The following is a 288,358-nucleotide window of genomic DNA, read 5'->3' on the forward strand; positions in this document are numbered from 1 at the left end:
ACTGGCCATTGCAAAGATGCCTGACATTTCCCAATATAAAGGCTGTGTTTACAGATGCCTGTGACTGTCAAACATCAGCTGAAATTTTCCATCCAAATGTTTGTTTCACACTGGGCACACACAACAATATTTTGCTGGGACAACTGTTGGCTGTAGAGTTGGAAAAAATACTCGTGGAACCTAGATGTCATTCTTGTGCTTAAGAAATCCCTGGTGTAGACCTGCACCTGAGCAGACAAAAATAACTTTGTAAGGCATTCTTCAGGTCTCTACAAAGGAGTCTGCTCATAAACTGCTCAAAAGCACAACAGAGTGTCACGGCTCAGCAAGACAATGCGTTTGCTGCACAACAGGAGGTGGTCAGGCAAACATGGGGTAAAATGCTTTTGCCTGTTTCGTAGACTAAGAGCTCATTAAGAGTCAGTGAATGTCACCTGATGAACAGTAACCAAAGGAACTCTGTAGTGGTTTTAAGCCCTATCTCTGCAGACTCTGTAGTGGTTCATAGCAGATAGAGAGTAGGACTGTTTAAGATACGATAGTCTGCTGTTCATCCCTTTGACAGTGACCGCTGCCTTACACACTACATTAGACAAGGCCAAACAATTTAGTTTAAATAATCCACTTAGCAGGAATTCACTAATACACTTAGCAGGAATTCTAGCTCCCTGGAAGGAACGCCTGCATACTGGGCCATGGAGTTTCTATTAAGGAAAAATCTTCTGCATCAGCTTGCAAATGTTGCAGCAGAACTGTACAAGCACCATTAAATAAGCAGGTTTTGCTCCTTCAGTTGCACTGCTAAGATCACAATTCAGTGTTAGTATAGTACCTGAGTTTTAGACGGAAACATAGTTTTACAATTGTTTCATGCAATTTATGTTTGTGTTAGAAACGTGGATACTCAAAATTAATTCAGCCATTGCCCATGGTGCCATGTGTTGCAGTTCAAATCCTCGTTCTGCCACTGAACTGCCAGTTATCATTTGAAGAATGGCGTACAGTAGCGTTATTATAAGATGAAGATTGCTAACCTGAGCTATTGAAAAAAGCATTTTGCAAAATGTTCTAAAAATAAAATGTTGGCTTATCAAACCTACTCAAAGAAAATGGCCAATTTCAATTAATATATTGTTTTGCTAATAAAAGCAAAAATAGTTTTAAAACCCCGTGCCCCCAACTGAGGTGTTTCCTACTCGTGAAAATTTTGTTTTCTTTGACTTGTGATGACTTTTTTTCAAAACATGAATTTCTTAGGAGTTAAAAAAATATGAGGGTTTTTTTTTTCAATATGTTGAATGACTTGTTCTGTCTTCTCTTTCAGTTCACAAATGAAAGCTTTTATGTATAACCCTTATGATAAACTGTTTAGAAAAGGCAGAGAAAGTGTATTTTATACTTGTATAGGAAAATTAGTTCCCTCGTAGCAGAGCTTTATTGAGAAGCAGTATTTATGATCTGGTGGATACTTGAACTCAGTGAGGTTGTTTTCAGGAAATTACACTTAATCACCAGAAAAGGCTGTATTTCACTACAGCTGTAAGTCTCTACTGTGAAAGAGGATGGTTGCTCTAAGGATCATTTTCACACAAACTTACATGCAAATCAATTAACAAAGCCCAATCAAGAAAAAAAATCCCTGAAAACATAATTCTCATAATTGCCGATTGATTTACTGTTATGTCAGCAACTCGTGATAAATCAGGTCTGGCTTATAAAATTGCCTGTTACTATCCATCAAATTAGGAGAAACAATGGAGGAAGGAAGGGACTGAGGAAAGAAGGAAGAAAGATCACCAGTCATTAAGCTAACAGAGAAAGCAACTTCCGTAAAAAGGATGAACCCACAAATGCCCAAAGACTCATCTGCAGAAAGTTTATTCAAGCAGTTTCGTGCATAGCAGGGAACATAGAGATAAATATGCATTTCAGAATTCTAACAATATACCTACTCAATTTAGTGCTTTGGCTGCCTGAGAATCACTACCAATTTTTCATTTTCCACTGTTAGTGACAGACCAGTCCCATCACTCTTGTTTTCAGCAAGTGATTCCATAGAAATGCCCAGGTGTTACGCGGGGGCACAAACAGCAGATCCATTGCATGATGGTTCTTGCCAATGTGACGAAGAAGCAGCATCTGAACATGGGCACAACCAGCTGTCTTGTCCTCGCTCCAGTCCTGCCAGACTTCAGCAGCTCCATCACTGGTCTGGGCTCCACTGCCAGCACTGGGACCAGCAGGGGAAGCAGCTCACACTTTTGTTCTCCTGTAGCCTTAACAGCAGCTTGGAATGTGACTCACCAGCACAGGAGAGAAAACAAAATATAATTCCTGGGAGTCAAAGTGAGCCCACTCTCCAGTCGTGCATGCAGTGCTTCTTCTTGGTGTATGTCACCTTGTTAGCGAGAACACCGTTCTACTTTTTTACACAGCTTTCTTAGATCCATCCCCTGTTACCCACTCCTTGTAGCCTAAGGGAAACAAAACCAGATGTGTTAAAGTCTTATTCCACATGCAAGGTTTGCTAAATGGCTGTGTAGCCAAAACAGGCACTGCTGTGCAACAGCTTCTGCTGGATGTCTGAAATCCAGCATACAGAAGATATGCTTCTGCACAAATTACAGCTTCTCATTAGGCAGCCTATCTGGATTGGCACAGGGATGAACAGGGAACAGAATAAATGCTGCATTGATGAAAACACTGTAAGTAATATATGATTCAAATTTTTCCCAGTACTGTTCAGTAACCCTTGTTTAGCAGCTGCTAGACTCAATCATTCAAATAAGCTGTAAAATTTGTACAATTCTTTTAGCACACGCTGTCTACCAATATTAGGAGCTAGGACATCTGCAGAGAGCACCTTCTGAGGAGAAACTGTATTTTTCACTCGAGTTCATGTTGGGATTGTTATGTGAGATTATTTTTTTTCTGTGTGGGAATTAAAAATAAATTAACACCAGAAAGTTCAGGATAGAATGATGAACTGTCAACATGCACAATGCTTATTGCTGTTATTTACACATTGGGAAGAAACATGATTCAAGGGTGTAAAGAGTGGTGATGGGGCTGGGGAAGGGAAAGGCTAGGGACAGGAAAGAGCTGCACAGTCTGGTGGTTGGCTGACACTCCTCCCGTGGGAGCAGAATGCATTTGGAGAGGATACTGCAGTACAACTCTCTCACACTACCCCTAAATATTCTTCAGCACAGTTAATGAATGTAGCAGAGATGCAATCTAAAAAAAGAGTGAAAGATGTCTGACATGGACCCCATGTGACTTCTTAACAAAATCTGGAAATATGTTTAACCCATCTAAAATACTAACATTATCGAATATTGACATTTTGCAATTAACTAATTAAATTCCTGCTCAGGAAATGACAGATTCTCTGAGTCCAACACGAGCTCTGTGTGGAAGTGATGAATGTTGAAGGATGCATTACACCCTTGGTTTTGCCCACAGTCAAGAGGTAAGAACTGTTTTTCTAACTGCAAATAAGTAAGTTAATAATCTTTCTATATATAATATTAAGTGTGCAGTCACCGCAGTCTTGCTAGACCGTGTGATGGAGACAGATATATTCTGTTTAAGAAGCTGTTTGTATTGCCAAGTAAGCACTGTGTCGTCAAGGCCTGATTTAGCAGTAGCTTATTCTGTATGCACTGTGGAAGCCTTATACTTCCATTTATGGGTGTTTATCAATTATGTCACAAGTTAAGAGTGGAATCTGAATCCACATGGCTAATATTCTGGCACATGATATGCAAAGAATAAAACACAACCTACAAATCAGTCCTACTGCCGCAGTCCTGCAGATTTCAGGTCTTATTTTCAGAAGCATGGAAATAGGTACTACCACCATAGTGAGAGTGACATGAGACTAGGCCGTCCAGGCTGTAGTGTTCAGGTGACATCACATTCTGTAACCGTGACAAAATACGCCTTACAGATACTGCCAACTAAATGGCCTCTTCCACATGATCACCCAGCTGTGTACTGCAGAATCCCGGCAGAAAAAATACTTCATGGACTGAAGTCCACTCCTTATAAGTTAACACATTGTCTATGTATGTTTAGCCTTTTCAGTGGTGGAATTAGTGAGTAAAATGAAAATCTCAGCTGCAGCACAATGGTTTCGTCCTGGGAGATGGGCAGTTGTAATAAAGAAGTGAAACATACATTCTCAAATACATGCTGGTTGTCTATCTACCAGCCCTGGGGATGCTACGTAGTAAAGGTAGCAGAGAAAATGATGGTGTTCTTGCTGATACTAACAGATTGGTACATGAAGCAGAGACTGAATTTATAGTACAGATCTACTGAACATCCATTTAAGAAGCCTGAGATTTTTGACATTAAGTCAAAGCATATGCAAAGAGTGAAAACGCAGAGCAGGAAATGTTCCCCAACACCCCTTCTGATAACAAGCGTATCTGAAGGAAGATTCACACTCGATACAAGTGTGATATGATACAATGATTCCTTGTCTTATATATTCCAGCTTCCTCAACAGTATATCAAGGTAAGAAAGCAAACTGTCATCACTCCAACTCTGAGTCACAGTGTTCCTGTCTAGGACTCAAGACTGAAACTGTTCAGGAATACAAGCAGCATGGAAGAAGAAATCAGCATGGAAAAACAGCTCCTTGGAATGGCGGTGGGGAGAGAAATTCAATACCAATTTTCTTTCAGAGTTTTTGGGAAAGTCACAACATATTTAAGTCCCTCAGTTCACCAAACAAGTTCACTGGCCTTTTAGAAAGCAGTATGAGACCCAGGCATTAAAAAGCTCTATTTTAAGAAAAGGTTCCAGACAGAATTCCAGCAATTCCCTAATTAGCATAAGTATCATAATTTTGATCAATTTGCATAGTTGTTTAAATGTTTTCTTTTTTTTTCCCCACAGTCACTGAAATATTCATTGTTAATTTCACCCTGCACCATCTGCTCTTTCTGGCTTTGGGAGTTAGGGGAACACTATTTAAGAGTTCCCCTCTCATACCAAGGGTCAAGCAATTTTTCAGCATGCATACTTTAAATTCTAGCTGACAAATTGATTTTGACAGGAAACTTATTTTATCTTCTGGCTATAGTTGATGAAGAGAAGAAAAATGTCTGCTAAACAACCTCTCCATATTGGAGTGGCTCTGATTGTTTCTTTGGCTGACGATGAGGTTAGATAGACTAACAAGCAGTACTGCATATGGATAAAAATAATCCAGAAAGAAAATAAGACAAAATAAGCCAAAGGTGTAATTTCAGGATGCCCCAAGTCCTGATTTGTGGCTGAGAACCTCACCCAGCTGCAGGTGCCACCTAAGGAAAGTGGTTGAGCAGCGCCTCCTTCTGTGGGCATGTCTGGTCCATCTTCAAGTCTGCTCTTTGAAAGTCTGTCCACGGAAAAGTCTGATTTATTTTTCCCTTCCGTAACCTGCCATATACTGTGCCTCATCTCTGAGAAGTTCGGTCTCAGTTCTCACGACCTGCAAGCCAGGAAGGGTGTTTAATTAGGGATATCCATTTGGATATGTATCTGTCTTTAGATACCTGTAGTCAGACAAAACAGCTTTTCAGTTTTGATGTGTCTTCTCCTCCTGGTCTTGCCCGACCTTTCATCTGGCCTCAGACAAATCTGGAGTAACTTCAGATTTTCTTACTCAGATTATGTGAAAGTGTAAGTGGAACAAAAATTTGATGCACTCTGGAAAACTGTTGTAGCTGTACTTGACAGATGCAATTGAAAGTCAGCTAAAATAAAGTATTAATTGCAGGTGTTAAGTAGGGTATTTCCTTAAGATTGCCAGAGACACTGAGTTAATGTAGCTATATGTACAGTCCATATCCAGGTTGAGTTCTTCGGAGCCTACTGCTGCAGAACTGAATCTGTCATGGAACTGGCTTGAACAAGTCCATCTTCTTTAGATCACAGTGCTTTTAGAGAAGCAACCTGATACTTCATTTCTTGACTCTAGAATTACAAGCTCTTTTTCCCAGGAAGTGGAATGTTGTTTCTACCTATCACTTTTACCGAGGGTGCTGGTGTGACTTGCTTTTGTTTGCCTTTACCTCTTGGGTTTTACTTTGAATCAGGTTCTGTCAATGATGTCACTTCCCTTCCAGCCTCTCCCATGGCCACATTAACCAGCAAACACCCTACCAAAGGAGCCATTTCCTGGGGTTTCTGGACCTTTATTTCCAGCTTTTCTCCAGTATGGAAGTTACCACTGCCTTAAAGCAAAATTATTATTCTGGGGTGATCTCAGTCCAAAGTTTACAAGCTTCTCTTTCAGCCTTCCTCAGATGACATTCAAGTGGAAGGGACTGGAAGCATGCTTGAAAATGTATGACAGTTTTATAACTATCTATTTTATAACCCAGATGGTTAAAAAGAGGTTCACATAAACTTGGAAGTGGATCTTTGTGGACCCCACATCACTTTTCCTTAGTGTTATCTCTTAACCAGGGGTGCACTGTGGCACAGCCTCAATTGTCTTCCATCCTGCCCTTTCCCAGCAACTCCAGATGCATGCTTTTCTGCATGACAAACCTTGGGCAGAATGCAGCATCTCAGGTTTAACACTCATGGTTTTCCTGGGATTCTGCTGCTTTATTGGACAGTCCTGTCCAGAGCACATGTCATCTAACAGCTGTCACTGTAACTGCCTTTAAATGATGCAAAGCAGTTCTTCAAAGACTATAAAGTGATGCAGTTTTATGGGTATCTACAGAGCTACACTGAGCGATAGCAGCTGTAACTCAGCACACCAAGCATGGTATATTGCAGATGCAAATGACACCTTGAGATTTCCTGCATCACTGTCCATCCTGTAGCACCAAGAATACCTGGGGGAAAGAAAAAATAACTATAAAGATGACACTCTCTCCACTGTGTTTAAAGAACATGATTAAAGTTATCCCTCTTCCTATGGTTGTGGGGGTGGGAAGCTAACGCTTGTCTTCTTAGGCATGTTTGATGTTATTATTTAATCTTCAATGATGTCAGCAAAGTTCTTCATTAAAAAAATGAAGTCAGAATTCTTAGTTTTAGAAGAAAGAGGAAAACATTTGGCAAAAATAGATCTCACTACGATTTTAGAATGAACCATAAGTAAAAGGATAAAGGCTTTTTATTCTTCATAAATCTCCTTTACTACCTGGAGAAGAGCATAGGACCAGGATTAAACACAGATGTTCCTACGAGAAAACGAAAGCTGCATTGCTGCACAGCACAAACGGTTGCTAAAATAAATATTACCACTAGATGGCAGCAAATGCTCGTTTTCGGTGACATGTCTGTGTTAAGGGAGGAGTTGGGATAAATCCCCATTTGGAAACAAATTCAGTCTCCCCTGGAGACAACAGCAAAATTCTTCATTGAGTAAAATTCACTTACTGGTTTCCAAACCAGAACTCCAGAAGCTGTGTCAGTTTGATTTTTATTCATGTCCTTCAGTTCCCATAAGGCAGAAGCTGAAACCACAAGACATTTTCAGGAACAAGCAGTAATTTTACAAAGAGGCAAATGAAAATACTACAATTAAGGTTTGTTTATTCAGGCTGTTATTTATGAGCAACCTGATCTAGTTGATGTCCCTGCTCGCTGCAGGGCGGCTGGACTTGATGACCTTTAAAGGTGCATTCCAACCCAAACTATTCTATGACTCTGACTGGAAAACACAGTTTTAATATTGTATCAACAGAGCCTTTGTTCAGATGATCTCCAATACATTGATGGCAGCCTTATCAATGTAAGGAAGGCATCAGATCAGCCTAGCAACCTTAAATGGATAATAGCAAAGTTCAGATTCTAGAGGAAATGGGACTAACTAACTTCAGCTAGTTAGCCTTTCTTCATATTAGGTAAAGAACTGCCACTTCTTCCATAGAAGGAAGGCATTTTGAAGAAAAAAAGGAAACTGTAGAAGAAGGGCTTATTGTAAGGTAAGCAGAGTTTTGGCCACAGGAAGATTCAGCCATAAAGATGCAACTTTCTCTACTTGCCTTCCAGAGGTGTTCTTAGCAGAGGCAAGCCATCCCATAAGGCAATTTCTGAACTGGGAAAGTAAAGTTAACTCTTAGGAAAGCAAAGCAAATTAACACAAGTAGATTTTCCTCACACTTGTATTTCTGAAGAATAGTTTTCTAATAGAACTGAAAGTAAAAATGGGTATTTTTAAGGTTTTGAAACTTAAATTTCCCCCCTCCCAAAATTCTGCTGTCGTATGTGAAGCTATCTGCTCCTCAGCCCTCTAAACGAATCAGTTTGACAGCAGCTAAAATAAGAAACTCATGAATATCGACAGTCAGATAATTTTAAACCCCTGCCTAATGGTAGGTATTGTCTGTTAATATTCAGTGTAAGCTACTTGGCCCTGTTATAAAGTGTGTGACAGAATTAATCAAACAGAGCAACACGGTACTATAGAAAAAAAGTTCACCATATAATAGTCTAAGATGTCCTGTTTAAAAAAAAAATAATAAAATCAAGCTTGATATAAGAAAGCTTGGCCTTTCCACTGCCTCTGTTGCCAGCATTGTATAATCAATAGAATAAGTCCATGTGCATTTCCATGGATGGGAGTGCCAAGTATAAAATGTATGTTCATTGTGATCATGATGCAAGAGCAAGATAAACTGAAGTTTGCTTTTACCCAGGTGCAATATAACACACCTTTAACCACCTGTCCCAAGGTTTTAAACACAGCCCCACAATTGCCATTATCATATTACCTAAACAATTGGAATCCACCATCCTTCTACCTGAAATAACTCTCTCAATGTATGGTTGATATCCTAATCAGAGGCTCAGAGAAGGAAACAGTTTGCTAAACTCTTTGTAGGTACTTGATGGACAAGAGGGCAGAAAACTGCACTTTCTGGTTACAAGAGAAAGAAAAAGGAAAGAGGAAAGGAAAAGAAAGGGAAGGGGAAAAAGAAAGGAGGAAGGGGGAAGGGGGAAGAAGGAGGGGGAAGGGGAAGGGGGAAGGGGGAGAGGGGAAAGGGAAGGGAAGGGGAAGGGGAAGGGGAAGGGGAAGGGGAAGGGGAAGGGGAAGGGGAAGGGAAAGGAGAGGGAAGGAGAGGGAAGGAGAAGGAAGGAGAGGGAAAGGAGAGGGAAGGAGAGGGAAGGAGAGGGAAGGGAAGGGAAGGGAAGGGAAGGGAAGGGAAGGGAAGGGAAGGGAAGGGAAGGGAAGGGAAGGGAAGGGAAGGGAAGGGAAGGGAAGGGAAGGGAAGGGAAGGGAAGGGAAGGGAAGGGAAGGGAAGGGAAGGGAAGGGAAGGGAAGGAAAGGAAAGGAAAGGAAAGGAAAGGAAAGGAAAGGAAAGGAAAGGAAAGGAAAGGAAAGGAAAGGAAAGGAAAGGAAAGGAAAGGAAAGGAAAGGATTCTGGGCTTTACCCATGTCCTGCAGGTTTTGGAGTCACACATACCTGGTGTCCATATTCCTGTGAGACTCCTGTGCAATTTGCTGAGGGAAAAAGCAGTGTGGAATTGGGAACAAAGACGTTGTAAAGCATCCAGTGCTTTAGAAGATTAAATTTTTACTGATTTGTCTACGGGACCTGTCCTTTCAGTTGCCCCTTTCCACTACAGGATATCAACAGGGATGACAGCAACAAGAAGGACACCGTGAAAAGGACTGCCCTGCTATTGCTGGCTGTAAATCCTGGCTGGGCTCTCTCTGGGAAAGTGCTGCTGGCAGTGTGGAATGACTGCTGCCCCAAACCCGTCACAGGGGGAAGGGAATCAGGCTCTGTGCACTCACTCCCGGCAATCTGAACCACTGAGCTGTTTCCCTTGGAACAGCACACAAAAAAATACATTGCAGTTGTATGGGGGAAACACTGGGAGAAGACTTGTGCTGTAGCGCAATCTGGGAACACATCCATAGGACATCCGCATTCCCACAAACAAGAAACAAAGAAAAACAAAGAAACAAACAAAACAAAAATCAACAAACAAACAAAAAATAAACCACACACCGAAAAAAAAAAAAAAAAACAAAACACAAGCTGTGTTTGTAGATGGGATTGAAATCCTGTTAAGAGAGTCATGTGAAACTAGCAGATATTTCAGACTACCTGTGGCAGGATGCAACCCCCCCCTCTCTCCCCCTCCCTCCTTCAGTATGGAAGGAGTAGGCACATCTCCCTCTCTCTCTGCTGTTTGAGGCTGACAGCTTCTTTTGTTTGGCCCCAGAGCCCCCTGGCCAGGGCCGTTAGGAGATGGGAGTGCGGAGGCACCAGGGAGCCGCTGGGCGCCTGCGGGCAGTGTGGGGTGCAGAGAAGCTTCTGGAATGCCCACAGTCAGATCTGATCAGCCAATAGAAAACGGGACTCTCGTTGAGACTCCGCCCATTGTCGCGGATCTCTTGGAGCACGAGCGAGATGCTGCCCGAGAGCCCCGCCCCCTCCCCGGGATGGAGACTCCGCTCGCCTCGCTGCCATGGCTGTGAGTGAAACTTCTCACAGGATTGCGAGTGTATTTATACTTTCCGTGCACATATGCACGTGTAACTTCCCGTGCTCAATATGAGCACGTGTAAAATTAATCCTCGCATAATCGCGGGTGTATTTTTCTCCCGTGCTTTCACACAAGCACGTGTAACTTTCCGTGCTTAATACAAGCACTTGTAGCTTTCTGTGCACATTTGCACACGTACTTTCCGTGCTTAATACAAGCACGTGTACTTTCCGTGCACATTTGCACGTATAACTTTCCATGCTCAATACGAGCACGTGTATAAATTATTTCCTCGCACAATCACGAGAGTATTTTCCTCCCGTGCTTCCACATAAGCACGTGTGATATTCTGTGCACATTTGCACATGTAGGTAAATTAACCCTCGCAGGATTGCGAGTGTATTATAAATTTACACTCGCAGAATTGTGAGTGTACAATTTCTGTACTCACTACAAGTACATGTATCTCTTTAAAATAATCCCACACCGTGTACAGGCAAGTGTGTACTCCTCCCGGACTCAGAGATGGCTCCGGGATTGTTTTGGTGAAGCCATGTGCATGCACTCTGTGGACCGCCTGTTGTATTAGTTGCTGCCCCTTAATAATTTTCCTCAACTGATATCCGAACCTGTATTTAAGTCATTTTTGGAGTGCTAAAACCCTGTTTCTCACCGGTTTAATAAAAGTTGTTTTGGACCCTGGTGTCCCTTAAACTAACCTCGGGGTGCTTCCGTGACACTACCCAAGCAAGGACAGTGAAATCACTGGGACTTTCCACTATGCTCAAAGACTGGAAGCATTTATGTGTATTTGAGATCAATATTTATGAGTAAATGCACGTGGCAAATCTTTTACTCATTTCTTAACCAGCAATACATTTCTTAGTCTGCTTGATGCTTGATCCATTATGGGTCAGTTCTTTTCCCCAAATTTCCATGGATGTCTGTGGATGCAGAACTCAGACCGAGCTGCTCTGGAGTCTTGGTGCCTCTGTGAAGCTGGTGGCCCTAACCAGACTCAGGCTTCCTATCTGCTCCGTTTGCTCACCACGTGTCCATTGCAGGAAGGACAGAACAATCGTATGCAGGGCACTGGGACAGGACTGTAACATGTCACTCTCCAGTGTGGCACTGCCTCTGCCAGCAAGAGGCTGTGAGCTTTGCAGCAAGTGTGCAGAGCCTCAGGGCTGAGGTTTGTCACACCAGCTCTGGCTGATCTTTTCTCAGAACCTTCCTGCAGCTGTGTGTTGTCTGGATTACCTGCAACAGCAGTTTCTCTAACTGACCTGGTGTCCATTGCTGATTTGTTTTACTGTTTTGTCCTTGTATGTTACAACCACAGATTTTCACAACTAGAAGTAACTAACTGCCATTCCTTGCAGAATGAAATATTTATGACTGTAATGCAATGATGCAGCGTAGGGAAACACCTGCCTGATATGGTATCAGTGGCCTTGAGAGGTGGAGACAATAATGTACTATAGAGGAGAAGGGGCATGGGGTGTTAAGAGATGGAGCACAGGCATAGCACTGAGACCCCATAGTGATTCACTCACAGTCAGTAAAAACAGTGCAGGCCTGGACCTGGCTAAAACTGGGTTTAAGGGCAAAATAAAGAGCACAAATGCACAGTATCTCACATGTGTAAATATATATAGTAAATTGGGGTGCAAAGTGGAGCTGCGGAGCAGTGATGGAGAGCAAAGCCTGGTAGCACATACACAAACATGATGCTCAAAAATTATGCACGCAGGTGCTGCTGCTGCGAGCTCTGCAGGGCAGCTGGACTGGTGAGGGCAGTGGAGCAGGAGTGCTCATAGGGACAATGGGCGGCTGGGACCCCAGCCTGACCCGTCCTGTCCCAAATGGCCACATCCTGCCCGCAGGGGACAGGATAGGACATGGATAACCACCCCACTGCCACCACCTGCCCCAGTGGGGCAGAAGGGTGCTGAGAAAGGTTGTTACACTTAGGCATCAGAAAGTAAGAATCCACCAAAAATCTACCAAATTCAGAACTACTTAGATTTTAAAGTATGTTGTCAATGAGAAAAAGTAAACCTCTGTCTCCCTGGGATTCATAAACACTGATAATTTCCTGAAAATTGAACATGACAGGTGGTATAAGGGAATGGTGTGAAGTTTCATGCAAAGAGGGAGGTGATTTCTGTTGTTTATTTTCAGGCTTAATAGGGCCTATAATAACATGGGGAAAGTAGAACACAGTGGAAAAAATGCTGGTTTGGAAAGGCAATTTCTGTAGATGTTCAAAGTTGCTGAGGGCATAGAGGGTGATCAAATCATTGAGTATTGTCTTTAGGAAAGACACTCTTGCCTCTGCTAGGGAAGAAAATGTGTTATTTTTGTCAATGCAACTGATGCTGGGCATCTGTCTAGGGCTTAGCACATCTCAGGTGCTGGTGGGGGGAGGAAAGTATTATTATCTCGAGCATCATTTTGGCTCAGAAGTGGGCCCAGACATGGATGGCGGCCCTACAGCCATGATGGCCATCCCTTCCTCATGAGAAGCTGCAGCTTGCTTCCCACTCTGCCCCTCTTGGGACATGCCTAGCAAAAAATGCTAATACTTTTCCTTCCCAGACCCCTCCTTGCCCCCTTGAGCATCCCTTGGCCACCCCCCTGTCCATGCCAGCTCCACCCCAGGACACGACTGAGTAGGGCCTGCCTGCTGCCTCCTGCCCAACCTGACTTCAACGCACTTCAGTTCCTTGGTACTGCATCCAGTTCTGGGCTCTCCAGTTTAAAAAGGATAAGGAATTACTGGAGGGAGTCCAGCGGTGGGCTGCAAAGATGATTAGGGGCCTATAACACCTTTCTTGTGAGGAGAGACAGAAACATGGGTCTGTTCAGCCTGGAGAAGAGAAGGCTGAGAGGGGATCTCATCAATGTTTATAAATATCTTAAGCATGGGTGTCAAGAGGATGGGACCAGACTCCTTTCAGTGGTGCCCAACGATAGGATGAGGGGCAACTGGCACAGGCTGAAGTTTGAAGATGAAGGTTCCATCTGAATATGAGGAGTAACTTCTTTGCTTTGAGGGTGACAGAACACTGGGACAGGCTGCCCAGAGAGGTTGTGGAGTGTCCTTCTCTGGAAACATTCAAAATCCACCTGGACACATTCCTGTGCGATCTGCTCTGGTGAACCAGCTTTAGCAGGTGGGTTGGACTGGATGATCTCCAGCGGTCCCTTCCATACCTAAGCACTCTGATTCTGTATAAAGAAAAGTAACAGAAATACCAAAAGCACCCAGCAGTCAGTTTCCTTTATGGTAGCTTTTACTGGAGCACTGTCATCTAGCTTTCCTCCTCTTTTCCTTTTGGCATGTTGCAAGAACAAGACTTTGCACCCCAGGCTGGACATATAAGAACAGACCAGACAAAGCCAGTTAAATAAATATCCAAGGAAAGAAAACAGCAATCTTTTAGGCAGAAGGGGATAAAGAGCCATCTCCTGGCTGTGTTAACCAGTGTCACTATGTGGGAGCAGAAGTGACTAGGACAAGGCAGAGTGGGCACCCCAAGAGCCAGCAAGGATGGAAAGGGGCATATTGTCACCCTGTGTGGGAGCTTCTTGCTCTCCCCCGCCGCATGGCTCCCTGGAAACATGCAGACAGTTCACAGGAGACAAGGAAGGACAAAGTTGTGCACGCTGACTAAAGCTTCTCTGACACCACCACTGCGAGCAGCGCAGGGAATCACAGAATGTTAGGGATTGGAAGGGATCCCAAAAGATCATCCAGTCCAGTCCCCCTGCTGGAGCAGGAACACCCAGATGAGGTTACACAGGAAGGTGTCCAGGTGGGTTTTGAATGTCTCCAGACAAGGAGACTCCACAATCTCCCTGGGCAGCCTGGTCCAGTGTCTGTCACCCTTGCTGAGAAGAAGTTTCTTCTCAAATTTAAGTGGAACCTCTTGTGTTCCAGTTCGAACCCATCACCCCTTATCCTACCGTTGGTTGTCACCAAGAAGAGCCTGGCTCCATCCTCATGACACTCATGTTTATAAATGTGTAACATTTATAAACATTAATGAGGTCACCCCTCAGTCTCCTCTTCTCCAAAATAAGGAGACCCAGGGCACACCCTACAGAGAAAGAATGAGCAATAGCAAGAGGACCTATACAGATTCCCAGCTGCGGAGATGCCCCATTACAAAACAAACAAACAAACAAAAAACCCCAAACAAACAAACAAACAAACAAAAAAAGAACAACAACAACACGCACGCAAAAAGGCCAAAAAACCCACAACCAAACAGACAACCCACACATCCACCATCTAAACCATTATATATCGACAGTCATTACGGAAATTTTGGAGTATGTAGTTGGTGAGCAAATATAAAAAAATAAGCACCTATAATATGACAATAAGTGGATAAGACATCTATGGCTTGTTCCTTTATGACTCCTGGTTTAAGTTCCTCTTATTAAATATCTGAACTTTTTTTTTCAAATGGAAAATGAACAATCAGGCAGTTCAGAGATTAATATTTTCAAAGATGGAAGTTCTTCAGTTACATTAGGCATTTATAAGATAAATGGTATTTAATTACTTTCTCAATGAAGAATGGGATTGTGGCAGCAACAAATACAAATGTATTATCCACAATTTTGCATTTACATGATGTTTATAACTCAGTCCATAACACTGATAGCAATCATTTGACTAATTTTCATGCAGGATCAATTATTGCTTACGCAATAAGCACAGCACAGACAGCTAGTCTGGGGAGGTGATTGTCCCGCTCTGCTCTGCACTGGTGCGGCCTCACCTGCAGCACTGTGTGCAGATCTGGGAGCCACAGGATAAAAAAAGATAATAAGCAACTAGAGAATGTCCAGAAGAGGGTTACGAAGTTGGTGAAGGGTTTGGAGAGGAAGCTGTATGAGGGGTGGCTGAAGTCACTTGGTTTGTTCAGCCTGGAGAAGAGGAAACTGAGGGGAGACCTCATCAAGGCTACAGCTTCCTCACAAGAGGAGGAGAGGCAGGCCCTGAGCTCTTCTCTCTGGTGACCAGTGACAGTGAAGCGTTTGACACAGGCTCCCACAGCATCCTTACAGCTAAACCAAGGGAGTGTGGTCTGGATGATCGGGTAATGAGATGGACTGCAAACTGGCTGAAGAAAAGAAGCCAGAGAGTCACGGTCAATGGGACAGAATCCAGTTGGAGCCCTGTATCTAGTGGAGTGCCTCAAGGGTCGGTACTGGGGCCGGTATTATTCAATATATTCATCAATGACTTGGATGAGGGAATAGAGTGCACTGTCAGCAAGTTTGCTGATGACACCAAGCTGGGAGGAGTGGCTGACACACCAGAAGGCTGTGCTGCCATCCAGAGACCTGGACAGGATGGAGAGGTGGGCGGGGAAAAATTTAATGAAATACAACAAGGGAAAATGTAGAGTCTTGCATCTGGGCAGGAACAACCCCAGGTTCCAGTATAAATTGGGGAATGTGACCTATTAGAGAGCAGTGTAGGGGAAAGGGACCTGGGGGTCCTGGTGGACAGCAGGATGACCATGAGCCAGCACTGGGCCCTTGTGGCCAAGGTGGCCAATGGCATCCTGGGGTGTATTAGAAGGGGGGTGGTTACTAGGTCCAGAGAGGTTCTCCTTCCCCTCTACTCTGCCCTGGTGAGACCACACCTGGAATATTCTGGGCCCCTCGGTTCAGGAAGGGCAGGGAACTGCTGGAGAGAGTCCAGCGCAGGGCAACAAAGATGATGAAAGGAGTGGAGCATCTCCCTCATGAGGAAAGGCTGAGGGAGCTGGGTCTCTTTAGCTTGGAGAAGAGGAGACTGAGGGGTGACCTCATTAATGTTTACAGATATATAAAGGGTGAGTTTCACAAGGATGGAGTCAGGCACTTCTCAGTGACAGCCAATGGCAAAACAAGGGGTAAGGGGTTCAAACTGGAACACAAGAGGTTCCACTTAAATATGAGAAGAAACTTCTTCTCAGTGAGGGTGACAGACACTGGACCAGGCTGCCCAGGGAGGTTGTGGAGTCTCCTTCTCTGGAGACATTCAAAACCCACCTGGACACATTGCTGTGTAGCCTCATCTGGGTGTTCCTGCTCTGGCAGGGGGATTGATGGGATTATCTTTTGAGGTCCCTTCCAATCCCTAACATTCTGTGATTCTGTGAAGCCAAGGGAATGTCAGGAAGATGTGCCAGGGCAGGCTCAGGTTGGACATTAGGAAAATGCTTTTCCCCCAGAGGGTGCTGGAGCACTGGAATAGGCTCCCCAGGGAGGTGTCACAGCCCCAAGCCTGAGACTGTTCAAGAAGAGACTGAACAACGTCCTCAGATACATGGTGTGAACTGTGGGGTTGTCATACGCAGGGACAGGAGTTAGACTTGATGATACTTGCGGTTCCAATTCAGGACGTTCTATGATTCTATGAATCCAAAACATGTATCAGTGTGAGAAGGTGTTAGTTTTCAAAATGAAGAGACAAAAGGGAAACTGTAAAGATGTTGCTCAACAATATACCCATCTCACTCGAATGCCACCAATGCTTTGCTGGACAGAAAACAACATTCTAAGTGTATGTTCTTTCTTTTAACTCCTCTTTGGTTTATAGAAACAGTTGATCTCTGGAAACTTCTTCAAGCTATCTAAAACTACTTATAAGGTGAGGAATGAAGCTGTGTCTGGTAATGTATCCACTGGGAGACTGAAGAGCTCACTCTATCTTACTAGACACATGACTTTATGTATAAATCAAATGAGACACCATCTCCTGGAAGTGAAAGATTAACAATGTCTCCTTCCTCAGCTCTTGGGAAACAGACTCCAACTTCATTTATTTTAGTAGAAACAAAAATAATTTTTTTAAGATGGCTAATAAAAGAACATCCTCCTTATTTTTTTATTTTTTCCCCCTAATTCGATGCACCTTTTATCCCAAAGCAAATTCTAGGTATGTGGCAAGTTAACGCTTCCACTAGCAGTGAAACAATTTTTACTTGTCCAGATGCATCACAAAGCATTGTAGCTAAGAGTCCATTCTTCAGGATATCTGCTGCATGTCCTAGAACTATATTTTGAAACATTTTTAATTCCACCTTAACTTTTTGCATTCACTCATTTTGCATTCACTCAGTTGTAATTAACACATCCCTCTAAAGCTAAGAGGCGAACAATGACTACTGGAGAAGGTACAGGACAAGAAGTTCAACTCTAAACTGTAAAAGTATCAAGCACAGAGATAAAAGCTTCAAAGTAAGTTTTCAGGACAGTACCCAAACACAGTATCAGAGAACTCCATAACAAATCACACAGGGCAGTTTAGACAACACAGTGAAAATGTGCTGTCCCCAGTCCCTTAAATCCTGAACTGGCAGGGTCATGGCCTTGAAGATAGAACAAAGACAGGAAGCTTCGTCGTACTTTAGAAATACAGACAAACTGTAGAGTAAAGCCTAAAGTAACAGCAGTAACTGAATTCAAATCCCGCCTGGACACATTCCTGTGCGATCTGCTCTTGGTGAACCTGCTTTAGCAGGTGGGTTGGACTGGATGATCTCCTGAGGTCCCTTCCAACCCCAACCATTCTGTGATTCTGTGATCTGTGAGGTCAGCTACACCTTTCAACACATTGGCTAGGTGACTCAATGCTGCATTCATAGTTATTATGCAGATAGTACATATTCCATGTGGTCTTGAGCCTCTGCTATCAATGTATCTTTAGTTTCATTTTATACAACAGGTTTAGTGGTACTTGAGATGGATGTATACATTCAAAAATCACAAAAGAAGTGGAAAGAGATAGAATACAGTTTAATAGTAAACACTAAATACTTCTCACTGTGATTGCATCCCTGGCAATAATCACTGTTGCTTCATTTCCAGTAGTAAAAGACAGTTAGCTGGAGAAATCACTAGGCTTCAAACATGTAATGCTTCATTTACAGCAAAAACAACAGCCTTTTGCCTATCTGCATTTCTGCACAGATAAATTATGTTACTGACATAACTTAAGCCAAATCCAAAATGGTAGAATTCTCTGTGTCTCATTCTAGACCACAAAACCTAGTCTTTAATCAGTAGGTCAGCTGAGATTCTTAGGAGGAGTTCAGGGTTTAACTGCCGTGTAAAACGCAAGAGGAAAAATAAACTACTATACTGCACGTCATTCGGCCTTTTCTGTGATAAAAAGTTTGCAGGGTTAAGCACTGACATTTCATCTTTTCTGTACTTTGATGTCAGCCATTTCCTTGTTTCTCTCTCACAGTGGCTATGAATACTTCTTTGATGGTCTCCTTGTCCAAGTTCCTGCCTGCAAAGAGAAATAGATTAGCTAATTATATTTTACAGTATTGCAAAAAACGCATGCAAGTAGCAACCTGCAAGCCTTCTCTGCAAATAAAATGTTTATTATGCTAATGAGTGAAAGCAGAGGAATATTAAAATTAAGCTGGCAGTAACAAGGTAACTTTAGATTTTACATGCAACAACAGACTTCAAGCCGTAAAAGTAAGGGAAATGAGGAAAACTGGCAGCTTTTTGGTCATAAAAACACTTTGCAAAGCAGAGAGTAACAAGTAGGAAACAGAAATGTACAACCTCAGCATTACAAGCTTTTCAGAAACAAAACAGATTTTATACATTTTAATGGCTATAATCCCCTTCCTTACAGTCACTGAAAATTTGATCAAACACTCAAACTATTCCCATAATCACATTTATAATTATGGATTTAAAAATAACATTAAATATGCCAATATAATTTATAAATACTTAGTAGTTTACTTTATTGTCCCTTAAAGGGTCTGGAGCATCTTTCTTGTCAGGAGAGACTGATAGATCTAGGTCTGTTCAGCCTGGAGAAGGGAAGGCTGAGAGGGGAACTTATCAATGCTTATAAATATCTCCAGGGTAGGTGTCAGGAGGATGGAACCAGACTCCTTTCAGTGGTGCCCAATGACAGCATGAGGGGCAATAGGCACAGGCTGAAGCACAGGAGGTTCCATATGAATATGAGGAGAAACAACTTTACTTTGAGGGTACCAGAACACTGGAACAGGCTGCCCAGAGAGGTTGTGGGGTCTCCTTCTCTGGAAACATTCAAAACCCGCCTGGACACGATCCTGTGTGATCTGCTCTGATGAAGCTGCTTTAGCAGGTGGGTTGGGCTAGATGATCTCCACAGGTCCATTCCATATCTAGCCAGTCTGTGATTCTGTGTAGATTCCTCTCAGATGGAATATAAAACTGCAGGAGGTCCTGATGGATAAACCTTTGACTCAAGGTCATACTGAACATACTCACTGCTTTTACTATGGCCAGCTTAGTTGCTTTTCACTGGAAAAGACACAGGACTGCCTGCTGAAAGAGCAGCTTCTTGAAATCAAACAAGGAGATACATAATTTCTTACCTATTAGGACCAGCCTATTTGTTCTCTTTTCATCTTCTTTCCACTCTACTGCAGTCTCTTCCAGGTCATAGAGTTCATGGACACCTTGGACTATCACCTGATGAGATTTGCCTTGAATAGATACCAGTCCCTTACCAGAAAAATAACTGTTAGGATATATAAACAAACCTTTAAAAATGAAACATCTAAGAGAAAACAAACCAACAACTTTGAAACTAGTCCAAGCAGGGAAAAATATTTCTGACCACTATGCACCAGTTAGTCAAAATAACAATGCAGTATGATCACTTCTACTCATAACATCCATTCTCACATGTGTTTGTTAAAGACTAATAATGACACTTTGCCATACTCTGCCTTCTGTTCCTCATTTGTTCAGTATCTAGTGTGTTCAAGTAAAAATAAAATGTCAGCAGCTACTATGCTACTTCGAATATATATAAATACACATCTCATATATATTCATATATATATTTGTGTGTGTGTGTATATATATATAGTATATATGGTATATATGTGGTGTATGATGTGCCTGTCCAAGGAAGACTGCTTGTCAGCAAAGATTATGTAAAATAAGCAAAAATGTTTGATTTCAGTTTACTCTGATTAAGCTCTCATGCTCAGTATATTCACTATTCTGAAGCAGGGTCTTTGAATACTGGAGACTGAACAAACATTTGTGAAGTAAAATGACTAGCAACAGAATTAGAAGGGATTACTATCAGAGTGAGTCCATTAACCCACATAACAAAAGTTACATTAAAAGAGTTTTCCCCATTTTTTTTTTTAAACTTTGTAAAATATTTCAGTGGAACATGTTCTGTAAAATGTCTTATATTTACATACAGGAAAAATTAAATAAAAAAAAAAGTTAGAGACATTTCATGAAAAAGTCTGTATTTGACAGACTAGTTGGAGTTCTATGACTATCACTGCCAAAAGGATTATGACTGCAGGTAAGAGATAAATATAAAAGCAGCGAACTTCTGAACTCATTCTATAATTACCTGGGGTTCACTTTCTTTGGTTTATTTGTCCATGATTGAGGGCCAGCACACAGCTTGTCACAGGCCTCAGATCTCCTAAAGAATTACTTGATTCCAACACTCAATACGACAAAAATGTACTTGTGCACTGCAGTACTGTTTTCAGACAGCATAAGATGCATCAGTGGCTACTTTATTCTATTTGTCAGGAAGGTGAAGACAAGGATATTCTTGTTTTGTTGCTGAAGGAGCAAGAATACATCCTTTCTTCCAATGAAATGAAAATAATGTCACTATCCACGACGCGCAAGTGTTCTTGGAAAACAAACCGCAGTGTATTTTCTTTTATTTCTTTCAGCCTGCCAAATGACAGACTTGATTCTCATTTTTTAATGATTTACATGGCTGCTTGGTATAAGGAGAAGAAAAATATATCCTAAATTGTCCTCTCAAAACGATGCAACTGAAAAACAAATGAAGTGTCCATGAAAATGAGTAATTATGGGCTGCAGCTTTAAAACTGCAGTCTGACAATACTTTAAAAAGTCTGAAGTATAGACTACAACCAGTATTGTGCTGCTGTGTTTTGCCAAATTGAACTTCCACTTATTATGCCAACAATTATAATTGCAGATAGCAATCTAAAGTATCCAATATCTTGATAATGAGACATTTAATGAGATGGACGGAATCTTTCAAAGCGATGAAGGTGAAAAAAGAAAGTGATTTAAGTGTGTCCTGATTATTAACTTTATTAACTTTGCCACTGATGTCTAGGACTGCCACTGATGTCTTCCCTCTCAATTCAAAACAAGGAGGACCAACCTTTGCTTCTCTGACAGTTATCTCCTTTAGAGTTGTTCCAGGAGCCAGCAGATAACAAACTCTCTACATGGAACAATAATAAACTGCTATTCTCCGTTCTGTCTGCTCTCCTCCCACAATCTAGTAGCGCCTTTCATAGGTCTGTAACTGACAGCACACTACAGTTTTTTAGGTGTAACAGAAGAAAGCATAAAACACAGAAGCTGATAATTTCTGACTAACCTTCAGTCTTATGACATCCATGGTGCACCCAGTCTTATCTTTAATGTTCTTCTCCCACAGAAGATTCTATGGAAAGGAAAAGTGTTTTGATAAACAGAATGGCATTGGATAATTTTCTATAGAAAGCCACAATGATTTTTCCATTCACAGTGATGTATTACTTACCTGAATAAAGAGATTTAAGTTTTCTTCTTTTATATTTCCTGGAACTTCAAATGTTACTGTAATAATACCCTGTAAGTGGAAAGACCCGTTTATTATTACCAAACTGCATAAACATATCATTACACTAATTTCAAAAAGTGTTCTTTATAACTTGGCCTTATTAAAAAGCAACTTTATACCCTTATCAAATTAAAAAAAAAAAAAACTATTGTACTCTAGTTTGCTATATTATGCTACATTTCTTGGTTCTGTTTGGGTGTTGTGGTGGATGCACTCAACTCCCCTACAACCAAACCAGCAGCCATTTGGTCTAGGCTCCAGAAGAGGTAAAGGTCTGAGCCACAGCCAGGCCAAGAACTCCTTTTGGGAAACCCACGGGGAAGCAGAACGGCAGACTGAACACTGGTAACTTGTGGGCGCAGGGACTCTCGTGCAGACTTTTCCTACTCCATGCAATTTGACTAAAAGTCAACCACTTCATTCTATAAATACGACAGCCCCAGTGAGCCCACTTTGAGCTCTCCCTGCTAAGTAAGTGGGTTGTACGGTGATGGTTTTATTACTCATAGGTCAGTGGATGAGCCCAATTTAAGTTTAATATTAATAATTTAGTTTAAGTAAATGCACAATAAATACAATTAATCATTTAGAAGTGTAAGGTTGTATGATTTTTAGTATACTCTCTGCTTCACATTACTTAGTAAGCTGGATTTGCTGAAGTCTTAAGCTGTAAAATTCTGCTCATATTTATCAAAAGCAACTGTAAACTACCCTGAACACTTGCAAGATAAGGTCCATTTTGCACTTTGCTGGTAAGAATGGGAAAAAATTAAATTTCAAGGCTAACAGAAAGGGATTTGTTCAGACAAACAATACCTGCAAGGCTATGAACCGTAAACAATGGCTACAGTTGAAATCAGCACATATGAAATCAGCAAAAAAGATCCAATGAGAAGCAAGGAGACCCCAAAGTGAAATATTCATATTGAATTGAATCATGGTATGAATGGTCTGTAAAGATATAGAAGCCTATGGTCTTCTGTACTCAGGTTGGACCTCTGTGCAGGTATCCAGCTTGAGCCAGCCCTCCTGCTATTCTACTCCATTAATTTTTTTTTTTTCCTTTGGAAAATTTTGTTTCATGAAAGAGCGCTTTGTATATGGTTATCAGGCCTCACCTGGAAGTTTGCCTTCAGAGCTCTAAAATACAGACTGTGAAGCAAACAGTTATCATGGAGAGAAGACACCTGAAAGTTTGCACTGCTAACAGGTATCAGGCTCCTGGAGAAAAAGTCAACAGCATTCAGCTTGGCATATTTCCTCCATGCGGTAAGTAATACAGTGAAACTGTCAAACTATTTTAAATCACACTTTTCTTTGAGAAATCTAAATATTGTTCTGCACTAAGCAGAACGCTAAACCGCTCCCCCACGGCAGGTGTGCACTTAGGTACATACACAATACGTTTAACAGTTTAATGCCATTAGTTTCTACTGTGTAATTCTTTGCTGTAGCTGATGTTTGTTCTCAAAGAAAGTCTTATAATTGTAATTCCTATAGGCTAGTAAATTCAATCTTTCAAACATGTTTAAGAATGCTATTTTCTTGGCATATTGATCTTTGTCACAATTTCTGATATTCATCGCAATTCTATCAGACAAAAAATAATCAACATATTTTTCACATATCCACACTTTCATGCTAGGAAAAGCTTTTTAGAAGGAAGACTATGTAGGAATAGATTTAAAAAAAAAAAAGAAAAAAAAAGGCATCTGAGGTAATGTCTTAGTCCAAAGCAACCACCAGCTTACTGCTCAGAACCAGTTATCAAACCAGAACATGAAAATAAATGTGTAGTTTAAAAATATTAAATTATTAAAAAATAAAGGAATTTATGTGTCTTACACTTATTTTTGTCACTATAACCTCTCAATGGCATAGAAGAGCTTACAATTACTTTTCATACATCTAAAATTCTTTGAAATTATTGCTGCTTTCAGATGACTATTTTAACTTAAAAAAAAATAAAAGCAACAGGCAGCAAATATAAATGTTTACCTAATGACTAAGTGAACTCAGCAAAACAACCAAGAGCTAACACTTCAAGCAGCTTCAAAACAAGACAAACAAAAGTTAACTGTGCTCCATGCAGTGTAGTTTGGCTTTTGTTGACCTTCCACATGAAGATAATAAGTAGGCTTTATCACCCCACAAGGACTGGCAGCCTACTGCGACTGAAGTGTTCTGCTCTCATTTATGCCTCATCTGTCTCAACAACCATCTTTAAAAATGTGGGTGTTGAACTCAAGTGGGATAGTAACAACAAATTCTCATTGTTTTCTACTGATCAAACAGCTCCACACTACAAAAACAATCATTTCATGCAAGTGTTTGTGTAATTGTTTTGCATTTTTCAGTACTCAAATCAGTAATTACCAGTTTTTGTTGCCTGGCAATAAATTCAGTAATTCCCTGACTTAAGACTGTTCTGGTTTTGAGATGGGCCTAAGCAGAAAATGATACTGTGATCATCACATTTGGAAAACAAACAAACAAAATTAAAAGGGAGCCTTCCTAGTAAAAGCTGTACATCATGGCTAAGAGAGACGCTTAAAAGTTCTGATTAGCATAGAACCATTTATATTCTGTAGGGATGTTGGACCAGATTGATTTCAGAGACAAATGTAGGGAAAAAGATGCTGATCACAAAAAATACTGTATTTGCTCAGATCAGAGCCACAAAGGCTGAAATGCTATTTGCAGCTGCATTATGCATCAGTATGTTGTACACAGAGAGAGATAAGACTCTACCCTGATACAAACACACACAGATTTGAGTATTGTGTGGGGCAGGGTGAGGAATTCTTTTTTCCAGTTTAATCTGACATACCAAAAATAATATCAACAGAATTGTTTCTTTTTTTCAGCATACATGTGTTTACAGGATTGATACCTATGGTGCTGAATCTATTTCACTGCTAAAACTTAAACTGTTATTATTTCTTGTGAAAACAATGTGAAGCACTCATAGAACGGAAATCTACACATGCTTAACTACTTGGTGAAGTTTTATTAAAGCTTTAAAGAAAGCAAAGTCATGAATAACATCTGCCTTATTATCTACATGTACAGACAACAATTGGACAGAAAATCTACAGGATAAAGACTGGCTACAAAAGTAGAACTTGATTCTGCAAATATGAGAAAGAGTAGTGCTATTTGTCTGTTTCAGTAACACTGTTCATGTGAATCAATGAATGGTGTGATTATCTGGAGCCACGGAAGCTGTTTTTGAAAGTAAGACTTACTATATCCATTTAGAATCCGTCTACGATAAAGCACATTCCTACACGTATTCAATGTAATCTTCCAAATACCATAAAACACTTTATTCACTAACTGAAACCTGAACAGGTAACATCATTAGCATGCAATGCTTGCAACTACCCTGAACAATCTTGTTCTTACAGAAAGATTGAAGCAGTAGTTTTGGTAATTACCTTATCTAGATGTGCATGTGTTGTCTTCATATGCTCAAGTTTCTTCTGCAAACTGAAAATAAATGAAGTTAAATGTTGCATTTTAGTAGAATGGACAAAATGTCATTGTTTCAAAATCTAAATAAACTTCACTACTGCAGAGCAAAACTAAAATATCGAAAATAAGACTACATACTCAAAATAAGCCTCAACTGTTAATTCAATTTTAATCTCAAAACAGATATGCTTAATCATTTTAGTTTGATCTAATTAATGACTTGTGCTAGAATGTTAGTTTTATAAAATATGAACATGATTATGGAAATTATTTGTAGTATCTTTGGGATTTTAAATATTTATAGTTCAAGAACAAAACGCTTGATAGTCCCTTAAGTAAGAAAAAAAGGCAAATTGCATCATTAAAGCAAAAAGGGAAAAATAAATCACTAGAATTTGTGATTAGATGTTGGTTTTTAAAAAAAAATAAACCTTTGGAAGAATTATTTGAAAAGCAAGACAAAAATGTACAAAGCCATTATCTGTGAGAATAAAATCTGTTAACATTAAGTGAAATACTATATGCACAGCTCCCACTCCAACTCTGCTGTACACACAGCTCATTCCTACTGTGTAGTGTATCTGCTAATTCAAAATTGGTTCCCCTCTACTTCATTAATGAACTTGGCTACTTGATACAGTAAGACCCTGAATCTTAGTTTACAAAACATTTTGTGTGACAACGTAAAATTCTACTGCAGTTTTAATTACACACCCACATCTCTTTAACCAAGACAGTGCAAGATTTCTTGAAATACAGTTTTTATACCAGAGAACACTGCCTTATGTCCAACATAGAGAAAATAAGAATACTACAGCAAAAGTCACTGTGACAGCTCTCTGCTACTTCAGAGAAGATTTCCCATCAAAATCGCTCCTTCTACTCTGATGACTGTAAATTTGAAGAAGGCTTTAACGGTGGGGGAAAAGGTACTGGCTGCTATTGAAGTAATATTTCAAACTCCTCCTTGCATCTTCTTTGTTTTGTTGTCTTCTTCTCATACTGTGTTCCACAGAATCCTGAACTCTTGATGTGTTTCCTGTCACTTCAGGCATGCATAGACTACAAGGTTCTACCAGTACAGTCACACTGATCAGATGTTGTGTCCGTCTGCTATGCTGGCAGAAATCCTTACTATAGTATACAGTTTAAAAAGCAATTTTATTAGTGCACTGGTGTGTATTTGTGCTCAAATGGTGTTGGATGCAGATATTTTCTGCTACAGATGATAGGGCAGAAGTCATCCCTATGGGGAGAAAGGGAGGGGGAGGGATAATCAGCTCCTGAAAAACTTTTTCAGATTTGTTAGAGGACAGCACTTCTTAGTAAACCTTGCAGAATGCCACACAATATTACAGCTAATCAGATCTAACTATAGATTGCCATTATGAAGAATTATTCCCTTTTGGTTCACAGCTTCTTACCGCTTTCTCTCTGTTGTGTGGCTCCAAGATGAGACAGTTTAACTAGCGAATACATCATAAGAGCTCAGGATATGGGTTTATGATCTGGCTTATAACCTAATAGTTATCCACTGACCATAAAGGATATATATGCCTTCCTCCTCCCTTAACTTCCTTTTGGATGCCTATTCTGATAGCTCCCTGATGCTGCCTTTGGTACAATTTAATCGGTACATACCAGGAGCTCAAAAGAAACACTATGCTTCACAGATCAGACAAAAGCCAGTGCCAGCAAAAAGAAAGGGCAGCAGAGACTCAGGAAAAGCAGGTTCTCCTTTGGGTAGTACTGCACCAGTTCTCCACAAAATCTGATGAGCACATCTCATCTACTAGAGATCACTAGCTTGCACCTTCTGCAATTTCTCCCTTCTGTGAATAAGAAAATGTTTGTTTCTTTCTCTGAAGTTAACAGTGTGTGTCCAGGAAGAAAAATGAAGCTGATCCTGCCCTCAGTTGCACATTCCTTCCTTTCCTTTATGACTGGTCCAGTAATCCTTGCTGTCTTTGCTGAAGAACTTCAGCACACAAGGTGAACAGAAACTCCTCCTACCCTCACCTCCAGTTTTACCTTTCCACCCAACTAGATGCTGAAGCACACATTTGGTATTAGGAAAAAAAACAAAACCAAAAACCACACAAACAAACAAACAAACCAACCACCATGGAACTCAGTAACCAGAATTCACAGTGGCTTCATTTGTGGTGGAACCTCAGTCACTCATTGTTTTCTGTGAGAACTACGGAGGTCCTCAGTTCATCATCAAGTGAAGTGAGAAAAATTTTGAAATCCTTTAAGATGACCAGAAAAGAGTGAACTTGTATTTTGGGGGAAAAAAAAAAGCCAGCCAATCATGCACACTCTGGCTTATTTAACTTTACAAGGTCAAAAGGCTTTTGTTGAGAATTTTTCTACTTGAAATTTGTGCAATCTCAGAATACCGCTTACAAAGTGAAAATTTTAAACAACTGACTAAACTAGAATTTCCAACAGAAACTCAAATGCAAATTTGAGCCAGGATTTCAGTCTGTCTATTTTGTGCATGTATTTATACAATGGACATTATTTCTAACGAAAGACACCAAAATTATCACCATACCTTATGCCAGATAAACTGTCAAAGGCATGCAGGTCCAAGACACTGGAGAGATCAACTCTAAACAGAGGGAAGAAAAAAAGCTTCGTACTTTTGCTATATTCAAATGTTGTGTATATTTAAGTAATTATTTTTAAAATAGTTCGCTGAAGCTTATATTTTTCCTGTCTATCATACTAACGTAATCAGTCCTTAGCCTTATTTTTGGATGTTGGTGGTTGGTATTGTCTTCTACAAGGAAACATAGTGTTTATTTACACAGTAATATGTAAGCACAGAAACATAACTTTAAAAAAATGTAGTAAAATACAAGGTACTTCCAAGAATGACTATAAAATACCTCATACTGGATGCCTGAATAATAATTGATTTTCCCTAAATGGGAAAATGAACCCTGAAGTTCTTCCCAGCAACTATTTGGCACCCTTAATACAAACTCTCAACATACACACAAACCCCTGGAAGATGATACAAAAAACCTTGTAGCTTACACTGACATAATGTTAGCAAAAGAAACTGAAATACACTACTGGGTAACTGTTACTATGAAGAATTTGGTCTCTAACAACTGAAACAAACAAATGAAAAATGTAATACAGAACAGACAGCACTGATTATATTTACTTGTAAGAACAGCTAGCTACATACTTGCACTAGAAACATTTTTTAAAATCAAAGCAATATAGACTACACTTTCCAATTACATTTGACAGTAACTTAGAAAAGCCAAGTATACTTTATTAAGATTGTTTACTATTTTCCCTTCAAAAATTGCTTAATACATAAACCTTTATTATAGGAACACTTGTCATAATATAATCAAATAATTGATGTAACAGTACACAAATCAGTCCCAGCGGTCTGAAAGATACACTGCTCTCCTAACACCTGTGATTACCATTTTCATTTAGCTGCTTATTAAAGAAGAAATCTGCGTCAGAATTTCAATAAAAAATAGCAAACACAATGCAATTACTTTTTCTTCCTATAACCTTCCTTACAATGTTTTCAAAGTCATTTTACAGTAACAACTTATTTGCAGCAGTCATAACAAGTGAGAAAAATCTTTAAGCTGACAGAACAGAAAGAAAACATTATAGTGCATGTGAGCAATAATTCGATCACAGACAACTAGGCCTTGCAATTTGCTCTTTGGTTGCAAGATCTGGTCCACAAGTTACAAGAAACTTCACATTTCTACCTGTAACACTCCCTTAAAAATCTGCTACATTTCTGTAATATGCTGAAGTTGATTAAACTACATCTGTATTAGCATTTTTCAGAAACTCTCCAAAGGCTATTACTCCACAAACGGCAACATGACTAAAATACAACTTCAGTAATTAAAAGCCGTATTCATATTAAACTTCAAACAAAATGCAGGTTTTGAAAAATATTGCCCAAGCTTTTGTAAAAACCACTAAGCAATAGTTACAGTTAAATTGCAAAGCCCAGCAAAATCCACCAGTGGTAAGCTCTGTAAACTAAGCTACATCTTGAGAGTCATTTTTTAAAAACACTTCTAGAGTGTAGAATGTGAACAGTAACAAAGAAAAATAACAGAAAAGTCCTTACCTCTAAAAAAACCCAACTTTAAATGTTTATTAGTAAAATAAATACTGAGTTAAATATTTCTACTTCAAAAGCTTTCCTATAAGCAAACTAGTCTAACAGCATACTTAAATCTGTCACAAAAGAAGCAGGATGTGATACCTATTAACAGTGGCATTTTAATACCTTGATCTTTGTGTCTCTAGAATTTTGACAAGTCCATTTATTGACCTAAAATCAAACAGAAAAAACAGAAGTTAGATGAAAATGCAACTGTAATATATTGCTTGAACAAGTTTTCCATGCAAAGCAGCATGAAAAACAGCACCACAACAACAACCCCAACTCTGTTGTCAGCTTGAACAAACCAATAGACATCCCACCAGACTTCTTTTTTGTGACTTTTCATCTCATAAGCAAGGGTTGGAGAACTTTACAAGTTCCAACAACAAAATGCTACCTGCAAGGACTGCATTTTCCTATCCAAGACTACTCAAGACACACTCTGTTGGGTCTAAGTATTTTTACTTTTAGAATTCAAAACACTAATAAAGTTGTAAACTGTTTAAAAATTTTCGTGTTTCATTTTGGTTATCATGGTATTGATAGAAAAAGATGGGGCATGTCTTTAATCTCTAATTTGATCCAGACCCTTGGCTGTCCTACACCCCTGACAATTATTTGGGACTTCATATATCTTTGCATTTGCTAGTGAATTCACATCTACCAACATACTTTTTTTTTTCCCTGATGCCAATTCTGAAAAATGGGAACAGCTACCCAAAAATGTAAGAGTACAGACATTTAAGACAAAGGCTTGTCCTTAGTGAGCAACATCAAATCTTACCCAGATAAGCAGACTGCAAAGACTGTATAAGCAAATAAAAGTATTGAAATGCCTTTAGAAGGGGCAGTCACTTTTCCCCTCTAAAATAATGATTTTTGTCAATGTAATCATGAGATCTGATTTCTGTATTAACAGCAAGAAGGAACTATGTTTAAATACTTTGAACCAGTACAGTATTGCAGTTATGCCAAAGATTTCATACCTGACAGATGTTCTGACTTTATTCAGTTCTTCCCCTGAAACCAAATCTGTTTTATTGATGATTACAAGATCAGCTAATGCAACCTGCCTATGCATTAAGGGGAAGAAAAAAAAAAAAGACAACATGAAAAAACAATTACTTTTTTTGTAAGGTAGAAACACAATCTTTCCCATAGCACCAAAAAAAATAGCATGACCACTGTAAGTACAGAAAGGCAAACATTAGTCATACTCCATGATGTCCTAGTTTCATTAAAGTGCTACTGCCTTCCCCTTGAGGTGCTCTCCTGTGCCATAAGGAGTCTACCAAGCTACAAAGGCTTGCCAGTTGGTTTTTTGTTCATTTGGTGGTCCTAGTGGTGAATGATTGTTTTGTTTGTTTTGCTTGTTTGTGAGGTTTTGGTTTGTTTTCATACGTCATCCAATCCAAAGTGTTTGGTGATTATGAACCTCACAAGCCCCTGTTTCTCTTGCATGTGGTCTTTCTAAAGCCATACTTGAAGTCTCTTTGCTTAACGAAGACTTCTGTTCTTATAATCACCCCTAATCATTGTGGCTTCACATCTAGCAAAAAATATTGCTCTATCTCCAGTTCTACTTTGAGCATCTGAGAGATCCTAGCATCCAATTCTTTCTTCCCTTCAGCACAGTTGGCTCCCCTTCACTTATGTAAAATCCCATCCCTCTTAAAATACGTATTAGAAAAGTCAGATATTGGCAAAAAGACCAAATTGAGCATGAAGTCACTTTTCTATTTTTAACCTTTTTACACCAATCTAACTTGTTTTAAAAGCAAAGCAGGAGAAAAAACACTTACAAAAGAAGCCATTTCTAATGACCTTCTATACAGCACCATTCCTAACTGTGATTTACAAAATTAATTTATACATACATACCGACAAGCTTCATTGACAAGGCCTTCTGGTTTTTCTTCTGTCAAGTGCTAGACAAAAATTAAAACAATTGAATTAAACACATTTAAATGACATTTAAATTAATTTGCAATTAGAGGAAGCGAAAACCAATTCAGCTGAGGTATGTTTCTCAACATGGTATTGAGGAAGATGGCATCTAGGACTTTTCCGTAAAATGATGGTGAAAAAGTCCATTTACACATTCAACAATACCAGTGTTTGCAGCCTACTCAAGCTGTAACTGGGCAGAAGAGTGAGTCAGCACTGACAAAAGCAGCAGTTTCTGGTCATGCTGCAGTAGTTCAGTATCATCTGCAGCTTTGTGCTCCACCTATCTGCCCAAGCTCATGTCCTCACAGAAGAATTAATGAAAGGGAGACAGAAAGCCTTATGTAATTTAGGCAGAGCAACAGACTACACTGAAGCAGCAAAGGCTCAGCTATTAATAATTTTCTGTCCACTCTGCCATGAAGGCAGAAATCTCCAGAGCAGAAGCATTGCAGACACCTGGAGGCAGTAAAACTTCAAACTGATGCTCCAATATTATTAAGAGCTCATCACTTATGCCTTACATCTTCGGGTAGATTAGAAAGTCCTGTGGACTCCTTCATCAGCTCTAAATGTACCAAGATTACTTTGAAACTTGGTTTTCTAGACAAAGGGATACCAAATGAAAGTGGAATTAAATGTCATGGGAAATACGTAAATTAAAACTGATTTTTTTCTTCAAGTGGAAGTATCAGGCATCTAACTTTATTTGACTTGAAAAACAAAAGTAGATTATTGCATACTATCAGTCTGTCATCTTAAAAAAAGAAAAAAAAAAGGAAAAAAGAAAACCCTGAAACTATTTCCTGTTTCTGTACAACATAAACAGTATACAACAGGATGACTGGCAGACAACCTCTCCCACTATTTGTAATGCTCTCTGTATTGATTCTACTGAATTAAACGTCAGATCTGTTGCCCTGAAAAAGACAATGTCACTAGTCCAGATGTCAAGTTCTGAAAGTAGAGAACTGTCACTTCAAATTGTCCCAATGTTTGCCCTTGATTGAAAAAAAAAAAAAAAAACACAGAAGGTATTTCAGATTGCTGGGTGACAAATCCACTACCACGATAACCCACGATTTCAATTGTCACTTAAGTTTCACTTGGGTGGACTGGCCGCAGGGTACTATTTGTCAGCTTTTCTTAAGATTGGTTGCTTCTTTGAAGCATGGTACCCTTAAATTGCTGCCTATTATCTCAGTGTCATTATCTGTATTGATTTCAAAATTCTTTGAATCACAAACGGCTGTTGAGGTCAAGCTGTGCAACCAGAGGAACTGAACAAGTTAACAAGTCCCTGAGAAAGTCTGAAGTTTCTAATATTCTGAGTGGATGTCAGTTTTGTATAAGTTTACTGATTCAATAAGAGTTTTCAGTGAGCTGCCGAAAATAATGATTGACAGAAAAGCTGAATGTTTCAAAACCTTCTTGTGTTGTTTCTGAAATACAACTTGCAACACAATTATGTCTGATTCAAGCCAATAACCTGCATTGCATTAAGAGAAACAGAACAACATTTTTGCAAGTAATAAAACTCATTTGAACTAGTTTGAGGGCACTCATCTGAAAAAGAAGTTGACTGAACACATGCTGTGCTTTCTTGTGATAGTTGAGCTGATTTAAAAGTTGGTTCCCGCTTAAAACAGCAAAACAGCTCTCAGCCCTTTGCCCTCATTCTTCTACCAACTCCTCCACAAAAGTCCTTGCAAAACATAATGGCCTAACTCGCCAAACTGGCTTGCTATGGGGTTAGACTAGTTACATCCCAGTGCAACACAAATTCAGGAGAGGACAGGACTGTCCCATTTCAGTAAATCAGTTATGGGATCAGCTCAATTGAAACAAGAAACTTAAATCGTCCAAACCAAACAAAAATCTTACAAAGGGGGGAAACACTTCCTTATTTTTTAACCATTAGTCTTCACTTCTCTCAGCTTTTTACAGTCATTATAAAATAACAGAGATATTAAAAACACTTCTACAGCATGATGGTATTTTTATACCATGAAGGCATCCTTTCTTATGGTCACCTTTATTATGAATCCTGCAAAATCAATACCTGATCAAAGCAGTCACTTCCTAAGTTACTAAATTGCAAATTATTATTTTTATGACTAGCCATTACAAAAAAATAAATGAACTATTTGACTTAATCACAATTTATGCTGTTATCCAACCTCACTGTTCTACAAGTCTGATCTTACATTACACTTTCTATAGATTAACACCTGCTCTTTTTGTCTGCTTCCACGTAATTAAGTAATCTTTCAATCTGAAATGGTACCTAGACACCCATCTCATCTCTCCTCACCATAGCTGCCATCCCATAAGCACCTTTCTCAATTTGAGCCTTAACTCGTTACCACACTGGTATCAGGTTTGTTCTTATTCCTCTCTTTTCAAGTAACATGGACCAATTACACTCTGTAAGACAAACTTCTCCACTGTTTTTACAGTAATCCAAATGCCAATTTGGAATATGACCAAGATTCCTGAATGAAGTCATGGAACTAGAAGGAATCTAGCAACCTAACAACTCTGAGGAGACATGCTGCTGTGTTAGTAAGAATCTGAATTCCTATGAATATCAGTACTTCCTTGTTCCTATGCAAGATATAGCACTAATGACCACAGAAACTAAAATATATTCTCATCCATTGTAAGAATTAAAACTATTGTAAAAATGTAATTCATCCACACATTATTGCTACAGCTGTTCTAATTTGCAGTTTTAAACCGTGTAACAAATCCAGTAACTTACTTGCAGTCCATGCTTTGCATCAACAACAGATACAATACCTAAAAGAGAATATTACAATGGAATAGTAATGTGTTGAAGCAGCTAACAATTTAACAACTTGTAATTTTCTTGTACAACTACTAAACTAAAAATACAAACACATTTACAACTGGTTATAATACTTTTAATGCTTCCATTGCATCTGAACATTAGACTTGCCACGTAATGATTTTCTTATTTGTAAACTTTAACTGTGGTAAAAAAATGTCTGCGGACCCAGGTGAGAGAAATTCTTACAAGGAGAATGCCTCTCCTCCTTCTTCTGAAATGTCAAATTGACAGAGGTACACTTTTAAAGGTTATCAAAACAAATTAAGGGGACTGACTGAGGTATGCAGTTATTGTGATCCTAAGTCACCAGGAATCCGCAATTCTCTCACAGAGACTCAGGAAGCATTATCTATTCAACTGAATGTTTCCTTGGCTGGATGGGCATTTGACTGACTGACCACAGTGTCAGCAAGGCATTTTTTAAAGCCAAAATGTAAGGTTTTTTCCTACATTAAAAGAAAAAAAAAAATCAGCATTCACCACACTCTTTAACTACATATCATGATGACTTATATTAAAGTAAACTCGGATTTTTATTGGAACACAGCAAATACTAGAGCTAACAATAGTACAAAGGCAACAAGGCAGAAAACAAAAGGCAAGGCAGGAGAGTCCAGATGTCGATAAGTTAAGAGTTCCGAAAAAAGGAAACAATTTAGGGAACACTGCATTAGGAAGAAAAAATAATGAGAGCTGTATCATTACTCCTAAGTAATGTTTTATAACACCTAACTAACTAGTTTTTTTTTTTCCCCTTCCTTACACCACAGTCAAGAGCTCTTCATATCTGATAGCTGAACAAAGCATTTCACAACTTTCTTTGGATTCAGCAACCTGAAACAGCTCACCAGCAAGATAAAGCAGCATTAGAAAAAGCAAGTGGATCTCTGTGGTCAAATTTAGGGATGTGAGAACCAAGATCATGTATTTCAAACACTTTCTGAAACCTTGCCTTGTATGATAAGAATACATCACACTGAATTCAGACACAGAATGCCAGTATGTTGGAAAACAAGCTTGCACTTCTTACCATCAAGATAGATGTCACTTCCCAGCTCCGAGTCAACCCAGAACATGGAGGCCACAGCTCCTAAGACGTGCAGTACATTTAGTTGCAAAACTGACATTTTCCAGTAATCAATATTCAGACATGTCATAAGAAAACTCCGTTTGTAGTGCTGTACTTGAAACTCCTATATTCCAAATTCAGAAAGCATCATAGATGTCAAATACCCAACCACACGTTTGACCTAACAACAGCTACCAGACCATTATGTTTGTGTGCACATCCACAGTTATGACTACAAAAAGCTTTCAAAATCTCACCATTCCAGATGTATGTAAGTTGTCTAAATTACCTTTAATCCGTAATATCAACTACCTGCCATTACTATATTCCAAGGGTCCCTACTTTGTAAAACATTCTGGACTGTCCCTCTTTGCCTTTCAGACACTGTTTCTAGCTCATGGTACACACACAAAAAAATAGGACATTAAAAAAGGAGATAAAACAGTTAAAGAAAAGTGGAACTGTGACATTGGGGAGAAAACAGCTCCCTCCTAGGGACCTTCTCTTCTACACTGGCTTCTATAAACTCATCCTACCTGGAAGGTAGCAGTAAGGAGGGTACTGTAGGGCTCTGTCCTGAGACCTGTCCTGTTCAACACCTCTAGCAGAAACCCAGAAGGGGATGGAAGAGTTTGTAGAGAACACCAAACTCAGAAAATAACAGTTGACATATCTACAGGCAAAGCTATCTTTGGGAGGGACTTGGCCAGGCAGAAAGGAATGATCAACAAGAACCCAACGACATTAAGCAAGAAAGAGCATTGAGAAACATACTTGAGAACAAAGAGGCCCTGATAATGATATGGACTGATCAGGGAGAAGGCCTTGGGGGTCCTGGCAGGCAGCAAGCCGAGCAAGCAGTGTGCCCCAGGATCAGAAAGCAAAAAACACCCCTGGCTGCTGGAACATAAGCATGGCTGAGCAGGTTACTTTCCTTTATTAAGCACTTTAAGCCCACATGTGGCCAGCACTCCCTCATACAGGAAAGACATCAGCGCAGAATCACAAAGACAGGTGACACCAGAACGCAGGCCCTACAAGGAGAGGTGGGTGAACTGCATTTGTTCAGCCAGGAGATGGGGCAGCTTTTGCAGAATCAAACAGCAACCTCCCTGGTGAGTCGTTGAGAAGACTGAGGAAGGATGTGGAAGAAGGATGGCAGACAACTGTAATAAGCTAAAGTGAGGTTCAGACCACATATATCAGAGTTATGTTTTTTTCCGCCATGAAAAGGTAAGCACGAAACAGGTTGCTGGAGAGGCTGTGTCATGTTTATGGTCAGACGACAGAGATACATGACTGCGTATGGCAAACAGCCTGGTCTTGTCTTATAGCTGCTTGAGGCAGGAGGTTGGACTAAAGGTGTTCTAACATCCCTTCCAAACCGAATCATTCTATGCTTATGCGAGTCTAGCATTTGTTACATGCTAGGCCTCATTATCCACGGAATTTCTATCCAAATAAGGAGCTTCTGGAACAATGAAACGCATAGCACTCTCTATTCGCATAGTCTTTCGTATTTCTTCAGAATGTAAAACAGTATATACTAAACTTGTGAGTCTTGAGCAAAAAGAATTAACAAGTATTTGGACAAATGGGACCACATTCTATCAAGAACTTGGAATCTGTAACCCAACACCTGCATACTACACATGGCCTAGGAGTACGCTACTCCTGTTTTCTGCTAAAATGGCCCTGTAAAACAGTTTCTAGCAACTGTAGGATGTGCTGTGACTGTTATTTTTAAAAAATCATGATTTGTTATGAAACTGATTTAACTTAAATGAGTGTAACAATATGAAGGACAAGAGGAGCTGACAGCAACAACAGTACTTTTTTTTTTTTAGTTATCAAATCCTTAGTTACTGGCAGGCTGTCTAAGACAGGTAACTAAGCTCATTCTAACACCTAAAACTGCCCACCTGAAGCAAAAAGATACAGTCCTCCAAACATCACTTGGTTATCTACACCAAATACCTCTCAGTTGTTCACAGTGCTTACTCATGCAAGATATAGCAAAGGGCCATAACAACTAAGTTTTCTGGTAACTATTGATTTTTTTACCAAAAAGCTTCATAGTTTTCCAATCACACTAGAATAGACTTTGTGTGTAACACAGGCGAAATCAATGTCCTTTATTTTGAATTTAACTACTTTACTATTACAACTATTTAGCTTGGAGCTGGAAAGTTTCAGTCTCCTAAATGGGAAACAACTTAATTTTATTCACTCGCAATCAACACCGCATTTTTAATTGAGATGGTTCAGAGAAAATTGTTTTAGATAGCTATTACTAACATGAGCTCAAGTTTAAACACCTATTTATAATAAATATCATTAAAGGGCACAAATAGAATTTGTAAGATCTATTATTGTCCTGTACATACCAGATGAATGTATTGGTCTGTTCACAGACCAACAACTTCACAAAATATAAGGGCTATCACAACAAATACAACAATACATCAGATGCTAATAACTTAGAAGGAGTAATGTAGAACAGCAAAAGGCTACTGAAAACTACTGGTTTTAGAGTGCGCTCCTCCGCTCCAAGCCCAGTGTCTTCTCTTGATACGAATATATTTTAACTGGATTTCTGTCAAGCTCTAGAGTCAATTTAGAGCAAGCTGAAAAAAAAACAACAAAAAAAATCACAACACCCACTCAAACAACCAAACCCATAACCTTGCCTTTGCACCTTGTCTAATTCAGTTTTAGTCTACATAGCAACTAAAGCATGTGCCTGACAGATCAACACTTCGTAACACATTTTGCACAGCGAGCTGACTGGTGAGAGAACAAGCACTTCATAAAAACAGAATAATGATCATGGTTATGAAAACAGTAACATGAACTACCTGGATCTGCCAAACCAGTTGTTTCTAACAATATATAGTCAAATTTTCCTCTCCTTTGCATCAGGTTCTCAATAGCCTTCACACCACTGTCCCTGTAAGAAGAAACAAACCTGAGAACAGAGAAAACAAGCTAAAACACATAGAAACACGTATCTTCTGACACAGAATAGAGTGGCCATATCATCAAAGCAACAACCTGAGTCAGAACTTAAGAGTCGGCAAAGGAAACTCAGTTATCAAGCTGCTGGTCTAATATTGGGCAAATTATAGTTTTCTCTTTAATTTTAGTCTGAAAAATAGTATTTGCTTACTACTTACAGGCATAAAAAAAAAAGTGAGTTAAATGATGATTTGTTTTCAAACACTGAAAACCCTGTCAGTTCGTGAAAATATGTAACTATTTGGTTTGGCAGCTGAGATTACAAAAGAAAGGCAGGGATGAAGGGAGGTAGGGGAACTGAACCATGTTCTCCTGCCTTTCTATGTCACCTACAGCAAAATTAAGATGTGCAATTTACTTAAACCTCAGCTGATGAAGTCAGCCTGAAGCAGAAATATGGCCTCTTATACAGGAAACTGACATAAATACAATATAGCAGCAGTGGCAGCATTCCTTACATCCCCATAAAACACAATGCAATAGAGTCTTCAGTTTTCCACTTACTATACCAATTAAAGCCACAGAACTAGTTCTTCCAAATTTTCAGGACAAACAGACCACCACCTTTATTATAAACTTAGTATAAACAATCCAGCATTCTAACAAACAGGAAAAAGAAACAAATACAGTCCTGCTTTTTAACACTACCATCCGCTTACAATTCGGAATATTGTGTTCCATTAAGTCACCAAAAGGTTCTCTCTCCATCCTTTCTGAAGTATACAATATTCAAGTACTTATCAACATACAGAGAAAAAAACCCACAGAGTAAGTATTCAATGTGGAAATTAGGAAACGTGAGTCCTAGTTCCAGCCTCCTTGAATCCTAGGCTATCTACATAGAAGCATATAACACCAACAGAAAAGGGAGAGCTCCTTACCCTACAATACCCCAGTGGGGTATATGGTGGCACTTACACCATTTTTCTGAAAGACATTAAGTCCAAATCCAATAAGGCAGCACAAGGAAACAAATTTACATCTCCCAAATTCCATTTCTTGTTCTATCTGACAAGTCATAATCAATACTACTATCAGTTTTAGGAATCAAACACATGTAGTCTTTTCCTTTCATCAATTCCCCATAAATCCACTGCAAGAACTTGTACAATAGTCTTTTCTTACTTTACTGAACAGCACAGGCAGCCATTCCTGAGCTCCAGCCATTCTTCATAGAGTTCTCCTCCTTGACTGATTGCCAGGGACTTCTCCAAGGCACTTCCTGGAAATATAAGTAGTACTATAATTTTAATCTAAAAATTTACATGACAATGCCTGCAAAAGATATATGAAAGATTCAAGCTGATATGCTCTTCAGAAATTATTCGTCTTTTAACTTTCTCATAAAATCGAAGAAAAGCCAAGTTGGTTTTACAAAGACCAAAACTCAGAGGATGTAAGTACAGCGTAAGTTCCATAAACTTTGCTAAAAGAAAAGGAAGCCGACCTTTACCTCCATATCACATAAGGTCTCTGTCTATACAGTTTATTTTAGGCTCCATGACCAGAAAAATGACAGGCATCTTTGTTGATGAAATCAAACAAAAAGAAATCACCAACAACAAAGTGCAAACTGTAAGTAACGCTGATTATGGTACAGATATGAAATTACAGCCATAACAGTTAAAAATCCTGAGAAGAAAAGCAAAGAGTTCAAAGAAAAACAGACAACAAGCATACATCTCCCCATTTTCTTGGTCTAAGACGATTTTTGATCTGTAAGTGTCTGTGAGGAAATGAAATAAAATATCCAAGAATGTGTTATTTTAATTTCCATTTGCTTGAAACTGAATAGGACGAACAGAAGTGTAGCATTTCTAACATGGTGATATATTCATTTACTTGATTCTGAGGGACTGAATTTATGTACAAAACAGACTAATGCACAGAATTATTTCATTAACAACAGCCAAAGAATGTTTTGCCCTTCTAAAGACTATGATGTATTTCAATTTCAGTAATGGATTTAAAACTACAATGTTTTTGATTTCCAGGAGTTTTACATACTTGCCATTTTACAGCTAAAAAATGTTTCTGCAGGTTTACATACCTTCTCCAAACTCATTCAGAATAACCGCTATTCGTTTATTATGCTGTTCTGTCAGTATGTAATTTAGAAGAGTTGTTTTTCCAGCTCCTAGAACAGACATCATATTTCTATTAAAATGTTTTTTAAAAGCTTAATTGTTCAAATAAAAAGCAAATACTACTGTGTACATGCACACTTCACACAAACCTTTTCTCTTCTGAAATGTGTTTCCATTCTTGTATCCTGCATTCTGTTGTAATACTGTAAAAATCAATTTGTATAGATATTTGACCCCATGGAACTATCAGAACATTAAATCTCAGCATCAAAAGACACACAGTTTTCCATTAGGTAAGTCTCAGGGCTTGATAAACTTACAAGTCCCCTACCAGCTAGGCTGTCCTTTCCTAGAACACTAATTATGCCTCTCTTAACAAAAGGAGTACTTATTATTCTCCATCCCACTGCTTTTTCTGATCAGGTCTTTTGTCATCAGTAATCACTGATGTACCATTAGATGAGGCATTGTTAAGTAAGGTGTTCGGAATTTCTGTAATACCACATTACAAACAGTTTCATCCCATGCACAAGATCACAACTAGGGAAATCTGGAAGAGTAAATTCCTTCCCTGCCCTTAGGGTTTTTTGAGAGAGTATGATGTAGTACAAAGTTAAAGCTCCTAGAACAGTGCTGGCCATCCTAAATTTCACTTGATCTTTTCCATATATATTTGAAGCTCCAAACAACTATGTTGGTTTAAGGGAGGAAGGCCAAAACTCACATTTGTAAGACTGCAATTCAGTGTGCATCTAACTGAGGCAAATACTTTATGCTAATCTGACATTAAGCGGCAAAAATCGATTTGTCAAACACGACCACAAAAATCGGGCCCTGAAAACAGGCTGGTAAAAGCAGCAACAAGAGCTTGTACAGCTGTTCAAAATGCTTCTGCAAATCACACTGGAACCGCACTTCATGTGAGTGCTGCAAGGACACCGCGCCCGAAACGCGGTGAAGCGCTGAATGTGCAGCGCCAGGGATGCTGGATCCGGCTCACCCACGCAACTCGCGGGCACGGACGCCAGACCTGTCGGTACAGGTGTGCGAGCCGCCCTGCGGCCTCTCACGTCGACGCTCCCCGATGCCCCCAAGCTGAAGCCCTGAGCCCCACACGACTCCACCCGGCGCCAGGAAGCGCGGCGTGCCGCGGCCACGGAAGGGCAGGGGGCCGCTCTCACCTAAGTAGCCCGTAATGATGGTCACGGGGATCTTCCCGCCAGGGCTGGACTCAGTCTCCTCGGCGCCGACGGCGTCTATCGGGACCAGGTCGGGGCAGTCTTCGTCCTCCATGGGAGCGCGCGCCCCGCCGTTCTGCGCAGCTCAGCCTGCCCCGGCGGGGAAGAGACACAGACATAGTGCGGGCGATGCGGCGCCGCCCTCCCCTCAGCCGCATTCCCGCGCTGCTGCCCGTTCCCCACCAAGCCCCAGCGACCCAGCCCCAGCGGCCGCTCACCTGTGCCCACGTCACGCCACGTCACGGGCCACCGGGCGCCTCAGACGCACCGCTGGGACGCACCCCGCCCACAGCCCCGCCCCACGGAGCCTGCGCTTTGTCCCTGGTGGCGGCCGCGCGCCGCGCTCTGATGCGCAGGCGCAGCATGAAGGGAGGTGGGGCGGGGCGGGGCGCGGGCTGGCGGTTGGCTATCCGTTAGCTGTCAGTCAGTTAGATGTCAGCAGTCCGTTAAGGGGTGGCCACCGGGCGGCCTAAGGCGGGTCGTGGTTGCGGCGCTGCTCCCGTCAGACGCGGCTCCAGGGGTACGTCCTCCCGCCTGCTCCTCCTCCCGAGAAATGTCTAGTTAGCAAGCCTTGTGCGGGGTGGATGCGCTTTTATTTAAAGTCAAATAAAATTAAGCTACAGATTGAATGTTAGCTTTCTCCATCTATCCATTAGATACTGTGAGGAGGCATGTGTGTGTGTAAGACATATCTGTGGTTAATTGTAAAAGTGGTGTGGATTGTTGGGGGGGACTACGGTGGGTGCGTGGATTCCCTGACAGGGAGGGTATGGGAACAGAAATTGACCTTGAAGATATTAAGGTGTACCCATGAGGAAGAATGGAGTAAAGGAGTATCTGAGGATATTAACATGTATGCGTGAGAAAGAAGAGAGTAGAAGAGTAACATTGACGATAGCAAAATTAGCCAATGATGTGCAGCCTGTAACCAATCGCAAAAAGACACTCGAGCTGGTAAAGACTATATAAAAACGTGTCTGTGGCAATAAATGGAGACTGCTGTTTGTACTTAAGAAGAACTTTGTCTATGACATTTGTCTGTCCTAATCACGACAAACTGTCTAGCTTGTGGAACATAGGTTTAGCAAACTGGTAATACATGTTCCATTTTTTCATGTCAAAAGGTGCAGATGTAGTAGCGTTGGGGGAGGCATGGAGAAGAGATTTGCCTGATGCATACTTACGTATGTATGTATGCATACTCCTCAAAACCCAGGTGTGGCTCTCTGCACTCAATAGAAGGTTCAATAACACAGGTTTGAGCACAGACAATTAAAGTATGTTGAGCTTCAACTTATTTGTATGTTTGTTGGCTTGTATTTATCCTTGAATCTTTTTATACTTTTGTAGGTTAAAACATTCCTTTAATACCAATGATACTGAATAATATTCCACTCTAAATGGTTTACTTTCAGTCATTCTGATTATAACAGAATGTAAAGTCTGCCTGTAAAAGTCCCATCTAAAATAATTATCAAGTAACTTACATAATTAATTTGGCTTGTCCTTAGAGATACAGCTGTACTTATTCCAACAGAAATATCTATAGCTACATGATTGTCCAGATAAAAAGTTCAAAAGCAAATCATTAAAATTTGATTTGTAAGAGAAATGTGGTTTTTTGCTTTGGTTGTAGTTAAAATAACGTGTGTTGTCCTACACTACAAATCTTCTGCCAGCTCTGTGGAATGTCAGCAGTGGCATTAGCCTGAAACTTTCAAGTTTAGCAACACCATAGGCTTAGGTATCTTTTGCAAATCAGGGTAGCTGACAAGAATCAGTGTTTCAGAGCTTTATCTGTTGAAACCTAACTGATGACATGTCTTTGCTGGCCTGAGACTGCTCAACTTTACATAGTTCTGTTAGTAAGGGATTGATTAAGAAAATATTCAGGTTTTTCACTGCAAGAAAGCTGTGGAGTAAAGGAAGAAAAAATCAGGTCTTGGGAACTAGCAGCTTAGCATCACAGAGCATATAAAAGGCTGTAAGTTGTCTTTCAAAAATGAGACTGTTTCTAATACTGAAATTTCATTTACATGTCAGTGAGACATCTGGTATGAGGGAAGAAAAAGGTGATGAAACCAGTGTCCTGGTTCTTTAAGCTGTTCTGCTTTTCATCCGTTCACATGATACAGCTAATTATTTTTCTTTTGAACAAAAATACCTAAAAAAATACTGTGGTTTCTGGGTTTCCTTTTGGTTTCTTTAAACTTTATATTCAAACATTAGAATTTTGCTGTAAGTTTTAACTATCTTTGCATTTCTACTGAACTGTGTCATAAAGCCTACTTTTTAAAGATAAATGCAAAACCTGCATATTTTATTGTGGTGGCAGCTAAAATGAGCATAGTGAACCTGAATCTGGGTGGCACAGTTGTAGTGTTTTATTCTAAGGTATCTGTAGACCAGACATACAACAGAAAGCAGTGAACAGAAAAGAGTGTGCCAGGAACTCTTATTTAAATATTACTTTATGTGACTGCAATGGAAATAAGCCAGTCCTTTGCCAAATACTGAAGATCTCAGTGCAAGCAAAGCCGTTTGCTTTGGACTAATTTGGATGACAGACAAAAGAGTTTAAGATTATTTGAGGAGAGTTGGGGAAGAAGACTTTAAAAGCCATAAAAATAAGGAAGACAATGCACCGAAAAGCATTGCAAATTACTGATTCCTGATACAGTAGTGAGGGAAGCATGATCTGATTGATACACTAGCAAAATAAAATTTTAAGATTTTAAGATTATGCAGAATATAACAGTCTTAAAGCATCATGGCTGCTGAAGAAGGAAGTTGCTTTGCTACTAGTCTGTAAAGTACAATGTAATTCAGCATCAGAGAGAGAGGACCTGCTGCAAATTCATACAATTATGCCAGATTTTTTGAATGGTAGTTAACCTGCAAAACAGTGTGGAAACAAATTAAGTTCAGTTTTGTGATCAGCTCAGTAGCTTCCAAGCAGGCCCATGAATATCTCAAAATACAAGCTGGTAAGCAAAGGCGTAACTTTAGTATGACTTGCATATTCCCCTGGGTACATTTACTTAATTTCTTGTCTGTTATCTGTGTTTACCTGTTTCTGTATTAAACTCTCTCTGTCTCCTGATCTGTATTTTGACTGACAGTTTCTCCTGACAACTGGACGTGATTTTTCTTTGAAGAATGCAGGTTATTCACATGTCATGTAAGAGAAGGAAGATCCTACCTCAGCTGGCACACCTGCTTTTTAACACTGCTGCCTTTTATGACTTACATGCTCAATATGCTGTTAAAATGGGAAACTTAGTGAAACTGAGAACATTAGAATAACAGCATGGCTTACAGTCAGGATTTAAGTATCAACATACATCATCCAACAAGTTGTGTAATTCTATGTAGAAAGATGGTGACAGTAAAGAAAAATTCTGTCAGTCAGTGTTGTCTCTGCTTCATTTCTGTTTACTGTGAAGGTGAGCAAAGAAATGTTTCTCTTTGAGAAACTCTAGGCTGAGGATCTGGCCAGTAACATTTTTATTTCTCCAGAAGAATTTCCACAGACAAATTGAATAAGAAGATATGCTTTCACATAGCCTTTTTCGTGTTTTTTAGAGTCAAGTTTGTTTTGTGAAAAAACAAGTCTGCGATATGATCTAAGTTCCCTTTCTGCTATTTCACCAATACAGAAATGAAACTCAAACCTAGGGGTGACTTTTGTCTTTTTTTTAAGGAAGGTTCAGTATTTCATTGCTTATCTATTTAATACATCAGTAAGACTAATAGAAAATTGCACTTATTTTTCTGAGATTTAGCCTACTAAACTTCATATAATATGTTTTGTTTAAAGCAATCTTGAATAAATCATTTAGATTTTATTGGATACAGTAGAGATCTATGCCAGTGAGAGCACTGAAGTTGATGGCATGTCAGCTTCTTTTAAGGAGAGAGTATCTAGTTGCACTGGCTATATCGTGCTCTTCTAGCCAGTGATGTTGTAGGAAGGTGGAATATGAGCAACCATTAACAGCCATTGTGTGTTGCTGGCAGGTACTGAGATCATCACAGTTTTCCTGTTGGTGTGAACCTCCACGTATTTTTACAAGGTAATCAGATAACACTTACTCATTACTGTGCTTAGGTACTGCTGGCGTATTTTGCCATGGATGCAAATTTACCATTATAAAAGATGTTGAAAAATCTCCCATGGACTTCACTCAGTTGCTGATTGAGCATCAAAGGTACATCCTCTACAATAAGCAGGTGACACTTAAAGATTCAACAATGCTTTGTCATCCATTACTATCGTATGATACAAAATTCTGTTTACATGATGGGTGTGATGCTGTAATACTCCATCATCCAATAGTGTTCTTTGCAGGGATACCACTGCTAGTGGAGAAGTGACTGCTAATCTACTCTTCTAAGAAAAAGAATGTTTGGAAATGTGTATCTTAACAGAAAAAAGTGCCCTGGTAGGTGGCATATAGACATGTTGATTATTGTCTCTCCCAGCACTTCCCTAATCTCAGCTAACAAGCTCCTTCAAAACAATGCATAGCAGTTGCCACTCTACCCAGATGCATGTACCCAGCCTGTGCTGTTTCCCACCACTCAGCTGCTCTTTGTGGCTGGGCGCACAGCTTCTCAGCCTGCCCAGGTAGAGCAGTCAACCAGCCACCACCTCCAGGTCAGAATCCAGGAGGGAGACTAAAGTGTGGTGAGAGCATTTGAAGACCAAGTGGAATGAGACGGAAGCAGGGCTTAATGACTGGTTCTGGGCTGAAGTGATGCAGCAGTGACTAGGACCACCATTTGGGATGCATGTTTGTGTGACAAGAAGAGGGGGGTGAGGAAATGGGGAATGTAAGTGTGCTTTCTACTGTATCCTATACAAGACCTAGCAGCAGCTGCTACCATACAAGCAAAATAAATTTGGAAAACCATGATCTGTTCTGAGCTGCACTGTTTTTGAAGTTTCAATTTTGCGCTGCCTTCACTGGCACCTGGTTTGATATCATTTTTTTAATCTCCTGACTGGGAAGATCTTGTTCTTCTTGTTTAAACGTGTGATTAGACCTCATGACCTTGTATACAGTAGGTTGGTTTGTTGCAGGAATTCAAACAACAGTGTTTAACAATAAGCTGGAGCAGTACTATTGACAATACTTAATTGGATAAGATAACTTAAAGTAATCAGTTTACCAACATCCAGGCAGTGCTCCAATGAGTTAAAACCATGTAAACTTTCTTGATAAAATTCCTTTCTTTCATTTTTTTCTTCTTCCGCCCTCAAAAGAAAAAAAAATCAATGAAATTGCTGACATAATAGATGAAAAGGAATATTGGATGAGTTTTGCTGCTCATATGCTGAAGCAGGCTGCTGATAATTCAGGTCATCCAAAAATATGAAAGCTTACAATGATCTAAGTGTTTGGTTTGTACCTGATGAAAATACTAGCAGTTTTGGAAACCTTACTTTTTTGTGTCTTATCAGGCATTTTTTTCTGCATGTGACAAAATATTTTTGAGTAATCCTTTTGTCCATGTTTACCAAGAATGTATGAAACTGCAAAATAAATAGTTGTATCATTCATAAATGCGTATATTTGTGCAGGTTGGCATGTTATCTGCATTGCTGCCAGCTCAACTTTGGCAATCAAGGAAGGCCCTACTTCACACCATGTGACCTGTTAAGATGAAGCCTGAACTCTTTTATAGGTTCAATAAAAAGTGAGGAAGTTGTCTATTCTTGAGTAGTTAGCAGTTCTGGAGATAAAGCTAGAAGAAGAAACAACTTCCTCTCTTAAGCAAATAAAAAACAACACCCCAAGCCCAGTTAACCACAGACTACAGTAAAGGACAAATGTCCAGTTCTTTCGTGAGACCTGGCGTGAACAGAAGGACAGGAGTGAAACCCATCCAATACCAAAACTGTTGTCTTACTGTACAGACAATGTACAAAATGGTTAATAAAGCTACCTGCTTTTTTTGTTTGTTTTTCATTACTTACATTTATCCTCCTTATCTGGCAAGCCTGCTAGAAACAGAGACTTAGCACTTCATGGAAGTTTTTGAAATTAAACAATGAAAAGGATGGTTGTGGTTTTCAAAAGCAGTATTTTGAGACAGACAAAATACCTGATTTCCTACTGTGGACAAGTAGCTCTCCTAGCAACGGGTTATCTATAATGCACGGTGAAGCTACCAGAAAGTAATTTTGTGTGATAATAAGGATCTACTGTACTAGTGGAGAACTGCATAGTATTTTTTCCTCTGATTTCCCTCCTTTAATCAGGGAATAGAATAAGGTAGAGCTGAGAGAGCCCACCTTGATATCTGCAAAGAGTACATAAAGTTTTCTTGCCTGTCCTGCAGTGGTCTCGACAGCATAGGAAACTGACAAACTGGTGTTTATTTCATGGCTATTTCATGGCATCTTAAGGAGACCATGGTTTGTATTAATCTCTAAGCTAAAATTCTGGAAAGCAAATAGGAGAGAAGCTTCTCTGTCCACTAATTTCCTGTAGGAGCAAAGAGAGCAAAGCATACTAGAAAGGCCAAGATGTTAAAATAAATATTTCAACTGGATTTTGGAGGCCAGCTTTTGACGGTGCTGAGGCCCTTGACTCCAAGGAGAGTAGGTAAGAAATGCATACCTTTGGTCCAGGAAAAAAAGCAAACATTGTGTGTTTCAAATTAGGTTCTCAAAAAAATGGATGGGTCCATTTCAAGTGCATGAGTCTATGAAAATTTTTTAAAGGTTACATTTTTCTTGTTTCTTTCTGCTGTTGACACGTGATCACAGCCACCTGTCAGAAGGCAGGTTGTACACTTTGAGTTTCTGGCAGAGCAGTCGCATCTATTAAAACCACAGCCAGTTTGTGCACTGAAGAGAGTTGTGAAGCCAGTGACCATCTTTCACAGACATGTCTAAGTATAGACAAGAAGAAAGGTCATGTGATGCAGTGTCTTGCCATGGCCAGTATTTCTGACACTCAGTTTTCTTGTCACCAACTCACATGCCAGAGCACAGCTATGTATCAGTGATTTATAACTAAGTGATATTTAAGTGCAAATTACACTTAGGTAAGCAACCATAGCTTTATCTTGGCAACATAAAGAAAGGAAGGGTGTGGTGGGTAAGTTCCATGCAATCCACTATCTAATTTATTCTTCCCAAAGCAAATGTTTGTTAGTTAACACCATTCTATTAATAGTAGATTTTAATATTTTCTTTTCAAAGTTTTCAAACTTGTATGTGAGATCTTATTCTGCTGTAGAACCTTGTGTGGGTTTTTTCTCCCCAAAATATAGCCATACCTATTTCCAATTTCTACTTTTTAAATTTACTTCTAGTTTTTGTTAAATCTTTCACCTCTTCAACCTTTTTGCACTTCCTAAGGGCATATAGCCAGTCCTCTTCAAAAATGCAGGGGTTAATATTCATATTTGAGACCACCCATACTTTACAGTAAAGAACGGTGAATACTGCAGAGTAAAAAACAAACCAACAAACAAACCATAAAAAAGATAATTGTTTGTAGCAAATTTTAGGTCTTCACTGTTTGACAGTGATCCATTCCTTGCCTCAAAACTTGCTGTATTCTTCTAGAAACCTTCCAGCTCACTGGGAATGGAGAGATAAGCTATGACTGCCTTTCCACAGGTGAATCCTGATGTTGTTGCCACCAAGCCATGGATTTAATAAAAACAGAACAACCTAAAACTGAATTTCCTCTGCTACTCCAGAGTTCATTTGTAGAAACCCATGTTTGGCTCCTTTCCCCTTTCAATGACGTCTGAGTTCTGCCTATTTGCAGAAGCAGTGAAATCTGCACCAAGGCTGAGAGGAAAAGTACCAGTCAGGACACATCACTTTGTAACACAAAATGCTTCATAAAAACGGCCTTTTTGAAAGTTGAGCTGTAAATGCAGGTGAGGAGAACAGCAGTGGAGCTCGCTTTGGGCCAAGGTGAATTGCTATCTGATGTTGCCACATGGGAGTTTTCCTTATGCACTCGAGTAGTTTAGGATTAAGAGAAAACATATATCCCGGGTGCACACGTGTATTGGCTAAATAACACCCCAGGTGAAAGGCTGGCATCTATTTATGTCTTACACCTTACTGTCTTTACCTGCCGGAGCAGCTCCATCCGTGCACCAGCGTGGACAAAGAATGGACCCTGACTCTTTCCTCTGCCTGAAGGGCGATGGGCGCCGGTCTGCTCTGCCCTGCCCAGGCGAGCCCTGCCCTATCCTGCCCCGCGGTCGCGCCAGCTCCGCGGAGGGAGGACGGGCTGGATCGGCGGCCCTCGGGGGCGTCGCGGGGTTGCTGTGGTGCCCATCGATGCCCGTGGTGCCCGCTGCCTCCTCGCCTGCCTCCAGAGAGGAGCGCTCGACCTCCGGGCGGGGTTGTCTTAAATTGGCGCCGAAGCTTCCAAAATAAAAGGGCTTAGGAGTATGCAAGGATTTCCGCAGCGGTGTGCGTTCACAGGTACAAAGCGCCTTCCCTCCTTATTGCGCTTGCTTAAATGCTTGCTTTGCCCGCTGCTACTCTCAAAAATATCTGGTGTCGCTTGTGTTAAACAGGGACGGGAAATTCCAGCCCCTCTCAGTGCCCGGGTGCCCTGCGGCCGCGGCGGGCAGCCCGCGGGAGCCTTTGGGCAGAGGCGCAGTGCGCCCGGGGTGCCGGGGCCGGGCAGACGGCGGCAGGGGCGGCCAGGAGCCAGCTGTGCAGGGGCAGATCCCTCCCACTGCGGCCGATTTCGGTGAGGAAGGTGAAATGCGGAAGTTGCCACCCAGAACTGTCAGAAGACCGTCGGGTTTTCAGCCCGAGGCGTGTAATTAAGATAAATAAATAAATAAACCAAAGCCGCCTTTCGTGCGTTCAGCCGGCGTCGGTCCTCGTCGGCAGCCGACGCCCTCGTCTGCTCTGCTGCATGGCGACTCTACCCGCCGCAGACAGGAGGGCGTTCGCCCTGAAAATCAACAGGTAAGGGGCTTTCCTCGTACCTCCTAACTACTCCTCGCCGGTCGGAGCCTGAGCCCCGTTCGAGGCAGGCAATCGGGCTGCGGGACCCACGGGCGGGACGGCTCCTCCCCGGAGACCCCCGGGGTGTGGAGACATCTTCCAGCGCCGATAGCCGGGCTGGCCCCGCCGCCGCCGGCAGCCTTCGGGCAGACACCCCACTCCTCGCCCCGCCTGGCTGCTCCTGCCGCCGGGGAGCGGCCACCCCCGGGGTGCCTCGCCGGTCCTCTTCTGGCCCCGGAGTGGTGCGGCTCCAAGTTGCGCTTCTGCAACAGGGTTTGCTCAGACGAAGCGCACGCAGACGACGCCGACTGTGGACTCGTCCTCTGACGGGAAGCACAGGTCCAGTCTCACCCCACGAGTTTGTTCCCCATCTGTTCTGCCCCCAGCAAGCGCCGAGCCTCCCGGAGGGGCTGCTTGCTTATAACGGGGCAGAGGGTTGGGGTTCCTCCTTTGCACGAAGCAGCAAAACGACCCGGTCTAAATTAGCACCCTTGGGAAACAAAGGGTTTATGTAGGGCATCAATACTGCTACGACACACATCCCTGGGATTTTTTTCTTTTTGCCCTTTCATCTATGGAAACAAAAAATCCTCTTAATGACTGAAAAGAAATCTATCTCCTCCCTTCTTTCCCTAAACTGAATAGAGTTCAGCTGTTGGGACACCATAGTCTTGCAACTGAGCTTGCTGTCTCCTAGACTTAGTGTCTTTTCCCAGTGAAGTGCTGACTCTCCGCTGGTCTGTGCTCCGTGGTGGCAGTAAGAAACCAAGACAATTATTTTCATATTGTTAGGTTAAAGGAAAACGCTGGCCTCCTTTTCAAGAGTCTCGTCATCTGAGACAGTTAAAAACTCAGTTTCCAGGGTGTTGATTAAGTGCAAGGTAACTGAGTTTGCTGACACATAAAAGAACAAATAGCATAATGGTAATATAAACTGAGGATAAGCCTCTGTGCCAGAGAGAAAAGTATGCAGAGAAACTCCACCTCCTCAGCAATTTATTGGAAGACATGGGGTTTGCAGTCGCAGAGGATAAAATTAGCCCTGCTGTGATGTGCCTTTCCCATGGCAGAATACACATCAATGTACCTTTCTGTATCCTTTGGGAATTAATTTTAAATTTATGGTGGAATATTCACAAGAGTGAGACATCATATTGAGAAGCTATCAAATGAGCAGTTCACTACAGGATCCTGCCACGATTTTGGATCGTTTGGAGACTTGTTTGAATAAAGAGCATAACTGGCTGATATTTAGAAGGTTTGGGTTATTTTCTTTCTTCCTATTTTTAGGGTCAGCCTTCTGGCAGCTTTTCCCAGCTGTGGTGACGGTCACTGTTCATCTGTATGACTAAACCCTTTCAAAGCAGTGGAATCATAACAATTAATCTGGCTTCATTTCACAAAGGTTCACAAAAGTTTTGCTAGCAAGAATTATTGTTAAATTAAACCGTTTTATTTTGCTTTTATTCAATAGTGAAATATTAAGTCTATTTTGTAGCTCATTAAATTTTCAAATATGCTATTCATCGTATTTTTAATATTATTCCAATGGAACAACCTGCATATTTATTTTGCAAGCAAGAGTATTCTCTTACACGCAGTGTCATAGAAGTTACATATAGTTGCCAGCAGAACAACATGTTTCCCTTTCTTCAAAAGGAGCAGGTAATTTATAAATTACTCAAGTACAGTTTGTTCTACTGACAGCAGAGTGATATATCTTCACAATAAGTATTTTTCTTGTGGTGTTTTGGACTTTTTAAAAGGAATTTTCAAAATAAGGGGAATCTTAGGTCAGCTTTCTCACCTGTGCACAAAAGGCTAATCTACAGCTATAAAATTTTGTTCCTCTTTCTTCAGAGTTCCTGAGTTTACTTCTTCAAAATGCAACTCTTCTCATTTACAGGAGTTACTACGTTGTGTGTGTAATTACTCTCTATTCACTACAAATTCACATTCAAGGTCTTGTATTCCTCATTCTTTCTTCTGGCAGTGACTTGACTAAGCTATAGACCATTTTTATGAGGACTAGCGGAATTTTAGGCTCTGTACTGTTTCCTCAGTATAACTACATCAGCCGCTTCCCCGCTGGCTACGTAAGGTGCACCCTGTTGTGTTTGGTGAAGCGTGATAAATCTTTGACCACTTTATGAACTATGCTAAATGCTGCTCTGTGAAAAATTAGCAATGACATGATCCAAAATGTTGTGTTAGTGATCTCGTCATGATTTAAAGTTAGTGTGAGTTGTCGATCATGAGCATTGGAGCTGCAAATGCTTCAGGAACAGCTGTTAGATGACAAGCACCATATTTGTTTAAAACAAGGTCAAACTCTAAAATCGGGCATTCCAATGCCTTCAGACTTATAAGCTGTGTACGTAACCTGCCCACATAACCATGCCTTCCTATCACTTTATTCTTCCTTCCACCCATCTGGTGTCTGTTGCCCTAACCTGTTGCTTCCTGCCTTTTTTAATCCTGCAAAGACTTGCACGTATGTTTTTAATGCATGTATGTGAGTAGTTCCTTCTGTTTTAATAGGATAGCTTTTATGTCTAATGATGTTCATCTCACATGTAGAGGTGAAGGAGCAAGCCTTTAGTGTTCCTCATGTTAGGCAGCATTATTACTACTTTCCTTTGCCTTATCCCGAGATAAGTTGCTGAAAGCTGGGCAGGACCTCTTCAAGTAACATTTTTTTTAATTACATGAGGAATTGTATTCCTGTCCAACTTTATGCATTCTTTGAAATGAACCCAAAGTATCCCTTAAGTGTAAGTTGTAACTCTCTTTCCTAATCGTCTTCTGCATTGGACAAAGGAAGGTGAAGAAAACCCTCATTAATGTACAACACTAAGAGACCTTTATGGCGCTCTCTGACAGTGTTATGTGTCCGTGGTGGCTGGAAGCCAGCATGGGACATGAAAATCACATCACCCTTTTTGAGTCAAGTCCTAGATAATAGTTAGGAGGTATCTGGATTGTGTGTTGTAAATGTATCTACTTTCCAATCACGGTATTTTTACCCAGAAACCAAGAAAGTTGAAAGATAATTTTATAAACTGCCGAGAAAAAAAAAGGTCATCATTACTACAAGTGTGGGCTCTAACATTTACCAGCTGAGCAGTGTACATTCAAGAGACTGTAAAAGCTGAATTTTAATCAGTTTGCCTCACCAGTGTGTTTGGATAAACACAGCGTTCATGGAATAAATTTTCTATTTTTATCACTTTTATTTAGCAAATGTAGTTTACTACTTTATCTTCTACATAGATCTTGCAGTAGTAATTTGTTTTTACTTCAAGTGAAGAAAATTTTGCATTAGGCACCTACGCGGGGCCCTGGCCACCAGTGCTATACATTGAAAACATTTCAACACATAGATTACAAAACAGAAGACTATCCAGAGCAGCAATACAGCTTCCTAATATATCACTTAACTTTCAGCCATGTGACTCATGCAGTTGAAGACCCTCCCAATAGACATACTCATCAACCGTCTTTACAGACAACCAATGTCTTCATTTTACGAGTGTTACAAAATAAATTTTTAGCATTTACTTCCATAATTTCATTTTCTTGTCCTTGAAACTGTATAGTTGTCAAATAAAATTTTCTTTTCCTGTTCTAGTTTTAAGAAGTGTACTTCAGGATGAGTTTACCTGCATAGATGTATATTAAAAAAACCCAAACAACCCACACTACCAATATAAAGGCAAATATTTAGCTAAAGATTTCAAATTTTCAAGGACTATGATACAAGTCAAGCCTCTACTTAATTCTCTAATTGTACCATGGATTCTACTTTACATTAATGATGACCATGCATTTACGTTATTTCTATCTTAAACTAAAAGGTCATCTTAAATCTTATGTTGTACAAAGTCTCAGTTCTGAACGTTCACAAGAAATTGCCATAAATGGCAAAGGCTGATGCAGAGTGGTCAGGTACAAGGCAAAATGGTTTCAGTGGCAGAACAGGCCATTTCCAATGTACTCTCATAGCAGATTTCTGTTCACTGCAACCCCTTTATGGGGCTGAGACTAGCATCTTTTAACTGAATTTCAATAAAACCTTTGTTATATGGATATAATAAAATACTAATTACTTAAAATGCTAATTACTTGTCCAGATTCCCTTGTGTAGGCCAAGCTATTTCTTTTAACTAATTTTTCTTTTTAAACTTTAAATATATTAAATAGGCTGCAGAGAGAACTTCAGTACTTTGTATATATATAATGGATTTATATATTAGGTATAAAGATCTAGTGCATTTTCTAAAAAGATACGGTAAATTCTCCTGGTTTCTTACATAAAGTAGTACATTATAAAGACATTAATAAAATTACCATTGTGCTAATAGCAAAGACATTTTCCATGTGTTTGCTGCATACCTAAAAAACGCCTTCATACTTTATCAACTTTTAAAAGCTGCTTGTAGATATACTCTTCTTATCAGGTGTGACCATTAAGCCGTAGCGTTATAATATATAATGTCAGGACAGCGATAGCGTTAAAAATTCTGTGCTCATTTTTACTGTGTCAACCTTATTCAAGAAAGAGAGTCACAAAGGAGAGCATGCTTGATGAAAGGGTTGAATCCTGCTTTACCGTAATGCACTGCACCCTGAGAATCTAATTGAGGATAACTCAAGCCAATAAGCCTTTGCAGGTTAACATTCAAGACAGTTTGTTCAAATCATCAAATAATAACCCATTTGTATTAATCTGGAATCCATACCATAAATATACAGTGCACTATGGCTCTTAAAAGAGGTTAAAAAATTCCAATTTTTAATTACTATGGGGAAGGACTATTTCATACATACTACGTGTGTGAAATATTAGTGGCTTTGTATCTGATACAGAGAATATTAAGCACCGATAATAGATTAAATATAAAAAGTAAGGTGTACAAGATTCATATGTATATCAATCTGTTAGTAACAGTTTATAGGGAACATCCAGTTTTCTCAGACTTCCATAAAAATAGATGAGAAGCTGCTTCTTTTAAATGCTTTGAGAAAATTACTTGGCGTTGGATGTGCAGGGAGTATAAAGATCAGGTTTGCATCTTGGAACCATAGGAGGGTTTGGGTTGGAAGGGATCTTCAAAGATCTTATAGTCCAACCCCTCCAACCTGACTTTGAACATTTCCAGGGACAGGGTGTCCACAGCTTCTCTGGGCAACCGGTTTAGTGCCTTGCCACCCTCAACATAAAAAATTTCTTCCTTATATCTAGTTTGAGACTACACTCTTTTAGTTTAAAACCATTACACACTGTCCTGTCACAACAGGCCCCGCTAAAAAGTCTGTCCCCATCTTTCTTACAGGTCCCTTTCAAATACTGAAAGGCCGCAATAAGGCCATCCTGGAGCCTTCTCTTCTCCAGGCTGAACAACCCCAACTCTCTCAGCCTGTCCTCACAGCAGCTGTTCCAGCCCTATGATCATTTCTGTGGCTCCTCTGGACCCTTGCCAACAGGTCCATGTCTTTCCTTTTGTGAGGACCCCAGAACTGGACACAGGACTCCAGGTGGGGTCTCACCAGAGCAGAGTAGAGGGACAGAATCACCTCCCTTGACCTGCTGGCCACTCTGCTTTTGATGTGGCCCAGGATACAGTTGGCTTTCTGGGCTGCAAGTGCACATTGCTGGCCCATGTCCAGTTTTTCATCCACTGATATCCCCAAGTCCTTCCCTGGAGGGCTGTTCTCCATCCCTTCATCCCCCATCAGTACTGATCTTGAGTGTTGCCCTGACCCATGTGCAGAACCTTGCACTTGGCCTTGTTGAACTTCATGAAGTTCACCTGGGCCCCACCCCTCACACCTGTCAAGGTTCCTCTGGATGGCATAGCTGCAACAGCACCACTCAATTTAGTGTTGTCTGCAACCCTGTCTTGCTGAGGGTGCACTCAGTCTCAGTGTGTCATTAATGAAGATATTTAATAGTATTGGTCCCTGTACTTAGCCTTGAAGAATACCACTAATTTCTCATTGCCATTTGGACACTGAGCTGTTCACTGTAACTCTTCAGATGTGGCCATCCAGCTATTTCCTTATGCAATTAACAGTCCATTCATCAAATCCATGTCTCTCCAATTTAGGGGCAGGAAAGTTGTGGGGGACCATACAGAAGTCCCAGTAGCTGACATCAGTTTCTCTTTCCTTGTCCACTGATGCGGTCACTCCATTTTAGAAGGCCACTAGATTAGTCAGGCGCAATTTGCCCTAGGTGAAGCCATGTTTGCTGTCTTCAATCCATGATCTTACTGGTTACTGAGGTAAGGATGACTAGTTTTGTTCCTGCATACATGTTTTGAGAGCCTTTTGATTTAGCGATAGGAATATTGGGGTGATTGTCTTTCAGGAATATCATTATACTTTTTTTCACAATTAGTGATCTTTCATATGAATTTTTCCCCAATTTTTCAGCTGAGTTCAACATGTGATGTTCTCCCAATTACGATAGCATGTATCTCCCATTGCTGGTTTAGAGAGGTAGATTATAAACTGAGCAGAGTATCTGCTCATTTCTTTCACAGAATCACAGAATGGCTGAGGTTGAAAGGAACCTCCAGAGGTCATCTTGTCCAACTCCTCTGCTCAAACAGGGCCATCTAGAGTTGGCTGCCCAGGACCATGTCCAGATGGCTTTTGAAGACCTCCAAGGAGGCACACTCCAACACCTCTCTGGGCATCTTGTGCCAGGGCTCAGTCACCCTCATTAAAAAAAAGTGTTTCAGGTGGAACATCCTGTGTTTCAGGTTGTGCCCATTGCCTTTGGTCCTGTCACTGGGCACCACTAAAATAGCCTGGCTCTGTTTCCTTTACACTCTCCCTCCAGATATTTGTATATAGTGGTAAAATCCTCTGTGAGTCTTCCCTTCTCCAGACTGAACAGTCCCATCTCTCTCAGCCTTTGCTCACAGGAGAGGTGCTCCAGTCTCTTCATCATCTTTGTGGCCCTTGGCTGCTTTCTCTCCAAATGTCCAGATCTCTCTTACACCAGGAAGCTCAGATTTGGACACAGAACCCAACCATATCTCACCATCACTGAGCGGAGGGGGAAGAATCATCTCCTTCAACCTGCTGGCAATACTTTGCTGTGTGCACCCCAGAATAACGTTAGCCTTCTTTGCTGCCAGGGCACATTGCTGTCTCGTGTTCAACTTTGTTGTAGTCATGGTCTCCTAGTATCAGTGTGGATCCTTTTCTGCAAAGCTGCTTTCCAGCTGGGTGGCCTCCAGCATGTATTTTTGCGTGTGGATGTTCCAGGTGTGGAGCTTTGCACTTATTCTTGTTGAACTTAATGAGGAACCTGTCAGCCTTTTTCTCCAGCCTGCTGAGGTCCCTCTGAAGGGCAGCATGACCATTTGGTGCATCAGCCACTCCTCCCAGTTCTGTGTCATCAGCAAACTTGCTGAGAGTACAGGCTGTGCCATCATCCAGATAATTAATGAAGATGTTAAACAAGATTGGACACAATATTGACCCCGGGGGTATACTGCTAGTTACTGGCCTCCAACTAGACTTCATGCCACTGATCACCACCCTCTGGGCCTTGCTGTTCAGCCAATTTTCAGTCCAGCTCATTGTCTGCTCATCCAGGTCATATTTAAACAGCTTTAGACTTAAGTTTCCTTTAGACATATGAAGAATCCAATCTTCTAAGTGTTACTTTTCCCAGAAAAAGTCACTCCTGTCTTCCTGACTTACTGCAAGCTGATTTCTCATTGTCTTGATGTCTTCTGGGTTTGTAGTCAGCATGAGGAATAGATTCTACATGGCTCTAAACCACATGCAGAGGAGACAGAGAAGACAGGGAGCTCTGCTCCTTTGTACACAACTCATAAAGCCATGTCCCCACTGTAGCTTCTGCACATGAATGCTTTATCTCCTGTCCCACCACTGTTTGAATTGAAGGCAATCTGAGTGAGCAGAAAAATTAACGAGGAGTTGAGACCATGATTTCATCCCTGTTGTATTAGTTATGACTGCTCACTGAATGTGAACAACTAAACAGCCATTAAATGCGTCAGAGGGCTGTTTTCTTAGGTATATTAACATGTGTCTCTTCATTTGGGACTCCTCCACTCCAAGGGAGAGATGTAACCTGCAGGAATAATGGCCTTCTAAATCTACCACAAAGTCAAGAATGTTAGAGCAGGCTAGAGATGCATCCTATCTATTGTAAATAGCTCCAACAATAGTAGAGGGGACTTCCTAATGCCTGTGAGGTTATATTTTCATCAGCCCTAAAGATAATTCCTTTCCCTTTGCTAGGTTGTTCCCAGTGAGCAAATTAGACTAAATGTATGTCAGTGCAGCACTTCTAAACATGTTTTACAGCCACATGTGTGCGAATGACAAAGTTAAGCAGCGTACAGTTTGGCTGGTCACTATGTATAACTGAAACTAATATCAGATGATTTGCATCTCACATTCTGGCATTTATAAGTTTTGCATTTAAGACCAATTGTATCAAAGCCTTTCTACATCCGCATAGCCTGTTGAATTATACCTGGGAGTAAGCTGTGCTGTAGCTCGTATGAGCTAGAATGTGGCTGGAGGCCATAAGCGAGACAACTAGATGAAAGGAGGAATGTAGCTATAATATTTGTTATGGAGTAGGCTTAGATTGTAAGCTGTCATGTTTTATACAAGCACAAAATTGTTGTTTTTTAAAAACAGCAAACAATGCACAAAGCACGTTTGCTTGTGCAAAACTGTGTGTGTGTCCTTAAGATGTTTCTAATTCTGATGGGGAACTATGTGAACATTGCTTCCTCCTCTAGCAGAGGTGGACTGTAAATCAGTTGCAGGAGTAAATTGAGGAAGAAAGAAATATTATATATCAAGATTATGCATAGGATATTAATTCACAGTGTTAATATGTATCCCTGTAAGTATCCACTCATTTTTCAAATATAAGATTATTCAGGACACTCTTACTAGATTTGACATCCTATTGTCTATCACAAAGACTAAATGCACAGACCTTTCCTCTGGTGGGCTGTGCGAAAGATTACAACATTTCCTGCCTAAAGTACATCTAACTTTCAGGAAGTGGGAAATAAAGAGTAAGAAAATGAACTGTTAAACACTTTTCAGAGGATACCAATGCCTTTGGTTATTCACAGTGATTTACTCCTGGTTTGCATTGTTTACCCTGAACTTTATGATTACCTTTTCTGGAGTGGTCTCTCTGCTACACAATCAAGGTGATAGTAGCCACTTAGGTAGGGGGTTAATGACAAACACAGGCCCATTCAGCCAAATCTCTATGAAAAATTACAAGTGCAGGAAAGATAGGGTCCATAATACAGGCGTACTCTTTACCAGCAAGCAGGCAGCTGTAGAAACAAAGCCTTTAGAGAACTGTCGTGCATGCAGAATACTGTGGTTACTGTTGAGACAGATGTTATTGACAGCTGTTGTTAGCAGGAAGCTAATCTTTTCATCTGACTGCATACTCAAATTGGGTTTAAAATATAACAATCTATTTTCCATTACAGTTTTTGAAGGCTGGTATTATACTGTACTTACATATCTGTGCAAACATCATAATCCCCACTACGTGATTATTGAACTTTTTGCATTGTCTCTGGAACATGACTTGCGCGCAGGAGATGGACTTCAGGCTCTTGAGCAGAAAAGTTGTATTTTAAAATCCTTTTTAAAGATCCTGAATCCCTCTTAGATTTCAGACATCTATGTGCATTGTGAAGTCTAGGCTGCAATTTATGATGAGAGTGTTTTGTTCTTTTACAGTACAGAAAATCCAAAGCTTACACAAGAAAAATGTAGCTGCAAATGAGAAACATCTCTATGTCCATCAGGACGTGTGTATAAACATTCCTTATATATCTTTCCAAACAGTTTTCATTTTCGGACATGAAGTGAAAATCAGCAAGGAAGAAATATTTAATGTTGCATTTTATACGCTCTACCACTTTTAGGTTTTGTGGTCATTAAAAATTGCGGTTCATGAGCATAGTGCTGCATAGTTGTCCTTTTTTTCTATTCTGACTTGATTTTTTTTTTTAATACTTGATTCAAAAAACACACACTAGACTATACTGTTGTTTCTAGCAGTAGGAAAAAGGATAGCCTGTGAAATGTGTTTACCTGATAACATAGACTAAATGCTTGCCATCATGAATGCAGTAACAGAAAAATAGGTCCAGGCCTAGATCAGCTTTGGGGCCAAGTTCATATAAAAAATCCACAATATTTTTCCTTGCAACCTTTGTAGAATAATATTTGCACATGATGAATCACACAGTTTCCTGAGCTTCAGTAATAATGACCTGGAGACTTTTTATAAAGCAGTCATCACACCTAGTCTTGATATTGGTATTTTTCCCTAAAGTCAAGCAAACTGTATTAGGTAAGAGTATATTTTATTTCAGTTGTCACATGATCTGAGCTTTACAATCATTATAATAACAAAACCTCACATTTAGAACATTGTTAGCTTAAAACTTGGCCTTTTCTCAAGTTTGAAATTTTTCAGATGAATCGCGAAGTGAAATTCAGTTTGTAACTAATGATATAAAATATCTTAGATCATCCAAATGTGTTTGTGATGTAATATAATTTCTATAAAATTTGTACCTATAGTAATAGCCATCAGATACAAAAATACATTCCTTTTAACAACATAGTTCTTAACATATGCCAAATTCTCTAGACATTCTTGTTTTAAAAGTGTGAATGGAAAATCCAGCTCTCAAGGGTATCTTAGTTACTGCTCTGGCTCACACTGAAGTTGAATCAAAATTCTCTGTTCTAAAAATGGCAGTATCTCTTCATGTATTTGAAATTGGGCCAATTTTTTTCAGGTATCCTGCCCTAATAAAAGGTCTTCGTTTTTCCAGTTAAACTTACAGCTCTAAAGAAAAAATGTTATTCTAAGAAATATCTGGAAAAAACTCAACTGTCACAGAAAGGTCACACTGGAAATGCACAAATCTGTGTTCTTAGGCAATGTGGGGCCAACATTAACATAAATTGTTTTTCCAGTTCTGTGCCATTTGCATTAACTCCTCCTCTGTTTTTTGAAGTACTCACAGTATTAAAGACCCAACTGTGAATACATTGTGAATGTCTTTGAAGTTGACAGTCATGAAAGAGAAAAATACACTTTTTTTTCCTTGTTGATAAAAATACCATGACCTTGATAAAAATTAAAAAAAATACCCTGTAGGCATGCAAAGAAAAAACTCCCAAGAATAACATTTACATGGTCTTTATTATTATTCCTAATCTTTTTTTTTTTTTTTGTTCACTTTTCACTAATAATTGTTTATTAGGAAGAAAGTCAAAATAAAGCAAATAAACTATTAAACTTGGTATGGGTTTAACTAGATTATTAGCATTATGGTAGCCTTTTCTTGGTGAATTTCTTGTAAAGCTCAGATAATACATGTCAGCTAGAAGTTAAATCCTTGTGTTTATTTAATAATAACACTATTGTGAATTGGCTGGATAGTACAGACAAAATAAAAATCTAAAAGCACAAACCAATATAAAATTACATCGTTCTGTTACATTTCAAGTCACAGTATAAAAGGAAGACAGCATGTATGATCACTAATGCTTTTGAAATTGCCCTTGTTGTTCTAGGGGATCTAAGATTCTGGAAGACATTTGAACAATTTAGCAAGGAATAAGCCAGGGGAAAAAAAAAAAAAGACCCTAAATACAGCTTTTTCTCTGGAATACAGACCTGTGGAGTCTTCTAGAGACTTCAGGGGCACATTTGTTAGAAAGCTTTTCTTCAGCCGTCTCAGCTGAAATGAACATTTAATGAGGCACTCATGTGAATTTTAGTACTTCAAGCAGCGAGTGCTCTAAGCCAAACACAGAAAATTTTCCTTAGATAAATTGAGGCTAATCCCTTCAGTATGAAAGATTTGTATATCTATTGCTGTATGCTAATAGATTTTAAGCTAATGGGGACAACAAAAGGATTCTGTTGTTTTCACACAAATTTATATTCTCTTAACATAATTAATTAGCATATTGTGAGGTATTCATCAGAAACTTTGTATTGCATATATGAACTATCATGATCAGTTTAAGTCTATAGTAGGATGACAGATAAGATAGATTTATACTTTCTGCTTTCCAGGAGGTACCACTAAACTACCATATGAAACGTTACACCTAAAACCACTTGCACTGCAAGAGCAAACCGGCCAACAGTGCATGCACAATGTCTTCTCAAATGTTATATCATAGTTTTTCCATATTGTCCGTAAGGCACAGTGATTATAGAGCATATAAAAGCATGATTCATTAGGACTCAGTCCTAAGCCTTCTGCTTCTTTCCATGACATGACATATGGCTGTCCTTTTCCTCCACTGCCAGGATTAGAAAATGGATTTTTATGAGTGCTTATGTCTCTTTCTGAGGGAGAAACAACAAAACTGAGTGGCAGTGAAAAATCTTCACTGAACGAATGGCACACATGACCTGGAACAAAAATAAAAATTAACTTCTTGCCTATTTACTTTATAATAAACTGCCAGCATAATGAAATAGGTGATTTCTTCTTGTTGATTTCTTTGTTTTTTCCTGCACCTTCTCCTGTGAGAATATTGTGGTTAAATTTCAACCCTGTTTAATAGGCTCTTTATAGCCTTAACTGATAGAGAGTCTTAATGTGGTAGACCCCAAAGCAGGGGGTGTGCCAAGGGATGTATAGCCTGCCTGAGCCATCAGGGAAATAGTTCAGATAGGCCACTGCTGTAAAAGCTGACTAACAAAGCGAAGTTCTGCTGCCTTAAGGACTAATTAGAAACTTAGAAGAAAAACAGGCAGTTCCACTGACGGTAAGAAAAGAGCTTCTAAGCAAGATTCCCATATTTGTTAGTCAAAGATCTGGATTGTTGCCCAAAGCTTTGTGTGTGTTTGTATGGGGGGGGGGGAAGGTAATTGTTATGTTTTTCTCTTCCAGAGTGTTTTGTTGATTGTTTTCAGTTGTAACTAGAGAAGTTTCGTATTAGACTCAGAAAAAGAACAAAAGCTAGTTGAGAATTTTCTGTCAGTATCATATGAAAGGGATTACTCACCAGGGTAGCCAAGACTGAATATTTAACCTGTTAAGCAAAAGTTTTCACTATTTTACGATTCTGCCATCTGTATACATTTAAACATGAATGTTTCTCCATCTGTGGGAATAGTTCTTATAGTCTCTTTTTATTTCATTTTTTCATCTTTTCTGACTGTGTATGCAGCTCTTACAAAAGACAAGTCACTGTTCCTCAGAGTCTGCTGGAAGGGATTGTAAGGGTGTTGAGGATTTTATCTTCTTGCCTCCCTCCAGTAGGTAACTCCTAATAATGGGTAATTTTGGATAGCTTGATTCAGTAGGCATGTGAAGCATACTTGTTAAATCATGGTTTTTTCTCATGAAATTTCTGCTTTCCAGTTTATCGATGATCTTTAAAGCTGTTCTATTTCTGTTTTATTTTTAAATTGATATTCTGTGTTGAAGTTTTAATATTATCTACATGCTAACAGTAACTCATTGTGCCTGCTTTTAAGCTACATATTTCAAAGAGCTATATTGTTGAGCAGAATTTGTAGTGAAACCACAGAACCAGCTTTATGTGTAATGAGCACTTGTGTAATTTTAATTGCAGAACCCAACAGTCTTCAGCCACAGATCTAACATGTGTTAGAGAGAGAAAATAAATGTTTATTTTATCTACCTTTCCTGATACCTCATCTAGCTCCAACCAATAACCCAAATCTCCAAGTTCCCAATCCTGCAATGAGTTCTGCCCTGAGAAGCATCTCAGAGTTTGACCTACAAGCTAAATATAAGAGCCTCCAGCTGTAGTCTGTTACTTCAGTTACACTGCTGTTTTAATGTATTATGCAAACTGTAGACTTTGCATTGGAGAGTATTTGTGAAATACAGACTATGTCTCAACTTTTTGTTAGCAAAAACTGCCGGAGGATCACATCTACCAGTGGTACAGACACTGTTGAAATCCTGATTAAGCAGCATCAGTTTTTGGGCTGGTTTCTTTTTTTGCTACCTTCCAGTCACTTCTTGGTGGATCAAGAAGTCTGGTGAGTTCCAGCTTTTTCCTGATCTACACCAGAGGAGTACAACATCATCATTCAGGTAGAGCCAAGGCAACGAAGAGTGGAGCGAATGACATTATTTTGGTCCAATATCATGGAACAGCCAAGGATCTAGTAAGTCTGGAGCAGCCAAGGATCTAATAAGTCCAGAACAGCCTGAGGCTGCCATCATCTCCCATCTTTCCACAGGTTTACCTTATCTTGCAACATGCCATGTGAATGCTGACTGTGAATTCAGCAGTGACTTTTGTGGGAAGAAAACGCCCCTAAAACTGCACCTTTTTCTTTTCAGCCAGTGTTTTTTATTTACCCTAAAGAAAGGGACATGTACCAACGTGAGAGGTCTTCAGAGATATTAACATTGCTGAGTTCCTTTGCTCGTCTCTGAAAGGCCTGCAGTTGCCCAGATGCTGTTCTCCAGTTCGCTCAGAGACAAGGTCTACATTGCCCATGTGCTCTTGTCACTGTGGCATCACCTGATGGCCACTTCCAGGGTCCTGCTGCTGTGCAGTCGGAACGTTTTTCCTAATAGCTTACTAAATCTTTCTTGTAGATTACTTCTTTTCATGGACATGAATTGCTCACCATTTTCTTCACAGATTGCTACCTTTTACATAGCTGAGGACAACTGCTGTGTCTCCTCAGTCACCTCTTTTGTAACACATCCATTTTTTTCCATCTTTCCTCATGGGTCGTTCTTTTTTTGTACTCTGGCTACTCTTTTGAAGCCTTTTGAATTTGATTGCGTCTTACTCTGTGGTGTTCTAAGTGAGTACATCAGCCTAAGCACTGTCTCACTGGCTTAAATATATAGAAATAGCTTCTCCTTTTCCTTCCTTATGGTACTTAGTGAGTGCTCCAGTACACTCTCTCAGAGCCTCTTCCGTGGCATAACTATTTCTTTAGACTGTTAATTTCCCTTTTTGTATTTCTGCATTTGATTTTTTTTTTCTTCTTAGGTTTAGGGATATACATTTATTTTTATTGAATCAATCTGTGTGGATTTCACATTGTTTCTAAAATATAAGATCATTTTGAGTGCTAGTCCTGGCTTTCCAAGTGCTTACAACTCCTTCCAGTCTGATGCAATCCACAAAATTTATTACTATGTTACCTATACCATCATCAGTCTTCTAAAATAAATATACCAGTGTTCTAAAATACCTATAACATCATCAGTGTTCTAAAATAAAATGAACTGGAACCAGACTGAGGAAAAAATAATTTGCTTCTCACTTACCATAGTACATTGTTTGAAATCTCTTTACAACCTTCTTTCAAACTATTGATGACTACACCTTGAATATGTTTTTTTAACCAATTTTGGAACCAGCTGTCATGATTCTACCTAGCTACTATCACTTTACTTTGCTTATAGGAATGTCATGAGGGACACTATCAGGAGCCTTACTGAAGCCAATTAAACTATCACAGAAAAGTATAAGATAGGTTTTACGTGACTGCCCTTTGATAAGTATATATTGGTTATTCATCACTATGTAATAATTGCCAGTAATATACCAATAATTGCCAAACATTTTGGACCATAACTTACCACAGTCCACAGTTTCTAGTTGCCCACCATACACTTCATCATCAAACTATTAACAAACAGGCATTACTAAGGTGATGTACATTTTAATGTTAACTATGATTTCATGGTCTCCTTGTTTTGGACCTGATGTTCCAGCTACTTCTAAGTTGATTGTCCAGTAAGTTGCTCTACTACCATCTTGAATGTCAGAGACCAGCTGACTGGTGCGTGGTTATTTGAGTCCTCCTTTCTAAAGATATAATTGCCTTTTTCACTCAGATTTTTCGGTGACTGCTTTGTGTTCATCCTTCATCTCTTGCCTTCTTCCCTTATTGTTTTTTAGCACATAGGTAGACTGTCCTTGCTGCTAAGGGTGACTGTAAAGCTCTCCTTGGAATCAGGGCAGGGATGGTAAAACTATGGCCATGGCATAGATGGACTACAGCCTCCATAAAAGCTGGGACACCACATGCACTGGGTTAACGTGGACCACCATTTTCCTGCGGGTACCTGACACTGTCTGAGGTAGCTCTTTGATCAGAAAACAGACATCTCACAAACCACAGCCATTCTGGCATTATTGAAGAGCCATCTAGAAGGACCTCTGTTTCCGCCTTGGTTCTCAGGTTTTCAAAACTTTCTGTGCTGATTTCTGACTGTAACATCCACCTTTCCTCCATGTTGGGATAGCTAATGTGCTTTTGGTTGAGCATCTTTTAGCAGCTCTGTCTTTACCTATTCCTAGTAGATCTCGCCAAGCATTTCTGAGTTGGTTCAAACCAGCTTTACTGTATTCTGTTATTCCTACTGTATTTCTTCTACCTTTCTTCCTTCAGTGATATGAAAAACATGAAATCAGTCAACTGAACTACTCCTAAACTTTTTGAAATTCACCTTTATATATTACAAGAATCTTCCTCCATTGGACTGATTTATTTTGTGGATTCTTTCTTTGAATATTGTGGAGACTCTAGAACTAATGTTGGTGCTCTTGAGAAACGTATTTCCTCTCAGTTAGCTGGACTTGTGTGGCCTTTTACCAGATAGCAAATTCAGCCGTTCATCCACATGCAAGCTTCTGCTTTTGTAGATGAAAAATTCACACCATTTCCCCTTCAAAGAGTCTGATGACTCCATATCTGTTGTAATGAGTATTATATCATTGTTTACTGCAGCAACTTCTGCAATACACTATAACACAGTTTTTTTACATATACTAAGCCAACATCTGCTGCTACATCTATTATTTATATCAGTAACAGATACTTCTGCACAGGGTAAAAACTGACTCAGTTTGAAGGAAAATTTTGAGTAATTTGACTTTTTTTATATGCCTTGCTGCATACGTTCATGATAAGAGAGTATTTGCAGTGGGAAGATGAACAACAATAATCCTGATACACAAGAATCTTTTATTTTTAAAATAGGGCAAAAATAATCTAAGGAAAAAAAGACTTCCTCACCCTCCCTACGTGGCTTCTTGCTTATATAATCATTTAATAACCTTAAGAAAAAATCCCATTTCATCCTGTCTGATTTTTGGAATACAATTGATCAATAGAAATTTCTCTTCCAAATGAACCTCTTTTCTTTCTCTGTAACTCTGACTTTGCTATATCTGCAATTGCTACTGCCTTCAGATTGGAGCCGTGTCCCATTCACACATGGTGTGGCTTTTGACCTGTGAGCAGCTACACTTACTTATGCATATTTTATTTTAGAAATCAGATCTAATATCTCAAATACCTTTAACACCTTCTGTGAGATACCTGTCTCTTAACACAAGTAGAACTGCATGAAGCGGAGTTTAGGTTTTTGTCATGTTTGCTAAGAAAAGCAGTAATAAGGGATTAAGGGTCATAGAATAGGTATAGTAGTCATAGAAATCAAAAGGCCACAGGGGAGAGAAGGTGCTGACCAAACAGGCAAACTGTCCTGTGCCATCAGATAATTTTAAGGTGCCTATTAATGCTTGCTGGAATTGGAAGACAGTCTCACACAGAAGAGAAAGTCTTCTTACCTCTCTATTTTCCTGTCTCCCAGTTAGCTGCCCTGGTGGGCTGCAGGTTTGTTTTTTCTTAACTTCTGGATAAATTCATCTTGCTATTTTAAAAATCTTGTCATGAATGTTCACAGCAAAATATATAGTAGATGTTTTGTTACCATTTCATGGCTGATTATTCTCAAATCACATTAAATATTAATTTTTTTCCATGAAAAACTATCAAGCTATTCTGATTACTGAATTTCCAGACTGAATACATACAGCTGTACTATCACTCTGGGATTTCTAAAGAATTCAGTACTGGCCTCTTTTTGCTTCCATTGAAATCAATTAATTAGCATTTAGGAAGTCTTTTCCTCAAAATACATAAAGTGTAGGCTGATTTTTAAATTCTTGCTTTCAGTTTGTCTTCTGCTTTTTACAGCAGACTGCATTATTGGTGTATTTCTGGGCTTACACTGTTCAATGAGTGATCGTGTCTTGTTTTTATTCCTTGGTGAATTACTAGTTCATTAGAATATTTGCCTCCATTATGTCGATTTTTCTTTCTCTGCTCTATTATGCTGTATCTTTGCTTTGCAGAAATGAAATCTGTGAGTATTGCTGTACAGGTTGCAATCACACTTTACTTAAGGATAAGGTTATTCTTTCTTGCATAGCCTTTCCCAGCTGTGAGGACTCCAATATAATGTTAGAAACCTGTTGAAAGAGTGTCGGAACTTTGTCACAAGGGACTGCAAAAGCTTTTTGAGGCTTGTACCAACTACAAAACAAGGAGTCTAGAACACCATCAAAATACACTTCTGAACACTGGGGCAAGAGAATAAATTGGCTAAGTTTGGCATTTGGAATTTGTATGCGGATAATTGTAATTACAAGAAATTTTTCTCTGCTTAATTAAAGGCACTCTTCTGCAGAAATACGAAAGCAATTCACGCTCCAACCAGGCTTTGCACAATTCTGTCAACGAAGCTTAAGTACCCCTGGTATTTCTGCTCTTCATCTGGTAAGTTCTGGGTTTATCTTCTTTACACAGGTTTGGCATCTACATTGCTTAGTGTTTTAGGGCAAATGCAGTGATCTTGTTGTCTTGCTTTCCACTGGCTTCTGCCTAAAGCTGTTAAAAAGTACTTGCTGGGAAGCTGAGCAAATTACTCATTTGCAAAAACTGAGAATGGTCCTTGGAGCCTGAAATAGACAGTCTTCCTGCATATTACTATAAATCAAAGTTAATTAGTAGGTGTTGGAGTATATTATGTCCTTTCCTTGCCGTAAACATTCAACTACATGAAGTAAATGCATTGTGTAGTGATCACAGATGATTTGCAAAAGGAGGTCAGTGAATAAAGAAAAAAAAAGAAAGGTAGAGGCTCAGCTATTTTGGCTTAGTAAACAATCTCCGGATCTAGCAGCAGAGACAGCACACTGACATGTTTTTCAGTGCTGTGGAGTAAGCATATGCAGTGAGAAGTTCCGAACCATGCCCTGTTTGGCATAGGTATAATTGAGTCAACAGCTATGCGTCTCCGAATCATCTTCAGCCTTCCACGTGTAATCCCCCTCTAAAGAAGTCAGACCGTATGACACTGCCCTTATGACAAAGGGGAAAAACACCAAATCTTTTTAATTGCCTTTCAGGAGGACGGGTATTTTGTGAACTTACTAGGCCATAAATAAAACTGACTAAGATTTTTATACTCTCCGTCTTCCTACCCTTTTAATTTTTTCTTATTTTTGTGAGACGCAATAAGTAGAAGCAGGAAAAGTCTTTGTGCACCAGTGATTGTGAAAAATGTAAAACACTAGATGAAGCAGTTACTTCCTGTGTGTCAGGGCCTCCCGCCACACTCACTTCCTTAATCTGAAACGCTGTGGTGTTTTAACTTGTTCCTTGCGGTTATTCAGCCCGAGGAGGCTAGGCCCCTTCTCCTACATGCAGACGACTGCTTTTTGCTCTTGAGAAACCTGATAACATTTCAGTTACTGAGTGTTACGCCATAGCTGCCATTTTGTGTGCTGTCACAACCTACATGCCTCTAGCCCATCATCCTTAAAAAGGTATGTTAGCACTAATGATTTGTGGCGTTTTCTGTAAAATAATTGTTTTGCACACTTTTATGATGTGTGAAAAGGAGTCCTGGCTTCTCAGTTGAAACTGTAGATGTTTCCTTTGATAATTTGCACCAATTTTGAGGGAGATCATTAACCTCCACCTGCATTTACCTTTTTCACCATCTTTTAAAATTTGTGTCTGATTTACGATAGTCAAAAGCACACATTTGTGGCAATTAACGATTATTATTATATTAACACTTCAACTAGAAAAAGTTAGAAGGTTTAGTGAAATGTAATTGATTTGAATTGTCAGAATGGGAAAAGTGTGATTTCTGAAAGGAAGTGCAATGCTTAATAAAAAATTAGATTGTATTTTGCATGCAAAACATTACCTCTTCAGCAACTGACAAGATGTAGTATGCTTTTGTATACTTTTAGCTGTGTTTTACTTTCATATTTAGTGATATTTTTTTTTTTTTTTGGTAGATCTTCATATATAGAGATAGATAGATAGATAGATAGATAGACAGACAGAGAGATGGATAGATAGATATACTAATGTAATGTTTTACCCACTTGCACTAGAGTAAGTGAATTTCAAAGATATTATGCTGGCAGTAGCTGATAAAGATCACAGTTTACTCCCGACTGTTGATGCAGTATGCTCAGCACTACACTAGGTACAAACAACAAATAGTCCTTAACCTAAAAACTTAGTAACAGCACCGTGTATTTCTTCAGCTGACTGCCTCATGATTTGGTGGACTTACTGTCAGTTTCAAATTTTTCCTTTGGATAAAAAGAGCAAAGAGAGAGATTTTCCCACACATGTTTTCGGATAATTCAATCGATCTCTTAAATGTACAGGCAGAGAGGTGAACTCAGAGACTTTATTAAGGCAGAGACCTATACAGTTTTCCTATAAAACGGGAACATGGGGCAGGGGGTGGTGGTTGACTATATTCAAAGGTCTCTACTACGACATTTACAGGAGTGTTTACCGCATCTATTTTTTTCAAAAATTTATTTGCTTGTCCTAGATTTTTTAGCACATTTCTGTTACATATGCTTCACTTTCTGCAAGATGTTTCTGTATTTTTGTTAGCTGGATAACTTCTTCACATTTATTTCCAGAATGCTAGACAAGCTCCAAAACTTGTATTTACCTCTGATAAGTTTTAACTCGTATCCCTATTTAGAGTGACTGATGTGGCATATTATGTGTGAGCCATTTTAGTTCAGAGTTACTCAGAGCTTTGTCACTGTTGGGCACCTTTGCATGTTTCATAAATGGTGAAATTCCTCATTGAGTTACAATTTCTGATGTTGTGGATGTAACACCATTATGTGCAGGGGTAACTTCATGCTCAGGAGAACATCCTGTCAACATCCATGAGAGCCTTGCACAAGTAGGACTCAGTAATAATGAGTAAAGACTTAATGATTTTGACCCTCAGATTTTATTCGTGGAGAAGGACACTAGAGTATAAGGAGGATATCTCCAGAACGCATGTTGGATGAGACAGTAGCCACAGTAACATTGAATATAAAGAAGTGATGATATCAGGGACATTGGGTGCCTTATTTTTCGCACACCCCATCAGCAGCAGCATAGATGTAGGTTATCTGATCTATGTTCAGACATGTTGCTGACAGCTTCAGAAGGCAGCCTTGGGAAAGCTATTTGGGCTAATCAGTGCAATGCAATTCTAGCTCTTTATAGACAGCATGATTTGATAGCTACTTTTTGCTAGAATTCTTCCTCCTAGTAAATAAATTATTCCACAGCTGCTTTTCTAATGGTCTAACTATTTTTCTGTGCTCTTATTGTGCTGAGCTGTCCTCAGCCTTTCTGGAGCTCACAGAACATAAACTATAAGTTGTGTGAAGCTATAGCTTTTAGATCTATTTTGTACTTGTCAAGAAAGTTAACATGAGATGCTGGTCTCTGTACGCAAGTGGACAGATGTTTTATTTTCTAAGCATATACAGGCTATTTTTGTTGGCCTTATAGCATGTAATTTTTTCTGTTTTATCTACACATAAAATAATATATGCTTTTAACATATGAAGTCACATTAATGTGTATGTGGAACATTTCTAGATACCATATCAAACAAGATTTTCTGCCTCTGTTTTTGAGACTAAGCAGATAAAAAAGATCCAGACAACTTCATAGTCTGTACGAGTGGCAGATTTTGCACTTCTTTAAGTTTTTTCTGATCAGGTGTTCTGTGTACGAATGGCTGAAATGTAATCAGATACAACTGCTCCTATCAAGGTGCAATGCCACATGCTGTAGAAATTACAGATTTCTAAGGTTTGCAACAATAACTTCAGTAGTTCCACATAACCTTTTGTGTAGGTACTGTACAAACCCTAGAAAAATCCAGTAAAATTAGAACTTGAAATGCAAATCAGTAGCATTCAGAGATGGAATATAATAATTTCTTCCGATTTTGGGTAGCACTTGCGTTTAACTTTGGAGACGAAAGTACAGAGCATTTCTGATAGTCAGTATCTTTCAGGCACAACACCTCACATGAATGCCATCTTCATGATGGCAGCCATGGTGCTTATATTTGGTTTGTAGCTCAGGACAACTTCCAAAACTTACTGTCTGGGCCTCATTATTGCTAGTGCCTTTTGTCACATGTGCTGTAGAGTCCATTGACAGCTGCCTGACACTGTCATTTTAGTCACCTGCCCTTGTCCTGTGTTGTTCCTACTCAGTGCTGCCTTTTTGATAACTCTCATTAATACCGTAAATTGAACTAGAAGGACTGAGTGCACTTTGTGAGAATCCAGCAGAACATGTCTGAGGGCATCCCAGATGTACCTCAGCCCTCCTACCAGCATATAGGAAAGCCTCACAGAGAAAATAGGTGCAAATTTTGGTTTAGGTGTAGAATCTTCCTTACTTCTTTGTGATTTAAAACTTTCCCCTCTTTGTTTCCTTTATTTTTTCAACTGAATGTTTTGTAAGCAACTTCTCCCAGTATTAAATGCAGTGGCACTGTATGTAACATTAGAACTCTGTTTGCAATGTTTAATAAGTAATGGAACAGTGATATGAATTAAATAAATAAGCCTAAATTACACTATTAATAAAAACCTTCTGTTGCTAAAATAAACACCTCTTGATTTCTTCCATTAGCCTTCCTTTTATGACGCAGTAGACCCAGTAGATTTTGAAGGCTTCCTCATGACACGGCTGAATAACTTGGACTCGGAACTAGCACAGGAACTTGGTGACTTTCCTGAAGATGACTTGGACGTTGTCTTTACACCCAAAGAGTGCAGGACTTTGCAACCCTCTATGCCAGAAGATGGGTAAGAAGCCTTTCTCTCCCTCTGAAATGCTGATTTTAAAATAGTGCAAGCCTGGCTGCTGGTTTAAAAATAGTTTTGAAGACATTGATCCAGACACCTTTGCCATCCATCCAGCCATTGTGCAATTGCTGAACTTAAAACATTCAAACTTTGCCATTGATTCTGTTGGGCCTGTTTGCACAGTTAAAATCATGCAATGTTTATATGACTTACTGAGCTGGGTGGTAGCAGCAGAAGTGAGGTAGACACAGACCAGGAAGAAGAGTAAAGAAGGGCAGGATGGTAGTATGGAAAATAAGTTTGCAGCTGTGATCGCAGAGGTTGAAGTTGATTCTGATCATGTAGTAAACACAGGACTGAGCTTTTCTGCTTCCCTTCCCTTCCCTTCCCTTCCCTTCCCTTCCCTTCCCTTCCCTTCCCTTCCCTTCCCTTCCCTTCCCTTCCCTTCCCTTCCCTTCCCTTCCCTTCCCTTCCCTTCCCTTCCCTTCCCTTCCCTTCCCTTCCCCTTCCCCTTCCCCTTCCCCTTCCCCTTTCCCTTGTGATCGTGGCATTGATCACATCATTAAGCATCTCTTTCTTGCTTAAATGGTGGGAAGTAGTTCCTACTGCACACAGTTTGGGGTGAAAAAGCATTCATTTCTAGTGTAGGAGTCACTTTTGTTTTCAGGCTGACATTAATGAAATAATTAGGAAGCTTTCCACTGTTTTCAACAGCTTTTAAATTAAAATAGGTAGCAAGTGTGGATACTGATGGTCAGCCATTCTGGAAGTATTTGAGCTGATTTGGTAGACAGGGAAACTATGAGCAATAGAATTTTTCAGAATGCGAAAAAGGGGTACATTCGAGAGTTTTCTGATGTGGTTTAGGAGATTCCTATGCGTTGTATACAAAATACTCTTCAAGGACTGCTTTGCTGTAAATGGTACCTTCAAGTGGAACCACAAAGGCCCATTCAGTTTTGCAAGCAGTAACAGTCAGATGAACATGAAGTCAGCACCAGTTTAGCCCCAGACTGCCGTGTCTGCAAAGGCAGCTAACCATGCAGTGTATTTTGGCTGGGGGGCTGGCTCCTTCCAGTATAATTGGGAAGGGAACAGCAGAGTCTATATTCTCTACTGTGCTGAGCCAAGACACTGAAGGAACAAAGAGGTTGGTGTCCTGGCTCACAGGGCAGACTGGCACCCCGCTCTGCTCCTGCAGAAGTTCCTACAGCCTGCTCTAATTCATACCGGCCAGCCGTATAAATTAGAACCCTATACAACAACGGTGTTTGTGCAGTGTTTTCTGCCCAATGTACCAAATGCAATCAGGCTAAGCAAGAACCACAGTTCATATGCATTTTGCCAGCTGCGGATTAGCTGAATCTTGGAATCATGTAGCTCCTGGGGGATTTGGTAACATTTGCACAAAAGGTGATTTTCACTTCAAGTTATGTGTAGAAAATTATCCAGTCTTTATCATGAATTCTTGTTTTCTCATGGACTGTGGGAGACAGTGAATATTTTGGTGCTTGAAGTTCCCACTTATTTAACTTATGGACAAAAAGAGTAAAATATTATGCAACTTTGAAATGAGACTTAAAAGATAAAATGACCATTTCTCCCCTGTTGCTGCGATTACTTTGCAGCATGCCTGCTTCTTAAAAAAGCAGTTATGTATTTGTTGTTTTTGGTTTTGTTTGTTTGTTTGTTTTTCCCTGGTAGGACAATGTGTAGACTCATCCTGTACAGACAGCTTTAGACCTGATTTCCACCACAGTGACATTAAGGGTTCTGTAAGGAGTCTGTGGCAAAGCTCAAATAGTCAATACCAAAAAAATACACTTTCATCAGATTTTATTACACAGCAGCTTCCCATTTAGCCATTCACACCACTGTTGCCAATATTAGTGCTTTCACAGCAAGTCCTGGTCAAGGATGCCAGGGTGTGTTAGGAGAGCTGAGGGCACAGGAGGGGAACACACCAAAGATGTGCCTGCAGGCGATGCGGTCTGTGGTGTCTTCCTGCACCAGGAGCAGGAAACAAATACCGCCAACCAAAATGGGTTAACGTGCTACCTGCTCACAAACACACATCCCATGTGAACCAGATCCAGGTGGTGACCAAGTGTTGTGTCAGTCCCCAGGTGGCAGGGGCACAAGGCTCCAGATCAGTTATTACTCGCTCTTGGCAATCAGTTGCAAATCTGTTAAAGACTTCCAGGTGGAAAATGCTGAAAAGTATCATGGCTTTCACCCATTCCTGCATTGCATGAGTATCCTGCTCTTTTACTCACTCAGAGAACATAAGAAGTGGTTTTGGCACAGAGCACTAAAATTTTTCAGAATAGGGGTAGGGAAATTGTGCCACAACATCATGACAGCAAATTCACACTCTGTTTAGCTTATAATATTTCTGTTCCAATCAGTATCTGGTCTATCAAACAGCCCTGACAACTCCCTGTATTAAGTGAGACTTATCAGAACATAATAAAATTAAGTCATAACATATTCTTAGATCTTAAAGTTTTATTAGGCTATCTGATTAGAAGCTTAGGGTCACATTTTAGAATTTTCTTCACTTCTATGAGAGAGAAAATTGCACCAAGAGCATTCAAGAGATTATGTATTTGCAAGACTCCAGGAACTGAGGCCTCTGGAAAAATATCTCTGTATGTTGAGCCTTGTTATCACGTTTTGAAAATCACCAAGATGGGTGCCTAGTATAATTTCTTTTATTTTGCTGTCTTTTATAGCAACATCAGTCTTATATGCATGAAATGCACAGTGTAGCAAGTGGTTACCTCTGCGAAATGTATGTTTCTCAATTTATGAACTCTGTATCAAAAACCTGCATCAGGGAATTCATGCAGTGCACAGAACTCTTTAAATGTCAAATAATAATTTAGCAGTAAAAAACAGGAGAGGACTAATACAGAAGCTTTTAGCATGTTTAGATAGATTTCTTTGTCCTAAAGGTATGACCGAGGTGCTAAAATATTTACAATATGTTGCTTTTTCCCCAGGGCTGAACTGGACTCACATGTCAGAGATTGTGTTCAGACGTACGTCCGGGAGTGGCTGATTGTGAATCGAAAGTAAGCTACATACAAGTAAATAAAATGGAAAATACCTTGCATCTTATTTGCCAAAGAAGAGATGCACACTGTTATAAGTAATTCTGAAGAGTAACTATTTGAATCACTGGCTGAAGACAAGAACTGACTTTTCAGTACACATAACTTTCTCGTTTTGTTTAAGCTGGTGGGCTATAGCTAAACATTGTTGCATCTGCTTCTTAATTATCAGGCACTCTAGGAATTAATTGAGAAGAAAGCCACATCAGCTGCAATTATGATTTATCTAAATCAGGAATACTGCTTCTGTTTGATCCCACTAAAAGGAAGGATAACAGGGATAAGGATTACATTTGTATGCGTTTCATTTTCCCCTCTATACCCTGAAAATTCAACATAATCTGATTTCTAATGGTATCTGAAAATGAAACAGAGTGCTACTAGCAAAAAAAAAATATAATTATGGGCTTTCCCAGCAGTGATTGATTATATTGATGGGATTATTAGTGTAACATCCAACTTTACCATTTTACCTCAGTAAGCGTTTTCTGTATTTGAGAGTCAGTGTGGTTCAACACATTGAATTGGACCTCCAGTCATTACGAGTGACTTAATTTCCAATTTTATTTTAGTTTTTTAATTTCCTTTCATATCTAAAATGTACAGGGAACTCTCAGTCAGTGCTTTCTGTGCAGGGATGTCTGTTCCCAGACTCTAAGGGATGCTCTGTGATAATGGGGCTCACCTCCTTCCCCATCACTCTCTCCTGTTCTTCAGAAAGGTTTTTGGAGCTGTTTTTCTGTGCTGCTTCCTGTGCATCCCCTCCTGCACTCATTCCCTGTCCTTGAGAAGCAGTAGTAGCAGTCAGTGGTAGAGCGCTGGTGCATTTGCTGCAATTTTATTGTGCCCCTTCACCTGCCCTTGCTCCTCTATTTCTCAGACTTGATGTACATCAGCAGTCAGTGAGTTACAGGTTGACTCCTGCTGATTGTAAGAGAATTTTATTGTTTAACTGTGCAGCTTGTGCGAGGACAGTGCAGCCACTGGGGGTTATTAAGACACTTCCTCTGGGTGTGCAGATGAAGTTGATTGAGTTCTCAGAACTGTTTCGCACTAAAAATAAGCTGGCGGGTTTTGCAGGCTCTCCAGCTGCACTGCTCAGGGCACGGACGGTGGCTGTTTACACACTGTTGTTCTGACTGCGCTGCAAAGAGACAGTGAGCAGCTTTCTCTGTGCAAACGAGTAGGGAGCGAGCAGTGAAGTAGGTGAGGCGAAAAACAGAATGTAGCTATTTTTGTGCTTACGTGTGCTTGTAGAAACATGAATGGAGCAGTAGAAATACATGTGTGAAAAGATTTGTCACGTGTTTCACTATTTCATTTGTCCAGGTAAGGCAAATTTGCATTCAAAAACTTTATTGAGCAATTGAGTGGTTAACATGGTGAAGGGCCCTGCTAGAGGCCTAACCTTTGATGGCTGTGGCTAACAAAGCAAGCATGTTTTTAAAAATCGCAAAGGGCTAGACCATTTAAAAGATGCTGCAGTGTCACATAAACCAGCGCTAGATTGTTAGTGGGGGGGGTCTCATGTTATGTTTGGGCTGTATTCTCGAAACAGATATGAGAAGAAGCAAAAACATCAAGAGAGAAGTGAGAAAAAGTAGTTGTAGAAAGACTGGAAAAACTGTAGTTGCGTACTTGAGAGACAAAGATACATACAACAGATTGCTGAATATGTGGTCTGGTGAGCTATGGATGAGTGTGTTAGTGACATTCATCCATTCCTGGATGTGGACATGCAGAACAGGAGATTGAAGAGTCTTCAGTGGGTGGCATGAGCTAAAGTGGTCCTCATGCCCAAGGGTAGAGAAATACGTGACAGAGGGCATGGAGACAGCTGAGTGGTCCATGTGTTGCCGCCTGAGGCTGTATGGAAGGCTGGTTCCTGTGCCTGTCAGTTTCTCCTTTCAGTTGTCCTTTCTTGCTTTTCCTCAGTGAGTGACCATTAAATTGACATGTGCACTGAAAGCAGGGTTTGCCTCTGGTGAGTTTCAATTGCTACCATGCTTTTCAATAAATAAGATACAAATTTTTTCCAGGAATACTTTAAAGGGAAGGTATCTCTGTTGTAGCTTCTACACCACATGGAAAGTGTGATCTCAGGTGCATAAACCTCTCCATAAATCTTTTGTTTGTCACCAGCAGTAGTGAAAAAATAATCAACAAAACCTCTTTTGGATGCTGAAATGTCTTAAAGTAAACTCCTGTGGAATTTCTGTCTTTCACTCTGGATAATTAAGGCAGTTCCAAAACAAGGTCACATCCAAAGATAGCTGGAATTGTCTCTTTTATGATTTCAGTTTTCACTTGCAGTGAACTGGTAAACGATTAAAATGTGAACAATTAAAATTAAAACACATCAGAGCATATAATTCAGTTACTCCCAAATGTGATAAAAAGATGTCTTCTGATTAATAATTGCTTATCGTGGCGTCTTTATGAAAGCATCCAGATGTTTACACATTGCTTTGGAAGTGTTATGGAAAGGAAAATGAACGAAGCAGGGTACTGTAACTACGGAGGCTGATTGCAAAAAGGCCATCATGGGATTTAGCAAATTGCATACTAAAGTGGAAGAAATAGAGCTCTGGATGTGTCTGCTATCTTTTTTCAGGGCACCTGCTGGTTTTTTTCCATCTGCTACAAAAATGTAGCTTGAAATTTGTACCTTGCTGCAAGATTTTGGGAAGCTGCCAGCAGAGAGGGTTACATTGTGCCATGGCAATAGCCTTCTTCAGAAGCAGACACTGTTTGAGAGGTGGGGATTGTTGTATATGATTAACTTGAGAGACCAGCTAAGTCCAGGACAAGAGCAGTAAGCTCCTTGATGTATAATTGCAGGAGCAAAGAGCCAGCCAAGAGATAAGCAATCTCAATCCATGTTCCTGAGGTCACTGAAATAATCCCTGTATCTGATGAGGAGCTCAGAGCTGAATTTGTACCTAGGGCAGGATTTGCTGCTGTCTCAGGCTCACAGACTACACGAAAGTTATATGAATGAATTTTCTTCCTTTAATACCATTCTTAATATACATAAATGACTTGCAGTGGTGTGATAAAACAATTAAATATTGTGAAACCACAAATTTTGGCATGAAAGCTGTGCTACACGGCTCTTTTGCACTTTTGTGTTTCCAGTTGTTTAATTTTTTGTTTGTTTGGTTGAGTTTTTTTGGGTTTTTTTGTTTTATTTTCACTTAACTCCTCCCTGTGCTGTCCTGACTTGTTTGGGCTTCTCTGTGAAAGGAACCAAGGGAATTCAGATACTTGCAGTCTGAAAAACAAAGGATCCCGGAAAGATTTTCACAAGATGCTTCAGAAGCAAACGTTTGAATCAGAAACATTGGATTCCAGCGATGCAAACTTTCAGGTACATTTTATTCATTTTGGGAAAAACGATCAAATATAAAAGCTTCCCTCAAAGGAGGCACCCTAGGACCTCCGTAATGGTGTCAAGTGGAGAGCTGTCCAAACCACAGCTTGCCATTTTGTCATTTTCCAACAGGCGGGACCCCGACACGTCCAGGCTCTCCCCGAGGAGCCGTCAAGGACGACCCTCACTTCTTCCGACTTCGACCTGCGCAGCCTGCAGCCGGACCCCCGCCTGGAAAACCTGCTGCGGCACCTCAGCCCCGAGGAGTTCGAGAGGCAGAATGAGGAGGCGCGGCGCACCAACAGGCACGCCGAGCTCCTCGCCCTCTACCCCGCCGTGGATGAGGTGAGCTGGGACACCAACTGACCCGCAAGCCTGCCCCAGCTGGCCGTCCCAGCATGTTCAAGGCTAAAGCTGCACTGAGGTCGAAAAACAGAGTTTGTGGCCTGGATGCATGTCTGTCTTGGGTAGTACCGTGGGGAAGGCATGTCACTGTGGGCTCCTGTCAGGTATCCTGAACGTCATTCAGGGCTTCACGAGGTTTTGTCACATCCCTTCAGTGCAGGTCGGGCCTGATACAGCTGTGTCAGGGTGTTACCCTTGGCTGAATGCTTGCTTGGGGGCCAGAACTGTAAATATTCACTGTAAATGCCAGACGGGGGTCAGAAGTGTAAATATGCAGGAATGTAAATCAATTTTCTTTCATCTCTGAAGAGGTGAAATTCCTGCTGAGTAGGGTAAGGTGCTAGTCTGTAGTAGTGGCCCAGTTAACATCGCATAAAGGTTTTATGTAAGTATGTAAATTTACAGTTGTTTTAATAGAGTGTGACTAGCATAACTATTTAATGATAGGAAGATGCAGTGGAGATACGGCCAGTACCAGATCGCCCAAAGGAACATCTGGGCAACCGGATTTTGGTGAAGCTGCAGACTCTGAAGTAAGTATCCTCCACAGACTTCTCACACCATTTCTCAGTTCATGCTGGTGTACTCCTGCCAACTCTGCTACACCACTGCAGGTGTCCTGTTCGGCAGGTTTTTACATGCTCACTTGTTCTTTCTTAGTGTAGCAGAGGACTATTCCTGTCCACCATTACAGAAGCCTTTAACCTGTCAGGATGGAAAAGAGTTGGAAAAGAGCCCAAATTGTATATTTCCAGCAAACTAGATTGGTCTGTGTACGTGCTACTGGGCTTGATAAACAGAAAAAAAAAAAAAAATCAAGAAAGGTGTGATTGTTTTTAACTGATATCTAAGACCACCTTTCTGACAAATTTTGAAAATCACTGTGTGAAGTTTACTTCCCTTTTTTTCCTCTTGAAATCATCTTGTAAAATGCACTAATAAAAAAATCCTCTGGACATTGAGAAAGCTGAGATCTGGAACTACGTATTTATCCTTATTTTCTAATGGAAGTGCCTGTTGAAATATAGCCCTTTCATTTTTTTTATTATACAGAGTCATAAGAGTGCAGTATTAATCAGTGTCCTATGTGTCTTTCCTTGACAGGTTTGATATAGAAATTGAACCTTTGTTTGCATGCATAGCTCTCTATGATATAAAAGAAAGAAAAAAGGTAAGTGTGCATACAGTATTTTTGTTCAGTTGGCTTGGACTTTAATTTCTGGAGCAGTAACTTAGGAAAACTTACAAAAAACATGCAACTCTTTTACACTTTGAGTCTGATACATGATTCTTTTTATTCGAAGTCACATGCTTGCAATTGTTTATTTTATATTCCTGGTTACCACATTTGATTTCTTTTAAAATAAAATTTGATGCATTTTTGCTTTGCAATACATTTTAATTTTTTTTTTTTCAAGATCTCAGAAAATTTTCATTGTGACCTCAACCCTGATTCATTAAGAGGATTCTTGCGTTCTCATACACCTTCCATTGACTTGTCTACTCAGGCAAGATCAGCAGTATTTTCTGTCACTTATCCCTCATCAGATATATACCTAGTACTGAAGGTATGTTACGGTGCTACTTCAACACTGTTCTTCCTTTTCCTGGCTGTACCTGTTATCTGAGTTCATGGAGCTGACAAACATGAGTTTCCTGTAGCTGAGACGAATTCTGATAGTTTTTAATAGTACATGTGCAAGTGTCCGCTGATATATCTCGCTCCCAAGCTACAAATTTATGTTCATAGCCTGTGTTCTAGTTCTGCTACGTATTTAATATTTATTATCTCTGCCTGAGTGAAAATTAAAGTGGAATAAGCCATTTTAAAAAATTTTAATCACATTCTGTGGAGGTTTTTTTGGCTTCAGTTTAGTGCGCTTTGCATCATTTTGCTTATTTAATTCTGAAACTGATTTAGCCTGAACCACTTCCTTTTGAATATGTTAATTTTCCTTATTTCAGTGAAAATGCAGTAGTACCTGATGGACGATGTTGTCACACATGTATTTTCTGCTTTTTAACAAGCCAGGTGGAAAACTAGGAGAAGTTTTAGTATTGGTTACTCCATAAAGATGGCTTTAAGAATTCTATATTGTGAATCTAGGCAGGTTCATTTGTACTGCTAGAGAAGCAACATGTTGCTATTTGGATAATATTTTTTCTTTCTGTCTTATTTTACTGCTTTATGTAGATAGAAAAAGTGCTTCAGCAAGGAGAAATTGGAGACTGTGCAGAACCCTACATGGTTCTTAAAGAAAGTGAGACTGGCAAGGTAAGAAAACAGCTATAAAGAGTGCATAAATAAAAAAATGCATACACAAGGAAAATCAAACAAACAAAGAACAGAGAAAGAGCAGACCCTTTGTAATAGGATAGAATCCCAAGAACATTGAGGAGAAAGCCAGTTGGTGCATCCGTGGTGCAAGCAGTGGGGTGTCAATAGGAAGAAGTCATGAGAAGGCAAGGTGCATTTTCATTACCGACACCCTTGGAAATCAATCCTGACAAAGTCTTGAGTCATGAAACAGATAGGAGTGAGTGAAGAAGATGACAGTGCAATGTGGAGTTATCAAAAATATTTGTACCTCAGAGACGTTATTGATTTGGATGGACAAACAACTTGTTGTATTGTGTATGTGGCCAGTTCAGTGCTGTCATCCACAGATAACATGAGCTCTCTTCAAGGAATTCATGGTCATTTGCCTCCCTGGAACAGAATAACAATATTTACTGGACTTCCACATGTCTCTCACCTTCAGAATATTGCTTTCAGCAGAATAATGCTTCTGTATCTGGCAAAGAAAAGAGAACCCACTGATGTTTCATGGTGCTTGTTCATGCTTGGCTTGAGGGTCACTGAAATAAGATCTGCTTTCTCCTTTTCTGTAATGAAAATAAACTAATTGAAAAGAAATGAGAGGTGAATGTACAGATCAAACTAATTATGATGCTGACAGTGCTGTAGCAAGGAAACACAAGAGATAAGAGTGTAAATTACTTGCAAAACTATAAATATGTAATTTCTATTTTTTACCTATAGTAGCATTAAATTAACTGATTACTTTTTAAACAGTCATTATTTTCTTTCTCTTAGACAAAAGAAAAGATTGAAAAACTGAAAGCCCAAGCTGAATCCTTTTGTCAGCGCCTGGGGAAATACAGAATGCCATTTGCCTGGATTCCTGTAGCCCTAACCAATTTCTTCAACCTTTCAACCCTTGAACGAGAAATACCTGAGGCCGAGGGTTTAAATGGTAGTTGTCTAACTTTTCTAACTAATGCCAAGTGAGTCTTCGGCATAGGAAACAATGTCATTCTCTCTGGCATCAAGAGTGAACAACAGATTCAAAGTCACATCTTGTCAGCCTTCCTTTTCAGTGCTACAAAAACAACTTAATATGCTCACTGTTTCATCTCAGCATATTTATTTTATGTATGCTGAATATTATTCCATGTTTTAGGCCCAGTTTTTATTGAACACTGGCTTTGTAGAAGTAAAACTCCATTTGCCACATGGAGTTCATTTGCCATACAGGGCGATCAAAATACTTATGATCTTTGTTTCAGAGTACGCGAGGCCATTGGTCAGCACCATTGACCAATATGCTTTGTAACCTGTGAACTACAAATTTGAATAAGCTTCTGTTCTGCAGCAGAAATAATGTCACTCCACTGTGTCCTGGCTTTCCACTATTTCACATAGTCTAACATAACAGTAGTGGAATGCTTTAGGTACTCCCTCTGTCCTCTGATGTTGCTGGGAAGTTGTGGATTTCTAGTGTATTCTGATAGTCTTTATACTGAAGCAACATAAAGGAAGTTGATGTTTCATTTAATTTCCCTTGGAAGGGAAAGGATCCACTAGTGACAAGAGGGCAACACTGCTACAGGCGAGAAGATTTTCTGAGAGAAGCCTCAGCTCAGAGGACAGCTATCCAGTATCCAACTTCAAAACAACCTCTCTAACCCTCAACACCTTCTTTAAACAGGTACTGGATGCTCTTTATTTCTGATTGCCTAAGACGCTTTTCAACCATGTAATGTGAGCTGTGTTGGGAAAAGTTGACAATGATGTTTGTGTGAGGAAAGAGCATAAATGCTATCAAGTAGGCAGTAACCTACTTGCTTTGCGTGCCTAAAGGGCACGATTCACACAGAAGCTTCTATTGGTGTTATGGAGTATTGTTATAAACATACTGATGCTGTTATAAACATACTGATTTTTGTCTTTCTCTTGCTAGGAAGGAGACAGGCTCAGTGATGAAGATCTGTTCAAATTTTTAGCTGATTTCAAAAGATCATCTTCCTTGCAGAGAAGAATTAAGACTTTACCAGGTACATTATTCATTTTGGATGGGAAAGGATATATGTGCTTTTCTCCTCTAAGTTGTTCTGTAAATTCCAACCTCAAAATGTCATCAACTTGGGTTTTAAGTCTGTAGTATGTGCTATTGTGGAACTTCCTGAGTTCCCAGTGTTCACCTAAGCACACGTGGTTTTTAATTTTTTCTGTATGAGTTAGTATGAAGATTTATATTTAGCTTGATATTCTAAAATAATTTGCTTTCCTTCCTAATTTACAGTATATCTACTGGATGTCTTTTCTTATTTCTGAAACTGTTTCGAGGCAGTGCTTTAAAGCAAATTTCTAAGATCCTTGCTATTGCCCTGCAATGTTTTTAGGTGGGTCATATTTTACAGAGAGAGATTAAAATGTGTGCACATTTCATCTCATTTGGGTCAGTGTTAGTTAACGAAGTAGAGAAGCAGAGATAGTGTTTGGCTGCTGTCAAAAACCTGGCCACCTTATGTTTTTCTTTTTACATAAACTGCAGCTCATGCTCTCCTGGGTTGTAGAGGCACATTAAAAAATATTAAGTGATGGCAAAGTTGTTTTGCCTTTTTAGCTGATTGCCAGAAATGACAAGTCTGATTTCCCCAAACGGTTTTCACTTATCACAACAAAGAATTTAAACTGAAAGTTTAGTTATGCTTGGGTGTTACCAGTATTAACTGTTTGACTGCTCACCACAGCAAGCCTGGCTTTCCTGGTGGGTGATGTCTACTTCGGCAGAAATTAATCAGAGTGGAATCTGAGTGGGGGGAGAGAGAATCATAGAATGGTTGGGGTTGGAAGGGGCCTTAAAGATCATCTGTTTTCAGCAACCTGTCATGGGCAGGGACACCTGCTAGACCACGTTGCTCAAAGCCCCATTCAAGCTGGCCTTGAACACTTCCAGGAATGGGGCATCCACATCTTCTCTGGGCAGCCTGTTCCAGTGCCTCATCACCCTCATGGTGAACAATTTCTTCCTTCTGTCCAATCTAAATCTACCCTCTTTCAGTTGAAAACCATTACCCCTTGTCCCATCATAACAGGCCCTGCTACAAAGTCTGTCCCTGTCTTTCTTATAGGCCCCTCTTAAGTACTGAAAGGCCAGAATAAAGTCTTCTCAGAGCCTTCTCTTCTCCAGACTGAGCAACACCAACTCTCTCAGCCTGTGTTCATGGGAGATGTGCTCCAGCCCTCTGATCATCTTCGTAGCCCTCCTCTTGACTTGCTTCAGCAGGTCTATGTCATTCTTGTGTTGGGGACCCCAGAGCTGGATGGAGTACTCCAGGAGGGGTCTCATCAGAGCAGAGTAAAGGGGCAGAATCACTTTCCTCGACCTGCTGGCCACTCTGTTTTTGATGCAGCCCAGGATACGGACAGCCTTCTTGGCTGCAAGTGCATATTGCCAGGTCACATCCAGTTCTTCATCCACCAGTACCCCTAAGTCCTTCTCCCCGGGACTGCTCTCAATCCATTCTCTGTCCAGCCTGTATTTGGGCTTGAGATTGCCCCAACCCCTGTGCAGGACCTTGCATTTGGCCTTGTTTAACTTCACAAGATTCGCATGGGCCCACCTCTCAAGCCTGTCAAGGTCTCTCTGATGGCATCACTTCCCTCCAGTGTGTCAACCGCACTACACAGCTTGGCGTCATCAGCAAACCATATTAGGCAGCAGCCCTTTTATCCTTTATTTGTCTACCAGAAAAATTTTATATCATTTGTGTGTGGAATTGCACAGAGTAAACATGCAGAGCTATTTATTTGCTTGTTGTATAAAGATGTGTATGAGTTAGTTACTGAGTATATTTCTGCACTTATGCTTTTGTTTTCATGCATCCTTCAAGCCAAAGATTCTTATTTCTGCACTGTTGCTATGTAACTTCACATATAGTTTTAATTTTTGTTTTATTATACATTGATTGTTTTTTATAGCTTTGCTGAGATTTTGTGATTTTTTGAAGGAACACTTAAACTGGAGATTTCTGCAGCTCCGGAAAGCCTTGGTTATTGCCTGACACCAGAATTGCTACCAGTGAAGCCATTTCCAGAAAACCGTAATCGTCCTCACAAAGAGATTTTGGAATTCCCAATTAGAGAAGTGTATGTTCCCCATACCATTTATAGGTAAGAAATAACATGTTTTTTAAATTGTTAAGATAATTTTTTTTCAGAAATAGATACAAAACCTTTTTTTTTTTTTTTTTTGAAGCTAAAGACTATGCATTAGATTGATGATTTAGTCTTGCTACTCATTACAAGATAAAACACGTGCAGGATGTTCTATAATGTATTTACTAATCTAATTACGTTGCCATTTGGAAATCTTTCTAAAATGTCAAAAAAATCCCAAATAGCTCTCACTGACTTTTCACATACATATATTTCTCTTCCCTGTTCTGTTGTTTTTCTCCCAGTAGATCTTATTATCATATTTTAACTGTTTTGGTAAACGTTTGTGCTGGGTGGTTTCTACTGTTGAGTCATCTGAGCATCTGAGGAAGTAATGTGTGGCTCTATGTGCTTTTCTACCATGAACAAGGACTCTCATCTATGTCATTTATTTTCTTAAATCTGGCCTGTTCTGGTTGGTTCAAGGAGATGAGAGTGTTCAGTAGCATGCAACTGAGCAATTCCTGTAATTTCTTAGTGGTCTGGCACATCTGAGTCTCCAAGAAGAAATGACTGTAAAAAGAATGTGCTTCAACATGTTTGTGCAGCACAGTAGTGCCAGTGGGCAGTGACATTGGTAATAGCTAGCTAACAGTAATTCAAAATGGGTATGCCATAGTATTATAGATACAGAAATACTAGCTTTCCCATGACGATTGAGCTAGTGAAGGCTTGGAATTAAAGTAGAATGCTTCTTACAACAATAGTTGATGCTATTCCAAGGGACTTTTCTGATCCCCAAAACAGAAGCTAGGTACTCAGTTGCATTAGTAACAAAAGTGTGACTATCAGTAAGGAATCACAAAATGAAGAAGTTGAACAAAGGGATGTAAAGCTTATTCACTTCTTGCAGCAGAGCTTAGCAAAGAGCCAGCTCTCCCACCCACTCACCTGATGCCACCCAGGAGGGGAGAAGGGAAGGGCAAGACTTGCGGTTGAGCACAACTCAGAACTGCAAGGCTGCAGACTAATTTATCCTGGCAAGGTGCTCCACACCTTCAAGGGAAACTGGAAATCCAGTGGGGCTGTGGGTCACACCTGGGTTTGGGTCTCAGCTCTTAAGGAAAGCAAAAAAAGGAAGTGGCGTCTTATCTTACAATAACAATTTGCAACATGGTGTCAGGTGGGAAATAAGTAACCCAATTTGGACAGAGTCTCATTAGAAGTTTTGGAGGAGTTATCCCTGGGCTGTGCCATGAATTTGTGGTATTCAAACTCCTGAGGGCAGTTTCTTTGTGCTCTCGGCATCAGAATGCCAAAATGCAGTTTGTTATGGTACTTCTCTCTTCTCCGTGTATCAAAGATAGAAGTTAATATCTTTCCTATTTTTTTTCCCTCTAGTTTTTAGGGGGTTTGTGTGGACATTTCTATATGGGAAGTAGTTTTTATACAATTGAAAGTGTAAATGAACTTGAGTAGTGATGCCTTTTTCTTTTTTTTTTAATTGAAAAGAAAAAGAACAATCAAGACAGAATTTAAACTTTCCTGTTAATTGTCTGGCCCCAACAAGAAGTAGCATGTGTCAACTTCAGTTTGCAGCCTGATAATGTCTAAAGGTCTAGTTTTGAAATTGAAAAGCAACAGCTGTGTTCCCAAGCTAGAAGTAGAGTTCAGTCTGTACAGAATATTTTCTCTTCAGTTCTCACCAAGATAAAATTCTGCAGCCAGACATCATGAATATCAAACCCACAATGCTGAAAATTAATTTGCGCATCTCCTGAAGCAAGTTTGGGTGTCTCCACACGATCCTATAGTTGCTAGGGTGTCTGTATTGAATACATACACCCACATTAGAAGAAATGCTTGCTATAGCTCTGTAGTTACCCTCTTTGTGCAAGAGTTCACACCCAGCATGTTTAATCTCTGCAGACTTCTGGGGCTCTGTTTTGATTTTCACCTTAAATAAAAGTGGTGACAAAGCAAAGTAGGATCTGTCGAGCATAACTTGTAATAATTAAGAGAATATCAATAAAGAAAATTCACCTTCATTCGTCTTTACCTTAATTATCTATGCAAACCTTTCTTTTCTTTTATCAGTGCTATGGATTTAGATATTAAAAGAGTGAAAAATGGATAAAATAATTACCTGTTTTCTGTTAATGCTACCATGAATGTAGGAGATGGTTACATATAGAAATGTACTTGTAAATAACAAATCAATGAAAGCTTATAAAAATACAAGCTGGTAAGCTCTTACTGGCATAGTATTACCTCTACAAATGTCCAGACAAATATTAATGAAACATCTAGCTTCAGTTTTTCTCCTGCATGTTTAAAAGAAGTGCAAGGATTCTGTTTATGTGGTAGTTTTGGTTTGGTTCGGGATTTTTTGTTTGTCTTGTTTTGTTGTTTGTGTTTTGTATTGTTTTGTTATGTTTTCCAATGTAAGATATTTCAGGGGGAAAAAAAAAAGTCTTATTTTTAAAAAAATAATAACTTCTTTTGTGATAGGAGAAGCAGAGTCTTCTATTACAATTTTTGAACTTAGTTCTTGCTAGTTTTCTTACTGGTATAATGCCATTATTTTAAATGATGCTATTTCTGATTTATGCCAGAAAGATCAGCCAACCCACTTTCTTTGTGCACTGTGAAACTGAGCACTTCTTTTTGTTGTGTACCTACATTTATTTTAAAAAGCAGTTCCCTTAAGATGTCAAAACATTCAAAGATTTATTTCTTTCAATACCCTTCTATTCTTAATAGGAAAAATCATATAATTTAAAGTTTGTTTATAATTTTATTTTCTCGTGAAATATAAATTAAAATTATGCTGTTTATGCCACTATGAAATGTTGGTGTTGAGGAGGAGGGATTTGTCCCATCACTTCAGCAGGAACTCAGCTTAACAAGGCACAAGAAGTCCTGTCTTTGATGGGGGAAGTACCTAATGCTTGGGGGATTTTTGGAGGGTGTGGCAGGAAAACCCTTTATTTTGCTGGTTTGTTTCATTTCATTGCAAACCATTTGGCACTGTGCTCAGACTCGCTGTAGTCTGCAGTGTGAGGTGGAGGCCTGCTGCTTTGGTGGCCATCAGTCCACCCCATCCTTGACTGATTTTGAGTGAGGAAGGGCTATTGGTGTACAATGGTCTGTTATTTCCATTACTGCCAACACAGCGTTACCTACTCCTTTCTGCCTCTCCTCCGTGGGGTCTGGAGGGAGCATGGTAGCCCTGTGTGTCTTCTACAGGGCCATTGCTCTAGTTTTGTGCTAATTGGGGTTGCTAGCACTTCTGAATTCTTTTTCAGATTAAATAAATTGGAGATCATTATTGCACTGTTGTGCACAGGTGAAGGAAACAGCTTAAGATCGCTACTACAGTTTCAGACAGCAGTAAGAGTTTTCATGGAAAGTTTTCCTAATTTTTCTTTGCTTCTTACTCACATAAAAATGACTTTGTCAAATACTGCATAACAGAGCAGAAAGGATGAAAACAAAGACTTCATAAACAGGATTCTGGGAGTGCATACCCCTCTCCCATAGCCAGCCTGTTTGTCACAGAGCTTTCAGATAACGTATCACACCTAACTCCCCATAACAAACTTCATTAATTATGTAATACAGACAAAGAGGAAAACATGCCACCATGGCATGGTGATCTCTGTGTACTCACTGAGTAGAGACTCTGAATGAAATATGGATTTGTCTAAACTTCCAGATGAAAGCAAAGCCTTTAAAGAGATGTGTCATTGTTCCTTTAAAAAAGGTGGCTTAATTAGAGACCTTTTCTTGGTTCTTCAAAACATTTTGATTAATTGTAATTTGACATAATAAGTTAGATTCTTGAAAATTCTATTTTCAGCAGACTTTAAAGCAACTATAATTCAAAATGCTACAGCATTTTAAAAAAATCTTGAAAATTTGGTGTCTTGAATAGCTGCTAGCTCTCTTTATGAAAAACATTAGTATGATATTTGCTTTCACATTCTGCTGAGCACTTTTATACTATTTAAAATTTATCATATACTGATAAATATTGTAGCTTGCCTTTCAAGCAAATCTGATGTATTTTTGATGCTATTGTTCTTCAGCTTCAGTATTAGTTTGTTCTTCGGTCTACTACTGTGTGGAAACAAAAGAAAACTATCAGCAAGAAAATCTTGTTAAGGAAAGCTTTGAAAACAAAAGGAAGCAAATGCAAATCATTTATGTATACCAAGTAAGCTAGTGATCTTTTATTTCACAAGAAGCTAAATTGAGTGTTCCAAAGACCTATAGAAATTAACGATCAGATTTAACATGTAGATATCTCAGTTCAAGCAACTTCCTAAAGTAAAAGGAACATGGGCAGTTCTTAAATCCAATCCCAGTTCTACCACTGACTTTCTGCAAAGCCTTAGCTTATTGATTGTATCTCATATTCTCCAACTGCACATTCACATCCACAGCAAGATACCATGCAGGAATGTTAGAAAGTTTAGACTAATATTTATACACTATGTTTAAGCAATGCTGGGCATTTTTTGTGGTTCAGTTCCCCAAACTTGAGGCCATTTTTTAGTCTTCTTTTTCGCTGTCGTGTAAAGGGTTTCACTATTGCTTCTGCTCCAGGGCATAGACATAAAAGCACTTCATTATCTAGCACAATAGCTTCCCAGAAAAACTGGACTGTTCATTAATCATTATCATTACCAATCAGTGCAATGCTGAATGTTCACCTTCCTCTCCAGAAAGAAGCTATAACTGAAAACACAAAAAACAAAAGTAAGGCGAAGGGCCCACTTTTCCAAATGGTTTTGAATGAAAGCATCTTCTTCACTCATCTGGTTTTGCTGCAGCTCCACCTCAGCTTATGCCTTGGTCTTACATTAATGTCTTAAGAAGAACAAAGCTACTCTGATCACTGACATTGCCCCTTGTTAGGTAGCAGGATTCTTTTCTGAAGAGCTCCCAACCAGGACATTTGGAATCAAAACATTAGTTTCCAAGCTTGCAGATCTTTTTGCTAACCTCAGGACACTGTTCTTTCTCCTTCAAACCGTTTGTCTGCTCTTCACTGGAATGAAAATGCTCCGGTGACCTCCCTTTTGGTAAAAACAGGTGACTTCTTTAGGTTTGACCTGCAGGGCACTTAGACAGAGAGGATTTCAGTTTTCTAATGGATTTTTTTTCCCTCTTACTTGATAGATAGTTACTCTGAGGTGTACAGTTGGAGAAGAGGCATCACTCTAGAACAGTGAAGTTTGTCAGTACAGCTTCCACCCTCTCAGGTCAGGATGAGGGACTGTGTAAATGCATCAGTGAGACAATTAAAACAAATCCAAGTTCCACCTGTTGCCTTCCAGCTGCATAGATCTTGCATGCTGCTGAATTCTATGTAATTCACTAAGTATTTAAGCATTTTCAACTGAAATTTTAGAAGTGCATAGTGTCCATTGCAACAAGAATATGTTGGTAAATATGAAAAGTAGCCTCACATTATCTAACACATGAACCTTCATGTTAGCAGTATCTTGGAAGATACGGTATGCTGTTGTTATTACTAACACTCCTTCACTGTGTCATTAATTAAATATATCAGGAAAAAATTATCTCACTGCAATTCTCAGATCCATCACCATATTTCAAATAGGTTCACTATTATGGGTAAAAATCTGATATGTCATAAATTTCATTCTTTGATTGCTGGGGTTCACTGAGAATTTGGGGATAAAGCATTACTTCTATTTACACAGGTGGAGGAATCACAAGGTCCTGGAATGGTGAACTGGTGTATAAAATACAGCTCTATGGTATAGTTACTATCTTCCTTTTTCAGCTTTTCATGCTTCATTCAGGCCACTGGAAAATGTCTTATGTCTGAGCTACCATCTTGTTATTACAGTGTCTTAATGTTGCAATAGTTGATACCTGGTGGATATCTACTCATTTTATCCACTTGAATAACACCGCCACTCAGGATTTAATAATTATGGAATGAGCAGGGGAAGTGAAGGTATTATCAATGGAACAGTGGGTTTAGTTTGGTAGAGGACTGCAAAGCATTGAGGACAGAGACATCAGAAGGTGGTATAATCCCTTTGATTTTCATATTTGAAAAGTTTAAAACCATTTTCAGAGTAACTTCTGAAAAATAAAAAAATGATGTAAAGTAGGAAATAGTGAGTCAAAAGTTCCTTGTATTTGCACACCAGAAAATCAGTATGATAGGTAAGAAATTAGTTTGTTGGTGATTTTTGTGATTCACAAAATCTCAGTTATTTTCCTTTGGTCTTGGTTTTCAAACACATCATGCCATTGATTACTTGTTTGCAATATTTGACATTTGAAGTAATGGTAGGTCAGTTTGATGATATATAATGAATAACTATGAGTCCTAGAGAGAAAGCTAGTAAAATTCTAGTCTGAGTTGACTCCAAGCTCTACATTACATTTAAATTTAGAAATATCATTTTTCTTGTCATAATTTTGTGATTTGAATATGCAGAAATCTGATGTTTTGAGTCAACCTTCCACTCTTTTCCTCTGGAAACATTTTTGTTGTTGTTGTTGACTAAATCTTTAACAGAAAATGTATTAAGGTTTTCACATCAATGCTAATGCATCGAATAATGTAACAATCACTCTCAACCTAAATTTAAGGAGAATCTGACCACTGACTCTGTAGATTATTCCTAATTCTAGCAACACGAAAGTCATTTAGCAACAAAAAAGTCATTCAAGCTATCATCCAAATTATCCATACTAAGATGTAGAATATATAACACATTTACATCCTCTTGAACATGACATGTTGAAGTTCTCTCGTTGTGCCATTTGTTCTAGTCAGCGACTGACTAGAACAGGTTTCCATCTTTGGTAAAGTTTTTGTGATTTGCATTATAGTTGTCAACCATTTTTTCTGAAGATTCCCTGCCAACCTCAACAAAAGTGTAGAGGTATCAATAAAGACTGAAAATTGTAACTAATGGATGGATCAGTTTTTGTTTCTGGCACCATAAGTATTAAATGGCAATGTTAACCCATCGTCACTGTTCACGTATGCAGCATTTGTGATTTGTATCAGTAGTGACTGTTTGCAGATGTATTGGCTTTTACTGTATATGCTGTTCTTGCTGTAGTCATCAATGAACATGCTTAATACTCATTAGAAATTTGAGATGCACTTGCTGACACCTCGCATATTTAGTAATTTAACAAGGAGAATGATTTTATTATGTCTTATGTATGCACAACCAATAATTACAAATGGGAGTGTTCAATGAGAAAGGTCACAGACTTGAAGCTCTGCATAGGTTTTATTTTGGCAGAAATAGGTCTCCATTGCTTTGGCCATGGGAAGTGGTCAGATCACCACTACCAAGTCCCATGAAGCTGTAGGAAAATCAGCAGATTTGAATGAGAATTGCTGCACGGTGTCCTGTGTCAGACCAGGTGGAGCCTTAGCTTTCCCAACAAGTAACTGAAATAGCCTCTTATCTTACTGCCCCTCTGCTGTGTCAGTCTCCGGATCCATGCCTTGCCCAGGACCCTGCTGTCCCATGACAGTCAGGTCTCAGTGAAGCTGAGTGCTCTACCATGGCTTTTGTAGAACCATACTGACTCCTGAATAGTTCTTTTGCTTTTTATAAGTACTTCTGACTCTATCTGGAGGCAGACCCCTGCACTTTCTGTAGGGGGAGTGAGAGGAGGAACTTGGTTGCACTGACAGAAAGTAATTTCTGGGGAATGTTGTTTGAGTATTTCTGCTCAGTGGAGCTTCCTGGAGCTCACCACGTCCTTTTGGGCATGCCAGCTGTCCTGTTGTTTAAAAGATGTCAGGATGTCCTGCCCTGATACCTCTGCTAACTGCTATGTGTAAAAGCTCGTTGTCATTCCATCCTTTCAGGCTTTTGAAGGGTGCAGATGCTGGCAGACAGTAGCACTTCCACAGTGGTCAGCAATGGGTCTACAACACACGCCTGTGTGAAGGAACCTCTTTTGATCATTCCTCCACCTTCTTGCTTTAAAAAATCAGTCATCACTTCTGTCTCTCCAGGATATCCAGAATCAGTATTTGCCTCTGTTCTTCCTTAGTGCTGATGGGTTTAATACACATGTAAGCAAGATCCCCAAAACTGCTTGAGCATAAATGGCACAAGCCTTAGCTCTTCAGTACTGTACTTGATAGAATAATGCTTCCTTGGTTGTGCAGTCAGCAGAGAGCTCTCTATTTGTGATTTTACATATCTTTCATCTCAAGTCACATCTAAATGTAAAATCCAGTGCTCAGGGACATTATATGGATTTGTGACATCTTCTGCTGGGCTGCAGATTAATGAAGCAATGACTGGATTATGCAGCCTCCCCTACATGTATTTCTTCACCTCTGACAGATGGATGATATGGATAATATCCTTCATTTAATATGTCAGTCCCCCAAGCATAATTCAGTGGAGGTTACCAATATATTTCTCTCTTTCACTTAGTTTTTCGTAATATCATCTTGGAAATTGCATTTAAGGTAAGGAAGAAAGTGCATTAGTGTGGCAGGCAGGGCTACAATTCTGAACAAAGAGAAAGGCAAGTTACAAGCTTGATTCCTTGCTAAGGCATGCCACGGCCCACGTAGTGTGTGTTGGTTAGCAAAGTAGTTTGGACTGTGTAACTGAACAGTATTGTCACATAGTGACACATGGCAACAAGGAGAATCAGCTGTAGTTTTCCAGGCCTTGGGATGCAACAAATGGAAGATTTAATGACTTAATGGCAACATTCTCCAAAGCTGCTCCACATTTTCAGCTGACAATGGTCCTAAGGTGATATATGTGGTAAGAACAGGGTGATTTTGTGTGTACCTTCTGACAAAAAGAGAGAATGAAAGCCCATGAGTAGTTCTTATTGTTTCTCATTGGAAGACAGCGTACTTCCACCAACATCAATCTTATTCCTTACACTCACAAAAGAGTGAGAATCCTATACCAGACTGGGAAAATGAGATATTAAGTAGACATGATCATGATGCGTATAATCCAGGTCTAGCTGAAATCTCAGACTTGCCACAGACTTCGCTGAAGAAAAAGCTTTCTGTTAGCATCTTGACTCTTCTACCAGAATTGTTAGGTTTTGAACTTAGAAGACCATCTATGCTGCCAAATTCACCACAGAATTTAAAAGTGCTTTTTAAGTTTAGTGATCTGTCCATGTACAGAAGCTAGTAAACAGCAAAGTATGCTATATTAATTATAAAAATGTCAGTTTCTAGAATTAAAGTTCAAAATTTCTTGGTTTTATTTGCTCAATTTCATTGATACTGCTTTTTTTATTTGCATTATTTAGAAATATATGTCATTTTATTGCTATAAACTAAGAATGTATGAACTTCAGCTGTTGGTTTTATTTGCTGGTGTACTTTTCTATCACCTATGCATGATTCCTTACTTCTTCCAAAATCTGATTCTTCACAGCTGAGAAGGGAGTTGCTTTCTTGAGAGATTCTTGCTTTTCACTACATCAAGAAAAGATGATACTCATTCATTTGTGACTAGGGAATTATGTATTAAAAAAAAAATAATATTGCCTTTTCAAAGACACAGTCTACTGTATGAGAAGCCTTAAACATAGGATGTTCTATGTGTCACAGCAAGAACTTACCTACCTTTTCCTTGTGAACTTTTTAAATGGAGTTCTGACAAAACTTTGATTATCTAGGTGGAATTGAAGGACAGGGAGAGGAGTCAACAAAATGCTGGTTTGTGTGCTTAATTTTGAAATGAAAATGCTTCCATTTACCCATTTTATTCTTCCTTTTCTCTCTTACAGAAATCTCCTCTATGTTTACCCTCAGAGGCTGAATTTTGCTAACCGACCAGGTTCTGCAAGAAACATTACCATCAAGATCCAGTTTATGTGTGGTGAAGACCCATCCTGTGCAATGCCGGTAATAAGTGCTGAGGTTTCTTAGCAGGCTTTTGCTTATATGTATTTCTGCAGAACCTCTGAAGAAATAACTCATGGTTTACTTCCCATCACCACAGTTACTGGTGAGGCCTTTGGAAGTCTGACTTCAGAAAGCTTGTGAAGCTTGTTATTCTCATCAGAAAGCAGGGCTCTAGGCCTTACCCACAGCAGGGAAGACTTGTCACTCAAGTGGAACAGAGGCGTATTACTCCCTCTTATCTAAGTCTTCCTACCTTATTTTCAGAAGAGTAACATTGCATTAAATCAATGCTGTATTGGAAACTAATGATAATATTCACAGACCTTCAGAGGCCTTTTAAGAATGATGTAGTGTATCTTCCACTGTAACTCCTCCACATTCACTGTGTGAGCACAGATACTCACTGGTAACACTGGAAGTTAGAAGTTGGGGTCTTCATTGGCTGAATCTGAATGTGGTGCACAATCATCCAATGTAGATAGAGTTTCCCATGTTTGAAACTCACAGTGTATTAGGGCATGTGTGTGCACTACTAGCAGAGCAGGCATCACAGAAGGTTATTAAACTTTCCTCATTGCAAGATCCTGTCTCCAGTTTTACCAGACTTCAGATGTTTAGTTTGAAATGTTCTTACCCAGACACCTGCTTCAGCCTGAGTTCTTTGGCAAGTTTTCAGACAGTGTTAATTGGCTATTTTAGAATTATATTGCAAGAATTTTTTTTTTTTATTTTGTGTGCTAGAGAGGCAAAAAAAAGAGTGGAAATATTAATTTGAGCAATTTTAATCCAGCAATATGTTGGAGCAAGGACTGACACCTGACCAGCCTTCATCAGTATGCTGACACTGCACAGTGCGAACTTTGTGGCCGTATTCCACATGAGCTTTGAAACTGAAATCAGAGTATCAGCACAGTGTTTTCCCAGGCCACGTTTTTTCCAGAGCTGGAGCTGTAATGTGCACGTGCAACATCGTCTTTTACACAATACTGTGTTGTTGGTTTCCTTAAACTCTGCCCATATTACCGTTAGGTTTTGACAAATGCTTAGGACAGAAACAGTTCATCTGGCATCCCTCTCCACTGTGAGAGTGCTTCATCTCAATGCATATGGACTTGTGCTGTGCAGATATCCTTGTCTAAGCTCATCTCCCAGGGTTCTCTTTAAAGTTCCTGGATGCCAGGACCTTATCATGAAGCTGTCTGAAATGAGGGAAGCAAATCAAGCACTAGAAATGCCTATTTCTCTCTATTGATTGTAAAGGAACTTTGGACCTCTAATGTAAAAATGAGATGGATCTCACCCTAAATGTGCAAGCTACAGCTGAAAAACAAACTTATAAAAAAGATATTAACATTTTTGCGTTTAATTAAAGGCAACGTGACAATGTGTAAGAGGCTTACCATAGCTTTATTCCTGCAATTCCTAACTTTTTAGTACATGACTGGAGAATGTGATGTGAGGTAGTCAGTGGTACTGGAAATGACGTTTGCTCCTTTTTCCTGGTGATTTTCCCTGAGTGACGTGTGGGGAAGATGCCTGGTAATAAGTCATTTGTGTCAACATGCTCAAATAAAATTGAAGAGTCATTTTCAGCATTTCAGATACTGTCTTAGAATTTATACAAGATAATGACAATTAAGTGCTTTAGACCTGACTGCTGTTACTTTCTTTTCCTCTTAATGTAGGTAATTTTTGGGAAATCTTCAGGTCCAGAATTTGTGCAAGAAATATACACAGCTATCACATATCATAATAAGTGAGTATTGTTCCTATTTGTATGACTTAAGAAGTATTAATCATGACCTCTTTACATAGTTATGAGCCTACATAGTTCTTCAAGGAATGCTGGTAATAATTCATTTTAAACATTTACATTTTATGTGGTTTTATCATGTCTAATCTGCATTGCTACCTGCATTTGCATAAGTGACCATTTTAAGTGTTCTTCTGGTTTGGAGCTTTTCAAAGGTTAGTTGAGAATATTCCTTATCTGAAGATTAAGTAGCAGAAGCAGGAAACAGCAGCAGAATTTTGTAACATCACTCACTTCTATGAATTAACAGATGCAAAAGAGCTGAAGAGACATTCTCATTCTCAGGAATGTAAACTTGGAATTTAGGATTTCCACAATAAATATGCTGAAACATGAAATTAAGATTGAATGATTTTGAAAGTATAGAGACGAGTGAAAGCTGAAAGATTCCCGCTGAATACCATCTATGCCCTTCCTGATTCAAAGCTGTAGATAGTTTAAGTATATATAATTAAATATAAATTAAAAATATAATAAATAAATAAATAAATAAAATAGCTGTATATATGTTTATTTTATTTAACTTGGCTCTGAGGATTTATACAGTTCTTATACCCATAGCATCTAAGAGCCCACCAGCAAATTTGCTTTCTGCTCAGTCTCATGCTTACACTGGAAATGTGCTTGGCATTTTTTTTAAACAGGTCCCCTGACTTTTATGAAGAAGTGAAAATCAAGCTGCCAGCAAAACTCACAGAGAAACACCATCTGTTGTTCACATTCTATCACATCAGCTGCCAGCCAAAGCAAGGAGCATCTGTGGAAACCCTCCTTGGGTATTCAGTAAGTTCCATGTGATATATGAGTATGTGTATGTGTATATATGTGCATCTACATCCCATGCAAGTAGACTTTTGTCAAGAATTTTGCCTTATGTTCTCTTTCTGGTTATGGTAATACACCAAAAACAGTAGAAGGTCTTAATTCATAGAAACCAGATGCAACTTGTGCTATGTTACATCCTTGTCCTATAATTTTACATTGTTAAGTGTCTTTGAAGTTAATGAATTCACCTGAAGCAACTGACACGAAGTGTGTACCTAAATATTTGCAAGATCGATGCTTTATAGCATATCACCTAATTCTGTTAGATTCTATCTATTGCAAAAATAACCTGAGACACATACAATTACAATTATTTACTGTTATCTAAAATGTTCTTACATGAGGTAACAAGTCATATATTTTCAGTTAGGTTCTATATAGAATATCTTTTATGTTCCCAAGACTTGACATAGATGAGGACTTTATTTTCAGGCTTCTTTTCACCTAAATACAAAATGATTCTGCCCTGTAATACTCAAATACACAGCCTCTTTCAGATTTCAATAGCAGAAAAAATAAGTGTGTTCCAAATATCAATACAGAGTTATGATGAGTCATTCTGGCCTTAATCTTCATGGTGACCACAACCAAGATGTTCGACTTGTCCTTAGCAAAACTTTAACTCTGTTGATTTCCTTCAAAGCTGAGGATCAGATACGCAAGATATGTGCTTTTTAAAGCAAAAATATGGACTCTACTAATGCTTCTGGTAGGATTCATAAGAAAAACATATGTCATGCCTTGAAAGCTCTGTGTTTTCTTCAAAAAGGGTGGTTTGTAAAACAGTCTTGTACATTTTTCTACAGTAGCTATCAGTGAATTTAAAATGCTAAGAAATTACTGTTGAATAGGTTGGAGCAGAGTTGCTTGGCTCAAAATCTCATTTGTTATTTTGTTGGCTGTATGTAACAAATACGATAAATAGCCCTACTCATATGTAGTCATGAATATTGTTGTGTTTTCTCTTCATTTGTTTCAGTGGCTGCAGATTCTATTAAATGATCGTCTTCAAACTGGACATTATTGCCTTCCCGTTGCATTGGATAAGCTGCCTTTCCACTATTCAATTCACTCTCCTGAGGTAACAAAGAAAATTATGGAAATATAACATGTTCCTAATGTAGCTTGTAGGCAATGCCTCCTTTTCGTACTTTAAAAGGTGAAGGCTCTTATTATTGTCACTGGTGTTATTATTTCATATTGTTATATTGTGTTTTATAAAGTTAGTTATCCAAGCAAATCCTTGTAAATTGTCTAACCAGTGATAACGTTCATTTAAAGAGTATCAAGTCAATAATTTACTTTCTTCCATAGAATGATTTACTATTTTTTTTGTGGCTGTATGGGAGGGGGAGGAGAAATCAAGTGCTGCTGCTGGAACAGAAAACTGTGCCCTCTGGGTAAATATGGCAAGTAGGAAACTGTCCAAAGGGTTAAAACTGCAACACATCACCATGGAGTGCCTTTGGCAGTGCTTTAACTGGGAACTTCTAACCTTGAAAATGTCCCATCAGAAGATGGGTGTTTGCACTGTTTGTGCTAGGCATCTAGCTGATGTGCTCCACATCTCTCTGTTCAATGCATCCACTTCTCTGAATCTGGTCTGTGGGAACAAGAAGGTGGCTAGCTGTGGTCATCTGTATGGCACTGAAATCAGATATCTGAAATGAAGTGAATAGCATGAATACCCTACAGGCCTCTGTGTAAACAGACTTTCTGTTTGATGATTAAAAGGAAGATGATGATTCCTATATTTCTTTTCCACCACAGAAAGTTCCATCTCAGACACCACCTGTTAAGTGGGTTGAAGGACACAAGGGTGTTTTTAATGTTGCAGTGCAAGCTGTTTCATCTGTCCACACTCAGGTAATGCATCAGAAGCAAAACACAGCTGTAGTTTCATTTCAAAGAGAATTCAGATATCCAGTCCAACTTAGGAGGTTTATGAAATGGAGATGCCCAAGCCCACACGGGTTTAGAAGCAAGTAACAGCTATGGAAATAACGTGATAACCTCAGTGAATGAAATCCTTCGGTGAAATGAAAACTGTTGGTACAAGCGAGCAAATGAGCACTCTCAGCAGCAAGTCACATCAAGCAATAGGGAGCTTGGTGTCTTCTCATCTCAGCAAGGGTCTGCTTATGTTGTGTCTGAGGGACACTGACAGGGCACAGTGCCAGTTTATGCAGACTGCATCTACTATTCTACAAGGCTAGTTCAGACAACATGTCCACATCTGAAGAGACATAGCACCTCCTCACCTGCAGGGACAGGTTATACTGCCAAAATGCTTTAGGCAGCTCAGCCATCAGTGTCATGTGTGGGGACACAAACCTAGTGTTGAATGAGAAATCTACTATTCTGGTTGTTTAAATGTGTTAGGAAATTGGAGCTTTGCCCATCTTATTGGGAATCTGCTTTGGGGCAAAGCAGCTTTATTTTGTTTCTACTGCTTTACTGTGTCTCATACCTATCATCCCATTCTAGTTAACACTAGTAGCTATGTCCTAACAACTGGAGGCCCTGTGTCTGAACCATGCTTTGCAGAATGCTTTTTAAATACAAGTAGGGCATGCTCATAAGTCATAAGTTGTATGTAGATTAAATTTAGGTGTGGGTGTCAGTGGGATTATAGACCTATGATGTGACAGAATTCAAGACAGGTAACGGTGTTTTCATGAAATGAAGCAATCACTTTAGCAAGGTCTTTACCTTTTCTGATTTTAATCTGATCTAACTAGAGTCTGAATTTGAATCAGATGAAAAGGAGCAAATAAGAGGCTCTGACAGCTGCTTTACAGATCAGTCTCTAGGGCTTGCCACCACTGCAAGCCAGAAGGGTGAAAATATTTTCTCTCATCCCAACAGGTGGGACAATCAGGCTTTGCTTAGCTGGCAGCAGCCTGAACTATATCAACTTTGTTAACTGTGAGTGCATTGTATTTGCAGGACAATCACCTAGAGAAGTTCTTCACTCTGTGCCATTGTCTGGAAAGTCAGGTGACATTCCCTATTCGCCTAATGGACCAGAAGATTACAGAAGCTGCACTGGAACATGAATTGAAACTCAGCATTATCTGTTTGAATTCTTCACGCCTTGAACCTCTTGTCTTGTTTTTACATTTGGTACTAGATAAACTTTTCCAGCTGGCTGTACAGCCCATGGTCATAGCAGGCCAGACAGGTATTTACTGGTGCATGTCCTTGGAGGGGCACTGCAAGCAAGCTAAAGATGTGGGGGAAACAATTGCCAAATATCCAAGCTCAGATTTAGTATTTGGGGTAGTCCACTTCAAAAAGAGTTGTACTTCTCAAGACATAATTTCACTGTACAATTTAATCAGGTTTAACCAAGTTCCTGCCTTCTCTCCTTTTGCCCCTACTCTCATACTCCAGTTAGTAAGTACATTAAATTATAGTAGTTTACATACCTGGAAATATATTTCAGGAAGTGGGCTTTTAACTTTGGAATTCAGTGGTTTTGCCAGGAAAACACCAACAAAATCATTGCTGCCTGCATCAGATCCTCTACCCAAATATCTTTAGGCAGAATTGGGTGAGCACAAAACCAGACAAGGCATAGTAATGCACACAGATTTTCCTGAGGCTGCCAGTTGCCCATCACATATGTTAACTGTGAAGGGAAGGCATACTTGGAGACAGTGGTGTAGTTTATTTCCTATCTCATTTTGGTAATCAATATTGTCATCCACTATAATATTGATAGAAAAGGCTGTTAACTTGTATTTGTCTGTCAGCTGTGGGATAATGAGTTTTAGTGTTCTTCAAGTATCAAGTTTACAGGAAATGCAAAAAGACTGCTAGAAATGGTAATTTACAGTTATGGTCTGCTTTTATGTAGCACCAAGTGATGGAGTAGCAGTGTTTGGGTTGAGAGCCACTGGGTCTGCTGAAGGGTGGTTATTGGCCTATGAAGACCTTGGCCTATGTAGGTCTGGCCAGGTATAGCAATTGCTGTCTAGAGCTCTGAATTTGTTAAGGACTGAATTAAAGTGTGGAGGATTAGTTGTTGTTGGTACAAAGAGTGTCCTCACCTAATTATATTACACCTTTCACTGCTGAGACTAATTCTTGCCTTTGTTTCACAGCCAACTTCTCACAGTTTGCCTTTGAATCTGTGGTTGCAATAGTGAATAGTCTCCACAACAGCAAAGACCTGAGCAAAGACCTGCATGGGAGGAACTGCCTTCTGGCGTCTTATGTCTACTATGTATTTCGTCTGCCAGACCCTCAAAGAGAAGTAGTCAAACCAGGTAAAGTCAGTGTAAGGGTTTTGAAAGGTGGTTGTTGTTGTTGTTTTTTTTTCTGGATACATGTTGTTCAACGTGGTGCCTCTGGGAGGAGGACTTAGGGAACTCGCCTATGAAATGATAAACACAGCTTCTCAGTCCATGGGGAGGCTGAAAACTAGGTAGTCATTTAGTGAAATTTCTGCTGGCTGTGCTCCCTCCTTCCTTGCGTACTTTGAAAGTGAAGGGAAAGGTTATGTGTTGAAGGTGGTATTATATTTTGTGTTTAGGCCTGTGAATCTTGTCTTAACCTACAGCTAATTAAAAAGAGCTGATGGGAAAAAGAAAGAGCTATTGTAATAGTACAGCTTCTCAGGTAGCCCTGTTAATCTTTTGTTACTGCTTGTGCAATCACCTTGTGAGCTGTTGACTTGGAAAACATCTGCACCTTGTCATTCAATGCCTATGTAATTTGTTAATGAAGCAGTTGGTGGTGAGATTTTCGGGAGCTTTATGCTATTCAAAATGCTGATGCTATAACAGCACTGAGCAAAGCTGGCTTGACTCTCATGTTTGTCTCATGTATATATCCGTTAGTCTTAATTCGAACATCTCCCTATGGACAGGTGCAGCCAGCAGTGCCATTTCGACAGAGTCTCGTTATTACACATTTGGACGCACTTCTGCAGCATCTGTTGGGAGTAAACTCCTGCAGAGCCGAGTGATAAGCTGCAGCAATCCTGACATCACTGTTACACAAACTGCTACTGATGAGGAGGTCAAAAACATCATGTCATCCAAGGTAAGAGAACAAAGTCAAATATCTGGAGAGTTGTATAGCTCAAAAGCTAATAATACAGATTTATTCTTTGAGAGTTGGATTTGCTTCTTGTAAATGCACTTTGCTTCTTGTAAAGTGTCACCAGAAGCATTTGCTGTTTATCTGGTTTGGCAGAGGTACATGAAATCATCCCATTGCTTAATTCTGATGTCTCTTGTCAGTGGAGAGAGCAAGAAGTAAAAACTTTGTCTCTTGTTTGAGACTTAGACATTCCACAGGGGGAACTGCTTTTTTGATGTGCCTCACTCTCCTCTTCTTCGTGATGTTTACATTCTGTTCACATGTGGTGACATGGGCTAGTCCAGGTTGCACAGAATCACTGTGAGAAAAGACTGCTATTGATTACACGGGGAAAAGTTTCACTTTTTGAAAAGGGTGAGAAAGTCCTGACAGTAGCGCCCTGATTTTATACGAGCTATGGTACAGATGCCATTGCATATTTTGGAGCTGAGCCTTTCCAAATAGTTAATTCAACCACAGAGTGAAACACTAAACTTGCTCTGTCTTTCTCATCTACAACTACATACGCCACCAACTTGTGGGGTAGAAAGGACAACGAGCTTTATAAGCTGTGCTTAGCTTTCTGGGGAACCCAAAATCTAGAGTTCTCCATCCAGCAGGAAGCTGGGCCTCTGACAAAAGTAGGATTTTTCCCCTGTGCAGGGAGCCTGCTCCCAGCTGCAGCCCTGCCTGAGCTCCGCAGCAGCATCTCTGCTGAGCTCTGAACTGTATCTTGCCTGCCTTTTCTTTGAGAGTTGTGTATGTAAAATACTGCTTCTCAAGTAGGTGATTTTCAAAAGCATTTTTAAGCCTTTTTTGCATTGGATAACCATGTACCTCTCCAGTTAAAGTCAACGGGTGCTTATTTTCAGCAAATTACATGGGAACGAGTAAAACGGACAGGCTTTGCCAATCTGTTTGATTTGTTTATATAGGCATATGTGTTCATCCATACCAGTTTATAATAACATAGATTTGAACTTAACAGCTTTATTAATTTTGCTCTAATGTACTATGTCCTTAAAAAACCAGAGCTCAAGGGTTTTTTTCCCCAAATTATTACAAAATTAAAATATTTGATATTACAACTTCATTACATTGATGAAGGTATCCGTTTACAATTGGCTACTGCAATTTCCCTGCCTTTTAAATTGTCATTACTTTTAATGGAAGTCGGACTCCCAGATGCCAGTTAATTTCAGATGTAGGGCCAGCAGATAAACTTAAAAGGACGGTTACCCTTGAAGCGGTGAAATGTAGCGCTTCTGAAATATAGCTGCAGTGCTGAAATTTGGCGTATGATGGCAGTGTTGTCATTTGCGCGCTGGTGCAGCTGCTGTACCTGACTTTGTTCAGGTGGTCCTTGACCTCCGCTGGGAAGGGAGATGGGGAGAAGGAAAGAGAAGAGCTGTTCAGGTGAACGTCTGTGAATACCTTCGAAAAAAAAAAACAAATACAAAACCACCACTGCTGATTTCTACTTTGTTAATCATCTCTAGTTATGTATTAACCTACTTTTATTTCATTCTTCTGTCTATGCCCCTCAGCCTATGGATCACAGCTCCAGTCGGATGTCTTTCTACGTTGAAGGAACAAATGACATGCCAAGCGTTTGTGCGAACTCAAGACCGTCTAATAAAAAGGTAGCCTACCGATAAGCCTGAGGGCACATGTTAACAAAGCCTGGAGCCCATTGAGGCCATGCTGGTAATTAGCGCTTCTAAATGAGGAGAGGAGAGGTGAGGAAAAGAGAGGGAGAGGAGAGGAAGAGGAGAGGGAGAGGGGAAGTTTTATTGAACAACCAGTTTGTGATGGAATTTTGAATGAATGGGTAAATATTACCCAAACTTTTCTGCTTTTTCTACAGTCTTTAGATTCTTTTTCCAGGACATATTTAGACAAGTAACAGCCTACCTGGATCCTCCTTTTGCTCTGTTTTTCAAGGTGTTAAGGCCTCTCTCTTTTTCCACTACTGTCTGCTCTTGAATACCTGCCTTTACATGTTACAGTAAACTGCATTCAGAAATGTTTGCCATCTCATTCTTCTGTAAAGAATATTTTTCTTCTCCCAGTTTGATAGCTTTTAGAACTGAGGAGTTTCTTCCTACATTGAGTATGTATTCTCAAATAGCTTTTTAACAAGATAGAAGATATATCACATAAATACTTCTTCCAGAGCTGTATCTTCTGTTTGGCCTTGATCAGCAGCAGTGGCTTTGGATAAAAAATCTGGGGAAAAACTCTGCAATGAGCAGTTCAGAGTCTGAGTTACAGTCAAGAAACTCTCCTTTGTTACTCCTGTTTATAGGTTTGATTTCTGCCAGAAAGCATAGAGTTTTATACCCAGTCTAAATATTGGATGGATTAATGTGTCCTATTCAATGTAAAAATCTGTAGGAATCTCATTAGCTTTATTGTTTGTATCAGGAATAGAAAATAGACATTGCAATCAATTTTCAGTCCAGATTCGAGTTTCCTAAAAGTTTAGATCATTGGGATTGGGTGTCTTATGGTCAGATCTTACTGCAAAGAGTATTGTCTCAAATTGCAAACCTCTGTACAAACTTCTGTGGCTGTTACTGTCCTTCTGCCCCACCACAGAGACACTCTTCTACCTTCTCTGAAAAAACATGGATGTGCTAAATGGAAATGCATAAGGAGGAGGAGGGAATGTGACTGCTTCCTGTCATGCATATAGCCAGTGGCCTGAGGGTGGAACAAACGCATTTCCCAGTTTAATTATCCGGGGTTCTGGATCCACAGAGAAATGGATCCCAATATCTGTTTCCCACCAACATTCTTTGTATGTCTTTTTGGTCAAATCTGCCTTTTCATCCTGCAGGGATGTCCATACATCCCCATCCAGCTGCTGATTCTCCATTATGTGAGAGTTTCCCACATGGAAGAAGGGGGATGTTGAGAATGGAAGATGAGTTTATTGAAAATCCATTTCCCAACACTCTCTGTTTATTATCTAGCATTTCCACGAGGAGCTGGCACTGCAGATGGTGGTCAGCACGGGTATGGTGAGAGAAACTGTCTTCAAGTATGCCTGGTTCTTCTTTGAGCTCCTGGTAAGATTTGACAGTGGTGTTTTATAGGAAGTTAATGGTGAAACGCAGCAGATAGTCCAGACACAGATTTAGCTAGGCGACAGTCTCTTCAGTTATTTCAGTGAGAAAAGGAGAGGTCAAAAATAGTGGAAGTACAACTAAAGAATTCTCCATATTCAACCCCATTCCCCACTGACAGCCTGTGATGGCAGAGTCCTGCATGAACTACATTACACAGTGGTCCACAGCTTGCAGAAGGCTGAAATATGGACTGAGTCCTTTCCTTTTCTGTGAATACCTATTACTCTCTTTTCCACTTTGTTAACAGCATGGGATCACTGATGAGACTCCCCAACCTCACAGTTTCACAGAGCCTTGCAGTGATGGATGTTGGTGGAAAAAAATGTACTGATTTCCACCAGCAGCATATAAGCAACCCAACAGCAGGTCAAGAAATAAGAGTTAATTCCACAAGTGTCACTCCCTCTCTATCATCACGAAGAGCAAAAGTTGCAAACAGCAGCATTTCAGAGCTGCAGACGCAAGGGACTGGGGAGGCTGATTCTGATTTCAGGTGCTGAGAGTAGCCAACTGTGTGAACATGAGTAGGAATCAGTGTCTGTGTGTGTTTGAGTCTTTGGCTCTCTGTTGTCGTTGCCAGTACATTTAGAATTTGTTACAGACAGCAACTCTGAAAAGATGAGAGTGATTACATTCCAGGAAAAAACAGTAGGGAATCTTACTCACATGCACTACTTAAAGCAGTAGTTTTGCCTCCAGTTTGAACATTTTTTTAATATTTTTTTTTATGCTTTGCAGATAAAGAGTATGGCTCAGTATGTTCACAATATAGAGAAGCAAGACAACCCACGAAGAAGTCGGTTCTCTGATCGCTTCAAAGATGATATTACCACTATAGTTAGTGTGGTTACTTCAGAGATTGCTGCACTTTTAGTCAAACAGAAGGTAAATACATTAAATAATCAGTGTGGATCCTTGCTATTCACCCTGTGTTACACTCAGCTGCATCTAATCCCATTTCACCTTCATCAGTGGCCAAAACTGAGGCAGTATTCTCACATGGACCTAAAGCAAGAGATGTCACTGGCCAAGGGGCACCCTTGTGCTCTCCTGGCAGACAGTTTTTATTCAGCTCAGCTCCCCAGCCTGCTTCTCATTGTGGCTGGAGGGCGCAGGGAGGGAATCCCCTTTTCCATCTATAGGAAGGTTTGAACACCCATTTTCAGTGATAGTGCTGCCAGGTTAGCCAGGACATCAAGCTGCAGCCCAGGCAGAGCTTATTCCTTTTATTCCACTTTCCTGTTACCCTCATTTCTACTGCATAGTGTTTTGAATTCTCTGACAGCAGTTGGCTATGCAATATGAAGGCAATATTCCTCCCAAAGATTGCAAAATCCAGCCACAAATGATTTATTCCCATATCTCTTTAAAGAGGGACTGGCCACATGAAAATTAAAGGCAAGTATCGCGAAATCCCACAAAATTCTTTCTCCTGACATGTTTTAGCAAGTTGCACTGATATAACAGATTATAAAGTTTAAAGGATCACAAAATGTAATTTGTGTTTTAACATCTGTATTGTCAGCTTACATCACTGCTGTCACTCTGCACTTACCAATAGACAAAATTAAGGCACTGGGTGATTGTTATTTGTTCTGTTGTTGCAACCAGCTTGGTTTTGTGCCCCAGAGCTGCCAAATACACTCTGCTAGCCCAGCAGTGTGCTCTGCTACAGGGCAGACCAGCCCAGAGACCTGGCCTGCCAGGGCACTTTTCAACCGGCTCGGTTTCCTGACCCACTTTTCCATGTGTGCCCAGCTCTGCTGCTGAGGAGCAGAAACTGGGAAAGGCACAAGATCAAACAACTGAGAGCAGAGACTGGTAGAAGTGATTGCCACTGTCCATAAAGAAGTTGTTCCTGAAGATATACTCTTTGCTCAATCCTTTGGTGTCCTTCTGTGATAGCCACGTACAGAGAAATTGTTTCTACATAAATGTTTACTTAAGATGTTAGAGACATTTTTTTTTAAATGCATTCTGTAATAAAAATTTGTTACGTTAAAAATGTTTTAACAGAAGTGTAGATTTTGCCAAGAGATTAGTGTTTTATGGCTTCCTCAAGAGAAATACACAGGTTTTTATGGGCTGTTAATTCACTTCAATTTTGATTTAGTAAGTGTATAGAACCTGATTATGTGTGAAAATCGCACTCCGATGTTTGCAGAATTAGGGCCATTGGTTAGTTGTACAGAGCAGCAGTAGGTAATGTGTGTCTGATTTTTAAATCCAAGCAGTAATAATGTATGTTTTAATACTTGGTTGAGCATGTCAGATTGTGCTGAGATTCTACTGCGATATGTCTGGCATATTTTAGCCTACCCAGAAAGGTAGTAGAAAAGTAATTTTTTCTTCACAGTAGAAAAATGTTTTGCTGTGCTAATTTCAGATCATAAGATATATATATATTCCTGAACAATGACAAAAAGGTTGAAAAATGAAAATCGAAATCGTAACCACCCTGAGGCACTGCACACCTGTTCTCACTAGTCAGAGACATGAGTAGGGGCAACATTTTTGTCAGTCATCTCATCAGTCTTGAGTGAACCCACCTGAGGGCTCTGAGCATTAAATGTGTGCAGATCCCTCAGGCAACTCCACAAATTCCTTTTGGTGAATTACATACGCTACCAAGATTTTATTATTTGAATTGATATGTTTGGAGTTTCTGTAGCCTATTTTAGACGGCACATGAAGTTCTTTGTGGTTTTTACTTGGGAACTGTGTATATGGATTTGATGGGTGGAATGTTTGGTGGCTGAGGAACTGGCTGGATGGTCACATCCAGAGGGTAGTGGTCAATGGCTCAATGTCTGAATGGACACCAGTGACAAGTGATGTCCCTCAGGGGTCTGTATTGGGACCAGTACTATTTAATAGCTTCATCAATGACATAGATAGTGGGATTGAGTGCACCCTCATCAAATTTGAAGATGACACCGAGCTGAGTGGTGCAGTTGACACACCTGAGGGACAGGGTGCCATCCAGAGGGACCTGGATAAGCCTGAAAAGTAGGCCCAAGTGAACCTCATGGGATTCAGCCCAGCCAAGTGCAAGGTCCTGCACATGGCTTGGGGCAACTTCTGGCATCCATACAGGCTGTGGGATGAAGGGTTTGAGAGCAGCCTTGTGGAAGAGGACTTGAGGAGTTGGTGAGTGAAAGACTGGACATGAGCTGGCAAAGTGCATTCACTGTCCAGAAAGCAAATTGTATCCTGGGCTGCATCAAAAGGAGCCCGGCCAGCAGGTGGAGGGAGGTAATTCTGCCCCTCTACTCAGCCCTGGTGAGACCCCACCTGGAGTCCTGTGTCCAGCTCTGGAGCCCTCAGCACAAGACATGGACCTGTTGGAGAGGGGCCAGAGGAGGCCACACAAATGGAAACTGGAACACCTTTCCTATGAGGACAGTTTGAGAGAGCTTGGGTTGTTCAGCCTGGAGAAAGGAAAGCTCTGGGGAGACCTTATTGTGGCCTTCCAGTACTTAAAAGTGGCCTATAAGTAAGACAGGGACAGACCTTTTAGCAGGGCTTGTTATGATAGCACAAGGGATAATGATTTTAAACTGAAAGAGGGGAGATTCAGGCCAGACATGAGGAAAAGATTTTTTACAGCGAGGGTAGTAAAATACTAGCCTGGGTTGCCCAGAGAGTTGGTAGATGCTCCATCCCTGGAGACATCCCAGACCAGGCTGGACCTGGCTCTGAGCAACCTGATCTAGTTGAAGATGTCCCTGCTGATTGTAGGGGAGTTGGACTAGATGACCTTTGGAGGTCCCTTCCAATCCAAACTATTCAATGATTCTGTCACTGGTAATCAGGCCAATTCTAAGCATGCAAGAGCTTATCTGCTGTGGTAAAACCCACAGATTTATCTTACCAGTAATTTTTTACTATCAGTTTTACACTTAAAATTTCTGAACAAAATACTTGGCATTCCATCAGCAGAGCCAGTGCAGATTTTTAAAATATATATCATTTTTTAAGTGCCTAAACCAGTATTCTCTAATATTAAAGGTTCAATATTTTAAAAACAGCATATGCAGGATTGCAGTCCATAGGGAATTCAGAACCGGTCTCAAATTCCATTTCATTGTTGTCAGCCCAAAGATTTGCATAGATAAACTTGTTCATTCATCCCATGATCTTCCCCTGTGAAAGCTACAATTGAAATAATTTGCTGGAGTGAATCCGTGCAATTTTAACAAGATCACATAAATAGGAGAACCGAAACAATCTTATCCAATATGTTGCATGAGGTGGTTCTTTAATGATTCCAAAAAAGTCTTCCGTCTCCATAATGTTTTATACATCTAACTGCAATTCATTTTTCCCCTTTTTTTTTTTAAAGGAAAGTGAGCAAGCAGAAAAAATTAATATCAGCTTGGCATTTTTCTTATATGATCTTCTTTCTTTAATGGACCGAGGATTTGTGTTTAATCTCATCAAACATTACTGTAATCAGGTAGGCACCATGCATGATTGGGATTGCATTTGGCTTATGGCCACTCTGGTGTTCTGTTCTGCTTGATTCATTTATCCATCAAGATCATTTGAGTTCTGTTAAAGGAGCAGGTAAATTTTCTGTTTCCTATTGCATATGCAGAGACTTTAAACCTCTTTTGATTTATAGTCTGCAGGAAAAAAAAATTGAACAGAGGTTAAGACTTTTAGAAATGTCATACGTTGCACTGCTGCAGACCTTCCATAGAACCACTTTTATTCCCTTGCTTTTTTACATCCCTTAGCAGCTGGGTTTGCAGGCCATAAAGAGCAGCTTTTGGTCTCTGACTATTCCAGTGCACTCCTGTGATGGACAGTAATTAGATGTGGGGGGTTTCAATCAAAATGATCCGTCTCTGTCTTCTTGCTTTACAAGCCTTCCAAAATTAGAAATAAATTATGATGCAGGATGTTGTTGTGAAATTATTTGTTATATTTGAAGAGGAAAGTTTTCCTTGCGTTTTGTGACCTGATATACCTGCTGTGTTTTTTCTGCCAAAGGTAGGCCCTCTGTTAGCTGATGGTAGGTAGAACACATGTTGGCTACCACCCTGGTTTCCTGTACTGTGTGCAGTACTTCACTGTTGTCATTGTTGATACGAAGGGAAATGACAAGACCATTGATGTTCTGTGTTGCTTAGCATGATTTTTTAATGAGTTTGACACAGACTTAGCAGAGTTTGTTTGATCTTTGTGGTATGCAAAAGAGAAAAAATATTGTATGTTTTTCCTTTGGGAGGGAAAAAAACACATGATTGTCTCTTGAGAAGTTGGTAAGTCAGCAGGGAGCAGGGAGAGAGACACCACCAGTGCCAAACAAACAGCGGCTTGTGCATGGAAACTATCTAGGTACAGGGAACCAGTGCACATTTTAATGCATGCTGGGCTATTTGTCTGTTTCTGTTTAGGGAAACAGGATATTTCACTACATAGTAATTTAAACAGTGCACACCCATCACGTGACACTTTTTTGGTTTGCTTTTCTAGCTCTCAAACAAGCTGAATTCACTCTCCACCCTGATTTCCATGAGACTGGAGTTCCTGAGAATTCTCTGCAGCCATGAGCATTACCTCAATCTGAACCTCTTTTTCATGACCTCCGCATCTGCTCCAGCATCCCCCTCCCCCTCCTTATCCTCCCAGGTAGGCAAGATGATATTGCAGGAACGTCGCAAGAAGCACACATGCAGAGCAAGAGTTACGTTGCTCTGTATTCAGATACTTATGTTAGAATTAGCCACTGCTGGATCAAGGAGAAAGACTTCCCTCCTGAAAGAAAATGGGAAGAAAAATAAAGACTAAGGGAATACTACTGCAAAACTGCATCTACACAAGTTAAAGGGAGTTGCTACGCCCAAGTACCAAGTGATAGGACGAGAGGAAATGGAGTCAAGTTGCACCAGGCAAGGTTCAGATTGGATATTAGGAAGAATGTCTTTACAGAAAGTGTTGTGAAGCACTGGAACAGGCCCAGGAAAGCGGTTGAGTCACCATCCCTGGCGGTGTTTAAAAAACATATAGATGATGTTCTTAGGGACATGGTTTAGAGCTAGAGTTAGGTTATGGTTGGACTCGATGATCCTGAGGGTCTCTTCCAACCAGAATGATTCTATGATTCTAAAACTTAATGTGACACAGATATGTGCCACTCTAGAAATGTGAAAACAGAAAATTACTGTTAAGGTAGGCATACAAGGTCTAAAAGGAACATGGTGCATCTATATCCGGTATATACACAACCAAAATTACAGATTTCAGTGTCTGTTTTGAAGAATTATGGCATGCAGCTGTGCACGGCAAACTTTCTTTGCATTCTAGCTGAACTTCTTGTTCTCCAACTGGATGCAGATACTATTGCTATGTAGGGTAGTGATTACAACACTGCAATTTTCAGTATCCTGAAATCATGGATTTCTGTTGAGCCTTAGTTTTGTTCAGAGCAAGATTGCCATGCTTCCCTTTCCAAATAGCAGTATTCTTTGTTCTGGGTTCCTCTCCACCCCAATGGTACTGATGATGCTACGACTTTGCCAATGATTACTCTTGTGTTTTCTGGATAGTTTTTTTCCCTTTTATTTGAACTTTTTGATTTTTCTGTGTGGAAACACTCAGGTATCCTGAGTACACCTCTCCACACAATTTTTGTGAATGCCCCTCCTCATCACTTCTCATTTCTCCCATGATGTCATTCCCTGTACATGCACATTTTTCCAGACTTGACCTGATACTGGCACAGCTCTAGACTTCCTGAATATCAAAACCTCCCATCCATCATCCGGAGCATGGAGTTCACAAACACATTCAACAAAGAAATTGTTGTGTGGCACACCACACGCTATTTTGCCAGTGTGTTCTTCTCCTCTACATTCTACTTAGTATCTTGCTTTTACCCTGGGGCCAACTCCCTAGCAAAGGGTGCAAGCCTGCTTGTTTTCTACCTCAGTGGTCTTGCAGAGGTCAGGATTGGGATGAAGCATTTCAGTGCAGTGTCCCATAATTGCCACAGCCCTTGGATGCAGGGGAATGGAACTGAAGCTAAGAATAGTAGAAGGTACAAAATTCTCTGAGTAGTGGACCAGTTCAGAGTCATGGTTTCTTTTCAAGTGTCATTGCTAAAGAATTGGTGGGATGCTAAGATGTGCTACGTCTCATACCTTAAGGGTTATGACAGGTCAGTAATAGTAAATAATCTTTTGTTGAACTTTTTCCCGATCTTAAAAGCAAAGTATGACGCTTTTATAGTCAGTATTTCCCAATAGTTGTGCTTAATGCTAATCCTGGATGCCAAAGAACTAGAAATGGGTTCTTCCGCTTATGGAGGGAAAAAAAAGAAGTCAGCATAGCTCTTGCAACTCGTTCTATCAAGTCAGAGCTGGACAGACACTAGTTTAATCATTTTTTCCATCAAACAACATCATCATCTCTTTTTCTCTCTTAGGAGTAACCTATAAAGTGCAACCTGCACAAATAAATAAGGTTTTTGTGGCCCTTGGATGATTTAATGCAGTAGCTGACTACCTTGCAGTAATTTTGATCTGTCTGCAGAAGTGCTGCCCAGCTAGAGTTAGCTTTTCAGTAAGAAATGTGGTCTTGTGAATAAATCTTCTGGAATTCTTGGAGAGAGACCAGATTCACTTAACTGGCCACTCTACAGTTGAACATTATTCCACACAAACATAGTATAGCCAAGGCCTGTCTGCTTGAGGTTAAAATGGTAGTGGTCTTAAGTACGTGGATCCAAAATACGGGGCTACTCAGACACATTAATTTCATTTGACCCAATATGCTGGAAGACAGCTGCCACAGTGTTTGCTTTCTGGGACTATTCCCAGGTGACTGACAGAAATATTGGGAGAGAATATTGAAGAATATAAATTAAAACCAAAATTCGGACTCATAAACCCAAATAGCTGTACAGTGGGATAGAGTCTAAGACTTACGCTCACCTGATCAGGGGACAAAAAGATTCCAGGTGACCTGTGGCACAGTCCTATGATTGGAGAAGCTAAGTTCACAACACTTAAATAGCAGCAACTTTCCATTCACGGGCTGGCTGTATATCAGTCACAGCCACAAGTTACAGTGGTCTGAAGGCTGCTTTAAATTATGCCAGCTGCCAGCAAGCTCAGCCAAGGATTTCCAGGGTGAAAGGAAACACTGTTTGCTTGTCTCCCTTGACCTTACTTCCATGTTAGACATAATGGATGCTGAAGAAAACACAGTGCAGAACTTCTGACACCAAGATCTCTCTTAATGTAGGGGCAATCTCTTGCTGTACAATGTAAGAGGAAGAGCAATGTAAAGAGTTGTAAATATGGAGAAAATTCTGACTTTGTGTCCTGTCCCAACTAATGAAAAGAGAGTAGGAATTTTACATCTCAGAAAATGTCAAATGAGTTACTCTCACAGAATGGAAAGGATGAGATTGCATCCTAGCAAACAACTAATTTGAAACTAGATGCTTTTTGTTTCATGCTTGGATGTTCTCCTCCAAAATGTCCAACCATCTTTCAAAGTCTGTGCTTCTCCTCTGGTAGAGCTTCTGCATTATCTACATGGACTGTGACTAGAACCTCTTTAAGAAGCTTTGATTTCAGTGATCCTTCTTTAACACTTCTAATATACTTCTGCAGAACTCCAGTTCCTGCTCTAGTTTCCAGGACCAGAAAATCGCTGGTATGTTTGACCTCTCAGCTGAATACCGTCAGCAGCACTTTCTGACTGGCTTACTTTTCACTGAACTGGCAGCAGCACTGGATGCAGATGGTGAGGGGTGAGTATCCCTATTTGCAAATTGTAGAATGGAATTGAGTCACATTATTACTCTTGCCAAGGTCATAGTTTGATTCAAGGGCAGTCCTGTTTCCTCCACTCTGTCAGTGGGTCACTGTAACATAGCAATAACTCAGTCATTGTTTTATCTGCAGTATGTTGTTCCAAGTGAATAAAAATATACCATTTGTTGTGGTAGTGTTGGCTAAATACATAAATGGAGAACATAGCTTAAAATTTCAGCTACTTTTCTCTCTAAAACACCTCTGCCTTTGAGCTTAAGAGTTTAACTAAACTTTGGCCAGATTCTGATGCTTTTCTGTAAGCACTTCTCTTCACCATATTGAATTTTTATGGGAAGTTTGAAAGACTTGGGTACTCTTTGATTGTGGTGAAGTGGCTTGTAGATGTAAAATATCTATCTTTTGCAGGCAACATGACTCTCTGCTTGGAGTGGAAGAGATTATCTCATTAATACTGGTGTATTAATTTGTTTCTTTTACCTTTACTCTGTTTCTTAAACATTTGATTTATAAATAATTTGTGCATGACCCATTAGTGAAGCTCATGGAAGTTTTTGTGTCAACAGGATTAGCAAGGTGCAAAGAAAAGCTGTCAGTGCTATCCTCAGCCTGCTGAGTTCCCATGACCTGGACCCACGTTGCTCCAAAAAAGAGGTGAAGATTAAAATTGCAGCTCTCTACCTTCCTTTGGTTGGTATTATTTTGGATTCGTTGCCACAACTCCATGATTTTACAAGTAAGATCTTTTTCCCTTTGTATTGTCCAGCTTTTTAGAGTCACTTGTCTAAACAATTTATCAAACATCAAAGAGATCACACTAAGTGCAGAAATTACCCACAGTCTAATAAGGCTGGGTATTTCTTTACTGAGAAGTGAATGAGATTTTTAAAGACAGGAAAAATTTCAGTGTCATGAACAAATGATAGACCAGAGATATATCTATAGCTAGTCCTGCTTGTCTTAGTGTAAATACTATGATCCTCCAAGATCTTCCTGAAATATGGAGACAAAGACAGTTTTAACAGACAGTAGGGAAGAAAACAAGAATAACACTGACATTGTGTTACATCACGATTAAAGTAATTGGATTGTATTATTTCTTTTTCTGTTGCTCATTAGTGTTATTAACATGATATCAAAATTAATCTTAGGCAAATGTGATCATCACACAGGAAATACAATTTTATCACCTGTTATAACTATAAACCTTGGTCTATATTATCAAGCCTTTTAAAAAAATATCATCTAAGCTGTTTCCTCACATTTTACCACGTGTTCATATGATATTGCTGAAAGTACCTATTTCACATTTTTTTGTTAGATAGTAGATCTGTGATACTTGGAAAACGACATTTGAATTCTATAAATAAAATAAAGGCTATAAAGAAAGAGGTGTAATTGTTGAAGAATATACTTTTGTCACTGGTTCTGAAAATACTTTATGTGTAGGTGTCTGGACAAAAATACGTAATACTTTGAAAGTAATATTTAGCACTTTCAGTGTAATAAGATAAAAGCGTTTATTATACATTGGCTAATCAGTTCTCACCCCCTTCTTCCAATCTAAGTACTATCCTTATAGCACAGATGAAAAGGAGACAATATGAGGAAGTCAAGGTGAACCCATATAGCTAGGTTTTTAGAGTGTCTTTCTTTTTGAGTATCTGTCACAAGAGGCTGTTGACCTTATTCTGAACATACTGGGACTGGCTGGTCACTGAGCTTCTCTGAGAAATGGGACTTACAAAGCAGAAAATGGACACTCAGAATCAGAGGAGATTCTTACAAAACTTAGGTGTAAATAACTTCATTTTTTGAAGGTGATGTCAAGAACTAGCAAGGAATAGAAACAGATAGATACTTGAAATTAAACTTGTTCTTTAGCCAGGAACCAACACTGGCTCTGTCAGCAGTTAGCAGACTTACATGTGTTGTTGAATATCAAGAAACCCATGTATTGCTTTTGGGTTGATCCTCTTTCCTAAATGGGCTGCAACTGGATGGTTATAAGCATTATGAAGCACTTCAGAAACAGACCCATGTTTGCCAGTACCTTTGCTTTTTCTTTAGCTTCTCTGAACATCTGGAACTTATTGGACACATATCCTTTCCCTGTATTTATTTCAACAATTTTGCAGCCTTTGCAGATTGCTGCAATGTCTTGCTAGTGCTGCATCTCTTTCACTGCTTGGTACATCAGCCAGACCAACAGTCTCAGGGATGGAGGTGCCAATTGTTTTGTTAGGTTACAGTCCAATGTAAGACTGTGACATGTGAATGGCAACAACTGGATTTCTCCTGAAGTTACGACAGTATATTTCAAATCTAGTTGCAGATGCCCGCAGCGGAAAGGGACGCACAGGAAACCCAGAAGAAGAACAGGAGTCTCCAGGAGCAATCAATCAAAATGTGGCCCTTGCCATTGCGGGGAATCAATTCAACCTCAGGAGCTCTGGAATATCTCTGGTGTCCATGGTATATCCAGTGGCATGTCCAACTCCTTTCTTTTATCTGTTTTTCTCTTTGTTTTCTCCCTGTATCCTTTCTTGTGACTAATAACTACAGTCATGAAGAACTGTGTTCTTACTTCTTTCAGCCCCAAAGAACACCTTGTATTCCTCCTGTCATCTTCTCCTCTTCACTTCTAGTTATTTAATTAGCCCTTGCCATAAGTAGTTCCACGTTTTTCCCACATGCCTATTTCCATTTCCACACCCAAACTAATCTCATTTCCAGACCAGCAAATGCCACTATGACTCCCTCACTGGCCCCCAGTCCCACTACAATCCATAGATTTAGGACTCAAGATCTTTCTTTTTCTCTCTCTGTCTCTTTCTTCATGGTTATTTTCGTCTTTTATACAATTTGGCTGACAACTTCATGGCAAGAGGGGCCTAAAGAGTCATAGAATCATTTTCTACATTATTCTAAGGAAATTAAAATAAAAACATCTAGCAAACAATGCTCTTGTGCTTTCTTCTGTCTTTAACATGCATACTACTGGTCCTGTCATTAATCTCACATGCATACATTCAAAAAGTACTATCAGTATAACCTAGAAGCAGTTAAACTTACTGAAGTCCAGTCCTAAGATTTGATTTCACTGAAATTTAAATAACATTACTTCACCTAAATGACGTCCATCTTCCTTTTCCTATTTCAACTGACATTTGCTTTATCTGCTCCTAGCCCTACAGACAGAGTGCCACATTAGGTCCTGATACTACTCGCAACCTTTTGATCTGTTTCCTCTGGATTATGAAAAATGCTGATCAAAATCTAATACAGAAGTGGATTGCAGACCTTCCATCCATGCAGTTAAACAGGATTTTAGACCTCCTCTTCATTTGTGTATCATGCTTTGAGTACAAGGTAGGTGAAACATGGCCTGATTTTGTTGTCCTGTTTCTGTTTAATTTTTTTTTCCTTACCTTCCTGCTGTCCAGGGCAAATTTGTTACTGACAATTGTTAAATTAGCTCCTGTCTAATCTATGATACAAATGGACAAATTAATACAGATAATATAACTGAGAGTAGTCTTCAAGCTCAGTGCAGGCAAAACTTGAAGTCTTATGAAGTTGACATAAATTGTTTTATTGTTTTCCTTTTCATGGGGATTTGACGGCTATTTTTGGTGGGGACTATATTGACACTTCTGTACATAATGGACAGGATACTAGGGGTGACCCTTTAATTAAGAGCTGGGACTGGACATCAGGACTCTGTCTCTGACAGGGTCTGTCTGAAATAGATCAAATAATCTTCCCTCTGAACTTTAATTTCTCTCCCTATAGCATGGAGTTATATGTTTATTCTTATTAGCCGTAGATACATCATCTCTTTCCTGATCTGCAACATTTAATTAGCCTGTATGTATTAGTCAATCATATGCATTGCTTGCTGCCCCCTCTCTCCTGTTGTGTCTGATTCTGGAGATATAATTTGGGCTGATATCCAAAGATGCAGGCATTGATGTTGATTGCTTTGACTTTATTTTCAGGGTAAACAAAGCTCAGATAAAGTTAGCACCCAAGCACTCCAGAAGTCACGAGATGTGAAGGCCCGATTAGAAGAGGCGTTACTGAGAGGTGAAGGAGCCAGAGGAGAAATGATGAAGCGCTGCAGAATACCAGCTGGTACTTCATACCCCTCTCCCTCCACATGTTTTGAGAGGATCTCAAGAGGTTGTAGGCATAAATGAGTTTGTTGGGCTTTATGCACAATCCCCATTTTCATCCTTAGATTTTTCACCCTTGCATACCTTTCTTGGTTTTGCTGTGGATAAAAATATCATTAGCTTTCAACTATCCAAGGTGTAGCTAAGACTGAGCTCTTCTCAGGTGAAGAATATGAGGCCAACAAATAAGTTTTAAGACATTCTGAGAAATTGTGTTACTGTCTAATCAAGAGGGAATAAATTGTGTTAAAGCTATCAGTAAGAACAAGTTTTTCCTAGCAAAAAAGGGCTGTTTCATTTAATAAATGGAATAATTTGTGTTTTGGTCTTTGAAGACATTAAGGAAGCTAATGTTCTAAAAATCCTAGATTAAAAATGTATAAGGTCCTGTCCTTTTAGTAGAGCCCTGAGGCTATAAAGTTGAATGTTTTTAGTTCTGACAAACTGCTACAGACATGTACTTCCATCTTTCAGTGAGATATCAGACTTCAGGTGTCCCCTTTTGCTTTAATCTTGCTGATATATGTTGCACTTTTAGGGAATGACAGATCAGTGGGACTAAATGAAAACCTGCGCTGGAGAAAGGAGCAGACTCACTGGCGGCAGGCAAATGAGAGACAAGATAAGTAAGTCATTTAAAAGATATCTATTGCTTTTATTAGAACCAAGCTGTTTGTTTTGGTTTGGTTTTATGTTTTGTGGTTTCTCCTAGGATGTTTTATTACAAAATCAGCAGTTTCAGTCCTTTTCCTCTTCTGCCAAAGAGAAAGAAATAGAAAATATTTATGTAGCAGAAGTATCCAGCTGTTGCTATGACACAACAAAGAGATCACAAATGCTCTAATGAAAAGTTTAAATAGTTATCTACACATTTTTTCCTTCTGATTAGCAGTGTGATAAATACTAGTTATTGAAACAAGTTGTGTCAAATACTCCACAGAGGCTTGGTGCAACATTTGTTCTGGTGTTACTATGGCTCCTCACTGCATACAGTAGCATGGTATAAGGTTCACCACATTAAATCAGTTGAGCTGGGTTTGCCAAGCTATGTTAAAAGTGAGTAACTAGTAGGAGTAGGAAAAAATTATTCTGTAGTGAATATTTTTCTTTTTGCAGGTTTCAGTTATGATGCCTCAGTACATTTCACCTTATCAGCACTCTATTTTAGTAGACACGTCAGTGGCTAGGTTTATGGAATATTATTTTCAGGAATTATTTGTTTTGCTAACAGCATTTTCATATGGTGTGTGCCAAGTTTCTGCAAGCATGGAACTTGTTGCTTTTCCCTAATGTAGACGTGTCATTTGTCCATAGATACTTGCTTAAATTTTGGCTATTTAAATGTGCCACTGTGTGTCAGAGACAGTGGTCTCCCACCAATACAGCGGCAGCAATCTCCTGTGGTATCATTCAACATGTATGAATTTGAACCGAGAATACTGGTTTGTGCTGTACGGCAGCTACCTTGTTGTAGCCTAGCCCTCATCTATGATTATTGCATTTTTGAACACAAGATTGTTAATTTGTGATTTATCCAAACTTTTTTAAAAAATAGTCCTTCCACCTTCTGTGCTAGACTGGGAGAGGTGCAGATCCTGTGTGGATATTCATGTTTTGCCCTGCAAGCAGCTTGCTTTCTCCCAGCCAGTTTCGCTGAAACCAGAATAAGAGAGTCTTCCAGCAGCTTCTCTACAATATCTCTTCACAGTAGTTCAGTTATATCACTTAAAATAAAACTTACGGTTACATAAATAAAACTCTGCATACTGTCCTGGCCTTTCTGGTTTACCCAATGTTCATCACTTTGGTATGCGAGCTCTTTGCTCTCATCACTTTTGGGATACTTTTAGTGTATGTGATCCGTAAGTTAGGTGTTCACAGGTAGTCCATGGCACAACAGGTTTTAATGGGTCACCACTCAACCTGCTTCTCCCTGAATCCTGCATGCTTCGGGTTGTAGTTGCAGTTATCAGCTAAGTGTGTGGCAGAGAGCATTCAGTCAGCATGGTTAATGTGAAAGGCTGCATGGTTGCTGGAAATGGTTCAAACAGCTAGGCTGTTTGATTAATTTGTTCAGTTCTTACTCATATTTAGTGATCCCTGGCTTGATAATAGCACCAGCCTTTTGGCAGGCCCTTCTGTTCTTCATTACTTTGAATCATTGTAATTAATAACCATATGGTTGCCATGAGTTCCTTTCCTAGCCCTCCCAGAATTGTCTGCTTGTGCCCAAAAGTGTGACTCTTTACTTTTCTGGTTTTCTTTTTGGATGAGACTCCACTGGGCAGAAAATGTAAGGGAATGTAGCAGAAAAGCCACAGATTTTGAAGTCACTCGGAAGTGTGATTGTAAGGCTCTTTCTCCAGCCACAGAAAAGCACCTTAGGAACTTTGGCTCAAGTCAGAGCAGCTCTAATCCCAAGCTCTAGAGAGCAGCTTCTAGCCGTACAACAGCCGTTTTCTGAGCAGTTTAGGAAAAAGAACAAAGTCTCCTCTTTGTGTTTCTGGCATGGAAGGGATCTCTGAAAGTACACTTTTGTTAGGAGCTGCACCTATACTTAACAGCATTCAGCTGCAGAGGAGCAACGTTCCACACCTCATCTTTAAGTCTCAACCAAGAAGGTACCATGCGTTGCTTTACCGCAACCTTCTGTCTTTTATAAATGTCTCAGTCCCCTCTTAATGGCCGGGGGCAGAGATGTATTGACCCTGCAGCTGTGGGACGTGCTGTCTTATGTCCTCAACAGTATCAAGAATCAACATTTTAAATTGCCTACATTAAACACTGCTGCTATGGCATCGAAGCAATTTCCCCTTTGCCCAACTCTGCTATTTTTTACTTTATTTCTGAAAGTGTTACATCAGTTGCCTAATTTTGGGGTTTCGTGTCCTGCTACAGGCAATGAATTCAAGAATTGCTGCACAGCTTATTGAGCATGATCCTGAGGGCAGAGTAGCCATTACACAGATTGCTATTAAAGAACCAGAAGCACCTCTTTGAACTACCCAGAGACCTAGTTTTCAGGTGTCCACTTTGGGACTTCTGTTCTACGATATCAGCTCTCCTCATTTGACTTTGTAGTTCTTAAGAAACACCTCTGAACGCTATTTTCATTGTTTGCTCCTGCAGGATCATTCAGAGTGGTATCATTTGTGTTTAGGTTTTGTTTAAACAGCAGGCCATGTAACTCTTGGGATACTTTCTGCATTCTTTAATTAGAACTCCTTTTTGCAGGTCAAAAGCTGAGCTTGATCAAGAAGCTCTGGTCAGTGGAAACCTGGCAACTGAAGCTAACCTGATCATTCTCGATATGCAAGAGAACATAATCCAGGTGGGAAGTGGCAGAGCTGGCTTGGTACCAACTCCTGCTCCCTCAGAAGCCAGTGGAAGCAAGATTCATTTCTCCTTTTGTTTCTTAGGCAGTGCAAAATGTTTTAATTAAATATCTTCTGTAAACCTGTATAGTCTTGAAGGGGGAAAAAAAAGATGAGGAAGAATGAATCCAAAAAGGAAATTGCCGCTTGCCTTACAATGTTGCCATAAGCCGCTCCTACTGTAGGACATCACACTACTGTGAATTAAAGGGAAATCTACCGCCTTGTCTTCAGTAGATGTTGTTGAAAGCCATTTCCACAGTCTTACTATGATCCTCATGCAGTTACTGTTGTTTTCTTTCTCAATGTGTAGGCAAGCTTTGCGGCAGAGTGCAGAGACAATCTTTTGGGAGGAGTTTTGAAGGTCCTGGTAAATTCTCTTGGCTGCGATCAGAGCACCACTTACCTGACTCATTGCTTTGCTACACTCAGAGCTCTCATTGCTAAGGTATGCTCTTGACAATGCTTCTGTTTTCATGTTTCCAACCAAGTTATTACAGCAACATTTCTAGAGCAGAGCTGTGTATGTTTACTTACCATTTTTACTCTGGCATTCATTAAATCTTTGCATATGTAAATACAAATGCCTATCTGTAGGGATGTTAAGGGACTTCTACAGCTCTTGTAAGGTTATTTTGTTGACCATACAATACAGAATAACTGAATCTGAATAACCCTGTGGTTTTAGCAGTCTAGTCTTTAATGTAGATTTACTAATAAAAAGGCAAACAATTCCACCCATTTTATTTCAAATACATTCTGATTTTAATTAGGAATCCTAATACTAAGGGATGTGCAGATTCCATAGAGCAAAATTTAAGTTATTATATCATCAGAACTAGTTTCTAACCAGTTGGGCAGCAGTGAAATCAAAGCTAACTCATCAGAGATCAGGGGCACGATTCTACGTTTCTACTTCTAAGATAGGCTCCAAAATTTTAAGTAGATTCTAAGATGTTGACAAATTTCATCTTTATTCTGCCTGAGAACTAAACCAAATCCTAATCTGTCTTTCATTTCTGTCTCACCAATTAAAAAAAAAAAATATACAAGGACAGAATTTGACCCAGCATTTTTATAATATGGGTCATCTGTTTAAGATTCATTCTCCTGCAAAGAAAAGCAATTTCAAAAAGAAAAAAGCCATGAAATATTTTGATTTATTTTGTTTTTTCCCCTAAACTACTCTAAAATGCAAATAATGAACAGGTTACTCCTGTCCAATTAATGCCTGTCTGCTCTTAAATGCAGATTAGCTGACAAAGCCTAATTACAGGGTAGATATTTGGATAGTTATGAAACGCATAATTATGTTTTCATTGTACTTTATCTTTGAAAGCTAACTTCCAATTACAATAATGAATTTTGTGAAGCAATTGTTATTCTCATTGAAATAGATCTTCTAGTGAAGCTGACTCAGATCTGTATTTTATGAGGCAATCATTCCAATTATTTCTATTACGCTGTAGGTATATAGATGTTATTTTACAAATAAAAATGATAGAACTCTGTGCCAGCAAGCTTGCAATATAAACCAGTCATGAAACACTGAGATAATGAAGAAAAGTTGAGACCTGAGAAATGGGCTTACAAATGAGAAATAATATTTGTTCACACACCTTTATCAGTCTTACGTATGTACAAACAGTACTGGAGCATATGTGCTGCCTACAGTGAGAGTTTCTTAGGACAGACATCCTGCCTCCTGGGTTTATTGTCCACTTGGTGTGTTGTGGAGACCCCGTATAGGAGGATCTGGCATGAAAACTGGGTAATGGAAGTGTTGTGGCACACCGTAAGAGGAAGAACATTGGAGGGCTGGGGAAGGGTAGGGCGTTGATGCAAAAAGCTAGTAATTGCTCCTTATGCTTAAGGATGTATTTGCATGTTTCATTAACCATTATATATTCTGAAAATAGCAACTCTTCATGCTTCTAAGAATTTTGCAATATTTGATGCTTTCAAAAGCCATGGGACTCCAAGAATTTTTTTTATTCTCTTTCTGCTGCCCTTTTTCAAAACACAAAGATGATTTTCAAACCTTTCTTCTCTATAACAAAGTCTTGAAAATGGAATGTATAGGTTCACTTGAATCAGAAGTACAATTTTTTTTTTTTTTTAAGTAGAAAATATAGTTTTTGCAAACTTAATTAGTTGTCTGAATCCTGTTATTTTTGTGCACTAAGCCAAGGGTGTTTTCTTCTCTATCTCCTGTAGTTTGGAGATTTCCTGTTTGAAGAGGAGGTTGAGCAGTGTGCTGACCTGTGCCAAAGAGTTCTCCATCACTGTAGCAGCAGCATAGATACTACACGGACTCAAGCCTGTGCCACTCTTTATTTCCTCATGAGATACAGCTTCAGCTCTACCAGTGTAAGATTTTGAGAAAAGCAGTATGTTTTGTTCCACCTTTTTCTGGGATCAATTGAAACTGAAACTGAAGTTGTGATAGAAAATGCAGATATATACTCGTATGTCATGCTGTTTCACGCATTTCAGCCAGAAGTAGTGCTAGAGGTGTAGGGAGGGAAGTAGTTTTAATTATTGTTCATTATTTTGTTTAGGAAAGCATGACTTTTTCTGCAACATAGGTAAATGCATCTTCAAATAGAACAGTATTAGGCCCTGATAGCAAGGATTATACAATGCATAAGCAATATTTTACATTTTATCACGTTTGGGTTTTTTTCAGCTGCATGTCAGCACCACTTAAACTTAGACTAGTTCTACTCTAATGCCATTACAACCTCAGTAGCACTACTGTATGCTTGTATTAATGGGAATTCTTTGCCCCTTGATCTCATGTCTACGCTCTGATTCTTACCACACATATGGAGCAAAGTACACATGTTGTGCATGTAGGTTAACAGTGTCTTAGCAGGAAAAGGACATACATTAGCATTTTGGATATCATCTTATCTCGCACAACATTTTCTTCCCTAGTTGTTCCTTTAAAAGACTTGGACATGTAAGAATTGTTGGCTTTGCAGGAGGAAAATGTGCCTCTGAGACACCATGATCAACAAAGTGTAGTGTATCATCATGTGGGGCCCTCGGAGGCTTTTAGCTTCACATACTTGTTCTAGAATGTTTTCTAGTCCTTTTTCCTCTCTTTCTCCTCTGTGAGTGTCCAGATCTACACACCCACTGGCCTGTGCAGAGAAAGAAAGAGGTGCTTCTGACTTCCCCTTGTCTCAAGCAAGCATATGTACTGCAAGGTACATTCCTGCCCCAAAGTACAGACTTGTCAGAATTAGGGAACTTTTGCTTAACCAGGTAAAACAGGACTGACTTTGATTCACCAGAGACCAGTTGTGTGAGCAGTGAGTTTAACGCTTTGTGGGCAGGAGAAAGTGGGTTTGGTTTACACAGTAGACAGAGATATGTGAACCAATATGCATGGTGCAGTGCAGCCGTCATTCTCTCATGTTTTTGTTTTTTCTTCTGAAAGAATTTTGCAAGAGTGAAGATGCAGGTGACGATGTCACTAGCCTCTCTGGTTGGCAAATCACCTGAGTTTAATGAGGAATTCCTTCGACGATCCTTACGAACCATCCTAGCCTATGCAGAGGAAGATGCAGATATGCAGGCAACTCCATTTCCCATTCAGGTCAAATCTTTTATGATATCTGTGGCTTTTATTGGAAGCTTTCACATAGGAATGTGCTTGGAGCAAGTCCTAGATCTTGATCTTCCAAAGCAATGAAAAATAAGGATGCAGGGCTTATTCTGTTAGTTTATTTCTAACACAACAATAAGTGAAAAAGAAGTGGAGGACATAATTCCGTAGAATAAACACTTAAGAAGTTCCACTGAAATCACATTACAAGAGAATCTTCTCTTAGCATTGTGTACAACTTTCTTCCAGTAGGAACTGTACCCTGTAAGAGTTTCTGAAGACGGAATTTAATTTATAATGTTTTCAAACAAGTAGCATAATGAAAACCTCTCTCTCTTTTTCAATTTATAAAGTGGCAGCAGCAATAATGAAAAACATTTCAGACAACTGTCAGATGCTTTGCTAAAAATCTTACAGTAACTCAGCTTGTGCTGAATACTTACAAAAACATCTGCTTTGCTATCGGAGCATAGATCAACTAAAGCTGAACTCCATTAGCACATAGGTTTCAGGGTTTTTTTTTCATTCAGAAATAAACAGATCAAAGTATTCCAGCTTATTTTGAGTAATTTAAATGTGTGTATAAGATTTTCTATGTCAGCAGTCTTTGCTGTGTTGAGTAGAGTTGGAAAAATGTGTCTTGTAGCAGTTCAACATCCTAACATTTCCTTGGGTAAGGAGGACTAAAAGAGAATAACGTCATCTGGTGAAGATGCTGTTGTTTTTCCAGAAGGAGAAAACAAACATCTGAGAAATGCGTGTTGGTCTTTGTATTACCACAGGTAGAGGAGCTGCTGTGTAATCTGAACAGCATCCTGTCAGATACGGTGAAAATGAGGGAATTTCAGGAAGATCCAGAGATGCTCATGGATCTCATGTACAGGTGAATCTGTTTAGAATTACTACTGAGGACATTCTGCAATGAGGTGAGCACAAGAACTGTGCACTTTATGGACAAGCTGTGGACAAACCTTCTAGCTGTTCTGTTTGTGTACATTCGTGCTTTAGCACAGCTGATCTGTCACAGGGGGTCCAGGCTGCGGGACTGAGCGTGTTGCAGTGGAGCCTCTGGGAGGTGGGCACAGACTTGGGTGAGCATGGGAGTCAGGGACTGATGAACACTGAAAAGTCTGTGGTTAACAGTTTTACTCTCCTCATAGCCCCTGTGTGTCCTGTCTACCCCTGCCTAACTATTTATTTTGCCCTGTGGTCAGCAAATCATTAATCATAAAGACAGAGATGTCTCCTTCCATTCAACTGAGGTGGAGAATTATAAATGTTCTTTCTGTTATCTGAGCAGAAGTGATTGTTCACACCTACTTTCTATCCTATGTTGTTAGAATTGCCAAAGGATACCAGACATCGCCTGACTTGAGGCTGACTTGGCTGCAGAACATGGCAGAGAAGCACACCAAGAGGAAGTGCTACACGGAAGCAGCCATGTGTCTGGTCCACGCTGCAGCGCTGGTGGCAGAGTACCTTAGCATGCTTGAAGACAGAAACTATCTCCCAGTGGGCAGTGTCAGTTTTCAGGTAAGAAAAGGCTCCCAAGATCTGACAGCATGAGGCCTGTTCTGGTGTGTGTATTCCTTCTTGTGTTAAGCAGAGTAGAAGTGCGTATATGGGGAGAAAATGTTACAATGGCAGAGTATCCATCACCACTCTTGGTAGGTTGTTCTGAAGATTTATGTTTACTGATGAAAACTGGTACTTTAGTACCTGGCTGTCTCTAGCGTCTATTTCTAGTAGCTGCATACTATAATCTCTTGTTTGCTAAGCAGACCACCTCTATTATCACATTAATTTTCCTACAGCTGTTACTTACCAACTGTGATGCACTTTCAAACTTCTTTCTCATAATCTAGGTAACTGGAGCTACTCAGTTCTTTTAGGTATATTCTCCAACCCTTTGACTGTCTCCAGTTACCAACCAACAGCTTTTTGATTGACAAATGACACAATCACCACAGTATATATGCAGTCACATCAAAGTCAAGTAAAAATGTCGCATAGGTTATTTAAGCCTTGGAAGTATCTCTCAGTTTATCTCTGCAGGTACTCCACTGGTTCTTTTGGCATTGTTGAGCTCTTTGCTTGGTGATAAACTGATCTTTTCCAGAGAGTTTTCTTGGGTTTTGTTTTTTGCTTTGCTTTTCTACATCAAATAGGCGAAAGCATAACTCTCTCTTGTTAGAGTTAGACATTTTGAAATGCAGATAGTTTATACATAGTTTATCAGGTTATGTAGTTTTAGTTACCGTTACCTGAATGGACTTCATGTGCAAATTCAGTGATTTTATTATTTTTTTCACACATCATTAAAAATAGAAATGGCTGAACCCTTAATATATTGCCATGTATTGATGATTCCTCCTTCATCATTACTGTCTAAGACCAGTGAAGACCGTTGTTCATTTACAGTGTTTGCTTCAATTATTATAAATCATTCTGACTGATTAGTAGAAATGTTTTGCAGAATCAACTCAAATGTTGTATAGACATCTGCTGTTTGGGCATTATTGCCTTTGTAGGATGGTAGTATCTTCAAAAGCATCAGGTTTCTGTAGTCTGGTTTTGATTTAGATTAATCACAATATCTTTAATTTTTTCTTTAGTAAAATTTTGTATTAGTATTTCCACCACTTTGTCCTAGATGCAGACTGATAAACCTACCACTATCTGCTCATCTTGTTTACTTCTTAAAAAATGTGGTCCCCAAAGCATATTTGCTCCTCTGGAACTTCCATAGTTTTCTAAAACATATGGTAACTCAGGATTCACTACCTGAATACTCTTTTGCAGAACTCTTCTAAACTGTTGAGGAGCACGTTTTATGGTCCAGACAATTTTGAAGTGGCTAGCACTAGTAGTTGGCAACATTCATCATCCCTTGATATAAATATCCAACCTGCATTTTTTTCCCTTCGGAAATGTAAATAACCATACCACCTGTTTCTTTTTCCCTTCAGAAATGTGAATAACCATACTACCTGCGGATTTTTCCCTTCAGGATAGTAAATGTGAACATAATTGAACCACTTGGCATTTTGCATTGAATGTAGTATGCTGGGCATTAGTACTTGCAATTCCACCTTAGCAATCGGGTGATAGACTAGCATTATTCTTAAATTCCTTTACGCTTAAGATAGCTGTATATACTCTTTTTACTGGCTGAACTTCTGGCCACGCATTTATACTTTCGCCATTTTTCACCCCTTATCAGGTTTGTGTGCTTCCTAACTTCTAACTTCCATTCATTACTTCTATTTTTTTGTTTTCTTCCTTCTTGTTACATACTATCATCATTTAGGTATGGCTGAAATCTGCATTCCCTTCCCAATGTCATCCTGTTCCCAGGCTGCCTTGAATGCTTGTAATCTTGCACACTTGACCGTAATACAGTTCCTCCTTCCATTGCTCCAACATTATGCACATTGACGTGAATGGGTATGTTTCCAGTTAGAGAACTTTAGTCTATTTTACAAGGCACTGGGCAAGCAAAAACTTTGAAGTTTAGAAGCAACAAATCAGTCTCTGTCATCAAAAGGCTTGCGTAGATATGTTTGCCAGAGGAACAGTTGCTCCATAGGAGAAAGGTAATGAAATACCTTAATGACCAGAAATCCAATTACACAAGTCTTTATCTGACAGCATAATTTTGAATTTCAGTTTGCTCAATAACAATAATTAACTATAATAACACTTTGCATTTTTACAAAGCCTTTCACGAGAAGAGTTCCCTTTCTTTACAAACAGAAACAGGTTTGTGTTTTGTAGCACCTGTGAAGATCTTATTCAGATGACATTCTCAAAACAGAGAACACTACCCAGCCCTACTTGGAGTTCCAGATCTCACTTATTGACTATTTCTGTGTCCATTTCTTCATTTAGCTCAGATATGAAATAAACTAATATTGGTGATACACATTTATTTAGTTGCAGAATTGACCATTATAACATTGTGTATTAAAAAAAAAAACTATTCTGGATGAGCAGAAGTGTTCTCTCCTTTTTACAGATTATTGAAATGAGGCAGGAAAGGATTAAATCAGTTGACCTAAGTCTTCTGCAGTGACTCTGTCAGTATCCAGAAAACCAATTGTCAATAGAGTAACACTTACACTGTGCCAGACAAAACTGTATATACTCTCCTCTGTGCAATCAAAATCATCTCTTGAAATCATAATGGGATCACTTTCCGTGAAATTCCCTTTCAGCTTAATTAATGTTTACACTATATCCCCTTTGCAGGTGATAAGTTGGACTTAGAATATGAATGGCATATGGACTGACTTTAAAGCCACTTTATATTACCACAGACAAGGACTTTGTTTTGGGGATATAGGTTGCAGGCTACCCTAGCTGTATCTAACACAGTGATAAAAGCTGGGGATCACAGAAAGCCCCTTGAGTTTACACCAGTGTTTCTTTTCCTTAGAGAAAACTAGGCTTGTGAGGTCTAAAATAATTGCTGATCATATACTTGGTAACTTGTCTATTGCCTTTATTATATAAGGGACATATAAAATTGCTCAGTGTGAAAGGTAGGTCAAGTTGAAAGGTGGGTGAGGCATGTTCACTTTACAAAAGATCATGCGAGCACCAGGAATACATAATAAATACTCTCTCCTGCTAGACTTTGTGGACTGTAAAACATGGAAATACATTCCTGACATTAGTTACTACAGGGTTAAAGGCAAAGAAGAGATAATCAGACAACTAGTGTCTGTGACTTTCTTGGTTACTTTCATAACGAAATCACTCCACTGGGCTCCTTTCCTCTTGCTAGTCAAAGAAAAAAAAAGCCACCAAGGACCACATGCCATTATGCCATTCTGTGAAAACAGTCCTTCATGGTTACTGTTACAGAAAGGGAAAACTAGAAATTGAGCTACTGCATGGGTTGTATGACTTGCCCTAGGTATGTGCCAGGGAGGCTAACTCTGGTTCAAGTCATTATCTTCAATGAGACGGGTAGGTAAAAAATAGCATGGGTGTGCAAAAACCTGCTGCAGTCTTCCCTCTGCCTGCAATTCAGTCCTGTTCTTAACTCCCGCAAGTGTTGTCCTGAGATTTGTGCTCACCCTTCCAGTGGAGCTGACATGATGTGCAGACCAGGCACTGTGATGGCAGCATGGCTGGAGTAAATTTCACCTATGGGGAAACAAATGCATCAACAAAACCCAAGGGGGAAAGTCCATGTTGCTAGTGATGTGTGGTGCCAATTCTTCATCTGAAATCTGATCAATAGTAACAGCCCGCCGTGTCTCTGCCATTTTATAAAGATTTCTTTAAGGACCCAGCTAGCCAGCCAGCTGGCATCTGTCCTGCACTCAGACAGATTGTCGTTGCCAGTTTCTGCTAAGTAAGACACTATGACACTAATTTAACTCCTTTTAATTACTAGCAAATCAAAGCTTAGCATTTCTGCTGCTGTTGAAAGTTATGTATGCTACTTCCACATTGTATGTACACTTATTTTTCTGATCATTTACATGTATTTCTGTGTATTACCAAAATTTTAATGTTGACTCTACTCAGGGACATCTATTCAAAGGCCTGCTGAAGAACTGTAGACATCTTATTTCATGGTCTAGAATCAAAAAGAGTGACTGACACAGTGTACTTTGTCTAGTTTTATTTAAATACACAATAAGAACAGTAACTTCAACAAGGAACCAAGTAGATTCTGCAGGATGAAGACGTAATATGTCAGAGGCTGAAATGAGAAGCAGCATCCAATTATCACCGGTTTTAGAGCAATATTGTCTATGTCCTACTTCTCTGTTTGCAAAAGTCAGATCAACAACTGGAAATTGCAGCTTCTTCAAGCAGGTGGCAGGAGGTCCAGGTTGCAGCTGGGAATTTCCCACCCCCAGGCACCAGCAGCAGAAGAGCACATTGGCTGTGACCCCTGTGGCACAGGAGATAAAGCTCATTGCAGCTTCATTGAAATCCAGCTACCAGAGGGAGGCCAGCTTACAGGCTGTAGGAGTCTACCTTTGAAACCTGAGGCAAGAAAGAAAGTATAAGATTCTTGCAGCAAGATGCCTGATCTGCCATCTTCTGAAATTTATGGTGTTACCCTCCTGTCTATATGGAATTTAACTGTGTGTCTCCTGGCTGCGTTTGTATAATCTCGTTCTTCTTCCCATCACATTAATAAATTGTTTCTGCTTCAGTCTTTATGATAGACTATTTACCTAGGTTTCTCATTTATCTGCTCTGCTCTATTTTAGAACATTTCATCCAACGTGCTAGAAGAATCTGCTGTTTCAGATGATGTTTTGTCTCCAGATGAAGATGGTATATGTTCTGGGAGGTATTTCTCAGAAAGTGGCCTGGTAGGGCTGCTGGAACAAGCAGCAGAGCTCTTCAGCACAGTAAGTGAGAGCCGAAATCACTGGGGCATGGAGCGGGGCCATCTGGGCCATATCCGCAGCTTATTTTTCTGCTTTATGACAAAACAAATTCTTACTGCTAAACCAGGCTCCACAGATCTGCCTCACTGCAAAAATACAAGAGGCAGAGACACACCTTATTGCTGACCTGGTCCTGTCTCAGCCAGGCTGGCTAACCCAGGCTTTTCAGGCAGCCTAGCTCAGTTACATCCACCTCTGCTGTGAAGACTACAGGCAGCATCAGCATAAAGTGATTGTTCCAGGCATGACCAAAGCCTTTTGGCTGGTATTTTCATGTGGTAGTACATTAAGAAAAAATTCTTGCTTAAACTACAGATTTTGTGATAGAAAGCATGTAAGAGTTACTCCTATGCTTTTTGCAGCCTTCAACCACCAGCCTCATAATCTACATTTACCATGTAAAGAGTCATGTTAATACTCAAGGAGCTCATCCTATTGCTGTAGTGCTGGTCTAACATCTCTGGAGACATCATTTGGGTTCCTTTTGACCAGATGCAGCTCTGATTGCCATGAACTGTACATGCTAAACACACCCATTTCCCTTCTGCTCGGCTGCATTTCTAACTTTTCTAGTCCCTAAGCAGAAACCATGTGCTTTACACAGGAATTTGGTCTTCAGAGCCCAGCAGATCAGAGATCCAAATTAGATCCACTTTGTTGTTCACAGTTTAGAACTACCCATTTACTATTGCTAGTTTTTAGAAAGCTAAAAGAAGCAACATAGCAGATTAAAAGGTGAGTCCCATAAATCCCATTTTCAGCCAGGCTGTTAATGGTGATCTAGTTTCTTTTCAGAGTGCATGAGAACTAACTTTCCTTTTCTCCTTTTCTTTTCTTTTCTTTTCTTTTCTTTTCTTTTCTTTTCTTTTCTTTTCTTTTCTTTTCTCTTCTCTTCTTTTCTCTTCTTTTCTCTTCTTTTCTCTTCTTTTCTCTTCTTTTCTCTTCTTTTCTTTTCTTTTCTCTTCTTTTCTTCTCTTCTTTTCTCTTCTTTTCTTTTCTCTTCTTTTCTTTTCCTTTTCCTTTTCCTTTCTCTTCTTTTCTTTTCTCTTCTTTTCTTTTCTCTTCTTTTCTTTTCTTTTCTCTTCTTTTCCTTTTCCTTTTCCTTTCCTTTTTTTTCCTTTCCTTTTTTCTTTTCTTTTCTTTTCTTTTCTTTTTCTTTTCTTTTCTTTCCTTTCTCCTCTCCTCTCCTCTCCTCTCCTCTCCTCTCCTCTCCTCTCCTCTCCTCTCCTCTCCTCTCCTCTCCTCTCCTCTCCTCTCCTCTCCTCTCCTCTCCTCTCCTCTCCTCTCCTCTCCTCTCCTCTCCTCTCCCCTCTCTCCTCTCCTCTCCCTTTTTTCTCTTTTTTTCCTCTCTTTTTTCTCCTTTTTTTTTTTTTTTTTCCCCTCAAGGGGGGATTGTATGAAACTGTGAATGAGGTCTACAAAATTGTCATCCCCATACTGGAAGCACATCGAGACTTCAGGAAGCTTACCTTGACACACAGCAAGCTACAGAAGGCCTTTGACAGCGTTATTAATAAGGTACTGGTGAGGCAAGACAGTGCTAGCAAAACACATTGCTGCCTTGCAGTTGTTCAAGACTGGTGATAATAAAACTGTTCACATGAAATAGATCTATTTCCTTTCTCTAGCAAAAGCTTCCATCTGCTTTAGCCTACCTATCAAATGGTAGACTACAGTGAAAAGAGGTTCTATTCTCTCTGTAGGAAAAAGTGAAGATGAATATAAAACTGGTTTAGAGGTACAGAAAAATAGCTGAACAGACCAAACTTAGAATAAGAACATGCATGATTCCACCTGGCCATATCTGTTTAAGAAAAATAACTTTATGTAATAAAAATAACTTTCTTGTCAATTAAGTACTGTTTTCAGTTATAAACCAGAAGAAATTCAAAAGCCTGGCAAAATTCTCAGCTCTCACACTGCCCCTGAACATGCACTTTCTCCAGAAGAATCTTACTGCTGATCCTAGTAAAATTCTTGTCAATTTTTGTTGCAAAATTTTAAAGTTAACATGTATACAGTGGAATTAAAAAATAATGTTATTTAGTTTTGCAAAAATTATTTCATTATTAGCCTAAATTTTAAGTCAGATTTCAATCAAATGTTGCATTAATTTGCTTGTTTTCCTTCATGAATATGTGCTTCTAAGCCATCACCACTGATGATACATAGAACTGTCTCTGAAATATGGGGAAACATAGGATTAGTGCATTTTCTTATAGATCAGTTGTAAATAACTGTACATTTCCTCTTTCTTTTTATCAATTAGGGTCAAAAGCGAATGTTTGGAACTTACTTCCGTGTTGGTTTCTATGGATCAAAATTTGGGGACTTGGATGAACAGGAATTCGTTTATAAGGAGCCTGCAATTACCAAACTTCCTGAGATTTCTCACAGATTAGAGGTAAATAAAAAACCATTGTGTTAATATCGTATCCACTGTTACGTTATACTTTCTAGTGAACAGAGTTCTAACAGCATTATTGCTATAAAAAATCAGTAACAAACTGATTTCTACCGTAGGTTATTTCCTTTGTATATATCCTTTCCATTGTGGCCCTTTTTGCAGCATAATGATGAAAGTGATCCCTTCTCTTGAGGCAGGATTGTAATATATTGATTTATTTGATTTGAGCATGCCAGATATTTGCTTCAGTATATTTTCAGCTTTTTCATGGAACTGCATTGTTCCCTTCTGATAACTTCACCTTGAGTTCTGCTTTTTTTATGAGCAACTCACAGTGATCTTTGCCAGAAGGTACCTTACCCTGGCCAGCTGTGGTTCATGAAACAGTGTACTGACTGTACAGAGCCCAGAAATTGCCGTGGTTCCTCTTTTCTTCTAGAGGCATACAGATCATTAGCATTGTATTAAGGATTAAGGACACTCCAGGATAATTCTGTTTCCTTTCCAGGGATTTTATGGCCAGTGTTTTGGAGAGGATGCTGTGGAAGTGATTAAGGACTCCGCTCCTGTAGACAAAAGAAAGTTGGATCCCAACAAGGTAGGGAAAGTACTACTGAGTGTTGAGTGTCACAGAAGATAAAGGGAGAGAGTGGGATCCCCTTGCAGCTTTCATGCTCAAACATTAAGGCACCATAAATCCTCAACTTGGATGTATCTCTGTGTCCAGGGGTGTCCTTAAAGCCTCTGGCTTGACACTGTGGAAATTAGAAGTTCTGATCTCTGGTCCAGTCTCTGGCTCTGATCCCCAGGGTTAAGCTGTGCCCTTCCCACAGGCAAGTTTTGTCAGCTCTGAAGAAGAGAAGAAACCCTGAACGATTTGCAGCTCTGTGCTCTTCTAGACCATGCTTAGCCAGTGTGAATTATGGGATATTTAACATATGCCATTCCTTTTACACTTCTTGGGTTGTAAAATACTGTCATGGTACTTGCTTCTTTTTTCAGGCATACATACAGATTACTTTTGTGGAGCCGTATTTTGATGAGTACGAGATGAAAGACAGGGTAACCTATTTTGAGAAGAACTTCAACCTCTGTCGGTTCATGTACACTACTCCTTTCACCATGGATGGGCGCCCCAGAGGAGACCTTAGTGAGCAATACAAGAGGAACACCATCCTAACCACAATGCATGCTTTCCCCTACATCAAAACTAGAATCAATGTCATCCAAAAAGAAGAGGTAATTGGTTTTGAGGACGAATGTTAATTTCTTAGGGGATGAAGGAGTCTTTGGGTAGGAAGATTTTCAAATTCTATGCTTGGCAGAAAAAAAAAAAAGCTGAATTTTTCAGATGTGTTACTCTCACAAATAGGAATGGCAGAGAATGGGTAGACAAATCCAAGATGGATATTTGAAGAAGAGAGGATAGTGACTGTATATTCCTCTTGTGACCTCCTGGTTATAATGCTGTGTGGGAGGATGCATGGAGCTCTGTTTATGGCCATACTTCTAGCTAATGAAGTACAATCAAACAACTAAACTGGGCTCAGAGCTGGTTTAGAAACAGGGAAGCTTTATAAATGTAGAAAGCACAAAACCATTTCAGACATTCACTAGAGTAATAAAGAATTTGTGGAAACAAGGAGTCAGATCCACATCCTGTTCTTACAAATTATAAGATGTCAAAGAGCTTTGGATCAAAAAGCAGCATCTACCAAGATTGAACAGTCTTCCTGGGTTTTACAACTACTGCTTTTGGCACACAAGAATGAAGTGGTATTGACACATTCAGAACAGGTGAACTGCTTGCATAATTCAGGTAATGAAGCATCTTTTCTTTCACTTTCATTAGTTTATTTTAACCCCAATTGAAGTTGCTATTGAAGATATGCAAAAAAAGACACAGGAACTAACTGCAGCCATCAACCAAGAACCACCAGATGCCAAAATGCTGCAGATGGTTTTGCAGGGCTCAGTTGGAGCCACTGTAAATCAGGTAAGGGATGCAAATAAGCCAGATGAAGAGTTTCTGCATACTTTCCTCATTGTGCTTTCTTTTTTGTTCTCATCCCTTGCACTGGGAGTACATCTGGTCAGACAGATTTAGTCACAATGTGCATTTAAACTTCATCCCTTGATGTTTAGTTACTGTGTACTATTCATTTGGTATGCTTTTGGTGAAAGTGCTCGTGGAAGTGCTGTCTTGGTTGTAGGTGCAGAAGGTCACAAAAGCTTTGTGAATGCATCCAAGGATTTTCCATTTCTAGCACACTGGACTTCTCAGCCATTTTGTTCATTCCATGGGTATCTTTGGAAATGGGAAGAATCACAATTCTACTGTGGGACAACTACAAACTCACAGTTTCACAGAAAATACAAGATCTGAGTGCCTCAAAAGAAAGCTGAGATGCAATAATTACATGTGCCTACTGAAAAAAAAAAAAAAAAGACATAACTGTAAGAAAAGTTGGTATTATCCACAGATATCCAGAGCTTGGCTCCTTTGCTGAAAGCCTAAATACTCCCATTTTCTCCAGATTCTTCATCAACCAAAGCCTTTAATCTGAAGTAACACACTGTTGTAAGCTTTGGAAAGAGTGGTCCTTTCCTGTTCTGAGCTTATTTAACTCCCTTGGAGGGTTGTATTGCCACACATAGGAGCTGCGTTGCTCTCATATAATCAAGTTTGGCAGTGATACTATCCCAGCTCTTTTCTGCTGAGTAGAATTAATCTGTTCCCTTTTTTGTGAGGCTGGAGGAGAAATAAAAGCAGGAGAGGGTAAAATAAGATGTGCACATGTAAAAACTCTGCTTGCCGAAGGAAAGATCGGGGGCGAGAGGAAGGAGGAAAAAAATATCCTGTTATGGTGACTATGCGTAGTTTTCTCTCACAATTCCACTCATGAAATGACGAGCAGCTTAACCAAACTTGTGATCTGTTTTCAGTGTAAGCAGGTGTTTTTGACATTTTTCTGTGTTATTCCTATAAGGGACCGCTAGAGGTAGCACAAGTGTTCCTGTCTGAAATTCCCGCAGACCCCAAACTTTACCGACATCACAACAAGCTGAGGTTGTGCTTCAAAGAGTTTATAATGAGGTCAGTAAAACAAAATTGAAATGCTGAATTGAATCAATAAAGCAAATAATAGCAATAATGCAATGATAATATGACTGTGTAATTAATTATGCAAGTTAGCATCGTGAATCCTGGCATCTCACAGTTTCGACACTTAGTCCAGACTTCTTATCTGTGCTTCATGGTCAGTGCTTTGGTAGGCTCTGCATCCTGAATGGGAGCACATTTTAACACTTCAAACTAGTTATGTAGAAATTAAGATCTTCCATTTGTTTTATATTTTAGATATTTTACTGAAATCAAGCATTTCAGACTAATGCCTTGATTTTATTATTAATAGAATTACATATTTACATAGCAAGCTGTTCATAAGAAAACATTTCACCCTGTGTCAAGTACACACATTGGTAGCGGTAAACACATACAGCCTCTGCTTCAGATAGCCTTGTAAATCTTAACAAGCATACTCACATAGCAAGATATTCATCTCCTTAGTCCAAACAAAGCATAACTGCTGAAGGATAAGTTTTAGTTAAATAAAAATTAACCTTATGCAGAGTTACAGCCTCTATTCTCTGTTATTGTCACTGCATCTGTTTACAGTAAGAGGCAAGTAGCTCAGTATTCTGCAGTCATAAAATCTGGTTTTTTATTAGCTCCCTCATGCATTTCTAATGTCTTAAAAATATCACTGTAATTTGTGTACTTGGAAAAGACAGAGGTTTCTTGTTAGTTCATTATCATTTTGGACTTGGCAAGTTATCAGAGGAATGCCTAGCCCACACTTGGCACATCCAGATTACAACACAAAGTTAATGAGTTTAACAGAAGTAGGTGATACATCTCATACCTTTTTTTCTTTCCATTTACCTAGGTGTGGTGAGGCAGTGGAGAAAAACAAGCGCCTTATTACAGCTGACCAGCGGGAATATCAGCAAGAGCTCAGAAAGAACTATGGGAAGCTGAAGGAGAACCTTAGGCCCATGATTGAGAGGAAGATCCCAGAGCTGTACAAACCTGTGGTGAAAGTCCATAGCACAAGGTACAGTTAGGGCAGGGATGTCTGTTGTAGGTATACAAAAAGATGCCATTTTTGCAAGGAAGAAAGGCAGTTTTACTGGCAGCTAAAACCAGGCCATAACATACACTGCCAACTTTATACCTTATTAAAGTAGTCCACTGACTTCTACTGGAGCTGAATGTATTATCCATTGTGTTTCTCAAGCTGCTCATACCTGGGGTGTAGCATTTATGTCATTCCAATGCATCATTAGAAAAGACTTTCTGCTTGTCGTAATGAAAATATATTGGAAACATCTTGTCATTTCTTCAACATTGAATCCAGGAAGAAGATAGAATAGGTTTGTTTATATGGCACCATGTGGTGCTGTCCAACAGGAAGTGAACCTTGCACTCCCAGATAACATAATCCAGTTTAGTCTCATGACTGAGACAGAAGAGTCTTAATTTATGTTCTTAACTTATGAATATACGCTTCTTAACAAGGCCACTGTGTCCAGTGTGGGGTGGGAGCAGAAGAAGGAATATGGCTCTGACCTGCTTACAGATAACATGTTTCAGTTGATGATTTGTCAGCTGCTCCTCTTCACAAGGCAGGTGTTTCTTCAATCCTTTTCCATTTGCCTGCTTTATTTATGGATCCATTTTGTTGCAGGGAATCTTTTCGTAACCACAGTTTTAGGAAATATGATGCCCAGACCTCTTCACAAAGCACCTAAGGACTGGCTGCTTTGGCCAAGGAAGAGCTTCATGCTGCAAGCCAGAAGTGATGGAGTATTCAACATCCATGAAATCAGAAATCTCTTGCAAGACAACATATGCACTTTCTGGACAGCATGCAGAAAAGCATTGACACAAGATCACTGAATGAAAACCAGGAGATGACTCCTAATCAACCACATCTCATGAGGGCTTGGGAAGGAAGGGGGTGCTTTTTCTAGATACTTTTGCATATATTGTAAAAAAAATCACAAATCACATGGACCGTAGAGTGGCCAGTGGCATGAGGTCAGTCACCACTAGCTAATGGACACAGAAATCTGCGCAATTTGATTGAGGTGTTTCATTAATCCAAATAATGTGTCTAAGGGATGCTGATGAATTACGTCTATTTGTGGTCCTTTTCCAAGACAGCACTTATCCATGTGCTTTTTACAATTGAGTACATTCTGCAAGTTAATCACATACTTAAATGCTGTCTTAATGATGATGGACATGGTCCCCTGCTCAGTGGGAGCTGTAGGAAGAATAATTTCCTCAATCATTTTCTGTTACCAGTTTCTATCATGGTCCTTAACTGCACACATTTTCTCAATTGAATCTTGGAAAGCAAGAAGTAGCAGTAAATAGTTCTTATAGATCTAATTCTTTTTGTAAGTATAGGGACTACTACTTGGCATGCAGTTGGATTTCTGAATAATCAGTGTCATGTTTAGCAGAGCTAACAAGGAATAGTTTAAAAAGAAGATGCCAAGCTATGAGTTATTCTTTTACTGTACAATGCTAGAATGTAGATATACAAAATTAGCTACAGGAGTGCACAGTGGGGATTTCGTACAAAGCACTTCACTCAGGCTTTACTGCAGCTTAAGAGAAATTAGCACTTAATTTATAATACGTAATGCTTAGTATTTTCTGGGCCTTGAGCAAATATTTTACTAAATAATCTTTACAGCACTTCTCTGAAGCAAGGAAATATTATTACCATTTTGCAGATGAGGATTTTGATAGAGAGGGAGAGGTATGGACTTAGGGACCCATTAGTGAGGCATTGACAGAGCCACAATTTGTATTTGGACTATGCTTATCATGTAATATTTCTGTTTTGATACAAATATCCATGAAAGCATCCCTCTGTTTTACCTCCTTCCCTCCACCTTCTCAGGGTTTTGGAAATTACAAGTTAATGCTGATTAAAGTAACAAATGCCATTTCCCGAAACACAGAATTTAATGTTAAAGTTAAATGAAATGGTGAAGTTAATCTTTTCCTTTGTACTTCATTTTATTAATAGAAAATTACAGTGAACTCTCTCAGGGCTGATGACTTGTGTTTCTAAATGCAAAGTTTCTTTGATCCGAAAGTATAAGGGAAATTGAAGCTGCTGCTTCTAGTGTAAACATTTTGACTTTTTATGGTCATTTGCAGCCTTGCCATTTGATGACAGGAATTTTCCCAGCACTTTGTTGACATCTACGTGAGTCAGATTTTGAATGTGCTGTGCGAGAGATTCATGGGGATGATCGAACATGATGACATGTGGAAACAGGTGAAATAAACCCTGTGCTTACACCGCCCTTGGAATGTATGAAAGCATTTCCCTCCTCATTCACAGTACTGTTAAATGCTATCATCAGGAATAAGTACTCTGTGATTTTGAAATGAATGCATCCAAAGTACATGAGCAAATGGTATGAAAAGCTCAAAGCAAGAGATGCCTACATGGAGTAGCTTGTCTGTATTCCAGATACTTTAAAACAGTTCTAAGTTTAAAAGATGATTAATTTCCCAAAGCTTTGAAGCTATGAGGTCGCTGCCTATCAGCACCTAGCCCCTTATCTCTTATTTTGAACAGCCTGTTTGGGAGGAAGGTCAGAATACTGTCATCTATTATACCAACCCTGTAATCCAACCTCATTGTTTACAAGATGCTTATCCTTTACAGCCTAAATAACAGAAACCTCAGGTAAACCAAAAGCCCCTGCAGGTGTACGATACACTCAGCAAATGTAATAAAGTGTTTCATGTTGTGTGGTCCTTTAACTGAAACATTGCTCTGGATAATATGAATACTAAAGGACTCTTCACATATTTTACAAGCTGAGCAACCCTCAACCAGTTGGCCAGTCTTGCCCTCAGCTTATAGTTCATGTTGTCCCTTCTACAAATGAAACATGGTTTGTACATTTCTTTCAAGAACTGAACTATGTGAAATGTAAATTTTCTACCTGATGACATTCATTTTACAATAAAGTAACTGTTTCACAGGATGCTCAGAAGTTCCTCTGTCTTGCACCTTATACCTCAATAGAATATATCTGTAAAGAAAATTTCAGTAGGAACAAACTTTCCTTGTAGAAGCATCATTCAGCAGAAAAGACAAAAATTTGGGCAGGGGAGGTGTCAGCCTGTCTTCAGGATAAATTGTGTCTGCTGCAGGCATAACAGGCAACAACTTGCAGCTTCTTCTTTCATTCAGTGTCCATGAAAAACAGTAGTTCAAAGCTCAGTGACACGAGTGCCCTCCTTTTTCCCTCCGGTGTGCAGGTGTAGAGCAGAAACATGTCTGATTCTTGAATGACGCACCATCTGGGTGACTCAAGACTAGAGAGAGTTGCATATGTCCACACTGGTCAGGTCCAGGGCTGAACTACTGAGGCTCTCACAGGGGAACCAGCAAGTGAGGCACAAAACTACACTTATCCTGGTCCAGATTCCCATGGGTGTCTCAGCTGGGAGTTCACCATCACTCACTCACTGCTGAGCTCGTGCTGGTTTTCACAGAATCACAGGATATTAGGGATTGGAAGGGACCTCAAAGGGTCATCCAGTCCAATCCCCCCGCTGGAGCAGGAACACCCAGATGAGGTTACACAGGAAGGTGTTCAGGTGGGTTTTGAATGTCTGCAGAGAAGGAGACTCCACAGCCTCCCTGTGCAGCCTGTTCCAGTGTCTGTCACCCTCGCTGAGAAGTTTCTTCTTTTGTGTCTGGAATCCTTTAGCTCAGCAGGCACATCTCTGTTCAGCACGCAGCTGTGCCCTGTCCCGCTGCACCACTCAGCCTCAAGCTGCCACCAGGACTGTCAGGTCTGTACAAAGCTCCATTGCACAGCAGGAGACGTATGATCCAAACCAGGTGTGAGCCATACACTCATACACCTGACAGCAAGCAGACAGTGCTTAAAAAAAGGGGCCTATGAGAAAGATGCAACAGGGTTTTTAGCAGCGTCTGTAGCGATAGGACAAGGGGTAATGGTTTTAATCTAAAAGAGGGGAGATTCAGGCTAGATATGAAAAATAAATTTTTTATAGTGAGGGTGGTGAAACACTGGCCCAGGTTGCCCAGAGAGGTTGTTGCCCATCCCTGGAGACAATCAAGGCCAGGCTGGTTGGGGCTCTGAGCAACCTGATCTAGTTGAAGATGTCCCTGCTCACTGCAGGGGGATTGGACTAGATGACCTTGAAAGTCCCTTCAAACCCAAACCATTCTATGGTTCTATGAACACACATGCATAAGGAATCCATTCCAGCTGTAAGAAGACCAACAATAATGCCCAGAAGTATGAATTAACCTGTCAGGATGTTCTGAACACATTTAAACAGTTCAGATGAGTGCTTTTGGTCAGCGCTACCAATCCTACATGGGCAGCCCTAAGGCTCGATATCCTGGTTTGCAGCACAGCGGCCATGAAGGAGCGCGTCCTTCATACCGCATGGAAAGTGCCACATGGTCATTGCCTCAGCAGGTGGATTGAAGGTGACTGTGAGTAGCTGCAGCAGCATTTGTGCCAGGTGAGGAGAAATGCAGTGTGGTCACGTACAACTGGCAGGTCTGGGTTACACAACCTTTCTCTGGAAGCTGACAGCTTCCTCATGAGGTTTCCCACCAATGTAAGGACTTGGAAAACTGAAATCAAACATTTTAATTCCTTTTTTGTTTTGTTTTCATTTTTCCTCTGTTTGAAGTACCATCATCTCAAATATTTCAGAAAGGGAAACTAAAGCTTAGCAAGCAGCCTGACACAAGCCAGCTAGGACTCTTTAAGGTGCTATAATCTCTCAAAGCAATGCTCGTTATGAAAGTGAAGCACATGATAACAGTGGTTTACTGTCTTTTGCTGCCTTCTGGTAGACAAGAACACGTACAAGGTGCATTCATAGAGTGTTGCCATTAGTCCACACTGGTCAGATTTGGGAGTGGGGCAATTTGGGGAGTAGCTCAGCTGACTATGGTTTAACCATCTTTTAAACCAGTTAAATGGAGTGATTAAAAAAATAATCAGCAGGTCTTGATAAGTCATCTCGGATTGGGTAATACTCTGGTCTAATCACTGCACTGAAAGGAACAGGGGCCCCTGTGGAAAATGTCCTTTTTGAGAACATGAATAAAGGCAAAGTACATTCACAGTAGAGCTCAATCAGCGTTCAGGAAGATAACAGTAAAATCTGGCACTGATTGAGTGCTTGACATAGTTAATTGAATATGTTTCTGTGACTCCTTATATTGTCAGAGAGGGATTTGTTTAAATGAAGCATCTTAATCCAAAACTTGTTTTCCAGGTGTTCAAGAACTGAAAAATTAACCTTGATGAAGTTTTTTGCAAACAATATAGTCACTCAGTATTGCTCAGTAAAAAACCCCCAAAACATCAAACTAAATGTTTAGCTGATCAAAACAAACAAAAACCACGAAGACTCTCAATAGAAATTTTTCAATAGCAATTTTTCAATAGCCATTTTTCTAGGATTGGTTTAGAAAGCCTTGGAAGTTGTGAGATTTTTTTTTTCTGCTTCTCTGTTCTGATTATTTCCCTTGATTAATTTACACAACACATGCTGTCGTGTCAAGAGTTAGGCATGTTTTCAGTCCTGATAACTACACAGATGCAATTTTGTAAGCTATATACCTTCTCAACGGTAATGGTTGTGAGAGCTAAAAATGGTATGTACTTGCTGAAATGCCACAGTACAGAAATCAAAGATACCCAAATGCAAATGTAAATGCTCTAAATTATTACACACATTTTTCTCTATGCTACAAAATTGATTTTATATTTCTGTCTATCTGTGGACCTAATACTTCCTTTAGAACTATTAATTTTTGCAGGAATAAGGTTTTCCCTGTCTGCGTCCGTTAATGGAATATTTCAAAACATGTATTGGATGCCTACAAGGACTGGGGAAATCCAAATTACAGAAAAAGTTAAGCTCTGATAACCAGAGGGACAGGCAATTTGAGCTAGATGGCGGGAGAACTGTTTTGCACTATTTAACAAACACCTGTAAAACAACTAGAAGGGAAGATTTCCTACCACACATTTCTGACTTTCCCAAATGTGAACACTTGTATAAATTTTTGTTCCTCAAGGAGAGCTCTGTGGGGCTCCAAAAAAACCAAACAAAAGAATCACAACTATAACAAAAAACAAACACAAAACCAACAACCAAAATAAACCACCACACACAACAGAAAAAGCAAGTTTAGCATGGCTGATACATCTAGAACTTGAACGTGCCAGAAAGGTATCTTAAAACCTCTAGCAAACGAGGGTTCTGGACTTAATGAAGAAAGGAAATAGGCACAAACCCATATCCTTTCCTTTGTCTGCAGGTCAACTTCAAGAGAATCGAACAATCCCTTCTCAGTTATCAAAGACAGGTTGGAAGTGTTCCCAAAGGACGGTTCCTCCTGAGTGAAGGCACAAAATCCTGGGCTCAGACCTAGATCCTGCAGGTGGAATCTTTCCCAGTGGGAAAGGGAAAGGGAAAAGGGAAAAGCAAAGGGAAAGGGAGATGTGGGAACAGCGGTTCCAGCTAAGGGGCCTTGGACAGGTTATACAGAAGTATGTTTTTATGAGTGAAGAAGTGATAGCCCAGGCCAGTGAGAATGGTATCTTGGGTCAAAAAAACACCACCCTTACGTATGATGTGTGAATGTTGGGCCTGGGCGTGTGAATGAGCGGGTCGGAACACCGCCCACGAGATATGCATGGGAACGCGACTGAAAAGTCACAACGTGAGTGTGGTGTGTTTAGAATAACATTCTTTGGAAAAACTGTCTAACCTCTTGGCCCAGCCCTGTATCTGTAAACGTATAAATTGAGAACTGTTAATAAAAGAGAGCTCAGCTCTGCCTGGCTCTGCTCTCGCTGCCAACAAGAGCTCTGTGCCTGTGCGTCTCTGCCTGCGTCCCGCTGTGCGTCGTTTCCAGTCGCTGCAGGGGAAGGGGAAGGGGAAGGGGAAGGGGAAGGGGAAGGGGAAGGGGAAGGGGAAGGGGAAGGGGAAGGGGAAGGGGAAGGGGAAGGGGGAAGGGGAAGGGAAAGAGGAAGGGGGAAGGGGAAGGGGAAGGGGAAGGGGAAGGGGAAGGGGAAGGGGAAGGGGAAGGGGAAGGGGAAGGGGAAGGGGAAGGGGAAGGGGAAGGGAAAGAGGAAGGGGGAAGGGGAAGGGCAAGGGAAAGGGGAAGGGGAAGGGGAAGGGGAAGGGGAAGGGGAAGGGGAAGGGCAAGGGGAAGGGGAAGGGGAAGGGGAAGGGGAAGGGAAAGGTGAAGGGAAAGGGAAAGGGGAAGAGAAAGGGAAAGGGAAAGGGAAAGGGAAAGGGAAAGGGAAAGGGAAAGGGAAAGGGAAAGGGAAAAGTCTGGCAAGATTTCAGAGAGGCTGGCTTATGTAACTGACTTCAACCATTGATCAAATTAGGGAGAACAAACCTCTTGTGATCTGCGGCAGTTTAAATAGAATAAAACCAGTTTCCCATGCCTGTGTAGAAAGGATTGCTCAGCTCAGGTTGTAGAGAAACACAGCTGCCCCAAGGCCTGCTGCAACCTAGGATAAAGGCTGCAGCTGAGTGAAAGAAATCCATCCATAAAGAAATAAATAACAAATCAGAGACCAAAGACCGAAAACCCAGCACACTGCGGGGAAAACAGGAGTAGTGCCATGAAATGGAACTAAGGGCAGGTTAAAGTGCTGAATGCTTCTCACTTTCTAGACCATGTGGGGCACTCAGCACTGAGGGCTGCTGTGCTTAATGGAAGCTGTCAGGCAAAAAGTACTCACAAAGTACTAGAAAAGATCAAATACTAACAATAGTAAAATAGGGAAAAATCTATTTTGCTAGTAAAAATACTCATAGGTTTGGGGGGGTTTTGTGGATTTTTGGAGTAGGGTGTTTCTGTTGTTTTTTAATGCTGACTGCCTGTATTTTGCGAGTTTCTGTGAAGAATGGCGAGCTGCAAAAGCAACCCACAATAGGCACGCTGTGCTTTCCCATCGCCCCATGGAGGAGTCAGACCAAGTGTCAGGTTGTTGCTCCCAGTGCGTGCTCCAGGCTGGCCGGGAGCAGCAGCACAGCCCCACACAGCTGCCGTGGTAATGGGTGTCAGGAGTGACTGCAGCTTCCACGGTCTGTGCACGAAAGGGATGCGGCGGACAGAAATTATTCTGCTTGGAAACAGGGTCACAAGCAGGCATAGTTTGAGAAAACACAGGGCAAAGGCAAATGTCCTGATATTTCTGCTGATTTTGGTTCACTGCTAATATTCTCTCTTACTAACCAAGGAAGGATGCACCCAAATGCACCCACCAGGAGTTTCACAGTTACTGGGATCCTGCTCACAAGCCAGGCACCATCAACAGGGCACTGACCCTGAGGGCCCAGCTGCTGTCACAGAATCACAGAATGTCAGGGACTGGAAGGGACCTCAAAAGATCATCCAGTCCAATCCCCCCGTTGGAGCAGGAACACCCAGATGAGGTTACACAGGAAGGTGTCCAGGTGGGTTTTGAATGTCTGCAGAGAAGGAGACTCCACAACCTCCCTGGGCAGCCTGTTCCAGTGTCTGTCACCCTCACTGTGAAGAAATTTCTTCTCAAATTTAAGTGGAACTTCCTGTGTTCCACTTTGTATCCATTGTCCCTTGTCCTACCATTGGTTGTCACTGAGAAGAGCCTGGGTCCATCCTCATGACACTCACCCTTTACATATTTATAAACATTAATAAGGTCACCCCTCAGTCTCCTCTTCTTCAAGCTAAAGAGACCCAGCTCCCTCAGCCTTTCCTCACACGGGAGATGCTCCACTCCCTTCATCATCTTTGTTGCCCTGCGCTGGACTCTCTCCAGCAGTTCCCTGTCCTTCTGGAACTGAAGGGCCCAGAACTGGACACAATATTCCAGATGCGGCTCAGTGTGCCACTGGCGAAGGCAATCTTCTTAGGAAGGCCAGCTAAGCCTTCCTTCACTGCTGACCATTCCCATAGCCTGGTAAGGAAAAGTATTTAACACATGGCATTTGTGGTTGCAAAACCAGTGCTTGTTTAATCCTCTGTTTAACTTCAGCAGCTCGCTTTTAAACAGTTCCCGTCTCTGCTATGCAGGACGCTGCTGTAAGGCACCCCTGCCGCAGAGCCCTGCCCTCAGCCGCTGTGAACCTGCACGTGGGCTGAGCAGGACCGCCCGGCGTGGGAAGGAGCAGCCGTGACGGTGTCGTCGTGGCTCGCAGCTCTGCAGCACGGCTGCAGGACAGCACTGCGGGGACCGTGCACGAGAGCTGGGACGTGCCAGCACGTGCCACCGACGGGGCTGCTCAGTGCCGCTCCTGGAAGGAGTGTGGAAAACTGCCCAAACACAATAAATGCTTTGGGGATTAACGGACTGTTTTTTGAATCCTCAGCACTGCTCTGCATCAGTAAAAACAGCACTCACTGCATTCAGAGAGGGGAACTGCGCACCATGCATTAGAAACAGAGACTCTTCATATGATCCAGGCTGGTCTGAAACAGTGAGAGTGTACCTGTGTCTATACAATAACTGCTAGATCCCAGATGAAGCCTTTGGCTGGCAAAAATAAAGCAATAGGTCAGCTTATTTTATGGAGGAATCTGTACTTACTGTCTGTGCCAGTTGTGTTGTCAGGAGGTACATTTGAAGGCTGAAGACTTCCACTGGTAGTCATGAGTTTGTTGAAACATAAATATAGTGTTATTAGACTTGGCATGAAACTCAGCTTGTCCAGTTTCTACTCATGCAGCAGCCAGTACCAGATGCTTCAAGATGAAGAATCTTTGTAAGTTATGAAAGAGAATCCACACCCACCTCCAGTGCCATAAATCACAGATTAATCAGCAAGGCATGTGTTTCAAGAACAGCTAAAACTTTCCCTACTCTCTGCCAAAGCAGCTTCACACTTGTGTCTGCGAAACAGGAATGAAGAACCTCTTCTCTTTTTCAGCTTGATCACTAGTGAAGGTGAGACCTTCAGCATTCAGATTTGTCACTAATAACCGTTAGATAGGCCCTTATTTCTTGTCAGTCAGCAAGTGAGAAAAACATGAGAAGGTAGCTTGACCACCTTTCTCATTAAAATGCCAAAGAATATTAAGATTTTTTGCTTGCACTTTACAGTCAAGGCCCTCCATATCCTAATCATGTGTTTTTTTAAATAGGTACCATGCCTCTGAGTTAAAATCCCTTCGTGAATTTGAAACAAGGATGAAGGTTGAGAAATGCTCTTCTAAGAGGACAACTGACAGATGAATTTGATGAAATCAAATCATCATCACAGAGAACAAATAATCATTTAAACACAGTAAATAAATCTGTCTGTGCATAGGAGTGGTCCATGCTAGACCAAACCTGGCACAGAGTATGTTTTAATGCGAGAATTTGCAGTGTACAAAGAAAGAAAATGCCATATGTGTCATATGTAAAATGCAGGGGACCTTCAAAGTGTCCCTCAGGTCCTATCTACCTCCTGCTGTGGAGTCAAAGTCCACACTGGGCATCAGCCTTCACTCCAAGGAAGGGAGGAACTCCTCCAGAAAGGTGCCATTAGGAAAACCAGTACCGGGGTCATTGATTTCCAGATTCTGCCGTTTCCTGGGGTGAACATGCACAAATTCAGCATTGTACTGGGTCTAACTTCAGGAGTTCGTTTAACAAATTCCTTGGTCCAGCAGTAATTGCTGAAGCTTTTTCTCTCTTGCATTCTTCAAATAATTTTTACTTTTGTCTTTCACTATGACTCTCAAGATTGCTGTTGGGGTGCTGTAAAATGTCTTCTGCCTGCCTCAACATGTGAGGCAGGTATCCTGTGAACTCATCCAAGCCAACTCTCCTGCTTGTGAGCTGGCCTGTGGACTTGCTCATCTCCTCCACCACAGGTGTCTGAACAGACCTCTGCTGATAATTTTAGGATTTAGCATGTTTCCACCATGTAGTTCCAGATCCCAGTTGCTATGTGCACATACCTATTAAGAAAATTATTATATTAATCTCTCAGACAACTCGACAGAGACATCAAGCCCAAGTAAAGCTTTCTGTGGAGACGAAGTTTGATAATACAACCGCATGATGCTGTTGATTCAACTTAAACTGCAGTGGACTCTTCACCTAGCCCAGAGATGAAAGAAAGGCATGGGAGCTCTGGACAATCAAGCATTCTTTGAAATATTTCAGTGACAAAAGGTAAATAAAATCTAGAAGAAAAAGTTATGGCAAGTGTTTCTTGGTCAGACCTTAGGGAGTATAGTATTTTGACACTGCTTCTTTAAAGATAAGGGGAAAGGCAAGTGCTATGTTTCATCTAGTAAATGATTTCTGGAGTTGCATTCCTGTGCATTCATGCACAAATCAAGAACACTGTTGTGCCTCAAATATCCACAGGCCTAACGGTGAGACCCAAGATGATGTGTGGCAAAGAGCAACACGTGCCCTCCGGCACTGAAAACTCAGATGATGGAAACTCAGTCGCATGCTGCACCATTTCATTTTACTTTGGCCTGACAGGCAGGCACAGGGCACTATTTCCAGGCTGCCACTGATGTGAGTCCTGAATCAGGGCAGAAAAAAAAGCTCTTGCCTTCTTTTGTGTTTGTGTGGCATCCCTCCTTTGCAGACGGTGCTCAGAAACACGCCACGCGGTGTGATTTGCCATGCGGTGTGATTTGCCAGCCGTGTGCTTTGCTGAGGAAAGAGTGACAGTCCGTACACCCACTGAAACCATTGCTTCCCAAAAAGCAACTCAGAGCACGAGAAGCACAGAAGGAACAAGCTTGGCTTTCAATGGCTTGCTAGCAGAGAGGATTAATCTGGCTCTCAGCTGCCATGCCCACTGTGTGGGGTCATTCACAGCAGCACAATGTGTTACCCCTACTTTTCACAATGTACTGCAGAATATTCAGGGCAGCAAGGGTCCAGTGCTTTTAAAAGTGGGTCTCACCTAATTCCACTCAGCTTTGGCAACAGCAGCTGCTCTGCAGGGATCTGCACTTCAAGCGTCCTTCACACACTGAAGCTCAGCCCAGGCCCCTGCTGGGCAATGGTCCCAGCAGCACAGCCCAGACCCTGCCAGCCCCCCTGTGTGGGACACCACAAAGGCAGGGAGTTGGGAGGAGTTGGGGCATCTGGAGCGTCACGGTGCTTTGGTCAGGCTGAGGCAGGTGCTGTGATCACCATTTCCTACAAGCAAAAGGTTCTTTTTTGGTAAAAAGGATGGGCTATTTTTCAGGTAAGTGATATTTCTAGAGTTGATGAAATAAGGCACAGGAAAGCATTGAAATTTCCTACGGACAGAACATTTTGAATTTTTCATTTTGGTAAAACCAGAATTATTCTGTTTATGAAATTTTAAGAGGATTGTTTTGTTTACAAGGCAGGGCTGTTTGCACTAACCCAACAAATCAGGTGAAGTTTGCTTTGGCCTCAGGGGCTTCCCTGGTGCTGTGAGCTTTGTGGGACTGAAAGCATTTCAGATTTTGGGGGTGCTGGGGAAAGGCAGGAGAGTGGGGGCATTGTGCAAAAAGGGAGTTAGCCTCAGCCTTTTCCATCCACTGTCCTGCGGAGGGGCTGCTTACTGTGGAGCCATAGATGCCCATCCCAGTAAGAGGAAGACCTAAGGTAACCTGTCTAAGCATTCCATGGCCTCTTCTGCTCCTTTATGGCTGCAGCTAAGTGAAGAATTGCTGCCAAATACAGCAGCAGAGTGAATGTCTGATCCCCTTTCTTTCCTCACTTCCAAACAGGGTATGGGCCACAGCTGAGAGTAGGGTTGGTGCAATCTGCCTCTATGTGTAGCCACCAGACCACCTGCACTCAGGTGCACTTCCAGCCCCTGAGACTGCTGACATGACCCTCGTGCTGTAAGTTGTGCAGGATGTTCAACACAAACCAGGTTTCAGGCATGGTGAAAGTTAAAACCCAGAGGGATTGAGCATGAGAGTCCACAGGAACTCATTCTGCCTAAGCCCCTGCTCAATGCATGGAGAATTACATCGGGCAGGATGATTTCTCCTAAGTCCTTCTCATTCTCTGTATACACATAGGCTTTATCTATGTTGTATGCAACCCAAAATCTGCCAAACCATACACAATATTTATCAACCAAAGCATGCAAAAATACAACATGTTCTCTCTCTTCAAGTATTATCTTCACTTCTGGACATGCCACTTACAATTACCTACTCTTGTACTCACAGACATGGGGCACCTGGCTTTTTGAAGGAAATAGGTGGGTTTGTATTTTTGGGGGGAGGTGGGGTATTTTTTTGCTAGGTTAAGGGTGTATTCAGCCTTCCTACCTGCAAGAGGAAGTCCCAAATGAAAAACACCCCAGGGAGCTGGAAAAGCCCTGCAAAAGCACCTATTCCCTGCTCTGCGCCTCTCGCTGGTGCTTGGTCTAACCACAGCCCTGTGTGGACAGTGGGGGCTGCACAGCTTTCTCTGAGGGGCACACAGACAGTGGCCATGCCCAGGTGGCGGGCAGCACCCTGTTCATGGCTGCACCCACCTGCGGAGGGGTAGGAACACACTGACAGCCTCATCCCAGTCTCTCCTCCAAGCTTTGCCCAGGTTAGTTTAGACTGAAGCCAGATTCTCCCTTTGGTGCTTTACAGGGAGTCTATGGAGGGTCTATGTCCCTTCTCCCGACCTCCCGTTGTGTGCGTGTGCCGGGGAGGCCAGGGCAGACAGAGCAGTGTGGCAGATGCTTTACTGGCCCTCCTCACTTTCTGCTCCCTTATATCCTCCCTCTGCCCTATTTGGCAGACGCTCAGGCTTCCAGTTAATGTTATTTCCAAGCTCTTTGCAGTAACAGGCAAGCCCCAAGGAGCTGAAGGGTGAACCAGGACCTGGTGGCTTTAATTGCACCATCAAAGGAAAAGAAACATCTACTGTTTGACTGTGCTGGAGGTTCTTTCCTGTCACTCTTACGCAGGTAACGCAACAATTGACTCCTTTATTTAATTTCACTTGTTTAAACTGCCAAGAGCTGGCAACCCCTGAAAGAAAGGATTAAGTGAGAGAAGTGGAAGGAGCCCTATCTGCTTGCTCTGTTCATTGCCGTAGTCTGGAGTGCTTTCTTTCTGTGTTTGTACAGTTTCTGGTACAACATGGTCCTGACCCAACTATTCAGATGAATAATCTGATGCTAAGGAGTTGTTTGCTGGCCTGAGTATACTTTCTTTTTGGTTGTTAATATAAACAACGGTAAGTGGTGCTCGCTGTTGTCTCAACTATTTCTTTCATCAGTCCTCCAGTTTTGCTAGGGTTGGTAACTACCAAAAAAAATTTAAAAATAGCCTCTGAAGGGGCAGTTAGCACAGTCAGGATTAATGATAATTAGCATCTTAAAGAGCTGCAGGGTCTGGTCACAGATTTGGACTGCAAATATTTCTAAAAAAAACCCATGCTTTAAATTAAAATGTATAAAAGCATCTTTAAAAAAATCTTCATGATTTGAGAGATGTTTTATACCAATCTCATAGCAGCTTTATTTACAAAAGTACTTGATGTGATTTAATCTCTAAAATGTTTTAATGGCTAGCAAGATTTCAGAAGAAGCACCGGTAATTATTTAGATGGAAATATCACGGAGCCTTTTAGCTTTTTATAGAACAAGAAAACCCTGCCATTTGTTCTCTACCATTACTTGAGTGTGGTCCACTGGGAAAAACAGAGATTTTCACATTTCCTTAATATTCTCCTTGGTCTATTCTGGGATCAATATTAATTGAGACAATATCTGCTGTTCTCCATTTGCAAGCTTCAGGTATTGTGTCTGCAAAAAGAAAATCTGGAAATAAGCAGAGTTTCAGGAGTATTACCTAGACGAAGGCAGAAGAAAATCAGAGGAATGATGCAGAAAGTAGGAAATGAGGAGGGAGGGTCAGCAGGTGCCAGCATTTGACAGCACACTACATAGAAAACAGAAAAAAAAGCAAGAAGAGATGCCCACAGATGTATCCTTTTATGCTGTCAAGTAACTCACAGTAGTCACCTTGCAGGGTCCCACATCCAGATCTGGCAAAGACCAAGCACTGTCACACTCCTGATGTTACTTGCTCCTGGCCTGTGGATTCACCTGCTGGGCTCGGTTTGTTTGGTAGGGACTGTTGAACTCCAAGCTGCGAAACCCTTCATGGTATCACCACAAAGCCTCTAAGCATTTGCTCCTGGAGATCTGGGAGCCCTGAGGCAGTGAAGATAACACCTGAGATAAGAATGAGAAGAGTGAAAGAAACCATGCCTGGATACATAGTGAATATTCAAACTGTTAAGCAGAAAGCTCAAGGCTCACAGAACAGGGACTGCTGTATACTTTCGCAGCTGCGAAGGCTTTAGAGACAGCCTGTTCTAGCCAGTAAAGATCAAGGCATAAGTTTATAAACACTGCTGCTAAGCTGAGATTCACAAAGCAATGCCGTGGGAGCTGATGCACGTTTTGCTTTCTTTTGAAAGCCTTGGCCGAGGACCCTGTCCAGCCCCACGCGACAGAGTAGCTGGCAGTGGATGAGCACATTCTGCTGAGGCTCTGAAACCCAAAAAAGCATTTCACATGACATCCCCAGTCCCTCAGCACCCAGCAGCATCAGCCCTGGCCAACTACCGGATCTGACCCAAACCCTCCCCAGGCCAATGTTCCTTTCCTGGATTTCAAAACGGCCTCTCCGGACCAAACACGGGGAAGAGACTTCAACTACTTTAACTAGGTTAACCCAGCCAGGTTTTCACAAGGATGCTGTATTTCAGTCGGAGCCCCAATGGCGGCCTTGCTCTCCGTGGCAGGGAACTCCCGCATCCCAGTGACTCGCTAACCCGGGCTGTTAAAGGCAAAAAAACTCCCTTGTGCACCCGGGAGCGGCGTGGGGAAGACGCGCCGCGCCCCCAACCCAGCCCCAAACCATCACCCCTCCGTGGCGCGGCAGAGGGGTTGCACCAGGGGACGCCTTGAGGTGGGGAGGGGCTGTATTGTTGGGGGTTGCACTGCTTGGGGCGCGGGAGGGTTTGCGCTGTCGGAGGGGCTGTGGTCGGCGGTCTGCGGAGTTCTCGCTGTCGGGGGGGTGGAAGATTTGCGGGGGGGGGGCGGGAAATGAGGATTTGCGCTGCTGGGGGTGTGGAGGGATGGCCCTGGGCAGAGGGACGGCCCTGCTAGAGGTGAGAGGACTGGAGGGCCGGGGGTGCCGGCGGGGGGCTGGAAGCGCGCCTTGTTGATTTTGGGCAGCGCGCAGCCGCAGTGCGGACCGCCGGCGGGTACAAAGCGGCTGCGAGAGGAGTTTGCGGGCTCCCGGCGGTGCGGGCTGGCGGGGGGGCTGGAGTTTTGCGGGGCTTCCGAGCACCCCATCACCATCCCCTCCCACCCCCCCGCCGGCGGCCGCGGCGGAGCCCGGAGGTGAGCGGCGGGGGATGGGGTGGGCGGGGGGCGTTCGGGGGGGCGGTACTGCTGCTGCCCCTCTGCCTGAGCGGAGCAGCCCGTCCCGGGGCAGCCACGGGTCCCTCCGGCGAGGGGAGCGGGCAGCTTGGCGCGGCCGTGTCCCGCTGGCAGGGGGGCGGCAGTCCCGGTGCACCGGTGTGCGAGCGTGCCGCGGAGAGTTGTTGGTACCGGTAGGCGCTGCCCGGTTTGAGTGAAAATGCGTGGTTTTGCCTAGGAAAGCACGGACGGGCGCCTTTTCTGCATCGCTGCATCTCGTCCCTACTTCGGAGCAGCCGAGGTGCATCCCAGCCCTTCTCAGGGTGCTCGTCTGACCGGTGAGCTCCTCGGAGCAGCCGCGGAGCGCCCAGCGCGGGCATCGGCGGCTGCCCCGGCCCTGAGCGCCGGCTGCCGCCTTCCTGCGCGCCCGGGGATGGAAGTGCGGGCGGGGAGCGCCGGTTCAGGCGAGAGGAGCGGGACCGGGTACCAGCGTGTGGGGAACGGGTCACACCCACAGCAGGAGCTCTGTGCATCGGTGATTCCTTTAAATGGGCTATCTTGGATATAGTCTAACTTGGGAGCCGGCACTTATAAATAGTAGAGAGTTTTATTGGGGGGGGTGTGGGAATAGGGGGGAGGTCTCTGGCTTTGATCAGTTTATGAATATGCTTTAACTTTGGCTGCTCTTAATGGATCTCAAAAATCTCTTAGAGACATCCTGAAGTGGTTGAAAACTGTCTTATTCTTTCTGAAACAACATTGTGAGGTCCTGTGGCTTGATACACAGTTTTGTGTAAGAACTGTTTCAAGTATAATTACATGCCTCAGTAATGACAGCAACTTTTTTTGTGACTTCTTTGGCCCTGGGTTTCACATAAGACCAGTCTTAGTTTTAACTTTCTTGTACTAATGTTAAGTTCAGGTGTAGTGGGCTTCCTGTTAAATCAAAGCTCTCAAACATTTCATTAACAGCAGAGCCCATCTGTTAGTTCCCTAGTTCAGTTGTCAACCTTGCATCTCTGCTAGCCAAGAGAGGTGACCATGACAATTTGCTGATTAAAAATATTGGATATATCTTAATCTTTTATTTCACTCCTTCTGGCAGGGCAACTGAATCTGATTAAAGGTTGTGTGGGTGCACGTTTTGAAGGAAAAGATAAGTGGGAGGAGGCTAATCAGGTTAGTGCGAGTTTTGAAAAGGCTGAGTTAATTTAATAAGTGCCCAAAGTGTGCAATTTTTGTTTAGGTGGGGTTTGAAACCCTAGGGAATGCTGCTTGTGTCTTCAGGTCTGGAGTTAGATTTCCAAAGGGAGCAAGTGCCAGTGGGGCACAGTGGGGCTGCCCCCCATCTATGTTGCAATCTTCTGAAATCCTGTCTCTCTTCTGGCTAAAAACACCTGCCTTGTATTAGTGACTATGTAAAGTGGGATCTTCCCTCAAAACTGCCTGTTGGAGAGAAGAGGAGGTGTCCTGTGGCAGGGAGACCCAGGTCGTCCTTCTATATTGAGCAAAAGAGGTTGCAGCTCTGGTATATGAGGCACAGGAGGGCTTGGGTGGGAGATCCCGTGCAGTGCTGGGTGTGGAGAAGTGTGGTCACACCAGTGCTGGGCGCAGCACCCCCCAGCAGCACAAATACAACTCCAGCTGCCACAGAGTGGCTTGGGCAGAAGCATAGGTGGATACAGGCTCTTGTACGCCCCAGAATCTTTGGCTTTGCCGACCACGTATTTGGTGGGATTTAATGTTATGCTAAACTCTCTTTGTTCCCTTTGGCTGACATCACAGTGAGATTTTTCCATTTTTATTGCCAGAACACTAACTAGGTGGAAATTCATGAACTGGGCTGGATGGTTCTCTAGTGACAAACATGATCCTGCCATTAAATAAATTACTGATGACCACTCTGGGTAATTTGGTGACACCTTTTGCACTTTTCCAAACTATATGTATTAGTTTTTAAATTTGTACATACCTGCTTTCTTTTGAGCTTTGGGCTTTACTTTAAAATTGCACTGGAGAAAATGAGAATAAAAGTGGGTCCTTAGGTTGAAAACTAGTGTGGATTTGGTTTATGTGGTGGTGTAGTGGATATCTAAACAAATCCTGCCTCCTTGGGAGAACTGGCAATACATGCATTTCTCATACCACAAATTACTTTTGTATGAGTTGAGTCTGTTTAGTTGCTCTCCCTCAGTATCTGTTTGTCTTTTCCCACACTGGCAGTTCTCTTGGCTTGTAAGCCTCTGGTACAGCTTGCTGTCTGTTTCTGCAGTGCCCTGTATGTCTAAATAATAGATGCTGTAAGTGAAATGGAAATGTCTAAATGAAGAGTCTCTTTTGCAAATGATGCAGAGCCACCATGAAGAGCTGTCAGAAACAGGCAGCTGATCCTGCTTTTACTTACTACAGCATTAGTTGTTAATTGAGGACAGTTGCAAATTTTCTTGTGGTGTCAGCACCTATTGTAGTGGCAGGTCACAGAGAAGGAGGGTTTTTTCCTAGTCATTTAGCTAATGGAATTGACTAATGGACCAAAGTGAAAGTTTCAGGCATCACTGCTTGGACTGTCTGATCCATCTCCATTTGGCTATGTGCTTTAGAAAGGTAAGAAACAGGACTTGCAAAGTGGCTTAAAAGCTTGTGTCTTTACGCATGCACGGGTATGAATTTTACCTAACTTTTTGTCGGTTGCAGCAAGATGACAAATGTTAAGCTGATAAGTAGGTTATTGTGTCATAATGATGAGGAGAAATTCATATGGAATCACAACATGAAGTAGCGATGAACAACTTGCAAAAAGTTTTGATTCCACTTAAGTTCTTAAAGATGCAGTAAATGTGGTTTACAGATGGCTTGACATGCCGGCTGTATTTTTTTACAGGATTTACTTGAAAAGTTTTTTTTGTTTGAGCTATATAAAAACATAAAAAGTCACAATATCTTTTTATAAATCTTATGTAAGCTCTAAAATGAGTTTGTCTTGACTGGAGATTCAGTTTTATGGTCAAACTTATAAAGTCTTTCGTTCTAGTGGGAAATGATTCATTTGAAAGTATCTTAATAGCACCTGTTTGTGTGGTTGAATAATTGGTGGTGCTGTAAAAAGGCATTTAGGCATCTCATGGAGAAATCTGGGAAACCACTTAGGCTTGTCAACTCCGACACTCCACAGTTAGCTCTCGCTGCCATTATAGGTACTGCATATCGAGGGGAAATAGCATGCAAATTATATGGCTGTTACCAGCTGTCAAAAGACTGGGACCCGAAGGGAAGTAATAATACACATCAAGAGGGAAAAAACAGCATAATCGATTATTTTTTAGCAGTTTATACATTTTATGCAGATTACTCCTAGCAGTGTTGTACTGTGAATCATACTCCAACATCTAGCTCATTCTCTAACTATGAATGCTGCCTGCGTATTTTACTTTGGGAAACTGTGTCTGCAGTTGTAGCAGCAGTGTTGAGACTTGTAGTTAAATCTGAATACTAGTTTAGGGCATATTTATATTTTTACTCTGCCAAAGGTTCCCTGGCAAACTCTGCAAAATAGCAGAAAGGTGTGTATGATGGTAGTCACTTCTTCAGCATTAAAGATTTACTTGTCTGTGATGAGGAAAACAGCGCTGTTGTGAATGCTGAAGAAGCTTTCTGAGCTTTGCTAGTAATGAAAATGTTTCTGTCATATAGAATGAATGGCAAGAGCATTTGATCTCACTTCCAGGCTGTCGCAGGCCTTGGGTTCTTACCCCTGTATTAAGCCCAATGACCAGTTTGGCTAAAGCACAACTTAGAAAAAGGCATCCTGTTAGACTTAAAATGTTCCCACAGGCTTCCCTTGCAGTTCATACCAATTTTTTGTCTCTTTCTGTGCTCAAAAATGTTTCTGATTTCTAATTAGAGCTGTACTGGGGAAGGACAGCTGACAATTAAACATGAGTCATGAATGCGTGTTTTGAATGTCCCTTTAATTCTTTGGAGATGTGAGTAGACTGGAGACAGAGGAGTTGGACAAGAATGGTTGGAGCTTAATTGTGGGTAAGCAAATCTGTCAAATTGAGTCTGACTTTTTTAAAAACCAAACTGCTATTCATACAGTTGTAGGATGTACAGGCTCCCTATTGCAACAGGAGCCAGAACTAGACCAGATATCTGCTCTGGGTTGGAGGTTGTAACTGCATTTCCCTGAAACGAGGTGTCTCCAGAAGACTGTCTTGTGAAGGTGATGGTGGTGGGGCTGTCCCAGCCTGTTTCTGGGCACAGGGATGGTGCCTCCCACCTGTTCCTCACACAGAGGGAAGTGTCTGTGCCATCCTGAAGCGCTGGGGTGTTGCTGCATGGCACGCAGACCCCAGGAGGAAGAAGTGACAGAAGAGTCTCTTCCATGCAACATATGGGCTGTTTCTCCATCTTCTCTGCAGCTGTTCATTCCGTGAGCTATAGGCGTCTCTGACTTCTTGGTGGTTGGTGGTGGTTGATGTCCAGGAGGGCAGTGGGGACACCTCCTTGGGTCTCTTGGGCAAATATTCCTAGCACCATGCTTTCCAGGATGGGTCACTGGTCTGCTCTGGTTTGGTGATCTTTCAAATCAGCTTCTTGTGTGCCAGTGCTCTGAAGTAAAGGATCCCCTTCATGGCCGTGTGTGCCCTGAGCTGCTGGTCAGGGATGCTGGGGAAATACAAAACGGTTTCACTGCAGCAGCTTTTGCAGAGCTCAAGTGCAGGCGTTATTGGCGAGTCCTTCACTGCACAAACATGCCCATGCCTCGTCCCAAGGACCTGGGGGAATCTGCTATCTTCTCTGCCTGAAGGGTGATGATCAGTGCAGTTACATGAAGCAGTAGCGCTCTGGCAGGGATGGATTGTGCTGCTGCTGTGTTTTCTGAGGAGGCGAAGACAGTCAAAATGTTGGTTATTGGATGAAACGCAAGCCCTGGTAAGGCAGCTTTGTACTGAGGGGCTTTGTACTAGGGACTTGGAGCAATGTGCAGTATCCATACACCTAAGACTGATGAGGCCTAATCTGTCCTTTACCTTATGTCTTGTATGGGTTGGTAATTAGCAGACACTGACTTTTAAGCCCTAAGTCCCTGGACTTAATTTTTTTTTCCTTCCTGAAGCCTTTAATTAGTATTCCTAAGTGTAGCACCAGATAGGGCTCCTACCCATACACGTGTTCAATCCTTCTCTTGGTCCCATTGAGCTGGTAGGATTCATGGCTGCTGTGCAGTGATAATGAAGTCTGTAGTGTGCGAGTGTGTGCACTTTTCAGTCTCCCAACTACATAGCTTGACCATTCCTCATTCTTAAAAGCTGAATCGGTGTTTCTTATTTCATGTGCCTTTTCCTATTTTACATAATTCTCCAGTTCCTTTCAGATAACGTTTGCATGGTTTGTTAAAAATGAAAGTGCTTTTTCAAAGCCTTTTTCATAATTTCTATGTATTTCTGATCCCTTCCCAGTTCTGCAGCGTTGTTCATTGGGGGGCAGGGGGGAATGTTGCCCAGATTGACCCAGATGATTTTGCAGTGTAAATTCCTAAAGCAGCATCAGAATTGTTTCCCTTTTATTTGGCATCCATATGAACCCCTGCACCCCCTGGCTCTTTTCCGTTGATTAATCTGCCTGTGGTACAGGGGCTGCAGGTAGGCAGTAAATCAGTGCCTAGCTGAAAGCAGCCAGCTCTCCTCTTGTACTTTTGCTGCCAGCTCCTTTGTGATGGTGCTAATATTTATGTGGCTGTGGGATGAAACAGATTGGAGCACTGATCTGGCTGGAAATGAACCTGCTAAAATACACCCCTCGGGCTATTCTTTGTGTGCACAGCATCCCACGCACTGTGCCAGCGTAGCTGGAGAGGGTGGGAGACCTCTCAGCGGCAACATAGGCTTGTGTCAGAAATAAATAGTCATGAAATCATGGTACCATGATTCCGTCTTGAGCCTGTGAAGTGCTGGAAACCAAAGTGACTTGTTCTAAATTTTGGTCCATTAATGACCTTCTTGGCAGATGGTGATCAGAGGCATCCTGGTCTGTGGGTGGGATTGGGAAAGCTCCTTGCCGGGCACTTCATATTCATGCATACCACCAGCCTGCAGCTTGTGCGTCTCAAAGGTGGAAGAGCATAGTTTAAAACAATGATTTCCCCTGAGTTATTCTGACTTCCCCCCCCTTTTTTTTGAACTGCGAGTGTTTTCCCAGTTTAGCGGCTGGGAGTCTCCCCTGGAGTGAGACAGTGTCAGAGGTTGAATGTGTTTGTTTAGGTGCATAAACATGGCTGTGCATGGTGGGGCTTCTGTCACAGTGTTTTCATTCACTTCACGAGCTGTTAAATGAGAAAAGGATGGGCCTCATTCCTGAGCTATTTTGGAACAGCTGTGTCAAAAAACCCCCAAGGACCTCACACAATAGTGAACGCTCTGCAAATGTTGCTCTTTTCATCCCTGTCTCAGCATATGGTGATGCAGAGGATCTTAAAAGTTGCTCCGGACTAATCTGGTTTCGACAGAGAAAGATGCATGAGTGTTTTATGTGGCCCTTCAGTATTTCTCCAAAGAGAATTTGCCAAGAAGTGGCTTTTTAGTGTTTTAAAATTTGAGTGTAACAAAGGGCAGTCAGGATGTTGAGTATGAGACAAAAGAATGGGGACATGACCCATGCATAATTTTAAAATGAAACAATATTGCAGAGTTTGTCTCTGATTTCCAGACTTCTGACATAAGAGAAATTAGAACAAAAGGGTTGATAATCAAGGTCTTGTGTGTTTTGCAGCTTGGCAAAGGCAATTTAAGCCTTTGGGTTTTTTCTCCCCAATGTTTTGTTACTAACCCAGCTGCCAGTAGGCAGGTTGTACTGTTGGAACTTCTCTTTAGTATCATTGCAATGTCAGTAGACAGATATATTAAGATACAATCCACTTCCCACTGCAATCCAGCTTTTGGAAGGCTGCACTAGAGCTGAGCTTTGCTTTTTTTCCTGGCTGGATGTACCTCAACAGACAGAGCAAAATATCTGCTGAGAGAAGATGTTGAGTTTAGCTTAATCTTTCCTCAGAGTAGGAACTGATGCGGAGGTCAATCCTGCTGTGGTTTGGTTTTGGTTTGGAATTTGACTTTTCACTCCGATTACCTACTGATAGACCAAAATGTACCTGCAATTCTGCAATAAGTAACTTCAGTGTTCATTGTTTACCAATGTGCATTGTTTACCAACTTCAGTGTGCATTTCAGATACCAAACCAGGGTGAAAATCAGGCTGTCCATTCATTGCAACCTGTCATGTAGCTAAGTGTGAGTGCACATCCCTTCAGGCTCCTTTAGCATGAGTTAACTTTGTAATTGGGTTTCTGGGGCAGATGGGGACAGGAAGCAGAAGTAATTGGGCACGCTAGGCTTAGCTTTTTTGTTTGGTGTGGTGGCAGCGCACAGGAGAGCAGAAGTAAAAGATGAGTGCAGAATGGCTGAAGAAATCCTAACAAAGTGGAGGACAGTTGTCAAAACTGCATATGGACATTGTGGAATATCATGCAGCTATACCAAGGTGGGACTTTACAGCTATATCGGAGTAGAATTTCTATAGGTCCTGTGCTTTTCAGAGCCCGTCTCTTGCTCTCTTAAACATGCTCTGTGTTCTCCACCTTTCTGCCCATCTGGCAGTAGCACCTTGTCTTGTAGGGACTGGCAACCAAAAATGGGCTTGCTGAGTGAAGAGCAGTTGTCAGTCAGTTCTGAAACCACTTCTCAATTAAGTTGTTAATAGAAATGTAAGTTGTAAAGTTGATCTAAACTCCAGTTTTCCACAAACAAACCGAAAAGCATGAAATTTCCATTTTTACTATAATCTCACAGTTTTAGCCCATGGACGGTTTTGCAGAAAAGCCAGTTTCAGCATTAAAACAAAACACTGACAAACTAACTGTAAAATGTGATGGTTCTTGAGCAGGGGAATTAGTTTTTTGGTTTCCTTTTTAAAGGCAATAAAGGTCATCTGGCTCTTTTCAGGTGCTCATTTTGGATTTACATGAGTGGGATTAAAATTAAGCTGCTTCGTGGAATTTTTTTAAAACCACACTTCACATTTTTCAGTAAAGAGCTTTGCTTTTAAAACAACTGTCTTTATCCCAAGGCTAATCTTAAGATTTACGAAAAGCAATACAAGGAAATATTTTTTGTTTAAGTTCCATTCCTTCCTGACATGTGGTGTTGAACTTGTTCTTAAACTTTTAAATTGCCTTTCTTTTTAAACTGCTTTTTATTTTTTTTCTTTTTTTTTTTTTCCTTAATGTTAAGCTCTTAAGGAGTTTTCTTTCCTCAGATGAATCTTAGTCTAATTCTTGCAATTGCTGACTGTTTTCTCCACATGTTCTTTGCTAGCAGTCTGCTTGGACTCTGTTCTGTGAATGGCAAGTTGGTAACTTAGACAGATGAGACAAAGTCACCTGCAAGAAGACCCTGGATTGAATCTGCCTGAACCCAGAAGGTGCTGAGAATGATGTAGGCATGATTAGCTGCAGTTGATGTATCTTGTCAGCGTCATTTAACCGGGTTGACAAACTTCGTGCCTGTGTTTTACTTCGCCCTTGCAATGTTGCGGGCAGTTTTACTCTATCAAGTAGATAAGGGCTGTGTCTGGAGTGGGAGGCTCCTTAGCCTCAATCCTGATCCCTTCTGTGGTTTATCACTCGGTCTTTATCTACCTTTTGTGTTTTTCTTGTAGTTTCTCACCCCATCCCTGCCGCTGCTTGTGACATCATCTTTTTAAGCAATGTGCGAGATCGGTCACATCAACAAAAATACTAGTGGCTGCCGGGAGCCTTCTCAGCTGGAGAAATTTAAGAAAAACAAGCCCTTCTTTGTGTCTGTGCACACATCATGATTGTCACGAGTTGTGCGGTAGGCGTGCTAAGGAGATGCTGTCGGTGCTTACTCCGGCGACACCCAGCGCTGGGAGGTGCCCGTTGGCCACCAGCGTGACCCCCTCTGCAGCACCAGACAGACAGTGCTGCTTCACTGACCCGCTGGTTGGACCGAGACGTGTGGACTAAGAAAATATGGTAGAAATAAAATGGAGTTGTTCAAGAACCTTAAAAATAGCAGGTGACTGAATATGTTCTTCACACTGTAAGGAATTGTTGGTTTTGGCTGAAGTAGAGTTGGGAGGGTTTCAGGTCTGTTTTATCTGTAGCAATTCCATCTTTTGTTAGCCTGGGGGAGAAAAGGCTTGTTGTTGTACAGCTTAAAATCAGATCTCTAGCTCAGGAAGTGTTAAGTGCATGTGTTTATTACTCTTAATGTTGGTATATTTTTCATGTCAGCAACTAGCCAAAAGGGGACCTGCAGTTTGTTTCAGCTGGTAGAAATTAATGACAGACAAGTTGACGGCGAAGTTGCATGTAAAGTTTTGTTTCTACAAGCATGGGCTGAGTGGGACAAGACAGGACCCTTTGCTGGTTTGCAGCCTGCAGTGGAGCCCTTCCACCCTGCCATAGACCCCCCCTTTAAGGAGAATCCTGCAGCTCTGCAGCAACTCCAGCTGCCTCTTGGTCTTGTGTTGTTACCCTTGCAACCTCTCCCATCCCTCCCTATGGGGCAGCGAACCCCCCAGCCCCAGGTCGGCATTGCTGACGTTCCTGGGCGCTGCGTGTGCTGGCGTGCCTCTGCCTGGCTGGTCCTCTGCCCCTGCTCTGAAACCACCGTCGGCTCTGCGAGCAGCCTGCCTGCTCCTGTCCTCCCTCAATATCCATCAGAGCCCCCCTTCTGGCATAGCTCACATTCCTCAGCCACATTTCATTTGGGAGGATGTTTTGCTTTGGAGCCTGTTACTGCTTGGTGAAGGAGTTTCCTCGTAGCTATATCTTGATGGAGGGGCAGTGATTTGTATCCCCCAGATTTAAGCACAGTTTAACACTGTTGGTGCTATTTCCGGGTGGTTCCAGCTCTTTTTGGAGATTGTGCAAGCAGGGGGCCAGAGGTTTGGCTGTGCAGGATCTGAAGGAGAGCCGCGGAGTCCTGGAGGAGGCTCAGTGGGTGCTGGTGTCTCTGTGACTATTGTGTGGGGTGGAAGTTTCATTTTAATTTTGGTTAGAAGAGCTTTTTTCCCCTCCTCCTCCAAGCAACTTGCTGATTTCCATCACAGAAGTGAGCCAAGGTGGTCTCTACTTAGTAAGTTGCAGAAAATAAGATATCTTCAACTGTTTGAGTAAAAATGAGATGATTTATGAGTTGTTTTATGCTTACTGGTGCATTCAGGTACAGCTGTTAATTGAACCGGTTAATTCTGTATTACTGCAACATCCAGTTACAGCCATTCCTGTACCAGTGCTGAGAGTCCCATTACAAGGAGGTGGACTGGCCTGCGATACTGGTGTTGCCCTGTAGAAGAACTAGCTGGGCATGTAAAGCCTTTTCACCAGCACATCCAGTCTTCAGAGACACAGGGCTGATGTTCCGCATGTGCTACTAACGCTCTGTCCGACATTCTTTGAGCAAATCAAAAATAGCAATAAAATAATGTATTTATGCACAGCTGGGAGCACGATAGTACTGGCACTTTGCATTTTCTGTCATCCAGTAGCTACTTTGTATATATATTAAAGTTTAGTCAAAATGACTTTCACAGAGCTGGAGCATCTCATCACCTTGATTTCAACACAGAAATTGTAAAGCTACGAAGCTGCCCTGGTATTGCTGAAGTTTTTGTATATAAATAGGTGTGTGAACACCTATAGGTCCTTGAAAATGTGACCGGTGTATCAGTGCTGTAAGTTAGAAGCAGTAAGTATCCTTTATGTGCCTTTTCTCTCTTATTTGTATAAATCTTTGTATGTTTGCCTAAAACCCAGAGTAGTAGCAAGGCTACAGAAGGGGCAGAGTAAAGGATGGAAGTCTGTATTCAGTATCACCTCAAGATTTATATGTCTGTGCTGTGTTGCAAAATTGTAATGTTAATGCTGTTGCTCTGATCAAAAGCCATTTGTGACTTGTTAAACTTTGGAAAGAGTGTTAGGCTCAAAGAGGAACGTTTTATTTTCCTTGCTTCCTCAAGTAAAATATTCACTTGGTCTGTTGCTTGAATACTTAGGTTAGGTTGTCTTTGCCCCGTCAAAATCCAGTGAGGTTTTCTTTGCCAAATCGGAGGTAAGCTGCAGATAAAACTTCACACATGATGAGTTATCTTTCTGATTCGTTTAAGAATTGTGTTCTCTCACCATGAGTTACATAAAAGCACTTGCTAAACCATGTCTAGACTGCAAAGACCTGGATTTGCCTGAATCTAATTAAAGCAATGGTCGCTTGCAGGTGAGGATTTAACTGCAGTATATTATCCTAGCTTTTGCTTTTCTAGCAAGATTGGCCTTAGCTGAGATGGTTTTGACTTACATGCAGAGGTAAATTAAAGTAAGATAGCTGAAATGCTGGTTCCCCCAGCTGCTTAGCCGGCCATGCAGGGAGAGGCATCTGCCCACAGCAGAATGGCTGAACAGCCCATGGAGTTGTGGGTTAGCATAGTGTCCTGAGAAAAATTGAAATCAACTTCCTGCTGGTTCTGAGAATTAGGAGAATAATTCTGGAGAATTATCAGGAAGCTTCTGACTGTACTCTGCAGATCTGAGGCTTCTTTAAAATATCCCTGCTGGAAATATTGATTTTGATGCTGGAGGTTAAACATGCTGAAGGTTCAGCTCTAACTGGTGCATGCTGTCCCGACCACCCTCCTGCCTAAGCTTGTGAGTTCATCATCCCATCTGTGCCCATCGCCTCGTCTTGACCACTTAAGCCAGGTTGATTATCAGCTGCCTATTGATTAAGAGGGATTAGGGGTAGCCTGGATGTCTAACACAGCTGGTTTCTCCCAGCTCTGAACAAGTCCCTGGAATGGAAGTTGTGGCCTTGCCTGTGGGTCCCTCATGGGAGAGGTTCAGGATAGTTTCTATTGCTGTCTGAAGAAGCACGATGTAATTTCTGGCTTCTGGTAGTTTTACCTTGTGGCCTTGAACATTTTCCCAGATGTGTCTGTGAAGCATCTCACATCTTGGCCGTTCTCATGCTTTTGCTATTCCTCGGTCTCGGTTCTCTGGGCTTCTTTTATTTCCTGTAACTTTTCTTTCTAGCACACTGTTTGCTGCCTTTCAAGTTGTGCCTTCTCCTCCTCTTTTGCCCTGCTTCTGAATGCTCACTCTGTTTATTCAAAGTCTAAGACAAGTCAGAAAAGGGAGGTAACAAGAAAATGGGAGAATCCCTGACAGAATTCAGGCTCCTCTAATCCAAGAAGTAAAACTTTTTGTCTTGGGAAACTGCCCATGTTTTCAGCCTGTCATAAGTTCTCTGCTAATTTTGAACTTTGTCTCAAGGGGCTATTGCAGGAGGAGAAGTGATGAGCCAGCTGTGCAATTCCTTTTCTCTTCTTTGCAAGTGGGAGGGACCCCAAAACATCACTGCCTCTCTGTAACACAGCAGCAGTGGGAAACTACCATGACTTTTCAGGCTGCTGCGGTCTTAAAAGATGTTCTGTTCTGGAAATGGAAAAAGAAGACATACTGGGCTATTCTTGGTACAAGGTTCAAGCCTCAGCATTGCAAAGAAAATGTTTGTGTATCTAATAAAAGATGCACATGCTACTTCATGGCAGTTTGCAGAGAGGAAACTTCCTAGCAAGGAGCATTGACCCAAATTTTGTCTTGTTTGTGTGTGTCGGAGAACTTGCATTTTTCCCATCTTCTCAGAAATAGAGCAGAATCCAACCTGTGATAAACCACATGGTGGCCAGGGGTCACAACATGGAAATGTTTTGAGGTGCCACAGGTGCTTTTGTGAGTGCTGTCTGGTCCTGGGTGTTTGTGGCTGGGTAGTGTGGTCTGCAGACTGGTCCCATCGCTGTCCTTTCCTCTCGACACGGGCTCTGACCAGCTGAGCGTGCAGCACAAAGCATGTACTTGCTCTGCCAGCTGCTCTATTAAGCTCTTCCTGCTTTCTGCAGGAATCTGGTGTTTTCTTAGCTGTGAATGCTCTTCTAGCCTGATTTATGAATGTTTTTTTCAAGTGACCTTCTGATTTCCTTTCACTGTTAACCTGTTAATTGAGAGCTGGTTGTTACAAGGCTGCTTACATTCTGGGTGAGGAATAGCCATAATTTGTGTTGTACATTCCTGGCTGAATCATGTTTTGTTCCTGTGGAAAAAAGGAAGTTGTGCTCTATGACTGGCTTATAATTATCTTGGATGGCCTGACTGAGACTGAAGTCAGGTGAGAGGAATGATGGCCATGGTACTGTCAGCACCGATGTTGAAGCTGAAAGTGGAGTTACAGGCAAAGAAGGCTCCTAGTTATTTTTCTTTTCATGAAAAAAAGGTCTTTATCTTGCTAGACGGAGATGCTGAGCTTCTCTCTGATCTAGGAAATCTCCACTAGCTCCATCCATTTCATTGACTGTTTCTTGAAAACTTCAGTTTAAGTCACAGCTTAATTTCTGCCTGAGGGGAGGAGATGCTTCTTATTTTTGCCTTGCTGGAGTGACAGAGAGAGACTGTGTCGGAGGCTGAATGCTTTTTTTGCAGGTGAGTTTCTCTTCTGTGTGACTCTGGCATTCATCAGTCCCGTTCACGATGGAAGTTGCAGGTCATTGAGATATTTTAACTCCTGACCTAATACCATGTGAACATTTCCTCTGCTCTTGCCTGGTTTGCTCAGTTCCCTGTTTGGTCAGCTGCTGGGAGCCTGGCTGGAGATGGGCTGGCCTTGGCTCCCAGTTGCACGTAGAGCTGGCTGGTTGATGGTTTATTAGCCTTGTCTGGCTGCTGATGTCGCTGGCAGGCTGAGCGGGAGGCTGCAGAGTTAAAATGCTGTCGGTGCTTGCAGCCTACGGACAGGGCTGGATGGCAAAGTCCGTCAGGCTTATGGGGGAGCAGGGTGATGTGGGTGCACGCCTGGCACCCGTGAAGCAAAGCAGGGTGAGCCACAGAGCCTGCTGTCCTTGTACCGGTGTTGCCATATGTTTGCTGAAGCGTAAGCAGATTTTTCCTATTTTCTTCTGTGTACATCTTTTTAGGTGTTCCTTTTAACCCTGATTTTCCCCTCAAAGTTGCCTGTGTATTTATAATTCCTAATTCCAGTTTAACGACCTTTTTGTATGTGGGGATTGTACGTTATTTGCATCACAACAGAGCCCCGTGAGAGACTTGGAGTAATGACAGCTCTGGATCTGGCATTAGGCAGTTCAAAGCACCAGGCAGGAATTTTATCGAGTTTATCCCTTTGTGCTGCTAAGTTTGAAGATGCTGATCCAGTTGGACCTAGGCAGGTGGCAGGGCAAGCGGCACATCTGAGAGTTGCCTAGCTACCAAAACTTGTTTTAAGGAGAAAAAAGAGAAGAGTAACAATTGTGTCACCAGGAGGAGTTTCGGCAGTTTAGTTTGATGCAACCTGCAGTAAAAATAAATTAATAAACATCAAGAGTATCTCTAGGGTTAGCGAGTCACTTTTTTTTTAGCCTTGTGTATTATGGCCAGTTCCATTCAAAAAGATTGTAGAATCAATTTCTCAAAGTCTGGTGATAAAATATATCAGTTAAAATGAGGATGGAGACTGGAAGAAACTAGTTAGTTCTATGGACTGTTTCTTTCAACACCTTGAATTAAAAACTTTTTTTTAATTAAGAGTTTGTCATACCAGAACTATGTCGCAAGCTATGCTTCTAAGCTACTTCCCCTCAAGCTGCAATTCTTTTTAACTGCCAAGTGCTCTATTTGCTAAAAGAAACACAGGAAAATATGAATAGATCAGTACTGAGAGTATATCTGAGGGAGGATGTTGAAAGCAGTCTGCTAGTGTCGTTTTGGTGTTGTCGTTTGTTGGTTGGTTGGTTTGGGGTTTTTGTTCCATTTTTGTTTTGTTTTAAGGTTGTGAGTATGTGTTAATGTTTAATTTTGAATGGGACAAAAGGAGATGGCTATTAAACCTCAGCTCTGCCTTCACTTTTCCCAGCTGCTGTGTCAGATCTTTAAGCTCGCTTCTTCTCTCACTCAGCTCAGGCCCAAAGGTCGCAAAGGGGTCATCATTGCATGTGGGCATCTGTGGAGAGCCAAGCAAAGCAAAAACATCCCTCTCTCCCACCGCCACAAGCTGTAGTGCATTTGACAGGTTTTGCTGAGGTATACAGTGCTGTCGGTGTCTCCCACAGCTCCTTTCCTGTTGGTGAGTTTTGGTGGATCCCTGTTCTGTCAGCTTGCACCAGATAGGTAGCAAGAGAAGGAATTGCTTCTCCAGAAGAAACTTTTCACACACTGTGAATGTGAATGGACCATTTGCTCCACTCCCACCACCTAAATCTTTCCTCTCTGACTGTGTGGGATTTAGAGCCAGCTCACAAGGGCGACAGCTGGTTGGTGTCCAAAGTCCTTTGTGTTGTTTCAACTTGAATCAGGAAATGATTTGTCAGAGGATCAAAGCACTCTTGGGTGAATTAACTTCTTTTTTGCCAAACCATGCAGACGTATATATTGTCTGATACTTGTACGGACCACTAGTGCTCCTGACACTGGAGTGATTTGTGTCTTTCACTCGGATCGTAGTGGGGCTGGCATGACTAACTTCACAGAGCAGCCTGCATGGACTGTTAAAGCTCATGTTTAGAAATATGGCCAGATGTGCCAGCAGTTGCATGCAGATGGACAGGAGGAGGTGTTTCAGCTTGTCTCCTGATGTAACTCTTAAACTAGCAAAGAATCTTCCAGTGTTGGCAGTGGCACTTGTCTCTTTGCCTCCTCTTCTGCCTCTGTTCCATGTCACTTGGCACTGCCTCAGCCTTTCGAGGCTACAGAGAAGATGTGACTTCACCCCTGCACTGCCCTTGGGGCTTGTGCCAGCGGCAGGGCCTGAGAGCGCTCACTGCGCAATGCAAACATGCAGCAGGGTCAGACCACGGGACAGGGCTTTGCAGTGTGCACAGCCTCTGTGTGTGTGACTGTTTTATTGGAAATACCACACTGTGGAAGAGGAGTGAGAAGAGTGCTATCCTGTGTTTGGGATTCCCTCTTTCTGCAGCTCAGGCAGGGCATTGCTGTGGGGGCAGGCGTGTGCGTGCCTGTGCGGGCAGCAGGGCCGTGGGAGAAGTGTGAGCTGGAGGCACAGATGGAGATGCTCCTCTGTTACAGACCGTGTGTTGGGGACAAACAAGGCTGGCTGAGGTCTGGGGTTCAGCTGCCTTTGAGGCTCTGGTTGGTGCCTGGGGGGAAGATGTGAGGGGGTCAGGGTTGGAAGGCAGTGAGGTGCCAGCTGGATAACATCACCTTTCAACTGCTGTTACAGCAAAGCTTGCTGGGGCTGCTGCCTGTAGTCTGATAGAGGACATGACGTTGCATGACTATTCAAGACAGCAGTCCCCGTCTTAATGAAGGCCTGACACCTGGTCTTCAATATGTAGGAAAAGTGTTATGTTTTCTCTTAATCACTCTTAAAGTGGAACACCCCCAAACCTCAGGTACCTTTTTTATTCCCTGGTCTCTGATTTGAAGCACCATGTTTGCCAGTCACCCTAAAGTAACTCCCCTCCCTGTACACACACTTACCCCTTTTTGGGCCCGAGGGCCAGGCCCTACCCTGCAGGAGCTGCTGGGGGACATACTGCATGGTGGTCCAGCCATCTACTATGCAGCTGCTGGTTCTTGAGTGGACAGAGTCTGTCTTTGACAGGACGCCTCTATTTGACGCACAGCTTAGTCTCTTCACACACGGAGATTTGGGACAGCAGCAAGACCACAGCCCAGCTCTGGTGCCTGCAGCAGGGCTGTGAAAGGCATGTGCTGCAGGACTGCTTAGTCCCGAGCAGGTGAGGTTTGTGCAGTCCCAGGCAGAAGGGGTTTGTGCTCTGGAGAGTGGGGAGGAAGCTTGCTGGTACACGGGGAGCTCTTGAGCTATGGGGTTAGTATTTGTCTGACAGAAAGTTGTAAGGATGCCTGACTGATCTGAACAAAGTTGAGTTGAGGCACACAGAAAAGACTTGACCTGAGCTGTTAATCAGTAACTTGTGGTGCCAAGTAGAGATGTACTCAATATAAAAGGAAGGAATGTGCTCAAGTGTGTTTATTCTAAATAGGGAAGGACTCACCCTCATTTTTACACTCAGAAAAATGACTTCTTATTGCTTTTGAGAAGGAGCAACAATGTGTAGTAGCAAATGTGTCCCTACACATTTTGTTCTCTCTCCAGTTCTTCGGATCTGATAGTGTTGGTGTGAAATGCTTAGTAATTGCCAGAGGATAGCTGTATAATTCCTGGTTACCCAGGCTGGGTTCTGGCCACTGGCATTCCTGATCAAGCCTGTCTGTATCTTCATGGTTCTCTGGCCAGCCTCTTTCAGGTTACATGTCCAAAGAAGGGCTCAAAGCCAGTCAGTTCATCAGAGAGGGAAGTGTACAAAGGAATTGATTATCCTACAATGGTGTGTCCTATAATGGAGGATTTATGCTTTAAAATTAAAAAAAAAAAAAAACAACAGTGCTCCCCTTGTTTCCCCAGAGCAAAATCTGGTATGTTTAAGAAAGTGTCTGGTCCTTGACATTTCAGTTCTTTTGCTGTTGGCTCTGAATTGCACACCTGAGCTTGAACTGCAGGTGTCTTCAGTTTCAAACGAAGTAAAACATTCTTGCTTCTCAGATTTCAATTAAGTTTGTGTGCTGTGGCAAGGCCAGAAACTATAATCCCTTTTTTTCAGGGGAAAAAATGCAGCTGAGGTTGCTGGTTGAGTAGAAAGAAAAGCAGTTTCAGGGTGGGGACAAAGGGACAAAAAAATTGAAGTGAGAATACACAGCTGGCTAGGCTGCACATCTGCTGTGCATTCAACGTGCACTCTAGGTGTCCAGGAGCTGATAACAGCAAAGAAGTCTTTTTCATTGCCTGTGCTTGCCCAGTTGGCCTGTTGCCCACTTGGGCCCAGGCAGTGTGAAGAAGTGGTCTTGGTGCTCCCGCTTTGCTCTGGCTAAAAGCAGGTAGTGAAGAGAAATAGTGTTGGGAACATTTAAACATAACTGGAAAAGGATGATGATATTAGAGCTACTTTGGGTGTTGCACAAGTTTATAGGTTGTCCTGCCTCATCATAAAAAAACCAAACAAACAAAACCCCAAAACCTAAAACAAAACCAACCAACCAAACAGAGAAGACAAACCAAAACCTCCATGCTTTGTGTCCTAGCTAAAATGAGGGATATCAAAGTCATGGAGTGAGAAGGATGAAAGTTGCTTGGATTGTTGAGTCTGTGCTTGCAGGTGGGTTTGTTCTTCGAAGTTTTAATGATTGTGATGTCCCTCTGGCACTCTAAAAGGCTACAGATGAGCTGCAGCTGTTTCAGATGATACTTGATTATGGCTGTATCTGTCTACTGACAGCCAGGACTTTTAACTCTTGCTGTCAGGTTTTCTCTTGTTTGTATTGTGGTAGTATTAACAGAGCAGCCTTGCTAGGCAGACTGTTGCTGATCACAGAAAGTTGAGATGCTCAGTGTTAAATTGTGCTAAAATCTCTCTTTGTGGGATCCATTAGTGTTTTTCCATTATTCCTTCTGTCTAACTCATCTCTTGTCTTAGTCACATTTCCAAAGAGCTTTTTATAGCCTTTTATCCAGGGTAACTGAGAATCTAAGACAACAGAGTCCTGCCTCTTTAGCTTTAAAGTGTTTACCTGCCCCTGTCTTAAAATGGCATGTCACCTGCAATCTGCACTCTAGTCCTGCCTTTACAGGAAGACATTTCTACCCTGTGGCAGTTTATTCAGAGATCATTTATTTCAGAGAAACTTGTTCACCTAAGAGTTGATGCAAGGACTCTTCCCCATGTAAAGTCATCCCTTTGAAAGCATGTTTGCCTGTGGCATGCTGACCTCTCATAAAAATCACTGTGCAGTGTAAGTTGGTCCTCTGAAAGTTTAACCAGGCTTAAAGTAACATAGCCAAGAGTGATGCTGCTTTTCTTTCGTGTTTTCTTGTTGCTTATAGGGAAGATGCTACAAACTGATCTCGTGAGATGATTGTGTCTCTTAATGGCATTTTCAGAACAAATCAAGCCTCTTTTTTTCAAGTGCTATCAAGTCCCTTTTCCTAGATAAGCAGGTACTTTGCAGCTAGAAGCTTTGCAGTGCCTGGGTGATGGGGGAATTAATTAGCCGCCTTCTTTCGAGCTGGTGTCCTCTTTCACTCTTCTCAGATTGCAAAGGGTAAGAATGAGGAGAAAAAGCACATCTGATGATCTCTTTTCTCGGCTTGATGCTAGCCACCCTGAGGCTATTTATACCAAGCATGCTGAGTAGGATTAGGTGCTAGTTTTCACCGGCTGTTCTGATGGATCCCAGGGCCTTCGCAGAGCCGGGCAGTTGCCTCCTCACCTGTCCCCTTGCTCCCTTCCCCCGGAGCAGTCCCTGTCCGTCACTCTGATGAGAGGTGCTACAGTGGGAGAGCACGGCCACCGTGGTACGAAGGGCAAGAACCACCGCTGTGGCTGCGGGTTTGCTTGTGCTCCTCAGGCTTCACCAAGGATTTGTGGCAATGTGACTGCAAAGTTTAAAAAAAACCCAACACTTTTCCCCCCAGGCTCTCCCTCCCTGCTTAGCACTTCACTGTCAGAGCAAGAAGTAGCCTTTCTCTCATCTTCATTTTGTTCATTAACCATTAATCTAAGAAAGCAGTCTTTTATTTGTTACTGTTCTGACAGGCTATGAGTATTTGTTGAGAATAAAACATGGAAGTAAATATGTGAACTTTTTTTCCCAGCTGCATAGCAAAAAAAGAAATTTCTGCAACTACCTTTGGAAGCAGAACTTTTCACTTATGCTTCTGTAGAGGATGTATTGTGGCAGTCTTAGAGTGTATATACACTCCCCCCTTTTACCCCTCTCCCCCTGAAACTTGTTGGTCCTATTGTTACAGAAGGCTTTTGTTGATAGAACAGATATATTAGCATTGTAGCATGACACATACAAGCTGCTACTCTTGACCCCTGAGGTTTCTGTGGAAGGTCACCATGGAGAGGCTTGAATTCCTGCGTTAATCACTCTGAAGCAGAGTATCCATGCTGGTTTTCCCAAAAGATTAAGAGAATGATACCGCATTGCTTTGAAATGTGATCTCAGAGCATCTTGCTCTTGAGGACAGTTTCTTTCATGTTTAACATTTGCATGGATTTTGTGTATTTTTAATCTACTTAATGATTACTCATTTGAATAAAAGGTGAATGATAGTTTATCACACTGGTTGTCTGCTACTGCCTTTGTCTCACCAGAAGCTTTCAGTGCTCTCCTGTGGAGCAGCAATAAAGAGGAAGACTTTGTTTCCCTGTTTTTGTGAAGGGAATGTTTTGAGGTAATTAAGCGACACCTATTATGCAGTTGCTGAAAGGTACAGTAACGTACAGTTTCAAAAAATAAATACATAAAAAAATTCCCAGTGGTTAGGCTTGATAGCTTATATTCAGCAGGCATCTTTGCAGCCTAAGCCGAAGGTGCTGATGTTGATGTTTTAGGACACTGGGGGATATGACCCAGAGAGGACTGTGAACCTTTCCCTCTTTATAGCTTGGCTCACACAGCAAGCAGCTACTTGGCTCCAGTCCAGCTATGCTGTGAAATGTGGTATCAAAGTATCTGCTGTATTGTGAGCAACTGGTTTATTAACCATGGACGCTGGCACGGTCAACACAGCTGGGAGGTTCTGTAGATGCCCAGGTTTTGTGCAGTGTCGGTGGTTTTCTATATGCTATCAGTCTGCGGTGGTGTCAGAACGCATCAGAATAAGTTGACATTGTCTTCAGTTCTGGATGCTCAAAGCACTTCCAAACTGTACTGTACCTCCGGAGAAAAGTTGAACAGACTTGATTCTCACTGCTCTTTCCTCCCTAGAGCAATCTAGTCTCTGTGGACACAGTCTAATATTATTAATGATACCAGGCACTTTTTCAGTGCTAAACTTCTGAAGAGGAATAATGAGGATTGGAAAGCTTGTTTATGTGCTTGAATTTCCTCTCCTCGCTTTTTCCCCCAAATCCTCATATATGTATAGACAAGCTATAGATTACAATATTTTTTGGATGGAAGCCCTCTATAAGATTGTTTTCTTTCAGTCACTGTTGATGAAAGTGTCATGAAGACACTCACTGCAGGGCAGAGGGGGAGGCGTTCACATTTTTAGTGGGTAGTCCAGATGCTTATGTAATGTGCCCAAGCTTGCAGTGGAATACAAAATATTTGTGAGAGGCCCCCAGGTCTATCCATGGATAAGCTATTTTGTCTAGGTCTACTGAACAAAGCAGAAGGAGCTTAACTGACAAGGCCTAATTAGCTCTGTGCTCTAACAACACTTTCCGAAGAAAATGACTTAGGGAAGGATGTTATCAAACCACCTCTACATTGGAATCTTAAAACTATAGTGTTGACTTTCCCCTTCTCATATTTACTGGAAATTCAAATACTGAATAAGACTTGAGAAATTCCTGCTGTTACATAGTGGCAATTAAATTATTCCAACCAGGATTTTATGCAAACTCAGATCCTTGCTCTGCAGCAGTTTCTGTGCTGAAATGCACATAGGTTTTCCTTCTTGCCACAAACCACTTTTGTTTGACTTAAAGCATTTTCATCACATAGCTCAGACATTTTGAATAGATGTTTTAGGTAAGGTTTAGGAGGGTTGCTGTGTCATCTTTTAATTGATTTTTAAGTTACATGGAAGAGGTAAAGATACTTCTGAAAACTGCAGGCAGCTTTGTTTAGAAGTGTGTAAGAAAGTATGGAGGATTTAACCTCTGAATAAATCCCTACTTGCAAAAGCAGGTTTCTAGCTAAGAAAAAAAACCCTCCAGTAAGTTCTGCTTATATTGTCTTGTAACTTGACACTGACCAAATTTTGTATCTTGAGATTTCATATAAATGTGGAAAAACTTTACTCTTAAGGTTTTACTTTATTTCTACATGGTCATTGTGGCAACTCATGTTCCCTGACATACAGGATTATCCTGCATGAAGGGGAAACATAGATCTTGGAAGCTGCAAAATCTGACTTGGATATATTGAGAAATACTTCACTATATGCACTGCTACAATCTGCAAAGGTTTTTGGAGTTTGTAAAGAAGGGGAAGACACAGAGGGAGCTGAGCTGCTTGAAGTACAAACCAGAATAATTATTCTAGAATAATTCATGTCTTTCTGCTCTAACAGTGTTCCAGATGCACGCATTGCCCCTAGTGCATGGGCAATTAGCTGAAATAAACATTGTGTATTCCATATCTATTTGTGGCAAGCACCAGGAATGAAATGGGTTGATCAAGAACACAGGAAGTGTTTTGTTGTGTAAAGTGCATGGGCAAGTTAGTTGCCCAGAACAGAAACATGTGGATGTTGGTATCCAAATAAATTGAGGGGCAACTGGGATCACAGTAACTACAGATGTTGCTGCATCTCACTTGGCCAGGAGTGTGGCTAGGTCTTGAGTTTGAGAACTAGAAGAACTTAATCTAACAGGAGAAGACTGTAGTTGGACATTTGTGCACAGTTCTTCTGTCTTTGGGAACCACATTTTTCCATATTAAGAAAAAAATGCATTTTGTGTTGCCTTCCAGCCTTGAAAGTCCTGAAAGTGTTGTGTGTTTTGCTAAACTCTGGCTGTGAATGTTGGCTTGTGATATTTCATTGTCTTCTGGTTCTGCCATGCGAAACTCAAGAGGTGGATGTGGCTTTCCTTGAAGGGAAGAGAAGGCCACATACAGAGGGTCCTCTGCATACTTGGTCTGAGGGGGACATTGCCATAGGTGTAAGCTGCTGTGATGTGAGCTGTGGCTGCTGGTGCAGGTAGGAGCAAGCATGGCGACTTCTCTTGATTCTTCTGTACCGTTTGTTGTCCCAGTATAGTGTTTTTATCCCACAAGCCCTATGAATGGGCTGCTTCTGCTAAAGGTCCCTTGGTCTGATAGAGGCACATGGTTGTGCTGAGAAGGAGGCAAGTGCTGCACAGGTGTGTAAGAGGTGTCACTGCAGGAGGGGGTGGATGACGAGTGATGGGATGGGGCTGGTGCCCTGGCTGGCCTGCTTGAATGAGCATAATGGGTGTGTGGGGCTGGAGGAGAACGAAGTGACGGGATAAGTTGTTGGGGGGGCGGGCCATGAAAGCTGAAAATCCCTGATTGTAGCCCACTGTTGTCTGGGCTGTGAGCTGGCCATGCTGTCATTGTCTCTTTGCAACATACGCACAGCTTAAGTCCAAAGAAAATTTATCCTGCCTTAAGAAATTTTGCTCTCTCAGGGCCTCTTGAAAAATCTTGTTAATTGATGGTTTGGACATAATCTAAGCCTGGAGTGTCAGTGTGACTTTTCCATTCATATTTGTTCACGGATGAAAGAATGTGTGGCAAAGACCCAGAGTAATTATGCATGTTTCTAATGTTTCAGCTTGTATAATACCGCCCACCTTCCCAGAGAGGTCAAGTTACTTTTTCAGGCATTGCAGTTCAATGATGTACGGAGTGCTAGAGAGACACGATGGACTAACAGACCTGTAAGTTTAATTTAGTTTTGTTTTTTTTTCTTTTTCATGGAATAGTGAAATCTGATCTGGTTTGTGTCACTGAGGAGGTTTCTGTGTTGCAATCTAATGGACTGATTAAAATATATCTAAATGGGATGGTACGTGTGTCTGGAAGTGGTGATTTGTTTTTGAATGGTAGTGCTTACTGTGGAGGAAGTAGAACAGAGCGTGTGTGAGTGTGAAATCCCTCTGTCGCTATCTCCTTGGCTGGACAAACCGTTTGCAAACTGCTCCAACAGCCCGGGTAGTCCCACAGAAGTCAAAGTATGCTCGGCAGAGGCCGTGGCAGGATGGCGATCAGGTTGGTGCTTTTTCCATGGCAGTGACCCCGCGTTCCCCGCCAGCGCGCTGCGCCCTCGCACTGACGCGGTGGAGCAGCACGGCAAAGCTTGCGCTGGATTTTTTGTCTGCTTTGACTCTGCTCTCTGCCTCCCCTGCCTTCTGCTGGCGGCGCTTGCATGTGAGAGTCTGCAGCTTCTCAGGCGGAATTGTTTGAGGTCACTTTGCTCTGTGAACTTCATGTTTTATGGACTGTGTGGGTAGAGGGGGTTTTTGTAATTTTAAATTATTCTTTTGGCTGTTTGCAGGAAACAATATGTTGAAGATCCCACAGTTCACATGTGTGTTTCCCCTCAGTCTAGTTTGAGAGATTATGTTGTTAGGTTACAACCTTAATGTCCTTGAGCTGGAGACTAAAAATCCAGTGTCTGGTGTATTATTCAAACCCCGTGTTTGGTGTATTTTTTTTTTTCCTGTATGATGTGTGTATATATAGAGTACTATTATTGTAATGACAGTCTCTCCACTTACTTTTTGGCAGAAGGGACAGGAATACTGCCATTTGCATATGCCTTCTCTTGTGGAGTTTCTAATCTGTGCCATTGCTGAATATACTAGCTGTGATAACAGTTTAAAGAGAGAAGAACATCCTGACCGGCACCACATGTCTCATGGTTGTCCTCCTTTTGCTAGTCTTTCTTGCTTATGCTACAACCACCTACCCTCCTGCTTTGTTTCTAAGGGACACAGAGAAGTGTCTTACACGGTGATGGGGCGTGAAATGAAATTGGGGAAAGCTGTTAAGAGCTAGTGGTGGGACACTGCAGAATAATATGTCCTTTCCATTGGAGGCCACATGCTTGTTTACTTACTTCTCCTGGTCACTGAATCACTGGAAATGCTCATTTTTTGTGTGCTATTCCTTTGTCCAAAATGGATCATGAAGTTTCTAAGATGGTGCTTCTGAAGGTATAAGGACATACAGTGCTTATTCTGGATTAGTCTACTTCACAGGAGGTAAATTCAGAATGACTTTTTTTTTTTTTACGTTTTCTTGTTCAAATAATTGATTTAGATTTTTGATGAGACAGCTGTTGTACTTTTTTCCTTTTGCACAAGGGAAACAGCATTGCCATGACAGTTCCCGTCAGTGATATGTGACTGTTTACACTTCTGAGGATCCCTCTTGTTGTAGTCAACTGTGGTGAGGAGCATAACACCCAATAGTTCAGTGCATCTTGGGGTTCAGCTCTTCATTGCATTTTCAAAGTTTTAGGCTGAAGATATGACGGAGGCTTATTCTCATCTCAGTTCAGTACTGAAAATTTTTCAGAGCTGTTATAGGAGTGTGTTGAAGGTCATTCCCAAACAGTGCTGGATTTTGGAGGCTGATCTACTAGAGATCTTCCAGAAATTCTGTCCCTAGGAACATAAGCTCTGGGGTATCACTAGGGGTGTGCTGGTAGGATCCATTTGAAAATCCCAAAGGCAGCTGGGCAACCTGCATGTGGAAAAACCTGATCTGCAGAGCCAAGTGACCTGGTCCAAGGTTTGCCTTGGTGCCAGAGGAGAACATGGACCCCGATGTCTTTTTTTCCTGGCAACTTGAAGTCTCAGCACGTGGCCTGTGCCGAAGAAAGGGGAGGTTTAGCCTCCAGGCATAGATACAGAGATGGGTATGTGAGGGATATGGATTCCTGAAGATGCAGGTTCTTAGCATGGTTCTAGATGAGATGAGCTGCTTATTCATTGTTGTAAGCTATAGCAGTGTTACACCCATGAAGATACATAGTGATGCTTGACAGCTGGGGAATGTTTTTGTTTTTTATGAGGATGGGGAAATAGCCTGAAGAGCAAGAAGAGTTTTTATGGAGGTTTGCTTTTGTCACTTGAGATCTAGCAATTAAGGATTTTGGGGGTCTATCAAGGTTACTAGTGTTTCTGAGCTGCTGTTTCTGAAGATAACAGCAATCAGCTCTGTATCTTTAATTTTTTTTTTTTTTTTTTTTTTGTCTTCTGCCTTTTAAAAGCTGGTAGGCCCCTTTCCCTCCCTTCCTCTGCTTGCCCAGGTTGGATGGGACTGGAGGAGTAAGCAGGTGACTTTCATCAGGAGCAGCCTGTGACCTGGTGCCCATGTACCACAGGCAGGTGAGAGGCCATCTGAAGTGGGAGCCAGGCAGGCAAGATAGTGTTTTATGGTCCCTTTCAGTTTCATTCTCTGCCTTCCCAGTTCTTTTTCACTGTGAGACAAAAGGATGACCTGTGTGCCCTTTCCTAATCTCTGCTCTCCTTAGGGAAGCAAGCACAGATTTATCATGTGTGGTGCTGCTTGTCGGAAGTGTTTCATGATAAAGTAATGTGAACAAGCAAAGGATATAACTGGATAAGGGATGTAGGACAGGATATAACTAGTGTACTGAGAAAGGTTAAATGATTATGATGATCTGTAGGTAAGGGTCTTCCTAGTTTTCCTTCTTTATTGAACCACTTTTAGGTAACTTCACACCAGTGCTTTGGTTGTGACACCCACTTCTCCCTCCATTTCTTGCCTAACATCAAATATATCAACTCAAGTGTCCTTGTAAAGCCCATCCTACTTTAGAGCTGTAGGAAATATATCATGTTTTTAAACTGGGTTGGGTCTTGGTAGCTTAGTTTTGAGGCACAGAACAAAATCAGATCTGCCTGCAGAATGAGATGTGAAAAAGAAGGGAAAAAAATCCCCACAAACAAAACTTGGATGTGCTAATGACTTTACCTGCCCTTACTGTCTGGACCTGTATATGGGTGATGAAGGCCCTGAGCAGTGATTTCCCTGCAAATGGGATAAAAGAAAGCAGTCAGTGAAGCTTCATCTTTGGCAGCAGCTTCAGTTCTTAGAGTGGATATTTGTGCCATTTCTTTTCAGAAGTTTGCCCATTTCTGTTCAAAGCTCAGAGTGCTGTCTGCCAGTTGAAGATCCCCGTTGCAGTGGCGGGTGTCTTGAGACTTTTTCCTCCGAAGCAAACATCTCCATTCAGAAAGCCCGTGGTGAACTCCACAGTTTGTATGAGGAAGGTGCTACAGGAGGGAGTGGGACATGTATCTGGCCTCTGAAGGTGCAGTGAATGGGTCAGCCAGTCTCACCTGACTTAACAGCTGAAGGTGTTAAGATTCAGCACACCTGTGTGTGTGGCTTGCTGTGTTTTACTGTTTTGTCATAATCTTGAGCATTTTTCGTTGGTTGGAGACTGAAGTGTTTATCTAGACTGTCACTTTTACTGTGTACAATTCACATTTGGCCTTTGGGTCAAGAAAATAATAGCAAGTGTTTTGGAGAAGACAGCCTTTTATTAGTCTCAAACTTGCATGTGCACCAGATGCCTGTTAGAAAGTATCTCTGGTTTTGAAAGTGACTGAATGGCAAACATGTCTTTTATGACACTTTTCCATTTTCATGAGATGAGGTACTTTGGGTCTAAGTATGAGAACTGCTACTTTAACATCTACATATCAAATGCAATTTAACTTATCATAAAATAATGATTATGTTTTTGCAGTGCTGTAGGATTTGTATTAATCCATGCTGGACCTGGCAGACTTACTTGAGTACTTGTCCACTGTGAGAGGACGAAAGGCTCAAGGAGGACTTTAATGCTGTTTATTTGATGTGGCTTCTCCCTGTCTCAACGCAGCACACGTTATACTTAGACTAACAGTTGTCCCTGTGCTTTTTCCACAATAAACAGCCTACTTGTTGAAACCAGTCACTGGTTTCTGACAGCTTTCATGCAAACCCAGGACCAAGGTGAAGCTGCCCTTTCTTGTGCTGCGACCTCTGCCTGTGCAAACTCACTGAAATGTGAGAAGCCAGCCTTGCCTGCCAGGTTCTAGCTGAGCTGGTGTATCACATTTACCAGCAATGTGAGTCCCCTCGCTAGAGTAACTCATGCATAAATTCATGGGTCTGTGCTTTGCAGAAGGTCTGCATATCTTGAGAGAAGCCATATGAACAGGATTGTCTTGGAAATAACCTCATTTTTAGTTGTGGTTTGATGGGGAGGAGGAAGAGGCAACTGGAAGGGGCTGTTCAGAGTCTGCAAGTGTCTGTTGTGCTTGGTGGTAAAACACTTTTCCCTGATTTTGGCTTGTTTGAGTCACAGTGAATGACCCTTCTGTGTCTTTCCATCCTGCGTTGTCGGGCAGGCTATGAGGCTGTGTTCTTCTGCAGATCGTATTCTATGTCAGATGTTCCCCGTCCTGCTTGCTCTCTGGCTACTAAAAACCCAGGTCCCATTGGGACACACACTTCAGGCTACTGCTGAGTACGTTATTCCTTATAGCACGTGTTTTCACAAGTCACAAGAAGCTCAAAGTCCATTTGCTGTACGTGAAGACCTGGTCTCTGTACCAAGGGGTAGCATCGGGTACAGCAGATAAGGTGTTCTGGCTTTAGCCCAGGACTTGTTTTATCACCAGAATATTGAATGGAAAGTTACTTTGGCAACAATTTAGTGTTGTTTTTTTTTTTTTTAGTGTGCTAACAACCACACCATTATCTGCTATTTAGAACCTACTAACAAGCGAACATTTACACTTACAGCTCTGTCCTTGCTCTGAGACTTGCTGAGAAATTAAAATGCTTTGAGGTGAATTGCTGCAGGTGATTGGCAGACAATCACCGTTATCATTACGCATAGCTTCCCTGGACCTTCTCTGCTGGGGCCAAGGAGGCTGTCCATAAGTACACCCTCACGTTCCTCCTCTGAGCAGCTTAGGATCCTCAGTAACACCAGTCAATTATTTTAATGTTTGTTAAGAATTAGTGCAATGTCCAGCTTGGTATTGTCTGCTGTAGGCCACAGACTTAAATACAAAAGAGCTCTGTGACAGATTCTGAGAGGAAGCATCTCTTCATGGGGGCTTCGTCTTTGCTGTAGGAGTCTTTCACATGAAAGGGACCGCCCGGGGGGTTGTGCGAGTTATCGAGTGGCACCATACATCGGCATGGGGAGATTCCCGAGGCAGCAGGGTAGTCATGTTACTGTGGCACCCTGCCCAGATTAATTAGTCTCTCTGCAGGGTTAATTAGCATCGTGCTTTGTGCCATGCAGACATAGCCTTATTTCCTTTAGCAATTATAAGAACTTACGCCAGTGAGATATACCGAGATTGCATATTGCTTTTGACTACTTAAAGGCTTTCTGTCCAAAGATTTAGAATGTATTCACCAGGAAACAGTGTCTTTACCACCTTCAAATTTATATTTAAAATGATGTCCCCTTCCCAGCAAGGATGTAACTACACCTCTGGTGCTATGCAGTGCGTCTTTAACTGACTTTGAAGTGTTTGAAGCAACATCTGAGGCATATCTCAATAAGTTATCCAGGCATGCCCTTGCAGTTGAGGGGGCTGGTGTTTTTTCAGACCAGAATAAATTCCTCTTTAGATAAGTGAATCTGGCTGCTGTCTGCTGGAGGGATGTGCGTGTGTTGGAGGAATGTGTGGGAGAAGGTGTTGAACAATATTAAAATGGAAAATGGGAAAAGATGGAATACGTGTGTTACCCACCTGTGGAAAACTTATCAAGCTAGAGTACGCTGTGAAGTACATAGATTTTACATGAAAAGTTGATGAAACCATGTCTCTGGGAATTTAAGGAATATCTGTTGCACAGCTTTGTTTAAATATAAAATGTTATCAAGGTTAAAGCTTCCTGTGAAAATGACAGCTTTACCAGCAAATGTGTTCCCTTTGTATATGTAATATCTCTGCTTAACTCTCTAACTATGTTTATTTTCATTTGTGCTTTTCTTTGCTTCTGCTTAGCACTTTGTGCTAATCACTGGGTTTTCTGCCTAGGAGTGAATTTAGATTGCAATTTGTGAGGCAGTTTAGACAAACAATTACTTTTTGATACGAGATACATGTATCTGTTTCATGTAGAATCTAATTTTGCTTACAGTATTACATATTGGGCCCCTTAGTTCCAGAAGGACAGGGAACTGCTGGAGAGAGTCCAGCGCAGGGCAACAGAGATGATGAAGGGAGTGGAGCATCTCCCGTGTGAGGAAAGGCTGAGGGAGCTGGGGCTTTGGGGGAGAGGAGACTGAGGGGTGACCTCATCAATGTTTATAAATATATAAAGAGTGAGTGTCACGAGGATGAAGCCAGGCTCTTCTCAGTGACAGCCAATGGTAGGACAAGGGACAATGGGTATAAACGAACACAGGAGGTTTCATTGAAATTTGAGAAGAAACTTCTTCTCAGTGAGGGTCATGGAACACCAGAACAGGCTGCCCAGGGAGGCTGTGGAGTCTTCTTCTCTGCAGACATTCAAAACCCGCCTGGACACCTTCCTGTGTAACCTCATCTGGGTGTTCCTGCTCCAGCAGGGGGATTGGACTGGATGATCTTTTGAGGTCCCTTCCAATCCCTGACATTCTGTGATTCTGTGATATATTTTTTTAAACTTCCATGTTTTCTGATGTTTGGTGTTTTTGTTAATACCTGTCAGGTATGGTTTGTTGTCTCCTTAAAAAAGTGGAGGTGTGGTGTAATGGTTTTTTGCTTTGGTTGAGCTTGGATGGGTAGGAGACAGTTGTCAGATGGTTGCGTATGCGTGTATGCTGTGATCTGTAAAAAGCAAAGTTGGAGCCTTCTTTCAATCTGGTGTGGGAACTGTTAAGGTATGTGATGAATCTTGGCCCTCGAAGGATTTCTGACTTTTGTTCAGTCCTCTTTGAGAAAGAGGAGCAACTTACACAGAGCTGTCATAGTTTATCTTGGAGCTTAAGACATGTCCTAGTCCTGGTCCTTGATGTTGTGGAATTATTGTGTTTTCAGACTCATCTGGATCAGGTGTGGGCATAAACACTGCCTTCAGCTGAGTTCAGAGTACCTGGTATAGAGTTCATGCTAGCCATGGGACCACATGCAAAGGTGAAATCTCATGGAGCAAAATTAGCCCATGAGAAATAGCTGAATGATCTTGACCAACATGCCATGTGGCTGTGGCACGCTGGGCATGGTAGTAGGTGTTTGAGAGTCAGTTTTGTTGTGTCCTGGAATGATGGTCCAAGATACGTAACTATTGACTGAATATCTGGAAGGTAAAGGCTGAAGTCTTGGATTATTCGGAACATTTTCAGGAAACTGTTTATGCAGAAGTGTAGTAGAGTGGAAGGTACACAGAAATATAATGACTGTAGTACTTCTGTTATCTGTGAATATATAGCTCCAAGGATATGAGTTGTGTTCTTTCCCCTCAAGTTTCCTAATGCATTACAGTTTGTATTATGTAAATTGATATACTTGTGATCATGTCTGAATGCACTCCCATTGAAATGTAAGAAAAGCATTTTTAGGGTATCATGAGTTAATAGCTAACAGGAAGTGTAAACAAGTTCATTCTTTACACAGAAGGGGAAGAAATTGACTACCATTTCCTTGGGGTAATTTAAGAGTGCTGAATACTGTTTTAAAGCCCACCTAAGTTTGGGGCTTTTGCATTTCTGGTTTGGTAACAGATGTTACGTTTATGGTTTATCTTTCTGGAGTGTAAGGTCTCCCACTTAGTCCCCTTTCCCCTCTTCCCACAGACACACACTTGTTTCCCTTCAAATGCTACTTGTTTTAGTTTATGAACACAATTAACCCTTAGGATGCTGGTTTAGGGATTTGTAAGCAGTGTAGGATTAGAACAATATATATGCGGAGGGATATTGATCTGCTTTCAGTGCCAGTTTATTTATTTTATAATAAAAACTCTTTAATTCTTACCTGATATGATTTTCTTTTACTTCATTAAGTCCACACCTCTGTAGTTTTACAGACTGAGACAATGATCACTCTGTGTTTTCATGCCAAAGCTTCAGGGAAGTACTTAATTAAAACCTGGATGACAAGCAGTGTCTTTTCCCTAAAAATAATTTTCAAAACTCTCTGGAGAGTAACCATGCTAGATATAAGTTGTTCTGCCATCCCCTCCCTCCATAGCCATCAAATGTCCCAGCAGCATCCCTTACAACTCTTCACCATGAGCACAGCCTCAGGATGCAGCTGACTCGGACTGTACGTGTCAATGGCTGTGAGGCGGGATGGCGAGGTGCAAGGAGGTGTCTGTATGTGTGCACCTGTGGTTTTGGGGGATTAAACATGCCAGGTGAGTTGGAACTGAAAAAAAAAGTGTCTAAACCTTTGTGACAGGACATCGTTAGCTGAATCGCTGTGGAGGACAAGAGCTGTTCCATGTGCTGTAGTGGTCTAGGCAGGAACTTCACTGCAGCTGGAGTGCCTTTATTCAGTAAGGGATGAGAGTATGTGCGAGTCCTTGCAAGATGAGAAATTTTTAAAAAGCCTATTGAAGGAAAGGAGACAAACCTGTTTGTAGATGTTTCTAACTGCAGTCTATGAAATATTTCCATGTGTCTCTCGTGTATACCAACATCCCAGTTTATATAGTCCTACTGCTTAGATCACCCAGGCTTCTACTGCATTTCCCAGTTCAAACTAGAACCAGGTTACCTTTCCTTAAGCACTTGCTGTTGAGCTTTTGTAACTGGCATGGCTGGTGTATCCTGACATGTCTGAAGCTTGGTTTCTGTGCATGCACACGGACTGTTTGAACAAAGAGGATTTACGTTGGGAAGGCAGTGCAGGGTGACATATGTACTGCAAGATGTTTGCTTTCTTTCCAAGGTGCTGTTACCAAAGTGTTGCTTGTGCATTTCACCTTGGAAGCGAGAAATTACTTAGTCTTTCATATGTGTGATTGTTGCTAATTTAATTATTCTTTAGCAGCATAGGTTTACCAGGCATAAGCAATTTTAAACATGTGATCTATTGCCCAACATGTACAATGACTAATTGGTGTTTTTCATTGCTCTTATTGTAGGATGACTCTTGGGTTCCTTAATGTGTTGTCAAATGCTGAAGCATTGAACTAGCTGAATCCTCTGAATTATTTCTGACATTTAAAAAGGCCTAAAGGAAAGCAAAGGACTGGCACCTTGGTTACAACGTTTTAAGGTAAGATATGACTTCTTTTGCTGGGGCCATAGGGAGTAGGATAGACATGGTCCCACAGGTTGTGCCAGCCCCAGCTCTTGCTCTGTAATAAACCATACTAACATGAAGTCTTAGACTGGAACCAACCGTCAGTATTTGTTGGTCATGACTAAATTCACTAACTTCGGTAAGGTAGAAATTGATGCAACAGAGAAACAATGTGGTTTCTTTTTGTAAATCACCAATTCTAGACTCTTGAACACTGATATATGTTTCCATTAGAATGTCTTAATCCTTCATCTATGTATTAATGATGTCTTAGTAGCAAAACAATTTAGTCTTCAGTCCTGAAGTCAGACTGAGACAAATTCTTCACCAGGAAAAATATGGGTTAAGAAAAACTGAGGAGGGTACCTGGAGAAGTGGCCATTCTGCTTTGACTAGAGCTGCTGCTGCCATTGTTTTCATTAATTAATTATGCGTATTTTGTACTTATCTTTTGGATTCATAGCTGAATTGTCTGCTGCTCTGTAGTCCTTATTCTATGATTCTATGCTTTTCAGCAGCCTAGTAGGCCAGCCACATACAGGACCAAGGATATGTTTGTACAGTGCCGAGTGCCCAGCATGGTCTCCTCTTGCAGAGTCATTTTGGTGACCAGAGACTGAGTGTAAGCACCCCAGTGGGACAGGGATATCTAGAAATGTTGCTGTGCAAAGATACGAATTGAGTTAAGAGCAAAAGCAAAGGGAAGGCCTGAATTAAAACTGTAATAAAAGAAATCCGATGGGCAGTACCCATATAAGGGCTCTCTTTGCTATTGCCTCAGCTGCTCCTTGAAGTGGCAGCAGAATCCTATTTTTATTTACTATTTGACTGCCACTGCCTACCTTGTTTTGTGCATGGCAATGTGCTGCAGGCTCAGATGAGAGATAAGACACACCAAAACTTATCTCTTGAAGAGCAAAGATCTGGTCTCTTGGCCATTCTGACTATTTAGGGTAGCTCACTGCAGATCTATTCTTGTCTCGTGCTGCTTCCACTGCTTTAATCAGAGTGAAATCAAGCAGTTGGGGACAGCTTATTTGGCTTTTGAATGTGGAGTAAATCTTGTGCTTACAGATGTAGCCTTGAATTGCTGACAGCTGTTGGGACAGGTGAAAGGCTACTGAATCTAGTGGTCCCAAAGATGCAGGGGCACCAGCTGTTTTTCCCAAACTGCGAAACTCAGTGTGGAAGAACAGATCTCCTGCCTTTCTTCATTACTTTCTGAACTTGCCATTTAGAAGGGCTGTGTGCCTGTGTGTACGTGCGTGTACCCAGACTCCACTGGCTCTCCCTTCGGCTCTCTTGTGTAAAACTCAGTTCAGAGAGGGGGCAGAGGGTGCTGCTGTGCACCTGTGGCAAGCTGCTGTGAGCAGCACGGTTCAATCAGCCCTGGGCTCTTGCTTGTAGAGCGGTGCATGTCCTTCCTTGCAGGATGCTGTTCTCTGCTTGGCTGTGCCAAGGCTTTCCCCCTTCTGGAGCTCCTTCTTTTCATCAGGAAAAACATTTGTAGGTGAATTTTGTCTTTTCTGGTTGCAAAGAAGTGCTTTGCAAAGGAGGTGGGGGAAAGCAGCCATGAGTGTTCCTGCACCCTCAGGCAAGGCTGTAGCAGACAGGGAGGAGAAATGCTTAGAAAAGGCTAAATAAGGAACCTTATTAGCACTGTGACCAGGTTCGTCCCAGTTGCTGCATGGCTGTGTGCCACAGCCATGTCCTGGCTGTAGAAGTGTGCAGCCTCAGCCAAGCATGGTCTTCGAAGTGAAGGGAATGTGGATATGTGCATAGAGAGACTCTGAGGTTGCCATTGCAGGTCCCCAGCCCAGGCAGCCTGGTGCACTGCAGCAGGTGCCACTGCACTAGCATAGTGACAGCCTGGGTGGCCATGCAAGGTACGGGCTGGGAGAAGAGAGGAGCAGGCTGTAAGGAAACACATGCAGACAGAGAGGAAGGTAATGGTTGCAGAAAGGCTGCAAAACCCAGAGCAGACTTGTATCTGCTGTTAAAGAGCCAAAGTAGCAGTGATTGCTGACTGCCTGGCGGCTCCTCAACATAGGAGCACCATGTACAGTCGTGAAGAAATGGACAGTAAAGGCAGCTCCCATGTCAGCTCTCCTCACAAGGTGGTAGCTATGGAGAGGAGCAGGATGAAGAGAGGGGCTTCTCAGGTGTTCTGGATTTGAGTATCCCTCATGTTATACACATATCTTCCTTGCATATCCCTACACCAGGTGGCATAGCAAACTGTTCTGCTGTACACTTGAGTAGTGCTTGGCTGTAACTCAGTGTTACAGAGGAGACGATAGTACAGGCATTAATGGCAATAGCCATCACTGTAGAGAGTTAAACATCAGTACACTGTGGCTACTAATTTAGCAAGTCTTTGGAGAAGTGGGCTCAGTTTCTCATCATAAAATACACTGTTTGAAGATTGTCTGCCCATGATTGCATGTAACACAATAGCATGTTGTTCTGCATTGGTGCAGATAACTGCAACTTTGAAATATTAGTGTGACCACTGCAGTGCTTTTTTTCCTGTGAGTTACGGCGGCAGCATCCCACTGGAGCAACACCCTCCATGGAGGGGGCCTGAGAGCATTTTGTGTGCCTCTGAACTTCACCAAATGTGATGCCTGTGCAGGTCATTAGCGCAGTGCACTTCTAATTGGATCACAGACAATGTGAGATGAGCAACTGACTTACAAAAATTAATTTCCACTCAAAAAGCTAAGGTTGCTTCAGCGCAGATTGCCTGGGGTTTCTCAAGGCTGTGTCCTGTAGCCTTGATTTAGCCAAGGGTTCTACTGCAATCTCATCAGACTTCAAAACAGCAGTTTCACTTTTCACAGCAGAAACTCAACCTAATAAATGGAAGAAAACTCCAGCGAGGCCTCTGGAGAAACCTTGTGTTTCTGACAGGTTAAAATACAAATAGTCAGGCGTTGCTTTCCTTAGCTAAGTCTTCAGCTGTAGATTTTTAGACATATGCTTATCTTAAAAATATTTTATAAAATACATTACTATATCTCAGTATAACTTCATCTGGAATAGCTTCTGCCTGTAGGACAGAGCAGACAGATTTTGCTCCCACAGCAGTGAAGCATTTTCACCACAGGCTGGAGCTTGGTTGCCCTGGGACAGGAATGTAGTGAGAAGATTTAACCAAGTCTGACTCTTCACCTTCTGAATTTTCTGGACTTGCTGGAGCACTTAAATTAGAGTATTACACTAGTTGGCTTCAGAGGTCCATGAGCTACTTGCATCTGGAAAGGGGATCTGATTCTTGAGAAAGCACACCTGTTGTAGGTGAAGTTATATTATGCTGTACAGTAGCATACACCTTAACTAGAAAATTAAAGGTGTGTACAAATCCAAATACCACTGATCAGAGTTGATTTTTATTTTTCCTTTCCACATCTGCACAATGCAGTTGTTTTTATTTGTCTGAATATTTCCACTTGACCAAATTAGGACAGATCTGGCTTAAGTCCTGTCTCTTGCATCCTTCTTTGTTTTAGTTGTGGTTGTGCTTAAGTCCTCCACAAAGCCATCAAGCTGCCCAGCCATGCTGTGTTACATCCTCCACAGTGTACTTAGGTAGATTTTTCTGGGCAGGGATGTCATTGTGTCACGCCAATTACCAGAGAGACCCAGAAGGTCCTGCCTGGAGTGGTCCTCTGGTGGTAAAAGGCTGTCACAGAGCTTACACTTGCCAATATTGTTTAGAGGGAAGCTGAGCAGTGCAGCTGTAGAAGACACAGTCGCACAACCCACCTCCTGGTGGTGCTGCCATCCACCTTGTGGCTGGTTACCCCTGACTCCACACCTGGAACTGCTGGATGCACAGACCTGGAGTCTGCACCTTTTTGCTGCTGTTGACCAGCTCCTGTGCTCCAAGTTCCTTGATGCTTTCCTGTGTTTCAGGCATTCAAGTGCTGGGAATTCTGTGGTAGAAAGAGGTGGGACTGTCCAAAAACAACTGACTCGTGCCATCCCGTCTCCTGGTTAATTTGGCCTGTGGAAGGGACCCCACCTCTCACTTGTTTACTGGTGCCATAAATGTTGCTGAGGAGATTTCAGTGCGATAACTAGTTCTTTATCTTCATGAAAGACTTACGTGTGCTCTTATGATTTATATGACTTGTGAAGGATTAAAAAAATAAGTCTAATAATCTTTGGGGCTACTCAAATGTAAACAAAACCTGTCAAAACAATCTTTGGGTTTTAGCTCTTTTGTTGTCAGAACCTGACCCGTTCAGCAGCTTTCAGGTTTTTCGAAGACTGACAGTCAGTTTTTAGTATAGAAAATAAATTTTCTTGCTTCATGTTTTAGTCTTAGTAAATTCAGGGGTTTCAGTTGTTGCATGTATTTTTTTATCCTTTTTGCCATTTCTCTACATGGAAGGCAAAAGAATAACTCATCTCTCCTTCTGCTAAATGTAGTTTTACTTTTTCAAAGAGCCTGCTTTGTCCACTAGGAACTGTGGCTCAGCATGCTAATAAAACTCACTTTATGCCTTTAAAATGTTTATTCAAAGTGGCCTGGCTGGCTTACAGTAGCTGTGTGGGTGGACTGTCCTTGAGTTTTGTAGACTTAATTTAGTACTACACAATACCCAGTGATGGAAAACAGCTATAAATTGTCTGTGCGCAGCCATGCATTATTGATAAAGAGTGGAATAAGCTCCACAATTTCTTTATTTGATGTTGTTAGTGCAACAGCTGGCTGATTTGTTAAGACTTTTTCCCCCTATTGGCAGTAAAATATCTCTTCATCTTGAACTCCGAATTTCCTCCTGAATTTTGATTTGTGTGGAGGTGAAAGCTTGCTTTTCCTCCAGTGCTACTAAAGCTAGTGAAAATGTTTCCACAGAGTAGAAACAAGCTTCATTTCTGGGGCAGCTAAACAAACAGTAAGTTTTACTGTATGCAAAAGATAGAACTTTTTTAATCGTCACAAATATTTAGAAATGGAATATGAAGCGTAAAGTGTCATAGTAGATTTAGGGAAAAATTTCCATAATGTACGTGATTTGGCACATGCTTAGAGAAAATGCTTTACAGTGAGTTAGGTGTGCTTTGTAATTTCAGTGTTCCCTCAAAGTTTATGAAAAATCTTGAGAGTCTTAAATTTGTCATGCTTTATTTTTCCTGTTGACACACAGATGAGTAGGGAGTCTACTGAATATAATTTGCATATAAAACTGTGCTGTAAACTAAACGGTTCTTTCCCTGTATTTGAACAAAGGTACAATGAGCTGCTCAACACACTGGAAATTAATAAATAGGTAAGTAAAAAATAAGACTTGCCAGCAACACTATCAAAGGCTTAGTCTTCCCAACAAATGTCCAACACTGAAGCTTATTTTAAAACTATAATTTCTGGGCTGGTAACTTCCTACAGGTTGTTGTTCTAATACAGCAGAGGAAATATACAATTTGTGGCAAGCAAGTATTGTATTTGAGAATGGAATTGTGTATTTCCCTCTTTTATGTGTGTCAATACATATCCTTTGGTAGAAGTTATGCAAACCTCTACAGTGTTAGGGCAGTGAAAAGTATAAATACAGTTAATCTTCATGAGCCATACTGATGTTTATAATGGTTTCCTCTATTCCATGGAGAATTGCTGTGTATTAGTTCAGTTTTCCGTATATTTATAGCCTTTTAAGTTACGAAGTGGTTAAGTGATGAGGTGATTAAAACTTGTTGTGTAGTTTCAGTCAGGAGGCAGAAAAAAATGAATAAGGAAAAAACTAACATGATTGACAGAGGCTTGCTGGAGATTTACATGAAGAATAACTCGTTCTTGAAAACTTTTTCATTTTCTGGTGGAAATTGTGGAGTAAATCAAATGCAATGGCTATGAATGATTAAAATGTGAAAGTTATTAATTCTTACTGACTTTGTAAATCTCTAACTCCTTCACTACTAATATAAAATCACTTATCTTAGAGGGGTCTTGGGGCTGTGAGGATTTAAATGAAACCTTCAACATCTCGAGGATGACTATTTTGATATTCAAGATCATGAATTTTGTGGCTTGCTTGATGCATAAAAAGCTGGGCTGGAAGGGGAACGGAAGGTGTTCCATAGGTCATCTGATAGTCTGTGATAATTCACTTGATTGATTCAAGTGGCAAGTTATCCATTAGTCCAAATATTTGTGCAATTCTGACCTAATACAGGTGACTAAAGATTCTCCAGTGGTTGAAGAGGATACCTTTGATTTGATCTTACAGAAGATACAAACAAATGGACATTGCCATGACTGATTCTGGTTTTGGAGCAAGTGTGCAGCTGTTTGTGTTTTTGTACAGAAGGACAGAGTTCAGCAATGTTACTGCAGTTCTGGCTTTGTTACAGCCTTCTGTTCACATGGTTTGGGAGAGTGTGTGTGTAGTTTGGTTTTATTTTCTGAAACAAGTATGAAATATAATTCTGAAAATTCCTTGTTCCTGCTCTTTGTCCAAAAGAGTCTCTTTCACTGGCATTGTTAGTGGCTACTGTAATGAGAAACTGTAGGATGAGGAAACACCACAAAATACAATGGGTATGGACTCTCTGCACCTGGGAGCTCTCTGCAGGCAGTGCATGGATGAAGTTACTCTGACCTCTTCATTTACTCCCCTGGAAGTCAATCAGAAGTAGTCCAACAAACACCAAAAAAAACTTTAAAGAAATTAGGCATGTCTTAATTTTCTCAAACTAACAAAATACGCCTTAGTCCAGAAAGGTCAAGTGACTTTCAGAAAGTTACCTAGACTACAAATCTACTATGCAAGTGACCTGAATATTGCTTGCTACCATCCCAAATTCTTTACCCTTGGGAAAGCAATTGTGGAGGAGGCCCTGAGAGTGGGATGGATGAGATGGTAAGAGGTCAGCTTCACATGACTAATCTCTGCAGGCCATGTTCAAAATACAGAGATAGCTGCAGCAAAATCTTCCTCCTATCCCCTGTAAGTAAAAGTATGAGGAAAATAAATGGAACAAAATTAGTGTTTGATACATACAGCTGGCCCAGGTGTTGCAGGAAGGGCATAATGCAAAAGGACTTGAAAGTAGTTGATTTAAAAGAACCCAGTTTCACCAAGGGAAAGCACAGAGGCAGTTCCTCGCAGTCAGTATAAATGCAAAGTGGTAGGGGACAGTGAGGCAAGTGGTCTTAGCTTGTGAACAGAAGTTATCTGACAGCTTTCCATTACTTTCCAGTTCCTCTCAACTGCATCAAAATATATGATGTTAAATTTGTTTTTCTTCCAGTATTGGAATTAAGGTGTGTGTGCGTGAGAGACACCCTTCAATTATTTTTTGAAAGGTACTGCCTAAAATATTCTCATTTTGAAAGCATGGGGCAGGAGAGTAAAACGTGTGTGGTCGCATCCATCCCCACCCAGGTGTAACACCAAGTGCTCAGTCTATAACAAGTTGCAGCGTGTACTGTTATAAGAAAACTCCTCTTTCCTTTCTCCCTTGTCTTGGTGCGAAAAGATGTATAAAACTTGTTTGGGTGGGACAAACTTCTTGATCAGTGCTGCAAAACCTGCCTTGGTTATAACACAGATGCCTTGTGCTTGAATTACCTCACCTTTGAAATCTGCAGCCCGTTGCCACATAGCCAGGCGAAGCCTTGGGGTGGGATTAGTGCTCATTGCAGAATGTGGCTCATCCCAGCTGCAGTACCAGCTCCGGTTCTGCCAGCTGGGCTGCAGGACATGCTCGTCCTGTGCAAAACAAATACATCATCATAGCCAAATTTTTTTTCTTCTCCTTTTTGTTGTGACACAATATTGCCTTCCACTAATTTGAAAGAGATGGGGAGGATAACGAATTACGTGCTGATTTTAGCAAATTACCTTTGATAATAATGCTGTTACCTGTTCTGAGGGGTTCTGCAGTGACAAAAACTGATTCTTAATGACACCATCTAATGGATTCACTGGATACCCAGCCCAAACTAACTTTCACCTGTGAAAGTAATGAATTTTCTGAAAAACTTGCTTTAAGTACAGCTGCGTCCTTGCCCAGTGTCCGTAACCATGATAACTAATCATGTCTTGTCCTTCTAGAGGTTTCTATTGATTATCTTTCCATAATTCAGTTGGTAAGTCCTTTTCTTTTCTGTAAAAGGCAGAACACTTTAACCCTCTTCTCCCAACAACCATTTTGCTGGCAACTCTCTTGCAGTTTCTATGAAATGTGGTGTGCCAAGGTGCATTACCCATCTGCTGTCTATAGCACATATAGCCTCAGGGTGCTTCCCTGTTCTCCTCCTCCCTTCCATGCTGCTCTTAATGATGCTCAGGATGGGTGCACAGATTTTCCCAGTATGCATCGATGCAAACATGGCTAAGCTGTACGCAATATAAATAAATGTGGTTAGAAATGTCAGAAGAATTACTGGGTAGGTAGAAACTGAGCTATGTTGCTTGGGAAAATGGTTGCACCTTCAACTAATTAAAAAATAATCAGACAGGCAGTTATGTGTTGCCTCACTGCAAGCTTTAAGTATCTGAAACATGATCTAGTTTTTAGTGCTGAAGTTTGCTTTGAAATGGAAAATTGAGTATATAAGGTTTGGATCCAGCATGATCCTAAGCTGTTTTTCAAGATTCCTCACCCTTCTGTCTCGTTTAATGAAAGATATTATTGCGCACCTGGAATACCGTGCTATAAAAATGCAGAATTTTTTTTATAATGTTTATATTGTTTTGTTTGTATTGTTTTGTTTATTTTATGCTAGACAAATTGTATTCCTGAAAGCTTTCTGCAGTGTGCCTATAAGACAGGCAATGCTGGAAGGTGAGGTTAAAAAATAGAGAGTAGGCTGGAGGACTTAATTTTAAGGGGCCATCATAAACGATAGGGCTTGATGTGTCTTAAACCCAAGGAACTTCCCTCCTGCAATAGTTCAGAGGTAAGTACAACTTGTAGGGAGTCACCACCTTGACGCGGAGCCTGTTGTTTGCTTTGGAGTGAAATCACAAGTGACTTTAGCAGGTTTTGTTCCAGCTTTCTCTGCTTTCTTTGCCTTGACCTAAAACGTTTTGACATCTTCTGCTGCCTTGCCTTCCACACAGCGGCATCTGATGAGGGACCGCAGCTGCCTCTGTGGAGATGCATCAGCAAAGAGAAGTTGCCTTCCCTGAAAAAGAAGGATGCAAGGGAAAGATGCATGCTATTGCTGCCCAAAGATCAGCGTGGAGGTTCAGATGCTGCTAAGGGAAGTCACGAGTGTGCAAGACAGATTTAGGCACAGGAGTTGTTACAACTGAGTGTAGCTGTCAGCCTTTAGAGTGTAAAAGGAAAATTTGTCATTGACTTTGCTGAAAGGCTGATAGCTACTGTGCTTGAAATACTCCTCAAAAGCCTCAAAGTTAATTGTCTGGAAAGTAAATAGGTAATGTTGCCTTTTTTTTTTTTTTTTTTTAAATTTTCTGCACTGGTTTTTAAACTTCAGAATAACGTTAAAAAGGGTCAGCGGAAAAGCCATTTTCAGAGTTGCTGGAATGTGTCCACGATTCTCAAAGGGTAAAATAGTTCCTATGTTAAATTCAAAAGAGTGGCAAGATCTGTCTTCGGCAAAGGGCGGATTGTTGCTTCTTTTGGCCAAAATAAAAATTGTAGGAAAGAAGTAAAATGTTTTCTGCAAGGTTGTCCTTTGCTTGTGAGTAATGCTAGCATTCCAAACTTGTTTCTCTGTCACACCACTTCTAGTTAGCTGCTCCCTTTGTTTTGTTCCAGATTCTACAGTATAAAACTAAGTACCAACATCCCTCTGCTTTAGAAGGAAAAAAACTGTCTTTCAGCAGGATTCTTCATGTTTTAAAGAGAAACAGGCAAGCCAGGAGACTGCCTTTCAAAGTCAGTAATTGATGTGATTTCTGTTCAGGGAGGAGTTTGGCTTGTTTAGTGTAACTTTGCAGCAGAAATATGCATCTCATTATTTTATGTGTCTATATTTATTTAACTTTTGGCTGTGCGTTTTAAGGTGCCTGTAAAATTCCTTTTGGTCGTGGCTGAGATCAGGCTAAGCAGGTAAGCATAGTTTTAAATGCATAATAGTGTGGCTTGGCTGAGGTTGGTTAATTTGGCTTGGCTTTTAATTGAAAATGCATAGAAATAAGAATCAGTCATTTACTTAAAACTTGTATCTCCTTTTGGAGAGCACAAGCAATTTTTATTCATGTTAAAAAGAAGGGGGTGTTACTGAGATGTTGTGTCCTTTGCTAGGTATCTGAAACAATTCATGATTAGTGGTCACTGAGTAACTGGGCTGTGCTGGAAATAGGTTTTCTCTTCACATACCTAAGGAAAAAGTGCTCAGAAGTTCAAGGAATTTTGAAGGCAAAGGAGTTGTACAAATACAGGAGAACTTTGGGACATGCATGGGCAATGAACTGTGGTCTAAAGGAGCTGAGAGACAAAAAAGCAGCTTTCTTCTGCTGGTTCGCTCTACAGCCTTGAACATCTTCTCTGTATCAGATTTCCCCTCATAAGAACAGTATCTGCTTAACTCATGCTAGCCCAGCATTAGCTGTGGTGCTAACCTGCCTCCTCAGTGTTTTTTGAACACATAAAGTGACTTAAATGTTAATTATGTAGAGATTTATACATGTACTTTAGAGAAGGGTAATTGGGTATTTTTGGTGGTTGGTTGATTTTTTTTTTGTTTGTGTTTTTTTTGGGGGGGTGTTTGCTTTTGTTTGTTTGTGGTTTGTTTTGTTTGGTTTGTTTTGTTTTTTAAATTTTCAGATTGCTAATGTATTAAGCAACAAAAGCTATAAGGCCCAGATTTGAAAGGAATATAATACACATTATTTCACATATAAAAAACTTCAGAGGGTGACTTTCATGCTCCCTCTTGTGTAGGTAATTAAGGGTTGCCTAATGTAGTACTACAACACCTTCTATGCTTGGGTAGGGCACTTCTGAAAAGGCTCTCTGGGAGGGATGGTACAGATAATTCATTTACGTCTGTTACGAGCTGATGATAGCAGCTGTTATCCAGAGAATTCTGGACTTTGAAACTTCATCTCCGAATGCATATGCCCTTCATATAGGAATAATGAATATACAGGCAGGACCACATAAAAAGATAATGTTAGCGCCTGTAAAAAGAGAGGACAGGTGTGGAGGAAGGGTGTGCGGGAGATAACAAGACTTCAGAGAAGATGGCGAGCCACAGTACTGCTCTGCTTGTGAAGACCTTTCTGATGCGGTGCAAGGCTGGTGGTGGTGTATGGATCATCATGGAAAACCAGCCTTGTGGGAAGTGTGGGGGTGGTTTTCTATTTTTCTTTACAGAAATAGAAGCTTGAACATAGTGACTATTTCAGCAGAAACTAGCTTGTAAAGAGGCTGAGAAGAAAGAGATTAAGGATCTAAAAATTAAAAGTCCGTGTAGCATATTAAGCCCAATGAACATGGAACAGGTCATAGTCCATTAATCTACCATTCTGGTAATTTTTTTGGGGAAAAAAAGTCAAAAGTAGTTTCCAGTGTGGCAGTATCACTCTGTGCATTGGGGGTGACTTCCCCCCATGTTTCTGTTAAAGGTTTATTTAATGGGTATTTTCCCCTGCCCTTTGCTCTACAGAACAGTTCTCAGACAAAGTGGGAGAAACAGGTTAATTTTTTACTGGCTAGGTATGCAGGTCATCATAAGTTTTAGGGGAAAAAAGAAATAAAAAGGAACAAGGAAGGAGAGAAACGTTACGTTTTGCATGAGTTACTAGCAGTGGGGAAGATACCTCCTCAGACAGGGCACGGCTGTCCCTGATCAGGTGAGGGAGGAACTGGGAAAAAGTGTGCAAAATAATGAAAGTTACTCATTTTGTCACTAGTTTGTAAGTCCCAAGTGTAAGTTATGATAGTTTCTTTGTAGTAATTATGTGGTTAAAAATAGTTTGTAGTAGGGAATGTGTTGATATTCAGTTGATCTGTGCAGCCTACAGCTGGTTTTGTATTTGTAAACCTCAATGGATACAATGGTTGGGCTAGAGGGATGAATCACTTTGCAGAAACAAAATGCTTCATTGAGAACATCAGAACTTTGCAGTGGGTTTTATTTGTCGTTTTGCTGCAGATGAGATAATTTAGGTTGAAAAAAGAGTAAAATATTTATGTTCCTTAAATATTTCTTCTGTGTTTTTTGTTTGTTTTTCTGTGCATTCTGTAATCTGTTTTCTGTGTTTTCTCCACTGAGTGCTCTGGAAAGGCCTTCTGATTCAATTTTTAAATCAAGAACATTGCTACACCACGATATTTTGCCAGTGTTCCCTGCAGAGCAGTGAGAAGGGGCGGCCATAAAGTGGATTAACAAGTTAAAGTAGTTGTCATTCAGAGAATTATATGAGTACCTTGTGTCTCTTAGTGCATGCTATCATGAAACAGGTGCAGGAAAGCGATTGCTTGGAATTAGCATGTAATAAAAGTTTTGCTGCATTGGTCCTGTGTAGAATTGTCTCCTCATGTCTCCGTGATGGGTGTTTACCGAGCACGCTGCAAAGACTGATTTCGGAGGTCGGCCTTGGCTGTGAGCTTCTCGCTGGGAAGGGGCTGAGTGACCTCGGGTGACGGTGCCTTAGCAGATGGCCAGTGATTCATGGTCCTTGCAAGGCTGTTTCACATTCTCAAACTTATTAATGAGGCCTAACGGCTGTATATCCAACCCTACTGACAACCTCGTAGTTACCGAGGTTATAAAACACGCACCTTTCTTTAGCACTGGGTTTAAAAACTAAAGTGGGGCTTGCTTTCCTTGCAAGTATTTAACGTATGTTTAGAGTCATGTTTTTGGACAGAGTAGGTATTGCTATTACCGAGTGAAGGGTTTGGGTGTAAGAAACACATGTTCATGTTGCACTGTGGTTTTGGAAGAAGAAATTGGGGGATCACAGAAAGAGGGGAATACTAGAAAAAAATTATTATTTAGGGAAAATGGAGAAGGCGGGTACGTGTGATTTCTGCATGCAGAGGGCTCCTCTTTAGCTGATCCTTCATCAGCTGAAGGACCCAAGATTCCCAGTTTGGGTCAAGGCTGGGCAGCTGTGCTCTGGAGAAACAAGGAGGGGAGGAGAAACGCATGGTTCAGAAAGCAAGCAATGCTAAATCAACATGCTAGCCAGCAGAAAACTAACCTGACAAAATAAAGATTTCTACTGTGTTAGTGAAATGAATCAATTGAGTAAGATTCAGAGTGTGAGCCTGCATAAGAAATGGGACAGAACTGCACGGGAATGGTAATTTATCTTAATTGTTTTCTGTTTTGACATTCACTGTGTTGTTCTTCACACTGAGGAATTCAGGGAAATGCTGCATGCTGGGTTTCAGTGTGCGGTTGCGAAAGCCAATTTAATTCTTAGGCAATGGAGAGTGAAATGTAAAATTATTCTGTTTCATTTTAGGAGGCAGTAGTTGTTCATGCTTCAGTCTGTAAACCTAGTCTCTAAGAGAGAAGACTTTCAGGCTTGTCCAAGATCATGGGTTCATTCTTTTGTTCATTTGTTGTAACCAATAAAAGCTGTTTTCGTCTGACTACTCTTATACATGGGCATCTGTGACTTTCTTTCCTCCTGTGATCAGAAAACGTTAGAATCCCTGCAGAGGTTTTTCAGGCATTTCTGTCTGGGGTACTAATAGCTATTATGATATTCTGATTGCTTTCCCTCCTCTCTTGGGGAGCCAGGTGCTATTTTGTTTTTGACTTTAACACTGCACGTATAAAAATGAGCATGACTAGAATGAAAAACAACTTTTTACCAGCAGACTATTAGTATGCTGTTGTCGCTTTAACAAAATAAACCAATGCCAATAGACTCTGCATAAGTCTACTTTCCAAAGTGGTAAATTGTTATGGAATTCAGGTGATTTTGGGATCATGGTTCCCAAAGTCAGAAACCCCATGACAGCTCTGCAGGAACAGGGCTTTGTCCTGTGTCTTCTGTATGAAGATGATCATTTGGAGGGTAGGAGATGTGCTGGAGGTGGATGCATCTGGCAGTGTCCATTAGGTGGCTCTCGTTTATGGTACATACATTTTAAACTATATGCAGGCTAACTTTAAAGGACTTTAGCTGTCTTTGTGTCCTCTCACACAGTTAGAACAAATCAGGAGGCCATAAATTCAGACTTCCTCAAAAGCTGGCAGCCTTTGGTATCCTGAAGAGCTCTGCAACTATTGCCCTATCTCTGCTTGCTTCTGTTATTTATAAACTGTTCTCTGTTGCACACTCTACAACGGAGATTAAAAAATTGAGATAGCACTGCAGTCTGTTACGAGACACTGGAAAGTGATTATGCTGTTTCATTATGAAAAGTGTCCTTTTCAGAAGAAGCTGAAAACGTGACAAAAAGCACTAATGGGAGTTATGACTCCTTCCAATGTGGAGCAAGGCTGCTGCAAAATTGAAGCTGATTTCTTGTTTGCTCTTTAAATTAAAATCTGGTGGAAAGATGAGGAAGTGCCGTTCAAAGCAGCGGGTGATATTCATGCATTTGAATGGGCAGACAGACTAATCTGTCCCTTTCTGTTCCTTGGGCAATTAATCCTGGAGAATAATTATTACAATTCAAATACGTGATAATTGCCACTTGCGTGGTTACGTGCTTTGGCCAGGATGGCTGGGCTGGTTTTTAGATGCTGTCCTCCATGCAAAGCAAGCACTGCCGAATCGGCCTGTCACGATGCAGTGGGTGCTGGCACGGGGGCTGCTCTGGAGATGTGTGGGAGAGGGGAATAATACCAAGGCTGTGTGTGATAGTCCCCTGCCCCTGAAGCTGCAGCAATACGGCAGAGCCACAGGCTTGCTTTCTGCGTCTTGCAGTTTCCTTCACAGATTGGATATCTGTGGGAGCCCAAGGAGAAGCCTTGGAAGCGTTGAGTTGCCTTGACTGTGCTTTGCAAGCAGGACAAACAAACCTTTTTGGGGGACAGTGGAGGGAGGAAGGGCACCAGTTTCCTGCTGGTTCCTCACTGTCGTCTTGAGAACAGGCACAAGGGAGAGTGGGTGGGAGACCTGGCCACCAAAGAGGGACACCCTGTTTGTGCCTCTTGGATTTAGTTGGATTAAATGCTCTCCAGAGAGCGCAGCTCAGTGACCTCCCTGCATGAACACACCGACCCATCTGTGTGCCTGTGCGTGGGCTAGCTTGGGGCATAAAACCAGCACTACAGGGAAAAAAACCCACAACATCTTCTAGCGGTTTGTCTGTCTGATCAGCTTGCAGTGAGGCACCCAGGGAACAGGCAGGCCTGGGCAGAATGGTGGGGTTGGAACAGTTTCTCCTTTCAGCAGCCACTGGTGAGATCAGCTGAGGTGTGTGGCCAAAGTCCTGGTTTGAGGGTGGCTGCTGGCCCTGCGAGGGGACTCTGTCTGTCTGCTCTGCGTTTTCCAGGGAGCAGAGATGGTGGTTCCCTCGGTGACTCACCTGCCTGCACACAGGCCACACTGCTTGAAGGAAGAAGTCTGAAAGGAAACAAGGATTTTTACCTTTTCAGCCAAATTGTATCAAATGGCTTCCCAAAAGGAGGTAGGTCTGCTGGCTTGGCTTTCTGTAAGGAAGGAGATAAGTTCTAGAGAAACCGAGATCCTGAGAATTGTGTATCTGTGGCAATGCAGAGGCAAAGTACGAGTGTTATTTATGATGAAGATTGATGCCTTACCAAGAGGCAGTATGCAAATAAACTTAACTAGTGTTTTTATTTCAGCAAATGTACACATTTTGTACCAGGTCTGGTATACATGATTCCCCATGTGTCTGCTATGACAGTACAGACAGATGCACATTCTATGCAGCGCTGCCAAAATGGTTCAATTTCTGAAAGGCAGCTTGTGTACTTTGTCCTTATTTGATAACGTACATAGAATATATAGAAGTATAGTAAGAGTTTGCTGTACAGCTTCAGTCACTGCAGATTAGTAATTGACAACTGTTCCACTGCTGGGGTGTTCTTTTGTTATGAGACTGTAGACTTAATCCCAACAGTGTTATACTTCATGCTAGAGAGTGTTTTCATAAAACTTTGTTACAAGCCTGTCACCAGATGCATATAATGTGTGAAAGAAACAGAACACCATAGTGATCACAGGCAAATTAGTCTGAACCATCTAATCAGGAAAGACAATTTGGCAGCTTTAATGTGCTTGTGTAAGTTGAAACTCATGGTTTCTTCTGTGTTTGCTGCAGACTTTGTCCTTAAAAGTGATCCTGATGGTGCTGTTCTAGGTTTCAGATTACAGCAATGACAGATATCAGAGAAATCTCCTTCTACCTTACTTTTTTGGTATTCGGCTTTGCATATAATTGTGTGTCCGGGTTTTGAGTAATGAGAAGGTTAGAAGTTGCAAGCAGTGTCTCTGTCTATTTTAGCTTCTTAATGAATTCTGTCAGTCTTTCTATTGTCTCCTGATATATATGCATAAAAACACAACTTGCTTCCAAAATAGTCACAAGTTTTGAAAGTTGGCTGTCGGGTTTCAGAACCATGGTTCACTTCAAGCTGAAAGCATTAAAGGCAGTTGATACATAGAAGCCCTGGGAACCGTCCCACTGAGCCATGCATATCAACACTGCTAAAAATCTTCTTGGGGAAGAGGGAGAGGGGGTGCGCCTTGGCATTCGTTTATGCACCAGTGAGGCTACAGCTGGGAAGTAGAAGGAAGTCAGAGGTGTGTTGTGGTACCTCCACTCAGCCCAGGAGTGCCTGAGTGTGCTGGACCCCATCCCTGGAGTTACACAAAGCCCTCTCTGGCACAATCGCTCTACGGCAGAGCTGGCACCGTCGTGCTGCTTCAATTCCCCTTCTAATTCTTGGTGCCTTCAGAGCTCCAGACAAGGGCATGACTTGAATGAGTTTGACAGCCATTCACTGGTAGACACTTTCAATGCTGTGTCATCTTTAAGTCCCCTTCAGTGCTCACCTGCAGAGTAATTCTGGAAACCCAAGGAGAGGAAGTGTGGGTTTTTCTTTTCCTTGTGTAGTACTTTCTGTTAAGCACCGTGTCGTTATGAACATAGCGATTCATGGTTGCTCCATAGGCACCGGGCCTCCTTTGGATGTGGTGTGGCACAGCCTGTGCTCTTGTGCTCAGCAGCATCCTCTCAGTGCAGCGTTACCCCAGGTGTGCTCCACACACCCTCCCTTTTGTCACCCCAGCGTTTCCCACACCTCTCAGCAGTGTCTGTTTTACTGAGTGGAGTGTCCCTGATCAGTGTTCCCAAAACGTGCTGAAAGAACGAGTCTAAGGAAGAAGTACAGCTCCCAAGAAAGATATTCCACATGAACCGATCTATTAGCTGTCAGATGACCTGAAGAACTGCCAGTTTTGACCCATGTGGAAATAGGATTGTTCTTAATCTAGACCACTAACCTAGACTGCATTTGTTTGTAAAAAACAAACAAACAAACAAAACCCCAAAACTAATATTGCACAGTGTTAATACTACACAAATTGTTATGCATTGGCTTCAATATAAAATGCAAGATAATTGTTCTGAGGATTTGGATGTGGCTCATTAATTGAAGTCTGCTGCTAGTCTCCCTGTCTCCTAGTACAGAAACCACAAGGGGCAAACTGGGCAGAATGGTGAGTAGTCGGGTTTCACATGTTTGTACAGTAAGTGCAGTTACTGGAACCCAGATATTTGCCTGTGGCATTTGTGACAAGGACACAACTGATGTCAGGGTGAGGATCACCCACTGTGCACCCTGGTCTGCTGCCTTATGCCCCTCTGCCTACAGAGCTGAAATGCAGGCAGCTAAACAGCTGGGAAATGAGCAGCCCTGTGTCCCCAAGGGCTTGTGACAAGTCTCCAGGGAGGACTGTGCATGATGACGACCACCATGGGTCAGCGGGCTGCAGCACCTCCCTAACCCAGCCAGCTTTGGTTGTGAGGCCAGAGGGGTTCAGCATATCAAAGGTGATGCAGTTTGGGATTCATGCTTTATTCCTGTTAAACCGGCGTGAAGCGTCTTTTAAGAAATACATTTAAAGTATTTGCTTTCTCAGTGTTTGAATATTTTGGGCAAAAAGCTGCTCCAGAGGCTCAGCTTTACTTTTAGGGCTCTGCAAGTCCTGGTTCATGTAGTAGGTGGCTCAAGAGAGAAAGTGGTGCTCTGTGGAGTAATCATCAAGATATACAACTAAAAGTGAGGAGGAAAAGCCAAGAAAAAACAAAGCAATCTCCAGAGGTTCCCAGGAGTTTCTGTGACAGTTGTGAGGGAGAACAGCCATAGCAGTTTGGCAGCAACCACCTCTGTTTTTCTCAAGAGCCAGGCTGCTTTAGGACTCAGCTATCAGATAATATCTCTGTAAATGCATGAGTATGCCCTGAAGGATGTTCTCTCTCTCTGTTCAACAGGATGGCCTCCTTTGCAAACACTTTTTTTCATAACATGCTGTGTATATAAATAAATCATGCTTAATTAGAAAGGTGAGCAGATTTTCCTCTCCGAGAAGAACAAATTTTCAGCACAGCATGCTACCAGTGTGAAAAGGACCTTTTTTTGTCCTAGTCGGTAACAATCGCTAGATTTGCTAGGTTTCTCTCAAGAAATGTGTAGTTTACATTAGGCATTCCTTAGCAAAATGCCTTATTTGTAGACAACACCCTCACAAACAAGTTCTGTCTGTGGGCACTCTTGCACAACCTGAACGGAGAACTAGTCAGATATTTCCATGCCTTTGAAATTTAGTTAGCAATTCTGGATAAGTTTTGGCATGTGTCTGTGGAGATAGCACACAGAGCTTGTGCCTCCTTTGAAACGTCGTTCCAAATCACTTGGAAATGCTAAGTGTTTATTTTAAAAAAGAAAACCAGAAAGCCAGCTGTCTGGAAAGCTTTGAGAAGTGCAAGTTTGCTACACCATACCTAGACTCTTTCTACAGTTGCGGAGTTTAGCACACATTTGTCTGTAAAGAGATGAGGTAAACACTTAAAATTGACACAGTCACTTCCAGCCACTTATGTTAATGCTGCTACTAGTGGAAGAAACAATCTGAATTGGTACTTTCCCTCTGTCACTTTATTTATGGAGGTGTGGCTGTACTGAATTCAATCAAGGTCCACAAGGTTCAGTTAGTTCTTAGGTGGTGACTAGAGAAAAGTGCCCAAGGAATATAAGAACAGAGTAGGCACATAATGCATTCCCAGAATATACCACCAACCTCCAACAATTTGTGGTCCAGAGCTTACTCCAGCCACAGGTTATTTCTTTGTTTGTTTCAATAGCGTTTGGTGGACAAATATATACTGATTTTCTTCCATCCAGAGTTTTTAAATATGTGTGGACTTCTAGCACGGTCAGCATCCTGTGGCAAGGAGTTTCATGGGTTGCTTACATTGTATGAATGCACCTCACTTTTACTTTCTCTTTTTATCTTGCCTGACGTCCTCTAGTTTTCACAAACTTTGGAAACATTTGTTCCCTGTTCTAAGTTTTGAAGCTACATATTTAATATACATTTTTATTAATGGAAGTTTCAATTTTCTCTGATACACCAGTTAAAAATCCCAAACAAACAAGAAAACTTTAAAATGGGGCAGGGCGCTGGTATTTATTGTACATAATTTCTCCTGCCCAATCTTGTGTTTATAGCTGAATACTGTGAAAAATACCTGGTTTTCCTTGCTATTGCCAGAGGCTTGTTGTTAAACTGGTAAAAATATGATCATGGACTTTTAAAATTTATTTCTTTTGTCTTCCATTTTGAAGTTTCTTGAGTATTTCTAGCCCTGAACATGGGGAGGAGAGCAGGAATCAAGGAGATCCTGTTCTGTTTGTGCATACGTTAGCAGAGATGAGGGGTTTTACATATTTAACAAAGACTTGCTTCTTTTTTCATAGCATTTGATAGTCATTGTTTTAGTGTGAGAGAGGAGGAAACAATCTCTGCCAGTGAAATTCTTCTCCTTCCTTGCCACTCAGGTTTGGTCTCTTGATTGCCATGATATCATCAGTGTCACTGCTCATCAGCTCTGCCTTCAGATGGTGACACATGAATTGCCGGTGTTGGTGAGCTGGCCAAGGAGTTGCCAAGTCCTCGCCAAGTCCTCCTCTCCCTCCCTCCCTCCCTCCCTCCAAGCTTTATAGCTGATCACCTTTAGAGCAGGAGTTGTTGGCAGGGTGAAGGAGTGTGTTTGGTACTTGAGTGACCCAGTGCTGTCTCTCTGGGTTGTGGCCACTGATGGGCTGCAGCTAGCCTGGACCCAGCTATGGCAGAGGAGAGCTGCAGGTCAGGGTGATACCTCCTAAATTCACAGTACCAGCTGGCCACTGTGGCGTTGAGAGAGGCTGTAAGAGATGACCACCATGGCCCCCGGAGCTGGCACAACAAGTGGTGGTCACTTTTGGGAGGCTGACACTGTCATCTTACTTGCCACAGTGTCTTCCAGACTGAACCATTAGACTTCTCCCCCATGACTTTCTGCTAAGTTGGGAAAGGTGAATATTTTTTCAGTTGTTGTTTTTTTAAGATGCTGAAGGACAGCAGAAGGGTAGACAGAAGAGACTGCTGCCTTGTGTACCTGCAGCAAGGTGACTGGACTTACCAGGCAGCTGTACTGTGCTGTGGACCAGATTACTTTTCTCTGCAGTGCTGTCCACTCCCCTGACGTGAACTCTTTCCTATCACCAAGGAAAAAAAGCATTCCAATTCCACTCGAAAGAAAGGTGTCAGACTGGGGTATGTCTGTTGGTGGCTGATCTAGCCTCTCAGGGCTGTTTAGTGGTACGGGTGAGCTAAGTGGTGAAGGAAACAACAGCTTCCCATGGTGTGGAAACATATGTGGGCTTGTGGGCTTTTTTTTCCTCTAAGGACTTTTAGGACACAACACAGAAAACCTCTAGCAATTGGTAAGAATGCAGAGTCTCCTTCAGACAATGCCAGTAGCAAAGTATTTGTTGTTTTAAAAAGCTTTAAGCTCCAGATCCATTTCTTCTAAATTAGTAGAACCTGTTTCTTTATAACAAAACCAAAGAACTTTCCATTCTCTTCTGGGACACTGTTGAGAGATTGAACATCACTGGTTTGCTGCTCGCAAGGTCTCTGGCCCCAAGGCCAAAAGGAAACTCATACAGAAGACTGTTCTGAGGAGAGTCATCTTTTCCTAGCAGGAAAACCACTCTGGTTCCTCTCACAGATGTGCTGAGCTAAGTAACTGTGCAAGTGTCCTGCCTGAGAGCTGCAAGCAGGCAGGCTTAGTTGGACACCACGACTTCTGCTATAATTTTCACTACCAATCCAGGCTGTAATAAACAACAAAAATGACAGTGAGCAGAATGCTGATGTAAGGATTTTTTTCACTGTTGTAAGTATCTTTTTCAGATGCCTTACTGCAAGAGGGTGTTATACTTAATGCACAAACATTCTGGTTTTCATGTAGAAAAACTCAAAACTGCTAAAAACTGGGTGCTTCCAAGTGTCCTGCGGAGGAATTGCTATACCCCAAATGAAATGCAGACCTCATGGAATATTAACATTATGTAACTTGGGCAGGTAATCGAAGTGATGGGTTTCATTATTTTCCCTTTACGAGCTGATGGGGGGAAGCAGGCAGACTCCTGCAGTGTGTAAGTTACAGCATTTACTGGAAGTTTTGACTCCTGCTCTTGGGACCTGCTGCATCTTCCCCGACTCTGTGCAGAGCCAGGCCTCCCCACTTACCCATGTAACTGGGATGCTAAATGTTAGAGACATGAAAATCCTCTTGTTAGGAAAAGAGCCCATACATGCAATTTTTTAGGGGTGTTAGACAGTGGTGCTTGAAATGGCCAGACTCAATACCAAGTTGTCAATATGATTTCCATACTTATCCTGCTGACCAGAAGGCCAAATAGCCCATGTGGACCCCTCAGCATCCCAGGATGGGTTGGGGGCTGAATGACCAGCACCATGTCCCACAGCTCTGCCCCGTCCTTGGCAGGTAGCTGGGACAGAAACTGGCCCAAGGTCCTGCTCGCTGCCTTGGCTGCTCATTCCTGTTGCTCTGTCCCCTCGGCAGCACTGGCTCAGAAACCACCGTGGGAAGCAGCCACGGCCAAGCCCTGGTCTTGAGTTTTCCACATAGCAGCTGCATAACCCTCATCCTGTGCAGTTTACTTCTGACAGCGACCACAGCCGGTGGTGCTTTGGCTTCAGACGTAGTGTAATGATTAGTGTAACACGCAAATAATAATTTTGTCGTAACATCTGCCACCCTCTTGGGGTGAGGCTGCATGTTTTCCCCATGGGCTGACACTTGCTGGATGCATTTCATCAGGTTCCCAGGCACACCCTGGTTTCTGTACAATTGATGTGCTTATTAAAAAGGGAACAGAAACACTTCTGTTGCAAATACCAGATTTAACAATAAACACTCATTCCTGTTTGTGAACAGCTCTTTCTTCCCACCCCTCATCTCAGATCTTTGGGTACTGTGATCTGCAGTTACAAGAATAGGAGATACCTGTGTTGGCCATGGAAAAGGAAGGAGAAGAGAATTAACACAATTCATTATCTCCTTTTGCTGCTGTTTATGGAAGAAACACACTGACAACCTTCTCCCTTAAAACTAGCAGTCTCATCTTTCTTATTTTTTAAAAAGCAGCTCTTCGCACTAGATGGCAGTGTGGATAGTGCTAAAGGAAACTTGTTTTAGTTGCAAAAATTGTAAGAATGATCGTAAACAGTATTCAGCATAAAAGCACTCAGTAGTGATGAGAAAAGGACCTTTCACTGCTTGTTTGCCACATATCCATGTTGAGGCTACATGGGTGTTCCAGGTGTGAAGGGCTGTGGTAGGGGATGAACATTCTCAGCGCTGCAAGTGTTTGCGGTTTTCTCCTTTTCATTTCCTCATCTCCCATCTCAGAAGAGCTGAAGTCCTGCAGGGCTGAATGTTCATTTACTCACGTTTAAAGATGTATTTCTGCCATACTGCATGCATGACCCCTGAGGAGGATTCTGATGAAGGAATAGGGACAACTGCTAAATATTGAGAAGTATGCTAAAATTAGTGGCTCAGAATACAGATTCCTGGCCAAGGGTTAGCAGTGGATAAATAAAGGTATCAAGTGCTGATATCTTGAAGGAACTATCAAAATTAAGCATCATAAAGAAAAAATGTGGCGTCCTTCTATATATAAAGATATTAAGCACAATAAATAAACTTCATTAAATAAGAAGACGTTGTGCCATACTCTCATCGACATGAGAATGAAAGCCTGGTGAACACTCGCAATTCTATAGAAATTCAGTAACACTACATTCCCCTGAAAGAAACAGAAGGGCAGATGTGAATTGAGACATAGGATCTGGAGCTCCTTTCTGAGGCAATGGTCAACAGGTCAATAAACCTCTTAGACACTAGAAGAAATAAAGGTCCACGTTCTGAGCCATTCATACCAAAGCATGTCTGCCTGTGGGATGGTGAAGTTTGTGCTCCTACATTTTCTTGTTAGCAAGGCTTGCCTACCAGGAGATAGAAGGGATTCTCCTGGAAAAGAACCTAAGATAATGACAAATACACTTGTTTGGTTGGTTTTTTAATTGGGAAAAAAAGTTACTATCAAGTGTAAGAAGCTTTCTAATTATGTACACACAGTAGGTTAAGTAGAAAAAGTACCATGCAGACACCTCTGGAAAACTTATTCGTCTTAGGTATACAAAGGTTTTATTTCCAGTATGTATTTTGTGCTATGTCCTTTAGCTCTCATATGTAATACAAATAAGAAGTTAAAATTAGTGATTTGAGACTGATTATCAGAGAAGTTTCAAGGTCAAGTTAATTACATTCGTAGGACAGAGAATTATGAAATTTTTAATTGCAAATAGGCAGCCAGTATCCAGATGCTCTTATACTGAAGTGACACAATCTTTTCATGACTTGTGCCGGCTGCATGAGATAAGAATATAAAAGATAAAATTAAAAAAAAAAAAAAGGCAGATAATCAACAGAAGGAAGAGACCTTGGCTTGCAGTCTATCAGACTCGGCATCTATTAAGTAAAAGCTAATTAACATGTGTAATGTTATGTGTGTCTGTATAACAAAGATTTTAAATACAAATGCACCTTGTTTTTGTAACAATACAGGCAGGTTTGGGAAAAATAAAATCCTTTAATTGAAGTTCTTGACCTGGGGAATGTGTTTTAATGCAAAAATGTTTTAATCCTTAAAGCTAGTTAAGCAGAAATAGAACGGTCAGAATGTTTAGCTGAACAAGCTTAATTTCCCCGTTTGCAGGGTCCATATTCTTGGCTTGTTTTGTTCAGATGTCTGCTAGTTAACAGATTGGATTATTCATTAATTTAAATACAATTGAAAGAGTTTATCCACAGATTAATGTTATTGGAATGAGTAGTTATTGCTCTGTTGACCATTGTTCTTTGCCTGTTTTTATTAAGTTGCTTGATATTAAGTTTCTTAATAACACAGAAATTGTCGTGTGATACAGGCTGGATTAGATACTCAAATGCAGAAAAAAAAAACTGCATTCCTTTCAAGTGAAGAGACCAAATTGGATAACATTTACTTGCATTCTCTAAGTGACTGAAAGGGGCGTTGCTGTGAAATGGTCTGGATTTCTGTGCCTTTTTACATTTCCAATTTAATATTTATAAAATGCTGATGCTCTGTCACAGCTCTGTTCTCACAGGCGGTGGTATGAAGTACAGCTGTGGGAACACGTGGCATTGGGAGCACTGACTTTACACAGCAACTTCTTACAGAGTTGCTCTGCTTTGACTGAGTAGCAAAGCTAGAGGACTATGTAAAAAACAGTTACTGCTTGAATGTGAAACTCTTATCTTTCTGCCACAGGGAATCTTTGTGGTTGGATGAAGGCCCTCTTGTTGGAAGCAGGAGATAAGTGAAAATACAGACAAAGATTAGGCTCCCGCTGGAAGAGCAGGTCCCATCCATCACAGCCTGTGGCTGCAGCCTCAGCTCCTGTTAGCGGCAGTTCTGCAGGCTGCTGAGCAGAGACCTGGTACCAGACCTAGGAACTGCGGGTACCTGCCCCGTTTCTTACCCCCAGCTGCTCTGGCTCTCCCCTTTAATGTGTTTCTGCCACAATTTGCAGCCAAGCTGAAATTTGTCCTTCATGCTGATAATAAAATCAGGCTTCCAACCACTTACAAGACATCTCTTTTTGCTAAACTGTTAAACTAATTGGTGGTGTGGTTTAGTCAATGGTGTGGTTCCTTCATTTGTCATCATGAGAAGAGACTGTATTTCTTTTAAATGACTAGGACTTTGCTTAATTAAACATGGAATAAAACAATCTCTAACCTTGCCAGCTTGTTTTGAAATGGATACTGAGGTTAGGGCCACAATATATTATGTGGTCAGATTACTGTACATTTATGTAAGCGTTCAGCTCTCCTGAAGTGAATAAGGAGTGACTGTTTTAATAGAAAGATTAGGAAACATATTCTGGTTAAAGAAAATGCAGTTGGGGTTGTCTGTAAATATGCACAGCATATCGAAGTTAAAATATATGGAGAAAGGACACTTCAGTTTTCATCTCTTCTGTTTTCTCTGCCTGTCTTGTATTGGAAGAGGGTAGCAAAGCTATTATGTTTTACTTTTTCTCCTCCCCCTTTTTAAGTTTTAAAAAAAATAATTAAAATAAATGCCCCCACACCCTTTCCGCTCTGTTTCTTTTCATGATCTTCTCCACCAGTACATTATTTGCACTACAGCCATTGTAGGGGAATATTTCTGGAATACTGGTTCCCTAGGGGTGCTTATTAAGAATCATTGCTATTTGTATAATGCTGTGGTACTAAACAAACAAACAGAAACCTCAATCCCTCCTCCCAGTTTAGAGTGATGGATGACCATAAAGAGAGCTAGCAGTGCCAATGAAAAGGTTGTGGTCTACCGAAGATAAATGGAAATACATACATGCTATAATATAAAACTTACAGAAAATTGGGTAATAACTGGTTTGCATTATGCTGTAACCACTGGGCTGAGTGTGCTTGAAGTCAAGTATATTTCTGTGAGTAAGAGAGGAAGAAATTGTTGACAGGAACAATTTTTAAATGCTAGTGCTTTGACCAGGGGCAAAAGGAAGCTTGATTTGTACAGCTGTGTCTCGCTGATACGATGCCTCCTGCAGAAGTGAAGCCTCTGTAGGAAAAAGTTGGATTATTCCAAAGAAAACTCTGGCTGGTGTTCTCGGCAGGGATTTTTAGGAAACTCTCCTGATTAGATCCTGGTTGAATTAGTCTGAACTGAGAGGAGCATACAGTTTCCTGAAGCAGTAGCCACAATGTTGGGAAATGAGTTTTGTGGTCCTTTTACCTGTCTGTTCATTATTTGCCATTTTGCAGTAACTAAGATTAATATTACCACCGTTTTTTACACTGCCTTACCTAGTTTTGCCCTCAATAGTTGAAACTGAGCTGAAAAACTCATATTTTCCAGTCTGATCAGTAAATAGATATATCTTTATACATATCCTGTGTCTTTTGTAAGTATTGAGAGTCAGACTATTTGGTGGAAAATTGTCACACCTTGCAAAATACCGGCGGCATCTGCACCTGGGATTGTTGGTCAGCACTTGGAATGCTTTGCCCAGGGTGGCTGACCAAGCTTAGGAAGTGAGTCACAAAGTTAGCGTTTACAAGTTTGAGGACTTTGCGTTTACAAGTTTGAGGACTTCTTTTCTCCAGCTGAGCTAAGTTTTGCCACAAGTTTTGGCCTCATTTAATGGAGTTCAATCAACCAGTGAATTTTTTGGGGCAGTTCAAGCATTTTCAGAGTGGGTTACACACCAAGAAACAGACCTATGCAAGGTCAGCCATATGGCTCACGTGGGAGCTCTGATCCCAGCGGAGTGTGTGCACAGCGACTGCTCTGAACATGGGCTCGACTCTATTGTGAATTTCCTGCAACAGCTGCTTATCAGTTGGCACGAGTCACTGCTTGCATATTTTTACCACTAACGCCTGGGAAAGTTGGGTGTTTGTGCATCCTGTACCTACCTATTATTAATATTCCCCACGACACACTGTGAAATATGTGGGAATTATACCTTGGTGCTTGCTGTTAGCTTTTAGTTTATCAGCTCGCAGTACCTGCTGCCTTAAGCTAAAAGAAATGGCTGGGCAGGAGGGCAGGACACGGCAGCTCACGCTGTGGTTTTGGGGTGTATGGGGAACCAGCAGCACCGTGCGTGATCCCGTCAGTGCATCCCAGCGCTGCAGGCTGGTCAGGGAACTAAATTACTTGATTACTAAATTAGCAGTGTCTCCTTGTGGGTTTGTCTTTTTCTTTTTTGCTGCTGTTTGTGCTCTCTGAATGGTCCTTCTGTGGGATACTACTATCCTGCAGGAGCAAAGGCAAAGTAGTGCAAACTAATAGCAGTGCAGACCACTGGCAAGCTGCGTGGGAGCAACCGGCTGGGAAGGCTGGTCTTGGTGATGGCCGCTTGCCATGCCCCTTTACCATTTACTGTGAAACCTCCCCCCTAAACCCAAGGGAGGCTTACAGATCCTGTAGGTATTTGAGTCAAAATTCAGAGTGTTTCAGGAGTGTAAAGGTGTAGCACGCACACCTAGCATGTTGCTGGCTGAACTCTCCTAAGATCGCTTCCTATATAGGATGCAGCTCCTCTAGTGGATTCATGCCTCCTTGATTCGTGGTGCCTTGAAATCTGCCCCTCATTAGGTGAGGAGTCTCCATATTTATGTAGAACATTTTCCTGGCAAAAATGGCATGCCCCTCAGTTTGCACTGTGCCTCCATATCCTATTTTATTTTGAATTGTGTTGGTTGGGAGTGTTAGGCGGTCTAATGCAGTACCTGTGGTGTAGGGGCAGGGACTACAGTCTTGCCAAGAGCAGAAGTATTTGTCTGATTAAACCTGCATATAGAGTCAGAAATTGTCTGAAGAAAGTTTTCTAAAACTAGCATAAGTCTGCCACAAGTCAATGTGATAGATACACTTTCATTTTATAATATACATAAATAGCCTTAATTTAATCAGCAGATCAGGTAAGGTCAAGAATGCACTGATTAGGGCATAAAGAATAAAGGCAATAAATCAATAAAATTAGTGATTAATCTCATCTAAGATTAGAGGTTGGTGTGAGAGAGTTGGCAGGAAATAATTAAAACACTTCACTGGGAGATTTGGTTCTCTTTTATTCCTGTTATTTATTCCTCCTACTTCTAACCAATGCAAATTTCCACCCGTGCTGCAACTTTGAGCTGGGGCAAAACACATCTGGCCGTGAGGGACACTGAAAAATCTGATCTCTCTTCCCCTCCACTGCCTTTAGTGGCTGCTCCACAGAGGTATGCATTGCCATGTACACTGATGGGTTTTGGCAAATTTGGGAGTAAACTGTGTAGATTCCACCTGATGGTGATTAGAAGCCACTTAACCTTGACACCAGAAGCTGAAAAAAAGAAAAAATAATTCCTTCATAGTATCCTGCAAACAGGATTTAAGTGTTGTGGTTTGCATGTTAAAAGTTAATTTTTGTTGCTATTGAAAGTTTGGGCACTGAAGAGGAAGACACCAGTGGTCACCAGAGGTTGCATGGGGGAAAACTTTTGTTCTTGTGGAAACTCTGTTGTTTCGTTCTGAAATACTGTGGTTTGGTGTTATTCTGAAATCTTACTCTGAGATGCTACTGGCAGCGGTTCGTGTTTGTAAGAGCAGCAGTTTGTGTTTGTAAGGGCAGCGCTTCTCAGTGCTGCAGAGGAAGAAGCTCAAGCATCTGTCATCCTCCTGGTGAATGACAGCAGGGACGAGCACAGTGGCTTGTGGAACATGGTTTTCTACAGTACTTCACTCCGCAGGATGAATGGGTGAAACTAACACAGTTTCTGAAGGAGTGTCCAAGTATCTTTGTGCTGCTTGCTGTCACTCTGATTTTACTTTGTCCTTACTTCAGAAACAGGCAAACTGATTAATGTGTAATTTCTAATTAACTCCAAAACTCAGTCTGCAGTATTTCTTTTTACTGTTACTAAGGCCTTGAAAAGTGTTCACATGGAGAAATTACGTCTTTAGACAGTAGTTGTGGCTTCTTTCCATGATGAGTCAACACTGACTTGCAGTATTTATCAACACTCTTCAATAAAATGAAATTTATATTTACAGATGAGATTCACATGCATAGAGTAGCTGTGATTCCTAGAGATTTACTTTTTTTTTTTTTTTAAGTGAGTTATCTTCATTGTTGCTTTTGAATGCTCTTCTGTTATTGCAGCAATGTAAATACCTACTAATCTTGCAGGCTCTGGGAGGGGTTGGCTGATGTCTTCACAGGTCTAGAGAGTACAGGAAGCAATTTCTGTTGTTCCATCCCAGCTTGCATCAGCAAGAAGTGTGCTACTGAGAACCAAATGTTCTCCCAACACTTGCGTTCTTTCTCCTGCTGCTCATTTCTGCAAGCCAATAAATCAAAGTGGAATCTCTTAAAGCTGCCTTTTTTATGTCTTTATCTTTAATACTCTTGTTTTCCCAGCAAATAGCTGCTGCCAAATGTTATGTCTCTTCACATTTTGCCTTCACAGAATCACAGAATGTCAGGGATTGGAAGGGACCTCGAAAGATCATCCAGTCCAATCCCCCTGCTGGAGCAGGAACACCCAGATGAGGTTACACAGGAAGGTGTCCAGGCGGGTTTGAATGTCTGCAGAGAAGGAGACTCCACAACCCCCCTGGGCAGCCTGGGCCAGGCTCTGTCACCCTCACTGAGAAGAAGTTTCTTCTCATATTTAGGTGGAACCTCCTGTGTTCCAGTTTGTACCCATAACCATAATTGCTAATTGGCATTTTTGGGAAGGTTTGTGTCTGTAGCTTTTTGGGGCATAGCAGCTGTGGCGACTGGAAACGACGCACAGCGGGACGCAGTCAGAGACGCACAGGCACAGAGCTCTTGTTGGCAGCGAGAGCAGAGCCAGGCAGAGCTGAGCTCTCTTTTATTAACAGTTCTCAATTTATACGTTTACGGATACAGGGCTGGGCCAAGAGGTTAGACAGTTTTTCCAAAAAATGTTATCCTGAACACACCACACTCATGTTGTGACTGTTTTCCATGCATATCTTGTGGGCAGCGTTCTGACCCACTCATTCACATGCCCAGGTCCAACATTCACACATCATACATAGGGGGGTGTTTTTTTGACCCGAAATACCATTCTCACTGGCCTGGGCTGTCACTTCCTACACTCATAAAAAACATACTTCTGTATAAGCTGTCCAGGGCCCCTTAGCTGGAACTGCTGTACCCACAAGCAGCCACATGCAGAATGTTTCGAGAGGCAAGGTGTATGAGTCACGTTTGCATGCACAGCTGTGTTTATTCCAATACGAGCTAAAAGCTGCCTACCTCCAAAGCATACTGCCGTAAGTGAGCACCATCAGAGCAACTGGAGGTCACCATGTGTGGGGAGTCAGGGTTTATGTGCCTGTCCTGCAGCAAGATCGGCTGCCTTGAGCTCTCCGCAGAGAGATGTGAACACCACGAAGAGCCGTGCATTCACAGGTCCCGCTGAGCTCATGGGGAGACGATGGTGGGAGGCACCTTGCTGAGAGGGTGGTCGGTCAGGACTAGCTGCTGGCTTTGGCGTTGAAGATACTGATGCATCTTTATAGCTCTTGTCTGAAAGGCCACCTCCTACCTGAGACACAAATCCTGTTAGTTATGAAACAAGAAATCCTGCTGCTAACACTGCTACTAGCTAAAAAAATCGTTTTGACTGCTTTTTATGCTAGTCCTTCCCCTGTACCCGGGAGCAGACTAGATCATGGAGGGGCATATTCCCATCTCTTGCGGCTCAGGGATTCCCTGCTGCAGCTACTCTCTGAGTACACTTTGAAAGTCTTCTGCTGCTTCTGCAAGTCCTCCATGAACTTCCTAAGGCAAATTAAGTGCTGAATACCTGTGAAGTTCTGCAGTCTGCTTTTTCTAGCTGTGAAGTCCACTGCTAAGTTAACTTTCTCTGTTTCTCAATAACATGCAATATCAGGTAGCGGCTGGTGACCTGGCTGTGATACTCTGCAGCGTGGTGAGACCCCATGCATTTTGAAAAAAAACCGCTACCCACTACAAATGTCAGCAGTAATCATAGCTGCCTTGTTATTCTAAATCAACTGTTGCCGTGTGATTTATGCACCAAAAGAAAAATACAACTGTTGTCTTAAAACTAGTTGAGAGCTAATTTTACCTGAACAGATACAGAGAGATGTATACGAAGTTGTCAGGTTTTATGCTGCAGCTACGGGACTTCAGTTGAGCATAAAGTTTACAGCCATTCAGTTATTTTTTATGCTGTCAGCCATGAGTGTACTTCACAGTGAATGATGTGCTGTGAATCTGCACATCGATTTGTGAGGTGCATGGTGCCCAGTAAGGCTTGACCTGCAGTTTAGATCTGTCCATGTTTACCATCTGCTTTCCTAATTTTGGTGGGAGTAGAGGTGATGCAAACTGAAGAATTTTCCATAGGAGTATTGTTATGTAAGCACCATTTACCTTTCTTAAAATTGGCCCTTATAAAGCATGTCCTACTTCACAGCTGCTCATGAAAATAGCACTTGTCTGTGTGTCTTTATAGGCACATGTGCCTGAGCTATCATATTATGAATTTTAGCCATACTTAGAAGGGAACTAATGCTGGCTTTCACCCTTTAAGAACTTTATTTTGATGTGTGACCTAACTAGCCTTTTCTTATTCTTAGTAATGTCCTATTTTAATAGCAGTCAGTTTTCAGTGTGATGGCAGCAGGTAAGCAGCATACTGAAATCTGTTCATATCCTCAAATAACTAGGATAACTGTAATATTTTTTTCCTTTTACCAATTCTAAATGTGCTGTAAAATAAATCATGGATACCAAAAATAAACACTTGAATTGTAATATTCAGTTGTATGCATAAATATAGTCTGCTTCTTAAATCACAGCTTTAAAATAATAATTCACACACTCTGTTCAACATTTCAATACTTAAATTTTCTCTTCCACAAACATCGTCTTAGTATCGCTTGCCTGATACTTCTCTCCCTTCTTTCCATTTTTTTCTGGTGAAGCAGATACCCTTTTACTATGTTAGAAAAGTTGTTATCCTGTTTACAAGCTCGTATTTCATACTGGCAATTCAGTGCTAGTAGGGGTAAACTGGGGCAGTGTTTTGTACTCTGTACTTTCGTACTCTTTGAAAATTAGAGCATGTTTTTCTCAAAAAGGTGTTTCCCAGCAGAAAAGATTGCAGAGCTCTTCCTTCCACCTTGGTGACAGCCTCTCTAAACGTAGAGCTGCTTTTTTTGAGTAGGGAAATGTACAGTATTTCTAAGTACACTGCAATCTAATTTCTTAGCCTTTTATTTAAGGTATTGCTTAATGGCAAAACATGGGATATGCCCTGTGTGTAAGTATGTATATATAAGATACGTAATGGCATTTAGAAACAGCGAATGGAAAATGAAATATTTACTTAAGGAAATACTTGCTTAGCTTACACCTTCTGCTTTTGAAAATTCACTGTGGGATAACAGCAGGACACTGCATTCTTTTTGTTCATTTTCTTGGTGGCACTTTGCTTCTGGATGTACCTGGTCAGAAACAAAGCGGGAAACATAGATTAATAATTAGCAACAAATATGTCATCAGAAATTCAATTGTGCCTTCTGTGCTTGCTTTTGCTATTGTATTGTAAGGGGGGGCCAAGTCATTCCACTACAGCAGACAGAAGCAAAGAGTAAGTTAGTAGTTCCTTATATGGTGATTACGTAGCTTTGGAAAATTAAGAAATCAAAAGTAGTAGGAGGGAAAGTATTTGCAGAGGTCTTTAATCCTAAAGTGTACTGGTACCTTGTAACATAACAATTCCCATTGCTTGTTTTTTTGGCCCTGGACCTGTTGCTCTGAGGAATAGGAGCAGATGTAACTTAAGGCTGGTTAGCCCTGGGCAAAGCGCATGCATCCTTGGTGACAGAAACTGTAAAAACAAGTAGTTCCTCCAAATAAGTAAGGTAGGGGGAAAAGAGCTTCACCGTATCCAAGAACAAGCCAGGGAGAGAACTTGTACTATAACATCCTTCTCCAAAACTATTTATCAAGATTTAACATCAGTAAAATATTATATTTATCACTAAAACCCAGTATTTTTAGGCTTTTTAGGTAAATTACACTGGCTGCAGAAGGGACTTTTAAGTTCTTCTCTGACCCAGAAAAGCAGAAACTAAATCTTGTTCAAATTCAGCAGCTCCGTTCTTGATTATGCATGGAGTGAGGGAAAAGGGGGACAGGTGTAAGTAAGTTGTATATTTTCTGGTTTGCAGTTCTTCCAAGAAGATATTTGGATCTGCCTTTAGCTGTGTATTTGTTCAGTCACTGCTGGATGGGGCTGTCTTGTGGCTGTTTAATTACAAATTAATGGGCACTGAGGGTGGGGAGAGCTTGAAATACTGGCTTGGCTTCCCGGGGAAGCAAGATGAGGATGGGAATAACCTCACAAAGAATGTTCCCCTCTGCAGGGCCTTGGCGGTATGATGTGAGGAGGATGTTGTGCTGCAGATTATTTTGCTCTCCAGATAATGAAAGTGAATATGAAAGCCATTCTTTTGTTACTCAGAACATGTCATTCAGTTTTAGTTCTATACATGCCACGTAGTTTCCTGCCTAGGAGTGGCCTTCTGCGGAGGAACACACATGAATGACATTGAAGACACATTGCTTCATTGGCAGTGCTGCTTTGTTCCTTTCAGGAGATTATGTTCTTGTATTGCTTTTTTCCCAGGATTTGGTTAGTGGTGAAAGATGCACTGCTATCTATTTATGTCTGTGTGCTCACATGGTGACTGACAAAGACACATCTTATTTTGCTATTTCTTAATGCGCTGATATCCAATAATACATCAGACAGAAAGGTTTTAAAGGTAACATATTTATGGATCTCCATAGAAAGGTACAGCCTTTGGAGTTTGTGCTGGACTTGATCTACTGTCTCAGGGTTGCAGGAAGGTGACTTTCAGATCTATACGTCATTTGGGGAATTTCAAATTTGATTCTAGCTTGACGTGTACTGTAAGATATAGATGGCCCCTTGTTCATAAAGCGTGTCTGCTCGAGTCAGCACTGAGATGTAGTTTCGGCTGATAGACAATATGAATGAAAGCTGAGTTTATTGGGATGTGACTGACTGGTGCAGAAATGAGTGTTAGTGCTGAGCCTTGGTGCTGCATGTGGCAATAGTGCTACACACATCCCAACAACAGGACACTTTCTTGCTTGTGAGCACCTCCATATCCTTGGTTCCCTGTGGCGGAGTGGCTCATGCCAGCAACCAGATGCAGGGCTTTATATAAGAATCCATAGGTGAGAGCTCCCTAAGGTGAAGTTCTTGTGCACTTAGTTAATCAGCACATTTTTGTCTATACTGGCACCTCTCAGAACTTGCCACCACACAGTTGTTTGAAAGACGGGGGCAGGAGCATGAGAATGAGAAGATGCTTTGGACAATTAATACAAGCATTAGCTCACCCTCTCGCTAAGAAGGATGAAGACAGATTATGTGAACTCTAGGCTGACTTAAATTACTTGGATTAAATGACAAAGTCCCTGAACATAAGTAACAGGTTGTTTTAGTATTGGTTTGACTAGGCGGCAGAGAGGAACACCCCCTGTGAGGGACAAGAGCATTGCCCTGACTTGTGGTCCCCTCCTTTGGGTGGGTAAGTTCTCTGCAGGTGGCCACATGCAGCAAGGTGTTTTTTGCCGTACGCAAGGCAGAGGCAGCATGACACTTGCAGAAAGTTGACAAGTCTTCTCTGTGAGCTGATGAGCAGGAACTCTTTGGAGATACCAAGCGAGCCTGGCTCAACTGTGCTCCACTGCAGGTGCTGCCAGGCAAGTCTCCAGTTCCTTCATGCCGGTTCCAGGTCAAAATGTTGGTTGGGTTTGGTGACTCTTTGCGTGCTCAGTAATGAGAGGTGATTTTGCATGCGGTGGCGTGGCTGGCAGGTTTTGCTGCAGTGACATCCCTTGGCCCTCCTGCCAGCTTGTGCAGCATTGCACTCCACAGGCTGTGGTGTGGAGATGGTGGCTTTGGTGGAGGGACCAGAGAAACCTGCTTATCCCTGAGATGAATGCAAAAAGCCTCAGAGAGATGGCTGTGGCCACAGGAGGAGGCAAGAAAAATTGTGCACACGTGCTGGCTGTTTCTGAGGGATGCTGTGTGATGGGGTGGGAGGGGAAAGCAGCTTGGGGGGTGTCCTGAGTGTGTTCTCTGGCCGAGAGGAGGTTGTGTTTGTGGTCTCAGTGCAATGGAAAAGTTGTGAGGAGACAGGTTCCCCACACATTTCCAGAGGGTGACAGCAACTGGAAGATAAATGGTCCCATGTTAATATTGAGCTTGTAGACATAGTCTAGCATTTAGTAGTGATGGATGTTGGTGGTGTGGGCTGTAGAGTCACATGGAGAGTAGGATTTTATAGTCCTCTGGTGTATACTGTGATAGAGGAAAAGTGAGCAGCTGTCCCTTGGAATAGTGTCTTCTTGCCCATAAAGTTTTCCATTTGCACTGTGGAAAAAACCAATAATTTTATCTGTTCCTGTATGGTAAGGACTGGTTGATATTGAAGTCCACAGTACCCTTATTAGTAGAAAAAGAAATAAAAGACATACGAGGATTTGAGGTCTCGTTTTTGGCACAGGAAGCAGTATTTAGGGCTAGATGGGGACAAAGCTGATCTGCTGGTGGAGCTGCCTCATGTAAAGATACACTTTCAGCTGGGACCACCATGGAATAGCTACATGGGCAAATGCTGCTAGATGAAAGTCTTTGAATTCAGTTAGCAACTGTCCCACAGCATCACGGTTGCAATGCATTCCACCCTTTTGTCATATCAGATTTATAGTTGTTCTATGTATAGCATCTCAGACCTAAAATCAGAAAAAGAGACAGACCAAGAGTTGGCTGTCTGCCTCTAAATATGATTCATGCTTGTGCCACTGCATATCAACTGTCACCAAAAACTAAATTCTTGGACACTTTGCTGAAGAGTTAAATTGTTTGTTTACCAGAGTTTGTGCCTTAAAATACTTGCAGCTTGTCTTAGATGCTAAGTGTAAATGAGATCATAGTACATTTAATGAGCTGTTTATAAACATTCTTGATTGGTTTATTCACCTCAACTTTCAAATTTATCAACCTTTAAATTCACTTTAAATAAGTGAACTAATTTCGGAGTATTGGGACCTGCGGATGTGTTTTTACAGTTGTTGTTCAGTCTTTAATGCTTAAGCCGAGCGAGTGAAAAGGATGCTGTGTTCTGCCTGCTGTGCTGAGTGAACAGATGTGATTGGTGGTCTATGGACACACTGTGGAGGAGAAAGCGGAACCGCGCCTTGTGCCAGGCACAGCAGCTCCGGGGTTGTCAGCGCTGGGAGGCCACAGGTATTCTGCAGCTGGCAGGCGTGAATCATCCCCACTGTGCAATCATTCCTCTCCTAACTTAACACGTTTTTGAAGACTATTCATTTGTTATTGGTGCTGGATTCAGGTCTTTGTCATGGTGGATGAAAATGCTGCTCAGCACATGTTTTGTTTCCCTCTTGAAGAATGATCAGACGAAACTGCTTCAAAACATAGAAATCTCATCCTTCCCACTTCTCCACAAGAAAAATGTGGGTAGCCCAGTTGCATCCTTTGGGTTCCCTGTCAACAGCAAGCATTACAACCGATAGCAATATCATACTGGCCTGAATTCATGTGCTTTCATGTGACTCATTATTCACTGGCATAAACCAAAGGGAGTGTCTTCCACATCACCCACCAGGAATTTCAGGTATAAAACAGGAAAGTGTTTTGGTTTGGTTTGTTTTTTTGCTTTTCTGTGCTGGATTGTGTTTTTCTAGTAGATATTTTTCTTCTCAAGTATAAACAGAGACTGGTTTCTGAGTTACAACTCTGTGCAGCCTTCTAAGTGTTTTTTTCTGGGCGGTTGTTTTTTCTTTTTATTTTATTTCTTCTGTAATATGATGACAATGATGTTGTCAGGAAAGATTGCAAGAAGATTTGCATTGTCTGAGACTGTCTGGAGGCCACTGGCTGCGGGGGGACCGTGCAGCACTGTGTGATGGGTGTCACTGAACATACCTGTCCATGTCCAGGCTCACGGTGTGTGAGGGAAGATCACACTCCTGCACCATACACACAGGCCTCTAAGTCAGCAGACTGGACAATCCAAGAAGATTTTAGTCCAGTTCTATATGGACAGGGTGTCCTTTTTTATCAGGAGTGACAAAAGCATGCCACCTATGATATACAGAATCCATACATAGAGGTCATTTTACCAATGAACACTGATACTGATAGTGAGAAAATAGTGAGAGGTGCCACACCTGGCTGACAGTGAGTCTGCTGGATCTTGGAGAACAGGTATGGCTACCTAAAGTCCATAAGGCTGGCCTGCTGTATATTTGGATATTTGAGAGGGCTGCTGCCAACCTCTGGCCTATATTAGGGAAAGCTGCTTGTGTTGCAGGTAAATTTTGGTTTGGTTTAATTCTTGCCTGATAATAATTACTAAAATCGAGGTTTCCCCTCTCATGTTAGCTGGTTATTATAGCCAAGCTTGGTTACCCTGAGAAAAGTATTGAATGTACTTTACCACATTTTATAAGATCATTCTTGGAGACAGTTTTTAATAAGATGTTATTCATTATGAGGGCCTTCATATGGTGAGTATACGTGAAAGGGTTCAAATTAGGGCAAGTAAAATGATCTGGGGATGGAGTTGCCTTATGACCTGGGAGAGAAGATTGGGGCTTATAAAATCACAAACGGTGTGTGATAAACTGAAGCTGCACTGATGTTCGCCAAGTCCTGCAATGCAAAAATTTGGTGGCACTCAGTAAAATTTGTAGGACATCAGTTTAAAACAAGAAAAAAGGTATGCATTGGATATTGGCAGCCTGGGACTTCCTGCCCTAGGAGGCAGCAGAGGCAGGTGGCATCAGAAGGGTCAGAAAGGGCCTACTTGAACTCACAGGTGACTTAGGTGGATATTGAAATGACATGGTAAGGATATGCCTTCAGACATTCCCAATACAGCAATTGTTGGTGCTGGGAGAGCAGAGAAGCACGGACTGTAACTCATAATCAGGCACATGTACTGTCCTTAAATAGTATCTCTTGTTGCCAGTATTGAAAACAAGATCATCTATGTGGACTATTTGTCTGGCTCCACAGGATGCTTGTTATGTTTGTGTCTGTTGGGTGGTATTTTGAAATCCAACCTCTGTTACTTGGTACCGGCAAGTTAATGAGTGTCTTGTGTAGAACAGCTGATTTCTTTTCTGGATCCTCCAGACCTACTTGGGATAACTCCATATGAAAGGAAACTAAAACCCAACAGCAGATAGTAGAGCATTGCTGTCACTGCTGGCCAAAGTGACAGAGCAATACTGGAGGAAATTCAGAAAATCACTGGGTTATTTAGGGTAGCTAGAAGGATTGAAAGATTCTCATGTATGTCAATTTTCTGAGGCGTTTTCTGTACCAAAAGCAGCCCAGTAAAGCCTAGCTCCTATGCAACAGGTGACATGGGAGAATGAAGCAAAAGCTTTGTAGAGGGTGATATTAGGAGGGGACCATTTTCAAGTATGCTGAAGAAAACCCCTCAAACCCTTATGTTACTGAAGGCTGTACATTTACTCTCTGCTTGAAGAAATAACAAGGCAGGCAGAGAGTTTAATGTTGTTCTGCTTGGGCAAGGGGAAGACAGTTTAGGACATACCCATGAAAGTGACTAATGGTTAATTCCAACATAACCTGAGAAATAAAGCCTGGCATTGCAGTAATTGGGAGTCTGTGGTTCAAAAGCAACGAAGCTCAGGGTCGGGTTTGATTGGTTTTGGTTTTGTGGCAGAAGGGAAGCGTATGCCCTGGCTAGGAGCACTCTGACTGTTCTCTGGTTTGCTGACTCAGGTCCCAGAGTTTCTGAGCCATCATTCTCCTCTTAACAGAGCTTAGCTCAGCTTTTGCCTGGAGCTCTGCTGTAAAGAGACATTTTACAGGCCAATGCCTTAAGTGGAAGGAGTGAGGAAGGTAGGCAGGTAAATTCATGCTGACCATAGCCATATGTTGTTAATTAACTTGCCTGTTGAAAGGATTTACAAGGCTTCTTCTGCTCCCATCATACTGCAGATCCTGCAGAAAAAAAGCATACAATTGTGAGAGATGACTCTTTTTTTGGTTGTTGGCTTAGATATAGTCCAAAATAAATTACTTGTCATATTGCATATAGTGAGAATCATCTCAGTATCATCTGTCTTGATGGCAGGTGCTGAACCACAACAGACAGCTGCGTGAGAGAGGCTGCAGGAAACACTGATCCCAGGGAATTTTTAGTTTGGCGCTTTAGGGTGGCCTAGGCAAACACCTATGCTAGTGATGTAGTTTGTTCAGTTAGCAGCAGCAACTGAATTTAAATAGTTTTGCTTGTGATTTGGATACAACATTAAAAAGACATTAGCTCTATAAAGTATGTAAATGGGTGAATTGTTACATGATTAAATAATTAAGTGAAACTGAAAATTATTCACAGTTTACCCTTATCTTAAAGTTGATTGCTCTGCATCTGACCTGAAAAACATCCTCATATACCTGCATTCTTACCTGTTTTTTAACTTTAAGTATTTTTTTTTAATAAAATCTTCCTTACGAATGTTGCCTGTTTATTGGCCACCTGTTTTGATAAATATATGGATAAGAACACAACTACAGTAAGGATAAGACTGAAAAGAACATATCAGTGAGATGCACAGTCATTCTCCCAGAGTAGATACCAACCACAGATCAACTCCCCACACACTTTCTATTTTGCTGCTGCTGACTTCAGCCCTTGCTTCATTTAAATTGCACCTGGCATATTTAGTTGAGGCTATGAATTAGGTTGCAGACATTCCCATTTCCTGCAGAGATGCACAGGTTTGGGAAGTGCTGGGCCCTGTGGCTAAGCAGGAGGAAGGATTTCCAATGCCAATTTCTTCTTCCAACTAGAAGAACTGCCATCCTTGAGCCTAGATGCATTTTGCATGTGTCTTGGCTCTTCTTTGCAAATGTTGTCAGTGTCTTGCCGAATGAAACTGGGCGAGTTTTACTGATGGGATGACCCACATGTGTGGCAAAGTGTACCAGTTCTTCCTCGAGTATTGCATCTCGTGGGTAGACTTGTTCTGTCAAAACCCTCTGTCCGAGGCCTATTTCATCACCCTTGCGCTTACTGGACAGCACTGCAGAGCTGGTTTCCCCCACGGGACCATCCTCTGACCGCATCCATCTGAACAACTGGGAGCCAGTACCTTTGAATCCTGCACAGCTCTGCCCCACAGTGCTCGTGCTTTTGGTCCAGATCTTGCAAAGCAGCATCTTAGTGTCTCAGCCACACTCACCCTGTGAGTGGTTCAAGATATCTGCAGATCTGGAGCTTGTGTTGAGTGGTTGATGTGACTGTTTACTCTTAACAGTCTGTGTGTGCCATGAGAAAAAAAGCTATATGCATATCTACTTAGCCTGAAGCCCCATTGTCTGGGAAGCCAAGGCCTATCTTGAATCCCACAAGCATTTGTGCATCACCGTTTCCCACACATGACTGCAGCCCCTGGACAGGAGAACTTTCATGATTGCTTTTCCAGGTTAAGAGCTGAGTTCAGTTTCTCTTTTCATTACTGTGTTGCCAACATGTCATTCTAGAACTGCTCCTAGATCAAACCTCAACTGTTTTCTGTCTTAACCATCTCTCGCACATATCAGGCCAAAGTGGGAGCCTGGATCTTCTACAAGGTTGGTGTATCTTCTGTCTGCAGCTCTTCTGCGTGGATGCCAGAACAGATGTGTATTTACCAAGATATTGCTGGTGCAGAAGTACTGGCGTGGGTGTAGGTGAACTGACAGGATGCAAGACTAAGAAGGAGCAAGGTTCTTGTCCCTTGTGACTAGGACAGGATTAGGACATAGGCTTTGTGTTCTGTCTCAAGAATCACCATTCTGGAAAAACCTGTAAAAGCTCGGGTGTCGTGACAGTTTGTAGAAACTGAGGATCATGTGTGTTTAAGGTTTCTGCTATTGAACCTCAGGGCAGAAGAGAGTTTGAATATCTAATTCAAAACACTTTGAACAACTGCTTCGCTGAGCAATAACGCTTCATATAGCTAGTCTGTGCTTGCTTTGCATTTGCCCTGGGGTCTGCAGATCACGGTGTTCACAGGCAGGCATGGAGTGAGCATGTAAAAACACATGGGCAGAAAGTTGAAGAGTTAGGAATGAAATATATAAGCTCCTCTACCAATTTTCTTTTGTAAGGTGTCTGTACTGGAGAACGTGCTTCAGTGTGGAGCAGGCTGTTTTCCTCCTCTGTTTATTTCAGATGGTCTCCAGTGCTGTCTTGTGCCTTGCCCACACAAGATACTTCTGTTGAAGTGCAGCGATTGGGGTGTGTGTTGCTGGAGAACAACAATCAATACCCTTCTAAAAATGGTCCATGCACATGCTGGTGTAGTTTCAGAAATTCAGTTCCCGATGCTGTGTCTCAAAGCGGTGTAAATCGCCTTCATCCAGGAGTCTACTGAGATAGATCAGAATTTTTCCATACTTCGACAGCTGTTTAAAAGGCAGGCTGTCAATTGCAGTTACATTTAATCTTAAATATAAATAAATAAAAAATTTAATTTCTTCCACTTACCTCTGTAGCATATTATGATACTCCATGTTTTTATCTTTTTTTTTTTTTTCCCTGTTAGATGGAATTTGCTTCCTAAATTATTTTATTAATCCTCACTTAAGCTCAGAAGCATGTTTGGTTTAACTAAAGATGAGTTTGTTTCTCAGTGGAGGTACTTAGGCCTGCACCACTTTGAGAAGTGTACCCAGAAGGGAGTTTGTACCAGGTCAATTACATCTCTCTAAGCCACAATAAAATGTAGACCTGAGGCCCTGTTCTTACTTTCAGCAATGTCTTATTAATTTTATGTCAATCCTACCTCAACTGCATTTGTTTCTCATCATTGGGAAGCTCTTCCCATGCCGGCCTGTGATGGTGACTAATGTTTTTCAAACTGACGGGATGAAGCTTACCAGATTTTACTTCTAAACCTGTTATGAGTTTCCAGGCATGCCATAGCATGGGTTGTAAGCCAGGGCTCACTTCTGCGGTTGAGCTGCTCTCGTTTGGTACTGCACCTAAAAGACGTGGGTTTTCCACGAGGCACGCTCCCGTCCATGTGTCCATACCCATCCTCTTGTCCAAGCGTTACTGTGAGCAGCGTTAGCTCAGGGAGCTCGCTTACATCCACCTCTGCACAAGTGCTGAGACAGGACCCTGGAGGACTCTGGCTTTTATTTTCCTGAGCCGGCTCCCTTGAGCTCTCTGCGCTTCTAGTGGGATAGGAAGCTGCAGATCTGCAGAACATGAGTTGCCTGGTAAGGCGAGGGCTATCTGAGACAGTGTGGGTATTTTACTGTGCTTTGTTGGTTAGGTGATGCAAGCCTTCTGCTTCAGCAGCGTACTGTAAATGTATCTAGTGAAAGCAGGCAAGGACACCTCGTGCTAGTGAGAAGCACAGAGCTCTGCAGAACAAATTAGAGGCAGGTGAATGAATTCAGCCCTGTTTACCCTTGGGTGCACTGGTGGGAGCGTCTGATGTCCAGCTGAGTGCGGCCTGCCCTGGGGCACCGGCTGTCCTGAGAAACTTAACATGGGGACGGATAAAGATTTTCAGTAAGCATTCATTGTGACTCGGTAAAAGTTGCCTTTTTTGAACTTAAAGCATGACTTTATATCCTGATGGGAATGATATTTTAGTATTTCTGCCTTTGAAAGGAAGTAGTTAATATTTTCCTAAAAGCTCGCAGATTTCAAGCTTCAGTCCTGGCTGCAAACTCAGCCAGCAACATGCTTTTCTATTTTTATTTCACCATGCTTCATTGTTTCAGAAATCTGATCATTATTGTTATGCCTAGAATCTTGTGATGGGCCTCTTTGCGTCATAGTCTGTGCTGGATATCTGCTTTATTTTGCTGTTTGTCGACGTTTGCTTGTACAGTCTTCATGATAGCTTCATGTCCTGCCCTCCTTTCAGCAATGGGTCATAAATTTAAGAGTATACAGCAGAGCTTGGGGAGGAGGAGTTGCAATGGAGGTCTTTCTGCATTCTTGGAAAACTGATGTCAGGATTGTACTAAAAATGGAGTGATTTGTGCTTGTGTTCCTTGAAGGGGAAAACTAAGCTGTATTAACCCATTGTGATGGAGCGGTGTCACTTTTAAGAGACTGCTGCTCTATCAGTTGGTAAACCTTTGACTCAGATTCACATTGTGCTTGCATTAATTCATTTCTGGATTTTCTTTTCCTTTGCTAATCTTCTTAGCTTTTAAATACTTCCACACACGTACTGTCAGAGCCAAATAAAATATAATTGGAAAAATGTGACTGGTTTGTTGAGCAGCTGTCAGCGTGCGTCAGACTGGGGTCGGTGAAGCAGGGTGTTCTTCGTACACCTAAGCTCCACCTATTTGAGTCAACAAAATAAAATGCTGTTTGGATGGTAGAAAACTTGAAGCAGAGCCAAGAGGAGGTGTCTCTGCAGCCCCAGAGCAGTCAAATCTGTTGCTCTGAGGATGAGGGCTGTGGTCAGGCTGCCCCCATGGTGGGCAGGGAAGGAGGAGCTGGAGCCCCGTGGCAGACCAGGCAAGACTGGCTTTGCAAAGCCAGACAGCTGGGCACAAAACTGCTGCTGGTTTTGCTTCTGCCTCTCGCTTGGAGGTGACAGCACCCTTTTCCTGTACCCCCAGCCTGAGGGTCAGCTGGGAGCTGCTTCTCGGTCGAATCTGCCACATGTGGGTTGAAAGAAAACCTGACGCTCAGAAAACCTGTCACTGGTGGTACCTGCAGGGGATGGTCTCATGGTCAGCCATGCACGTCCCAGCCCAGGGTCTGTGATGGCTTTGTTCCCTGACACAGGTTCCAGGCAGCAGCTGCCGGGTTTGTGGGGCGGTGGGGATGCACCCGGTGGCTTTGGCTGCGTCCGCTGTGGGTCCTTCTGTCCTCGCCTCCCCGGGGACACATCTGAGCTCGGAAATTGCAACTGGTCCCCTAGCTCACTGGTACAGCTCTTCTGTAGGTGCTCTTCACCTAAAAATCTTAACCTTTGGGTAGTTTAAAGCTTACACAGGTGCTAGCAAATGTGAGGAAGCTGCTGTGATACAAGGGAGGCTAGGGACAATCTGCAAAAAAGCTCAAGGCAGACCAAAAAATCCAAGGCAAATTGCACATTCAGCTGGTTGCATCCTTGCCGAGGACAGATCCAGAGCAGTGGTCCTCCTTAGAGATTATCAGAGAGCCGCAATTCACCTTCCGATGCCAGGAGAGCTGTGGGTTTTGTGATAGCTAGGCTGCCGATTAAGAGGAAAATAAGTTGCCGCTAGAGTGAAGTTTGCACTGAAGATAAGACTAAACACTCATAAATGCCTAATACTTAACCTACGTGACTCTTGAAACTGTAGGTTTTTAACTGCCTTTTTCTTGTCTGTTTCAGGTTGCATGTCTGGTTGGACTTGATGCATGGCATTTGCATGACACCTAACAGCCTAGCTCTGGATGTGTCACTGAACAAACATGGCCTACGCAGCAAGTGCTAACGGCAGTGCTACAGGTAACTCATCGGGAACGCTCTTCCCACCTTGGATTATTATTTAAAAAAACAAAAAAGCAACACTTTTTTCTTAAATTGTGGAAGTAGAAGAAAAGTGAAGTCGCAGTAGTTAAAACTAAATACTGAAAACTAATTTCCTGTCTGTTCCCCCACCAACCCAAATAACCTTTTTAATATTTAAAGTGTGGAAAGTTGTTTGCGAAGATGTAAAGGCTGGCGGGCACCCAGTCGTTCAGGATGCAGAGCTGTCTGCTTTCATGGACCTGCACTGGCCTAGGGGTTTGCTCCAAAACGTCCCATGATTGTTAACCTGTGTCTGTAATTAACTTAGGAGATTCACCAGCTCTTACGCATTGAATCCCCATCCCTTCGTGGTCACCCTTACTGATCAGGCTGATTTTTGTTTCTGGCTTCTCATCAAAACGTAAAAGCATTTCCCAAGCAACATTAGGAGGGAAATGTCCAGTTCACTTTTTCATTATTTTAAGAAGCTCCCGAGATGTCTGTTTTGGTTTGGGATAGATCACTTGCCATGTTCAAAGGTTGCTGAGGATGACTGGTGGGTCAGGAGGGGGCAGAGATTGCAGAATGCTTGATAAATGCACAACAGCAGCGTTCCTCCTGCGGTTGTGTCAATATTTTCCCATCCTCCCGATCACTGCACAAACATAGCTTTAGCCCAGTAAAGCTGAGGCTGCTACAGTGGGATTATATGGAAAATTTCAAGTGCATGGCAGGAACTTGGGAGTGCTCTTTTGCGATCTCGTAATGTAGGTATGATGGGAAGTGGATTTGTCACTGAAGGCGGGGGTTGCTGGGAGCACTCTGAATATCATGGGAAGGAAGATTAAATACCTTTTTGCTGTTCATGTGAACAGAAATTACAGTTTCCTCCTGCCCCCCAAAGCTCGTGCAGTCATGTTCAAATGCTACTGGCTAGATCATGACATACACATACGGAGAAATGGCTTATCTGGTGGATTTTAGCACTGACCTCCTTTGAAAGTATGTTCTGGTACAGAAACAGAGCCTAAATTACTTGCTATGCTCAGTGTAGAATTGTTCTAATTAGTGCAAGGGATTAAAGCATTTTGTGTGCAGGAAATCAGAAATATGGAGTGTCGTCATCTGCAATTTATGCAAAACAAGAAGTATTTTTTAAAGGCTAGTGGAAGTTACATGAAGACATTTGAGTCAGTATTATTTGTTGATGATTTGAAGTTAAATTCATCAATGCTGTTAAATCCTGAGACCACAGAAAAAGGATATTTTCTGTGTTCCCCTCCCCCATTTTTATACAATTATAAATATATTCTCTGAGGAAGAAACTATACTCTTTTGCAATCCTTTTGAGGAGGCAGACTTCAAAACCTCTTCTGTGTGACTTAACTATAGCTGTTTACTGCCTAAACCCCCCACATAACTTGACTTTTTTTAGTAATATGCTTTTAACTTAAGTCATGCAGAACAATTCCCTCTGCTTACAAGGAAAGAAAAATTGTGCATGGAGTGTTACTGATTGGTTTACTAATTTCCTTTCTGCCCCCACCCCCCCCAGTACAACTGTCTGTTGGAAAAGTTGGTAGGCTGATGTGTAAGTCTAAAAGAAGCTAAATGCTTGTACTGGGGATGAGTTAATCGAAGACGAAGTTTTAGTTTCAGGATTGTTATGCAAACAAGGCTTCTTGCAGGGTAGAAGCTGTTTGTTCCCTTACTGGTAGAAAGACGCTGTAATGAATTGCAAGTATTTAATTCAGAACTAAATTGGAAAACATTTTGCAGAGACTGTCAGGACTTGTTGGCTTTGCAAACCCTTGAGGCTGGCGTTCTAACATGCAGCTATGTATGCCCGTGTCTCCAAAACCTCAGCAGTTCATAATGGACAGAGTATTGGGCTGCAAATACCTGTGATTTGTTATCCTGCTGTGCTGCCTGGGAGAGAATGCCTTCGGATGAGCAGGAACTGATTTGGGCGTTGGAGGTATTGAAGCAAGTTTCTTAATTGCATGGAGCTCTAAGAGTGGAAAGACAAATTTCAGGGGTGGTGTTTTATGCACACTCTGAATCTATCAGCAACAGGAAAAAGAACTAGAAAGACTTGTTATGGACTTCTAAGCTGCGTTTGTTACTTGAGTATTTTGGCAAGTCTGACCACATGTTCAGCTGCATTCAAGTACAAGGTGACTAAGGAGCAGTGGTTTGCTTTGGTTAGCTCGAGAATGTGAGTACTTACACTGTTAAATGATTATGCCTGTGTGCCATTCGGTGAATTTTTTCAGTGTACAAGCCTATATGGACTAATGCTACTGCAGATAAAATCTGTAGAGGAATGCTTGAATTTGGAACTTGTTTCCAGGAAAGGATCAAGCTACTTTGCATTTGTATAGAGATACTTTAAAAAATATGTTTATGGGAATTATATTTGCTGTAAATATTTTCAGTGAGTGTGTATGTGAGATGAGCTACAAAGCAAGTGATTACTTTATTGTGGAAGCATCTATCATAAATTTCTGTGTCTCCTGCGTATCTCGGTAAAGACATGAACTTTAAATGTGGCGGATGATAACAGAGACTGTGATTTAGATTGAAGTACTGTTTGTCAATAGTTTTGTTTGCTGCTGACTTAAAGTTTTATCACTCTTTTCCTGGTATCATTGCACAGCGGTCTTAGAGTGAACTGTATTTCTGTTAGCTGCAAAGTTATTTGTTCATACATTTTGGAAGCTGGTTCAGAGACTTGGTATTGACTTTGGACTAGGCTCTGTCACAGTTTTGCTGAAAATAGCTGAAGTCTCTCTGACAACTAGTGATAAATTGGTGCTTGCAGCAAAATTTCCTTTATCAGTTGGGTGCTGCTGTTTTCAAGCCTGCCCCAGTAGCATGTGCGGCTACTGCTCAGCCAGTAAGCTCAGCAGGGTTAAGGGGTGCAGCTGGGCTAAGGGGTGCAGCCGAAGTCCAGAGCACGTCACGCACTCGCCCACGGAGCTACAGCAGGAGCTGGGAAATACCCCAGTGTCCGTGGGGAGATACTGAGAGCCTGGACTTGTTTTGGTACACGATACAAATTAATTTCTCTTTGCATAGTACAAGGAAAAAAAAAAAAAACAAACTGTTTCTTGAAATAGTATTAGTGTCTTCATTACCCGCTGGGTGAAACTTCCAGTAATTGTTAGCTTCTGTGCTTGCTAGGACTGATGCATTAATCATCTATTTAATGAGGCTCTGCAAGCATTTGTGTAGTGGTATCTCTAGCAAGGTCCTCCGGTCAGCTACAAAGAGTACAGTAGACACAAGCCTAAAACTTAGGAGCCTAAAAGCTATGGGGCAGTTGGGAAATACTTCTGGCTGGATTTTCATTGCTTTCACTAATACTTGATTTGCTGAAACTTTGTTTTCGAAACACATGCTATGAGTGGTGTGAAATTCAAGTCCCATTCCGTTTATTCTGAAGTAGAAAACTAGGAAGCAGCAAAACAAACATAGGAGACTGATTTTTAAAAGATAAAGGATTAAAAACTGTATCTGTTTCTAACCATAATGAAAACATTTGTTTTATTTGACTTCCCCAAGCACCTCATGCTCTGTATCCAGAGACCTCAGATTTGTCAGTCAGCTCTTTAACAAGGACATAAAAAAGGCGTTTTAACAGAAGAAAAGCTTTTCCAGTTTTCCTGAGTAGGGCGGGCTGCAGGGGTCAGTATAGCAAGGCTGTTGCACAAACCCTTTACTTTGCCGTAAAGCAAGTGCATTTTGTTTTCTGTACATGGAGGCTGATGTTTCCCTGATTCTTTCTGTTCTTCCTTCTGTCTGCACCTTCCTCCTCACTCTTGTTTAAGGATTTGTGTTTCTGTGCCTTCCCATACCACTTTTAACATGCTTCTCCTTACAGGAGTGCTACGTCTTACACGGATTCATTTGCACTGCTTCCCTGTGTGTTTATCTCTGCTGCGTGCTTTACCTCCTTCACATTCCTACACAGTTTGTGCTCTCCTCTCAGCCTCCTGGGGACAGGGAGATGTCACCCCCAGCAGACCTGGGCACCCTCCTCTGCTCTGCAGAGCAAACCACGGGTGGTTTGGTGGCAGATACAAACCGCGTTGGACCGCTCTTTCCCCTGCAGCAGCCTGGTGTCCCTCTGGTTATTTTATATATGCACAGTTACTCGGTGGCACCCTGTGGGCTTCTGTTTAGATTGGATTTGAGTGGTTTTCTTGACCCCTAAGTGAAATTACAACTGTGCGCCAGTTAGTCAGAGAATGAGGCCATTACAAAAGGCTGCTGCCTGACTTAATGTTTTTTTTGAGATATTGATGTCAGTGTGACTCACAGAACCAAATGTTTAATAAACGTGTTTTCCATCTGCTGGTATATAAATGCTTAAGCAACTGTTGTAAAGGAGTATGAAAACCCCTGTTGACTTATTAACCCTTTTTATTAAAGCAAATAATTAGAACACATGTTTGCTTAGAGTAAATGTTTTTATCATACACATCCCCTGCATTGATTCCTAGCAATTCTTACCAAACATTTGTAAGCACACTTTCCTTTCAGTCACTGGATTATTTAAGTTGGAGTCTCTCCTATGATGTGATTTTCCTGATGCGTATAATCTTAGGCAACATGCATTGAGTTGCATAATTTCCAGCCTAATGATCCGCAGTCTGAGAAGAAAGTGCCGTGCACTGCAACATTTCTACTATTACTAATTTTAGCAGAATATCCACCAGTTTTCATTAGAAACCTTCAGTCAATAAATGAATGGGAAGTGTTTGATTGCTTGGTGGCAGTCAGTTTGATCGAGTCTTTACTCCCGAGTATTGCGGTGCCAGCCACACGAGCCCCGCCGACAGCCACTCTCCGATGCTTTCCTGCACGGTGGGTGTCACCGAGGTATCATTGCAGTGCTACTGACACCCCAGCTCTGAGCTTACCGGCCTTAAATGCATTGAGTTTGCTTAGCTTAGCAGATGCAAATGACCAGGGTTCAGGTGAGTTTGTGTTTTTACCAAGTCAGCCGTGCAAGCAGTGGTAATTTGGTTGAGTCAGGGATGTGAAATGAGAGGCTATTTAAGCCTGGGCTTGCTCCCCTACCATGCTACCATGCTCCCTGCTCCAAGCCTGCATCTGATAACCATCAGATTTAATGGAGATGAGTGCACACCAAAGGTGTGCTTTGGCTTGGCAGCTGGTGGAAGACTCCTGCTGTTGGGAGAGCCTGCTGAACTGCCATGTAGTCTTATGCTTTCTGGATGGGCGGACGGTATGCAGCACTGTCACAGGGATCCTGCTCCTGCCTCACCCACGAGTGATCTAGTGAGTCACGCTGGTGGTGCCCAGTATCTAAAAACAAGCTAGGGTGGGACCCTGAAATCTGTGGGGTGAAGAGTGAATGAGCCTCCAGAGATTTCACATCAGCTTTATCATAAGGCATACCAAAATTTCCATCAATATACTATAGTACACTCACTGATGCCAGATCTGCCTTAAGGACAGATGACTGGAGATGGAGCACATGATCTCACAGCCAACGCCAACTTTATAATTGAATTAATATGTATTTCTTCTGCAGTTGCTAGTTGATCTCTGTAATCTAAGGGTGGATTTGCAGCTGGAACAGAAAGCTTGAAAACATGTTTACTTGCATTTGGCCAAACCAGAGCACTTTACTAGACCACAGAGGATCAGGGGTGGTCCATCTTCTTTTACATAGAACTTGTTGCTGGAAGAATGCCCTTAAGGCTTGATTTTTGGGATCTGCTGGAAAGGGATAACCCAGTCTTTAGAAATGTAAATTGGATGTGATGGGACGCAGATGGCCCAAGACACAAAGCCATGTAAGATCCAGATGCTTTGCAGAAGGACAAAGCACTGTGAGAAACAGAACAGATTTAATTAGTTTGTCTTTTGTTCAGAGATTAGTGTGGTTGTGTCTTGTTCTGGATTACCTTCTGCAGCTGCCCAGAAGCTTCGTACATCTCACCTACACAGAGGACTGTGTTTACTCCTCTCTGACGCAGGCTTGCTCATGAAGTAAGGCATGCTTTCCTTGTCTGAGCTGTTGAGATGCACTTGCATGGGCAGCACCTGGACCTTCTCAAGTGGCCTGCTGCTGTTCCCTGTGGAAACACATGCCCTCTACACCCTTGGAGGCAGCTGAGGGTGCTGACCTTGTTTTTTAAAGCCAATAATGCTCCAGGGACTAAACAGGCATGGCTTGCTGTTTATGGTACCCTGCAACCTCACTGAACTGGAGGTGATTAACAGTGATAAAAGCCCTTAGGTCTTGTGATGGAAGTGACTACTTTGCACTGACCTGGCGGCAGTCTGGTGAGAGGTGCCTGTGTGAAAGAGCAGCCCGTGGGGACAGGTGAGGGGCAAACACCGGGAGTGGACACACAGGTGTCATGGGAAAAACACCAAGAAAAAGCTTTTTCCAGACTTGAAAAATTATTCTCACTCCATCTTCTTCCTTCCCCCCAGTCTCAAGGTACATAACACAGCAAGTCTTACTGTGGCCATTTAACCCAAAAGAGTGTATTTTCCTCAAAACTGTTCTACAGTATTCCTCCCTCCCTCCCCAGATTCTCCTGCAGAAAGCAGTTTATGAATAATGCATATGAATCTCCTCCCTGTGGGATGGGAGAGGATTTTGTTCCCTTTGAAAGGATACGGTCCCCCAGGGAAATGGCTCAGATGGAAATAGTCTGGTTACAGCTGGTTGTGTTCTGTTTGTGAACACTGAGTGCCTGCATTTATACATGTTCCGTGCAGAAGGGTTACTGCTGAAGCAGAAGTCCTTGGGAAGCTTCTTGTGGTGGCCAGCTCTCTCCTCCCCGCCTTTGTGCCATTTGCACGGCTTTGGATTAGAGATGACGGAAGGGCAGCCCTTCCCATATCATGTTTTCACAGCAGTTTTAAGGGCCGAGGGAGCGCTGGGGCTGCCCACGTTGGCATTGCTGCTGTATCTCCATTTCCTTCCTCTGGAAACACTACTCCCCTTGGTGGCAGAGTAGCTTCCTGCCAAGATGTCCCCATCGGACCAGTTCAGAGCTTCTAGACAGAAGCGTGGCTGTGGCTATCCTGCCCTTTCTTTCTCCCATTCCCTCCTCTGATTTCATCAGGAAATCACACTTACCATATTGGCTGAAAGTGATGGCTGACCACTGTGGGATGCAGCTTACAGTGTGTGGGACTTAGCAGACCAGCTGGGCCCAAATAGGGCTCCCCCCCACCATCTCTCTACCTCTTTAAGGCTCCTCATAGCATATGCTCAGTCTGCATTAGCTAGTCTGAGATTTTTCTTCGCCTGACTTCACACACACTATGAAAAACTACGTGCTCAGATGCTCTGAGAGGTAGAGCTTTTGGTCCATCCTTCCCTGATTAAAAACCTTCTGCCCTGTAGAAGTAGTGAATGTGATCCCCTCTCACAGCCCATCCCTTTTCTTGCTCCATTTCTCCTCCTAAGTTATCTCACATTGTAATGAGTGTTCTCTGTAACTGTCTTCTCATTTTTGTAATTAATGTAGCCCTATGTGTTTTTTCTTCATAACAATATGTTGCTTTCCTTCAACGTACAGGGACCAGTCTGTGATATTTCGGTATTGCCCTTCAGTATTTGCTCAAAAGCAAGAGAGAGAGGATGAAGGGAGGGGGTGGAAACTGTTTTTAATAGCTATGTTTGGAGGTTTGGTCAGATTAGGGTGAGGATCAAATTAACTGGTAATTGGGAACAGATTGTTCTCCCCATGTAAACCAGACATGGCTGGTCGGGAGTTGCTGAGGGGCACATTTGTTGATATACTCCTAGCCCCTTCCCTACCCTCTTTTTACAAAACCAACCCCTATGCCTGAAGCACTGTCGTATGGGTTACAGAAGGTCTAATAATAAAAAGAAAACAGTTGTGCAATTTAGCTGCTGTTACTGGAATTTCAGGTCTAATCCTAGCAAACAGGTCAAGTTTTAACACTTCATGTACGCAGCTTGATAAAGCTGAAGTGTGCAGCTTTCAAAAAAAAAAGGGTACAGTGAAAGAAAATACAATAAAATGCACGGTTGTGATTTAAAAATTGGACTGAAATGTGCATATGACAGAAGCGCAAAGACAAGATCAGAGCAGTCATGTTTCAAGGGATTACAAGGATCAGCAGTGTTTTTTACTTAGTTGTCCATGGCTAAGCTCTTTCTCCCCTTCTTCTGCCTTCCTACAGCAGAAATTGTGATTCTTAAATTTTAGGTATTTTTTCCATATCTTAAGTATAAAAGTGAAAAAAAAAAAAAAAATTAGAATCGTTCTCTCCTGCTCCTGTCCTCTGTTTTTCTACGTGGAGACAAATGGAATGTTACATAGCTTGTCAGTTTGCCAGTACTTGAATGTGCTCACAAGGCTGTGCATGACCCTTTACTTTCACCGTTCTCCCTTGCCATCGTTAGTTACAGTCCTGTTCCCCTCCTCTGCTCTCAGACACCGTATCCTCCATCGAGGATGCTCCTTGTTTCCTTTTTGTTCCCTGATATTCCTATGGGCCCATTTCTCCAGTGCTTCCTCTCCCTGAATACATGCAGGGACGTCTCCCCAGGTGCAGTCCCTGCGCCTCCCCCCGACACCCAGCCCTCCCAGCCCTCCCTTGCCTCCTGCTCTGACTTCAACACTCAGAGGCTTCCTCTCCACCTGCCTTCAGTGCTGGGCAAAATGCACTGGTGACAATTCTGGGAAAATTACTTTGCAGAGAGAAGTTGTAAGGCTGCAACTCCACAAGCGTGTGCATGGCTTAGCCGGACACCTCATCCCATATTCCTGTAGGACAAGACACCTGGTACAGCCAGGACCACAGCAACAGGAGACACATCTCTGTGCAAAACCTGAGTGTAGCATCTCCTGTTCCACTACAGCTTCCATCTCCTCTGATCTTCCTGCTGTGTGGTGCTCTGCACACACTGTTTATCACCTACACAGCACATTATTAATGATAGACATGCATAGTCTTGCCCATGGATCCCCATTAGTTATCTGTGGCACTTGCTTTTTTTCCCCAGTCTGTGTAGCAGTTTCCTTGCCCCAGCCTTTTGTATCATCAGTATGTTACTGTGGGTAGAAGTGCAGTATTTCTGGATTAGTAATTGTCACTAGAAGTCCATGTTATTTGATTGCAGAGTCTTGATCCAAGAGGGAAAGAGATGCCTGAAACTGTAGCCTGTACAGTTTCCCTGGCAAAGCTGTGAGTTCCCTCCTGCCTCTGCCCAGCTGGGGAGGTGGGGGGTGACGGCTGAAGGACACTGGTACCTCCCACACTGGCAGGATCCTCCACCTGACCCCAAATGACTCAGTCTGCATTTTTCAAATGCGCCAGGAGACAGTCTCTGGGCTGACACATCCGCTAGAGCTCCCAGCAGGCAGAAGTGCACTTTGCATCCTTGTCTGTGGCATAAGAAGCCTGTACATGTTATTTCCAGATTTTAGAAAGCATGTGTTTCTTTTACAGCCATGGATTTTTCCTTTCTCTTGTGTTCACATTCAGTGTCATTCACTTTTCATCTCTGTAAAATGGGAAAGCAAAGCTGGCCCATAAAGCCGTGCTGGGAGCTGCAAGCCAGGTTGGTAGCTCACTCAGTTCTAGCACCCCAGAACAGCGAGTATGCCTGACCATTCACACACACACACACACACACACACACACACACACACACACACACACACACACAAAGCAGCAAATGTGAAGGCTTGATTAGTCTGCTTCTTCCCACAGCAAAACATTTCCAAGGAGTCATACTGGGAGAGGAGCAGAGATCACAACTTACCTCATGACATACAAAATACCAAGGAGGTGAAGGCTGTTCTGTGTGAAGTTAGACCTGGTGGACACTTAATAATGAAACGGGGCGCATCTTTCAGTTGCCTCTGCTCTCTGGGTGGATGCTAACTAGTGAGGGACCTAACTGTAGCCTGTGAAGTCTCATATGGAAGTTGTGTTATGTAGTCACTAGGTCACATTAATCATCCATAACTGTGTCTCCAGGCACTTGACCAGTAGATCTCCTTACAGTACTAACACATCAGCTGCACTCTGACATTTTGAACCTAGTTATTGAATACCTCACAGCCACCCTGAAAATACACATTTGACACTGTGACTTAAAACCCATCCTGGGCCACCCCGGCTCAGGAAGTCTCTCAGTCACAGGTTTCTGAAATCCGAGAGGAGAAATGTTGCTGTATGTTTACTTTCTTCTTATGCCCCTCCAGAGGCATCTGCCAGGGGGGAGAAGGTGAGTAAGCCAGATCAGTGTTAGGTCTGACCTGAACAGCTAGTGGGTTTTAAATCTTTCTGTAGAAACTGGCTGCCAAATTCTGAAAGGCTGTAAAGAAAACAAAACAAAACCACCACGGCAATGTCACCCCTCCGTCCCAAAACAAAATCCACCGAAATAGTGGTGGGTCAGGCCAAGCTCTGCGCTCCCCTGGACCTCACTGCTGTAGATCATTCAGTTCTTTCCAAGCAGAGCCACTCCAGCACTGAGAAGACGGTCTATTGGAGGCAAAGAGCTGTGGTTCATTCATTGCCTTTCACAGATGTATTGTGCCCTCTCTGCTTTTTGTTTTCAAAAGGGGTGTGAAATAACCTGCCATTTAGATAAGAATTTACCATCTGGATGGCTGTCCATACACTGAACCTTACATTCCCTCCTGCAGACCAAATCAGGGGTTTTGGTCACTGGGGAGCTGTGCTGTGACCTCAGTTTTGTTTCTACTGTAAACAGGAGCTGAATGAGTTTATTTGGCACCATAACAGTCTCAAAGGCCAAGAGAAAAAATCTGTGTGTGCTTTTTGCCTTTAGGTTTTACTGGTGCCAACCCAGACGTATGCCTCCGTATTTGACTTGCTGGACAAGGGATGAAGTGCTGATACATGTTACGGCTTATTCCTTGCACTCGTGTCAGGTCTTTTTCAGCCTGCCTGTTTGGCCAAGCTTTGGGGAGAGTCCACTGAAGGTGTGTGACTTGGTGCAGGGCTTGTTCAGATGTCAAGCCCTTTCAACCACAGAGTAATGAGAAACAGATGGAGCATGTGGAGAGAGTTGCTAAATTCTGTTCTTCTCTAAACAGGATATCATGCTGTCTTTTTTTAGCAAAATAAAATCATGCGATTTTAGAGATTTTTTTTCTCTGAGCAGGATTCTAACACTTGAGAAGGATGTTTCAGCCATGTCTTCTATTCTCATACTGTATGACAGATGTCACTTTTGTTCATAGCAGAAAACTAGATGGGTACTTTCATGTTTTCCCCTTCCTGGTATGAGGAACCTGCTGATGGAGCTACAGATGCCCACCAGTAACACCCAGTGCTGCTGTGCACTGCTTGTCCTCAGCCAGCTGGTCACTCGCTCTGCAGGTCCGAAGACCAGCTCTGAAGGGCAGCAAGCACAAAGCAGTGCCTGCAGGCTCTGGCCAGTGTTTCAAGGGCTGAATTGCTTTTCTTTCCCTGAACAGAAAGTACTGGTCATATTTCAGCTGCCTTAGAGCTTTTCTGTCTTCTAGGAGAAACTTCAAAGCATGGTTAGAGGCTTTTCCCAAAGCATTGTTTATGGAAAGCTGCTTTTTTTAATGGATGGGCTGGTTAGAGCAAAGACCAAACCCAAACCAAACTTGTGGTCCATAGATGTAACAAGTCGGCCAAATCCAGAGATCTTCCTCAGGCTTTTTTTAGGAGCTCATGTTTTATGGTCTATGCATCACTGACTTGGAGTTCAAGGAAATAAATGTAAAATTGCCTAGAGGGCAGGATCTAGTTTATAGTCCAAAAGCTGATGCCTGTAAGTATTAAATATTACTTTGCTTCATATTAAATACCACTGAAGCCATTAGATATGTTCAGGAAACGCTTTTATTGTAAGTCTGTGCTATTTTAGCTGAAAGCACTGGGGAGGACTTGGACCTCTCTCCTGTCATTTCAGCAACAGATCCCACTTCTGTTTGAAGCACGACTCCTCCAACCTACAGTGATCTTGGAAGTTATATCAACAATTCACGCTTCTTTTTTTCTTTTCTTGTAACTGTTGTTGGGAAGCTGGATGGAAGGCGTATAATGAAACTCTTCCGCTTTAGTTCTGTGAAGTCTTAGGACTATTATCCTTGTTAAATTTGCCTCTCTCCTTGCCCAGTCACCTTTGCAGTCCTTGTTTGGCTGTACTACAGCAACTGTTGTTGTAAGCAGAGGTTAAGAGAGATGGAGCTGAGGCCTCTGAGGATCTCTTTATGATGCTGAGAAGTAACCTTCTTTGCATCTACAATACCAGTTGACTTGGAGTGAATACTTGGGATTATGTGGAAACAAAAAAATTGAGTACAGAAAAATCAAATATGTTTGTGGATCATTTCGAAAGTGCTTGCACTAGCAGGAAGGTTGTCTCATTTTATTTTGGCTGTTTCAGAAAAAAAAGACAACTGTCTGGGTCTGTAACTTTATACTAAACATTTTTATTTTTATCCCTCAAATTATAAGTTGCATTTGAGAAGAGTAAACAAAACAAGATTGAATGTAACACAGGCAGAATTGTGGTGGTTACAACAGAGGTAATTGTTCTGCCCGAATTATATCAATGAACCTTTCTGTGCTCTCAGTCCACACGTGGGAGTGAGAAATGAGGGGGGTGGGGATGAAGGGCTTGAGGAAGAAAGGCGAGCGGGTGGCAGAGAAGTCACCTGAGCTTTTAATTCCCTCTTGGGAATTAAATCCGTCTTCATCAGAGAAAAAAATATTGTTTTCGTAGTGTTTTTTTTTTTTGTACAGTTCCTTTTCTCCTGCTGTCCATTTTCTGTATTTTAACCCTTGGGGAGCTGGAGGCATCACGCAGCATCTGACGTGCTGTGAAGGAAACCACTGGCGCAGCGCTGGGCTGGCTGCCGGGCTGGGGCTGTCTCAGGAAATTCCAAATGAGTATAAATAAATGCTCTGTAGCAACCTCTGGGCTCCCTGCCTGCTGATGTGTCAGGAATACGCACTCCCTTTAAGGCAAAGGAAAGTGTGCTTCAGACTTAATTTCCTGAAAAACCAAAGGCGGCGAGGTCCGAGGGTCTGCTGCTGGGTGGATCGGTGAGTGGGACTCTGAACGGGGCGGGGGGAGAGGTGAGGTGCTGAGAAAAGGGATGCTGGGCACCCAGGGTAGCACCGCTGAAAACAGCCCCTGCTGTTCTTATAGGATATTAAGTTGGGATGGGATTTTCTTCCGTTTTTTAACAGTGCGTGATTAGCTGGGTTGTCTCGCCAGTGCTGCCGTCTGAATCTGAAGGGAGTTCGCACTTGCTGTTTCACGCACCTCTGGTAGCCCCTGGTTTTGTTGTTACATACAGAGTAGTTTATTTCCTTCAACAAATGAAGATTTTCTAGTGAGAGATGGATGTTGTGAACACTCAAGTGAAGGGTGCGCTGCACCTATTTACTGTAAGACATCATTTCAACAGCAGAAGGGGTAGCTGTTACCCTTCAAGTTGCTAATTTTGAATACTGTTCATAGGCTATCAATTATAAGCCACTGGTTTTATCTATTTAGAGCGTGCATAAAGAATTATTTCTAATAATGACCTTTTCTGTATTTTCTCTGATCGTCACTTTTTGAACTTTTTGGAGAAAATCAGTTCACCGGTCTGAACTTATTTTAAGTGCAGAGAAAAAGCTTTTGGTGTTTTTGGAAAATGCAAATTGCCCATGCTTTTGAAGTTTGGAAGGCAACACACGTCTTATCTCATACAAGGAATCAGTACTAGATTAATATAAAAAGAGGTAGGAGGGAACAATTCCCGGTATTTGAAATACCATACTGATTATGCAGCATAAACCATATTCCCTATGGAGGTAAGTATGTGACAAAATAACGTCCTTCTAGGACTCATAAATATTTGTAGAACCATTCTTGCAGAAGACAATTCTTCCATTTTTCCACCCTGTGCACAGCAGTGAGACCAAACTGAAGCTGTAAATCAGTTTTAATATTCCATGGCAGGTTTATATCCCAGGAGTCCAGATTCTTTCCTGATGGTTACTCCTGTTACAATAGCCCTATGTATCTGTTCTCCACTTCTCACCTCTTCAGAGATTTATAGGCACAGAAGGGTAATGATACTATAAATCTAAATATTTTGATTTTGTGATTCAGCTGGTTTTGGCTAGAAAGCAAACACTGCCTTCTTTGCTTGGGTTTGAGCAGGTAACACTGATGCACAGTTGTGTTAAAAGATATTTTCAGGCAAACACCTGGCTTTCATCCATTACTCCTTTGGTTGCCATGGACAGTGGGGATATGACCTGGATGAGTGAGGAAGAAGATAAATATTTGGGGGGTTTGCTCCTCTTCTGCTTTGCCAGCCCTTTGGGTTTTGTGAAGCGCATCCTACTATATGGATGCAAGCCTTCATCTTTATGATTATTTTTCCTTTGTCATTTTTCTTGTGACACTGAAGTGGTGTAAAGTAACAGCAGATGATGTACTGTTGGAAGAGCAGGGCAGATATGCCACATTTTCAAGGGTTGGCAAGGGAGGTAGGGAAGCTTCAGCGTTTCTTGTGTGCAGCAGAGGACAGCAAGCTGCCCTACCAACACTGGGACCCAACGGTGCAATCATTGGCATCGCTGGCTGAGCCAGTTAGCCCAGATCTGTTGGGATGTCTTTTCAGAAAGGAGGGCTATGGTAGTCTGAAACAGCTCTGCTCTCCTACTCTGTTCACTAGAGCACATCATACGGCTTTGTCCCAGGCTGTGAGGAGCTTGTGATTGGTATCTACTGTTTGCCATAACTTAGATTCTTTTTCCAGGCCTGAGTTAGTCTGATTTGGAAAGTATCTTTAAACTGAATGTTCTTCATTTGTCATAAATGTGCCTGGAGCCCTAAGTGTGCACACAGTAGAAAGTGAATGAAATAAATGCTTCAGGGAATGATGAAGGGCAGCTCTCAAGTGACAACTACTGCAAGATTTAAAAAAATGCACATGGCATCAGGTGCTCGGAAAGAATAAATTCATACCAGTTTGGATTTGCCATGTTGGCATCTGGTTTTCAAATGTAAGCAAACAGGACTGAGATGCCCCCCATTTCAAGCCTAGAAGTAAAGGACGACTGTTGACACCTCGTTGCTCTTTCTGGTGCTGCCAGAGAGAGCAGGAGGCCAACTGCACTACAAGGAGATGAGCGCCTTTCAGGGAACAACATTTTCTGTGGCTGAGCCAAAGAAGCCTCTGTCACCTGGGGTTCACTTTCAATGTAAGGCAAGCGCTCTCTTCCTCAGTCACATTTCTTGACACGGCTCCTTGGCTAAAGTGGCATTTGCAGAGAATGATTTGGGAAACGCATCAGCGCAATGCAACTAAGACTGCCATGTGCTTGATGGTGGACATGCTGGTCATGCTCAGAGCCACTTGGCAGCAATTTGCCCAAGTGGCCACTGTTTTTAGAGTAGTCTCTATGCAGAAGTCACAGCGCCGCTGACAACAGCAGCAGCCCCAGCCATGGTTGCTGCTCTGCTCTTCCTTGCTGCTGGTGGGGCAGTGAGCAGAATAAGCTAATGACTACATCCCTTCCCACCCATGCACTGCTCCCTCCAGTCGTGGCTTGATTTCCCCTGGGACCTTTGAGTCAGAACCTGTGATGGAGGCAAAACAGACTAGCTTCTTAGTTTCGAGTTTCTGTGGTTCCTGGCCTTGAGGTGGTGCACATACAAGATGTCCCACCACAGAACTGCCAGATCTAGGGCTATTCACAGAAAGTGAGAGCAGTTGAAAAGGAGACTTCATATCGGCTTCAAATGAGGGTTGTCAAAAATATAAAGCGGACTTTGTGAATTTTGGTAAGGGGGCATACTGAATGTCATTCTCAGACGAGCTGGCTGTGTTTGCCCCCTCCCCCAGCAACAGATTTCCCATAAACAAGATTAATCCTTTATTCAGGGTTAATTAATTGCATGACTTTCTTATAGCCTGTATTTTACATTTTAAATGAACTTCTGTTTGAGCTGCAAGTTTTCAGTTCAGAGATTCTAGATGTAAAAGTTAAAGACGTTCAAAAGACCAGAGGGGGTTAGGAGGTGTGTTTTTTGAAAGGTGGTTTCCACTTTCAGCTCACAGAAATAACTTTTAGTTGTGGTTACATGACGTTCAGATATAAACTCTGTAGGTAATTCCTTTTTACCATGTGAAAGAAAACCTTTAATGGTGTAAAAAAAGGTAACGTGACCTTGAAAGCCCCCTTCCTAACAGCAAAAAGCCTGTTCGTTTTATATATATATCCGCCTTTGAGTATCAGGCTCGTGAGCAGGCTGAGCACTTTCTATGTGATAACAAAATGCTGCGGTTTTCATAGCTATGAACAGTAGCCAGCATGTAGTTAGCAAACACGCAGCAAAGAGAGAAGAATAAAAAAAGCCAGAGTCTCTTTTACAAGGTTAAGAAATGGTTCTGTGGTTTAGGAATTGATGACAGTGGGTCATCCAGACTATGCATCCATCTGATTGCTAATACCAAGGTGAGAGCTGGCTCACCGTTTTTAATCGAATGCTAAACAATTATTTTTTTTATTATGTTATTATTATAATGATAATCCTAGTATAATACTAAGCAACTAACAGTTTTCAGGTTCAGAAGAACATAACTGCCTGAGAGACTGTTTTCACTGTGAGTTGATGAAGTCAATGGAAGAGCCTAGTTAAGTCAGTGGAAAGACCTGATTCTTTTAATGGCCTTAATGGTCCTACTTCTTCTAGAAAGAGCACGGTATTAATACAGTAGATCCATTCTTAAAATGCCTTCTTTTACCAATGTTGTGTGGTAAGTACAGCATCCAGCCCAGTCCCTTAGTGTTTGCATTCACAGTGCAACCAAAACACAGCAGCCCTCTGAACCATCTTTCTTCAACATTGCTGCTGCTGCTATGTTCCTAAGGTGGTGTCCTTAATTCACTTCTGCGAGGTTTGCCACTACAAATATCTAAGCCGGATCTTCTACATCTTGAAATAAAAACCTATTTATTACATAGTGTTGGAGCTACAGCCTTTCTCTGTTATTACTATCAGGGAAGTTGCTATCCCCCATTTTTCGATTACAGCCCAAACCCAAAGTACTGAGTATTTAGATGTCAGATTTAAAAGTAAGCTCCCCAGCTGAGGTATTGGCCCATAAATTTTAAAAAGTAATCTAAAAACCTTATAAAAAAATCTTACCATTTTTCTGTTCCTCGTTTTTCTTCGAGATTAAATTTGCAGCAAGCATTTACACTGGAGATTTATTTCTTCAGTAAAACATGCAGTAAATGGAATTCTTCTGCAACAGGAGAATCTTCCGTATCTGTAGCTGTGGGGTTGGTAGCAGGGTCAGTCATCGCTTTCTGGCTGGGGCATTTTGGTTTGGACTATAGTACCCCATGCCCTGCAGCCTCAGGTGCACCCGGAGTTAAATCCCATTTGCTCCAGGAGCAGCTGTAGCTGAGTAATAGCAAAACAGATTACCTTTCTTACAATGTGGTACTTACTGGTTGTTTTTCCACCAAAAAGAGGGGAAGGTCTAGGCTGTAGTGTAGTGTGCTGGGCAATTGTGCCGCTGCTTGCAGAAGCTGCCGTGGGTTATCCAGCCTGGCGTTCTGCAGGAGGGGTGGCTGGGGCCAGCACCGGCTATCACCATGGGCAGCTTCGTGGCTGGACTTTGGTGTGCTGCGGGGGTTCTGCTCCATCTGAGGGACAAGCAGCCAGCTGGGGCAGTCTGAGCTCCGCAGCTGGGTCGTGCTTCATGCCACGCTGTGTGCTTCACCGCGCAGGGAAAAATAAAACACTGGGTGCTCCTGCTGTGTCGCAAAGGGCAGAAACAACCTTCTGTTTCTGTTTTTCCCTCTCAGTTGCTGGAATAAAATAAAAATCTGACAGGTCGATTGTCTGGCTTTTGGGCTTTTTTGTCCACACCTTTGAGAATATTGGAGACCTAGGCTGAACTGTTGGAGAGCTAGTAATTTCATGGCATCCTCTGTATATTGCTAGCCAACAGAAAGCTGATCAAATGAGTGTGCTGCAAAGCCAAGGTCTGTTTTCCAGGTGTTTTGGGTGGACTTTTGTTGTTGTTTGTTCTTTGGTTTTGATTTTTCACTTACACTCAAATCCTAACACGTGAAAAGGAGCATGAAAGAAAAATTGTTAGTTCTTTCATTCTGCTTTTTCTTTTTGAAGAGGTGCTCAGCCTTATATGTTTTGCTTCTTTTCAGAATGCAAGGGCCATACTCATTTAGATATGCTGAAGAACAGAAAGAGAAAAGAACAATAGTATTTGGGGTGGGAAGAGAGGGTAAAAACATCAGTTTTGTCTCTGTTGCAGTAAAGAATCAAAAAGTTAGAACTCTTTTTCTTTTTTTTTTTTTAATCCCCTCTTTTCCTGCCCTAGATACTGTTTAAACTGAAGTTGAGCATGTAAGAATACTGATTAAACTCCACTTATGTCAGCTATTGCCTCTGTATTTTCCTTTGCAGCATTCTTTATGAATTGTCTTATGCCATAACTCTGGAAGGACACTGTTATGCATAACATTATTTCAGTGGAAAAGGCTTCTTTAATAGCAGTCACATCCAAGATAAAAATGCCTTAGAGGAGGTATCATAACCAGATGGGGAGAGAAGGCTTTACATGTGATGTCTGTATTTTTCAAGTACAGAAATACATCTTTAGTTGCTTCTCTGTGCTCTTCCTGGACCTTCAAACATAGATTTACAGTCAAGTTTTCCTAGTTTGCAGAACCAAAACTCTGTTCACATTTTCACTGCTTTTCTCTCCCTCTGAAGTCCTGAAGCACATCAAGTAAATGCCATGGTTTTTTTCCAGTTCTCCTGGTCTGGGAGCAGACACCATTAGTGTGGACTTGGGTATGGCTGACTCAATATTTTAACATACTGCACTGGATAGGATATAATTTAATAGAATTTGGCAAGGCTGGAATGTTTGGACAGAGCCAGTCCCAGCAGGGCAGGAGGCGAGAACTAAAGAGTGCTGCTTGTGTCCTGCCCGTGGTTATCCTGCAGCAGGGAGAGGGAAATGAAGTCTTTGCATACTTCTGGAGAAATGCATTAATAGCAACGGTGCCACAGTGAGGCCTCTGTGCTGCAGAGAGTGTTTTACTTCGCAGGTACTGGCCTGAAAGTATGATGTGCTTGCATCTCATTGCATTTAGTGACATTTCAGAAGAAAACAGGAGTGTCTGCTGCACTTTCACAGACAAAAGTGTCTGTGTTTGTGTGTCTGCCCATACTGTCTCAGTGTAACACAGTGACTTGATTAAACTTTGCCTGAGCTACTACAGAGACTGTAGAATAGTTCTAATTTGAGCAGTGCCCATGAGATCAGTTGGCCAAGGATGAGACAAGAAGCCTAACAAGAGTGTTTATGCTGCCTGGTATTTGCCACAATACTTCTGTGTGTGTTGGGGTGAATGGGGTAGGATTCTCTTGCTCACTTTCTGGCTGAGGGGCAAATAGATAGAGCTTCCTCTGAGGTTAATCTTGTGTAGCACTTGGTACTCACCCACCAAAGCCAGAGAGTAAGGGCATCCATGGTTGATCCAGGACCTAAGGGCTGAAAGGAAGAAGGGCTGCACTTTTACTGAGTGTTTCCTAGTTTTGTTTTTATTAGATGTTTTTTCTTTTGGAACCAACAAAAGCATTTTTACGGCTTGGAAACGTCCATCCATTTTGCTTTGTTCCACGATTAACAGGCACACCCATTTGGGCCCTTTCTCTGAGACAGCAAAACGCACAAAGGATTGGCGCAGCTTATGCACACTGCATCTGTGTTGTGTTGTTGATAGACTGCATGCCTGATCCTTGTTTGTCTAAACGTATCAAGAAATGTCTCCAGACATCACCTCACAATGCTGTGATTTTGTACGTGGAGTGTTCACTTTGTGGTTTTAAGGATAAATAACAGGCAGTCAGCTCCACGCACAGTTTTGTATAGTGGCAGATAGGAACTGTGTCCTGGTAGTGCAGACAGCTTACGCCGAGGACCAAAAGGATTTAATTGTGAAGACACTTGAGTTGCCTCCAGGTGTTGTGGAGAGGTTTAGCGAGGGATTCAATGTCAGTGTGATTATTTTTATTATTATTTATTTTTGATAGGTTTCTCTTCAGCAATCTTAATACCATTCTGTGAAGAAGAAAAAAAAATCTATCTGAGGTTCCAGTTTGACTCTCATGACTTAACATGAGATTTGCATGTCTTTTTAGAGGTTTTATGAATAGCTTTCCGAAGATGCATTAATTTTTAAGTCCTGGGACTTCCAAAGACTCTGTCCCTCCCTCCCCCATCTAACACTTATGTGTTGTGCCCAAGGACAGTGTACAGGAGCTACCCAACTTCACTGGTGTAGTGATGAGAGAATCAGAGATGTTGCTGGCTAGGAAGACAAGGACCGAGACCAGCAGGAAGGAACTGGGAAAAATGGGAGAGCAGGTAAAATTGACGGAACTTGAATTTACATGGGTTGGGTGAAGTGACTAGATCACAGCCTGTGATGAAAGGCAAGAGTATAAACAGATTTTGGGTTAGAATTGGTGAAGCAAGCAAATGGAAGTCAGTAGAAAAAAATGTGTCAGAAATCCAAAGCGTGGGAAAAAGTCTGAAGGAGATCAGAAGACTGCAGGGGGTGAGGGCCAGTGTGAGAGCAGGGACAAAGCTTGGGTGCAGTCAGGGAGGAAGAGTGACCATCCTGAGGCGAGGAGCTGTGGGGTGTGGAGAGTTGTCTGTCTGTGGGGAACAGAGCCAGGATGAGAATCTGGGAACAAAACAGAGAATTTTGAAGAGTATGCTCTGTCTCATTCCCTCCCTGTCAGTGGGAGTTCTGGAGACTTTTTTGCCTGCCTGACATTGAGGCAATCCTGATGGAAGGAGCTGTGTGTGCTTATGTGCTTAAAATATGTGCGTCTGCATGTATTTTTGCTTCCACTCTGGTATTTAGATGGCTATTTCGGGTGCATCTATAAGTAAATACCACAGCATACTGAGACTCTGGTCTTTCAGCAGAAACATGTGGTCGGGGTTGGGGGGGTTGTTTGTGTCTCCTGAACAGTCTGTCCATACTGCTGGACCGAGATACCAATGTGCTCAGGTCAGCCCCACTTCAGTGGCCCTCACAGGTGCCTGCATCTCCATCCTATTCTTTTCCCGTGCCAGTGAATGTAGACTTTCCCTGAGCAGCAGCATCCTCCTGTCTGCTGCTCAGGGTGTCCTGTGGTAGCCAAAAGCAAAAAGGATCACCGTGAAAACACTTATACTGTCTGTAGACAAAGCTTTTCTTAAGCATGCCAAGGAAACTGGAAAAACAGGAGCTTCCCCCACACACACCCCGTTTTCCTAAACCTTTTCACTACAACATTAAGTCACTTCCTGTAGTTGCAGTAAGTCGAGTTTCTTTCCACTCCCGGCGCCCTCCCCCAGGCTTATATTCCTTTAAGAGGACGCGACTTCCAAACCTCGCCTTTTTAAAAAAGGGAGAGGGAGCTGAATTCCCTCCCCGTCCCGGTAGCAGCCCCGCGATCGGGGCGGGCGGGGGCGGGGGCAGCGGCCCGGGCCCGGGGAGGCGGGCAGGGCGGCCGCGCTGGCGGAGCGCGGCGGCGGAGCCGGAGTGCGTGCCCGGCCGGGGCTGCGCGGCCGCTCTTCCTTATGGGGTGAAGAAGGAGAAAGCGGGAGGGAGGCAGGGCTTCGGCGTGTGACACATGAACCTGGGGCAGTCGTACGTGGCTGGAAAATTTGCAGTGTGGGGGCAGAGGCATGTGGCTAATTCAGGTAACCGGGAAGCTGGCTTTTATTATTCCTCCAGCTCATAACTCGCAACAGTTGGTTTTGTGTTGTTTTTTTTTTTAAGTGGGAGGGGAAGAGCAGGTTATAATATAAGTATTCAGCCCCAGGAAGCGCTGCGGATCTGGTAAAGTTTTATTTGGATCGTGTTGGGAAGGAGCAAGTACTGTGTATAGCGGGCAGACAGGTTTTCCTTGTGTGCGAGGTGACAATCTTCATCAACACTGCAATTTGGGACCGTGGTGGAAGGGGGTCCTGCTGCCTGTTGTGGTGCTGAGGGCTTTGTGCGGTTTAAAATGAAAAGACGCAGAGGCACTGGTGGAAGTAGCATGAGCTGAGGTGGCAGCAAACTGGTATTGCTGCTCTAGGGGCAGCAAACCCATAAAACAGCTGCAGATCTGTGTAAAGTCTAATGGCATCGATTGCATAAGGAGTGGGGTCAGAGTTCCTGTTGCCTGCTCGCACGCACCCTCTAGAGAAGTTGGTCTCGGGACGATTCATGCGGTACGTTGTGATCCTGTCATCTCTACGTGACAGCGTAGCATGTGTGTGACATGGGAAGACTGGAGGGGTTGGTTTCGGGGAAGGACAGCTTTGAGCTTCTGGCTGTGCTACTTCTGTCCGCCTTTGTTATCAGACGTTATCTGTGTGTGTGTGTGCGTGTACACATTTACGTGGGTATGTGCTTCTGAGCATTTGAAAACCTACTGATTAACTTTTAAAAGTTAATCAGGATTTAGGGTTGAGGGTCAGTCAGCAGAAAGCTGGTCTGCTCGCTGAGCTGCAGCAGCAGTTTCTGCCTCCAGCGTGCTATGAGCGCCCGTCTTTCTGCGCTTGTGTTTCAGCACATAGTTTACTGAGACATAGTTTCTTTTCCAGTGCTGATTCTATTTCTTCTTTTCCAGAAAAAGCAGAAGTTATTATAAACGGAGAAGATGAAAAAGAACGGAAGGACCCCTATTTTGTGGAAACACCTTATGGCTACCAGCTAGACTTGGATTTTCTGAAGTATGTGGATGATATACAAAAGGGGAATACCATTAAGAAATTAAACATCCAGAAGAAGAGGAAAGCTGTACCAGCCTCGGCGGGTAACAAGAACTCTGGTGGCCAGTGCAGTGGCTGGACCTCCACAGAGTCTCTCTCTTCATCAAACAGCGATGAGAACAAGCAGTCTTGCCTGGCAGCGAGGAGTCAAGTAACTTCATCCATTGCTGCGAGACCCTCTGTTTCTTTTGAAGCATCTCCTTCTTATTTAACCGTCCCCGAGAGTAAGCAGCTTCCTCCTCCCTCCCCCCAGCTTCCTCGGCACAACCTCCATGTAACAAAAACACTCATGGAAACGCGGAGGCGACTTGAGCAGGAGAGGATGATGCAGGTCACGCCTGGAGATGTCCGCAGGCCCCGGCTTTCCAGCTTTGGAGGCATGGGCTCCACGAGCTCCCTCCCCTCTTTTGTGGGGTCCAGCGGGTACACCCATGTGTCTCAGCATCTGCAGAATGGGCATCAGGGGAATGGAGACTATGGCGCCTGCTTCAGCTCCTCCTTGGGCAGTTCTATTCGTCATAGCCCCATGAGCTCAGGAATATCCACGCCAGTCACCAATGTGAGCCCGGTGCATCTGCAGCACATCAGGGAGCAAATGGCCATTGCGCTCAAGCGTCTCAAGGAGCTTGAGGAGCAAGTCAAGACTATTCCTGTGCTGCAGGTCAAAATTTCGGTGTTACAGGAAGAGAAAAGGCACATGATGGCTGAGCTCAAAAACCAGAGGAAAGCCACTCAAAATGACATATATGGTTTCAGAAAGCGATCTTACAGTGCAGGAAATGCAGAGCAGTGGGAACACCTGTCTCAGGTTAGAAGAGGTGGAGAACTGTATATAGATTGTGAGGAAGAGGTAGAGAGCATGGAACAGAGCTCTCAGAGCATAGCGGAGTTCAGGCAACTGACTGCTGAGATGCAAGCCCTGGAGAAAAAAATCCAGGATAGCAACTATGAAAGTCCAGGAAACCTTCGGGTGAACAGAGAAAGCCTGACAAAAGAAACCCGATCTGTTGCAGTAGGTGCTGATGAGAACATGAACGATGTGGTTATATACAACAGATCTGTGAGGCAACACAGAGAAGTAGCTGTGGGGACAGAGAAAGAAATGAGAGAGTCTGGGGTTGGGGTAACAGAGGCCATGCTTGGCTTGTCTACGGAGGTTGAGAAAGAGATAGAGCTTCAGCAGCAGACTATCGAAGCCCTTAAGGAGAAGATTTACAGATTAGAAGTTCAGTTAAAGGAAACGACCCATGACAGGGAAATGACCAAATTGAAACAGGAGCTGCAGGCAGCTGGGTCTAGGAAAAGAGTGGATAAAGCTGTGATGGCTCAGCCCTGTGCTGTCAGCAGGATGGTGGAAGCCGTCATACAAACTAGAGACCAAATGGTGGGAGACCACGTGGATGTTGCCCATTCGTCAGTGGGAAACCACCTGCAGACGAGCAGCGTTGGCACCTCCTGCAGACCTGCCGTGCGGAGCACAGCCGCGGGCCCCGAGCTGCCGATGGGCCGGTGGCTGGTGAGGGAGAGGGCAGAGGTGCAGGACCAGGGCACGGGGAGGTCTGTGGAGCTGCACGATAAGGCAGTGGGCACAGAGACAAGTGTCTGTGAAGCTGGGGTCAACACAGAGGAGCTGGCAGGCGCTCCAAGCCCCAGCCAGCCAGCACGGGTGGGCGGAGCGTTGAGGTCTGTGGGCTGCGGGGATTGCTTGGTGGACGTGGCCGTTTGTGCCCCCAAGGACCGTGTGTCCCGCGAAACAGCCACAGAGACCGTGTGCAGGACAGAGGCAATGGTGATGGCCGTGCCTTCTATGGCTAGTCAGCAAACCAGCACTGCCTTGGAGATGGTGAGCCAGTGCACCAGCACGGAGGTGGCCTCCCTGGCAGACTGCGGGACAAACACCTCTCTGAGCAGCTATGATAAACAGACCAACACAGAGAGCGTGGAGACACGGAGTGTGGCGGTAGGAGATGGCCGGGTGAAAGACATACACGCATCTGCTAAAATGCGTTCGGTTGGAGTGGGCACCTTGCTCTCTAGCCACCCTGGCTTTGAAAAGCCCTCTGCAATAAAAACCAAAGACTGTGGTGTTGGACAGATAAACGTTCATGAAAACTACCTGGTTGGTCTTAAAATGAGAAGCATTGCTTGTGGACCCCCTCCATTGCCGGTTGTTCCGGCCGGCACCAGGAGCATCGGTGTTGGTGGAGAGTCTGTGTGCGAGCCGGTGAGCGGTCTCTTGGAAAGCCCTCTGCCTGCGCCTGAGCTGAGGACAGGCTTGGATCACTACATCGAGCGCGTGCAGAAGCTGCTGCAGGAACAGCAGATGCTGCTGGCTGAAAATTACAGTGAACTGGCAGAAGCCTTTGGGGAGCCCCACTCCCAGATTGGATCTCTCAATTCGCAGCTCATCAGCACCCTCACCTCCATCAACTCTGTCATGAAGTACGCCAGCACGGAGGAGCTGCGGAGCCTGGACCTTCAGAAGCAGTGCATGGAGAGAAGTTCTGGGTCAGGTAAGCCCAGTGTCAGGGCGTGCATTCGATCAGCTCCTCGCCAGCACTGCAGGTCTGTCACCTGCTGGGCCCTCACATAGTCTGGAAGCAAGTGTGCAATCCTCCCCAATGAAATGCAGAACATGACATGGTTGCTGGACGTGCGGGTTGGGTATTCTCTGCAGCCCACCATTGGTCATTGAAAAAACAGATTTTTTTTACGTCTGCCAGTCCAGCAGACTCTGAAGGACCGGATGATAATGATGACTCTGACCAGGGTTTGCAGGATATGCAAAGTATGCAGGGTTTGACCGCTGTGCAAGGTGCTGACTCCATTTTATAACTTCAGGAGTATTCAGGATTAATGGCTGTGGCCTTATAGTTCTGTTCTTCCTTTAAACTTGGCATGCAGCTTTTAAAAACTAGAGTGTCAGGTTTGGGAGTTGAAAGTCACATTCAATGTCTGTATCAAACTGTTTCCACAAACATTTCCCTGGCTTTTGTAGTTTCTTCCATTGCCTTTGTTCCTTGTAGCTCTCAGCCAGAGAGCTGTGGGGTGCTTTCCCCATTCCAGCAAGGTTGATGGCTTTATAATGGGCAACTCCAGAGCACTTCATAGAAACCACATATTGCACCTTCTCTTGCTGCAGTAACTGTCTGTCCTAATCCCTAATTGCAGCCTCATGTTTGAAAGGCATAAACTGTAATTAGTGCTGGAAGTTTTGGTGACACTCAGGAAAGGCAAGAATTGACATTTAAATGCTCCTTGCATTTTATTTATCAACTTTAAAATCTATACAATTAATTTGAGGGATTTTTTTATCCCCTGGAGTAAAGTAGCTTACTTTTGTTAAAAAAATATTATTATTCTTCTGCGGAGTCTGATAGTCTGGTTTAAAACTTGACAATTTTTTCAAAGTCCTTATTGGTGAATCCAACCGCATTACTGTTAAATTTATAAATGGTGGCTTACTGGAAACCAATATGTAATGACTAGCAGCACTTGTTCAATACTGTCTTCTTCGTCCTGCCATACAGTAACTGAAACACAGTGTAAGGAAATGAGAAAAACTTGTGCAAATTCATCTGTATCGTGGGTGCTGAAACAGAAGAAAAAATCTCGAGTAAATAGTGTATAATGTCAGCACAATAATATTGGATAATGCACTGCTATATAAAGATCCTGAAGCTTATTTACTGTCTTTAAAAAGTTACCTATTTTTGTTAAAAGGCAGCTTGGTAAATCTGATTCTTTTCAGTGTTCACTCACTAAACTGACCCATCCATTAAATGAGCTGAAATAAAGATTTTAGCTTCCCATATAAAGCTATAAGCAACATTTACATAGCGGTAAATAAAATGTATGGTACCCTGTCTGCGTATATGTAATATGATACTATATATACAATATTATTACCTTTCTGGCATGCATTTTATATTTTGGGTTTATTACAACTGATGATACTATAATAATTAGAGTATCTTTCAGACACCAGAAGTGTCCTTAAAAGCAGTGAGCAACAATTTTTACTAGCTGTAAATCCTCAGTTCCCTTCTCTGCTTTTACTGCGAAGTATCAGATGTGTAGTCTAGAGACTTAAAAATATTTAGACACAGGTGGAGTGATGGATCATATTTTACTAAAGATGTTCTTACTCAGATTCGGATTTCACATTCTTCACAAAATTATTTTTGAATAATCTTATTTTAACTTGTAATGCCATTATCTTTAGCTGTGGATGCGGAGTGTAAAATCTCTTTATTTTTAGTCCCCGGTGAGAACTGCATGCCAGGACCGTATGCATAAATCAAGCTCTAGGCTATAGCAGTTTAGATCCATGGAGAATTGCGGTGGGAAGGAGATCATGAGCCTGAAATGTTTCCTCTTCTTTTTTCTATAAATTTTGAAAATTCTGCCTTTACTACATTTATCTGCTGGTCCTGCTGCCTGTTTCCCTGTTTTTACAAATCACATGTTACTTTTTCCTGCAAAGGGCTTTTTTGCTGAATGAAGCACTTACTTTAATAATTCTGTAAGCACTGGAACTAATAAAGTCACCTTTTTTCTTTCTTTCCCCATGCATCAGTATCTCCTGATAGCTTGTGAGCCCTTAGTAAGTCTTTCCTCACATTCAGCTCTCTTGGATCTAGCTTTTCAAGTGTCTCATGTGTGAACTCGCTAGCACCAGTTTCTCCAGGCCTGGCATCTCAGTCTGGTTTCTCTAAAGCCTGTATAAATATGAAAGTCTTTCAGAGCACTGAGTCTCTCCATCTGGTTTGGTTAAAATGAGCAGTCAGGTTTAGGTTATTGAAAGAAGCATGACCTCACAAGCCTCTGTTTCTTAGAAAAACAGCCTGAAAATAGAGGCAGAAGCATCTGGTTTCAGATTAGCAACAGTGGCGTTGTGTTTAGTATTCAAAGAGCATCCTTCGGAAATGCTTCTTACAGGCCACGTCCTTTTGGGGCAGAAACACCTTACCTGGCTTTGAGGCAAGTCATTTTGGTACCAGTTTGCCATGTTAAAGGATTAGTGGTCCATACTGCTTCTGATACCTGAGGTGGCACATCAGTCAGATCCTCAGCTTTACGGATTTTTGTCCCTGCTGGTGCTGGGGAGATGGGGCTGTCCTGCAGGGGCGTCTGCTACAGCAGCTTGTGGCAGGCGATGGAGACGCAGGCATGAGAGCTGGAACCTGCCGAGTGGGACATGGGCTGGCTCTGCAGTTGGCATCCTTAGACACACATCAAGCAGACCTCTGAGATGATCTCTGAACCAGGCCTATCAGCAATTAGTATATTGCTTGTTGCAAAATAAACACCATCACTTCCGTAACTAAGCAACTCTTATTTACATATACACTGTCTGTCAGAAGCCCTAATGGAGTCAGGGAAGTCAAACCTGCTGGCCAGGCAAGCTGATTTCCACTTTGCAAAGTCATTTTAGCCAGCATTGGCACCCTGTCTGTGCCCAGCTGGATCGAATGGCTGAGGGTGACAAACCTAGATGCTAATGGATCCTTATTCTTAGCCCAGGCAGCATACAGAATCACTAAGAGATGAGATGCAAGCATGTTCTTGTTCTCCATTTATTGTCACAGAATTTTTGAGAGGTTTCAGAAAATTACGTTTTGGTAATCGTGTGATGTGTTTTGCAAAATATCAGCCAGAGGCCTAATGTCACTTGTTAGGTTTTTAATTACATGGACTTTTTATGAGTCTTGTAGATGGATGTCTTCCACAGGCAAGGAGTTTGCAAGGGTGCTATTTAAAAACAACTGTTCTGCCAATCCCCCAAGAAATTACCTGAGCATATCTGACCTGAAGATGCATGTTTTTTTTGCCTCAGTGATCTTTGGAGTATCAGCTTTATGGTCACTTTTTGGAGCAATCCTGACTGAGCACCCGGAAGCATTACACTAATCATTGTCAGGAAAGAGGCAACTTACTAAGTCTTGAGAGAGCAAAAGGAAGTGTGAAGCAAGTGGTGTGGAAAGCCTCAGGTGTTAGGAAAACATGATGTGCCATCTGGTGGGAATATCTTTCAAGGTTTTTTGACTCTAACTTTCACTCAGAGCAGGGGGGGCAGGCAAAGGGGGATGATGGAAGGATCGAAGGAATGGTGGTGGTGGTGAGAGAAACCTCTGATGTCCAAAGCTGGTGTGTCGGACTGATGGCGTGGCCGTGGTTGCCTCTCTCTGTGTTGCCTTTCATAATGCAAAACCAGCAGGGAATGGAAGAAAGCTGCTTTCTCTTACATCACTTCTGTTTTACAAAGTTTTGTAGCCTTTTCTCTCAAAGACTGTGTGGCTGAATGGCTTGGCAGCCCCTCTGCGGGCAGCGTGGACCACGGTAGTGCAGCTGGAGCCTTGAGGTTTGCCTGAGGCTCAGGAGCTGGTGCTGTTTGAGGCGCAGGCACGTCGGTGGACCTGACAAGACAGTGGGCTGCAACAGATCACACTGGTTGTCTGCGTCTAGGCAAGGGAGTGAACCCTCGGCGTCTGCTCTGCCACAGATGCGCGCCCTGATCACCAGGTTAAGTTCCTGTACAGACGTGCTTGTTTGTGTAACAAACAGTATCCATCCATCTCTCTTTGGGGAGAGGGTGACTGATGCACGTGAAGCGTTTCTGATATTCGCTGTAAGACGGTGCATGGTGCAGAACGGCCATGCAGATGGTCACATCTGTGTGCCCCACGAGTACTGTTTGTTCACGTGTGTCTGGCTGGCATCTCAAAGAGCACAGTGCCTCATCTGCGTTTTTCACGTGACAGCTGTTCACTATTGACCTGCTAGTTGTGACAACATACAAAGCTTTAATGCCTCTCTTGTTCAAAAATGGTAGCAACCTCTGTTTTAGGAGATGAAGCATTTAGCTGTGGGGTTTTTTTGTTTTGTTTTAAATACTCATTCTCTCAGAAGAGAAGCAGGGACCTGGTCAGTAATTGTACTATGAAGATGTTACTCAAGTGCTTATTCAAGTGAAACTCCACAGACCTCTTTAAAGAGGTTTGATGTACCTTCCCTGGTCATGTGTTAACACAAGCTTATTACTGTTATCATTATTATCATTAGAACATTTGCTGTTTTCATTCTGCGGCAGCACTACATGGTGTGTTTGAATCTGAAAGCTGCTCTATCTCCTTATTTCTGCTTCAGTTAATAAAGAGTATGATTTGCCACGCTGTAGTTAATTTTTTCTTTCAAGCGTGTTGCTGCTTAGGGAGTGGCGAACTCCAGCCTGCTGGCTTGTCCCTTAGAGTGACTTCGGTAAAACCCCAGTTGGCGGCCTGTGCTGTGGCATAGGGATGTGATGTTCAGGCACTGGGCTTTGTTCAGAGCTCAGCTCCCATGGTAACAGGCTTATCTGTGAACACTTAATGGCAGGAGATTCCCGTTTTTCCAAGGAGGTGGTGTCCTATTTCAGGAACAGCAATGCATCAGCTGAGAAGATAACTCCTCATAAATGAGAAAGAACTTAAAGTTCTGAGATTACTTTCCTGCTGTGCCTAGCATCATGAGACGCTAGCGCTCATCAGAGAAATTAAGGATGGCTCTCACTGAGGTTCACACACAGTTGTCTTGGAAAAGAGAGCATTTCATAAATAAGATGATTAGCTGTTTCACAGGCGTGTAATGTTTTGTGTTCAATCTTGTTCAATTAAAGGAATCGGTTTTGACTTCCAGTTTCAACAAACTGGCTTCACAAGATGGAGAGTAGCTTCTCAACACAAAGAACATGGTCAAACTGAGAGTCAAAAAGAAGCTGAGATGGTTATTCCGATCCAATTAAAAGAGTACTTCTGTTAGAAGGAGCATTTTCCGTGGAGCCAAATGGTGGCTGCAACACTGACCTGTGCCTGGGTCACAAGTGAATCTGGCTTCTGTTGGTTTATCATATAAAAAGTTCATATGCGGCAGGTTTTTTTTTTAATTTTAAATTCACTGGTTCTTAACCTGGAAAGGCTCAAAAGTACCTTTTAAAATTAAACTATGCTTAGTCTTCTGGAGGTAACACCTTAATCAGATGGATGGGTTAATATAAGTAATTGTAAATGTTTAAATGTGACATGTTTGCTCATCACTGCCTTTTTATTTACCTTAGTATTTTTTTTCTTCAGTAGTTCCGATGCATAGACCAGTATATTAAAATTATTTCTATGAAAAAATAACTATTTAAAGAAAAAACAATAAGATTTAAGACACTGGAGAAGATTGTGTTCTTCAGTTACAGTAATTTCATAGGGAGCTTATTGCTACCATGAAGAAATCACACAGTGTGAAAGAGAAGTATTTCCTTGCTGTGTATGCTCCAGACAAAAATTTATGCGCTGTTTTTAATAGGGAGTAAGTTGTATCATTGGCTGTTATGTTGTGCAAATAAATGCTTGCACTGGTCAACAGGTTAAAAATAAAATCTCTGTGCAGTTACCACATAGGCAACAAGCTCGTGTCCTTTTTTTAGCCAGAAGCCTGTGATGTTCCAGCCAGAGAGCTAAGTTCTCATCCTGGTGGTATTTAATTCCCGTGGCCTCATATGCACTGCTTTTGATTTCCAGTTGTATAAAAGTATTGTCAAGCTAAACTGGTTTTATAGTAACACTTAGGTTTAATTCTATCAGACTAAATTGAGTTTTTCAATAGCAGGTGCAGGCCAGACCTCTGTTACCACAAGTTCAGCACAAATTCGGGGGACAAATACAGTTGAAAACTCACCCAGTGAGTTCCTTGACCCAAGTTGCTACATAAGCACTCACGCTCTCATAAATGGGAGGGAAGGAAGGTCTGCAGTTAGGAAGTGAAATAACATCTTAATAACGATAAATGGATTTTATAGGTGCCAGAAATGGCAAGGGTAATCCTGGTTTAAATTGGTGAGATTTTCAAAAGAAGTACCATTTATTTAGGAGAAAATGTTCCTTCTAAAAAATTAAGAACAGGTGCTCTCATTGCCTCGAACCACTGGGATTAAACCATTGAAGATGCTTCAGTCACTGGTTTCCTTCTGAAATTGATGGAAGTAGCTTTCTGCATAAGGGCTTATGAACACTTGAAGTCTCTTAAGTTTTGTCTTATCATACTTGTGCTTTTGGATTACTTGTTAACCTTTCCAACATCCACTACCGTATTGCAAAATACATTCAGGAATTCCTGGAAGCTCCGTGCTGTCGTTAGCTACACGATGTCAATACTTAAAAGCTTATGTCAAGTTTGCATTATTCACCTGGAACAGCAAACTGACAAAAATCAGCCGGCTCACTGCCAGTGCTGTGCACCCTGACATGGTGTCACTGGGGAGGATTCTGTGCGGGCACACTTGAGATCTGTGTGAGGGGAGGTGAACAGTCTGTTTTAAGGTTCGTGTAGACAGTTGATGATCTTCAGCCAGGTTTTCGCTTCTGCACTTGAGAAGCGTGTGGTGCCTGCAGCCCCAACAGCAACCGTGCAGCCTTGTTGGGGGAGGAGGGAACTTGGCTCAGTCAGTGTTTTGGTTTGGGCTGCAGTCGATTTATCTGTTAAATTATTGACCATAGCCTTGGGTAGCATAGCTGCTTCCTTTATCCATTTTTCCAAGCAATTTCACTACGTTTGCTCTCCAACAACTTTATGTTGGCTGTCTTCTAAAGGAAGGCCTGAGAGCTGATGTTAAATGCTAATTAATGGCTTGCAGCATTAGTGTTGTGTTGGGCTCGAAGCCATCTATCCTTGAACCTTAAGTTCTGTAAATGCAGTAAGTGTAAACATCTAACAGCAGTCTTGGGAGAATTGAGTGTACTGGCCAGTTTGTCTAATACACACTTACTTGTTGTGTACTTGTTCCCAAGCCTTGGTGTTGTCCTCTTTTGTCACATGCTGAGGGCTGAGCAGGACACATCTTCATAGAATCCTAGAATGATTTGGGTTGGAAGGAACCTTCAAGATCATCTAGTTCCAACCCACCCTCCATGGGCAGGGACACCTTCCAGTAGGACCAGCTTGCTCAAAGCCCCATCCAGCCTGGCCTGAGACGCTTCCAGGGATTGGGCATCCACAGATTCTCTGGGCAGCCTGTGCCGGTGCCTCACCACCCTCACGGTGAAAAATTTTTTCCTAATGTCTAATCTAATGTAAATGTACTTTCAGTTTAAGGCTGTCACCCCTTGTCCTATGACTACATGCCTGTGTAAGAAGTGCCCCTCCAGCTTTCTTGTAGGTCCACTTTAAGGACTGAAAGGGTGCTATAAGGTCTCCTCAGAGCTGCTGCCTTCTTCATTTGAAGGCATGGAAGACATGCTCCAGGTCCTGAGCTCAGTGTGGTGCTTTTCAGCCACCAAAAGATGAACCAGAAGAGGGAACCTACTGAGATCTTGTTGCATCAGTGGAGGGTTTAGCTAGGAGAGAGCCTGTGAGGTGGGGGAGACAAGTCTGCTACTGTCCTCCTCCTTTCTCTGTGTCCTACCCTGCAGCTCCGTCCCCAGCTGTGTCACAGGGCAGGAGGGAGACACCTGAGGAAGTTCAGGCTCTGGCTTTGGGCAGCTGAGCGTTGCTGAGGGGATTCACAGGGTGCACCAAGGTACTGTCAGTTCATGTCAGGCAGGGCCGCCTGTCTCCCCTGCCAGAGCTCTGCCACCACTCTCAGCTCCAGCTTGTACAAACCCACCCGTGTCCCCAGGACATGCTGCGGGTGTCTCAGCTGCCTTCAGAGGAGGCCTGTGGCACCTGGCAGAGGACAGATAGTCTTCATCTGACAGTAAACCCATGCAGCTTCAGATGCTTTGCTGCTGCGTCAGGGCAGCTTTCTCCGCTCCCTCCCACGTCCTCGGTGGGGAGGCTGAAGCCGAAAGGGGTAACCTCGTAAAACCAGACGAGGCAGCCACCACCAGCTGCAGCTGGAAGCAGTTACTCCATTTGGTACTCTTTAATTGTAGCTGTCACTGCTCCAAGCAAGCAGCAGGAGAAACTGTTTCCTTGTTTTTCAGCTAAGGGAGTTTTAAAATCATTGGTTTTGGCCTGGTGCTCTGTCTCCTTGGCAGCCCTCTTCTCCTTGGCTGGTGGATGAGCGATGGTGCTGGCTGTCCGGAAGAGACCCGACCAAGCCAGTCACCACTGCAGAGCGAGGAGGGGCAGGGTCACAGGGGCAGGGCTTCCCTCTTGATCTCCATGGGAACCTGTTTGGTCCCAAGTGCACGGCCACATCTCCCGAGGGGTTGCTCCTGCACAGGGAGCACCGGCTGCCGCCTTCAGCCCCCGCTTCTCCGAGAGAGCAGAAGCTTGTTGTCTATACCTGTAGTGACGTGTGTCAGTGCCCTGCCGTGTGCCTTCCCAGCAGCCTGGAGAAGCTGTAGGCAGCGGTGGAAGTGGGCAAATGGGTCTCGTTGCTGGAGAAAGTGCCTTGGAAATGCACAAGAGGTGAGACTTGGGTGGGAACAGGAGAAAAGAGGAGGAAGCTGCTAGGAAGTGACGACATTTGGAAAAATCGGCTTCATTATGTCTTGTTATAGGAAAACAAAATACTGAGGTGAAGCAAAAATTGGGAAAGGCAGTCTAGCAAGAGCAGTGGAGGTGTCAAACTGTATTTCTAAAAGTAAATTTTTGGAGTTTACCATACTACAGTCTGCTAGCATCCTGTGCAGTGCCGCTCATCTATTTCTATGAGGAGGCTGTGGCTTAATTCTTGAAAAGGAAAGAAAAAACTGTGGAGGCAGAAGTGATTGAAGCAAGCACTGGAAGAAGGAAGGGTGGTGTTTTAAGTTAAATGTTACCTTTTTTTTTCCCTTGAAATGCTAGCAAGTTTACTTAAGAATGTGTGTGTAAAAAAAAAGTGTGTTCCACAAACAAAAGCATTTGTGCAGCTGTGTAGAGCAGTTGTAATAGCAGAGCTGGAGGAACTGCAGGGGAATCTGTAAAAGTCTGTGCGTAATTAGTGCTGCCTTTTAAACACACAAAGGGAAGAAAACGAGTCCATGCCAGCAAATCAGAAAACAAAAGTATAACCCAAACATTTGGAATTTAGTTTAAATAAAACTACTAGCTCAGAACAATCCTGTCCAAAAAAAAAGTGGGGAGGGGGGTGGGGGAGAAAAAATAGAAAGAAATGCAGTGGGTGGGAGTTTGTTGCAGTTGTCTCGGTAACTGAGTAAAGTATACAACTTTCAGACTTAGTGGAATGCTGGCAAAAAGGAAAGTTTCCTGAAAAGTTTCTGCTTTCATGGAAAATGACATTTCTTAATAAAAAGTAAGATGAAAAGGGCGCTGCTTTTGCAGCAGGAACGTGCAGAGCCCGTGAACGTGCTCTCCAGGCACATCAGCGATGGGCAGCACGGCGAGTCTGCCTGAGCCAGGGTGGCGGGAGCTGGGATCACTGCGCCTACCAAAAGAGAAGGAAAAGGAAGCACCATTCCTTTCATCCGTTTTAAAGCAAATATCTTCATCGTTTTTCATTGTATTGTATGTTTTCATGGAAAGAAAAACGCACAGCTATTTTTGGTGTGTTTTCTGAAAAGTATCACACCCTTTTCCTATTGGATCCTCAGAAAAGAATATTGTAAAACACGTTTTTTCCAGTTGTGGTTTTTTTTTTCCCCCTCTGTTTATCACAGTGTTGACAGAAATGCTTTAGTGTGACTCCTCTGTGATGCCTACTGTCTTCTCTGGCAGGTGCTACTTTGGAGTACATCCCTCACGGCCAACTTGCAAACACCCACTTAACTTCAAATTTGCGAGCGCTGAAATTGGAGCAGGACATGGTGCCTGCTCAGGAGGAGAGGAAGACTCCCCTGGTGGACGCCGTTCGGGGAAGGAAGTCCTTTTCTTCTCAGGACAAAACTCTCTCTCCAATTAACCTGACAGATGACCAGCTTGCCTCTGGCCTCTATGGTAATAACTGGCTCACGTTCATCTTTCATCGTGCTGATGGAGTTTGAATATGAAATACAGTTAAAGGAGGTTTTCAGGGTTCTCAGAATTGCGAAAGCAGGCGAAGATGCACTACGGGGGCAGTTGCAGTGTGGGACTGTGCGTCTGCAGATAGTGGTTTGTTTTTAAATGGCAGGTTGTAGTGCATGAGTGACATGCCATTTAGTGTCTTTGTAAGATTTATGTACTGAGGGAGAAAGGGTTAATAAAATAACTTTTTTAAAAAGGCTTGAATCAATATGAATGTTTTTCATGTTTTATGCTTAGAGATGGGTTTAAAAGTTGTTTCAGTGAATATTTAAATCTGAAAGACCAGCCTTGGCTGAACCTCCCCACCCTGTTGAATAGGTTGTTGTTAAATGAGCTGTCTGTACTAATGTGCTGGTTCTGACAATTAGCTGCTGTCATCTGACACCAAGAATTAAGATTTCCTTAATGGAGCAGAGTAGCCCATGTCAGTATTAGGAGTCTTCCACAGATAGCACAGAAAAAAGAAGTGTCTTCTTCTAAGTTTTCTAAGGCATCATAAAGAGGCAGCATGTTGGAAAATGGAAAAGTTAGGCTAAGCTAGTTTTCCATTTCCAAAGCTGTTTCTGGAAGTGTTCTCCTGTATTTCCAGTGTGCATTTCACACCACGACTGTACATACAAAAAGATCAGAAAGCCCAGCTTCAACTGGTAAATTAAACAGAAACGTGCTTGTTTGTTTTCAAAAACTGTCTAAAGCTGCTGCAGTCAAAGCCGGCCACAGATGTGTACTGATACGTGTGCTTTGCCTCCATTGTCAACAGTATGTGCTAATAATGAAAACACACTCAAATCCATCATGAAGAAAAGGGACGGGAAAAAGGATTTGAGCAACACAAAGAAGAACCTGCAGTTTGTCGGCATTAATGGCGGGTAAGAGACCTGTCTCCAAAATACCTGTTGTTGTAGCACTTTCACTGTGGGAAGGAGCCCAGGAGCTCGTGCAGAGCTTTGGTCCTTCAGGCTGAGGTGCATCTGCTGAGTTTAAGGGTCAGAGGGAAGAGCATAACAGCTAAACTCATCTTAATCACCTGTGACCCTTCTGTGCTTTCGGATCATGTGGCATCATTATCAAGTACCTGTAGGTTAGACTGCTGCCAAATTTAACACGGGATAATGAAACAAACTCAGAGAGCTATCAGAATGTTTCTCAGGTAGTATTTCAGTAAGGCAAACTTTAATATGTCATTGGCAGCTGACAAGTGCAGCGTTGTGTTATGGAACAACACAGCAAGAGATGGTATTTCCTAGGAATTAAATTTTCTGACTTCATGATTGATAGATACAGGAACTTTGCTAGACAAATACAGAAAACAGTATAGAAAACTATGTTCTTTTAAAATATTATTTACCCTTGCAGAATGTTGTAAAGAACTTTTAAGTGGTTTCACCAAAGTGGTTTTGTATAGCTTTTCTAGCCCTTTCCTCAGGTTATATTTTCTTTAGTACAAATTCCTTGTGTACTACAGAGCCTAAATATTGCAATTAATTAATTTCATACATACTGACTAAAAGCATTATTATTTATAGTGGGGGAATGTTGTCACTCATAAATCCCTCTTAAGAATAGGCTTAGTATATTAATTCATCAGCTTTTGAGGTTGGTGAGATAAGACAGTTCATTAGAATCAGCATTATAATTGTCCAGATTGTTTATATTTCACATAAAATATCAAAATGTTTTGGATCATCACAGGAAGAAATGTTAAAATTGTGGCTGTTGGCTTTAGATAGGGTTGTTAGCTTCCATGCTTGTATCTGCCTAGCAAGGCAACAAAACAATTCACTCTGAACGAAGTAATTTCATTTTGGGGCTAAGGCAAGGTCTGACAAAGTGTTAAGACTTTGTTTAAAAAAGGTTGGTTTTCTTCCATTACACACTGTGCACATAGTAATCACAGTGTTGGTTGGTAGTGACACTCAGTGAGTAGAAAAGGTCCTGTGAGTAGAAGGCAGGAGCACTAAGCCTTTGCAAGACATTTTTTGACTTGTCTCAGCGCAGGCAAGTTCCTACCACTGCTGGATGGAGTGGAGCATCTCCCTTATGGGGAAAGGCTGAGGGAGCTGGGTCTCTAGTTTGGAGGAGACTGAGGGGTGACCTCATTAATGTTTATAAATACGTTAAGGGTGAGTATCACAGGGATAGAGCCAGGCTCTTCTCGGTGGCAACCGATGATAAGACAAGGGGCATTGGGTGCAAACTGGAACACAAGAGGTTCCACTTAGATTTGAGAAGAAACTTCTCAGTGAGGGTGACAGACGCTGGAACAGGCTGCCCAGCGAGGGTTGGAGTCTCCTTCTCTGCAGACATTCAAAACCCACCTGGACACCTTCCTGTGTAACCTTATCTGGGTGTTGCCACTCTGCAGGGGGATTGGACTGGATGAGCTTTTGAGGTCCCTTCCAGTCCCTGACATTCTGTGATTCTGGATGGCGCTGAGCAAGCACCCCTGCCTGTTCTTCCCCCAGGTATGAGACAACGTCCAGCGACGACTCCAGCTCTGAGGAGAGCTCTTCGTCGGATTCGGAAGAGGAGTGTGAGGAGCACGAGTATGCCGGCGGACGGCACACCGAAGAGGGGCAGCCCTTGCCCTGCGCCCCAGAGGTCTGCGCTGTGGGGGCAGAGAAGGACAGCCCCCCCCCAGAGTGTGAGGCTGAGGAAGTAGAAATCAGAGAGAGGTAGGCTGCTCACCCTCTCCTCAGCATCTCTACGGGGGTCACCACTGCCTCATTGCACAGGGCGAGCTGTGGGCTGTGCCTGCGCTGGTGGAGAAAGCGCCAGTCCCATTGCTGCTTGACTGCTGCCCACATCCCTCTTCGTCCAGCGGGTAACCAGAGGGAGTTTCGTGGCAAAATGACCCTATGTATGTGGGGAGAAGGTGTCAGAGGGTGTCCTTTCCAGCGGCTGACCTCCGCAACTTTAAATGGTCCATTTATAGTGAGTCCCAGGCAGCTCCTCCCTGGCAGAGGTTCTTTCGTTTGGGAGCAGGCAATGCCTTGTTACCAGCTCAGCCTGTAAAACAGTAAGTAGGCAAGCGAGTCTTGGGCCATGATTGCCAGGTCAGTAGCCTGCTGGGAGTGCATCTTACATTTGCACCTTCCACAGCATCTCAGCCATGGCTGGTGCTGCTCAGCAAGACGATGGGGTGCAGCAGCAAGGAGGTCATCCAACCCTGAGATCACATACTTCATATAGACATGTACTCTGGTATACTTTATGGCCACTGTCATGCATTTGTTCAGCATTTCATGTCTAAGTTACTTTTGAAATTGCTGGTAAGGAGCTATGTAAGGTAGCATTTGACAAGCAAGGCATGTTTTTATTTTGGCACATGGAAAGCAGTAGTGTGATGAGTTTTTACTGATTCTTTATCAAAAGGAAGTATAAACAGACAGTAAAGGGATATTTTATAGATACTGAATTTGCCGGATGTTTACAAGTGTGTTGGCTTGTAAAATTATGTTAGTGGAGGAATAACAGTAAGAGTGCTAAGACAGAACTAATACGTTACGTTTCACTGGAGTTGAAGCTAAGCATCAAACCTAGCTGTAATTATCAACTGCTAAATAAAAGGGATGCAGAAATCCATCATTATGAGTTATTTGTAGGCCCTGTAGCTGTGAGTTTTGAAGTCCCCTGAGCTTTACTTTTAAAGTACTGTAGGATAGCCTGTTATTTCACAGGTGGCATTACGAAGATGGGCAGTTTCACAAAGGAGCTCTCTGATTTGTTTACCCTAGCAAGGGGTGATGGTGAAGAGGGGCAGCAGGACACCCCAAGTACATAGACATATGTACCTGGGGCTGCCTTGGCAATGCCCTTTGAAGGGAAGAGGCAGGGCACATGACCTTGTGGGACAAAGCGTGGTCCATGTGATGTTGGAGTATTTCATTGCTCTGGAAGCACCAGCAGCTGGCTTCTAACCCTGGAGGGCTGAATTGCCTGCCGTACACACGAGTGTGTTAGCTTCTGCCCTGGCTGGGAGAATTTCCCTGGAAGATTACCTGCATGCTCTGTGGCAGCTGACAGGCAGAGATGGCTGGCTACAGCCTGGCATGCCATGTGGCACGTGCATGGGCCTTCTTATTGTTTTTCAGCTGTTCCCTGAGCTTTTAAATTCTTGCTGGAAAGGGGGCAGAAGCACAAATATGAAGGGGAACTCGAGAAAGACTAAATTTCCAGAGTGGATGAATTGAGAAAGCCTGTTTTGGGTGAACAGGATAAAGCAGGAGCCGGCAGGGAGGCACCGCCTGTGCCCTTTCCCACTGGTTAATTCCATTTCCATCACAACTATTGGCATTTCCTCTTGTTAATCAAGTAATCAAAGCACAGAGCATGTAACACATGCTCTGCAGTCATAGAGCAGTAGGTGAGAATTTCCACTAGAAGATTGCCAAGTCTAAAGCACAGAAGTGAGCCCTCGCCTGCTCTCTGTTCCCACTGCTCCTCCCACCTGCATCTGGGAAACACATTTTTCCTCCTCTCGGAGGTCCGTGGCCCTGCCAGCGGCTCCGTGTGCCGTGGAGGGAGGGAGTCCCCGCAGAAAAGAGCCGCCAGAGCCTCTTCTGCATTGCAGCAGTTGATGACTTGCCTGAAAACGTTCATTCTCTCATGACGTTCAGAAAGGTAAATGTTTCTGTGCTGAAACATTGAGAGAAAAACTGAAATGCACCATGTATTCTGCTGTCTCCCTCAGGTACGAACTAAGTGAAAAGATGCTTTCTGCCTGTTACCTGCTGAGAAACAACATTGATGACCCCAAGGCATTGACCAACAAAGATGTGGTAAGCAATGCAGGGCAAAATTCTCTCTGGGCTGCAACAGAAGAACTTTGGGGAGGGGTAACTTCTCATTTTGCAGGACCAGCACCACAGTGGCTAGGCAGAAGAGGACTTCATCTTTCCCAGAAGAGTCACAAACTGCTTCTTCTGTCAGGAGGCTTTTGTCCAAAGAACGTACTTGTGCTTTGTGTGCTGGGGTGTCGTCATCCCGAGGCACACACATAAAAACACTAACTTCAACACATCCGTGCATTCACTTATTATTTTTGTAATTGCTTTACACTGCTGTGGATGGCTCTCAGGCCTCTCATTAACAGACTGAACAGGGTGAGGAGCCTGTTTTCTTCCCATGACAAAAGCTCAGAGTCTGTTCTGAAACTGAATGTGCTCTGCCTTCTAAGCACGGGGACACTGTTTCTGTCTCGCTTACCAGCAGAGAGTAAGGAGGATTCATTGTTAATGCTTAGTCTCAAGAAATAAGGTTGTGTTTGCTTCGAATTGCAGTTGCCCAAATGCCTCATATAAGAATTGTCTATGCTACTTTCTGAGGGCAATCTGAAAGCAAAGGAACACTGCTAAGTGGTATGAAATTGAATTTTGCGCTTGTTAAGAGTTGTGTGGTGATGTAAAAGGCAACAATCCAGTGCCAGTCGCCTCTGCTACAAAGCATCTGCAGCTTCTTGAAGACAATAACATTGTCTTTAATAACATAACAGACGCAAATATTGTCTGTGTCTAGTTATGACATCTGTGGTCCAACGAGGGTTTTGAAAGGTGGTTTAATATAATACAGTCATGATGAGTAGTTTTTAATCACCTGTTAGTCCTTCAGGAGTAGTTCAGCCATTCAAATAACAAATGCTTCAGGCCAAGTCAGAGTTGAAAGTGTCAAAAATGTCATAACCAGGTGATAATCTCTGTCTTGGAAGTGTAATTTGAATTTACATGTTTCTTTCTTGTGCTTCAAGTCTTTGCCAGCATAAGTGGTGCTTTGTATATGAAAACTGCAGACTAATCAGCTCTTGTTCTCTCTGCTGATAAAGAAGTTTTGTCCAAAAAGGGTAAATTTCAGTACAGCTAGAGATCTCTGTAAATTGTCCCAACCTCTTCCAACATACTGAGATCTTGTAGCTGCTGAAGGAATTGCGTCACATGCCGTGAAAGCTATAAATCTGTTTATTCACCCCAAAACAGTATTTGCTTTTTTCATGACAGTGTGATGTTGTTGGCTCATGTTCAGCTTGTGATCCTCTGTAATGCCCAGCTCTTCTCCTGCAGAACAGCTGTCAAGCCAGTTCTCCCGTACTTAGTGCATTTGATAATTCATGCCTTGGGACTGGGCCTCATTACTTTGCATGCTGTTAAATTCCCGAAAAATGTGCATTTCCACTGCACGTAGTCTTGGGTTCATCAGTGATTTATGAACTTTGTTAAGGATTTCATGGAAATAGTTACTTCAAGTCTTTTTTCTGTTCAGCAGTATTTGGTACCCATTAATCCGGGGGGTAACTCATCTTAAAATTCCACACCCTCAGAGGTGAACCGTTCCTGAAAATCAGGTGAAATGAGAGGAGGTAAAGAATTGGTGTTTATAAAGAGGGCTTTAGTCAGAGAGGAAGCTGCAGTCCGTACATCTTGTTTGTGAGCTGAATACTTTCTTCCCACATTTGACTAAAAAAGACTTGACCTCCTGCATCACTGACTTGGGGGACGGAAAATCCTTTAAATACATTGCCCGTATGTCAATTTCTCTGTCTTGGTTTTGGCAGAGGTTTTGTTTAAATACCATCCAGCACGAGTGGTTTCGTATCTCAAGTCAGAAGTCGGCTGTTCCTGAAATGGTTGGAGACTACATAACTGCTTTTGAAGAGATTTCTCCTGCTGTCCTCAGACATATCATCAATATGGCGGATGGAAATGGAAACACAGCTCTGCATTACAGCGTCTCACATTCTAACTTTGAAATTGTAAAGCTTCTTCTGGATGCAAGTAGGTTGACTTGTTTCCATATTTTTTTAATTTTTTTTTTTTTTTCGCAATACTCAGAGATCAAATTCTTGATGAGCAAGGGGTCACGTCTGGGCTTCCTCCAGCAGCTGTTTTAACTGTTAACAGTTACACGGTGGCTCACTTGGGTAGTCTAGAATCCTTGTTTCTGCTGCTAACTTTGGAGGTGATGATGGTAGCTCTTGAAGAAGTTAGTTACAAAAACACTCAAGTAAATTACATGCAGAGTTGACCAGTGTTTGGGACACTTAGGTAGATCCCTGACTGTTGGACTGTTGTCCAAGCTCAGCAGCACCAGCCCACAGCAGTTTTCTCTGGAGGCAGCACAGCTGCTGCTCAGCCAAAGGCAGGGTGCTGGTGGAGGAAGATGAATTCAGGTATAAACGTTGATGTTTAACATTCAAAGTAGTCTAGATGTATCTTACTAGAGCAGTACAGAAGTTTTTTCTGGCCACTGCCTTGGCACTTCTGTGCTTCTCTCCTGAGAAACTGAAGCAATACGGCATTCTGCCATGCAGGAGCATTTCCCTGATCCATGAGCAACGTGATGATGCTTCATTTAGTTGCTTTTGTTGTTGCTTTCCTCTCTCAATCCCCTTGCCACACACATGCAGAGAGGGTAATGGCAGAGGGGAGACTCCAGAGCACCTGCTCGCTGCATGTGCTAAGCCAGAAGGCAGTCAGCAGAAGGTGTCACACGTTGAAGTTGGTCCTAAGCAGGATGCAATCTGTTTAAGCTAGTTTTGTTCCTGGATTGAAGTTTGTTTCCCTGAACTGGTTATAAAACTTGTCATGGTTGTGAAGCTTAACTAGACCAGTGACATGCCTGGAGCGTAAACCTAGCAATATTTACAAATCCAGAAGGGTGACATCAGATAAACAAGGATATTAATGATACAAATCTCAACTTTGATAACCCAGTGCATCTGCCACTGCAGAGACTTCCTGGGCAGGACAGTGAGTGCTTTGAAATCTGTGGTCCCATTTGAAGGCAGCCTGTTGGGAAGAGTGAGTCACTGCGGGGGAATGCAGGGAATGTCAGGAGCACAGTGAAACAGCAGCAGGCTGGCTCTGCAGCGCAGCGCTGGGAGGAACCTGCCCCTCCGCTCCCCTGGGTACCTCAGGAAAGCATGAGCACCCTCATCGGCTCTGGGAGTCCGGACTGCTGTAGTTTACAGCAGCTGGTATATTTCTGTGAAAACAGCGGGTTTTAGCTGTAAAATCCAACAACCGGGGCTAGCGCCAGGTGTGCAGGAGCACGCTGCATGTGCCAGTGCTTGGGAAGTATTTGCAAACAGGCAAATTCCTTCAGGTTTCTACTGTCTCCCTCTGGATTATGTTTAAATGGTCACTACAGTCAGCTTTGCAATATTGTTATATCACAGGCAGATTCCTGGTCCAAGAGCTCCACATCTGTGTGCTTGGTGGGAGGAACAGATGAGACAAGAGACTCTTCGTATCACCATGCAGTGTTACCAAGAGGACAAACAGGAAAACAGTTCTGGTCATTAGCCCTGTAGAAAAGGAGCTGAAATGTTGTCTCAGAACCTCTGCTGAAGTAGTCTAGTCAGGGTAGGAGAGCATTACTTCCAATAATTATTCACTACTCATGAAGTAATGCATGTAGCAGAGTGTCATGTTCTGTGGCTTCAGTGTCTTCCCAGAAGTGACTTCTGAAAGTAACGTTGGGCTACGGGTTATAAGGTATCACAGGTGATGTCTACGGAACATGAAAAAATGTGCATTTTCTTACATCTGCATTTGTATCGCTTCTGCAGTGTTCTTTTCAGTTAAAAAAAAAAAGTGCCTTTGGTAATAAATCTGAAGGATTTCCTAAAGCAGTTTTGCTTGTTAAGATATCTGTTGTGCAAGTTAAACCCAAGCCTAGGGATACTGTTTATGTAAGTATGAGTCCTTGCTTTCCAATACGGTGAGCACACTGAAAGCCCTGCTGCCTGGTAAACTAATTACCATGCTGGATTTCTGCAGAATTTGAGAGACAGAGACTGGAGGTTAGACTTCAATGAAAAGGAGAAATCTTGTTAGCTGCTGGCACTAGTTAGAAGATTTGGCTGTATTTGTTCCCAGAGTACTTTTGCTCCCAGTCAAATCCTCTGAAGAGCTGGAAACAGTCTTTAGTTGAAAGGATTTTTCTGCAGCTCCAAAACATGTCAAAGTACCGTTGCAGATCTTTAAAATAACACCAGTTACAGGAAAATATTTGGGCTGAAGAGAAACAGCTTTTCCACTGACCATGTTGCTGGGCCTTTTTTGGTGTGCAGTGTGGATCCCCTCAGGAGAGGAGCTTAGAGACTCTCCTTATGGTATTCTTGGGGTTCGGACCCATGACCCCGATGGTCATGTCAGATTTCAGACCACTTGCTTTTACAAAAGATAAAAAATGCACAAAGAAGGCCCTAAATGATGGCATATAAAATGGCTTTGTGCTCTCCTTTGTGTTGCACACATAGTAGCAGAGAATCCTTTTCTTTCTCAGACTCAAGAGCACCCGTTTATTTTTTTTCTTCCCCACTTTCCCTTGAATTGCTTCCATTATGAGAGCAATTGCTGCCTTTTCTTTTTATAGGCTGTTCTACTAACAGTTTATTCAGTTCATTAGCACAATTGCTGCTTTTTGGGTTCCTGCTTTCCAAAGAAATTATCTCATCCCTCTGCAGATGTCTGTAACGTAAATCATCAGAACAAGGCCGGCTATACCCCCATCATGCTTGCTGCGCTTGCAGCTGTGGAAGCAGAAAAGGACATGAGGATAGTGGAGGAACTGTTCAGCTGTGGGGACGTGAACGCTAAAGCCAGCCAGGTCAGTCACGGTTCACAAGACATCATTCCTACTCCTGTGGCTTTCTCCCTTGCCTTCCACACTGCCATCCCTGCTCCATCGGTTCAGCTTTTGCACTTATTCACTCTCACTCTCTGCGGTCTGTGATGTTTGTGCTTATGTTTTTGATTGCTGTATACAAAAGAGCTGTGTAGGAATAGTTGCGCCTCAGGTCTGGATCTCTTCTAAAAATAAATATAGGAGAGAATCATTACTGAATTTTAGGAGTAATTTACAAATTCTGCAACGTTTAGCTCCTTCCAAAGAACTCCAGAGGTCTGGAGATAGATCCACTATCTTACTTCAATGTAGTAAATAGCTGTGTGAATGTAGGGTATATTATACATAAAAGGTGTTTAAATTATGGTAAGCAGAGCCTCGAGTGCTGTATAAAATAACAATAGTTTTTTTTTTTATTTCCCCCTAGAAGCAGCACAGTGCCAAAAAATAAGTGTGCATGCTTTGTCACTGATTGTCTGCGTGGTGATTTAGGTTTTCCTCTTCTTTCCATGCAGGCTGGTCAGACCGCCCTGATGCTAGCTGTGAGTCATGGGCGGATAGACATGGTGAAAGCTTTACTGGCCTGTGGTGCAGACGTCAATATCCAGGATGACGAAGGCTCTACAGCTCTGATGTGTGCTAGTGAACACGGACACGTAGAGATTGTCAAACTTCTGCTGGCTCAGCCTGGGTGTAATGGCACCCTCGAGGACAATGTGAGTTGCATTTCCTGACAGTGCTTCATCAGACAGTTTCTTCACTCTGGAATGTTTTTCTAATTCATATTTTTTGGTGCAGTGGAGATCTGCTGAAATCTGCTTACGTGACTCGCAGCACCAATGCATGAATCCTCTGCGTAATGGTAGCAAGTGCTGTGATTATTCAGCTAGTGTCTCTGCTTTTCTAACAGACTTACCCAGTAACTATTTTTGTGGTTAGCAGTAGATGTAGGTTTAGCCTGGCAGGCAGCTAAAAACCACACATAGCCATTTGCTTACTCTCCCCACCCCAGCAGAATAGGTGAGAATCATTAAAAAAAGATTAAACCTCATGGTTAAGATAAAGACAGTTTAATAGGACAGGAAGGGAATAATAGCAAAAGAAAGAGAAGGAAGGAAAGGAAGGAAGGAAAGGGAAGGAAGGAAAGGAAGGGAGGGAGGAAGGGAGGGAAGAAGGAAGGAAGGGAGGGAGGGAGGGAGGGAGGGAGGCAGGCGATACACAATGCAATTGCTCACCACCCATTGACTGATACCCAGCCAATGCCTGAGCAGCAATTGCCACTTCCCAGCCAACTCCCCAGGTTTATAGACTGAACATGACATTACACAGTATGGAATAACCCTTTGGCCAGTCTGGGTCAGCTCTCCTGGCTGTGCCCCCTCCAGTTTCTTGTGTACCTGCAGCCTTCTGGCTGAAAAGTCTCTGACTTGGTATAAACATTGCTCAGCAACAACAAAAACATCAGTGTATTACCAACATTCTTCTAATACTAAACCCAAAACACATCACTATACCAGCTACTAGGAAAAAAGTTAACTCTGTCCCAGCCGAAACCAGTGGCAGTGGCCAGAATCACACAATGTCAAGGACTGGAAGGGACCTCAAAAGATGATCTAGTCCAATTCCCCTGCAGAGTGGGAACACCCAGATGAGGCTACACAGGAATGTGTTCAGATGGGTTTTGAATGTCTTCAGAGAAGGAGACTCCAAACCCGCTCTGGGCAGCCTGTTCCAGTGTCTGTCACCCTCACCATGAAGAAGTTTATTCTCAAATCTAAGTGGAACCTCTTGTGTTCCAGTTTGCACCCACTGCCCCTTGTCTTATCATCGGTTGTCACCGAGAAGAGCCTGGCTCCATCCTCGTGACACTCACCCTTAACATATTTATAAACATTAATGAGGTCACCCCTCAGTCTCCTCCAAGCTAAAGAGACCCAGCTCCCTCAGCCTTTCCTCATAAGGGAGATGCTCCACTCCCTTCATCATCTTTGTTGCCCTGCACTGGACTCTCTCCAGCAGTTCTCGGTCCTTCTTGAACTGAGGGGCCCAGAACTAGACGCAATATTCCAGATGCAGTCCACCAGAAGAGATAAACCATTTGCTAGCCCATGGTAAAACATCTTCCTTTCTCACATTCCTTCCCCCTTTCCCAGGAGTCTTACAGTTTTCAGTTAGGACCTTATCTGGTGACTTCATGACCTTCCTGTGTTGATTTCTGTGTCCATGGCAAACACCAGCCCTATGCTTCTCTTCACAGAATGTTCACACGGTATCTACACCATGACTTACAGGTTTGGTTTTGGTCATGAAGCTACATTGTCCTAACAATAAACAGATACAGGCTTGACAGTACCAAATGGGACACTTGCATATTTCTTGTTTGCAAAGATCATTGCAGCCTCCACTATCAGCAGACAACTGGATCTCTAGACTGCTCAAGCTTGAAAATGTTGACTTCACTGTTTTCTTGCCAGTACCGTGTTCTCATTAACAACATCAATTCTTGGGTTATGTTTCCGTTCTTCCTATTGCTTTCACCCACTGAGCACTGAAGTGGAGCCTGTGCCTGGGATTTGGGAGGGCAATGGGTGGTTATTTGTTGAAGCTGTTGCAGAGAGGCAGAGACATAATTTCTGTTCATTGACTTCACCTGCTGCAGAACCCAGCTCAGCTGCCTGGTGTTGAGGGTTGTAGCCACATGATGCACCAGTTTCAGGAAGGGAAGGAAGCAAGGAAGGCACAGTTGGGGATATGGCAGCTTCGTACAACTGTGACCCTCTGACAGCTCAGGGGTTCACATCAGAGGTTGTCTGACATCTGCTTCTTCCTGGACCAAACACAGTCCATAGGGAAACCAGCAGGTCAATTTATTACCCTTTAGACAAAAGTAGTCTTTGCTTCTAGCAGCCTCAACAGGTGTGGTTTCTGAAAGCAGTATCTTCTGAAAAACAGAGGAGACAGTATTTGACCAGAAAAGTCCATTAGTTTGCAGTAAGACTTGCATCAAGGAGCATTTGGAATTATGAATGCAACTGCTCTTAGTGGGAGCCATAACACAACAATTATCATTATAATACAGGAGTTATAATGATATTTGATTAGCATTTATCCCTCCCCTATCTTCTCTTCCACTCCTCACTGACATTGTCGTTTCTCTCAGACCAATCTTCTGAAATCACTGGTCTTACACAGCACTACATGTAACATTATAGTGATAATGGCATGCTCATTCTTCCTCAGCAATAATCGAGACTCCTCATTGAGCGAAATTACGAGGCCTCTGACAATTGGACTGCCTCATAAAACAGCAGTGCGAGGCCTATTGTCACTTAATTATAATAAAAGAAATTAAACAAGACTCTAAATTAGCCCAGCTCTTGGGGCTTTTAAGAGGTCTGTTAATGCACACAAGTACTAATTCTGTTATTTCTTCTTTTCTCCTCTCAGGATGGCAGCACAGCACTTTCAATAGCCCTGGAAGCTGGACATAAGGACATAGCAGTTCTTCTTTATGCACATGTCAACTTTTCCAAAACCCAGTCACCGGTTAGTACACAACCCCCTGCAGTTTACATTTTAACTTGCTGCTCTTCAACTTAGTAGTAAAACATAAACAAAAAATTACACAACCACACTCAGGAGCTGTACCGCCATAGAACGTATGAATTTTCAGGTTTATGCACAGGATAATTTTTATGCTGGTAAGTGAAGTGTACATTTTTAAATACCAGTTGTCTGCAGAAGGCTGGACCCTGGCTGATGGATACCTCCTCCCTTTTATCTGGGGTGAAGACAGCACACTAGCAAGGTTCACTGACTGGCTATTGTGCAGAGGTGCTGTTCCATTACTGTAATGCTAATTATTGACCTGGTCACCAAAACGCAGCTGTTTCTAGAGTTACAGCTGTCCTAAGTGTTATGGCAAATATCCACCTGCTCTCGGAGCCTCAACTCACTGTCCTGATAAACTGCTGCTAAACATTTCGCTGTCTAAACAACACACACTCACAGTTAGCAGATTGTGTGATAGCTGGCACTGTTCTTCCTAAAATTAAAAAAAAAAAAATTAATCTGTGCAATTAGAGGCAAGGAATTGAGCAGGGTGCTTGTGAGCGCTGTGTTCTCATTCGGCTGGCTGGAATAATTTCCCTTTGATTAATTGTTCTTTCCTCTTTTCTAGGGCACTCCTAGGCTTAGCAGAAAGACATCTCCTGGTCCCACCCACAGAGCCACGTTTGAGTAGTAGTGCATGATTATCTGTAAAAATCCCTATGCCATCTTTAAGCTGCTAAATGTTACTGTTTTACTGAGACAGATACTGAATGTAATTGTCTTGTGCCTGAACTCACCAGCAAAGTGAAAGCAGAGATCTAGTGCTAAAGATAGAAAACTGTAAACTTGAAGCAAGCGTATAGTTAAGTAGTGCTCAGCTGAGAACCTTAGCCAGAACTGTTCTTTTGCTCACCTGCTTGTCTTTCTGGCATACATCCTGTTTTTCTTTGCTATAGATTATCCTTTCCTATGTTATATGCAGCCTAAGACTTCTAAAGCTATCCATGCAGGGGTCTCCCAGTGACTTGTTTTAATCATTCTAAAACGTATTTATATTTACTGTGCCTAGACTTTATCACAGTAATGTTTTAATAAATTTCATTCCAATGTGATTTTGGTGTTTTTAATTACTTTGAAATTCAGAAGTCGCAGTTGCTTATATAGTCAGCTCCGTGGATCTTGAGCTGGTGGGTGAGTGGGTAGATGTTGGGGATAGAGCCTCTCGTCAGGTCTGAAGTTCACTAAATAAGTTGTTGCTAATTGGGGATAATGTATAACTTTTTATATGAAAGATACTAGTATCTATAAAATTAACTCGCACAGTATTTTCAACATTTTATATTCCTTAATAATTAAAAACTACATGAAGAATTACATGTCCTGTTACCATATTTTTATTAACTGCATCAGTCTATAAGCTCCATACATGTTTATTGGAGAGTAAAATTAGATACCAGCTGTATATTCCCCTTGAGTGGAACTGAGTGTAGTTCTCGGTGCATATTTATGGAATGCTATTACCTTGTCACATTCACTTTAGTCATGTGTATTGAAATGTTTGAAGTGCCTTAGACTCTTGCCATATTTTCAGAATAAAATTTCATTATGCTGTTTTACTTCTCTCCTGTTTTACGTGTGATTTGTCGTCATCCAAATACGCAGAGGCAAAACAGGATGGATTGGAAAGACGAGGCAGGGAGGACTGGATAACTCAGCCCTTGGGGGTTGCTGATACAAACAGCATCAGTGCCCAAACTAGATTTTTCCTGCTGAGTGGCAGAGTAAAAAGCTTTGCCTGAGATGATCTGCTTTCACTGGTCTTGCACTTGCTGTGAAGGCTGTTTGTGAGAGAAGTGGCCCCTCTCTTGGCCATGTGCAGCATCATGGAGAGGCATCAAAGGGTGGTGTTCCAGCAGTTTGACATAGCCCTCTGCCAAGTAATTACCAACTGAAATGAAAGTCTTTGAGCTTTATCTTCCAGACAGTCCTGGCAGCTTAGTGAAGGGGATGCTTTTTAAAAGGCACCAGAGCGGTTTCTAAGCTAGGGCCTCCATATCCTCATCAGTTCAGACCTACTTGAAGCAGAGTGTGCTTTCCTTCAAGGCAACTATATGCTTCTGCTCCTCTGTTTCTCTCCTCCCTCACTCCTGAAGTCCTTAAGTTCCTATATAGTCCCTTTGGAATAGGGACCCACTGAAGCCATCTTCATTCCACTTGGCCTACATGGGCTCGGTGGTTTGGACTGAATGAAGTTTCTGTGAGCTCTCTCAGAGCTGGTTTGGTCCATCTCCACAGATACTGCAGTCTTTCTGCTGAGGGGCACATATCTTAACATAGCCATCCCAAAAACGGCCCCCTCCACTTTGAGATCAGTCCATTTTTGCTATTGCCCCCCTCTGGACAACTTTCTTCCCACTTTTCACTTAGCATCTAACACTGGATGCTGTCTCACCTAGGTCCTACCTGCCAGTTACAGAAGGATGTCACCAGTTTGCCAAAATACTGTGAAAATAAGGTCTTCCCTCTGACACCAGACTGATGGCAAGTGGCAGCAGCAGCTGTAAAAGATTAAACAGAAGAAAATGCCGCTCGCTTTGCTGGCTGTGCTGGGTCAGAGGTGGTGGGTGCAGGCTGTCCTGTGCAGCAGGGAGCTGAGCTGTGCCCCACCTGCCCCCATGCCATGTCCTGAGACCTGGTCACACACAGCACAGGACACCAGCACAGGCTTCCCAATAAAGCCCTGGTTCACTTAGGCGCCGGGTGCGTTTCTCTTTCTGCAGAATTAGTACAAGTTGGATCTCTCCACCTTGGGCATGGCAAGAGTGTGTTTGTTTAATTTTCAGATCTGTTGATCTGCCACTTCTTGCAACAGTTCGAACAACTGTCTGGAAAGCAAAGTCAAGATAATCTGCCCTTGTCTTTATGAGTTTAAAACACACATGGTGCTGGAGATAAATCAAGCTGATGAAGTGGAGAAAAAGGGTAACTGCTTTAATCTTTCTCCAGAACTTGCTCAAATTTTACAGAAAATCCAGTTCACTTATTTGTACATACTTTCCTGTATCTAATGGATTAAATTCTTGTCTAGTGGGGAGACATTATATTGCTGGTACAGAATTTGGACGAGGGACAGGTTTCTACTTTCAGTTTTACCAATAATATAATCTTTATTTAGCACTGGTTTGATCCAAAACAGTTTAACTATGCTTTCTTAAGGAAGTTAGTAATCATACCTTTAACTCTGGGAGTTGGACTTGATGGCCCTGACATTTATTTTCTGGGTTGGCACAGGTCCCTGTCTCTCCCTCCAGAAATCAATGGGAGTCCTGTGCGCACAGCTATTGTAGAAGAATTGTAAAAACCTGGTCCAGTGGTTTAAGTGACTAATGACACAGGGAGAGTCACCAAATGTACTTTAATACATTTTTTTTTTAACCTGGAAAAAAGCATAGTAAGAGGAATGTGGAAATAAACACTCTTCTTTTTTTTTTTCTCTTTTTTTTTTGTTTGTTTGGTTTGGGTTTTTTTGTTTGTTTTGGTTTGGTTTGGTTTTTTACCCCTGTAGATAATTCGTATATCAGGAACCAAAATATTGTGGGTTAAATTTTATTTTGTGATTCTGTTGCTTTCTAATGGCCTTGACTGCCAGAAGTCTGGGGAGGAATATCACAGAATCACAGAATCGACTGGGTTGGAAAAGACCTCGGAGATCATCGAGTCCAACTCTTGGTCCAACTCCAGTCCATTTACTAGATCACGGCACTAAGTGCCATGTCCAATCTCAGTTTAAAAACCTCCAGGGATGGTGAGTCCAGCACCTCCCTGGGCAGCCATTCCAATGCCTGACCACTCTCTCTGTAAAGAATTTCATTCTAATATCCAGCCTAAATTTCCCCTGGCAGAGTTTAAGCCCATGCCCCCTTGTCCTATTGCTGACTGCCTGGGAGAAGAGACCAATCCCCACCTGGCTATAACTTCCCTTCAGGTACTTATAGAGAGTGATGAGCTCACCTCTAAGCCTCCTCTTCTCCAGACTAAACCACCCCAGCTCCCTCAGCCTCTCCCCATAGGTCTTGTGTTCAAGTCCCTTCCAGCAGCAAACAAGAGTCAGGTTATGCAACTCAGAGTTCCTGGATTTATTTAGATGCCATTTTCCTGGTAAGAGAAATGGTTGACTCAGAATTGGCCTCCTAGAGGTTTAAGAAAAAATGTTTGATGAAGCTGTGGGCGCTGCATTTCTGTGCAATGTTCAGTATCTTCCCAAAAGCTCTTTGCCTTGGTGTAAAATGCCTTGTAAAATGCCTTGTAAAGCAAAGTGCCCCAGTTTCAGCTGCATGGTGAAGCAGACTGTTGTGGTGTGCCATGTCAGGAAGATTGCCAAAAGCAACCAAAACTTCGGATGTGTTGGTGGAAATGGGTGAAAAATACCAAATAAAGAGATTGTTTT

General features: G+C 41.9%; 3 protein-coding genes across 12 annotated transcripts; 2 read left to right on the forward strand and 1 right to left on the reverse strand.

Annotated features, from left to right (window-relative positions):
• Nucleotides 1-18,247: 18,247 nt before the first annotated feature.
• Nucleotides 18,248-42,348, reverse strand: LOC136115320 (zinc-regulated GTPase metalloprotein activator 1A-like). 3 transcript variants are annotated; one of them, XM_071801913.1, is made up of 17 exons: nt 42,204-42,348; nt 41,929-42,075; nt 40,897-40,950; nt 40,711-40,797; nt 39,786-39,882; nt 38,501-38,592; nt 35,604-35,663; nt 34,484-34,521; nt 31,654-31,700; nt 30,759-30,845; nt 29,896-29,940; nt 28,162-28,218; nt 25,565-25,616; nt 22,065-22,133; nt 21,900-21,965; nt 19,867-19,996; nt 18,248-18,767 (listed from the first exon to the last, which is right to left on the reverse strand). In XM_071801913.1, the coding sequence occupies exons 2-17, from the start codon at nt 42,038-42,040 to the stop codon at nt 18,694-18,696; spliced, it is 1,167 nt and encodes a 388-aa protein (XP_071658014.1). In that variant the 5' UTR covers nt 42,041-42,075; nt 42,204-42,348; the 3' UTR covers nt 18,248-18,693. The 3 variants fall into 3 exon arrangements, with proteins under 3 accessions (XP_071658014.1, XP_065717438.1, XP_071658015.1); XM_065861366.2 differs by lacking the exon at nt 40,897-40,950; XM_071801914.1 differs by lacking the exon at nt 42,204-42,348 and having other exon boundaries at nt 41,929-42,182.
• An 8,428-nt stretch (nt 42,349-50,776) lies between these two features.
• Nucleotides 50,777-144,022, forward strand: DOCK8 (dedicator of cytokinesis 8). 3 transcript variants are annotated; one of them, XM_071802103.1, is made up of 48 exons: nt 50,777-50,950; nt 69,542-69,644; nt 73,851-74,026; nt 77,032-77,103; nt 80,389-80,512; nt 80,648-80,860; nt 81,368-81,453; nt 82,025-82,091; nt 82,339-82,488; nt 83,115-83,195; nt 84,018-84,177; nt 84,773-84,912; nt 85,165-85,258; nt 87,218-87,380; nt 97,167-97,284; nt 98,970-99,040; nt 99,742-99,880; nt 100,902-101,003; nt 101,693-101,788; nt 102,872-103,106; nt 104,032-104,196; nt 104,799-104,974; nt 106,561-106,656; nt 107,992-108,087; nt 108,886-109,032; nt 112,493-112,606; nt 113,632-113,787; nt 116,778-116,917; nt 117,506-117,675; nt 119,269-119,414; nt 120,129-120,311; nt 120,941-121,124; nt 121,656-121,743; nt 124,352-124,448; nt 124,805-124,939; nt 126,709-126,861; nt 127,940-128,098; nt 128,890-128,990; nt 129,448-129,640; nt 134,347-134,490; nt 135,916-136,047; nt 136,799-136,933; nt 137,445-137,534; nt 137,939-138,175; nt 138,789-138,932; nt 139,927-140,033; nt 140,887-141,054; nt 141,688-144,022. In XM_071802103.1, exons 1-48 carry the CDS (start codon nt 50,898-50,900, stop codon nt 141,749-141,751), a joined length of 6,363 nt encoding a protein of 2,120 aa, XP_071658204.1. In that variant the 5' UTR covers nt 50,777-50,897; the 3' UTR covers nt 141,752-144,022. The 3 variants fall into 3 exon arrangements, with proteins under 3 accessions (XP_071658204.1, XP_065716763.1, XP_071658205.1); XM_065860691.2 differs by having other exon boundaries at nt 120,941-121,076; XM_071802104.1 differs by lacking the exons at nt 50,777-50,950; nt 69,542-69,644 and adding an exon at nt 70,558-70,696.
• Nucleotides 144,023-157,246: 13,224 nt separating this feature from the next.
• Nucleotides 157,247-285,531, forward strand: KANK1 (KN motif and ankyrin repeat domains 1). Of its 6 annotated transcripts, none has more exons than XM_065860680.2 (13): nt 157,247-157,412; nt 190,141-190,274; nt 234,848-234,964; nt 257,679-260,333; nt 270,448-270,666; nt 271,496-271,604; nt 273,201-273,410; nt 275,429-275,516; nt 277,283-277,502; nt 280,199-280,341; nt 280,875-281,075; nt 283,807-283,905; nt 284,540-285,531. In XM_065860680.2, exons 3-13 carry the CDS (start codon nt 234,928-234,930, stop codon nt 284,600-284,602), a joined length of 4,044 nt encoding a protein of 1,347 aa, XP_065716752.1. In that variant the 5' UTR covers nt 157,247-157,412; nt 190,141-190,274; nt 234,848-234,927; the 3' UTR covers nt 284,603-285,531. The 6 variants fall into 6 exon arrangements, with proteins under 6 accessions (XP_065716752.1, XP_065716754.1, XP_071658984.1 ...); XM_065860682.2 differs by lacking the exon at nt 157,247-157,412 and adding an exon at nt 157,504-157,768; XM_071802883.1 differs by lacking the exon at nt 157,247-157,412 and adding an exon at nt 157,821-157,965.
• The last annotated feature ends 2,827 nt before the right edge of the window (nt 285,532-288,358 follow it).

This window comes from Patagioenas fasciata, chromosome Z (assembly GCF_037038585.1).
Source record: "Patagioenas fasciata isolate bPatFas1 chromosome Z, bPatFas1.hap1, whole genome shotgun sequence".
NCBI lineage: Eukaryota > Metazoa > Chordata > Aves > Columbiformes > Columbidae > Patagioenas > Patagioenas fasciata.

Coding starts and splice junctions, on each gene's coding strand:
- LOC136115320 (XM_071801913.1), bottom strand. CDS start 42,040: ATGGAGGACGAAGACTGCCCCGACCTGGTCCCGATAGACGCCGTCGGC. Junction 38,593..39,785: donor TGCCTGTGCTGTTCAGTAAA/GTAAGAAAAGAC, acceptor TTCTTCTTACAG/GGACAGTGGTGTGAAGGCTA. Junction 34,522..35,603: donor AAGTGACATCTATCTTGATG/GTAAGAAGTGCA, acceptor ATTCTCTTTTAG/GTATTGTATCTGTTGTTGAT.
- KANK1 (XM_065860679.2), top strand. CDS start 256,692: ATGAACCTGGGGCAGTCGTACGTGGCTGGAAAATTTGCAGTGTGGGGG. Junction 260,334..270,447: donor GGAGAGAAGTTCTGGGTCAG/GTAAGCCCAGTG, acceptor CTTCTCTGGCAG/GTGCTACTTTGGAGTACATC. Junction 271,605..273,200: donor TTTGTCGGCATTAATGGCGG/GTAAGAGACCTG, acceptor TTCTTCCCCCAG/GTATGAGACAACGTCCAGCG.
- DOCK8 (XM_071802103.1), top strand. CDS start 50,898: ATGGCGACTCTACCCGCCGCAGACAGGAGGGCGTTCGCCCTGAAAATC. Junction 74,027..77,031: donor CCCTCTATGCCAGAAGATGG/GTAAGAAGCCTT, acceptor CTTTTTCCCCAG/GGCTGAACTGGACTCACATG. Junction 140,034..140,886: donor TTCAAAGAGTTTATAATGAG/GTCAGTAAAACA, acceptor CCATTTACCTAG/GTGTGGTGAGGCAGTGGAGA.